Genomic DNA, 249,327 nt, shown 5'->3' on the forward strand with positions numbered 1-249,327 from the left:
GGTAGAAAGTAGTGTTGAGAGTGAGGGGAACAGAAAACACAACCGATTCTATAGAACTACAAAGTGTTTTAGCTGTCAATGGGGCTGTGAATGATTTAGAGAGTGGGCTTTGGAGGTGTGTGGGTGTGTGTGGGCGATAGTGGTGGAATAGAGGCTCATAGTAATGAATTACAATAACAAATGTGATCTCACTGATGAATGAATGGTTGAATATTTGAATAGCTCTCATTTAAGAGTGCCAGTTTCATTTCTCGTTTTAGGAGTGGAGATCCAGAAATACAGTGTGACACAGAGACAGAGTTTTTAGACCAAACAACCTCTGTCCTGCTCTAGGGCCATTGGGCAAAATTCAGGATCTGTACATATTTTTATATCTGTATGTATTTTTATTCTGGGACTATACTATAATATCTTTGCATGATTTACAGTTTAAAAATCTCCCTCATGCATCCGTACATGTTCAAGCCTGAATCCGATCCAAAATATGTGAATGGAGAATGCCAACAACCCATGGAACTACTCTAACAGCAACCTTAGCTGCAAAGGCCACAGAACAAACGGTCATTTGTGGGCATGCATGAACAATATGATGTCATCACAAGGAGGAAGTAGCAGTTACATTGCAAGTGAAGTGTACAGAGCAGGCATTTGAAATGAGGGTGGTATTCACCTCAGCTTTTGGAACTTTGACTATGTTTAACAAAGACATCCTACATTATAAGTATATAAATGACAGGAAATCACAAGAAAGTGTGTTATGTCCCCTTTAAAGTAATAGTTTGACATGTTGGGAATATTACCAAAATGTCAAACTATTGCTTTAAACAAGCTCAACAAAAACTAACTGGAAACATAGGGAAACAGCTGTTTGTTTGTTAAAAGAAAATAAATAAGATATAGTAAAAACACCATATAGTAAAAACAACATATAACTTAGTTAAGCTTTCAAGGTGCTGGTAGGTCTTGTTACCTTTGGACAGAGTATATAAAAAGACTGTTACCTTGTATTTATTTAATTCTCTGCAAGAAGGCAAATACACATAATTCTCAAAATATCAAACTGCTACATTAAGCCTGTTCTCTGACTATGAAGTGTCACATTAATATTATCTGCCATAATATTGCAGGGAATGGTTTCAGGTTACATGTTGGGACATTACACTTTACAGCTAAACCGTATAAATCATTCCAGCTATATGTCAACCTACCTACCTGTCTGGCTTCCAAGCCGACACTTTCTAGGAACAATATTCTCAAAATTGTTATTACTTTCAGCAGGTATTTGAGATATGATATATCTAATTTCATTACAAACTCATTCTAAACCTAAAAAGATGAAGAGACCAGGCTTGTGAAGTGCCCGCGTGTCCTTGTGCAGCTATTATTAACACAAGAAGAATGAATATAGAACTTGAGATGAATTGGATTACTGTCTTAATGCTGCTCTTTTCAAACATTAGCTAGATCCAACAGTCCCTGCCCTCTCCAGGTTATTAAATTGCCCGTTGAGGGCATCAATCTCTTTTGATAATTACGAGCTGCCCGGGAAGAGCTTCCTTTTATTTAACAATTGCATGTCTCTCAGCCAGTCTAAGTGTAAAGATGTATTTTCTCCTGCCTATGCCTACTTCTATCTGTCCCAGTTTCTGCTGCCTGCTCTTCTCAGATCTAAAAAGCTCTAACGACAGAGGGGGGCTGTGAAGTCTTTAAAGCAACTCTGAATCTCAGAATGTCTAAAGAAGCAGGGAGCACCGGGAGGAAGAGTGAAATGAAAGAGGGATGAAATAAGGAGAAGTGTACAAGAGGGGGAAAAAAAGGATTTAGAGATGAGTACAGAGATGCAGAGATGTAGAGACACAAATACAAAGTGTGTCCGTGAGAGATGGAGAGAGGGAGGGTGGACCGTTTTACACAGTCAGAGCAGGGTGCAGTGACTGTGAAACTGCTTAAATAAACACTGCAAGAGAGCAGGAGGGAAGGAGAGAGGGGGGGAAAGTGAGCGATAGGGAGAAAAAAAAGCATAAGAAGAAAGGGCAGTGAATAGATGCAGGCTATTTTTTACATAGGAAAGACAAAGAAAAAGAAGAAGAGAGACATTAAGGAGAGTCACTGGCGGTAAAAAAGTGAGGTAGATCGTGTGTGTCACCCAAAAAACAGATAAAGAGCCAGATTATAAACCAGACCGTAGAATTAGACTCAGAAGTGGAACGTTTTAAAAGATAGGGGCAATGAAGGTGAAATGCGGCTGGTATAAAAGGTGGCAAAATAGTGGGAAATATAGCCTAGTGAATGACTGAGGAGAGTGAATCGATGGAAACAGAAGTGATGACTGCCAGAGGGGAGAAAATGCCTCAGGGAGCGCTTCAGCCTTAACTCACATAACGCTGCTGTGACAGAAAAACCTTTTACCTCCTATCCTGGCAATTTCCATATTCACTTCAGCCAATGTTGGCACGGTCTGTTATGTGAGGTAAGCTAGTGTCACGACTCTACAGGGATTACACAACCTTTTAAAACCACTTGATATTAACAAAAACAAATGATAGTTTAAATAAGTACTGTACAGTACTGTAGTTCAGATGTGAGCCTCTCATTCAACAGTTCCTACACCTCTTCTTTCCTACACGTCCTTTTTTATAGCTTCATCGAAAACTTTCAGTAAAAGATGGTTTTTGAACGTCACAGAAAACAGAGTATGTATTTTCACATCACAGACTCCTTATGAATATACATTGTTCATTCAGAACAGTAGTAAATTATTCTAGTTGATGCAAATTTTGGATGATTTCATGTATTTAATTTGCTGTCTAGGTTTGAGTATTTTATCGAAATCCCAAAGAGAACTTTATGACTCTCCAGCAACTTGTAACAACTTTAAAATATGCCCTTTGTCTGAACTACAGTACACTATTTATAAAGATTGAACCACATTTCATCTTAAAATCATGTTTTTCTTAAAACAAAAACATCTAAAGGAATAGCTCAACATTTTGGCAGTCGCACGTCAAGTAAGGAGTTACAGCGAAGAAGCAGTTTGCTGAACTATGCTTAGTTTAGCATAAAAGCTGGAAGCATGGAAAACTGGCTAAGCTAGCTCAGTCCAAAGTAAAAAAAAATCTTATTTGGTCAACCCATATACAAACAAAAATGTAAAAATGACCATTAGCTGTTTTAAGGGTAATTTATGCTCACTGTACACCCATTCCAAAACAATATATGAGTCACTGCCCTCAAACTTCCATATGTCCTTTACGTTGGCATGGACGTTTAGCAATACATTCACTAGAGGGAAGTTGAGAGTCAAATGTTTCTGAAAATAGCAAACATGATGACTGTGGAGAGGGTCATTGTTAAGAAAGAGGAAAAAGTGGAAGCAGCGCTGAAGACGGCGGTGGTCTGTGAGGCCATTGAATACACTGTAACATGTCGATGGAGAATTATGTTCCCTAATATTACTGATGAGGGAAATTGACAATCAGTGTCTTCATTGCGTCTCATTTGAACTATTGCTTACGCTGCCCCCACAATTTCTAGTGGTACTGCTCCATTTAGTCTGTAAACTCTCAGAAAAAGTGTACAAATATGAACGGGATATACACAGAGTACCAACAGAGGGCTCCATCCCTATACATATTTAACATTGAGCATAAATGAGACTTTACAGGGCGTTACCAGCTGTAACTGTTCACTGAAAAACTACAGCTGGGAGCAGTGACTTCCTAAAGTCTTATTATTACTGGTTACAGAGGCAATTCGTGCAGAGGATCTACCGTTTTGCGTGAATGAAATAAACAAATTGTTTCCTAATATCAATTTGTATATTAATATTATTATAATTCTATTTGTGTTTGGATTAAATAAACAGTGTACTAATTAGTGATCTTTAGAGATGTTGGTATGTGGATATTTGAAGTTTGAACGGTGCCATGCTAGCTGTTCCCGTTTCCATCCTTTGTCCTAAATTAAGCTTATCTCTTCCTCATCTAACCTCAACAAGAAAGAAAACAAGTTAATTTTACAAAATATTTAACCATTACTTTAAAATAAAAGACAATTGACTTTCCTCACTTGTTGGTAGAGAAATAACTATTGATACCACAGTGAAAAGGAACAATCTCATTGTGATGAGAAAAATCAAATTTTTTTCATATATAATGTATTATTACCAACATATGTCATCTTAACACCAGACCTTTCCTGTTATAGCACAATAGCAACTTCACTGCATAGTAAAGCTCATTAGGTGAAAAAGTACTTTAAAAATAATAGTAAACTACAGTAAAACTTTGTTTTGACAGTGGCAGTAATGAGCCTCCACACAAAACTTGGCTCGTTAAGGTGGATGTGTTGCACAGTATGTCATTCTCACACCTTTTAATAGTGTACTAATTTCCTCACTGTGAGGAACCTCAGTTATATGTGTGTAATATATTTTATGTGTTCTTTTCTGCTCACTAAAGGCTGTGTTGGGTTGAGAGATAAGAAAAACTGACAGTCACCATGCAGTTGTTGTTTTTACTGGGTTTTTTTTACTGGTGCACTAGAAGCACAGAAGGAAGAGACCTCAACATCTTTTTATTTGAAATGTTACTATTTTCACATATGACGTAAAACACATCTATAATCAAAACATATGGGATCACTACAGTTTAATCAACTGCATGAAATAATGGTACACACATTTGTACGCAATACACACCTACAACTGAAGTTGTGTGTAGGGAGTGTGTGTCTTTGGTTGTGTATCTGTGTGTATGGAGAACCCATGTGTGCATGTGTGCTGCTGCTCAGGCTGCCGGTTTCTGTCTGTCGTCTCCGGACCAAAGGTCAGCAGCTCAACTGTCACATTTAGTCCGTCACAGGATCTGCTCTGTCTTACAACAGTGGTGTGAGGTTCAAGCTCCGCTGACGACACATGACCCTCCAGTGTGGGTTGCATGTGAGCCAGGAGGAGAGTGACAGGGTCAGGCTGAGAAATGGCAGCCGACATCGGGGTCACGGAGCCAAAAGGCCATGAAGGGAGTCACAAGGTTGAAGAAAACATAGGCTGGGTGATGGAGGATAACCAGAGTGGAGGACAACTTCTCTGGGTAGCATTTGTGTCTCTCTCATGCTCTCTTGCTCTATCTGTCTATTCCTCTCTTCCACACCTGGCTCTGCCTTCTTCTGCCACCACCGCCTTTGTTTTCTCTTTCTCACTTTCTCTCTCTCTCCTTTGCTCGCTCTACTGCTCCGTTGGCTTCAGGCAATGCTGTCCGTTCCCCTCTCTCACTCTGTGATGGAGGGATGGCCTGTGGAGTGAAGGGGCGATGAAGCGATGGAGGCCTTCAGCACAGGGAAACACACACCTCTTTCCCTCTTTTGGCATCTTGCTCCCCCTAAACATCTATCCAATTAATATCTATTGTCTGTGTCTGTCAGCCTTCAGAACAGCTGATTGTTGTCAGTTCACCCAAATCATAAAAACATACCACTGAACCACTTGCCAGGGGTATGTACTGTAGCCATGCAGATAGATTTGGTTTAATTTGCCCAAGATATGACAGGATTTAAAACTCTCCAAAGTTTTAAATGCGTAAGAGTTTTAAATTAAAGGACTGTTTCATTAGCAGAAATAATTACAGAGTGGAGGCAGAAATCTCAGCATTAAGTGTGTTTCTGTAATTTGGGGGAAACAACACTTCAACAAAGATCCCATTAAACCTACAGCATATATTTGCCACATGGGGGGCAGCAGTTAAAGCTGTAAACACAACATTGACAAAATGTCGCTTATAAAGTTGTTATGGTGAACAATTCAGCAAACAGTTGGCCAGCTAGAGGAGATATGGGGTGACTATAGCATTATTTTTAGAGTAGTGTTTCTGGCCACCCAACACATATATTCTCCTTTAGCGTGTGTTTTGCTCTACACCAACTTTTGATTAAAATAACAGGCTCTATAGCTGCTAAATGTTCCACTATATTCCCCAGCTAGTTGCTAACTTCTTACTTCTGTTTAGTGCTGGGCCAGGAGTTTAGTGGGTTTATCAAGACTTTTTCACACAAAAAAAGCTGCCTGCTGTGTCTGGGAATTGCACTGATAAGAGCGGTGGGATTGAACCAAAACAGTGAAGTTGCAGGATATTAAAACAAAACAATGAGCTAAAAGATGCTAAGAATCTCTGCAGAACTGAGATGAACTGGACTTAGGTTTGCCACTATGCAAGACCCCTTCTACAGTACAGATTATCTTTTCATCCATTGTTAACATAAAGATATTAATTTGAGCAGCTTAAAGGCAAGCTGTGCCAAGCTGTAAAATGTGAGTTAACCAGGGAGCTTTTCATTTTCCAGTAAACCCTCTATTGTGAGTGTGTGCATTGAGATGCATTGAACACGTCTATATGAATATGTGTGTACATATTGCATGTATATGTTCGTGCATGTATACATTCCCTCGCTGTGTACTTTGCATGACGTATGCATGTGTTTATTCACACATTCCTCCTGCCCTCTGTAGCATGCTTCATTATCTCTTCGCACACCTTAATGAGCCAGTTCTTCCGGATTGGACCAATTAGTCTCAGTAATCTGGTCAATTTAGCCATTCTGCTTTCTCCTTGGGGAATTCAACTCCTGGACTCTCCGATTCAATGCCTCAGCATTAAATAGGTTGGAAGGAGGAGGAGCACAGGGGTTTGTGTGGAGGTTAGTGGGGGGTAGGAGTAACAGTTTAGGGGGAAGCTATCAACCGTTCGATATCATAATGGTGCATTACAACTCCGAAAGCCCCCAATGCGCCGTGGCTAGCTACACCCGAGGTCAGACAGTGTATCATTTAGTTATGATAAAAGCATCTGTGCTTTGAACGGCAGGCCTCTCTCGCGCACTCTCTCCCACAGGCATTATCATTTAATTGCAGGTGTAGCAGGTACACAGGGTTAGCAAGGGTTATCCATAATGTGAAGCAGTGTGGTTATAACCATGTATCACCGTCACTCTTTTCTCCATTAGACTGAACCCAATACTAAGGAATCGATCTTTAAGCCTCATTTACATCCAATGGGCTGCACAATTATCAGAGCTTTAATGAAGATTTTAAATCTGCGTTTGGATCTGATGTGACCTCTGCATCAAAAGGTGTGGTCTATTGCTTTATGCACCTCTTCCTGACCCTCACTCCACTCTATCTCATTATATAGTGACATCAGTGCAGCAAGCATAACTTCAATCTAGCATAATTAGCTCCTACCTATAATTAAGGCACCTCTTGTGGCTCTTCACTATCTGATTGTTTTGCTGTGGTGTGCTGTGTTATTAACTTTGCAGGGGGAAAAAAAACCTCCCTGGATCCTTCTTTCCCCATTGATTGTCTCTTCAATAAGGTGCTTACTTAAACTTAAATACTTCTGGTGTATATGTGTCTTTGTTCTTGTTTGTGGTTATTTTGTCTTTTTCTTCTATACACCTGTCAGGAGAAACAAGAACAAAACAAGAGATAGCTAAATTACCATTCTTCTTGTGGTTTGAAGGAATATATAAAATGCAATTTGGTTAACAAAATACAATTTTACTATTTGTTTCTTGAATCTTTTTGGCTAGTGGGTGCTTTAAGACATTCAGGTGTGCATAAATGACTCTTTTTATCAAAGTATACAGTGGCGAAATGAGCAGTTAATTGAGATACAGAGTGTTTGTCTTGGACTGAATACACTAACATCATATTGATCGCAAGGCCTTGTTTATGTCACATTTGACTGAGCATGATCAATTCTGTCCTGACACTTTGATTGATCACCAATATGCTGTCACAAGTATCGATTGGGGCTATGGTTAGAATAATGCCACCATCCTAAATGGGTTGGATGAAGAAGAACGTGCTGAGCTGGCCTGATTTGTTTCTGGACGCTCCCTTCTCCCTGTAGAGTCTCAGTTTGTTTCTTTTTGTCTCTCTATCTCAGTTATTGTCACTGCTTTTGAATCAACCCAATTTTTGCATTTCTCTGTGCTCATCTCTTACTCTCTTCTCCCAATTCTCTCAAATAAACTTCCCTTTTCTTTCCACGTCTCCCTCTTGGCCTTGGTCTCTTTCTTTCACACACAAACATGCACTCCTTCCTCTCTGTCTTTGCTCATTATCCCTCTTTCCCCGACTTCTTGACTTGTCATTTTTCCAAAGCCTCTCCAAGATCTCCTCTGTGCATCTGTGAATTGTCTCTCTCCGTAGCTCTGCCCCTGTACAGCTAGACTCTTCACTCCATCCATCTCTGTCTCTCTCCTGCCTCTCCCCTCTCCCCTCATCCATCTCTCCTGCTCCCTTATTCATATCCTCTGAGCTTTCTCTCCTCTCCTCTTTGTTGCGTGTCATGGCAACCAAGTTTCTCCTTGACCCTCTGCAGCTAAAACGCACACACACACATTACTGTGAAACACGTCACTATGTGGGTATATAATTGGTAGAAAAATATGCATTTTATTGTGACATTATGCCACCTACATTTATCTATCTTTCTATCTACATTATATGGCCAAACAATCAGACATTGCACCCATATGTTATTGTTGAACATCTAACATAACAGCATCCTCTTTTCTGAATGAAGGCTTTCCATAGGATTTTGAGACCTGCTTACAAAGATTTGCTCCTATTTAGTCACAAAAGCATCAATGAGGTCAGCCACTGATGTTGGGCAACAAGGCCTGACGCACTGTCAACCTTTTTTAATTCATCCCAAAGGCGTTGGATGGGGTTGAGGTCAGGCCTCTGTCCAGATCAGTCAAGTTTTTTCACACCAACAGGGAAAACCATTTCTTTATGGGTCTCAGTTTATGCACAGACGGATTGTCATGTTGAAACAGGAAAATACCTTTCCACAAAACTGAAAAGACATTGCCAAATTTCCCACTGAAAGAGCACTTTTAGGTTGGCAACCTCACTGTACTAGTGTGTTGGGAAATTCTCCTTTGACAGAATTTTTTTAAGTCTATATACACTGCAGTGACTTTGGGACTCTGGCTGTTTTCATATCCATCTCAAAACAAGATGTTGAGTGTGGCATCACATAGTGGAGAGTGGTCCAGTTATGTCGAGTTCAACAGTGAAAAAATATGGATCTCAGTACTTGAAATGAAGGGATCAAACTGATAAAAGCAGACTTGATCAAAAGTACCCAAAAGTATGTGGAAAATAGTGTTCATATACTTTTGGCCATACAGTATAGTGTATCTGTTTATCTCTAACCCTGAATTCTTCATTGATAGTGTGAACATCAACACCAACACAGCAAGTAGGCCTATACGTCAAACTCTTAGCTAGCACTACACACAACTGTCCCACATAAAACAATTGCAAAGAGACATGAATGAGCAACTTCATAATTGAACATTTTAGGGGACTCCTTTTTTGCTTTCTTGCCTAGAGTTACATGACAATATTGATACCACTCCTGTGTTTTTCTGTTAAATGTGAAGCTGGAGCTAGGAGACAGTAAGTGTAGATTCACCTAAAGATTGAAACAAAGGGAAAACTTAATTTTACTCTCTTAAGGTAAAAACCAAGCAGCACCTATAAAACTCACTAATTAACATTTCAGCTCTTGTTTGTCTTTTTATGTGCCAATACAAAGTATAAAAATGACAATTTGTGGTTTTATGGGGTAATTATGTGCTATTTTGGGTCTAAACTAAGCTAACCTAACTTTCTTCTGGCTCTAGGTAAATATTCAACAGAGAAATACAGAGCTGGTGTTGATCCTCTCATCTAACTCTTAGTAAGAAGCAGAATAAGTCTATTTACTGAGATGTCAAACTACTATAATTAGTGTTACACAAATAATAATAATAATGGATACAGTGTTATGGAATAACTATTAAATAAAAAAAATGTAACCTTTCTCTCACTCTCTCTCCCTTACTAAAAGTATAAATTAAACTTCGATAATTAAAGTAGACCAAGGCGTAATGGGTACAACAACACATCTATCTATCAAAACATACACAACAGCTTGCCCAAATACACATGCAGCCGAGCAGACAAAAGTCCAGTCATTCCTCCTTTTCTCCTCTTCCCTCTTGTGTCTGTCTTCTCTCTCTCTAGCCTTTCCTCCCTCCATCCCTCTCTCTCTACAGAACAGGGCCAATTAGAGAACATCCCATGTTCCTCCTTGGCTCAACCAAGACACTCTCCAGGGCCGCTAATTAAACACAAACCTTCCCCCTTTCTGTCTCTTTCTTTCTCTCTCCCTGCACTGTCACCTCTCTCCATCTGCCTCCTATCCTTTTGCTCTCTCACTCACCCTCCCTTTCCTCCTCGCAACCTCTTTCCATCAATTCACTTGTGCTTTCCCTCTTTTCACAACTCTTGCCTGGCCCTTCATTCCTTGCCCTCTTTGCCTATTTGTCACGGTAGAGGTTTGATATTCACATTGGGACAGTCTTCAGAGTCAATCTGTACAAAGCACCGTACTTGTTATTCTCTTCTGCTAGTGTTAACCATGCGCCCTGTGACCTCAGCCATGTACACTTTAGGAGAATGGTCCAGATCTGACAGTGCTGCTCCTTTTTAACAACGTTCCTCCGCAACTGTTGCCCACTGTCCGCAGCTGAGCCCGCTGACACTGACAACCAGCCTTGTTAATGGGGGCCAGTCATAGTTACCCACTGTACTCCTACTTCTACTTCCTCTCTCAGTCTCCTTTTTCCCTTTCTCCTCCATCACCTCCTGTCAGGGCTCAGCATGAGGAAAATATATGCAGATTTATAGAAACATTCACCTGGCCTGGCAACATGTCAGTCAACTTTCACAACATGTAAATATTGGCACAGAAAAACAGGAGACATCTGTTATTGCCACATTTTTATATCATGGGTTTCATCCAAGAAACTTGATTAGTCAAAGACGTTTTCCAGCCGGGCTGTTTATTCCCATTACAGCTATTTGTTCTTTTTTTTGGCTGCAGTGTAGACCCATGTAATAACCAGGGAGCTAGTTAGCAGCCTTTTTTGTTATCTTCCCTTTCTTCCTATCTATACAACTTCGAGGAAAACTTCAGACAGCACAAATGGTTTGTTATTGCATAATTTTTATACCCTCTATCACATGAAAAAACGCCCTGTCGAGCACTATTTCTATGTTAAAGGCTCCCCTGATGGCCCAAATAAAAGAAGAAAAGTCTCACAAGCAAATCTTTCATTTCCAAGGCAAAATAGGAGTAACAAGAGACTCCTGCCAACCAAAAAGGGAACAGCTGTAGATGCTCATTCTGATTCATGTGCTGCAAACTAGTTTCTTGTTTTGGACTGATGGAGGTAATTAGAAGTGATTTGGACTACCTCCAGAAAACAACAGAAATTTGAATACACTTATGAGGTGAAGTGATCCATATTCTGGTCAGTCACACTTAGTTTACCCATCATTTTATACACAGGAATGAAATTAATGTACAACTGTTGTATACCCAGGTAGAACAGATGACATAACATAGATCTGTTGCATTAAATGTGTCATTTCTTTTCAAATATTGATCTTATCTTTACTGTTATCATGTGAATTACTACATGATTTTACTACTTCAGACCTATACATTTTATTTAAAATAGAGGGTAAAAGTCAATCTTTGTTTCTAGTTCCCATAGCTCATATAAATATGCAAGCTTTACGTAATGCTTGAAAAAGGTTGCACATAAGCTAAAAAGTCTTTTTTATTTATTTTTACTGGTTTTCTAAGGGATGGTTGCTGACCAGAGTTCCTGGTAACACTTTATTTACCACCACATCATTAGTTTTAAAAGTGTGCTGCCAGTGACGTCCGGTAGATATACACATCTCAGAGGGCTTGGTGTGCAGAAAGAGAGATTGTTCTAGGTCTCACTTTGTCAACAATTGATTGATAAGAGGTTTTGTTTTCATGACGCCATCCAGATCACCCAACTCCCTTTCCCTCATTCAATCCCCAGTCCCTGAAGCAAAACTAATCCTAACTAAACTCCCAGGATTCCTCCCATCTCCCATCCCACTCCTCTTTCTCTCACTCCCCCATGTTCTGTCATTCCTGAAGTGGCACTAATCCTCCCCCCTTCTCTCTTTTTCATCTCCTCTTTCCTCCCCTTCGTGTTTTTATGATCTGTCGTTACCGGAGCAAAACTAATCTTCACCCCCCTCCTTTCCTTTCCCGTCGTGGCTCCAGTTTGACTTGCCCCCTCTTATCCTCTCTCCCTACTTCCCCGCTCTGGCTCCCACTTCTTCTTTTGACACCCTACTGTTATTCACCTCAGACCATAACTGTATTTACCTCTCCCCTCTGCTTCCTCTCACCACAGCACATCTCTTCTAACTCTCTATGGACAGAGTTATATTGACAGCCAACCCTTTGGAAAAAAGGCTTAGGTGAAAGCCGCCTCCATGTATGTGATGTTTCACCTCCAAAACATCTTACACAAATAGACTTCGTCTGACACTTTGTATCTAGGAGCTGTACTAGAAGGAAGATGTACCATGTAATAGTGTTCTTCCACCTTTCAAGCAGGAGGTAGTGGCAGTGCAGCAGGAAGAAAAGAAGAAGCAAAGATTTCTCCCTGACATACCTGCAGCCAAGCTGGATTCAGACATACTCCAAAACCTCATTCATATACTGACATACACTCATGAATCCTGACATACACACACACACACAAATACTCAAGTATTTGTATTGAAAGAGGGCCGGAAATTTTAGCGGTATCTCAAAGTCTGTGGACGCCGGGAGAGCATGTGGCTGTCAGCTCATTCTTTACAGCTCTGCCACAAATGCGTACATATCTGCTGTAGCCACATAATTACAGAGTTATCAGAGCCTTTCTCAGCTCCTCAGCTAGCGACAGCATATGAAAAGACCCCAATTAAGCAATTATCTTTAAAGGTAGAGCCTAATTCAGTCATTTGAGCTCCAAAGAAGCATTTAGAAGGAGACCACAGTAGCTGACAGCTAATTCAGAAAGTGGGGCTAAAAGCATTAAGGCTCAGATAAAAATGGAGAGAGGTTGTCATCATGTAACGCTCTGAAAAACTGCAATAGCGGTGCTGAAATGTCAGACTCTTGTCAGGAAAGATTACAGTTTTTATATGCATGCTGTGGACATTCATGCCACTTTATCATACAGGTCCATTCTTCCCCAAGGTTTTTATAACACTGCAGCTCTTACTTTTGGAGTTGAATTTCTTTTAATTCCTAGATATGCCACTACAGTACAACATCAGCCAGTTGTGCAAGGGCATTTTCATAATGGCTTACAATTCAATAAAGTACTCTCTCTAAGGCACACCACCTTGTAGTAACAGTGGCCAAATGCTGCTGTAATTTTTTACAATTAGTTACTCACACTTCCTGCTCTTTCATTCGCTGTCCCTGTCACTCTTGTTGATATGAGAAGTCCTCCTCTTTATACTGTACTCTGGATTTAATGATCCTCACAAATCACACACACCGCTTTCATAATTCCACATCGCATGAATCGAAAGGAGAAATTGTTGCAAATGGGCATATTTTAAACACTCATCTGCCATTTTTGCTTTGTTTAATTACAGGGATGATCATTTGTACTTACAAGTCAGCGTTCCACTCATTTTTCAGTCTACATATCGACATTTCCTTTCTTCGTTTGATCACTTGAGCCAACTTGTCCTTGACTGTTGTCTGTGAGCTTTTGTAAAAAAAAATCAGTGTCGCTGCTGTGGTCTGCTCTGTTATGTCCAGAGCTTTCTGTGTGTCTCTATGGTTGTATCAATCTCAATTGTCTGTATTATACTGTTTGTCAATGTGTCTACACTACTGGGGCAAAGTGAAGTGATATATGACTTGACTGCCTTCTTCTCTCTTGAGTTCACAATATATGAGGGAAAAACTGACAATTGCAGTTCTTACTTTTTAAAACTTTCCAGCATTGTGCTTCACTATATTCCAACTATGTGTTAGAGAAAAAAAGGACAATGTATATTTTGCTGTTAGATGGAGGGCTATAGAGCTGCGCTGAATGTCTTTTCATTGCAACAACAGTGCTCTGCCTCGCTCTGACAATAATCAACACAATGATAGCCAGACATATTGTGATGCATTATTCATTTTTGTCTCCGTCTGATTACCCGCTACCATTTGACAACCATCACACTCAAATGTGTTTGGATTATAAGCAGTGAGGAGTGAAAGGGGGGAAATGGCTCATATATTGCCTATCTATCATGCAAAGAGTGGGTCTTTAGCAGCTGCAAGTGAGGCGAAGTAAACATTCACTGACTCACTGGGGGTATAGTTCATAAACACTAAGCTCCAGTTTGACACAATGTCTGTCCTGAGGGAGGATAAGTAGCCTCACAAGTGGTCAATAAGTCAGACAGTGCTCCATAATCCACAAAGATAAATCCACAGTGCCAAGGCAATTCATAACGTTTGAGTTGTGTGGGGTCATTTAACCATTTCCATTGATTACTGTCATTTTGGAAGTGTGTTGCCATCAAGGGGCCTGAATGGAGAGGCTACTTAGGACTCGACATGCTGATCAATAGCGCAGTCTCCAGGTCCAGACGGCATCTCACACATCAAGGCCATGTGGAAGTCCTCCCGAGCTCTCCTCCAGCTGGATCAATACGCCATGCATACACACAATCACACTCACTCCATTTGCTCCCAATGTCCCATCAACAGGTGGGGTTTAATATGCCTCATTTATACCAGTGAGTCATTGAATCAGCCCAGATTGAATCGCCTTGTTCTACATAAAGAGAGCAGCCAGACGCTTCGACCGCTACTCGCCGGTGCAAGAAATATACTAATGTTTAAAAGACCCCTAAAGGATCTGCCAAGGTTGAAAACCAAGATAAAGCGCTCTTTCTGTCCTAAAATTGATTTATAAACTACCTCTGACAAAGAGCTCTTGAAAATACATGAGCCTATGCCACAGCGTTTAAGGTAGATTTCATTTTGAGCTGTATTCCCTTTGAATAGAGTCTCAGGACATAATCCAAAAATATTGTTGGATAATATTTCTGTCAGCCTTAAAGCTACCTCCGGGGGGAATGATGGAAAAGAAACTAAGAGATCCCAAAATGCTGTGTCCTGTGTTTACAGTACAGCATTATAAGGACAGGCAGCTTGACCCCTGCTGCTCATATCGACAGACACTACTGATTTTCCTGTTGTAGGACTCAGTGTGCCGCTAGCAATCCCAACAGCCCAGCTCATGAAAGAACTCTCACTGCCAATCTCAATATCCTTTTCAATAGGCCAATACATGGAACAACTCCTGCACAAACATGCCACATAGTCCAACTAGCAGTGTCTGTAGGTTAGATCAATATAGCTAACCGGTGACGTGCCAGGGTCCAAACATCTTAAAATCGGTATCACAAGAGGTGCCAGAGTAGCTCATGAGACCAGATCAATGCCTGACCAGCTGACTCCATTAGAAGACCTTTTTATCAACAGAAGTGATTGTTGGAGTGGATGAGTTAGCGCTGGCTCAGGCTTTAACCTCTTGCAGCAGGTTTCAGTTGCACTTAAGTGGATGAACTCACTTCAGAGCATGGTGAAACTCCTGCTTGTTGACTGACCAAGCTTTGACCAGTGTTCAGCGAAATCAAGGACAAGACGAGGGCATGTTGAGAATGCAGTATTTTCAAAATGCTAGATTACACTCTAGAAAGCATCAAACTGCCCTCATCAATACTTTAAATTAGAAGCAGGCATCTGTTTTAATGTCTAATAAACCCACTGTACACTACCTGTCCATCACTAAACAGCAGACAGACACAGTTTTGACTAGCTGGAAGAGCGTTTAGCAGCTAAAAAGTCAAAACATTTCCTCAGAAATTGATGGAGACTAATTCAGAGCTCACAGGAGAATAAATATTAGACTTACATTCATCAGTGGCAACAAACACAACTGGTGTTACTCTGTGTCTGCTGGAGGTGTAAATAAGCAACTGTTTGCTAATGTCATCTATTTACATATATACGCTGCTTTCTGGCTACATGGCTGCTTTACAGGAGAGAATACCAGAGTTTTGTGCTGCATACAGATGTCAAAAAATGCCTAAGTCAAGGCACAAGGAATAATTTCATGGCTGAGTAAATTCACAACACACTACTGTCACATGCATGTCGAACTGAATATAACATAATCACTATAAGCGATGTTAAGTGGCTATTACACTTCCTTGTTTAAATTTATGAGTGAAGTGAATTTGTAGCTTCCATTTATTATTATTTAACCTGATGATCCCCTTCAAAGAATAAATGCTGCTTTTATGCTGATCAAACTTATATCTAGTATACCTTGATCATGTCTCTCATACACAAACATGCCGCCCACAACTCATTTTCATTTGTGTAATGGTGAGATTACTTGAATGATATGATGATATACATTACTGTATGGACGATGTATGTAAATAGCATGGGAAATGTCAGTAAGGTGTATGTGAAAATATGAATATCATTAAAGCATAATTATGAAACATGTTGACATGCGTTAACATCTGATATGCATAACAGTACTTTTTTTTTTTAAAGTCTCTATGCTGTATTTATTAAAATCCATCAGAGTTGCTATATTAAAACTCAGAATGAAAACAGAATATACTTCTAAGATAAGAAAATGTCGACATATCTTTAATTTATTGTAGTAATATTAATCTACTCTTACTTTACATTAAACAAAAGTAGTTTGGTATGAAAATCTTCATTTCCAATCAACAAAAAATGTTGTAAAATGTGAATGTGTGGCAACACACACAATGCTTGAAAATTGATTGACAACTCAGAGTTATGATAGCTGTAAGAGCAGATATATCTCTTCTTTTAATATATTTGTATGCATTATGAGGGGGGACATGACTAGACCAATATGGCAGCTGTGTGGACTCCTCAATACAATGAATAGCAGTGCCCAGTGTGGTGTCTACATGTCAATATCTATGATAAGGTGAAAGATAAGGTTTAAACCCTGTAGATTGATTTAGTGATACATTGAGCTGAAACTAGTGTTTTGTCATCATTTAGTGGGAAACTCATATTTTTGCAAAAGACAATAACATTACAAAGCAGGTATTGTTATCAGTGTTCATAAACCGGGACAGGTGTCAACTAAGTTTCCATGATTTCTTGTATTGTTAGTTGTACAGTTAACTGAAGGTGAGCCCATTCAATTTACTGTCAATGTTTTTGCTAAGTGGTGAAGTTTGGCCTTAAAATGCAGAAATAAATGCTTTCATTCTACATTTAATATTGTTTCAGATTGAATTTAAAAAGAATAGCCTGAAGAATCAAGGAAGATGTCTGAGACTGTTTGAATGTACAAAATGTCACTGACTTTCCTTGAAGGTGTCTGTTTTTATGACTTTCACTTAATTTTACAATACTGCCACGGTTCAACGGCATTAATGTGATGTCTAGTCCTTGGAAACTTAATTTATGTGCTCATTTAGTCTTTCAGTACTAATTCTCTCTACGATTGAAAGTGATTAACACTGGACTGAATCTATGATTATCTTAAATGTTACCTGCAAAAACTGGCACGGCAAAAATGTCTCTTAAATGCCATTTGAGCTGAAGAATAGGGTTGGGATTTTGGCAATAATTTATTAAATCAGGTGCTGTTGATTATAAGTTGATGTATTATCTTCATGTGCCAAAAGTGCCTGAAATGGTTTTATATATCATTAGATAAAGCACTTTGTCATTACATTTACGTTTCTTTAAACCTGTTTTATGTTAATTTGGACATGATTTTTGTAAGTTTGTTACAAAATGCGAGGAGATTATAATTTATTCATGACACATCATTTTAATAAATTCAAAAGCCCTATAAGAAAGTTTAAGTACCGTGTAACTTAACAGGGGAGCCAAAAAGTCATCAGAGTGAGCGATGTTCCTTTTTCAATGTGTTAGAAACTCACACTATAGATTTCTCAGATACAAGTAAGTTATTTTCCACCTCTTTTTCCTTTCTAAAATGTGCTCAGCAGTCTGTCTTTGCCTCTGGACAGATCCCACCAGGAGCTTTAATTTAATATATGACACTCATTTTGCCAAAATTGCCCTTCTGGCCTCAAGGTCTCATGTCATGTGTCATTGCAGGGTTGGGGATCATTTCATATTTTCATTTTCATTGTCTGAGGCAAATCTGTAAATCGTATTAACTAAATTATACATTTTGTGAAATGTATTATTCAAAGATTAATTTATCACAGACAGTTTGTTGTTTCACAGAATATTAACCTTAGAATGAGTTGCCATTTTTTTGTATGCTTTGATAGATTAGTCTTATGAATTATTTTGTGCTGTTCTGAAATTCATTTTTAGAATATGACTCGCTGGACAGTCTAATGGTGCAATTTTAAGCTCTTTGTTCCATCAGCCGTCTTTCAAACAGCAGCTCTCTCTCTCTTCTCTCGCACTCTGTAACAAACTTGGCTTCCTTTTAGAAGGCGTCCCGCTGTGTCGACGACACCCGGACATAAATACCCCTTCTCGCCAGAGCACTCTCCATCTCCCTGTTTGACCTTCTTTCTCTCCTCTCTCTCTCTCTCTCTCCCCACTTGTTTCTCTCTCTCTGACTCTCCCTTTTTGTATTTTTCCTTCCATTCACATCTCTCTCCTTTTTACCTGCTCCTGTAAAGACTTACCTTTTGCTCTGCTTGGCTCTGTTTCTTTGTGCCTCTTGTCCTCTTTTCACTGTTAAATTTCCCCACCTTGCCTCTCTCCTCTGATCCCCAACTGAGCACATCTTCACACAGCGTTATCCTCCATCACACTTTCCTCTCACTGTTTTTCATTTCATTTTAAATTATTCATATACCTGGAGAAACTTAATAACACTTCAGAGCTCTTTTGGACGTTCTCTTTATGGAATAGAGTTACAGTGTCGATTCCCATAATTCACAGAGATGTGTCACAGAACCAAACCAAGAGTCTTTGTCATGATCAATTTAGCCATTATTAATGTTATAATGTATGTTACATTTTCAAATGGAGATCTTACAATATTATTAGTTCTTAATCTTCACGGCTCACATTAATCAAACATGAGCTGTGATACTTATACCAGCAAACGGTGAATGTTATCTGCTATTTTAAGCTGTTGTTCTTGTTTTATTAAAGGATGAACCTTGTATGATTTAAAAGACAATTACAACATGATTACAAAATTGTAAATTGTGTGTGAAAATAGTGTATATTTTTTCATCAGGGGTTCTCAACCTAGGGGAGCATGCATGAGCAGGGGGGAAGATGAGGCTTACATTTAAATTAAAGTAGCTGAATATGATTTGTAAAGGAACAATAAGCAAACAAGAGTATTGTGATGATGGTGCAAGGCTATCAAGATTCAAGTTAGCGAGATTTATTCAAACAACACTACATAAAGAAGAAGAAATATATTTTGACAAGGAAGAAGAAAAGAGATTATCATTGAGCGAAAGAAAAACCTTGAAATATAAACTGTATAGAGTTTTTCTTGATTGCTTACATACTGTACTGTAATTGCTTACACGCTAAACATCCCAAACCATGACACCATCTGCCAAAAGACGGGCCCATTTCCCCAAACTATAAACACCTATCCCTTGTTTTCACCTTTGCATCTTTAGAAAGCGCTGGCATTTAGTATCATTACCTCAAGTCATCACAGCTAGAACCCAATTAAAACACTATTCTCCAGGCGGAAACACTAAGAGTCAAAACTGTTCACACACCAATCAAAACCTCAGGATAGACAGATAAGAGGGCCACGGGTCCGTTTACTTGTTTTGGAATGATGGATCCACAAAGACCCGAAATAAAATAAAGTGTTCTTTTTCCATTGGTTTATATATTAAGTAAATACATAGAATATACATACAAACATACATAGACATATACATACAATACATCCTACTGTATTCTACATTTTTTACCAGTTACTTTTAGTTTTTCATTCAATTTCACTTTATTTTACTACAGTACATTGAGGAATTATATATTTTGAAAATGTAAACATATGTTTGGCCTATCACAGATATAATATATAAAGATATAAAGGTATTGGAGTATATGTGTCAGATATCCACGGATATATTTGCAATATTATATATATATATTTATATAGTTATACTGGCAGAATTGCATGTATATTTGATCCTTTCTTCTTAATTCAAGTTTAATATATAGTATACATGTTTTTGTGCTGTTTTCTTTATTTGTAATTACTTATAATTATTAAATTCCTAGTGCAACAAAGTTCATCGTTAAGCTGTCAAATATCATGCCTCCATTACATTTCCCTGTCACAAGTGTTTAATAACCACATTTGAGGGATCACTGCAAAAAAAGGTGTGTCTTTGCATATATTCTGTGTAAGAAAATTTGATATTATAGATAATGGCTTTTGTGTGATGTCTGAAGGCAAAGTTTGGTTTAGATGTAAGTGGAGAGCTTTGACATGTAAGTTTAAACATTGTGAAGATTTTAAGAAATGTGTTTTCGCAATTGAGAGAAACTGTAATACGTATTGGCTTTTTTTAACACCCAAAACACGAATAAGCCCAGAAAACACAAAGGTTAAAAGAGCTGGACATGTTCCTGAGCCTTTATATCTGACAGGTGCAACAAAGCCCACTGCTGGGTTTGGTTAGAGGTCAAACAAGCTTCAAACATTCAAGCAGAGAGAACATAAAAACACTGCTTTTCAGTTTGGTGTGAAGTTCCTATTTAACTTGCATTCCTTCTCTGTACAACAAGACCTAACGAGTAACATGCATTAAAGAAATGCAGTTTATAATACACAGTTATAAAAGTTTTGCTTTGAACTCTGAAACTCTGGCACTGGCTGATTCTCTCCACAACACACAGGTTGTATGTCAGTGAGCTCAAACAAAGAGATGGAATGAAGAATCTCCCCTCTCCTTATTTAATCTGAACTATTTTTCGATATCTGAAGTAGTAAAAGTCTGCAGTACTTCAAAAGAGAGCACAGAATGGAGAACAAAAATAGAAAAAAAACAACAATAAATCATTTTATTCTTAACATCTTTTCCTATTGATCATCTTGCCATCCCTTACAGGATACCGACCCTTAGGCTGGGGACCACTAGATAATGTTATTGTCAAAAGTTCAACTTGAGGAATGTGTTGATACAAATTAAATAGGTTTATGGGGTAAATACAAAATCAATCCCCCCCCCCCCCCCCATCTTCCAAAGGAGGTCAATACGGAAGAGGTTTGAGAACCACTTCCTTAAAATCCAGCTGCCAGGAGAGGTGATATATAAAATCTTATGACAGAGCCAAAATATTCCCAAACATCTCAACTGGGGCTGAAACAATTAATCAATTGATCAATTATCTTCTTTTCCTTGACTTGTGCGATAATGAATTGAATTTATTTATCTTCTGGACTGTTGGTCAGACAAAACAAGCAATTTGAATACGTTATGTTGGGGATATAGGAAACCATGATTAGCATTTTCACTATCTTCTGACATTTTACAGACCAAATGCTGAATCAGACATTTGAGATAATAATCTTCTGCCTAATCAATAATAGAAAGATTTGTTAGCTGCAGTCCAATTTTCCACCACTCAAATGTTTCCCAGCTTAAATCTTATTCAGGGTCAAACATCCTCTGAACACAGTGAGGCTTTAAAATATTTCCTTTGAAAATGAGGATGGTAATATTAGTAATAATACTGTAAACAATGCTGACTGGTATATTTTCAGTAAAGGTCATGTCATGAGAAATTGGTTCATCATTTTGCTGCCCTGAGCTGTTCTGTAAATACAGTTACAGGTTTAAGTTATCATCATTTGCCTTTAAGATTCCAACAGGAACCAATTTTCAGCATGATTCACAGATGCCCCTGGCAGACGCTCAAGCTTTTTTTCCACCTTTAAGGCATCAAACATTTTATTCTGCCCACCACACATCTCTGGATCTCAGCAGGAGACTCAGATTGCTGACCATAACAGCCTAGTGATTACCTACGCAACATTTTCCAGGAATTGTCAGAAAATCTCCCTGTGATTCACAAAACATTTTCTTTCCTCCATTATCCATGCTGTCCAGAGTCGTGTAGTTACTACCCACAGTGTGTGACTGTCATCAAAGCAAAGTCGTTAGTTTGCCTACATCTGGGCCAGACTTGCTTTTGTTAGTTCAGAACAATACATCATAGAAAGCCATGTAGACCAAGAAGAAGAGGAGGAAGGTTCAGTCAAAGCATAAACAGTCAGTAAGTTATATATAGGTGTAGATTTAGTGTCCAGTGCAGCCTAAATGCACAAAGCCAATTGAATAACTGTGGATGATTTTCTGCTTTTTTGTATCTGTGTTATACTGCCCTCCTCAGGCCATGCTGTGAAACTTATTTTACAGCAGAGGCGTTATTATTATTATTGGCATTATTACAGTATTCTTCTGATGTCCTCTTGGCAGGGAGGACTTTTGTTTCTGCATTGGAGTAGTTTTGTGAATGGATTATGTTTGGTCTCAATTTGTGTTTAGCAGCATTCAGTCTGAGACAAATGGAGACGTTCATCTTTGAATAATATATTTTAACCCTAACCCTAACCCTTTGAAGACATTATTACTGAACTACTGAAAACACTAAATCACTACATCAGACTACCAGATTCAATCACAGCTTTATTCCTATAGCAATACGCACCCTGAACGGACTCAACACAAGTAATGCTCCTTCCGTGCAATACAATAATTGAATTGACTTATTCTCCACGTGCAATATTCTTGTTTTTATTGATTGATTCTATTTCATTTATTTATGTACGTATGATCTGTGATTGAGCATGATTGTGAGCATGAATGTTAATTTCGTTGTATTGTTCACAATATAATGACAATAAAGACACTGAAGACTTTTGACTTAACTCTTTAACAACTACTCTCATTTTGGCAGTATTACCTCCACTGAAACAAATGGACCATGTCTGATTGTTAGACCATTAGGATGAATTTGGACATGATGTTTTCAAGTATTTATGACATTTTTGGACTGCAATGACCATATTTTTAAGGTTTCAGTTCAGTACCACCTCAGTTACAATGGACCAGGGTTATTTTCTGAAAAGGCCTTTTTATCAAATTGATCATTTTCATAGCATCACACAAAAAGCTCTACATATTACAAGCTTCCTACAGGCAGAATATTAACAGTGAAATGCACCTGTTAAGAGCTGCAATGATCAGTGGGCATACATTTTATTGCAAACTATTTTGAAAGTTAATTTATTGCTTTGTGTAATTCTTTTAAGAAAAAAAAGCCATAATTGACGTATTATATCTTCTCAAATATGAATATTTTCTCTTTTCTTTAGTCTTCAATAATAAACTGAATGTCTTTGGCTATAGACTGCTAGTCATGACAAAAGACATTGAGGACATTACCTTGGACTTTAAGAAGCAGCGTTATATTTTCACCATTTCATAGAAACAACAACTATCTGATTCATCAACAGAATAATTGATAATGAAAATAATTGTTAGTTACAGCCTGATACCTGTCCTTCAACATAATCAGACTTCATTGTGAAAAGGTGAAAAGGCAGCTAGTAGACCTGGTCGTTACACCTACCATCCCATTACCAAAAAAAGGACAGAAGCTCCCTCCAGGGGTCCTTGCTGTGAATTCAGAGCTCACTGATAAACTGGGACACTTGGATCTCCACTGTGATAAGTTTAATTTAACACGGTATCACCTTTACTCTCTGAGTGGCCTCCTCTGGCTTTAAGCTGTGAGAGTATGTAGGACACCAACCTCAGCATTGATTGCTTTAAATACCTCCACGTCTGCTAAATACCCAAGATGTAACTTAAAACATTCTTTCTCAAGTCAAATATGTTAACATGTCACAGTGTTGTAACTTATGCTGTTTTTTTCTGCATATCTTTCTGTGCACCTGTGTGTTGAGGATGTGTTGCAGATTAATAAATGGCTTGCAGGGTCAAAATAATTACTTTTTTTTTTTTAAACAAATCTAATAAATAAAGATCCAAATCTTGTTTATATTTGACAGCACTTGATATGCAAACACTACATATCCTCTGATTAATCCAGGTTTTGTCATTGCTTGTTCTCCTCTGTACAGCAATAATCCGCTGCTCCCTCGCACCAGCTATCAAATGTGTAGCAGATGCTGTGCCTGCCTCTACGCCATTATTGCCCATTCAGTAAACCATTTTGTCCATTACACATTACACATGCACATTTACAGACAGATGAGACTCCTATCACAGACAAAGGGGGAACGTGGAATTGTTAGACTACAACATTACAACTAATTAGAAGAACACTTGTTTTATTGAAAGACATGTTATCTGAGGCAGGTATAACAGTGTTAAACCTTTTAAAGCAGTGCTGTAAGAGATGCGATTGACTTTTCTGTGTCCATGTGGGACAGTATTAATTGATTTGTATTTTCCAAAACAGATTACAGTGGACTGTTCATGATGTACAAAGACAGGTCTGCTGATATTCAGTACAAACAGCTACAGTGTGAAGCCTTTAGATCTGCAGTTTATTTCAGGTACATTTCCATTAGCTACGGAAACAGGCAGGTTTACTGATCTCCCTGAAGAGAAAAGATTGCTTGCTGAGAGACTTATTTGAGACTGAAGACAAAGTCCATTTTATCTTTTATTGCTCATTATATGATGATATGCTGGCTATGCCGTTTAGTAAAAACATCTTTAATTTCTGATGAGTTTTTCTGGATGAATGATTATAAGAAGCTAGAGCTGTTTCAGGAAGGTGGCCTGCTGTGTAGCTGATTTTATTTGCAGATGATCATGATACAGGAGATGAAGTGATTTGTTCACAATGTAATGTAAGAAGTTGTGCTTTTTTATGTTTGACAAATGTTTCACCACTAATTGTATTTTCATGTCTTGTACTGTAAGTCCATGTGGGCGGGGCACCTGTATATGAATGACAATAAGTAACTATCCTTTTACTGTGGAAAAAAAATCCTGTTTATTTCAATGACAAAGACATCTGATAACGTATTACATACAGAGGCTGCATGCCGGACCATGAATTTATTATTTTAGATTTCCTTATGGGCAGATCTCCAAGGTTAAGGTGAAGCAACATCACGTCAGAAGTACATTTTATCTCTATTGGCACACCACATGGCAGTATGCTGTCACCTTGACTATATATTTTAAACAGGGACTGCTGTCGCAGCAGATAGCCCAGACACCATGTAATTAAATTTGTGGATGACATCGTGTTGGTCAGCCTGTTTGACTTCAGCAGGATGAAGTCAAACATGGTCCAGTTCTAAATGACTTTGTCAACTGGTGTGAGGCATCACATTTGAATCTGAACACATACAAGACCAAATAAGTGATTTTAGATTTTAGACATGATGCGCCACCACCCACACTATCTAGGATCAGAGAGGAGATTGGTGTGGTGACGGAGTATCTTGGTGTTATAATAGATCACAAAGCCTCCTGGGAACAATGTGCTGATCCTATAAAAGGGACAAAAAACATATTTACTTCCTTAGAAAAGTGAACTTTAACATTGATAACAAAATTTTCACTTGAATTTAAAAATATTTTATTGACGGTTTCCTTTGTTGTAGTATTGTATACTGGTATGTACATTCCAAAAATCACTCATGAACAAATTAGGGAAAATTGTTAAAGATCCGTGGGGAAATCATGGGAGAACAGCAGGCTGACCTGTACCTGACCAGGTACATCCATCCACTTTAAGATCAGTACCAACTGAGAAAAAAACAAACTCATTTGTTTTCATGGGTATAATGCAATAACTTTAAGATGTATTAGCCATAGGGAGACTGGGTAAATACATGGAAAAGGGGATGTGAAGTACATGATATATAGGATATGAGATATACAGTATATCTAATTTTATTACAGTTATTGGTATACAGTTATTGACTTTAAGAGCCTGTCTGGATATTTATGATGGCTGCTATAGATTATCTTGGTTTTTGCTTATCTAATCATATTTTCACTGCGTAAATGTCAATTTGCCTCTCAAGGGACATTAAAGTTTCTTAGTATTCATGTTCATCTGATGACTATTTTGTCCTGTGTTGGTGCGTCATGCTGTGCACTTTGTGAGTTAATGGAATTTTGTTTCCCAGTGTGCGTTATTAGCATTTGAAAACAGGTTGATGAAGGACAAAGGGCAGTGTGGCCTGCCGTGGTGCATTTTTATTTACACTTAAAAAAAAAAAAAAAAAAAGGCATAAAAAGATGTCAAGTTTTGTTCTTTAAGCTCTTTATACATTTGTTTTTTGGACTGACTTAATTTGTGTACATTTGAATGAGAAATTGACTCATATTTTGCTGCATGCTTCAAAGAAAACGGTGTTATTGTCTAGCTCACTTTAATTCTGATGGGTTTTGATTTAAACCAACACAAATTTAATATCAATGGTTTCATTTAAGACTAAATGAATCTTCTGAAAGCTTAACAGCTCTTAAGATGTCAGTTTTTTTTTAAAAAAGAATTGACAAATGCAAACCTTACAGAAAGGCACTAGTTTATACAAGTAGAAGTTTTCAAGGCAAAATTCAGTATCAAAGATGGTACAGCAGCTCAGTACGTGCTAGTGAAGGACAGAAGGTGACTAGAAACGAGTAGAACGAAAACAAGTGCATTAATACAATAAAAAGAAAGACAAAGTTCCCAAGTCAATGCAGTTTGCTTTTCAACCTCAAACTCAATGATCCAGGTTTATTCTAAAAGAGTATTAAAAAGGGTATCTGCCATTATAACTGTCACCCAATTTTCTTTGATGTGTCAAGTGGTCACTGTGTAGTCGCACTGCAAAAACACAAGCCCACACTAATACGATTAAAAGTTTTACATTTATTTCAGAAAGGGCAACACATTCATAAATACTAAGCAGACCCATCAAAGAGACATTTGTCTTAAAAGAAGCCAAAATATGCTCTTATGGAAAAAGGGATCAAAGTTTCTAGCAACTCCATTCATGCGGATTTTCATGCACATGACAAAAATTGTTAAATGCCAATTTACAGTGTCATTTAAACCGAGCAGCGACATGTCACTTAAAACCGCAGGTTGATGTTTCAGAGACAAACTTCATTTGGGATCCAACTTTTCTATCTGCCTTTCCTTCTGACCTGAGCTTTACTCAGAATGCACTTAGTGAGAATTGGTGAAATGTTTGAACAAGTTTCACTCCCCATATTTTATAATTGTTCTAAAAAGCTGGAATATCCAAGCAGGTTCAGCAAGTTGGACAGATAGGTTAAGTCAAAAAGGACAGTGTAAGCTGATTTGAATGTTTCTGGTGGACAGCGTGTCGCTGTTAACACATGCATAAGTCTTTCCCCCCATGAGAAGGGTGATGATTTTTTTTCCCCCCTCTCCATCAACACATACTCCATTCCACAACCACTGTTCATAACTGTGATAGTCCTTCTCCAGGTCCAACGGGATCAGCCCAAATCACAAGTCACCTACCACACAAGAGCCTGATAATCTGACAGCATGATCTCCACTTTAGATTAGTTGATCTGAGGTGGTGTGTAAGTAGGACTGATCTTCCAAGGACCCAGAGAATCGCTGCCTTATGACTTCTGGCTCGGCAGCGGGCGTCGGAACAGCAAGATGTGTGGCTCTGGCAGGGGAGAGATGAAAAAAGGTGCTCAATATATACAAACACACGCAAAGAACAATGCATATGCAACAGGCAGGCTTTGATTCTTAAAGAGAGAAACCGACTCCCATTCCATCACTTGTGAATGGAAGGTGTGGCTTGGTTTGACACCTGCTGTCCGCTGTCCATATGCTTGTGGCCACAAAAGCTATTGAAATGTTTACCACTAATCTGTAAGACTTTCTTCATAAAGATGTAACTCTACTCGTTTTAACATCACCCAATAGCTTTGTTGCACACTGACAATGGACTTGTCAGTTTAGGAGACATCTTGTGTCCAGCAGTTAAACTTTTGAAATAAATATACGTATTCATTAGAGCCTTACAGATATATCAGACAACCGATATTATCGGCCCACCACATATATGTACCGTCTGATATGTGCTGATTTTTCTTTTTTTTCCTCTTAAAGATATATAAGCAGCATTTTATGTATGTTTAAGTTAAATATGTGCGTATCAAATATGTACATATTAAACCCCCAGTGAAGTTTACTGTTTCAGAGCGCTGATTTTTATTTTAAAAATTACATTGAACTGTAAAATATCACAGCCTCCATTAGGCTTTAGTAACCACATTCGAAAAAAAAGTGTATGTATATGTGTACATACACAAATAAGATTATCGGCCAATATATCAATACCAGAATTTTTTAATGTCCTAATGTCGGTATCGGCCCTAAAAAATCCAGTATCGGTCGGGCCCTAGTATTCATAGATTATGGATTTTCAAAGAGGGAGGAGTAGGCACCATTTAAGGACTTTAAGGAGCCAACTTCCTTGTAAGGAAAAAAAAAAAAAAAAAAAAAAAAAAACACACCAGAAATGATTCAGAGTAGAGCAGTTTATATACACATTTTTCAGGACCACATGTCTGGAGGGGATCTTTAAATGTGTAGTAATAAGGCGTTAGTGGGGAAAAAGGTTGCTAAACATCAAAGTAAATATAAAAACCTTAATATATTTTATAAAACATCACACACAGTCTTGTCCCTTCCTGTACGATAATTCAGTATGAGTGTCAGGAGTTTTCATCCATGAAGAGCCTTTCAGTGATAGAAACAGGCATCATTACATTTTAGGTTCTGTCCCATCATCTGGAATTAGTTCTGCTATATTTTTAGATCACCTAGAAATGCCTGACCTAATAACAACATGTGTCATGGCCTATAGCTAGTTTTAAACAAGATACCTGGCTGGTGGATCATGTAATGCACCCATCCTTGGCTCTGCTGGACCCCCAGGTTCCTCCATTCAGACTCTGACATCAAATGGGTCTTGGGGACACGCTTAGCAAGGTCCTTGGGTAACATTACGTGCCTGTAGAAAAAGTGCATCAGATTTAAGCTATTGTGACGCATCGTGTTAAGTAATAGTCTCTGTACGGTGTCAACTTAGTAACATTTTAGTTAAATGTGATTAAAATAACGTTGACATGCTGACAAAGTTAAACTGCATGTCGTGAAGTTATAAACAAGAGTCATACACACCTGTACTCGTATTTATCATCGTCATATTTATCGGAGTAGTAGATCTGTTTGTGAGACATGACGAAAACCTGTGGGAGAGGTTTGTAACGTTAGTCAGCATTAAAAACCAGAAAATCAGTGGTGAATTTAAGCAGCCAACGTGACAGCGAGCTGTAGCTGATATCATCAACCAGGCGAGGTTAAGCTAAGCTAACATCTAAAACAAGCGTTAACTTTAACAGCTTCCGTCATGTAAACGCACAGCTAAATATTTCCGTTGTTGTGCAAGACGGTGAGTGACGCTTAAATGTTACCTTATGTTATTTGCCAAGATATCCCGATGAGAAAAAGTTAATTATTCCAGTTTTCGCGTCCTAATGTACCGAGATGTTGTTCCACCTTTGTTTCCCTCTCGAATGTTTGCGAGCCCGCTTTTCATCGTTCAAAAAGACCTCGCCTCCTCCCATTGGTTAATCGGACCTGTAGGACCGCCTGCCATTGGCCAGATGTTCTGTCGCAGACAAATGTCGTCATGTCATACTGCTTCCTGATTGGTCACCGTCACCGGAACATTCCATGCAGAAAGTATGGCAGAGAACCAAAGTAACATCATGATCAATACACAGCATAAAATCATGATATACTGGAGTCATATGTTTGCTTACATTACTTCTTATCATAATATAACATCCCTGAGCTCCAGAGAGAATTTACTACTGTCTTCGATGCTATTCTACCAGATATTCAAATTCTGTTGTCATCTGCAGCCAGAGATATTCTTCAAACTCCACTAAAGTTATACACATTCAGGAATTCAGATCCTTTTTTGAGTAAAGAATTGTAAATGTATAAAGGAAATGATCCAAAGTGACACAGGTAGCAAACCTGCTTCTGTATTTGTTGTTTGGAATAATCTGCATTGGTGTTGATTGGAAAGGAAATCTGTCACCACTAGGATGAAACAGAGGGGGGGGTATTTTTTCTTTATTCTTTATTCCGTATTGATGTATTGTGATCTGGACTATCTCAAGCATCCTTGTTACTGTTTTTAAACAACAAACCTGTTGTAAGATCCATTGTGTAAATAAAGTTAAACATGATATACCTTTATGTTATTGCATAACCAGTGACCCAGATTTGGTTTTAATGGTATAATCATGAAGAATATTTAGTTTGAAGGAATACTGTTATCTCCTAAAGATAATCAGGTTCTAGGAATATCGCCAACTATGTGTCTGGAATTCCAATCCAATGTTTTATTATAGAATAGCTGAAACTGGTTTATCTGATAACAGCAGAAAGGGGAACAAATGATATTCATTTAAATACAGTTAATATGAAATCCTACAAATTAAGGAATTTTACCACTACTTTAACCTGATCAGTACAGTAAATAAATCATAAACTACTAAAACTGCTATAAATGTATTATAATCTATATATTTTTTAAATCAAAGGAAACGTACAGATCATATACACAGATCAAACTATTGGATAGATGAGGCATCCACATGAGGCCAAAGAGCTTCCTTATTCTCAAAAGTTTTGTCACAGGTGAACTGGCTGTGTATATTTCTGAGGCTACAGCCATCCAGGAAGCAGTGAGGCAGGTAGAGTAAGGTTAGAGTGGGAGGAGATTTCCCACAATGAAAAAGAAGTTTTAAAAAAAACTGACATACTTTAATGTTATTACATAAGCAATGACCCAGATTTGGTTTTCATGGTATTATTACCATGCATATATTTTAAGTTGCATTTTGGATTGTGATTAGGTTTATTTATTTTCAGGCTTGTGCACAAAAATGTGGTGCCTGGTAAGAAATACCAGATTTCTTAATTGATCTCTATCTTAATCTCATGAGAACAAGTCAGAACATATTCAAACAGAATCCTGTGATTCTGTAGTAGCTTACAAAGTGATAATAAATTCATGTCACCAACAAACTGCCTACCACAACTGCCAGTGATAGAAAGTAACTGCACTGTAGTAGTTTTTAGGTTGAGTACCTCCACTTTATGCTACTTTATCTTTCTGTTCCACTCTCCATATTAGATAGAAATATTGTACATTTGCCCCTCTATTTTATGCTTCGAAGATTACATGTCTAGTTTATCTAGTCTACAAAATATGAAGCATTAACTTTCCAATGTAAAGTAGTAAAATTCAATCGACCATGATCAGTGGCAAAATTTAACTGCCTCTTACTAATGCATCAGTAATAAAAAAACAATCATAAGAAAAAAGTGACAAAAAATGCTTTACTAGAAATGGGGTGTATTCTACATTGTGGTGTTTTCTGAGTTCTTAAAATATCTTCTTCCTACTGACTGGGGTACCCGCAGACCCCAGAGGTCCTACTTATGTCATATCTCATAGGTACTTGAGATTTGCTATTATTTCAGTTTTTAATGAACTTGTCAATATAATAATAATAACTTCCTATTATTGTTTTCTGTGTCTGTTTTAATTAGTTAGTTAGTTAGTTAGTTAGTTAGTTAGTTAGTTAGTTAGTTAGTTAGTTAGTTAGTTAGTTAGTTAGTTAGTTAGTTAGTTAGTTAGTTAATTAGTTAGTTAGTTAGTTTGTTTGTTTGTTTGTATTTGATACAAATGTACTGGGAACCTGGTGGACCCCAGTAAAAAAAAAACCTAATTCTGCATTATGTATTTTTAATACATGGAAGTATATATTGAGCTTATGTTTGCCATGGGTCCCAGAAAAGCACACAGGTTTCAGTTGTTAACAGATAAATGAGTTAACCCTAACCCTGACCCTAAAATAGACTAATATTAATATTGTTTTGTTCTGTTTTTAGACAATAGTAATTAAGAAACAAGTTAAGTTTTTCCATCATTGTTGTTTCTTACAGTGTTTTATTCTTGGAATCCCCAGGGACCCCAGTTGGTAGTCCTTGTATGTTATGTTGGTGGGATCAAGGATCAACTTATCTGGAACTATTGTCAACCAGTTACTTTAATAACTGTTTTGATTTCTGATAGCCTTGGTGTAAAAGTAAATGTGCCAGATGATGAAATTAGTGTCCATACTAGAGCAACAGGAGTGGAGGGGTTGTCCACCCCGGTAAGTCCCTGCAGTCAAATATAGCTCTGCAGACGTGTCAGTGTGCGGCTGGTCCCTGAGGCCTCTCCCACTTGTGTATATATATATGTGCACGCATGCATCTTAAGGCTGGGCTCACACATGAAGTTGTATTATTAAAAACCATGGTGTCCATCACCTGTCCTTTTCACCTGCGGGCGTCAATCACTCACGGATGCGCCTCGTTTTCCTGACACGACACTTTTATCTGATTGGCCCGGCGTCGGGTAAGGGGCGGGCGTAGCGTAGCCTTTGCTGAAATCCTATTGGTCGAGGAGCGTCTTGGTCGACGTGACGCAGCTCGGAATTCCCAAAGTTCCCAAGTTCACGGGAAGAGAGGAGCGTTGTGTTCATGCTTAAAAAAAACAACAAACAAACAACAAAACGCTGAAGGAAAAATAAACAGCGGTGGACTGAAGTGTAAGCAAGCGGGGTAAATGTAACGTCTTCTTTGTGTTTTAATGGCTGAAGTCTAGCAGGTGTTTGCACGGTGGCTAACAGCAGGGCCTGAGTGAGAACGCGGAAGAGTGGGAGTGGGAACAAGTCAGCCTACCATCCTTTGTTTACCATCATTACAGAACATTGAATGTGGCTGCTACAACATATATCGCCTCTTAATTTTGCATGCTAAACGTGCACAACAGAAAGATAGCGCACCTAGTGTTTGCGACGAGTGAGTATTTGCATTAGCTCGCTAGTTTGTGGATAAATGAACTGCTTGTGTCTGGGGTTTGACCATTTTTGGTCATTTAACTGCCACACAGATGGAGTGGATGGATGCGTCTGAATGAATGGTTGGCTGGAAATAGCACCGGTGATTAATATAATCAGGAGATTCCTGCTTCTCCTGACTGAACCCTTTGTTTAACTGCGTAGCCGTATATTATGGATGCCACCACACCGTTACATAACTTGTATCAACGACAATCTGGTCTTTATCCTGTGTGTGCGGTGTATTAAGTCTCTAACTACCATTATTGTCCTAATATTGCCTTCCTAGTCTGTTTTTATTATAATGAACATCAAATGCTGCAGAAAATGAGACATAGTTTGTCATTTTGTGTGTGTTTTCACGTTCAGATTATTGCATACTTATAATTTGGATAATACCCTAACAACATCTACACTAATAAGTACAGTCAGATTAGTGATCCATTGCACCTGGGTAACTCCCACAAGGTAGACTACATGTATCAGGCATGTCCAATGAACACACGTTGTTTCTGTCGTCGTCTGCAGAATTTTATAAAGCTGAGTCTGTCCCGTGCTGTGCCACATTGAGCCTGAAGAGGGCGATGTCTGACAACAGCAACAGCTCAGGCAGCAGTGGGTCCTCCACCAACAGCTGGACCCTCCTTTCCCCTGAGGTAAGACCAGAGAACCAAACTCAGGAAACTGTGCTCTGAGCTCTGTGTGCCTGAGGATGGTTATTTTCCTGTCTCATGAATACAGGTCAAGTAAAATATGGCAAGCCCACGCTGTTCACAGAGTGCCAAATTGTTTCAGTCAGACTTTTGTGTTTTTCATAGCCATTATCTGTTATGTTGTTTATTCTGTATGCCAGCGGTTTGCAGGTGTTTGTGTATGACGGTGTATCTATCTGTATCTGTCTGTGAGAACAATACTTACTTTGCAATAACCAGAAAATCCTGTTCAGGTATCCATTATTACAATTTGCAAACTCTTGCTAATGCAACAGCTTTGCAATAAATCGTCCATGCTTGAAGTAATGATATTTAGTTTTGTGTAAATGGTGTTACAGAGGTGTTGATTCAACTTTTTGGTAATTTTGGAAGCTCTAATTTGTGAATCTGTTCAACTGTAAAGCAGAGAGGTGTTTCTAATATTTCATCCATAGTTAATATCAATAAGGGTAGATTAAATATGACAACTGAGTATATATCACCATATCAGTTGAGGAATGGCATGTGCTGCACGTAAAAACCACCACATCTGATTTGAACTAGAGCTGGAATTTCAACCTGGACTTATCAAGTATTTCTGAAAACATTAAGGGATAAATATGACTCAATAATTGCAAAAAAAAAACTTGCTACACACACTGTTAATTAAGACAACAACATGACACATCACAAGTTCAAAGATAAAGATAAAATCTCATTGTTCAGTTACAGTGATAGATGATAAACTAGAAATATCTTAGTCTCTGCTCAAGCTTTGTGCAAGCATGCCTGTATTGGGTGTGCCATAAATGTCAAGGTCAGTGTTATTAATATAAGTGGTAGGTGTTAATGTAAATGCTTGTTGGGAGTCTGATCCCTTTGGATCTTCTTACTCTACAGGAAGCTGCTGTAGAGAATGTTGGGCCAGTGGACGACGGCACAGAGAGCCTGGGTGACGTGCCCAGTCTCTCTGAGGAGGTGGCAGGTATGGGAAGACATGAGTACAGGAGCACATCAAACATCTGTGTTTAGGGTTGTGGCATGTGACGTTTCAGGTTGAAGACTGTACTTTTAAATCTTGTGCAGTTTCATATCGTAACGTTGATGTAATTCTAGGAGCAGCTGCAGAGTTCAAACCCAGTGACATTCCAGTAGAAACTGTCTTGTCTGAGGAAGGACATCAGGTTGGTATATAATGAAACTATGCAGTAATCATATCATGGTTTAAGTCAAGCACACATGCTACTGTTTTTCTGTGTTTTTAAATATGCCAACATAAAACTATTAAACAAGTCTATATCAAAAGAACAAAACCTCCAAACCCATTGATATAACTAACTGTTGGTGACATATTCTTGGGTATTGTTTAAGGACCTTTTTCTTATTGACCACTCATATACAATGTGACAGTATTCATTTCCAGAATAGCTGTAGTCCAGGTTTAACATTTTTTAGCTGTCGGACATCTACCAGACTTAATTGCTTGTCCCAGTCAAGTGACAGTACTCTAAATGTACAGTTTTATTATTAAGTTATTCATACAGGATTAAATCGTTGACTGAGGGAATGTATGCACCAGGAACGCATTCCTATCACTTTATAAAAATATATCAAATCAATGATATATTCATCTATAAAACATCTTCTTTTTTAAAAACTTTTTATATCTTCATTTCTAGGTGTGTCAAGAGACCTCTCCAGAGTCCAGTGAGGGTCCCATCCCTTCTAGTCCATCCCGGATGAGTCCCCTTCCACCCAACCCTCTTGACCCCCCAGACCTCGATATGGAGAGTCAAGCTCCTATCATCCATGATATTGTAACCAGCTCCCCCAGTGACAATGAGCATCTTGGTGCCATACCCTTTGTCACCCACCTTGATTTGGGAGCTCCACTCGATATCCCCGTGTCTGACCTCCCCCCAGCTGAGCTAGAGGAATACAGCTCTGCTTCTCTCATGACTGAGATCCCTGTTACTGCTGAACCAGTGCTGGACACAGTTGCTGATATTGGGGCGAGCCTTCCTGAGGAGAGTCCTGTCTTCACTGCTGAACCTGAGATTAACATCCCCACAGAGACCCTAACGGCCGCCGATCCTCCCTCTCATGTTGAAGCTGATGTCAGCCTTGTTCATCAGAGTACTGAGCCACCAAGCCCAGTCCCTGAGAGTCTGGTGACAGAATGCCCCATCGCTGATAGTCCTGCACCAGAGACTGTTGGTTCAGCTGAGGCAGCGGAAGAGTCGGCTGTGGAGAAGGAGGAGATGGAGCCCTCCGAGACAGGGACCCAGTATGAGCAAGAAGAAGAAGGTATGGGATTATTCTACATGAACAGTGGTTGTTGTATGCAAGATATGTCATGTAGTGGAGCTAAAGTTTGCCTTCGTTTGGAGAACAGACATGATACAATTACATGACTCTTCCCAAATGTTTTTCTTTATTACTTAAACAAGACTGAAAGTCAATATCACCTGTTACTTGCCTTTAGAGACAGCCATGTTTATTATACCTCCATGGGAATTTGACTTGTAGTTGTTGTATGTTCCTCTGGAGCAAAGTGTTGGATAGGCTGACACTGCCATCCCCATGCGTCACCTCTAGCTGGGCAAAAGCAACTCAAGCTTTAAAAAATGTTATGTAACTTCTCAACACCTAAGTATTAATTATTATGATATAATATATAAAATTATATATTTTAATTTAGCTGTTTGAAATGGACAAAATGGATTAAATGAGCTGCCAGGCTCCTATTAACCCCTTTTTCATCCTCTGTGCTTTGTGTCCAATATTCCTAAGGTTTTTTGTATAGTATTATAATTCACACAAACTAATTTAGATATATGCACCTTTGAAACACAATATCAGCTGAAATAAACAAGGTTTATAACTAGATTTTGACACAGGGTCCCTCTTTAACATAGAACATCAAGATCAGATAATAAAGCAGGACCCATCTTAAGGCCCTTGTCATGTCAGCTGTCATGACATGGTGCTTTAATTGTGTATATTTCAGACAAAGTTACAATTGATTATGTTCCCACAAACTTCCACACAGTAATTCATGGCTTTGGTTGGGGGCCTGAGGGGGTGCAAGGCCCAGCAGCAGTCAACAGCTTGGCTCAGTTGGTTATACAGCTGGGAGTAAAGAAAGGGGTTGATGTCCCTTTGTAATTAGCACTATATGCTAGAAGCAGAAAATGAGAGTCCTCTTGCAGAAGAATTGGTTAACATGTTCCTTATCTGTGTCACGCTAGCAGCTGGAAAATGATTTATCAGTTGGACAGGGAGGCGTACACCCCAGGGAGAAAATTAGAAACCCCCAATGCATGAAATTACTGTTGTTATAATTTAAGCAATAAAACACCATCCATTTTCATGAGCAGCATTTACTTTTTGTCAGGCATTTTTAACATGCTGTTTACACAGTGTTGTGTTTCTCAGCTCATGTAGTCACTTAGATTTTGGTATTTTGTGTGTGGCGGTCTGCCAGTAGATAATTAGGATTTTAGCAGTAATTCCAGTTCTGACAATTCTGTAGCCAAAGATGTCAAGATGATTTGTTGAAGTGACTCAGGGCCACATTGCGAAATACATATGGTTTAAGTTTAGCCTATAAAAAATAATAATAAAATATGACAGCTCTCTGCTCTTTTTCTTTTTCATAATCAGGATCTCTTTTTTATCTCACTATATTTCTACCTCCCTCAGAGCCATCAAGTAGTTTTGATACAAGCAGCTATGATGAGGGACTGAGGAGGAGAAATGTGCCCTCCTTTGAGGCCCCAAGACCAAGAACATCAGACGAGGAAGATGAGGAGGAGGACGTGGAATTCAAGCTGGCTGAGAAGAAGGAGGAAAAGCCATGGTTCTCCTTGAACAAATGCATTGTGGGTGCTCTAGTCCTGCTCTTCTTAGGTTCCCTTTTCCTCTCAGGTGAGTTCCTCTCACACTTGCATCGCTTCTGCTTTTCTGCTTTACTTTTATTCAAATATTGCTACATTAACAAGGAAAGTTTAAACTATGTTGCCATTGTTTATTAAATGTATGTCTTTATTCATGTTTTCTGTAACTTACAAAATGTCTTGAATGCTTTACATAGGCTTTACAGCTGTTGCATTAGATATTTTACAGCTTTAACCTATATTTTATTATCAATATTGTATAAAACCTACAATAATACACGTACTCACTACACTCCATCTTTTGATGATGGCACTATTCTCCACTCACATTAGCACATTTACTTGCAGTTCTCAGCAAATGATGGGTGTGTTTTTAGATCTTGTTGACTAAGCTGTACTATGTCAACAGGTTTCCTCTGTGACCTGGATAATGGTAGGTCCAGTACTAAACATAAGACAGCACTGTAAGCTTCTACGCTATCTGGCTGACACTCAATAGCTTGGCCAAGGACTTATCTGGCCTGACTCCTCTTGCAACGACAGCAGGAAAAGGCAATAACATGCATTCTGAACTGTACAATAATGCTCTTCATCACTGTTTGGGTGGACAGTAAAGGATGCTTAGGGCACTTATTTCTACTTATTTCACGGAATGAAAAAAATTCATCCTAAACAAATAGTTTCTGCATAACACGCAAGTAACGTCCAAGCTCATAGAGCACTCAACAAAAATATCTAATAACAGTTTGTCAGCTGTGTGTCAACAACAGTCGACTTTTTTACAACCGGTGTGAAAGATGTGTTGTTTTCTTAAATGACAGGTGACTTTGACGCCTCTGAATTCAGTGATGGAGAACAAAGCCAGGTCTGTTCCTACTGTCCTACCAATAAAACTATCTTAAAACTTTAAAGATAAACGCTAGATAAAAGTGGAATTATCTAAAAGTATGTGTATTATTCATTTGCCAATGATTTTCAATCCAGGACTGGCTTAGCAGTGATCCACAGGATATGAAAGAGCTATTGGATAAACTGACACAGGAAAACCAACAAATCGCTCAGCTAGAGGCTCAACTACAGGTCAGTATACAGTCATATTGATGCTAATGATGTTGTTTTACCCTGTCATGATGTCTCAATGTACTACAAAATATAGGCACTATGTTTGCATTTACATTTACAGTTGTTGAAGTAGTGCAACACCTGGATTAGTCTAAGGTACTTAGCACGTTTCTTTATCTGTTCTATTGTTTGTCAGACTCAGAGAGAAGAACTCGACTTAGCACTGAAGGCGGTGGCAGCAAGCGGTGATGAAAAGCATAAAGCAGATCTAGAAAAAGAAAACACAAAGTTGAAGATTGAGTTGTCATCTTTGCCTAACCTAAAGAAAGAGCTGGAGGGTCTGAGGGCGAGGCTGACTGAACTCAGCCAACTTAAAGGTATGATAACGCAAACATGAATCAGTTCATTTATTATGAATTTCAGTTTTTGCTGATGCATGTTGTTTTCATTTAAGTTACTGAAATGGAAATGCAAGTAGAAAAGTATTGTGCTATAAAAATGTTCCTCAGAATGCAAATATTTTGACCATTCTGATGTAATTATCTATAAAAGCCAATATAACTTTTGTGTGGTGAATCCTTCACAGCTGATCAGGAAATGCCTCCAGCTACGTCAAGCTCAGCCCCTCAGCCTAGTGACAAAGATGGTCAGAGTCATCAGAAATCAGCTGGACCTGAAAGGAGGAAGGACACAAATGAGGGAGGCAAGCTGAAGGAAGAACTCCTGAGGCAGAAGGTTCTTTTGGAGGAAAGCAAGAAGAGGCTGCAAGGGATGAAAAAAGACGGAGGTGACAGGAAGCACGTCAGGGATAACTTGGAGGAGATTCATAGGAAGATTTCTGAACAAGTTGAGAGATGGGGGAAGAAGAAGCCCCAAGAGTCCAAATGGAAAGGGAACAACGGCAAAAGCAACGAGCGGGACCACTGGAAGAAAGAGGAGAAGAAGGAGTGGAGAGGTGAGAAAGACTGGAAGCCTAGCAAAGAGGGAGGATGGAAGGACAAAGACGAGAGGAAAGAAAAGGATTGGAAGCCTCAAAAGCAAAACTCTCACAAAGAGGCATGGAGGAAAAACCAGGATGAGTGGGAGGGGAAGAAGGACGAGCGCAGAATGGACAGGGAGGAGAGGAGGAAGGAGAAACCCTGGCATGGACGCCCCGGTAAGAATTCCCACAGCCACAGCCAGCAGCAGCAGCATCACCATCACCGCCAGCCTCATCAGAACAACAACAAGGACTTCTGGAGAGACCAGGAGCAGAAGCTCAGACGCAACATCCGCCCACAGGTGGGCTGCAGCTCTGTGGATGATTGTGCCAGCAAGGAAGGGCTCTACGCTGTGGAGCTGCCTGAGTTCGAGGAGCTGCTGGAGGGCTACCTGAGCAAGCTTGAAGGATCTTCACCGGAGAGCAAGGACAAGATCCGAAAGCTGACCGCTGACTTCTTTGAGGACGGGGTGTTTATCCACGACAGGGTTCTTTTCAGCGACTTTGCTGAGGACGTGGCGGACATTCTGGAGGACATGGTGGACATTTTAGTGGACGGTGGGCAAAAGGATGACGACTCCCTAGAGGAGGCAATGGAGGAGTTTGAACGAGAGGCCCTGTGGAAGTTTGCCGCCACAGCCTAAAAAAGAAACAGAGAGGGGAAAGGAGTAAAACACAACACAAAGATACAGCACAAGTGGTGGTTTTATAGGACATTTCTTGCCTACCTTCTCCTCTTCAGAGCTGTAATTGTAGTAGAAAAAAAGCTTCTGGTACAGAGTGGTTGTGCCTCTCATAAACCTGTCCCTCTGAGTCATTAATTATAAGCTAGACTTGTACTTGTCATTTTGGACTTAGTTGTTGTTACCTACCTCTGTCAGGCCATGCCTCCTAATGCAAAGTCCTTCAGTAATGTGTTGTGTGGATTTCCCTCTGCTATATAGTGCTTTCTCAATACCTAGTGCATGTTGCAGTTCATAATGTAAGCTGATAATATTCAGATCACATTAAAAAAGACATGATTTTGAGCAGATGGTATTTGCAAACAATTATGATTAACACTGGTGCAATAGAGTTAAACGTATTCATACATTATATAGTATTAGGTATGTTGTCAATGACTCTTTCTGGCATTTGACAGTCTATCCAGTGTGGTCAAACAACCTGCCCCTTCTCCAAGCAGGTTACAACAAACACTGAGACATTTCTTTGCAGATACTATTTGCTTCCAGTGTGGTGTAATTGTACAATCCCAGAGGATCAGATCCCAGGTCTTTCAGTGATAAGAATCAGATCAGGTCAGACCAGTTTTGCTTCAGCAGCTCTTGAGTAGATTTGAGCAAACACACTAGAGTGTTGTTTGAGAGCCCGAAGCGTTTGGTGTGACACACTATTCATCCTTCCACTCCCAACTGTCAGTCGACAGCTGATGTGTTGAACAACCAGGACCCAGTTTGTGAAATGCTGCTCAAAAATAAAGCAATAGGTAAAAATAGTGATAGCCATACATGAATTGATGACTGCTAAACCACTTTAGCACTTTTTTCAAACATTCACACTAAGCTAGCTGATTTCCTCTCTCCCTTTTCACTTCTATCATGAGTTTTTTAAACACTACAGTAGTTCTCTTCAAGAAATTTTATAATGTAGCCATGGGGACCTCCAATACATGAGACCATTCGGAGTAAAACGTTTAGTCACCTATAGTAATCCCCTAAATGTTAATGGGTTTTTTAAAACTTGAGATTGGCAACCAAACCAATGTTTTTTTTCCTCATATTATGTTAGAAGGTTGATATAAACTGACATGCTCACAAGTAATTTAGCCGTTGTTTGTTTTTAGAAGAACATGAAAATGAGAAGGCTGCTGCATTTCATTTAGTTTTTCAAGTTTATAAGTTGAATGAGCCAGGCAAAATCCATCAAGTATTATAGAACTGCTTTCTAGTGGTGGGTACTTCTTTGAGACAAATAATTATTTTCCTTTTTTTCTTTTTGATTCTTGTCATATTTGATTAATTGTGAAGTTTTCCCCATTCAGGTGGATGTTAAGTTAAAAGCGACAGATTGTGATTGTTGGTTCTCATCTTTCAGTGACTGAAAGAAGCTTTGAAGTGTTTCATTATTTTATTTATTCTGTCACACACTGCAACATTATTTTCTGTATTTTTAATGAGAACCGCAGACTTTGTACATGTCCCAGGCCATACACGTTGAATGTGAAAGTGGTGAAGTTATCCATTATTTTGGTTTTCAGAAGTTTAGCTTGCCAGCTACTGCTTACGTGCCTTTATTACTATAAATATGTTTCGATTGGAGAAGTTTTTGATCTAATTTGCTTCTGCAACATAAAGAAGAAAAGTTTACACTCACAATTTTACTGCTGCTTTTATGGCAGAGAATGAATGTCACAGGGTTTACACATAAAGTGTGAAACTGATTTTTGTTGAACATTGTTATCTCTGCTATTGTACAGAGGAACATTTCTCTTTTTTTAAGTTTTTAGACCAAAGTGATCGAAAGAAATCTTAATCTAAACAAATGAATCTTTCCTTGAAACACATTTATGAGAGTTGAACCAACATTTGGGAGGTTGTTGTCTTTGTGGGACTACAGTATGGTTCTGTGCTTACTGATCATTTACAAACTGGCTCCGAAGTGCATGTAATTTATCCCTGGGCAAATGTATTGATGAATTTGCCTCATTTCTAATTTCTCCCATCATCATTTTTGTCCTCTTTTAGGAAGTCAGTGTTAAGTTCAATACATTTTTCACCATTAAATATGTCACTTGTGTCTTTATTGAATTACATCAGTTGAATGTCGGTTTTTCTATTACATTAATAATATTACATGAGTAGACTGACTTGTATTATTAGATTATTATTTTGCTACTGAAAAATTTACAATGATACCCCGCCAGTGTGTGAGTCACTCTGTGGTGGGAAGTGGAAGTGTTGGCATGTCAGGCATCTATTATCACAGCTGTGATGCCAAACTAAAATATTTACACGCAGATTAAATAGTCGGAGCAGCAGGAGCTGACATGCTCACAGGCACGAACTCACGGACAGCCCGCCAGGTACGTGAACCAACCAGTGTGGCAGTCGGTCACTGACCCGATGCGCTGATGAACGAGAATGTAAGCAACATGTCTGAGAACAGTCAGTCATTATGAAGCTAGAGTGAGAGCTGGTCATTCTTTGAATTCTACAAACAAGTCACCGTAGAAGTATTTCCAAGCATAGTTGTAACTTTAGTAATTTCATTCTTATCTTAGCAGGCCTTCTCTATGAATTCTTTTGCAAGGTACAACCTGGTTCAGCTTGTGCAGATGAATCCGAAACTGCAAAATATTTAACAATCTAAAATAAAGTTACCAATGTCTATTTTTAATCTTTCTGCAGGTATTCCACACACATTTAATCTTGTAATTCCAAAGTCTAACACATGAGACAGTGTGCGTTTGTCCTGAATACCACATTATTTGAGTCATGTTTTGTATAAACTAATTACTGCTTACACATGCATGATTCAGTCGCTTGATTAGAATGGCCTGACAATGACGTTATCTGTAAATCCCTGGCTCTGCAAACAAACAGACACAGTTTTGTCCCATCATCAGTACAGATTTGTCCTTTGTAGGACAGGGTAGCAGTTTTCTGTATGTTTGTGTATAGCTGTGTGCAGGTTTGTAATGTGCAATCCCCCAGAGTAGTGGAAATCTGGCAGAAATAAGGGCAGGTTTCCAGATGGGGGAGATGGGAGGCAGGTAGAGTGTTTTCCGCTGATGTCTGCATCTGCAAATGCGACTGAAGCATATATATTGAGAGGGATGACCATCATTTTGGAGGGACAAGGTTCTTGGCTATCTGCTGTAACGTACCACACAGTATCTCAACAGGTGAGACCATATCCGCTCTAATTCTTTACATCCATTTTACTTCACTTCCAAGAATGAAAGATTTTCTCTCTTAATTGACTTTTTCAGGTAACACCTCAACACAAACCATCATGGAAGACGCAATCTGCACCCTTGTCACCCAGTTCAAGACATACGCTGGCAAAGATGGATCCGCCAGCACCCTGAGCAAAGAGGAATTCCAAAACCTGGTGACTTCTCAGCTTCCCAACTATGTCAAGGTACATCATATAAGTTGTTTAAAGCAATGTAGCCTGCTGATTACAGTCTTCTTCTCATAGTAGGCGCATTCAGAAACCCAATTAAGAAAACTGTGGATTGTGTATATGCACTATTAAGGTTTTTGAGGCCTCTCCATATCTTATCATGTTGTTACTAAAGGATAGGTTCACAATTTTCAGCTTCAGCGGTCTGAGTTAGTCAAATCAAGATTATTAGTTTGGAAGATATGCACTTGATTTTAGTCATTTGACACTAATTTAGACTGCTGAGACCTCATACTAGCTTCAGATAAATGTTGGACTACATTTTAACACTCAAAGTCAAAGGGATTTTGTCCCTTCAAACTTACATTGACACTAAATTAGAAAGGGATCTTTAAATGGCCAGTATGAACAGCAAGCAAAACCTGTTTAATCATCTGTTGATCATATGGGCACCTTAACATAGTTTTAAGACAGACTTGAAAATTCTACAAAATCATGTACAATGTATGCTCTTGGTAAGAATGCAATGTATGTGTATTTTGTTTTAAGTGATCATTTTCTAGTTTACTACTACATGTACAAGCTGTTTGTTGGTATTTGACATCAAGTAGCTACATGTCATATGCTATGTAAACCATTTAGTATATAAAATGTCAAAATGATGCCAAATTTCCATCTCAAATTAGCAGTATATGATCTCCACTATAAGACAATGTCTTACAACTCTAGCTGCTTCAGTTGCAGAGTCAAACATATATTCACGTAATAAGTGTGTACTGTATACTTTGTACTTTTAACAATATGTATTTTTCTAATAAATGCTGCACCACCAACTAACACAAAGAAACATACATTAAATATGTTTTTTAAGGGATTTTGTCTTCAGGAACCTTTGTGTGACTATAAACAACTTTATACTTCATCTGTATTTACTTCTACACTCAACCAATAGGTGGCAGGACAGTCTTGCAGAGTTGTAGATGTTGCAGCCCACAGAGAGCTTTTAATGATCAGGGTGTCTTCTTTGTCATCACCCACAGAACGCTAACGACCCTGCGGCGATCGACAAGCTCATGGGTTCCCTGGATGAAAACAACGATGGGGAGTTGACGTTCTCTGAATTCTGGCAGCTGATTGGAAAACTGGCAGGCAAGCAGGGTGGCTTCAGCCAGTAGAGCTCTGCTTCATTGGGCTTTTGAGCAGATTGTGTAATCAACTCAATCAAGCTGTCCAACTGTAAATTCAAAGGCATTTGAATTCTTTTCAGCCCTCCAGCAGTGCCATGTGTGTAACTCTTTAGTTCACTATTGATTGTCACTATTGTTAAATGCTGTTAACTTTGAATTAAAGGCTATTGTCTTGAACCCTCAGCCACCGACTGTCTCCTTTCATTCATTCATCATGTTATATGATGTCCACATTTGAGCAGGAGTGTGCAGCCTTGATTCAGGGGCCTGTAATCCTATATGCGGTACAGCTTCCACAACTACACCATCCAGGTCAGATCTTGTTCCATAGAGCTTCATAGTGGCTGTACAAAGCTGCCTGTCAAGACCTTAAGCAGCTGAGATGCAAAAGCATAGCCTGGTCGTCACTGTCTGTCAATTAGCCTGCTCTCTTTATATTTGGGAGGACTTATTTGGGGGCTTTGTAATTCAATTGTATTGTGTTTGTTCAGCAGATAAATATTATATAGCATTATTGTGGGGACCTTGTCCAGACATTAGAATGAACACAGAGTTATGTGTGTTGGTTGGCTCATTAGCAGTTTCTTTAGATTTTTTAGCAATGAGGAATAAAAGGTGCTGCTCACTGATTTTGACAAAAGGTAAGGAAAATGTGGCCTCTGTATCTGAAATACACAGGTTAGGGTGCCAGTGTGGGAGGAGTAATGACTGGAAAATGAGTCAACTGCAACAAAAAGAGAGAGAAAATGAGCAGCAGCGTACCTATCTATTGAGCCACAGGCCTTTGTGGACAACACTGACTGCACACGGAAGTCTCCTCACCAGGTCAACTTGAACGTGGAGGCTTGCATCTCATTTAGACCATAAAAAGCAGCACCCATAGTGAGATTTAATCTTCAGAATGAATTAAAAAAAAACAAAAGACTTGAAAGCCCTGACAAGAATCTGGCAAGACTGCTTTACTGCTTGCACCACTTTCCGGGAGTCATTTGTTATTCTTGTAAGTGTCAGCTGGGAGAAGATAAAGCTTCCATCATTGCAAAACTGTCTGTCTGTATTTTGGAGTTCAGAAATATGATTCTGTTTATTACCATGACTTTTGTTGATTGAAAACATAAGTTAATTTGGAAGTTTTGTCCCATTAATAAACCGTGTTGTTGGCAATAGCCACAGGGACATACAGATGTGTAAGGCAACTCTTCCCTAAAAAGGATTGTAAAACTATAGATGATAACTTCAGTTTCAAAGTTTTATCTTTAAAGACTGTATGTTGGCGTTTTAATACGTGGAATACTTTTGAAAGCGACAGAGCCTTGTGTTGTGCGGATGAAGTAATCCCACCCGCCCTGTCTCCTCGTCCCTGCAGATGAAGCCGCTCCAAGCCACAAGCCTGGTTAGTTGGCGTGAAACTGTGCAAATCACACATGACGCGAAACAGCTGGCACATGAGCCAAAGATAATTCCAATAAAAACGAAGAAGAAGTGTTTTGATACACTTTCACTCCCTTCTCCTGTGCTCTTCCACATTCCCAATTCTCCTTCTCACTCTTCCAGGTACACGCCCTTTGACTTGTGAGGGGGAAAAAGTTTTAAGGAAAGAAAAAAAAAAAAACCTAAATCACGGAAGAGATTCTGCAGTCCTACTAGTTTGGCAAGTTCTCTGGGCTCAAAGCAGCGTAGAAAGGCGGAGAAGAGGGCAGAAACTCAAATTTGCGCACATTTATACACTTCTCCTGTTCCGCAGACGATATACGGTGAGTTGAATGTGTCTTTCTGGATTCTTACACGTTTCTCCTCCGTATAAGCAATGTATTTGCTCATCGTTTTTGCCACGTTTCGATATAGTCTTGCAAGAGCCATCCCAAGAAACTTGGCTGTGGTCTTATTGCAGGACGGTTTCAATGACTGCACTTCTCAGAAGTTTTTAAGCTCACGTTGCACTTTTATGAAAGAGTAAATGGTAATAGTTATATATGGTATAGCAATAGTATATGTTCTATTTAGGTTTACTTTCACGGTTTTACCGGCCGTGTTTGATTGCCATATGCTCTCCCTCTCTTTCTCTCTCTGCTCGGAAAGATATTTGATATTTTGATGTAGATCAGTTGTCAAGTTGTCGATCAAATGCATCCAGCCTATCAAAAATTGAGGTGACTTGAGGTGACAGAGTGTTGACCTTGCCAAAGTCTATCTAGTGGACATCCGCATCGCGCGTAAAATCGCATTTTTGCGCAAAATCAACATTATGCGCACACTATCCTTTCTATAAAGAGGCCCACAAGAGAGACAAATTGGCTGTCTGTGTGGATTTTTGGAGCTGTGTTGCTTAAGAAGAATTCTGTTTTTCTATATTTGAAATAGGTTATGGTGTTAATTATTAAACTGACCTGGTGCTTGTTAATAATATTGCGCTCACGTCTGAACATTCAGTTGTGTGTATTTTCAAATATATCTGAGGATTTAGATTAAACACACCCACGGTACGTCTGCTCGCTGCAATTTGCAGCCACAGCCTAACTTGTTCCTTTTTTAATATTTTATGCCACACGAGCGGTAGTATTGTCATTACTCTGCGCACATACCGTATCACATTCGCCCATTTGGAAACGCAACACTCAATCTCCTTTGGGCTCTGGGGGGAAACGGGAAACCTCTAGTTGTAGGCCTGTGTATTTAATTATTTGCGCAGTTGTTTTGGGGGCTTTTAGACAAATACCGGGGATTAGTTTGTCCTCTGAGTGGGACAAGATGAAGCTCTGACGTGGGACGTGTGATGCAAGGCACGAATTCGTTTGTCGAAATTAGGGCACGTGTCGGGACTGTGTCCAAGCGGTCAGCCACCTTAACACAGGCCACTTGGTAAATAATGAATGTGAGACAGAATTGTCAAACCAAGAATAGCATAAATGTCTTTGTTGGGTATTTTTGGATGGGACGCACAGGAGAGCAGTTAAGGCGTCTGTGTACTTTGGCTCACGAGGGTGTGTCACCGGTGCAGGAGAAGTCCCCTGAAGTTCCTATAGGGCTATGTACCGACCATAGAACAAAAGAAATGGACAGAACATGTAAAAAATGTAATTACATTTTATTTTTTAAGTGTCCATTTAACATGTGTACAGCAGAGCTGTGCTTATTACATTATTACTGTTGTTCAGTGACAATCAGATGAGATAGGCTCACTTTACATGCAAACTTGTGGTTGTATTGGAGTAGTGCTCATATGGTGGCAGAGTGCGTCAGAGCAGGACAGTTAGAGATCATTAGGTCAATGAGTAAAATCTAAAAGGGGTCTTGTGAAATTTTAGATTTTAATGGGCCTCTGCTACAGTGTCACAGTTCTCTAATTGGTTGGGAGGGTGCTTGAGTGTGACAGGCACTTCACTAATTGAGATATTGCTGATTTGCTGTCTACAAATGACCACTCAGCGGACATGAGCAAGGCAGCATCCTGTTGAAACAATGAGCTATTACAACGTGTTTTGTGTTATTTGCTCTTCTGCATTTGAATACTGAAGCTGACAGACGGATGCTGTTGCTTTGAACATATCCTCTCAGTGCTTTGGGGCAAACTAGCTCAGAGTTGGCCTGTAAATTCCTGTCTAAGTGATCTACACAGACAGCAATGAATGGAATTCCTGTAAGGATGTGTCACCTACTGGCATGTTTTACATTTTGAGCAATGGTGGTAGATTATCTGTAGCTCTGTCTAGACATACATTCATGATTGTATCTACCCTATGTATAAATCACTTACTGATACTCAAATGCATGCTTGTAATAATTGAATTGAATGCTGTTCCGTCTCAAGCCTCATTGACAAATACATTAGGATGCCTGTATCCTAACTGTGTAAAGGCAGTGGCTTGAGAAGAAGAAAGGCCAGAGAGGGCAGATGAAACAGTGGCATGCAAAGGAATGGAGAGTAGCACTGAAAGAGAGAGGCAGCTGGTGAGAGAGAAAGAAAGAAAGAAAAAGAGAAAGAAAGAAAGAAGAGCAGACAGGGACTAGGTAATCCCTTAGGTAATCTGAAGCCCAGTCCCCTCGGTAGCTTCAGTGGATCAGATGACCTATCAAAGATCAGAACTTCCATTGTGCATAGCAGCTTGTCTCTCAATCAGACTCCCTCTCACCCTTTCCACTTTTCTCACGTCACTGTCCCTCCCTTAATGCGGCTGTAGACTCAACATGTGAAAGGAAAGGCCTCACAGGGACACGGAGGAGATCCTCTGTTTCATTTTCCACTGGATGTGCCCTTCAGACTATCTTGAGATTTCCTCACTTACAGCACGCAATAGAAATAGGTTTAATCACTATCTATCTATCTATCTATCTATCTATCTATCTATCTATCTATGTCACACTGCTTTCTTGACCTGTTGACCTCTCTTTTTTTCCCAGAAAAAGGAGTCATGGAGGCTGCCATTCAGACTGTAGTGAAGGTCTTCCTGAAGTCGACCAAGGGAAGGGAGAGTCTAGGACCGAAAGAGTTCCAGGGCCTTGTCAAGAGCCAGCTCAGCAACATCATGTCGGTTAGGAAATCTTCATTGAACCTCTTTGAAATAAATACCAACACTTGCATTATGTAACCGCCTCAGAGAAAGCACACAGAAGTCCTGTATCAGCACTAGCCCACTCTTAGACATGAGCATTGGTGGTGTAATATACAGTATATGAATAGGAAAACTGATCTGATATGATAGAATGGCATTGGCATCAGTATTATAACGTAAATAGAGCCACTGACAGAGGGTCATTTACTAATCGTGACTGGTGATGTCACCAGTGAGAGTCCAGGTAGGATTACAGTGCACTCATCATCATGTTTGATTGTCTCACGGTTTTGTGTGCCCACCCAGGACACAGACAGCAAGGAGGCGGTCAACAACATGGGCCAGGGACTGGATGCCAACCAAGATGGCAAGGTTGGCTTCGAGGAGTACATGAAACTAGTCGGCTACCTGGCGGTCTCACTCAGTGATCAGCGTACGCTTGCCAAAGAGGAGCCTGCCCAAAACTCTGCGTCCGAACAAGTGGCACAAAGCACCAAAGAGGAAGAGAAGCCAGAGGCAAAGGAGGAAGCAAAGCCAGAGGCCAATGAAGAGGCGAAGGCAGAAGCAACTGCAGAAGTAAAGATAGATTCAAATGCAGACGGAAATGTAGAAATTAAGGTAGAAACAAAGGCTGAGGGAGAGACACAGCCAGAGGCAGCAAAGGAGGAGGAGAAACCAGCAGTGGCAGTGGAAGAGGTTGTGAAAGAGGCAGAGAAGGTGGAGGAGACAGAAAAGGTAGAGGAAGCCACGAAGGAGGCGGCTGCAGCTCCAGAGGAAGATGGGGAAAAGAAGACAGAGGAGGCGACCTCATAGGGGACAATCCATTTCTCTATCTGAATCACACTACATGCTTACATTCAACAGTACATAAAATACAGCATTGCTAAAATAAGTCGGCATACAAAATATCAGTAAAACACTCCAAACCCAGCTCTGAAGAAACCCTATTCCTCCTATATGATAAATAATACATGTACATGACATTAGAGTTATTGCTTTGTACTACTACTTACCACTATGTTCATATGTACAGCATGTGCATCCCACTATATAGCACATTTACCTCATTATGATAATACTATGATAGCATGCAGATGTTCACTATCATGTGCATGCCGTATCCCTGTGAAAACCTTACTGCAAAATATGATTCCCCCGCTGCAGCACACTGACACATGACCTCATTGTCACTGTGTGTTAACACACCACTGCAGACAAGGGGTTTTGTTTAAATCCCATCCTCTCCCCACTTTTGCCTCTGTCTGGGTCTTTTCTTCTAAAGTTGTGCCATGCATCTGCATCATACACCTTACTGAGCACTAATGGCTTAAAGGAATAGTTCAGCATTTTGGGAAATGTGTTTAGTAGCCTTTTTGACAAGACTTAAATGACAAGATCACTGCCACTTTCATGTGTCAGTTGAATATGACGCTACACTGGCTAGCCTGTTAGCTTAGCTTAGCTTAGCATTAAGACTGGATACCAGAGAAAACAGCTCATCTGGGTCTAATTAAAACATTATATCTTGTGGTTTACTTTCTTGCATAAATGTTGAATGCTGAACTATTCCTTTAATGGCTGCACGGAAATCCTGTCAATAACACCTTTCAACTCACAATGCTCTGGAGCTGATTTGGCATGACAATAAACAAATTGTTTTGCTGAGGCATTGCATTACTGAAGCTCATCTTTGTGTACTTTCTGCTCCAATACACCCTCTTCTACCCATCTTTGTAGTTTACAGAGTGGGCTTTCTGCTGTCTCTTTCCCAGAAAGTCTGCAGTCAAAACCTGCCCTATATTTTCTTCACTCATAGTTAGCCATGGATTAGGAACTGGAAGATCAGGTGTGGCCTTTGGCTAAATAATTAAGATTCAAGGGTGGAATTCACACCAAAGGACCCTTACGGTCAAAGGGGGAGCCAAAAATAGTCCCATGAAAGTGGCCTGGGGAGAAATGTGCTGAGCCAGTCACAGAAGGTGTTCATGCAACCTAATCCACCTGGATTAGAACAGGTGGGGAAGAACAAGACATCAAGAAAACCAAGAAACGCATAACAAGTGTCGTTTGATGGCTATTTTTATCTCATGTACTTTATAAAACAATTATGCTTTTATTGCGTCTTCCAAAAATGGCATTAAAATGGTCAGGTTCTTCTCATTGAACCATAAAGGTGCTAGATAGTATTTAGAGGGACAGGATGGGGGGAGGGGGGGGAGGGGGGGAGGGGGGGGGGGGTGTGACATGAAAAGGCCCGAGCAGATACTTGACCTTTGTTTTGGAGGATCTCTTTAAAATTTACTAATTGTTACTTCTTGTTTTCCACTGGTTTTAGCACCAGTTATTCAGGCTTGCATGTTTGTTTACTGGTCACACCCAGACCCTGTTTGACCTGCAACTGGATCCCTGAGTCCCTGGCATTGGGAAACTACTGGATTAGGCATCCGAGGGGTAACACACCCTTACACAAACAATTACATGAAAGTAATCCTGGGATACGATGATCCTTCCCATCAGACAAGGTGGTAGTGTCAGAGGGATCGCTTCATTGTCAGAGGTTGAAGAATACTGAGCCATCAATATGAATCTATGTGGTGTGATCTTTTACAATGGGCTGATACATAAAGACATTGCATGCTATCAGAAACGTATTAGCTAGATATCGCCATTGTATCATTGTATAACCATTCTTATTTGTGGCCATTATTTAAGTTCTACATGGCCTTGAATTTTTTCTACCACTTTATATTTAACTCTTCCTTGTTTGGACCACTATGGAGATCACTTGAAAAACATAGTTCTTTGTCACATTGTATGCAATTTGTTAATTACAATTAAATGATCTGTAAATTGTCTCACCATCAATAATGCAGCCATGAGAAAATGGCTCGTGTTGCACGCCTGTTAAGTTATAGGTCTACATGGCCGGCCACATAGTGCTTCAGGCACATTTTTGGCATGCTACCAAATGTGCACCCTATGCTGAAAAGAGCACCTGGCACTTGGAACAGCTCAGCAGCAAAATGGGCAAGATAAATAAACCTGAGTCATGTGGTCACCCTGTCTCACTGCGACACTCCCATTGTAAATATTCATTTACACATTCTGCTTCGCCTTTATACTCATAGTAGTACTACATTTGCTGCATGGGCTTGTGACTAACAACCTTATTGGGCATATGGGGTTTTTTAGACTATTTTATTATTGTTTTTACGATATTCTTTTTTAATATATAAAAATACTTATCAAGGTACTTCCTGTAACCAATGGTAACATTCTCTTGCACCATCTACAGCTAGCTCCCTGTTCAACATGTACATAGGCCTAATACGCTTGCATCATTTGGGGCAAGTATATCTATGGGGCCAGTGTATATATAATATATAATATGTATGTTTATATATATTATATATCCAATTGTTTAAATTAATTTTCTCTGCTTTCTTTGCTCTCAAAATAATAATAAGACAAAACTGGATCACTTCACAGGCATGTTTTATATGTACACGACTTACTTGCCAACCAACTGATTGCTGGAATTGCAGTAAACACACTTGGGTCAAACCTTATCTGGGAATAATATTATCTGTATTCTAATCTGTTTGGATTATCAGGTGGACTCAGTGAGCTATGAGGGCTTTTTTTCACAGATGTTGAAGTGTCTGAACCAGCAGTAATGTTACTCTCCCATAGTGTAAACCCCACCCAACCGTAACTCCTTGTAGATTAAAAACATGCCGGAACGAAACAGAGATTTGCAACAGGGAGTGTTTGCAGTCAGATTATCATTACCACACAATGGGTCCCATTCATTCTGACATACATAGATGAAGAGAATCCTCCCGGTGTACATACAAGTACATGGGGGTGCTTTTAAGGTTCATTGGTTTAAATTTGATTTGTTCATGGAACCATTCCCCAGGGTGCAGGCTTGTGTCATTGTGTGTTGATGTACTCTTGTTTGTTTCCTGCCAAGTACTAGAGGGTGTGTGTGAGTTTAGCAGTTGGACTCATTTCAGTCCACTGTCATGTCCAGCAAACTCTACTATTTCAACTTCATATGTAATAGCTGTATCATTTTTTTTGGCTTAATCTATGCAACATGTGTAATGGCTAATATTGAATAAAACTGTGACAATGTATTTTTGTTTATGGCCGTGTGTGTGTGTTTATCTGCTTGGGTGTGATGGAAAGAGGGAGGGAGAAAAGGCACCTGCAAAAGAGGGAGGATAGAGAAACAGAAGCAGGTATGTAAGTGGGTATGGGAGTTTTTTTGGGGGGGAGGAGGAGGAGGAGGAATTGGGACAGGTGATATTTAAGCCACTGGCACACTCTCTCCCCATCCATCTCTGCCTTGGCTCTGTCCCCTGCACCTCTTCAAAGACAAAGGAGGCCCTCCATCAACTCTCAGGTAAGACAGACAGCTTGGAGGGGTTGCTTTATTGTACTTTCTCTTCTGTATCTGTTGCAGGGTTTCTTGTAAAGTAAGGCAGTATTTTACCAGCTTTTATCAAAAACATTTGGAGCGTTAAAAACTCGGTCGTGCACACTCATCTGATGACGTGAAAACAAAACCGTGGGAGTCATTTGAAGGTTTTTGTTTGATGTGCAAGCTGTGAAAAGAGCATGGCAGGAAAATGATACATAATTGAAATATGGAAATGAGTAGTAATAGTAGTGTTAAGAAATAACTAAACCTGGCATTATGTATGATCAAGTATGAGAAATCTATGACTTGCAACTAAATAAACAGGTATGGATAAACAAATCAGTTAGTGCACATTATTTCCTGCAATGTGAAATTAATTCAGCCTATTTTTGGACCATGTTTCTAACTTCTAACTTTATAGGTCACTCAGCGTGAATATGTCTCCTTCATTAACATTACATAGTGCATGTGCATTACTACCATACTCAATATTATGTTACTGATAGCATTTTCATCTCCATGGTTTCCTATTGTATTGTGTCAGTCACTGAGACAGATTACCCCTATAGATTTTCCAGCTAGCCAGCTTTGGTGTCCACTGACCTCCTCTTTTGTCTCTGCTGCCTACAACTCTGACCTCTCCAGGACAATGCTCTCGCAGCATGATGGAAGGCAATAACTGGTGACATTAGCATCCCTGTCTCCTTTTGTAATAGCTGGTAGTTAATAAATCATGCACAGGAAGATTGATGGGGTGACTGTTACCCTCGATATTGTGTGTGATATGGATTAGCCTAAATATAGATTCATAGCTTTTATTTTTATAATGAAAAAGGCCCTTAACTGTTGTGTGTTGTTGACTGTCTGAATGACTGTCTGAGTGTATGAGTGCCCTCATGAGTATGTATGGTATGTATGCATAGTATATATGCTGGCACCTCAGGTTACTCGGCCCCTTATCTTCTGAATGTGATTACCAGAGGAGTTTTGTGTTTCACTTCTGGTTTCCATTTTAAACGATAAGGCGGTTACACGATCAACAGGCAGCGGACATGGTTTACACTGAAACCCCCTTTCACTGATACTGTGTTGTTAATTATTACACACATTACCAATTCAGCTTACAACAGTGATAACCTGAGTACTATCAAAAGTAACTGCTCTTTTATCTGCAGCACATGAAGTTACATAAAGTGTGCTTTTTTTTTACACACTGAGGTAAAAGTCTTAAAATCTGCATTATTGACCATGATTTATCTGTGTCTGTGTGTACACAGTCTCCCCACGCGCCCAAGCACAGGAAGCTCCAAGATGCCGGACACAATGTGTGTAAGATTGTTCGAAAGCCTTTCCAAAGTATCTTCCATCTTTCCATCCAAACATCTGAAATGTAAAACCTAGTAAGGTCACGCACACACATACAGTGACCAGAATACTTAAATTAGGATCAGTAATAGCCTCTGCCTTAAACGCAGAGTGTTATTCAACCCCTTCCCTAGAAAAGGGGAAAACTTCTCTGCTTTGGTTTCCTTCCATCTATCACTTTGTCTTGGTGGTGGCTTCACCCTTGATTGCTATGTGACCGCACATGCAGCTTGGGATGGAGCGGGCATTTTATGACAGATTCTGACCATTTTGACTTGATACCTTTTTTAGCATGTCCAAGGAGCCCAGTTCCAACCTGGAGAGTGCCATGCAGATGCTCATAAAGACCTTCCACAAGTACTCTGGGAAGGAAGGCGACAAGTACACACTGAGCAGGGGTGAACTGAAGGAACTGCTACTAGAGGAGCTGGGGAGCTACTTAGGGGTAAGAGAAGAAGTGTGTGTGTTTATGAGAAAAGTATGTGTATGTGGTTGTACACTGACACACTTGCAAATATGCATTGATGCTTGACACACAAGTGAAGGTATGCGCTGACATACTCACAAGTACAGACAGGCCTTTGCAGTCATGTATGCCCACACACGTAACCGAGCACACATTCTGAACTCTACTTTTCTCTGTGTTCCCCACTGACAGAACTCCAAAGATAATGAAGCAGTTGAGAAGGTGATGAACGACTTGGACGCAAACAACGATGGGGAGGTGGACTTCACTGAGTTCATCATCCTGATGGGCGCCCTAACAGTCGCCTGTAACGACTTCTTCCTGGAGTTCAAAACAGATGAGAAACCAAAAGACGGCGAGTCGGCAGAGAAGAAAGATTGAGTCAGTGCAAGAGAGAGAGGAAGGGGAGAAAAGTGGGAGGTAGAGGAGAAAAGGGGGAGAAGAGGCTAAAGAAGCGGAAGAGGGGAAAGACCTGTAAATCAAGAGATAGGGGACAGAGTTGCAATGGATTTTTTTTGATCTTATGCAATTTGTAAATACTGCAACTACATGTGATTGGGTGGCTCAGGAAAGTGGTCCAGCAGATAGTTTTGTGGGTTCACAGAACATGGGGAATTCAGCAGGAGTAGTTTTTTCCCTCTGCAACAGTTTTTCATACCACAGCATATCCGGAGCTAGTCGCACTGTTCTCAAAGCAGTGAATGACTTAACGTATAGTACAGGGTTCATCTTGACTTCAATTTTCAACTCAAATTCAGTTGTTTGGACTGTTTCTTTTATGTTCTGAATATGGCACTGGAGATAAAGGAAGTTAGGTTTTTGCAGAATGCATTTCTTGCACATGAATAATTTGTCAACATATATAAGTTGCAGATTATCATATTATTGTACTGTATGTACTCAGTGTTGAACAATAGAATATGATTTATCCCCTTTCTTGCGCCTGTTTTGTAATCTTTTTTGGTAATAACCAATGCATTCCTCAAAATATTAAACATGGCATTTAACCAACTATCAAGTGTTGTCTGTCTGGTTTAGCATGCTTCAAAATCCCTTATACAACACAAGTGGTCATCCACATGTAGAGCATGAATTGCTGCACCTGGAAATCAAGTTAAATGGTGCACAGAGAAACAATGTCAGCAAACTGTGAGTGTGTGTTGGTGTGTAAGCGCCTGTGTCTCTCCATGTGTCTGTTTGTGTGTATGTGTGTGTATTGGGGATTCCCACAGAGTAAACTGCTCCAGCTCACACATCCTGCCAACAATATCCTGCAAGTCTTGTTCCACTAGATATAAGCTGACCCAGATGTTTGACTTGGATCTGCATGGAAAACTTCTTCAAAAGAGAGTCAGAGGCAGGAGAGAAAGAGCAAAAGAAAGAAAGAGAGAGAGAGAGAGAGAGAGAGAGAGAGAGAGAGAGAGAGAGAGAGAGAGAGAGAGAGAGAGAGAGAATGAGGGTGTGAGGGAAGATAAAGAGTGCTTGTGTGAATGTGTGTATCTGTGTGTGTGTGTTTGTGAATAAAAGGAAGGACAGCAAAGGCAGGGAATGAATCCAATTTATGGACTACATCAGTCAAGTATGTAACTTGGAAAGCAGTGGTATAATCACAGAGGAATGCTCAAGTTGCTGTGACTGTGAGCACACTTAATGTCCTTCAGTGTCTCTCTCACACACAGAGATCTGTAAATCAACACCTCATTGGTTTTTGCAACTGCTCGTCAGCTTTAAAATATGACGGAGGAAGAAATGCTGAGCAGCTGAATCACTGATCCTCTTCTTCACTTCTGGGTGTAATTGTGCCTGAATAATCAGCTTAAATGCCTTCTCTTCTTACATTCAGCAATATTAAGAAACTGACTCCAGGTCAGCCATCATTTATGGGCGGGTTTCAGCCTATCTGCTTTAATTCCTCACCCACTGTGTTCCCTGAAGGCGACCTCTGATTGGGTGGTTTGAATATTTGAGCTCTACATACACGGTCTGCAGATAGGTAACAGTTCAAAACAACAGTGTCAGTGTCTGTTAACCCTGTTGTAGTCTGAATAGAATAAAAACAACCTGTTATGTCAATCCACAGCCTTCGTGACCTACTTTCTCATTCCAAAGGACCAATAAATAAACAGTTTTCATGAGGAGGTAGACTAAATCATGGATAAATAATGTATAAAATATGAGTTTTCAAGCAACATAAGACAACAAACAACACTATAGAAGTCAAATAATCTGTCCCGTACAGCTGCAGGTGTTGGTTAAAAATGTGAATTATTTAATATGCCAAGGAGAGGAGACTCAAAAATCACAATACCATATCTGAAATACAAAGAAACTGCACTAGCAGTCACATATGACACATATACAGTAGTGGAGGAAGTATTCAGATACTTTACTTAAGTAAAAGCAACAATACAACAATGTAAAATACTCTATTACAAGTAAAAGTTGCAACTCAAACTCCTATTTAAGTCAAATTCAGAAGTACTACAAGCAGAATGTACTTCTAGTATCAAAAGGGCTTGTTCTTCTTCTTCTTAAAAAAAAAAGACTATGTAGATTATATAGATTCTTAATTGTGATGTACCAATGCATAGGTAGAATTTAATTTGGTAGGTGGTTAAGTCAACTACAGTTAGCTAGTTTAGACCAGTGATAGGGATCAGGTCCGTTCCAAAGGGTAATGAGATGATTAATGTTGTATAAAAGTTGGTACAAATATTTACACTCATTTTGGGACTTTTCTTTCATGCTTACTGTTTATTCATTTAAATGAAACCATCTAATAAGATTAGAGGGGAAATGTCATTTTTTTTATGAAGCTACTAACAACTCATAAATGTCTGAAGAAGTCCCAACGGACACAGATTTTTTTAAGAAGGGGTACGAGCCAAAAGCCACTGCTTTAATCTTTGACAGTGATTTGTATTTTATAAGCCGCTCTCATCTGAAAAGTAACCAGTCACCACAGCTGTCATAATGCATTATGAAATGATCTCTTAATGATCAGTATTACCAGGAAGAATGATTGCATGAATAAGAACCTGTTTCAATAGTAATTCTGGCACCTGATAATTGTTTGAAGACAGACTTGAAAAACTGTGAACATATCCTTTGAGTACCGTACTGCAGTAAACGTGCTTAGTACAAAAAGCCCTAATTGGCTTGTAACTTAGCAGCAGTGTTTGCACCTGTAATCAAAATGATGATCATTATGATTTGATTCATTTGACACACAAATAGCGTTGTTTTGTGCATATTTTTAGCTCAGAGTGTATTTTGAATTCAATCTTAATAGTCATGAAATGCAATGAAACTCAAACATAGTGTTATATGTGATGTTTCTCAAGTGAAACGGAGACGTATTAGTTGTGAAACACAGTGACATCATCCACAAGTTATGCTGATGGGTAGTTACTTAATTCTCACTCACATGGCCTTTTCAAGTATACTAGGACAAACATTGGCTCGAGGACATCCTGTCAACAGTATCTGAAAACATGCCTGACCTTACCAGGTGAGGGGATTCAAAGTAAAAGGCAAGAGTCTCTGCTGATGGATCACACGCATGGCAGGTGCTGCCCGTGTGAGGAAAGGAGATGAGCAACACAAAGCCAGGACAAGTCATTGGCACCAAGCCTGAAGCATCTGATAAGGAAGGCAGGAGCACTTCGGTTACCAAGAGAGCAGGTCAAGCAACACCCAGATGTCAAACTACCACGTCCATCAGGCAGCGGTCACGTCAAGCTGTCACACAAGCCTGAGAGAGGCAGCAGCAGATTGCCTGAGAGTAGGACATATGTGAGAATGAAATAAAATTATTCATTCAAGTATACAGTAGCAGTAGTAGATGGCTCCAGGTCTATATAATCTGATGATTGATTCCTTTCCAGGTGTAGTTCCAGGGAACTTGAGAAGGCCTGCTTTCCTCAGGTTCATGAAATCCATCTTGATAGAAGACCGCAGGGAGACCTTATGGGTGCAACACACTGCCAGAGGGGAGTCAGGAGACATATGAATTACAAGGGCTTGGCACTCCTAATTGATAAAGAGCATGCTTTGATAGAGTCTCATAAGTCACCTGCTACTCATTCCTTCAATAGGTAGCACCAAACTTAACACAACATGCACGAGAGGACTGAAAGCTATCTCTAGGGTTAAGAGTAATGAAACCTAATCTGTGAGTCAATGGCCTTCATAAATTTAAGCACATACTCTTGGGCCAAACAGAAGCCAATGTTGATAGTGTCCTCCCTGAGAGTCAAGGAGAAACAGGTGACAGACAGATATCAGCTTCGGATAACACCGGCAGAGTGAGGAGGGTAAAGGAGAGGTTCTAACGATACGTAAGAAAAGGAGGGAAAGAGAGAGGGATGGTGTCAATTGCTCTTCTTTTTCCTTCACATTAAGTGTCCTTGACATGGGTGTAATGATACTACTCTTACTCTTTGTCTGTTTATAGCACTGCATTTACCTTAGATCTACACAGGGCAGCCGGGGTGCTCATTGCAGGTACGTAACCTGTTTGTCCATAACATGATCCTCAGCTAAACCTAATCTCTCCACGAGACCTTTCCCCCTAACCTCTTCACTCTAACCCAAGAATAAACTATTCCCTTTTAGTAGACACAAATTACCAAACCACTTAAGACAGTATCAGGCTCCCCCTCCCATTTAAAGATTCATTATAACTCAAAAAAATGCCCTCATTCAGTCATTTCCACATCTTTTGAAGATGCTTGTTCTTCAGGGATAACGGAGATGTTTTGATGCTTTGATCATTCCCTTCTGGAGCAGACATCGCTGACACAAACACCCTCACATTTTGTTGCTCATGTTGTTGATTTATTCCGATCAGAGAAAATCTCACAAGGGTTCCCCTGCATTGAAGATTCAGGACCTTTTTATTATAATCTGTTTTACAATGTTTGAACAACCGGGCTCCACAAATCAAAAGATAGCGCTGAAAAATGTATCGCAGGTGTGTATCCTCAAATAACACTCTGCCAAAACTACAAAATGGCAACCCTCCAAAGTATATAAGAGTAGATTTAATCTCTGTTATACAATATTTTACTATGAGACTAATGGCTAACATCAGGCCAATGAGAGTTACCCAAAATGATTTCCAGCATACCACTAAGTTAAGAGCACACACATCATGTCAAACATTAGAGTTACATTTAGACTACACACTGATAAGACACACAATAAAACTTGGCAGTGAACATGTTATAGTTCTTCTCAGTTTGCTGTTCTGTCACATAGCACCAGGGGGCATTCATCTCAGAGGGAGAACAAGAAAGATCAAGAAAGGCTATGACAAGACTGACATTTCTTCCTCTTGTTTTTTACTTGTTTCTTGTCTTTCAGTATTTGTGATTTCTTGCACTTACATCTGTAAATGATCCCCATTTGACATAAGAAACACATTTCACCATGTTTCCTGACCACAAAACACATTCATTTGCAGGTTCACTTCCCAGAATAAACAAGGCCATTTAGGCAGAAATAAGGAACATAGCATCAGCTCTGAAAAACACACTAACAATTGTAAAGCCATTGGTCCTTCAAGCACATTGCATCAGAGTGAATCACTCAGTCTTCACAGTGCAGATAGTACAGTAGAAACAACTCCCTCTTTCACAGTAAAACAGAGGAAATCCTCAAGGGACAATGGTTATGGGAAACTGACAAGGAAAAAGTGATAAATTAGATCTGCTGCAAGCATAAAGAAAAATAGCTGGTCATATCTTAATAAGCGGAATGACATGCTTGTGTGCATGGATTTTACCCACTATAAACTTGGGAAATAAGAACGTTCTTTGTGTTGGCAAAGTTGGTGCAGTGAACCAGCACATCCACCAGAGGGGGAAAGAGAGCCACAAACAGATGAGTTTCACATCACATCAAACGTACTTTCTACTTCATTGTGAATTTCACTTAAAAACAGTAAGAAAAATATCACATGTAGCTTTTTTAAAATAGAGCTACAGTGTATAATAAAATATATCCTGGCCAAATCAAACTCCAAATCACATTTCCTCAAGAAAAGTGCCTCCACATTTGTGCTGCGCTTCCATCATGTTCACATGCAAAACAGCAGCCAGGATGTTTTGCATCAGCTGCACATCAAAGACAGAGGAAGATATCCACAGCTTTCAGATATATTCTACATGATGAAATTAAAATGACAAAATTAACACACATAATGTGGGATATAATAAACAAACAAATAATGAACTGAGACTGGTGAAAAGGACACAGCAGTAGTACACATTGAACTGATTGTCCAGTTGTCCATTTAGGCCCAGACGTGTCTTTGTTTTGTTTACCTAAGTGAGGTGGGGTGGAGTTAATGAATGCGAGCCACTGGGTGCAGCAGGGTCATGTGCTCAGCGCCGTTGAAAGGCAGGCGCTGAGTGCAGTAGTGGTGCACCACCTCTGGGATGCTGGGGAACACGCAGCTGCTCTGGTCCAGGGTGTAGCCGTTTTCTTTGGTCTGGGCGACAATGATATGAACACATCCTTGGCTCGTTCTGACTCACACAGAGGAGAGGGAAAATGAGTTCATCCACTATCCAAACCTCTTAGAACTAACATATCAATCAGTGTTTTATATGGAGCTCATGCTGCATTACATACATGTGTGATCAAATGGATTTCACTCACCATTTTATTGTGTTCATTGTCTTTTAGTTCATTAAAAAGTTAAAGGATATGGCTGGGATTACTCTATATTATTCTTATTGTCAACAAATCAACACATAGCCCATGAAAAGAACAAAACAAACATCTCTCACTACTTTCTGACTTCACTACGGTGTCTTTGACACTCAGCCCAAGTGAATTTACTCCAACTAAAGACATAAATACATAAAGACATATATTTTCATTATTTCATTCAAAATGTTAAGTATTTAACAAAAACAGCTGGGCACTGTAGTTTTCAGCAAACATTATTCAAAGAGGAACAAATGGTGCATTTGTTGGGGGCTACTTTTAGCTGTGGATTAATACACATTTTGTTCACTACTGAGTATTTACGACAGCAGGATGGTGAATGTGAGATGTACTCAAAATGGGAACATGTCACCCAGTGCAAAGAAGTGGCTCAACATGTTTTTAATACTCTCGGACAATAGAGGGCTGTGTCACAGAGGAATAAACGTTGTTAGCAGTATACATTTTTTGTTGTTTTTTTGTCTTTCTCCTCTAAACTTGTTGAAAATACGAATAAAATAGAATATTGACAAATTTGAAAAAGGTTAACCCAACTGTCGAGTTTACAACTGGACCAATTACATTTGAATCCTTTTCTATACTGCAGTACACCATGTAATCAATAGGTAATGCTGGATCAGTAAGTTAATATTACAGCCCTTGAGACAAAACAGATGCACTTTCAGCACACACTCACTTGAGGGCGATGGAGTATTTGCTGTTGTCCGACTCACTGTTCCTGACCAGGAAGCTGGCCTCTTTGCAGGACTGCAGCTGGAACTCCGCCTCCTGCCGAGTCACACAGCCATGGTACCAGCTAAAACAAAGGTGGGAGTGAGGGGGATTAGATTTCATCTGCCATTGATCAAGTGTGCAACCTCATTTTTATACAAACCCCTCTTGGAAATTATCCTTAGTCTTGCGTAATAGTAAAATGTATTAAAATTCTTGAGTGGGGGTATCGCAAGAATGAAAAACACATGCACCCTTATTCTAACTTTACATAAGATCTTTATTATACAGTATTGCATGTGCCTACAGGGAAAATCATGATCTTTTCATCACATCATGTAACTCTTTCTCATACTTTATTTGTCAGAAATGAAGCTCAGGATTTGGATTGAAGTCAAGGGCACCTGAATCTCCTCACCTCTGTTTGTCCAGGGGCAGGGTGGGGTCGACAAAGCAGGTCTCACTTTCAGGGCTGCTTCCAGGGGTGGAGGAGGTTGGGGAGAGGGTGTGAGTGGAGGATTTCAGGATCTTCTGGGTCCAGCTTTTCTGCCTCAGGTGCTGATGCTGTGGCGGCTGTAGCGGCTGTGGCGGCTGTGCTGGCGAATGTGGCGGCTGCCTAGTGAGTGTGAGGTGAGGTGTCTCATCTTTGACTGAGCGCTCAGGGCTGTCAAACTGTGCTGAGGGGAGAAGAGCGACGAGGGGAGATGTGAATCTATGTAAAGAAACAACTAGCTCGATATCTGAGTATGAACTGGGTGCTGAATCCTCCAGTAAATATAGAATAAGAAAACAGCACTTTGATGTTTCATGCAAGATGTTACTCTGTATGCTGTTGGTCTACCCAGCATATAAAATATAAATGTGAGTGCAGGCCTGAGTTTTTTGAACAAATATTTCTCATTCTGATCCAAGGCACATTAGAGGCAGAGTTGGTGCTGTATTACATATATTGACTGGTTACTTATTCAGCAAAACAGTAACTAGTATCATGATATTTTGAGGATTTTTGTACCTTAGATAGCAAAAGAAAATTATAATAACAAATGCATTTTTGAATTTCTTTTGCACAGTTGAGTATAAAAAAAGGTTGGAAACTGTGGAAAATATCATACATTTTGTTCAGAAGTACACTGTAACTTTTAAAAGGTGTAGCTTTTTTTCAGACAATATTGTGACTATGTATTTTCTGAAGTCCTAACTGGGAATGGTGAAATAAATTTATTCTGATTTACCTGACAGAGTTTTGACAATATGTTCCTTCTTCCACTCCCAGGGCAGCTCGTACTCAGTAGAGGGACGAGTGTCCAGCTCTGGCCGTGTGACTGCCGTCTTCTCACTGTCACCACTTCCCTCATACGGGATATCATAGATCTGTAAGGTCGCAGGCTGACCTTCCTCCACCACCACCGTTCCCTCATTCCCCTCCATCTGCAAACACGCCTTCAGCAGGTCTTTGGATCCCCGACGTCTAATCTCTTACAAACAGAAAACAGGAGGATAAAGATTAACATGCTGATAGACAAGAGACTAAATGAACACCTGAAACAGAAAACATCATTTGTCTGTGAACACCAAAACCAGCCACAGCAACACATTGATTTAAGTCATGTGATGACACCTGAGCAATCTCTATTTTAAGTTAAATCTCTTTAGGCTAAGAGGACCTTAAAAGCTTTTTATTATTTTATTAGATCAACTGTTTCCACAGCTCCACAATGACCATGCTTAAAAAGATTAGAAGATTATTAATTCTTGTGTTTGAACTGCTGTTGGTGCTCCCATTAATATGTTTTAATAGGTCAATTCCAAATAAAGGTGGATGATAGCATAAGACAAATCTGTCATTGTGCAAGAGAAGCATATTGTGCTGAATTATAGTAAAGATTTACACACGTTTGCAAAAAAGACATATAACCTAGTTGTTGTTTTGTACATATGTGTTGTTATACCTCTTATACCTCCAACTTTAACTTTAACTTTTCAGGCAATCAGAGGACAACAATAAGAATGTCATAGTACAGTGCAACCTGAACGCACATATGATAATAAAGCTTAAATCCTTAATAAAAATATTATCATATTGTGAGTCAGAAACAGGTCTATTGGCAAGAAGGTTTGCACATACAAACAACAATTTGCCTCAGTGGTATGGTGTTATGGTGCATAACAATGAAAATACAAACAAAAGTCAAGTAATCATAAATGATATAAAACCGAAATTTACAATAAAAATATGTTAACTACAGTAAAAAAAAGAGCAGTTACAAGTTTTAAATGAAGAGAATGGACTGAACAAAATATTAAATATGAATGTTCATAGTATAAACAGTATAGCTTATACAATATGCAAATGTAAGCAATAACAACACGAAATTTGTGTCCATGTAATGTACCATGTTCGATGTGAAAAGTTCACACTGCCAATGATAAGATTTTACATTAGTTTAACATGCAGTGTTCATCTAGTCAATGTCAAGCTATTTGGAATAATTCTGATAAAACAGGGAATACCGTAAATTTAAATGAATGGCCATGATTAGACAATGAACTGTGGTATTCATTGACAGATTATTCCCACGTAGGATTTGAATCTGGAGTCTGACGTCAGCTGCTAAACTGAGTGTAAATAACAACATTGCTGCCCTATTCTTACTGCCCTTCTATGATTCATGGTGACATTAGACAGTTGCTCACTTCCTCAGAATGATTTAAGCTTTGTAAATTGACTCAGTCACATCATCACATCCTCTGCTGACTTTTCTGAGGAGGCCTGGAAGTAGCATGAGCACTGATTGAAGTAAAACCTACTACAGAGCACAGCAATAAAGCATTTTCACATTCACAGCAGGCTATTGTGTAACCCTTTTAGTTAAGACAATGGAGTGATGGAATGAAAAGGTTGAGAGGGCATGTGATTGGACGATGGACCACCAGTCTTCCTGGATGCTGGGAAGTTTTGATAAATGGTCAGACAGGCCCATATAGGGGGTTACACAGAGCTGCGTCCGAGAAGGGGGGGCAATGAGGGCCAACTTCCTTTTTGGAGAATAGTACCAGGAAACAGAGACAGGAAAAAGGAAGCAGCGACAGGAAACTGCACCCATTGTCCGAACGCAACACAGTTGCCGTGGCAACCCCATGGGGTACAGAGAGCACTAGGGGAGTGAGTTCATGTTCTCACTGCTTGGCCTAGCGAGACTGAAAATGTGAATCCTGTCATTCACACAGGATGCTGCGTGGGGAAACGCAGCTGTAAAGATTTAGTGATTAGTGATTGAATGTATTGTCAGCATTACTGTAAAAACTTCCCACTACAAGCAAGAGGGGGGGCGAGCAAGAGTCTAAAAATCTTACCGGTAATCATCTGCTGGGCATCATAAGGCTCCATGTAACCATCATTCTCCCCAACCCTCTCTGCCTCCCTTTGCTCTCTGGTCTTCTGAGCATCGAAGGGATCTGCATAATCCTCAAGGATGATCACCTGGGTCAAGGAATACAGGGAAATATTGAATTATTTAATGCATAATTATAAAGTGTAAAAATAGTGTTGCCAAATAATAACAGAAGATTAAAGTTATACCTTGACAACAAGGCCAGATGCACAATTTAATTTGAATGTAATCTGATTTCTCCTGTATTATATAGTAAATGTTTTTGTCATACAATAAATGTATGCAAATCAGAATTGGTTTCCTTATATTTGGACTTCTATGTAGTTTTACTTGAAATTGAATATGCAGCGTTCTGGATCTGGCTTATATAAATTTGTGGTTTCTCATAAACCCATGCAGACTGAGCACAGTTATATATACACAGAAAGACAAAAGATAAAAACTACATTCATTCATTCATTCATTCATATGCTTTCCAGGCTGATGATTAAGTTAAAAAGTTGGAAGAATACCTGCCACCACATATTCTTTCTTCTAATGAAACACTAAAGCTCATTCTCTTCACATTCATATCAGCAGTATCTCATAACAACCTCTATTCTCCTACACCAGTCATGCCTGACTGTCATGTCTTATCAGTGCCATATCATTTCTTGTTTATTTAAAAGGCCACTGTAGCCAAGAGACAATAGCATGCAGTAAAATGAAGTTGTCTCTGTAATCACTTCCAGTTGTGTTCCTTTGCCAGAGAAATTTTGGCGTTTGTTGGTGTTTGAATGAAGTAGCAGATGCTTGATAGGCTGAAGGCGGTTAGTTTTAGGAGGTTTTAGTGGGACACACTCAACACACATACACGGACACACACTTAGTCAACACTGAACAAGTCAAGACTTATATTACAAATTTCCATCCTTGATTCTATCTTCATATTCTTTGTTAACTGGGAAACTATGATGTCAACATACTTTATAACACGCAGTACAACTCAACAGAGGCTGCCGCAAACATTGAATCTGAGAGCAAGAATAGGGATTTACTCCATTTTTGAAACACAAAACTTCCATTTTATTCTCCCTGTCTTTTATCTGTCTTTTTCTCACCATCTCACTACTATCACCTCCCTGACTTCTCTATCTTTCTCCCTTTTTTTCCAAAGCCAAGCTGGAGGGGGACTTGGGTTAGCGCCTGAGTGTCAAATAACACGATGCTTTTTATAACATGATAGCCATCACCGGGGGGGGGGGGGGGGGGGGGGGGGCTGGCTGAATGAAGAGAAAGAGAGGGATGAGGTGGAGGGGTAAGGGAAGGGGAATACTGAGCCACATAACAGGAGAGGAAGGTAAAGGGCCTCATGTCTGACCACAGCTTTTTATTCAAGGCAAGGAAGGTGGGTGTGAGGGTGAGGGGTGGAGAGGAAGAGAAAGAAAGATAGAAAGACAGACTGGGGGGAGTGGACACAATGGGTAGCAGAGACAAAGGGGGAGGTAGAAACAGAAACAATAATATCAATTTTCAGAGTTTGGACTGGATCCTTGCTATATCTCATTGTCAACAGCATTGATGACACTACCTATTATTTCTGCTAGAATAGAGTGAGCTAGAATTAGAGAAAAGTGCAGCAGATTACATTCATTTAGTTTAATTAGACATCCCACCACCAGATAAAAATGTGGCCTATGGGGCTCCAAATATAGAGTTAGTAATTAGAGAAACAATCTTGTACAGAATATCAAGCAGTCTCTTGTTATTCCACTGATATTTTAAGACTATCTCTAATAAAATCCTAATACATTTTAAAGGAAAACACTCATTTATGGCTGTAAAACTCTAAGGAAAAGTTAAAGTACTCATTGATTTAGATGTTTTCAATGATTTATATGATTACACACCTAAGCAGTGTTTTAATGTTGTAGCCAGTTGGGAAGAAGCTACTTTTAATTACTTTAAATATTGTTGGGTAGTTAAATCTGTAAGAATGCTTCATATTCTTCAATCTGATATACTTATAAAAGTTTTTAAAGTAAAATCTGGTAACTGGAAGTAACTATATCTATCAGATGAATGTAGTCAAGCAAAGAGTACAACATCAATCTACTCCACTGACATGAAGTGGATGTAAACATGTAAATACCATAAAATGGACTCAACTCAAGTACTTTAAAATTGTATTTGAGTGGCATACTCTAGTTACTTTCCACCACAGGCCATAAGGACCTCTGTGGCCTATTTTTCCTAAATCAGCCAATAGCAATAGCACATTTACTGCCAAAATCACTTGTTTATAACAGAATTGTAAAGTTTAATAAACCAAAGGTCATCACTCATTAACTGTTACATTTTAAAAGTTGACAAATCAAATATCACAATAAAATTGATTCTCTGAAGAAATTTGGTGATTATTAGTCAATATTATCAGAATCTAAAGAATATTTGCTTAACATTTGACACCATTTATGAAAAAAACATACTCTTATAGGTGCCAACTACACCCTTGGTCTTTCAGATAGTAAAAACCCACCGTTTCTGTTTTGCACTGAGCTGGTTTCTCTGCTTCTGGTACCACTTGATTGGTGATGGTACCGCTGTTGAAGTTGGGGCTTTTATCCTGTTTGTCCACTCGGATCAGCCGGCTGATGTAAGCGTTGGCGGATGCGGAGTTTTTCAGAGGTCTGTGCTGCTCCTCAAACACACACTGCTCCGCTTTGGAGTTCTTGCGACTTTTCCCAGACAGGAGAAGGCTATCCCAAACTTTTCCATCTTTTGGGGAACTTACACCATTTTTGCCCAAGTCTATGGCTGAGTTCTTGCGGTTTCTTCCCGACAGGAGAGATCCAACTCCTCCACCACCACCTCCTCCGCCTGTGCTGTCACTAGAGGAGTTTTTGCGATGGCCCGTTTTGGAGCCTGGTGATTTGGTACCAATGCTGGCCACCAGTCCGGCTTTACTGGCTCTTGGTTGTGAGCCTGATTCGGAGGCTGAGCGGATCCTGTCGGTACCATTCTTCAGATTGATGGGGAACTCCTTGAACCACTTAGCCATTGTAACTCAGATGGAAACCAATAAACCTCTCTGCCTGCTTCGACACCTTTTAGCGCCATGCACCAGGGCCCCAGAGACGCACCTTTAGAAATCACAGCCTTTCTAACAAAAGACTTCCGCTGCTTTATTCTAGGATCAGCACACCTCACTTTAAAGCATGTCATAAATGCTTTTAGAGAGTCAAACCAGAGTTAATGGCTATGTTGTTAAATACCTAACTCAAATTAAGTTTGTAAGTGAAAAACTTACATACCTGCCTCTTTGGCAAGGTAATAAAAAACGAATAAATATCCCTACTTATCCCATCTGTGAGTTTCTTGCACCTGTTTCTTCTTCTGCTCAGAGGAAAAGTTTATTCCCTTTGAATAAAGAGATGTCTTCGGAGTGGGAAGACCCGAAAGAAGGAAAAGTTTTTCTTGCTTCTGATTTGTGGTCCCATTCCCAGTGTGGCTTATCTGGTCTTTTTTACAACCTTCCTCTGTCGCAATGAGGCTCTTGACTGCGCCTGGAGTATAGAGGGGAGTGGGTATCTGAAGTCAAGAGAGGGGGAGGCAGGAACGGGTGGGCGGCGATAAGCTTTTAATTGTAGATGGTGGAATAAACAATTTGTGAGTTCCGTCTTAGTTAACCCTGATTTATAGTCCAACAAAGCAAATACAATGCCTTCCTGCACTGGCTTTCGGTAGTGGAAGACGTATTGAGATACTTTCTTATTGAATAAAAGTAGCAATAGAAATTATCATCATGATTAATGATTCGTGACAATAAATAGTAATCGAGTCAAAAGTACAATATTTGCTTTAAATGTAATAGATTAGAAGTATAACGCATCATAAAATGTAAATACTCAAATAGCCTACTCAAATAAGTGAAGTAACATGTAGCCTACTCAGTTACTTTCCACTGGCTTTCTAATTAATGCAGCTATTGTGAACAAAAAGCAACATACAAGCCTGAATATAAGTAGGTATTGGTATTTATTTTACTTTTGATTATGTCTATATCCATGAATAATGCCACAGTAATTGTATCTTGTCTGTCGTGTAGACGCATTTTTTATAATATCGTCCTAAATTGAGGTTGACAGTTTTATTAATATTTTCATGTTGGGTATTAATTCAATATCAATATCGTATGTCACTTGATAATGTGCTTAATTGGCTGTCTAATTAATGTCCACTCCTGCCTTGATTGTACAGAGTATAGTTGGAAAGTGTTCCGCTCTGAGCTGCTCCATATGTCCCGGTGGTGGGTACGACACTAACGCAGTTTATTTAAAGAATTACCTTAGACGATGGTGCTGCCGGTAAATTATTGAAATACAATGTTTTATTGGTGTTTATCGTATAGTATAGCGTGTAGTTTCATTATAATATAGAAATAATGCGTTTTATATTCATGAAGGATACCTATCAACACCCCCATTTTGCCTCGAGTTGTAACGTTCCGCGGTGCGCGATGCTCCTGCTTGTCCCTCTTTGTCCGGTGGCGACTGAAGGCCATGATAATTATGGCAAAAATTTGCGTTTTTGAATGAATTATAGTTGACTGGGTGGATCAACAAGCATACACCGAGTGAGGACTGGTTTGCTGGCAATGACACACCAGAGAGTTTCAATTTAAAGGACAGCAGAGCAAGCAACGGAGAAAGGGTACAGTTTGTTTCCAAGACAAAGTCTGCAAGATGGCTAGCTATCTTCAGTGGCATGCTAACGTTAGCTAGCCAAGCTAATGTTAGCATAGTAAACAACAGTTTCTTATAACAAAAAAAACGTGATCGGTTTGCTTTTCCTCATACATGCTGTGACAAGTAAAAAACATTGAGTGCACATTTTTCTAAATTGATTGTGGGATGATAAAGCAGAGTTTGTTGTATATCCAGTGGTGAAATCTCAGCGCTGCTAAGCTAGCCACATTGAGTAACGTGGCTAGCCAGTTAGCAGAGGTAGTAACTAGCTCGCGTTAGCTAGCTGGTCGAGAGTACCCCGCTAACGTTACACATCTGTAAGTGATCATTTTTTTTAAGAAAAGGGAGGGAGGGAGGTGGTCTGTAATTTGCTTCTATTGGCAGTCAAGCCAGGTAGCAAGCGACCAGTTTCAACCCAGTCAGCAGAAACTGGTTTGCAACAGGACGAACTTGTGCTAAGTTAACGTGAACCAGCTCAGTTTTTTACCTGACGTTTTTATTTGGTGACCAAATCCCGGCGTGACAGACACCGTGGCGAGAGATTTTATGCAGCTGGGAAGGAGAGTTTGCAGACCTGGGCCGGTTGATATATACCATAATATAATCTAGTTGCTGCTGTGATGATCATTTAGCGTGTTGACATGACCTGAAGGCAGATTTCCACCTACGCGGCTCAAAGCCTTCAAGACGTCGTCATTTTTAACTTTTTTTTTCTTGCATATGAACGGTGATATGCCACTTCACCGACAGTCATATTAGCTAATGGCTGCCGAATCGGGGAGACTACTGGCGGGACAAGGAAAACGAAGCAAAGGTAGGAATTAATTTCACCCATCTCCCCAAATCAGATCGGAATCATCCATTACTGCGCTGCAATGGGCTGCACTGGTGCTGTTAGCAAACCCCTTCTCGCCTCCCCCATATGTAAACTTCACGACTGTCTCCGGTGGTGGCTGTTTTCCCACAGAGTGGATCTGTGAACGGGGTTCATGTCTATCTTGCTATCAATGTACCTTCAACTCCGTTTCCTCGTTCTCATGTCTTCGTCTTTTCCTGTCTCCCTCATTGACCTTACCTCTTCTGCCTCTGTTTGCGGCCTTTCTCCCTTTTCGCCTGGGTCATTTGGTCTGCCTGGGTCATTTGCGATTCAAGGCTTCATAACTTTGGTGATGATAGCGCCTGGATGTTCAGCATCTTGTCCTCATGCCAGTCTATGTCCCATCATTGAACCCATCTCAACTGTTGGACTTGGATAAAAGAGGCCCTAGGTCTAAAGCTGCTCCACTCTGTCACTAAGGGGTATTGGCCAATCCAAATGTGATGCTGCACTGGAATGGTGGACCAAAAGCATGATATGTAGATGTCTAATTATGTTGTGGCTAATATTACATTTTCCCCTTTCCATCCCTTCTCTCCATATTTTACAATTTCAGCTTCACAGATGAAGAGCCCGGAGAAGAAGAAGGCGAGGAAATCCACGACACAGGTCATTTTTAATAACTTTGCTAAAGGAAACACGTCCTCGGTGTGTGACAAGGTTTAATTATTTATTCTCATGAAAGCAAAAAAGAAACAAACATTCAATATATTCTTCTCCTTCAATTCAGGCGGCAGGGTTCTCCCACCTCACTGAGTTTGCACCCCCTCCGACCCCCATGGTGGACCACCTGGTCGCCTCCAACCCTTTCGACGATGACTTTGGGCCCCCATCTCGACCCAGCGGGGCAGGTGGACCAGGTGGAGCTCCATTTCTTCCAAGTCCAGGTGCAGGTGGAGGAGGTGGGTATGGAGGAGGCGGCAGAATGGGCATGGGCTTCATGGGAGGCCCGGGAGGACCAGGCGGCGGCCAGCCTGTACGGAGGCCACCATTTGGCCCTCCAGGTAATGCCGGACCTCATCATCAGCTCGGCTTTGGAGGAATGCCCGGCTTTGGAGGGGGCGGTGGGAGTGGCAGTGGAGGAGGAGGTGGTGGATTCCCCCCTGGTGGCCCTTCTCAGTTCCAAATGGTACCAAACTTCAGTCCACCCATGCAGCCCGGGCCAGGATTCAACTCCATGTTGTCTCCAGGAAGTATGGTAGGTCCTGGAGGAGGGGGGCCACCCCACCCTAGATTTGGTATGCCTCCGCAGCAGCACGGACAAGGTGGACACCCATTCAACAGCCCCCCATTACCTGGTGGTGGAGGTCCCAGAGGGCCCCCACATGGCCCTATGCCTCCCATGGGTGGCATGGGGCCTGGTCCAGGGATGAACATGATGAGTGGCATGAGTGGTGGCCCTGGAGGCAACATGGTGGGTGGGTTACCAGGTATGCCCCCTCAAGGACAATTCCCACCCTCACAGGATGGCCCCTATCCTGGCCCCAGTCCGCCAGGACCAGGCAACGAGGATGGAAAAAACTTTGGGGGAGGGGGGCCACCCCCTGGGCCTCAGCAGCAGCAGCAGCAGCAACAACAACAACAACAGCAGCAGCAGCAGCAACAGCTTAACCTAAATCCCAATGGCCCCCCTCCTAATAATACCACTCCTGGCCCTCCTCCTAACTCTGGTCCTCCACAGCCTGGCGGAGGCTTCCCTGGCCACCCTGACGTCCAACAGCCCAATGCCAACACACCTGGTCAGCCTCCATCAGCACCGCCACAGCATAACCCCAACTCCTCTCCAACTGGTCCCCTAAATGGATCAGGCCAGCCCCAACACCCACCACCCAATCAGCTGCAGCCCCCCAGCAATACAAACACCCCCAACTCTAACAACTCTACACAGCAGCAGCAACAATCCACTCCACCTAACTCCGCCCCTGGCCCCACCCCTCACAGCCAACAGAACAACACTCCCGGTGCTGGTGGTCCCATGTCAAACGCTGCTTCCAATTCAGGTCAGAACAACATGACCAACAACAACGGAGGCAACACTCCTGGCAGCAACCCCAACCCCCCTTCTAACTCCACCTCGACCCCAAACACCCAGTCTCCACTGCCCCCTGGCCCCGCTGCCCCCTCGACCGGGCCCGGTACTGGCCCTGGAAAACCAGGGGGCCCGGGGATGGTATTTCCTTGCGGTCTCTGCATGGCAGAGGTGCACGACGACCAGGACGCCATCTTGTGCGAGGCGTCTTGCCAGCGCTGGTTCCACCGTGACTGCACTGGCCTGACAGAGCCAGCGTACGGCCTGCTGACTCGAGAGAGCGCTGCTGTTTGGGCCTGTGACTTCTGCATCAAGACCAAGGACATCCAGGCTGTGTTTGTGCGCCAGGGATTAGGCCAGCTGGTGGCAGCTAATGAGAGTTGAGGAGTGGATGACAGAGGAGCAGCGCAGAGGTGCGACGCGTAAGGACAAATAGAGACATTCTTTGCTCTAATCTAACTGAGTGACCTGTGTGTCATGCCAGCTACTTGCCCAACTTTCTCTTGACTAGCCCTTTACTCGTTCACTACACCGAGAAACACACTCATTGACATTCATGCTTATATATAGCACTTTGAGTGACAACCCCCCCTCATATGAATCATAATGAATGTTATAATTGACACAGTCCCTCAGACATCTAGCCTGCCAACCAGCAAAGCACTGACACCAACACTCTACCTCACACACTTTGTGACTGACTGGCACGGATGCTCCCGCACTGACTGACTGAGATTGACTCGCCCCACTCATGCACTACATGAGTGTGATGATATTTCAAACACACATGCACACACACGTTAGGTGGGTAAATTAATCACTGTAAAGTTCAGTTGTTCCCCTAATTGATCAAATGACTGAAAGTATTAATGTTTTTTCTCAAATTGTCACAGCTATAAATTAAAACTGCCATGAAATATCACATTTTGAAAGCTGAAAAAAATAGTTATAAGAGTGCCTGAACATCTAAAGGGCCTTGGATTTTATTCATCAGTTAATTCATGGCTTTATATGTCATCAAATGCTTCATTCTAGCACTGCCCACTCACATTTTCAGCCTTTTTACTGCAAGAAAGTTTAAAAAAAAAAAATCAGTATATTGCAGTGTAAAATCTCAGTAGCAAGTGTATTGTGAGACATGAATATAAATTGAGGGGGGAAAAAAAAACTATTTTTAAGGTCTTTTGACTATTCCTGCACATGCATACATACACACAGCTTGACCCTGTATTTCTTGTATCTGTCATTTTGTACCCAGTGCTGATTAATCCAATGGAGATCCGGGTTGAGTTTTCATTCACACCTCACAGAGGATTTTACCACCGAAATAATTGTAAATATTAGGACAAAAATATTTGTCTGGAACTCCCGTCAGTTGTGAATACGCTGCAGAGTCGACCAATGAACAAAATAATGAGTTGAACGTAATTGTCTTGGTTGTATACAGTATGACGTTTTGGTTTTTCTACAGTTCATTTGAGTCAACTATTTCTTTTTATCTCTGCAGTATACATGGATTGTGAAATCAGTGCTTTTGGATGGTGTTGGCATAGCAAGTAGTGACATCATGTCATATCAGATGTGCATAGTCCTTTTTCTTAAAAAAGAGGGGAGGGGGGTGCATGTGAACCAATGCAGTAACTGTCTGATCTGTTTATGTTTATATTCTGGCCTCTGCGCTGCTGGAGGCCTTGAAGTAGACCAAATAACTAAAGAGCGAAAAATACCCATTTTTTCACATTTCTGTCACAGTATAAGGTGTTTATAACTATTCTTCCTTCTCTTCCTCTCTCTCTCTCTCTCTCTCTCTCTCTCTCTCTCTCTGTCTCTCCTTATTTTTCTTTATTCAATGTCCGAGTTGCCTTTCTTTTAACTTACTCTCAGCTGTTCCTTTATTATTTTGTACTGGTATTTGTGCTGTGCTCTTGCTCTGCTCTGGCGCCTCCTGGTGGAACCTGGAGGAACCAGTGAGTCCCACAGAGGGTGGGGAAAGGAAAGGTACTGAACTCTGAAGTAAAGACAGATTTTTTTTGTACTTGTCCATGTCTGTTTTTATTCATTTTTTTTAAACAATTTGTTTGCTAATCGTTGTATTAAAATGAGGGTTGTAAAACCCAGTAAAACAGAGACAAATGTAATTTGTTTTTTCAAAATGCTCAGATTCATAACCTAAACTGTAATTTTATTTACATTAGAGAAGGATTTTTGTTTGTTTGTTTTGTTTTAGTGCCAGTTTTCTTACAGGGTCACTGTGTGAAACCATCACCAGTTTTTACTTAAAGGTTAACTTTACAGTTTAGCATGAAACCAGTATATTTTTTTTTAGTAATTACTAAACATTTTGCCACAGTTAATTTTATGAAGCTTTTAGTAGAACGGGGTATAATTGGTTGTTGTTGTTAATTCTTAATACTCTGGTTGACAAGCTTTATGAAACAACAGGTAACACTCTTTATTATACAGGTCTGTTCATTCTTAATTTCCCATGATGTTTCTGAGGAAACAATGTAATTTAATACTAATTGTAGGTAAAGTACAGACTGCATTCAATGAGTGAACTTCAAAGAAATGTATCTGCAAATTAACAACTACATTTGAAGTTAACTAATTAAAGTAACAATTTAGTCACTATCCTCCATTTAAGTAGCTGGAAACAGAATGTGGAGCATTTTTTTTCACCATTAGTGCTTAAAAAATGTCTTCAGACAATGTATTAAGATAGCTGACAATTATCAATTAATTTCATTTCTGCATAAAAGATAACTTCATTTATCTTAACAGTGATAGTCATACAATATGAATAACATTTTTGTGTATAGATACTCAATCTAAGTGACTTGGAGAGAGAAAAGAAAAAACCCTGAAAGTTGAGCAAGTTTGCTAAGTAAGTCAATATTTGGAGCATAAAAAAGTCAATTATAGTTAGTTTATATTTACAATTGCAGTTTAGTCTGAAATGCAGCTACAGGAATTACCATGATATCCCCCGTGTCAATAGTTAATTAGTTTGGGTTTAGCAGTGATCAATACCTCTCATAATCTGTGTTTGTGTTAGATATGTTTACAGCCCCATACTGCCGAGCAAACATTTTCACACTAATTGAAATGATTTCCCATAAAAACAGCTGTGAAAATGACAGCAGTGGAAAGTAATCAAGTACATTTAGTCAAGTATTTGCATTTGATTTTTCATTTGACTTTATGTTTTCCACTCTACTACATTTCAGAGGGAAATATTGTACTTTTTGCTCCACTACAGTTTGACAGCTTTAGTTACCTTTCAGATGAAGATTTGACACAATGACTAATATAACCAGATTTTAAAATACAACCCATTGTTGAAAATGAAACCAGTGGTTTGAAACATTTTGTATTTTGTAGTGTGTAGTTGGGCTCACATTTCAGATGTCTATGAGTTAACAGCTTCACCAAATAGTGTTTTTTCCCTCTAAACTTCTCACATGATTTAATTAAAAAAACCTGATGATCCAATATTTCAGCAAAAATAAAAGATTAGAGAAAAAGTCAAAAAACTTAAAACAAAACCCTCTAAAGGTTGGGAAATACTGGACTAAATTAGACTACTGTATATAAAGTACTAGCTCCACTTCAAGCAGCTACAATAGTAACATGCTGCTCTAACACTGATGCTTCACTATTAATAATCTAATTTCATAATAATATATCAGTCAGAGGGACCAAACCACTTTTCTGCAGTACTTTAACTACACTTTGCTGTTACTTAAGTAGGATTTTTTATTTTCAGCATTTCTTTATTACTTTCATTGAAGTAAAGCATCTGAATACTTCCTCCAGCCCTGTGAAACGGGTTATACATACACCGTGTTATTAGATGAAACTGAGGCCGCAGCAGGCGCCGCCTCTCGGGGAGCCTCCTACCAATGAAGCGGGTCCTGAGGCGGGACGATAACTACCCGACGTGCTGGCAACAGGTTGCAGTGGTAGCAGGGGGAGAATTTCCCGATGTCCTCAGTCAGTTCATTGATCTTCACGTCCCATCAGCACCATACAGAGCCGCTGCTGCTGTTGCTGTAAAGGCGGACTCGGGACTCCTGGAAAGAAGAAGAAGAAGGAGGAATATTTCTGGATCTGGTTCATCTTTGCAGGTGCAGTAGAATAAGTAAGTGTAGTCTGAATATTTACACAGCTGCTGCCAAATTTACTGTGTATTCACGCTTGTTGATTTCAACTGGGGGGAAAAGTGTTTGAGCAGTATACTGTAAACCCCGTTTTGCTGAGCGGGCGTTTTCCAACATTTGGATAAGCGGAGATGGACACCTGTGGCTTTGTGATTGGATTTGGCAGCCGTCTTCTCATGCTCAGCTTTCACTGTTCAACCGTAAAGACCGAAAACAAGCACCGGGCGGGTGGGTGTGGGTGGTGGGGGGGAAAGCCTTTTGTTGTTCGCTTTCAGAGGTTTTAGATGCGGCTCTGAGCGCTGGTCTATAATTGGATCTGACTGCGGCGCGTAAAGAGGATATGAGAGGTTATTAAGAGCAGGTAAAGGCTTCAAATTGGATATGTGTGTCGTGGTGAGGCAGGTGTGTTGGTTGTTTATTTTTCCCGTTGCCGAGCTCGTGGTCCCAAAGGCTCATAACAAGCTTGCTGGTTTCGACGCTCACCGATACTGACTGACCGGATAGGTGGGTGTGACGCAATTAATCCGGGAGCCGACAGGTGTAGCACTGCTGTAATGGCTTCCCTCTGTCTGAACCGAAGTATCTTTTTATTTGATATGTTGATATGAATTTGAAAAGTGATTATTATTTTAAGCATGAGTCCAGTTGTGTAAATAATGTAAAGTCTGCCAAGGAAACACCAATGCGCAATGGTTATTATATCAACCGGAGCTGTTTAAGATAAGCCTCATGATACGCGCTCATATCCTGGACAACCTTTAAGTGACAGCTAATAACTCACAGGTCGGAAAGATGCTTTTGTTATGTGATATTTTTTTTGTTACATTTGAAATAAATTGCTCCAGAAATAGCCCTGACCTAAAACTAAAATGTTTGCCTAGGGGCACACTCCAAACTCACTTTGAGGTGTTTTTGGTAAACATGTACCTTTTTTAATGAGGGACTCCATTATCATACTGCTTGTATTTTACACAAGAGAACCACAACATGTCAACAAGTAGTTTATTTAATGTGGCTTTTCTTCTGTATACCAATCAAAAAACAACTACTTAGGTATGGAAGTGGCATGTTTTGGTTGTCAAATAGGGCTTTATGATAATACAGGATTTAATTTATTGGATTTTAGTGAAATCAGATGGTCATATGTCCATATTGTGATGTTCAGTTATATAAATGACTTATTCCTAATAATTCCAATCAAAAACAGTGGACCATTTTACACATGACTGTTATGCATTGTCTGATTGTGCAGATCTTTGACATAAGCAGGATTTACATATCATTTAGAAATACCTAAAGCTGCAGGAAATTATTGTTTTCACTATCAATTAATCCATGATTAGGCTATAAAATTACAGAAAATGGGGGGAAATGCCCATCAGTAAATCCCAGAGCTCTAGGTTATGTCTTCACATTGCTTTTGTTTCTCCTCTCAAGAGTGCAAAACCACAAAAGTATTAAACATTTGTAGCTTTTTTCTGCTTTACACCCTAAATTTAATAATACATTTAAGTTTTTACTTAATAAAGAACCCAAACAATTATATTGATTATCAGAATGTTTTCCTGCAAATTCACTGTTGATTGATTATTCAAGTAATGGTTTGAGTTCCCCATTATTCTGAATATTTCAAGCACCCAGCTCTAACATCAAAGTAACGTGTTCTTGTTCAGTTACCCAAGGGCATGAGAAACAGTGGAAAGTGAAGCACAGAGTGAAGTAAGAAGCAGGGAAGGGTGCAGAAACAAGGCCAAAGGAAAATGAGAAGTGCCTGGTTGAGGAGAAAGGGAAGAGTGATGGCAGATAGGCCCGTCTGGTGACATTCCTGTCTCTGTTGACACAGTCATTCCTTGTGACGAGAGAGAGAGAGAGAAAGAGAGCATGAGAGGAGGTGAACCAGTTGTCACCCAGCACTACTCGGCTACTGGTTGCTGAATATGGCCGTATTTACTCAAGGAACATACTTACACCTGAGGGCTTCCAGTGTGACCAGTGAGGGCTGAGCACCTTGACAGTTGACGCTACAGTAAAAAAATAGACGATCATGTAATCTTTATTTAAAAGATTTTCCAAATTTTCAACCTTCCGCTGTTTTGATGTCCAGAATCAAATCAAAATCAGGTCACTTATTTTTTATGTTAGAACAGTAGAATTAGTCTCCTTTCCTTTTTTTATTGCCTATGTGGACAGTTGTCAGAATGCGTAAGGCAGCTTTTACAGTTGATGCTGCCCTTATTCTTAGTTTCCTCTTAATCTGTCCTTATTATACAAATGCAAACCACGCGCAATGCCGAGTGTAAAGGGTGCGTCTGGAATCCTAAGAATGTTTTTTAGGAGAAGACAAAGGCTGACTTTGATTCACTAATCTAACATCGCTACTGGTGGAGGTGCTGCGTGTTACACTATAACCAGCGGTTGGTTACATTTTAATTCCCGTGAGAGTCACATCTGGGAGTACTATGAGTGACACGGACAAACACAACAGGCTGGGCTACAAGTGTAATGGTGAGCTCTCAGTTCAGCAGAGCTTAATGTATGCATGAGCAATAACATTTACTGCATGTTGAGAAGCCATTATGTGATAGTGTGACAGCAGCAAGAGAAGTGCACATTAATTAGTGCTTTCTTGCCATTTATAGAGCCACTGAAAGGAACAATGCTTGATCAACTACCTGCAGCCGTGTGTGTCTGGTATGACTTGAGTCAATTTCAAGGACACACATCAGACTTCAGACCTGTTGATTGGGGACGGCTTGTGCAACTGGGGACAAAAGCCGTGTCCGCAATTGATAAAATGCTGATTTTTGTATCAGTAGTTGAGGTTAGGGTTAGGCTTAGGCAAGTAGTGGTTATGGTTAGGCTTAGGGTAAGTCTCGAGGAACTGAATGTTAGTCTCTGCAAATACCTACAAAAATGACTTAAGTAAACCTTTGTGTGTGTTTGTGCATGCACATGGTTGAGTTGGTGTGTGTTCCTGCACAGCTCAAAGTAAACAGTCTACGCCTGAGTGACTCTACTCTGAAGTCTGGTGACTGGGGAGACTCTGGCAAAGGCAGACGGAGAGAGAGAGGGGAGGCCCATTCCTGACATAGCCCCTAGTGTTTAATGCTCCACAGAGCCTGGACAATAGGAGGAGTATTCACCTTCTCATAGTGTTCATCACCGAGCTCATTTTCAGAGCACAAAAGGTGGACATGGAGTTTGCTACCTACAATATGACTCTGATTGAGTTGTTCAAATGTAGAACTGAGACAGTTTGATTAAATGTTAAGACTATAATACAAAAGTTAAACAGTGACTACTTTAATCATTTTGATATTTGTGCTTAAACAATGAGACAATTAATCAAATTACAAAAACAGTAATGAATTATTACTGTTGATTCAGTAATTAAGATAGAGCACATCGACTTATCATTTTCAGCTCTACATAAAGAATACGTCAGTTTATCTTAACAGTGATATTACACAAAAGAGCAAACACATACTGAGAGTATACTGCTTACAATATGACAGATAGTGTTGTTTAAATTTCTGAAATCTGAAAATTAAAGGCAACTTCTTTGATAATTGGTTAATTATTTTATTTATTTCATGTTTCCAGCAAAAATGCCAAAATTTGCTAGTTCTAGCTTTTCTTAAATGTGAAATTTGATGCTTTTCTTTGTTGTATAAGATAGCAACATGGCTATTTGGGGGGATTTTAGGTTGAAGGTTGGATAAAACAAGGAACTTCTCAAGATTAATGGGCAAAACCAAGTAACTGAAAAAATAAGTAGCAGATGAGTCAATAAGGTAACAACAAAGATGTGGTGTCATTGAACACAATAATAAAAAGTCCATCAGTAAAACATGACTGTCTGTATCAGGGGTTTGTTTGCTAGTGTGGCCAACAATAGTAACATTTAGATCTCTCTCACCTGCCACCAACCATGAACTCAGCTGCATGTATGTAAACAAGAAGCAGCGTACAAATAACTGATTATTTTGTGTGAGATGTTTGATACACACTCCTCTCATACTCCTACTCCCTGTTTTTCCTGCCCCCAGAACACACCCTAAGGAAAAGAAAGTAGGCCTCAACCTGTACAAAGAGGTTCTCAGTGCCCCAGTGGTGTATTTGGCATGACATGAAAACAATGAAATCTGGTTGAGAAGGAGTTTAGCCTGTAGGGCAACAAGAGAAGATGACAGTTTCATCAAGATATACCGTCAGTGTAATGTTTCAACAGGGTTGGAGTGACTCTCCCTGGGCAGAAATGGAGAATTTGTACACAAAAAACAAGGAAAAAGACATGATGGTGGAGTGATAAAAGTAAAAAAAAAACAATGATTGATGTGTTTTGAAGCTTGGAAGTAGCAAGAGATAAAATACAAAACCAAGAAGGATCAATTTTGGTCAAGATTGATGCAGATTTTTAAAAAAGGTTATAGCACCTGGACTTTCATGTCAGTACACTCCATGTTTTTGTAACTTGTTCCACTGATTCACCTGCTTTGCATTTCTGCTGTCCCCCCCTCCCTTTCTGTCCAGGCTGTCCGTGCAGAAACCAGGAAATCAACATGAGCACTCTCTCCACTGATAGGAAACCGCTTGTGGACTATGGTGTTCAGATTCGCTTCATCAAGGATCTCCACGATACAGGCGGAGGTTATCCTGATAAATCCAAAGCAAACCAGAGTGCAACTCCTCCCTCCAATAAATACGGGGTGGCAGTGCGGGTTCAGGGAATCTCTGGGCAGCCTTATGTGGTCCTGAAAGATGGTGAGAAAGGTGACTCGTATGGCGTTCAGCTAAACACTCCAACCCCAAGCTCAGGCCCCCCCTCACCCTACAACAGTCTCCCCAAAAGCAAAGAACCAGCAGAATTCACAAACCCCTATGGCACTGCTATAAATAAGGCTCGCTCCCCTGTTTCTCCACCCGAGGATGAGGATGGGGAGATTTTTGGGAGCCCTCTTAAAAGACCACCAGGGGACGGGCAAGCAGGAACTCAAGGGGAGGAGGAGGGCGGGACTGGCAGAGGAGGACAGGTGGAAAGGTCAAAATCTGAACCCCAACTCAAAGCAACAGCCAATGAAGAAGAGAAAAATAGAGATCGGACTAGTAATGAGGAGTATAATGAAGCAGGGTTAAAACCTGTCAAAATAAACAGTGTGGGACCCCAAAGGGCCAAACAAAACGGAACAGGTTTCACCGGCTCTCTGGGACGGTACAGTGGAAAAAAATATAATACTGCTTCCCCTTTAGAGTCGTTCCTTGAACCTCCAACTGCAAATGATGAGAATCCTGCCCCAGTAATCGACACCAACTCGCTGGCTCCCATCAACAAGCTCATCAACAAGTTCAACAGTGGAACGCCAGGAAGCGCCCCTCAGACCAGAGGCCGCCCCGGAGCGAGGCAGCGGCTCAGATTTGACGAACGCCGGAGGTCCAGAAGTCTTGATGCCCGAAAAGATGTTCAGCCTGAGGTTTCCCTTCCCTCTCCTCCCTCTCCGACTATAAATCCCTACGCTTGTCCTCTGTCTTCCTCCTCCAATGTGTTGGCGTCATCTACCCCGGCGAGCGGTAGCCTGGGAAGGAGCCCTGCATCTGTTGTCAAGGTGACAGCACAAGAGGCCCCCAAGCCGAGCTTCAAGTCACCAGGGAAGTTTGTTGCCAAGGACACCCCTCCAGCTGTAGCAAAAAAGCCTGTGAGTGTGAGCATTAGGGAGCTGATGTGCTATTTGAAGGGATTAAATTGCTTCTTTGTTTTGTGTTTGTTGTCTTATTTTGCTCACTTTCTATTTGAAGGAGGTACCTCCAAGGAGTCTGACTCGAAACACAGGGGTCGTCAGTGCTGAGGATGCTCAAGTTAAGCAACCTGTTTCCAACTTCTTCAAAAACAGGTAAATAAAACTACAAGCATGATTCATTAAATTACAGTTTAAAGTCATTTTTATAGGAATACATACAGTATAATCAATCCAGTCTAATCCTCTGTCCACTGTTTCCTCATCAGCCCCAGTGACAGTGAGGGATCCCTCAAAAGACAGGCCAACCCTGTCTATGAGAACACTGGCAGTTTAAAGGTATGGTAAGACCTTAAAGCCCCAATCCTTCATTTGTTTTGACCACATAAAGTGCATTTATATACAGATATGAAAAAAAGAATAACACATAATCATGGAAGTGCATTCTTGAACTTAGAAACAATATATGTTGCAAATAATATCAACTCAATGGTCAACTTAACAACTTTTTCTGAACTGAACTGAGATGTTCCTCAGTTTGAGTTGGTCACATGATGACACCTGAGCCACTTCAATTCATGATGAAGATGCAGAGCATGAGATGTGGCTGAAAGCTCAGAAAAGGCTCGGACCTTTTGAGTTGAGATTATTTTGTCATACATCAATTGATACAGTTGTTTGTCTACTGTTAGTCCCAGTGTTAAAATATTTGTCAATTAATTTGGGTATAATATCATGTTCCCATCTTGTGTTTTGGAAACTTGACGAGGAGGCGACCTTTTTGTTTACATTTGGATAAAAGTTTGTGACTTTTTTATAATAAAGGTTTGACATTTTGGGAAATATGCTCATTGCCTCCCCGCTGAGAGTATTATATGGTAAATATGGTAAATAAGGAGCTACAGTCAGGAACTGGTTAGCTTAGCTTAACGCAAACACTGGAAACAGGAGGAACAGCTAACCTGTATTGTATGAAACATGTCACATGATCAAAATCAGCCTACCAGAGCCTCGAAAGTATTGACAATATATGTTATTACTTATTCAGCTGGAAACTTTATCCCCCATTTCTAGTTTTTGTGTTAAGCTAAGCTAACTCACTGCTGGTTGCAACCTGTTGAACTCATTGCAACTGATATACAAGCTGGAGGAGTAGCAGCTGGCCCATAAATGAAAGCAGTGCCTATTTTAGTTTGTATTTAAATTATATGGGTCAAAGTACTTGGTTATTGACATTAGAGCAAACCTTTCATGCAAATCTTAAGACATCACATTGAATGTAACTGCTGATGTGGCTGCAGTTATAGTAATAATAGCAGTGGCTATATAAAAGTACTTAAAATATAGTATATTTTTTGCAGCCATCTAAAGCAAAGTAATGTCTACTGTACAGGATAAAACATGCAATGCTCAAATAATAGCAAATAGTACATGTTCTAATTAGCTTTTGTGGTGTGCAGGTTCATCATGTTCAAACAAAAGGTTGGAGGGTTAAAGTGTCTGCTGTGCCTTCTGAACAGAGCATTTATTGTAATTAAGCTAACAGATGGTTGGCAACCTGTCCTTTTTTCTGTTTCTTAGAATTTGAGGCTTCTATTTCATCCTCTTTGTCTCAGTGGATCCTCTTTTACAGGCCATAAAATGTGAAAATGAAGAGGCACACTGAGTATTCCTCCATCAATTTCAGTACCACCTCTGCTCCTGTGTGCTCTTGTAACACCTTATTAAAATAGATTGTGCTGTTTATGAGCATACTTCCTTTAAATGTGCAGCCTTTTGCATAAATCTACATACAGACGTTATTCCTTTGTGTCGTTACCCTCCCATATTACATGCACTTGATTATGTATGATCCCTTATTATGTACTTCCCAGTGTGTTTGTGACCATGACTGCCTGTGAATTATTTGCCTGTCTTGTCTCTTGGCAACGATGCACCTGCAGAGGAGAAGCTGTTGTGGTCCCAGCGTGTTGAGGGTTGCAGTCATTGAGAGGCATCAATAATTAAGCTGGACTGGAACCCTGCACTGGCTGGGGGTTGGCTTGCCAGCTGAGATGGATCCTTCTCAAAAGGGTCCTGTTGTATGAAGTGTTTGATGTTGGTAACCATGCTCTCCATCCTAGTAAATTTAATGGTTGATTTCTCCACCAGCAGTCATCTTGGGCTCTTCAGAAGTAATACAGCAGCTGAGACATCCACAGACAGCATCAAACTGCAGGATGAAGGAGTTTACACAATTTTTTTTTTTTTTTTTTACCCAAGGCAATTTTCTTCTCCAGCTCTGCCTCTAAAGCAAAACATTGCTTTTCTCTGTATAAAACCAAACTATAAGATCAGTGTAGGATCAGATGAACGTGTCATCCAAAGAAAGACTGTTTAGGGGCATTTGTGTTACAGTCCAAGAACAGATTAACATACAGTTACATGCTTAGCCCTTCATTCCTAAAGGTTATTTGCATTTCCGAGCATATTGGCTCACAAGTGTAATGTGGAGCGGGGTTGACGTTCCTTTAGTACCACTAATGTCTGTGGCTTCTCTCTGAGTGCTCGCGGTGTGTTCTCACCAGTGTTACCAGTTAATGTCTGTCAGAGTGATGAGAGAGCAAAGGAGTTTATGCACTGACATCCTGTTAGTTCCTCTGGTTAAATGGGGATCTGATGCTGGAGTGTTAGGTTACCTGAGTCCAAGGCAACTGGTCTATAGTATACTGTGTACAGTGGTGTGCAGAGTGAACACCATGTAAATGACAACGGGTTGAAGGTTATCAGAGGTTCATCAAGACCAAATCAGGCTTTTATGTTAGACCAGGCTTTTATTGAATCTTGTTGCATTACATAATTACACCATTCTCAAGTATGTCTCTTATATTGTGGAAGATTAATACACACAAGGCTTCAGCTGATGTAATTCACTAAAAATGCTCAGAAGAGCTTTCACATATTCTCAGTTGTGTTATCTTTAGTTAATCACCTCTTTGTGAGGACAGAGAGAAACTGAAATGTCCCAGAACGGGATTATCTGCAAACTGTCCTGCAGGGTAGGGGGGTTCAGAAAGAAAATGAAACAAATCTGTACAAAATATATCTTCATAATCTATCACTGATAAGACAAGTAGTAACAGAAATGTGAGGTCCCCTGAGGAGCAGAACCGTCCGTGATCCTTGCTTTGTCTCTCTCTCTTCTGCGTCTGTGTGTGCGTCCCTGTAATGAGTGTGTAGGAGGATAAGAGAGGTTTCATGGGCAAGCTGCGCTTATACCTCCTTTTCAGTGAGGGGGAGCTTTGACAAACGACGGAGTGGTGTGGGCGACAAACAAGCCTCGGCTCCGGCTCCGCTACCCTGCAGCGTGTCAGAAAAGAGTTGCTTATGTGGGAATTCTCGTCTTTTTTGACGATGTCTGAGTGCACTGGCAGGGCCTGTTTTTCCAAAGATTTTTTGACTATCAGAAACTAGGGCAAAGAATCCAAGGCAGGGCTTCTTTTCTTTATTGTTCGGGATAATACAGAGTGCATAATGCATTTGCAAGGTCGACAGTGACACTGTTGAGATGTTTCCAGTCCTCCTTTCTCTGTGTCTGTGTTCTCTTTGTCCTCTTTCATCTGTCTCACCCATGGTCTCTCTCTAATACGTATGTGTATGTGTGTATGTGTGTGTCTGTGTGTGTGTGTGTGTGTGTCTGTACAGAGGGGAGGATCTGATGGGAACCAGAAAAAGGGAAACCTTGAGGAGCTTCAGGAGCAACTCAGACGATGTATGAAAGATTTGCAACAGGCCCATGATGAGTAAGGACGTGTGTGTGTGTGCACTTAACAGCCAACCCTAAACTCTACTTCTTGTTCCTGTGGCTTTTTTTGTGAAAGGATAATCTCACTATTTCCTGATTGATTGATTTGTTAATGAGTCTGGTGTTGCAGTACTGACTGTGTGTGTGTGCAGGTTAGCTGAAGAGCGTATGGCCAGAGAGGGGGCAGAGACTCGTCTGCGCCTACAAGAAGATCAGTTGGCTGAGCTTCAGGAGGACCTGAGGAGAGTTTCAGAAAACTCACCTCACTCAGATTTGCTGCAGACGGTACTGATACTTTAGACACATACACGCTGTATAAAACATCACTGCACTTCTACTCGTCTGAGTATCTGACTATCTTTGAATCTCTTTCTGCAGGATGTGATGACTCTGCAGGCAGACCTGGCAGAAGCTGCCATGTTACGTCAGCGCCAGGACGACACACTACATCAGCGGGAACGGGAGTTGACGGCCCTGAAGGGGGCGCTCAAGGAGGAGGTGGAGTGTCACGACAGAGAAATGGAGGTGCTGAGGGAGCAGTACAGCAAAGACATGGAGAACCTGAGAAGAACCATGGCTCAGGTCACACAGGTGATTGACACTATCCTCTATCAGTTCACTGTTCCATACTGTTCACATAATCATTCAGTTGATTAGACCATTTATTTCAAAAAGAAATCAAATCAAACTTTATTTTTCTGAACGGATCTCACCAGATTCAAACTGTAGTGCAGAGATTATAATTAAGATTATAATGAAAAATCTGGATTCATCTGTAGTTAAAAGTTCAAGCTTAGCCTGTAAGCAAAAACTGATTTAAAAACAGAGATAAAGGGAGTACAAATTGTGCAGCTGAGGCAAAGAAAACCCAAAGGACAGTGAAACTGTCTCACCCAATAGTAATACATTTTAGTGAAGGCACCTCTCTGGGCACTCAAGGACACCGTACAATTAATAAACGAAACAGTAAGAAACAAAACAGATAAATACAGTGTAGAACAGACAGAACAGAGTAAAGTGAGGTAGTTCAGGTTAAGTGGGGTATGCAAGTTTGAATAGGTGAGTTTTTAGTCTTGATTTGAAGAGAGGGAGAGAGTCCAGGTTCCCATGGTGACGAGGCGGGTGGGGACAGAGGTCTGTCCTGCATCCTCGCCACTCTTTCGTTGCCATGGAGATCACAAACAGCAGGTAGAAAGTCAGCAGTATCCACACAAACAATAAAATAAAATGTCCAAAAAAATATCCAACAAGAGGCTGATGGCACGTGATGACAATAGTATAGTTGATGTTAAACTATTGTAAACTGTAAAACACAGATGGAGACGATGTGGAAAAACAACACCATAAGTATATTGAATAGTAAGATCAATGTGAGTTCAGCATTTGCTTTTACCCACTACATAATTTTAGTCACAATTTGTGCATTGCATTTGATGTAGGATGAGTTTGTCCTGGTGTGTTTTTGACGATATGTGTCCTGGAAAAGAGATTATAATCTCAATGGGAGTAACCAGCTAAATTCACTGAACCAACAGAAGTGATTCATTAAGATGGACAAAGAACAAATAGGAAATTGTGAACTGGACTGAATAATCCCCCTTGTCTTTCTTTCTGCATATAGAGACATACAGAAAGAGTCAAATGTTTGGACACACCTTCCCATTCACTTGAATGAGAAAGTGTGTCCAAACTTTTGACTGGTACGGTACACTAAACACCTTTTGCACTTCAGAAAGTCTTGAAAGAACTAAAAACACATACATATAGGGCTGGGCAATATATCGTTATTATATTGATATCATGTTATGAGACTGGATATTGTCTTAGATATTAGATATTTTAGTATTGTGATATTGCATTATTGTCATCTTTTCCTGCTTTTAAATGCTCCATTACAGTAATGTAAAGTGATGTAATTCTCTGAATACCAGACTGTTGTAGCTGTTCTATTATTTGCCTTTACCCACTTCCGAATTCATCATAAATGTTCACACTAACATAATTTTTTCGTGATTATCATCATGGTATTGTTTCAGTGTCAACCTAAGAGCCTGCAGATATAAAACAATAAAACAGGAAGGATTTATAACCTCTCTGGTAGCTACAGTAAAAGCTTTCCAATGACCATCTCCCTTTCTGATCACTGAAATCAGTTTTTTCTGTTACATCTAGATTCTTAAGACAATCAAAGCACTTTTTCTTTAACTGGATCTCTTTGTTCAGGTACAGATATGCACTGTATTGTGAGAACAGTCATGTTGTCCCTGTCAGAGGGTCTTTGTGTGCTGCATGCGATATTAAGATGATACTAAATTGCGCTTTGAAGTAGCATCTGCCCATTACACATGCTGGATTTGTTTAATGTGTCAGCGTGTAGCCAGTGTTCAAACACTGCAGCAGGGTATCACAAGGTCAGGCTAAGCGCAGTGTGCAAAGTTGGAAAAGAGAATTGCTACTTGTGATTACCATATAAAACTTCTCCAGTTTCTATTGCAGAGTTTCAGTTTGTACCGGGGGATTATTTTTGGAGCACTGTAGGATGTGGGGTTGAGGAAATTTCAGTCATATATGTATATACAGGAATAGATCATTATGCGAAAATGGCAGTGTCGGGGAAAAAAGTAGCATGCAGCCTGAGAGCAGGAAGTAAGCAGACAGGTTGGCAGCTGCTTTTTGATGAGGTGATTTATTTGGGATTAAAGTAACTGGATCACTGTTTGTGCCAGCTGTATCATTCTCTATCTTCTCTGATATTTTATGGTGTTATTTCTTATCTAGAAGTATCTTCTAGAAAGTGAAAAGCTCTGATGAAGACAGAAACTCAAAGTTATCTTTTTTTTTGTTCTAAAAGAAACTGAATTAGAAGAAAACTTGATAGATTTCAGTGTGCCTGCTGTATCACTGCTTTTAATATGTCACAGTAATGACAAGGGGATTGAAAATCAGGTATAAACCTGTGTTATGCACTGGCTCCCATAAGTCTAAATATAATCGTGCGTGTGCATGTCTGTGTGTGACAGTCCCAGGAGCAGATCGAAGAGGAGCGGGAAAGGGTGAACGCCTCCATATTGACCTTGGAGGAAGCACTGGACAGCTGCAGAGATCAGGGAGAACAGTGGAAGATGCAACTGGACGAGACTGAGAAGGAGCTGGGCAGCACCAGAGAAGAGTCAGTGTCTATGAGTCATATGTTTATGTAATTATAGACCATATTCATGAGCCTTTGCGGTCAGTATAAATGACATGATGTCAAAAAACACAACAGTATAGTTTGTGCAGACATGACCTTATTTACCCCTGTTTTACTATCATTATGTGAACATACGCAAGCTTAGAATTAAAAGTTTGCCTTAGTAAGTTTCACACTCCGTATCTTTTTCAGTATCTAACATCAAAGAGTTCTTTTAAAAAAATGCACACAAGCACAATATACGACCATGAATACGTGGTTTAATCAATTATTTTAAAGATGTCAGATAGAACTATATGGTTCTGAGCTCATGAGCTGAACCAAGCAGATTATAATGCTGCAATATTGCTTTGTAACCATAAAAAGGCAAATGTACAGATCAGCAGTAAGGCTACAGTATCTCTTAAATCAGACTTGAACTCATAGCTACTCTTTTATGGCTTTGAACCAACAGTTGTAACATACTCCAGTCTCAGCCAAGCATCAAACACACTCAGTTGTATTCAGGGTTTTTTTTCTTCTCACAATCTTAGAATCATCGGTTCAAAAAATCTAAACTGCACATTGAAAATTGTATGTGGATATCCTGAAAATACTATGAGAACTTTCTGATTCAGTCATGCAATATGACAATTCTCTGGAGTTATTTGTTAATGCATGCACTCTTTCACTTGACTTTCCACTCGGCAGGAACGGGAATCTCTTCAGCGGTCAAATGTGAGAGAGAAATTGAGTCTCGCTGTGTTTGGTTTGAGTAGATTTAGCCTAGTTTCATATCAGTTAACCTGAATTTGAGAAGCTGAAATTCACTTGAAACACTCTTGGATCAGAGTGGATTTTGTATCTGATGATGTTTTGATCATTAGATTAGTGGATCCTCACTAACCATAATCCAGTGATAATAAACCCAATCAACTCAATCTTTCAAACGAATCAACATTGAAAAACTGGCTTGTTTATGGTCAGTCTTTTTTGTGTTTGTTTGTCCTTTCACTAAATAATTTCTTATGAATATCTCTGATTTTGAATAAATGAGTAAGTGGTGCATCTCAATTTAAGGTACATCAAAATCTCAAACTTTAATCAAGACAGATTCTGTATGTGGTGACCTTTTTAATAGTTTTAAGCAGTAGTTTCACTCCTCTGCTTTGTTTGCCATTTGTCGCTGCTATCTTTGGTGTGTTGTGCTCATGGCCTTGCAGTGTGTGTGTGCATATGTGTACTGTAGTATACAGAGTAACCCATTACCACTGTGTGTTCTTTAAGATCTTCTTTCTTCCTGCAGGCTGCTGAAATCTCATCAGGAGAAGGAGGAATTTGAGGGCGAGCTGAAGGATCTAAAGGATTCACTGCTCACCATGAAGAAACAAATGCCTGCGCCTGGTGATAACATTGGTTTGGCAGAGGTAATTCAGATGTCAGTCACGCAGCAGATTATACTTAATGTGTGGGTGAAATGCAGGAGCTCATCTTCTCAGTTTTACAGTATGTCTGTTTTTTTTATAATCTATCAGTGTAGTAATAAAGCTGTGGGTTTTTCTGTAGTTGAAGATCATTTTCATTCATTTTTCTTGCACACACACACACACACACGCACACACACGCACTCACATACCCCATACTCATATTAACACATTGTAATGCGCCCTGGCACATTCCTCTTACTCACACACATTATTCATCTCTGATTACTTATCCCAAGGAGCTCAAGCGTTGCCATGACGATCTGAAGCGGGCCCGCGCCGATCTGGACAAACAAAAGAGCGAGTTAGACACGAAGAGCAAGGCACTTCAAGCCCTGAAGAAAGCGAGTAGAGAGCGGGAGGCCGAGCTTCTGTCGGAGATCGGCAGTATGAAGGAGCAGTCGCAGAAAGACAAGGCCGAGCTGGAAAAGACGCTCGAGAAGGCAAAAGAGGTGAAGCAACATCTGGGTTCTGTGGAAAAGAAATTACGATGATGGCATACAAAATAATAGGAACATCTCTTGCATCTCCAAAATGGATTTAATGATAAATCATAACAAGAGATTATGTTTTTTGTTTGGATAAATATCCAAAAATGAAGGAAAGGTGGTGTTGCTATTCCTCTAAAACTAAAGAAGTTTCTATCTCATCCTCTTCTTTATTGTCAATGCCTCTGTTTCATTCCTCCTCTCTACAGTCATCAGCTGCTTCTTCAGGGAGAACAGTGGTGGACAACAGTACCAACCTGGAGCTCCAGGAGACAAACGCTCGCCTCAGAGAGAGGCTGGCCCGCATGGTACTGCACAAGAACTGTACACACAAATGTACACAAAATTGTGTGAAAATGAATACTGTACAAGAACAAAACAAAAGGCCTCCCACACAGGCTCTATTTTCACATGGAGAGATGTAAAGTGAATTAGATGCAAAGAAAAACTCAAACATGTAAGCTCAGAAAATAATCGCTCAGAAAATAATCGCTCATCACACTTTGAATGCAGTGATCCTGACAATGAGGAGGAAGATGGCATCCTTGGGTGACATTACTGTCTTTAAGAGGCTGCAGCAGGATCAGTTCTAAAGCAAACTCTATATAGAGTGATTCTGGTATCATATGAAACTAGATGACCTAAAGAAATCCATGGTTACCAACTGTGTCATGGTAGTTTGTCTGGAAATTATAGCGAGGGAAAAACTGACATGGCCATTTTCGAAGGGGTCCCTTGACCTCTCACCTTAAGATATATGAATGTAAATGCAGTCTATGGATACCCACAAGTCTCCCATTTACAGACCTGCCCACTTTATGTTAATCCCACACAGTTTTTTGGATGTATAAATGTGTTATTTTTGCCTATTCTAAAAATGGTGCATTTGAGTGTTTCTGCTTACTGGGGTGCCTAAACAATCTTCGATTTGCATAAATTGGATATGAATGGAAGCAGAGACTCTTGTGGATTCAATGATCCCAACTGTATAGGGGGGTGGGAGTGGAAGAGGTTAAGGAAGTGTAGTTCAAAGGCATAGATGTCCTAATATGATGCAACACTTTAAAATACACATTAGAGTAATAAAATCATAGATTAGTCCATCAGTACATCAGTGTATATTTTTTCATTCTCCAGACGAGGCTTCACTCCAGCATGCCCTGGAGCGCAGAGACCGAGGAGGCAGTAGAAGCCCTGGAGGATGAGAACCGCTCCCTGAAATCTCAGCTGGAAGAGGCCAAGAGAGGAGCCACTCGACTGACAAAGGAGAGGGATGACCTGACCCGACGCCTGGAGGAGAGGGACCTTGAGAGAGAGGCGCTACGGAGGGGCAAGAGCGACCTGGAGGAGCAGAAGAGGCTGCTGGACCGAGCTCTGGAGAAGATTAACAAAGAGGTGTGTGAGGATGTGAGGGAGAGATTGACATCTTGGTTCGCTGATGATGTTTGGTCATTCACCTCAATTTCTCTCTTTCTACCTCCTCCACTGTCAGATGGAGATGATGATGGGGGATTCCCGTCAGTCGGTGGCTACCCTGCAAACACAACTTGACGAGTACAGGGAGCGCTCGAGGAAGGACCTGCTGGAGGCTCAGCGAAACAACAAGGACAAGCTGGCCGAGCTGCAAAGAGTTCAGGGCAACCTCAAGGCCCAGCAGGAAGAGGTGAAGACAAATGAAATACAATTATAGAGAATCGGCAAAGAAAAATAAATGTAAAGCTGGTTTTGTGAGTAAACCCAGAACCTCTTAAATATTTAAAAAGGAAAAAGATGTCACAATGTTTTCATTCTAACAGTTGAAACCAAACCTCTAAAGGTGTTTTTGGCAGTGTAAATGTGAGAAATGGAAAACTGGAGGTAAAAAGAGTATCTCACAGTAATAGTTTTTTCACAGTGTAGCAGTGCTGTACTTTAAATCAAGGTTGGGGGGGTTAGGAAGGCAGAACATACATGACGATGAGCGCAAAACTTCCCAAAAACATAATATATAATAACCATGCCCTGTGTTGTACTTCAGATTTCTCGTCTAAAGAAGGAGCTACTGACGTGCAGCGAGGAGAGAGACAGCGCCCAGTTGGAGAGAGACCTTCTTAACAACCGTCTCAAACACTTGGAGAGTGAACTAGAAACAGAGAAGGGCACCCACACTGACCGTACCAGGGAGGTCAGGGGCCTGGAGGTGAGACTACCGCAGGCGGAGAGGGTCAAAGGTCATGAACTGGGGATCTAAACATGGTTGGGAGTAAATCAGGGATACAGTGACGTGGGTAAAGAAAATGGGCCGAGGGTGTCATGCATGTAAGGTTTCTAGTAGCTTTGAGTACAGGAAGAATTATTAGATTAAAAGAAATATGTTACAGTATATATTTATATGTTTATGTGTGTATTGTATTCACAGGATAAAATAAAGGCACTAGAGATCGAGCTGGATGAGGAGAGGAGCAGCGTGGAACTTCTGAATGACCGCATCACGCGCAGCAGAGACCAGGTACTAAAAACATAGCCATATAAAGGTATTTGAATACACATGCAAATACGCTGGAAACATGTCTGTGAAATGGTGTGTCTGATCACAGCTGTTTGGTTACACTGCCTCCTCTTTTTACTTTTTCCTCTCAGGTGGACCAGCTTCGTTCAGAACTGATGCAGGAGCGTTCTGCGAGACACGACCTGGAGATGGACAAGAGTGCACTAGAGAGACAGGTACAAATACATAAATGCACGTGCACCCAAAGAGATCTATAACAGTTTTGTGTGTGGTTTGCCATCATGATCATATCTCTGCCTGTTGTAGTTGAAGGAGCTGAAGTCACGTGTGGCAGACATGGAGGGACAGACTCGTCCCTCAGCTGGGATCACTCTGCTGGAAAACAAAATTCAGGAATTGGAGGAGAGGCTGCGCAGTGAAGAAAGGTATGACTGAAGATTCATGAAGAATCAGAAAAGAAATAATTTCCATCAAAATGTGGAAACATTCTTTTTTTTAAATGTTCAAAGTAACAAAAATCAGCTCCTATACTCACAAGGAAGGGAAGGGGAGAGAGTAGAGAAAAAATATTTCAAGGCCCATTCTGGTGAATGCCCATCTTAAAAGAAAAATAATCTTTAAAGATATTTTGACAAAAGTATTGTACTGTTGTTATATAGTGTGAATTCTGATCTTCTGCACTCAGAGAGAAGACCAGCATCCAGGCCTCCCAGAGACGAACAGAGAGGAAACTGAAGGAGCTAAATGCCACACTGGACCAGGAGAGGAAACAGCATGTTGAGCAGAGGGATCAGGTAAATATTAGGATTTGCATGCAAATAGTCTTTAGTGTTTGTTTTAGTGTTTCGTCATGTTTAAAAACTAAATACCGATACTCAAACAAAAGGAATAGTTTGTTGCTCAGTGTGAGATGAGAAGCTTGATACTACTCTCAGGATAGGGCTCAGGAGATGGAGCAAGTCGTCCACTAAGCGGAAGATTGGTGATTTGATCCCCAGCTCCTTTAGTATGCATGTCAAAGTCTTCTTGGGCAAGATACTGAACCCCAAATTGCTTCCGAAGGCTCACATCAGTGTGTGAGTGTTTGTGAATGCATTAGATTCTTCTCCTGATTAGCAGGATGGTGTCCCCTGCTATCAGTGTATTATATTGGGAATATATTGGCATGCAGTGTAAAGCACTGCATGTGGTTGGTGTTATGTAATTGTGGTCCATCTTTGTAATGTTAATATAAAGCTACCACTAGCAGCCAGCTAGCTGAACTCACTATCATAAAGACTGGAAACAGTCTACTTGCACCTCTAAGGCTCAGTAATGGTCGTGCTGTATCTTGGTTTTGTGTGGATTAAACAAACAAGATGTAACATTTGTTTTGTTACCTTTGGACGAAGCCAGGCTAGCCGTTTCTCCCTGTTTCCAGTCTGCATGCTAAACTAAGCTAACCAGCTGCTGGCTCTAGCTACATATTTGGCATATAGATATAAGAGTGTGTCAATCTTTTCGTCTAACTCTTGGTTAGAAGGTAAATAAATATATTACCCAAAATGTAGAACTATTCCTTTAAGCTTCAGATGGGTGAACTTTAAGTACTTTCCTTTGCCTCAAGGTTCCTGATTCTGTATTTGCACTAATTCACCTGCCTGACATAGTTTTAATTACAAAGTCAGAATTATCTGTAGATATTGTTGGACCTGCACCTGCTCTTTAATCACTAATGAAGTTCAAACAGATATTAATTGCTTCTTTTGCAAAAGGCTAACCTCTTCTGTATCCCTCTTAACCCAAACCCAACCTCACTCGAACACTCCCAAAACACTCCCTGACCTCTCTTCCCATATCTTCTTCCTGCCATCTCAGCCTTTTTTAGATATGCATCCATCGTAGCTGCTTGCCCACAAACCCACATACCCCTCTACCTACTTTCCTATCCACCTTCTGCCCCTCCTCATCCCTCACGGCCCACGTCTTCACCTGTGACCTCCTCTGTTCCCCTCTAACCCCCTGCCTGTCCCTCTCCATTCCCAGCTGTCTCTGCGTGTGAAGGCCTTAAAACGGCAGGTGGACGAGAGTGAGGGGGAGGTGGAGCGTCTGGAGGGGGTGCGTCGGAAGGTCCTGAGGGACTTGGAGGAGCAGCAGGAGCTCCAGGAGACACTGCAGGCCAAAGTCACAGCACTGGAGACTGAGCTAAAGTAGGACTCAACTTCATTCACCAAAAAGTCAACTTGTTTAAGTATATTTGGGAACTTCTTTGTCCCACATACAACTTTTTACAGCTATGCTTAGTTATCAATACCATATTTCTTCTTTCCACTAGGTGGCACTCTATAGTAACTAGCTGGACATGTGTTCATTGACTCAATGTTGTTGGATTTTCTGATGATTTCCTGATTTTTCTCAGACGGAAAGTGCAGCAGACACATCGTTCAGGTCTGAGCTCCTCTGCTTTGAGCTCTGAGGATGAGGACGGTCTCTGTGACAGCAACATCACCTCCATCTTGAACGAGAGCCACCTGCAGACCACCAATTGCTAGAGGAGGATGAGGGCAAGCAGAAAAAAAAGGAGCTGCTTTGGTTTTTCAGTGTAAAAACTTTTGTCAGAGGAAGGTACTCAGGGCATCTCGCTTGTGTGAAGAACTCAGTTGCCATGCACTTCAAATTTGCCTTGCAGTTGTTCTCAGTTTTATTTTTAGTGCAACAGTCCAGCAGAGACAGGTTGTCAGGATAATTAGATTGCATCTTTGAGCCTTCAGCTGTGATTATGATTGCTTTACTACTTTCATGTTTTACCTGTGTTTTGCTTCTCTGCTATGTTGAAGAAAAGAGATACTGTTACACTCAGAAATACAAGGTTTTACTTCCTGTACTTCAACTTAAATCATGTTTTCAAGACATTTTTATTATGTGTTCATTGTATTGACTATATATAATACTATGGTAGCAAAAGATTCTGCTCTGAGCTCATACGGTAGCGAGTTATTTTTCAAGTGTAGCTCATGTGATGCCAGAATTACAAATTGAAACCACTTTTGAACCAAAAAACTAGCTTATATTTTGTATTGTTCTGGTCTTTGTTGGTTTTATCTGTTTGCTTGCGCATGATAAGTGACATCTCTGTGTTGTGAGCAGCTCTAAGTGTTTCTTTGTGTATTGAACGTGGTGATTGCATTTTGTTTGACTATTTTTACCTTTTTGAATGTGACAATTATGGGCCATTTAAAACTGAGCCTACATTTTTAAACGGTATTAACTGTGCATACCAGTTACTGGAGACAATCAATATACGTAGCACTGTTTCCTCACCAATTAATCTTCTCCTTTATACATTTTTTACTTTAACCACCACATTTCTTACTATAATTTAACATATTGCTTTTGTGTTTAGCTCAGTTTGTGTGCATGTTTTCACTCAAAACCTTAAAAATGAGCTGCATCCTAATTTTCGCTTAATGTTGTCATCGCATAAGTTCTGTATTTGTGCCTCGGCGGCTGTAAAATATATGAATGTTACTTCACATGCTTGCCTGCGCTTGCATCTAATATACATTCCTATGGGAAGAATCATTAGCTTAGATTTGGAAGCGTTTCACATTTCTTTTTGTTGCTCCTGGCTATTATGAATGTTGATTATATTCTCTCTATGACATTTTGATGGTGTTATTACATTTGAAATGTGTCACTTTTAAAGTACAAGCAGCAATTTGAGGATGTTTGAGGACAATGAGGAGAATTTTAAGATATGTTTATGAAGCTGCTGGTAAAATTTGTTATGCGGTGTAGAGCTTTGTAAGCTTTCCCCAAACGTTTTTGACAGATATTTTAAGTACATTTTGAATTGAGTGTATAATAAAAAGAGGTATATTGTATTCTTTTCTCATTTTCGTACTACTTTAATAGCAATACACATTTTAGTTTCACTTTGCTTGTTTTAACTTTTACATATTATAATTTGTGCTGTGCTCTGTGAGCCTAAATGAAGTCCATGTCCTGTGTTAAAAAGGGGACTTCTTATTTTGTTCCATTTATTTCAAAGTTGGGCTGCAACGGTTAATCGGTTAGTTTATCAAACAGAAAATTATTTAAATAGTATTTTTTTCAAGCAAAAAGACCAAACAATAAATTTCAGCTTCTCAAATGTGAGGATTAAATATGTTTTTAGGTTTTGCACTATTGATCAGACAAAACAAGTAAACTGAACAGATCACCACTCGCTCTGAGAAATAATGAAGGCTATTTTATAGAATACTTGAGTGATCAATTAAGAAAATAGATGTATCATATTTCACAGCATTTCACAATTTTGTTAGGAACAATACCTTATATTTTATTTAACCCATGATCCATACAAGGGTCAGGGTGAAACAAGTCAGATTCTTGAACCTTTGCTGCCTCAAATATGGAGCTGTACTCATATGCCTTTGACACCACCCAGAAACAGTACATCAGGACTGATCAGTTGTAGAACATCCCCTTTGATTCATTGGGTTTGGTAGCCACGTGAACCATCTCATCCCAGGGGTGTGGCCATTGCATCATGCCTAACTGCTTTGTGTACACGTCAACCACGGCAGGCCTGAACCCAGTTTAAGACAAACTGTTTGCCCTCACCTTTTCACGACTGATTCACCTCTCTTCATTCTGTTAAACGTTCTTTTTACCAATAAGCTTGATTAAATGATAAGTAGAAAACTCTGTGTATCTATGCATTAAAAACTGAAATAGTCAGATAAGAAAATTTGTATGAATTGATTCATGTTTGAGAAATCAATCAGCAACTATCTAGTCCAATAGAGCATTACAGGATGAAATGGAGATGGAGCTTCTTACACTGATGATGTTGGCCTTGTATGCAAATTTTAGGGGCCCTAAAGCTAACTGCGACAATCAGTACATTTAATTGTTACAAGGCTTAAGAAACATGTCTGAAAGAAACTGAATTACACAGGCACTGTTACCCAGAGTTTACATATATGCTGGCACTTTTCATTACTTACAGAAACCAGTTTAACATATCAACAAACCTGAGGCAAGTTTACACCTTTACAGGGATACAAGATCAAGGCCTGATGCCATCCAGCAGGTTTCACAGCCCCTATCTCTGCAAGCCAACTCAGCACACCAGATGTTTACTGTCTGGCAGTTGTGTCAAAAGCAGATGTTCAACCAAGTCCAAAAATATATACTGTAAGACAAAAGAAGATGACAATTTCAAAGTCTCATCAACAGGCTTCATCAGTTCATCTGAAACTTACACTACTTACATTTTGTAGCACATTATATAATAAACACGTCATATTGTATTAAATAAGAGAGCAATTATTCATCCACTGGATTGAGAGAATACTTGACCAGAGAATGAGTGTTTAATTATATCAAAATAAAATGTACTCTCTCATTATCCTAGTCTATGATCTATATTCTCTTTTTCTGCTGCTTGTCTGACAAGCGATAAGCAGTGTGTTTCCTTTAACTCTGGCTGAGTTTCCCCCTTAGAGACTGAGAGTCTGTAATCCTTAGTTGGTTTACTGTAATTACTGAAGACATCAAGCTGTAATCACGACTCCTCCTCCTCCAACCTCTCTGTCTTTCTCCTCAACTTCTCTTCTGTCTTCACAGGACTTTCCTTTGCTCTTTCCTCAAACCTGCTGTTGTCTTATCTTTTTCTAAAATTGGAAATATTCAGTGACCCTCAAATATGGCTGTAATATGATGGCTACACATAACCATAGCTGTCTAATTACATCCAGATTTGTCATTCAATACATGCTCAGATGACATGATAATGGACAGTACAAGTTGTGTGAGAAAATGAGCACTTTTACATCTTGGGAGATCAGCATTGTTCATGTTTCTCAAAGGAAAAAAGAACAATACAGTAATATTATTCTACTGATCCATCCTGTTCTTTCCTAATTTGCAACTTTGAATTTAGACATTGTCAGTAATAACAATAATAACATGTTAAATACAAATAAACAAAGTTTTTTCGTCTTGCTTTTCCAAAAGCTTTTTACATAATTTATGATTATTTCTTCATGACACTCAACCCTTCCAGTGGAAACAAGGTTTAAAATAACTTCCTGGCGTCACATTGGAAAGTATAAAGGTGTCTACTGATCCAATAATGTCTAAGCCATCAATCTATAAAACCAGTGTGTGTTTACCTTGGGCTGGCCTTTTGAATTCATGTCATACTTACTTGTCACGTATTACCCAAAGATGTGACTCACACAAAGCAGACGACTCTTACTTGGTTGTCATGGAACAAATATGCTCTTAGAATAACGTAAAACTTATGTTTGATGTCAAACACAGCGGAAGAACATTGTGGTAAAATAATGTATGGTTTGACTTGATTTGGGGATTATGTTCTCGTTTTATAAGTAATGACCTTTCATTTTATACCACACCTCCCTGATGCAAGCAAGTAATGGCAGGAAAACACAGTATGTCCTCACTTTAGTTAAGTTATACCACACATTGCATCTCCTCAACAGTTTATTATGTTAATGAATGCTTATAACATATTGATTCTGTAACCACTGAGTAAGTTCATAACCAAAACTGAGCCATTATTCAAATATCACAACATTTTCACATTGTCACAGCAACATTATCAAATGCTGAAAATAGGTCACTTTGTCTGTGTTGATGTGTCAGTCATAGGGTCACCTAGAAAATAAGTAAGAGTGAGTGGGAACCGAGCCACCGGACATGTGACAGGACTGTTATCAAACAGGACTATATCCTATTTACAGGTCTGACAGAGAATTAGCAGCAGTGTACAGGAAACAGGTTACAGGTGCTGGACTGTAGGTTCACGCTGCTGCGGTGTTACTAACAGAAATATTATTGGGAAATTAACATTTGTTGAAATCAGATGAAGGAACAAATGCACATGAGGTCATTCTGGAATAGGATCAGGCGGGTTACTGAGGACAAAATGCTTTGGTTGAGCAGCAGTCACACCAAATGTCTGCCGGATGGACGTGTCATCAGCTGCTCTGAGGTCAGATAGTTTATTTCAAAAATTCATTATGATCCTGAGTCATTTATAGATCATCACAAATAAGACTAATGGTTTTGGTTTTATCACCCTGTATCCTGCTTCTAATTGAGATGACTTTATGAGATGTTTTATGAACCATGTTATCAATGTTTTTTATTTTAGGTAGACATAACTACCTTGCATGGAATTTAACCTTCGGGCCTAGATACTAATTAAAATAAAGATAAAAAGTAAGGTCAGATAATATTTGAATTCATACCGTGTTTCAAAGTAATGGCTATTGTAACCACCTTAGATCAGTCTGCATACAGATAGATGCAAGATCACTTGTGGATTATATTCATCTTAAAAGTGTCATTGTATATGATTTATATATAAATCAGACATAAATGAATAGGGTGGTGAAGTTGTATGTCTTAGTAAGATATGAAAATGATAAAAGCAAGAATAAAAGCAAGATACAATAGATTAAACAGAGTATAAGTATAAATAGTATGAGTATAAAATAGTATAAAATATCTGCAACAACTTCCTACATCCTGATTTATACTTCACGACATTCCATTCAAATGAGGTGCAGGCATGTTGAAGACCCGCAGGGTTCAACTTTACTACCTGAGAGACAGAGAGAGAGACAGAGAGAGAGAGAGAGAGAGAGAGAGGGAGACCTTCTCTGGGTTTTTTTGTTTGCCATGTGGAGATTGAAGGTGTTCTGACTAGTAGAGAGGATTTCTCTCTCAGAAAAATTCGACAGCTAATCTCTCGTTTTTATTTTTATGTATTGGTTTCTTCGCTGTCCTCTGAGAAGATGAGTGGTGGAGTGACACGGACGGTGGAAAATGGACAGGAGGAAGACAACAGAAGTAACGTGAGTGATGAATAAAACTAGAAAAACTATTTTCACCTAAAGTGAATTGTGTATGGTACTCAGTACACTTCTGGTAGCCTAATTTAACCCCACTTCGTATTTCCTGCGGTGTTTGACCGCTGGGACAGATACTCTTGATTGGCTAGTTCTGGACTGTCCTGGTTTAAACAACATAAACCCGTAGCCAGGTATACCTTAAATGTTTAATTATTTAACATATGCTCGTTTTTCTATTTAAGTATATGAAAGTGAAACTCCTTATTAAAATGGCATGCCCTGTGGGACGGGATTAAATTACACCTGCAGCAAAAACACTCACAAATCACATGACGTCAACATATTGAGAGAGAAAAAAGCACATTTATAAAAGCAAAATTAGTTCGCTTGTGCTTTACATTCACACGTCGAGTCTCCACGTGATCCAACGTCAATTTGAGCTATATAAGATAACTTTCTGAACTGTCTCTGGTTGTGCTCATCATGAATGCATTAGGGCTGCTCAGCCTTGCAGTCACTGTGTCCCAGTGGTCACTCACGGTACTACATCTTAAAGAGACATCTGTAAAACTGTTGACAGGACACCTGCAACTACAAATAAGGTCAATTATGACTCTCTGATGCACGTTCACTGTTTTCTAATGCGTTATTTATCAAATGATCTAATGATAATATTAAATAATAATTAAAATAAAAGTAAATTGCAGCCCTAAAGCTATAATTATATATTCGTTTTTTTTAAATTTTATGTTGTAATTGCACTTACACTGTCCTTTTTATTTAGTTTATCGTTTTTATTATTGTATGTATGTGTATATGTGTATATATATATGTATATGTGCGTATGTGCGTGTATGTATATGTGTGTGTGTGTGTGTGTGTGTGTGTGTGTGTGTGTGTGTAAATTTATCCTTATCCTTATCCTTAAAATACCCATGTTGTTGTATAAGTCGTATAAGACTGTGAACGTCACTTGCGGTACGTTTATCATTAACTTCTCTATACAATGAATGTCTGAGTCACTGTGTACATGACACTTTCACTGGAACTCTTACATGCTTTTTACCTTCGTAAAAAATAGTGTGAAAACTCATATCACATCATTTTTACTGTGTTTACACAGAAAAGAAAAGCCAGTCTACCACAGCAGTTGCTCTTTCACAGTAATACTTGTTATTAGGAAATGTTGAAACAAGTGGGATAGTCTGCTCTACTTGAAACATCATTATCAAGTATGAAGTAATTATACCCTGAAGCCATAATTTCATTGCTTAAAGATACTTGTGAAGTTCTAAACCTTTCTAGAACTTTAGTGATTTAATTCTGTTGAATGAGAAAACAATTGATCTCCCATTCCAGAATGTATCAAAGCTTTCTATGATAGTAGTTCCGAAGAACTCATTAACAAAGTTGCCAGGACTTGTTTGGCGAGAGCTAGAAGAATGCTAACGATTTTTCTTTAGAAGCACATCATTGTTTTCATGCTTTGGGTCTTTGGTTACCAGAAGGTTTTGTTATTTTACTGTGGAAATATCTTCCTGTCACTTTCAACTTGTTTACAGGTCTTATTACAGTAATATTTATCTGACTCTGTAACATGTGATCCAGTTTGTGCCAAACCTGCTCTTTTGTAGGTGGTTGCAGTGGTCACAGTGAGTGTTTTCATTATACACTGCCTTTTAGGTATCATAGTGTAATAGACAATTGCCAGAGTGACAAAAGAGAGGTTAAATGTTACAGTGCAAACCTTCCTTGCCTAAATCATTGAGCTAAGTGTTATGTCCCACTCCCATAATGGCATCATGCTTGTGTCAGAATGGTAGCAGGAATGAACAGATCATTTATTTATACAGATATCTGGCAGGGAGTGGAGGAATACATAGTCATGCCCAGACAAATGCACTCATGTTGCAAATTGAGTTCTGGCTGTGCTGCCAACTTTGATAGGCTCCAGTGGGGATAACACATGAAAGAATGAATGATTAATGGTGAACTTCACTGGTATTTTAAGACCTTTGCCTCGCTTTGCAATTTAGAAGGGTAGTTTTTGTTATTATGAACATGTGGGTGGGTTTTGGTGTTGTTTCAGACGTCAACACTAAATAACTGCTTGTCTCAATCAAATTGTTTTTTTGTTTGTTTGACTTTAAGATGGCTGAGGGGCATTTTTGGTCACTGGCTTTAGAGGAATATGTTGTTTTCTCTGTGAGTCCTGTGACCTCACTGTCAGCTTTGACCTCTTTTGAATTCTGCTCTCCAAACCTCACAATTTGCTACTTCCACTGGGAAACCCATTTCATTCAACTTAAGCACATTTAGGAGTTAAATCGTTTTTTCCTGATCCTGGTCAAGAGGCATTTAACTTGAGCTGTATGCTGTGATGGCGTGAGAGTATTCTGGGATAAAACAGTTACAGTGCAAAAACAGTTCATGCAAGGATATTATTAACATAGCTTAGCTGGATTGTTGTGGAGGTTTTTTTCCCGCTGACTCTACATGCATGGCTTACATGTGACACTGGCATGTTGTTTTTGTGTGTTTTCACAAAACAAAAGGACAAGAAAGCCTGACGGTTCAGTACATACCTGCTGTGGTGTAAAAGAAAACTGTAAGGTGTACTGTTTGTTAGATACAATGTCATAAGATCACAATGTATTACTGCCTAAACTATTAAAAGATCAACAGAAAAATAAATAAGTAAAGTCAAAAGTCAAAGATTTGGCTTTTACCTGTATTTTATATTATTTTAAATTGAATATCTCTAGGTTTTGGTTGGACCAAAAAAGCAGTTTCAAAGTGATTAAAACAAATTAAAAGTTTCCTTGAAGCTAATATGAAGCTACAGTCATCTAAATCAGTCAAATAAAGTCAATATCATTCCAATTTACTTCTTTTAGTGCCAAAGTCCCTCTTCATTATGATCCTTCCACCACAGCTAAACAGGAAAACAAAGAAGAAGGAAGGAATCTGTTACTGAAAAGACTAACTGTGGAGGACTTAAATTGAATTTGATTTGGCTAATTGAGATGGCTCCAGCTTCATTTCTCTTAAGATAAACTTTTACATACATTTTTGCTCAAAACACAGGATGTGGATTGTGTTCATTTCATTGTTGAATGTTCACTTTATCTATCTGTGTTTACCTATCTGTTGTTTTAAGAGAGGCTCAAAAGATTGTGAACCTGACCTTTAAGCACTGATGCTCAATAATAACTGGAGATCTAATAATTGTATTGGTTGTTTTGTTCTTGGTGTTCAATAAAAAACAGTTAGATATAGACGCTTGAACACACACAGACTTGTACATGTTTGGACTTCGTGCCATCTGACTTTTGTTTGGACAATTCTATTTACACTACACACACTCAGCGTGCCTGTGACTGTTATATAAAGACGCTTCATTAATCTCTGTTACATAACTCACACCAAACATTCCTCACAGTGCTGTTACCAACCGCTGTCACCCAGTGGCAGATTAATGATACCTTCCTCATTCCACTGTTGTATCTAGTGGTGACTTATTGTCCACAGTTTTTTTACCGGACATTTACATACATTTAGGCTACATGTAAGTATGAAGGTGAAGGTTTAACCTCAGGACTGTCAGTGTTTTGGACTCTTTGATAAAGATAATAGCTAGACCTCTGAATCACTGGCCAACTTTTTCAAGATTTTTTTTCAAGAATTCAAATAAAATGTGGAAACAAAATGATAATTCAGTCTGATCATCAGGCTATGAAGATAATACATGGCCCCTAAAACATAATGCTGATTAGATTCACCATCAACAAGCATATTTGTCTAGGATGGTCTGTATACAAGATAATCTAATCAGTGGAAATGTTCCTTCCAGTTCTTTCCATTGTGTATTTGTCATTGCAGTCCTGCAGGAGAGGCTCACAATTATGTGCCTCCTTGGACTGGCATTGTAGCTTTCTGACTGGAGAACAAACTCAAGGAAAAAGGGTTGGGCAGCTACTGCAGCCTCACCCAGCCATGTAAGGCAAGACAGCCGTGGCTTCCCACACACTTAGTCACACATACACAGCAGACAGTCTGGATCACTGCTCCCAAATCGCTATCGGGAAGAGATCCGGACACCTTCATCTGCCCAGGTAGATATCAGAAAGATCTTTTGTGAGATAAAAGTAAAGAGTTTATATTTGGGTTTGTAGAGGGTGACGCACATGACGGTACTTGTGGTTGTAGTTTTGTCTGTTTTTTGAATTGTTAAATGTTTAGCTATATTAATTTGGGTATGTTTTATACCCTGTCATACTAGACTAAGACATAGTTGGAAATACTACATACAAAACAGGACATTGGATTGAATGTACCTGCTTTAGCATGGTTTCTACAACAGACAAGGCACCAAAGAAAAACATTTAGTTGAATATGATTTTGAATGAGTTCACCCTCATCATATTTGATTTGAAACACTTGGATGAAAACATTAACATTGATTTTTTTTCAGACAGGAAGCAACTGTAAAACTTCTTAAAACATCTCCTGTTTGTCAGTGACTGTTTTTGCTCTTGTTGTATTTATGAGACATAACTGTACTGTTGACATTACTCAGAAGGAAGGACAAACTTACCCATATCAACAAGCTAAGTTACCATGTTGTTATAAGTGTTTATGGCATTTCTTATCATTCATTGCATTTGTTGTCATGTTGTTTGGTGGTAAAACTAACTGTGTTTTGACAGCATTCAGAGATTGATGGAAGTCACACTTTCCTTCTTGAACGCTGTTGTTACTTGAAAAAGGAATTTAGATACTGGTGTTAGTGCAAACAGTGATCCAGTCTCTGTGAATCTTCACATAATATTTTGTGGTCGCAGCAACTATGTGTTGAATTACAGCTTAGCCTAGCTGGAGTGCTCACTGAGTGCATCAGTGATATCATCTCTAAACCAGTAAATGGAGTGTGCTGCTCCATAACTAGAATCAATTTGTCTTGTATTGATTGTGTGAAGTCACTGACCGTATGAGGATGCTCTGCTAGCCTAGATGCCGAGGTGAAGCAGTGATGTAACCTCCAAATCTGTGAATATCCGAGTCATGCTGGGCAGATTTGTAACTGGCTGTTTTCATATTGGCTGCAGCCCTCATGTGCTCTGAATACCTGATAGTCAGAGTTAAGAAGATATTATGTCATCTGCTGTATTCTACTCTGCTATAACTACCTCTGAACTAGACAGTTATTTAGTACTTATTCTCTACTCAGTTTTACATCCCTTTACTTTAGAACCATACCAGTTGTTTGATTGCTGCTATCTGTGTCTTATGTAACAATAAACTGAAAACTTCTGGACTGGAACAGAGTTTTTCACCATTTTCTGGCATTTCATAGATTAAATAATCAGCTAATTGAGGAAATAATCTGCAGATAAATCAATAATAAAAAATATTGATAATTGCATCCCTACTGTACTTTATTCTGTACTTTATTATCTATGTTGTGCTCTACTCTGAATTCTTTAATGGTGCTAGGCAGGATCAACAAAGTGGAGATGTGCACAACAGCTTCAGTGATGCCTTTTGTTTCTTCTCCAGTGTGTGATTGGTGATTGATTGGTGAAAGCAAGACACCAGAGACAGTAAACAGCGTCTCCCCCGGGGCTGCTGCTGTTGCTGTTCAGTTTAAGAGCTGATCTGTGAAGAGAAATCTGAATAGGTGTCCCCAGTGGCAAATTTTTACCAGAATGTTTTTTTAACGCCTCGTTTGAGCCTTTGTGTTTTACCACTGTGACAACTGTTTCACACCAGTAATAAGTGTCAAGTCATTTTGAAATCACTTTGTTACAACAGACTTATGGAGACACTTTTATGACGTGAGCACACTATAGTGGCTTGCAGTGATCTTTGAAATAATGCAAAGCAGTCGTGATCATAATACGTTCTGTTTGATGAACGCTTACCATGTAGGTCTCTGGTTGCACAGTAACATTAATAGTAAGATGTGAATCAATGCTGTTTAATGACGGCTCCAATAGTATGGATCATTTGCAGTGTTTGCATTCAACCGAGTAGTATGCAACTGAGCAGGTTTTATTTAACTGTACACAATTACAGTGAGAGTTTTCTTTTTTTTTAACTCATGCTGCTGAGTTTTGTTGTGTTATGCATGACATACCTTTAAGTTTGTCTATTGATCTTATCACATTCATGAGAATCTGTGTTACGTAGATGCATATCTATCATAACAAGAATCAATCAACTGCAAAGGAACATCAGCACAACATAATTGGTGATGTTGATATTAGAGATAATAGCTGTTTTTTATTAAAGTCTTCAAATGTATATTATGAAATGAGTTTAAAGATCCAGAAACTCAGGACGAAACCTTGCAGCCATAGTTTTGAATAGAATTTTTTGATATGATCTCATCCAATCCAGTTGCTTTTCTCACTCCTGAACTGATACGATTCCACATTGACTGACACAGAGCAATCGCCTGTCAACTAATCACTTTAGACATAGTAAGTAAAGCAATTCAAAAACATGTTGTCATCCATAGCAACGAGGCACCTTTCTTTTATCGTAGGAGTCTCTCAGTCACTCAGCAGATTTGCAAAAGGAAACTATTGCTAGAAAAGTTTAGCGCCACTGGTAAGATAAGACACTTTGTGAATTTGTTCCCAGAAACATTTTGGTTAAACGTGGTCAGCATGCAGGAAAGACTAGATAAGAACCAGAACAAAGCAGAAGAGCTTTTTAAGTGGAGTTGCTATGACAGTGTAACCTGTTTACTTGAAAAAACATCCTGCTTTTTTTCCTCACTGAATGCCTCTTCTGACTCAACTGCAAGGTTGTTAAATCTGGACTTAACATCTTTTATAAGGGTTGGACAGGCCAGGACTGAAAAAGTATGCAGTGATTAATTGTTTAATTTTGCTTTGGAACACAATCACATGCGTAGGCTATTTGGACTAACACTTATAACCACCTTTCGTAGGTGTGGTGACTAATGACATCATTCATGCATCATGTACTGACAGTTAATACAGTGGTTTTGACCTCTGCATTAATAGACCACTGCAACCTGAGCATGTCAAGCATTTTTAGGTGATAATGCATTAAGTTTAGTGACACGTTTAGATGATAAAGAGACGTCACTCTGGTGCTCAGCATTCATAATATAATCATATATAGGAGTCAGTGAAGGCTACAGTTTCTCATATTTTTGAAGTTTTTGAAAAATGTAGCTCTTGCTGTTCAGCAGATGATTATCCCACTGGACCAGCACATAAAGAAGCTTTAATTAACTTAGCATACACTATGGTATGTATTCATTTGTAGATTTTGAATATCAGAACTATAATTTAAAATGAATAATTATTTGCAATCTATTCTAGTTGTGCTTATGCCAATGCCTGAAATGTAAACGTGTCTTTGGAGTGGGTTGCCAAAGAGACACAGAATAGCGTGTGGAGAAGCTCAGAACATTGTGTATCTGTGTGTAAGGGTGTGTCTGCCTCACCTCTCTCTGAGAGAAGCCCTCAAGCGGTTACTCTTTTAGATCACAGAGTCAAATGTTGGCCTGCCTCAGCTCTGATGGTTTTTAGACGCACAATTATATACAAAGGCCTGACATTCTAAGCTTAACCATTTAGCTCATGTTTGACAGGCAAATCAGAGAGCTGGTTGCTCTCATCTGTAAACAAATGTTTTACCCACATTTCACCCGCTGGGTTGCTTCTCTTCTTTGTTGTTTTAAGCCATATATCACTGTGTCTACATGACTTACATTAGGCATGTTCACACACAGTCTTTCAAACCATTAAGTGTTTGCCCCATTTTCATTCATTACGTTTCTTTTACATGTCACAGCAGCACAAAAACACACAAAAATACAACTATTTTAAAGCATGCATGATATCTTCTACACCATTTATTTATTTATTTCAGTAATATTCTTCGTATTTGTTAGGAATTATATACAATGCTCTGTACAATGGAGATATATTTCAGCTTAAGTAATTCTATGGATCATACACACACATACATACATAAAGAAACAACTTTTTTAATAGTAAATTAATCATCTTATCCAATGATAAAATTCACTCCAGCAGAATATAACAGTATTTGCTTAGCTTTTGACCTCTCCGCATTACTCAGCTGCACAAGAATTTGTGTAATTATTGTCAATGTTGAACAAAATGATACAAACAATGTTGTTGTTCTGCACATCTTTCATTCTGCCTTAATTTGCATAGATCTTACATGAAGTTTGTTAAAAGTCTTTTGACAGAGTGCAAACAGGTTGTAGTTGTGAGTTCAGAGCTTTTCTCCAGGATGTTTCTGTAGTGCTGAGTTAAGACATAGACCTTTTAATCAGTTTGTTAGTCTATTTAATATTACCACATCTTACCAACTGACTCATGACTGCGGTGTTCCCTGGAAGCCGGATAATTAACAGCTAAGGAGTGGCTGAAAGAACACACATTTGTCTCTGATGTTCCGCCTATCAATGTGGAAAATTACATAATAATAAACTTAAAGGGAACAATTCCAAAATTCTGGTTGGGAGACAGTTTGCTTTCTCATAGTCTTCTTTGTAAGTTTGCATGCCATTTCACCAAATCATTTGCATACCTTTGAAGTTATTATGCAACAGCGTCTTAACACTTAAAGTGGACGACATGTTGTGGTATGTAGAGAATGTGTCACCGCATCATTATGATTCCTGCACTGGACCCACAGGTGTCATTCACCCCACAAGCAATTAAAGGTGTGTAAAGTGGATTTATGAAGTGTGCAGCAGGAACACTGCTGAGCTGTTACTGTGTTAGATGTCAAAATGTTTATGTTGTTTATGTTGTTTGACTTTATTAGTTCTGTAAATAAAGTTGTCCTCCAAAAGTGTGGGGGTGGTAGTGGGGGGAGGGGGGGTGTGGTAGTGGGCCAAGGAAAAAAAAAAAAAAAAAGATGTCAAAATGTTTCCTCAGTTTAGTGGTTGACATTGACCAAACAGGATGATATTACTTAGCAGCCAGTACTTCAAAGATGTGAATATAAAAAGATGACATCAAATGTTTTAAGACTGGGGGGAAAAACATCTGGTTTTCTGGCATGAGGATCACACCTGGCTGTGAAACTTGTAAAAATACTTCTTTGACAGAAAATAAAAAGCCGGGTCTGGGAAAGACATTTTTATGACTAAAGCCATATCCTAAAGAAGAAAAACAAGTAAACATGGAATGTTAAAGTCATGTACAAGCTTCTCTCCTCCTGTTTTAGCAGGTATTTATTATAGACTGTTACAAACTTGTTATAAACTACAAACAAAATAAACATAGATGGTAATATTATTACATCAAAACATTTACAGAACTTTTTGTCCATGTTCTTTTTTTTTTGGCGGTTAAATTATGAACTATTTGTGCAGCTGTGATAATTAACCTTTGTCAACGCCCTAATAAGGGTAATTAAGGCCACTGACAATCTCACTCAAAGCAACACCTCAAAGTAAAAAAGCTTAAAGGTGTAAATGTATTTCTCTCAAATAATGACTGACTGATTCATTCTTTAGCTCATGTATGCTGGGGGCTTCTGTACACTGTTAAGAGCTCTAGTTTATTACATGCACGCACACATACATATAACAGCTCATTGACGCAAAGATTCAACATGACTCAGGTTAGAGATAAGATAAAAATCAGCTGTGTTGGACAATTTAGCAGCACATGGACTTTTGTCTTCTTGTAATAGATATCATTTGTCAGCAGGTCAAATCCTTTGTTTTTATTGTGCGGTCATATAAAGGGTAACATAATTTCTCTGGAACCATAACTTCAGAATGGGTGCAGCCATGGAGGATTATATGTTCAAAGCAAGTATTTGTTAGCTTCTGTGAACATTTTTATTGTTTGAGTGTCTATAAGCTCAATTGTAATCTTCCTTTGTTTTTTAAAATGAGATATTATTATGCCTATTATCTATTGTTTTACAGTTCAAGAAAGTTTATACTAAATAATGTTTAAATGCCAACAATACGTTCTACGTTGTGAAGAAGGTCAGTAACAGTTACACTGTATTAGGATGTGATGTAACATCTGGAACCACCACAGAGTACTATGCACTTCCACTGAAAGCCTGCGGTCATGAGGGTTTTTTTTCCAAAATATCTCAGTTATCAGGAAACAAGTGATTCACGAGAAACTGGCGCCCAATTTAAAACAGCTTATTATGAAGCACACAATAGAGTTATAAAGAAGTCAGGATCCAACAAAGGGCACATTTAAAGGCAGGTGCAGGTGTATAAAAGTCTACTGGAAGAAAAAAGAATAGAGGTGAATACATATACCAACACAACAGAACAGAATAGACCTTCAAGCTCAGAGCCAAAAATAAATCAGACCATCTGGATATGTCTAGAATTGGTCTGTGTTTGTTGCTGCTGACTCAAACTATTTTCTCTGTGAAACATGAAAGAGAACTCCCACATTATTTTGTTTTGGTTTCCTAGGAGATTGATTTAGCAGACGGATATTTTGGGTGTAAAGTATTTTTGGCTACACTGGACAGGACTGGTTTCATTTCTCCATTGACTGGAGTGGAATGTTTGGTCATAATCACCTGACGTGGTCCCGAGGATACAGTGGAAATGTCTCCTCATTGTTGGTTGCCAAGTGTTACAGTCTGAGTGTGTGGCATCCTAACTCAAAGGAAGTTTTATGGCTAAATCCCCACAACCACCCACCCCCTCTCTCACTGCTCCGCCCTCTCTCTGTCACTTGTGACTTTCATTTTGAGACCCTTTCCTTTCTTTTTACTGGTTCAGGCATGTTTTCTCATAATCATCATCACTCCATTTAGTCATTTCCTTTTTTGCTCTCTGTCTCTTTCAGGACAGATGCAGGCAGCTTAGACTCACTCGACAGGAGCAGTCGGGCACATCGGAGCGGCACAACAGCAAGGTACAAAACCAGAAAGGGATATTATATTTCTTCATGAATGAAAAGAAGAAGTACAGGATGAAACGCTTATCAAACTTTTTTTTTTTACTGAATGTAGGAGAGCAGCATTGCCGTAGTGCTGCCACAGAAACCAGAAAAGCAGGAAGAAACACTTGAACTCATCACTCCCACTGAAGAAAAAGTTGAAGTCATCAAGGTAAGTGGGCTTGTTTTGTGTCATTTTGTTTATCTATATAGCCGTATACAGGTCGAGCCCCTACATGCTCACCTGAACTAACACAGTTTGCTTTCTTGGTATCCAGGTTTACCTTGAAAACCGTCCAGAGGAAAGTGTAAAGATGCTTACAGACGAGGTTTCCCAGATCCAGGAGGTGAGTGTGTAACAAGCAGGGATGAGCTATATTTCCCTCTAACTACATATTGACAATGACTCAGCATTCAGCAGCTAGTGGAGAACATTACTCTGTGTGTGTGTGTGTGTGTGTGTGTGTGTGTGTGTGTGTGTGTGTGTGTGTGTGTGCGTGTGTGTGTGGATAATGTCTAGACCCGAGTGGCGAGGTTCAAGAAGGGCTTTGTGGCATTTTCTTTACAACATGTTTTGAATGCGTGTTTTTTTACTTACAGGTGAGGTATTGTCTGAAGACTCTTAGAGAGCAGATGGCTGCCAGACAGAGCAGCAATAACAACAAGGTACCCTACATTAAAGTTAAACATGCCTTAGATAAATAATTCTTTGGGCAAGCAACAGAAAACAGAAGTTAGATAACAGAAGTTTGTGGGTGTAAACCAGTTAGCAAACAATGACCACTTCCACCTTCCAACGATGATGAAATGAAATTAAGTTAAACAAGTTTCTATGGTTCTTTTATTGTAAATAATATAATATAAAATATAATACCCCCAAAACTTGTGTATGTGTAACCCAACTGGTGAATTTGTTTCTTTATTTACATGCAGCATTTTCTTCTAGATTTGATGCATATGTTGTTAAAGTTATAAAAAATCTTGTGTGGGGTGTGGGGTTAATTGTATGTTTTAATGTTTCTCAAATTGCATGTTTTTCTGTTTTATGTAAAGCACATTGAGTTGCTATTGTGTATGAAATGCGCTATATAAATAAAACTTCCTTGCCTTGCCTTGTTTAGTATCCCGCCAATGGCTACAGAGTCAACAGGCCCAACGGCCTAACAGCTGTCACCAATGGCAACACTATTATCATCGAGACCGACACTCATGTAAGCAAATCATAACTCACCCTTCTCTAATATCTTCAGAAATGTGTTTGCTGTGTTTTTTTAAATCATTTTATTATTCATCCATTTAATATGAATGAACCATGAGAAATGTCTGCATTGTGTCTACAGAAGCCGATTTCAGTTTCAGTGAAACCAATTTGAATACATTCAAATTAATATTTAAATGGTAAGCATTAAATTCATACTGGAATCAGTCTGGCCCTCCAGCTGTTTCACAAGCACGCCAGCCAGCTGCATGCTGTTTGTAAGGAAAAGGGTGTCAGGCTCTCAGACTGATATTAAAGCTTACCACATAAATAGGGCAAGGGTTCACTTTCATTCTGACTAATAGTGTTTAAACAGAAACGCACACGCACACACACACACACACACACACACGCGCACACACACACACACACACACACACACACACAGTTAAATATCCCGTTTCCCATGCATTATTTGAGACTCAGCACATCATAATGCCTCCTGTAAAGTAACACCATCGTCTACCAAGGAAGTAGTGTCAGAGCGGGGAGGGGAGATGTGTGTATTGTAGTTATACATACCCAGTGACCTGTGTGTGTGGTATGTAGTTAAGCCGGGGTCACTTTACACTGCCTTCTGTTCTAAGTGATCAGTCAGATTATACGGCACTGTTGCAGAGTGCGCGGTTTGTCTGCCAGTGCCAAAAAAAGTATTTTACCCATTTCAGAGTCAGCCATGAAATAAAAGATTACCTTTGCACAATTAAACAAAAATGTAGCCCCTTGACTGCCAACTTAAATGCTTTTGTTACCTCAAGCCAGTTCTAACAACCGTAGCAAATAGTCTGTGAGTAGCCTGTCTTATCTTATTTATTAGTACCTGCCTTGCCATTAGGTTCAAGTGGTTTGCCAGATTAAGCTTAACTGAGCATGTCACTTTCTGTCTGTCTGCCCTCTCAGGTCGAGGATAATCAGGAGGAGAGTGAGAGGCTCAGGGAGGTGACCAAGCGACTGTACGAGCAGCTGAAGGAGATGGAGAAGAGGCATCAGGAGGAGAGGGAGAGACTGCAGGTCTGTGTGTCAGATGAGTAACATGACACGCTTCCTGTGACTCACTCCTTCTCTACTGCTCTCTGGGTCCTTTAATCGCCCTCATTATCTGTCAGTGTTATCTTAGGATCTCATTGATCATCCTGTAATCCTTCACTGTTTGGATCTTTGCTCCCTGTAGTGACGAGCTACATTTTACAGACACTCCATCACTTGATTAGTGAGGTCTACTTTATCTTTATAGTGTTAATGGCACCAACAGCATTATATAACCCTATTTTGTTTCCCAGGTATTTTGTTAATCATAAATCCTTGTCCTTGGAAAAAAACCCATATTATTCAGATTATTATTCATTTGGGCATCAAGCAGATATTACTATGCAAGCATCTCCAGTATCAAACAGTTAACACTGACAAGAGAAGTTAATAGATCTCTTAAAGGCCTTGTGCACCCACACAGCTAATTTGACCATTAGTCAGGAGGGTGCTGGTGATGTCATAGTGTTTTAGGGGTGTAAAAACTAATCAACGACTGAGGGAGATGTCAAACACCCATTCAGTCTTAAGACAAAGTCTTATTAGGAAATTTAAAAATCACAATACAAACAATTTATGTTCTAATATTTTGAGCACTGAATAGTTGTTTTTTTAGTTTTTTGGATGGTCCCTTACTTTCAAATGATGACATCATGACCAATAGCTCTAATTGGAGTTTGTGGAGCAATACAGTTTTTTTAGTTCAGACAAGACAATGAGAATGGATCTTGTTGACTTGTAATTAAAAAATAAAATGTCATGTTTAATGTTTGAAATGAAGTTACCAGCTTCTGAAGATTTATCTGACGTCAAACTCGTCTTTACAAAGACTTTAACTCAGTGGTGGTCATTTGAAAAAACAGAAAAGAGTGCAAAATAAGTGAAAACGCCAATTTAACTTCATGTAGTCACAGTGCAATGTGGGATTATTGCAGAAATTTGGGGCGTTTTCTGTTTTTCATCAAAATAAGGTGGTTCCTTTGTTCATTGTTGGTGATATGTAACCATATCCAAAATTATGAAAACGAGACCCAAATTGTAATTAACCTTTAGCACTGCATATATCACCACCAAATACAATAGAAAGTCTGAAAGCAGTCCTCACTCTGTGGCTCCCCTTGCAGATGGAGTCCAATGAGTACCGCATCCTTCTTGCTGAGCAGTCGGAGCGGCTGCAGGTAGTGGAAGAGCAGTCGGAGGAGAGAGGTCAGCAGGTGGAGGAGCTGCAGCAGCTGCTGGGAAGCATGGAGGTCGAGAGCGGCATCCTCAAAAAGAAGATGGTGGCAGGGGAGGCAGAGCTGCTGCAGCTTAAAGCAGACAAGGAGGGAGGGCAGGAGGACGGGGAGAGGTAAGATGAGAAAAACTTATGTTATCGTTATGTGAACTAGTGAGTTTGCTTTGTTTTTAGCGAGCCAAATCTTAATGAAAAGTATAAGTATCAAGAGTACAAAGTATATTATTTAAATATGCAGTGTGCACGATTTAGAGACATCTACTGGTGAGGTTCCAGATTGCAACTAATGGGATATTATCTACACACTGCATCTTTAATAAGCAAACCTCACCCACTCTTTGTTTTTAGGAACCCTGCCAATATCCTCAAATTCATCAATTCAGTTCAATTTGTATCATCTAATATGAATAAAATGAGTAGCCTCTAGTAGTAGTAGCACCATTTAATATACACCTCACTTCTATTACATATTCACTGTATCATTCAGCTCTCATATACAGTGTCTGTGTGTGTTTGCAGGTGTGCAGAGCTGGAAAAGGAGCTTGCCATCTTGAAGGAAAAGATTCATCACCTGGACGACATGTTAAAGTGTCAGCAGAGGAAAGTTCGCCACATGATTGAACAGGTATTTACACACACAAGCCTTTTGTCTAGCCGTGCAAAGTGAACAAACACGCTCCCACACAATGCAAATGATCTCAGCGGTGCCCAGAAATGCACAGGAAGCCATTAATGAGGAAATTAGATTTTGAGGAGGCAGACACATTAAGGATAATTGATATGAGCGAATGGAGCCAAGCGGAAAGCTGTGGTGAAACAGAAACTTACTGGTCATGAATAAGTGATGATGCATCTGCTCCTGTTTAGAAAAGTGAGCCGTGTTTCTCTTGAGCGTGTCACATTGTTTGTATGCGTGTGTTTGTTTTCTCTAAAATACAGCTGCAGAACTCCCGAACGGTCATCCAAGAGAGAGATCGAGTCATCAGGGATCTGGAGGAGAAGGTGGCTTTCCTGGAAGCTGAGGTCAGCAGACTCATATCACTGCCACTAAAATATGAATGACTCCACTAAAGGCTTGTTTCTACTTAGATTTATGATTGCTAACATTTATTTATTTATAATATATTATTTGTTTAAAATTATGTAAAATCCAGTTTTTGCTCAAGCTAAAACTCATTTTCCATGAAGACTAAAAGGTGAAAAGCTATACTGCATTAGGAACTGCATCCTGTATGTGACTATATCCTGTTGTTTCTTTCTGTAGAACAGAGAAATGCATCACCACATGGAGTACTTCCTGGCCGGCCAAGACACACCGGAGCTGACATCCAAGGAGAACAAGCCAGAAGTTGTTTATAGGTAAGCACTTACTGCCAAACTTCCACTTAACTAATTTTTCTCATATGATTATAATATGCACATTTTTTACGCTCAGATTATGACACTCATTTTCCAATTTTTACTTTTCTTCTCCACACAGTAAACCACTCACACCTACGTCACACAGCAACAAGGCCCTCCCGTTCATCAAAGTCATCGAAATCAAGTCCTGAATGGAGTCACAACTAAAGGAGTGACAAGAAGTTTAAAAAAAACTTTGTAAATATGTATTTATCCACCTACCAGTGTGTCAAATGTAGATCTGCAGTAGTTTAACAGACTTCATGGTGACAAAGGTCTTTAGTTAGAACCTCATAGTTATTCTTGAGGCTGTTGTGCATACCGGCTCTGGCTTTCGCACAAAACATACTCTAAACAAGGAAGGTAAGAGGAAATTCAAATTGGGATCCAGTGATAGGGTCCTAAAAATGAAAACAGGAAAGAGCCGTGCAATCCAAAGAGCTTTACCCAACTTCTTAGTCGATATACAAAGACACGCACATGTGGAGTGTGTACTTTAACAGCAAGTCTTGAAGATACAGTGGCAGGAGCAAGACTTCTATAAAATTCTCTGTGTTGTCAAGTTTTCCATCTTCACTTCTTCCCCATGCAGAATCTAAAATAAGATGGTTCAACAGGTCAATGGAAAAGGTGGTTCGAGATTAAAAACTGTTCTATTATTGTAAAACAAATCAAAAAAAGTCTGTTACACATACACTTGGATAAATGTACAAATAATCACTTGGTGTTGATCGTCTCAGCACTTCTTCATACTCAGCCTGCTCCACCAGAATCCTAAGTATGAGAGTTCAGCGGTCAAATTCCTGAATGCTTTGCACCACATTGCCAACGACGAGCATGCAGTTAGCTTTGTCAGTATGATTTATGATTTAACTTAATATATTTCTCTGACAGTAGAGTGGGGTGAATAGAATTAAGAGTTAAGGGTTATGATGCTATTTCATACTTTAGACTTTTGACTTCATTTCTTTTAGTTATGTTGGTAAATACTCATTAGAGGCTTTATTTAGAGGTAGAGGCTAGTTGATATCATACTTTAAATTACTATCCTCACTGCTAAGTGCTGCCTCAGCACATTAAATATTCTATTTTGTGTTAAATGGTTTCAAATTTAATAACAATGACCCTCTCACATACTTCTGCATTGTTTGTATAGATGCTGCTGTTTCTCTTTGTCATAATTTACATTTCAGTCCAGATGACCTTTTTTTTGTATAACTTCTTACTGTGAACATTGTAGATAGATACATTGAAGTGCTGTCTGTCCATTTATTTTAAACTCTGTTAAATAAATAAATTGTATTTAATTGTTGTAAAAGACCACAGTATCTGACTCATTTGTTTGACTTCTATCATCTCTGTTGTTGCGCTGCTACAGTACCTTGTTACCTTGTATTGCCACCTAGTGGAAGTGTTAAAGACACTGAAAATGAGGACGTGAGTTGGAAGGTTTTTATCTCAAACCATAAAACCTCACATAAATACAACTCAGAAAATATTACTTAAATAAATTATCACAGTCCATATAAATATCTTACATCCTTACAAACACAATGAATCAAAAAGGTACATTCATATTTACATTTGGACATTGGAGTCAAAATAAATATTAATCCAGGTAACTTGCTGTTACTCTTGCCGTTTACAAAAATGACAATGACAGTGAAAAACTCACCAGGTGGGCTACAATCATATTTGTCTTCCCAACAAACTTAATAGGTCCAAAATAAGAACAAAGGCCTTGTGTCAACCATGAATCCATAACAGCTTCACCATTGTCAGAAGAAATGGTGAGACTGTGAGATGTTGACAGTAGATTAAAAAATGTGACATCAACATAATTGTCCTAAATTACTTGAAAAATGGTGTGTATGACAATGCTAACAATAGACAATGCCCTGTCTGAACATACTGGAAAGAAACACTTTACCAAACTTAATTTGTGAGTCAAGATTTTTCACCACAGATGAACTCGGCTTGAAAACAAAGTCTTTTTGTTTCCTGGTTTTGTTTTCCCGGTGTAATCGCTGTGCACACATGGATACACAGTTGAGTCTTTAACAGCAGTCTCTCACAGTGTGCTCTCTAGTGTGTTGTAGTTATCTTTGAAACTTTTAAGCTCCAGAAAGTGTTTGGGCCTCTTGCTGCGCTGGCCGGTGGAGGGCAGGTATGTGACCTGGATGGTGGAGGGAGTGCTGCGGACAGGAGAGCCTGTCAGGTCCTTGGCTGCAGACTGGTGATGCTGGTCCAGGCTGGTGGTGCTGGAATAGGCCTTCACCCTGAGGAGCAGAGAAAAGGAGAGAAAAGGGGGATTACTATAGAATACAGTACAAATACAGTATAATAACACTAGTACAAGTAATCTTATTCATGGAAATAATTGTAATGTAAATAGCAGTAACAGTATGAACAGCAGTAGTGAGCTTGGAAAAGTGAGATGAATGAAAGTCAGTGCAGGAAAACAACTGAAGATCTTCTTGAAACAGCTTGCTCTGTTAAAGTGAGCAACGCTGACTGGAAACATTTATACCAACAATTTTACAAGACTAACAATTTCAAGTGAAAACCAGTACGACAGCACTTACACATCGGCTAGTTCATCGAGAGCCTGCTGGTATTCAAGAAACTCTGCTTCCCCAAACACCTAAAACAAAAGAGTTAAAAATCATTCACCAGTTACAGCAGCTAAGAACAGAGATGTTGAACTCATCTAATGCTCTCTCTCTCTCTTTTCATCATCCATCAATGTCACTGATAAACACACTTGTACGTACCCCGGTCCCGTGGCGCGCGCTGTCGTAGCCCTCCAGCAAGCGGTCAATGAGTGCGCTGCGGCTGCTCTTGATCAGAGAGTGAGAGTTACGCAGCTCCAGCAGCCAGTTCCTGAAGTTACGTCCAGTAAAAGCACTGGGACTACGGCTTATCTCCAGAAGAGGAATTCCTGCAGTGAAGATGAAGATGAAGATGAATGAAGATTTACACAGTAGCATATGTAACATACGATTAGAAAAACAACATGATGAAGACAGAGTTCACAAATGTGTTACAAAAGAGCACATTTACATTTTAAAGCTGTTTGAATTGCTGCTTTTCACACATTGTATGAATGAAGTGAATCACTGTGAGGATGATGATGCTGTTTGAGAGTATGTGATGTGGTGATGTTAACCAAAAAAAGCTGCAAAATTAAGAAGAATGGAAGTGCATCTCTCACCTGAGTCACGGATGGCATCCAGAGCTTTCATTCTGTACAGGTAATTATAGCAACCTTCAAAATAGAAACAGATTTTTAGTATTGTTACACAATACAAGACAATCAGTGCTTCAAATAGATTCAAGTGGCAACAAGAGGAATTGAGAGAGTGACTGACTGATTTGTGATCCTTGCTTCAGCCTGTCGTCTTCTTCTGACAGGAGACGAGGTTCAAAGCGGATCTCTTGAACCTTGGACAGTCTGAAGTCGATCTTCTCCCTTAAACCCTGTAAATGGATTCATTATGGGGGAAAAAACAACAATTAACTATTGCACCAAGAGAAGCTTCAAATATTATCTTCATCATCTTTTGAAGGGCTCATTGCGTGGGAGGAATACGGGCTCAATCAAAAATGTAAAATGCAAGTCTCCTTCAAAACAATTCAAGTATCGGTTGGGCCCTATTTTACATGGTAATACGTATTTAAAAACGGCCCACATACTGCGGGTACTCATCAGGGATGCAATGTAACGAGCCCCTCACAAGGCCTATCACAAATATATTTTAATTTGTGTATATGTTGTCCAATTTGTCCTTTTTTAAAAGTTATATAGGCAGCATTTTATTTATATTTGATCCTTTTCTTAATTGAAGTTTAACACATATGTACATGTGTTGTTTTTATGTGTTTTCAATTATTAAATTTACTGTTTCAGTGCCCTGCTGTGATTTTATACATTGTTAAAACAGTAAAATATCTTGTCTCCATTACATATCTTTGTCACAAGAGTTTGAAATCCTCATTTCAAGGATTGTTCTAAAAAAAATAACTATTTATTTATATTCTGTACATATACAAGAATTATTGACTGATATATATATCGATATCAACATTTTTGTACTCTCCAATATCGGTATTGTCAGAAAATATAGACCGGAAATTCGGTATCAGTTGGGCTCTATTTTACTTCTGCATATTGCACATTTATACAGTACCAGTCAAATGTTTGGACAGACTTTATCATTGATGTGAATGGGAAAGTGTGTCCAAACTTTTGACTGGTACTGTATATATTGCAGATTTATTTACACAGAGATTGTTTACTGCATATAGTATTTCATTTGATTTGATCACTTTCACCCTTACTTAATTTCTCCCAAGGGGGATCACTAAAGATCCATCTTGTCTTTTCTTATTTAAAATACTGCAGGCCTTTATCAGGGATGCAATGTAATGAGCCCCTCACAAGATAGAAAAAGCACAGTGCACCTGAAGTATCCATAAAGCACCGGACTGTATGTGACAACCACCAAGACCCAGCAGCACTTACTTGTTGTCATATTCTCTGACACCACAAGAGGAGGTCTGGCCCACACAAAAAGAGATATTATTTTACTTTACCTTAGGTGCATTGTGTCCAATAGGTGCATGTGGCCCGCGGCGGGATCTCATAGCAAAGCGCATTATTTGCCTCTTGACGAAGATGAACAGCAGCACAAATACCTGCGTAATAAAACCCAATCGTGAGGCTTTTCCCCCCTCATATCAGCAATATCAAATGAGCTTCATAGAGAGCAGTAAGCAAACACAGCTGTAGCTTTACATACCAAGCTTCCATAGGCCATAACCAGAACAACATTAACCCCTGAAAGCGGCGACGATTCTGCCATGGTTATATCAGCTGTACCGTATTTAAATAAATATCAGCAAATATTTAACACGTTGTAGCTTTAAGAAAATGTTCCCAGAAATGAAAACTAAGCAGTGACTGTAATGTTACTGCTCTTGGTTTTCGACTACATCATGTATGATATACGCACTTTGGCTAGCTACAAGAATTGCGACAGTGACAGTTGGTTTGCGGCGCTTCAATTTACCGTAATAACTGCGTGAGCAGGTCAAACGAACCCCAGGCAGCTCCAGTTTAAAGATCCCCATCCGGACATATTGTTAAAATATATAAAAAATAATCTCCTTGAAATAATATGTGTTTAATACTTTTTCCTAGAAAAAAAGTTTTAAAAAACAAAATATTTCTTTATTAGTCCCACAGTGGGTAAATTTGCATTATTACAGCAGCAAGTGGTCACTAAAAAAACAGAAATAGCATCCATAGAAAGAATGAAGAACAATTAATAATAAGTAAGTACACAAGCGATAAAAAGACAATAGTAGAACAAAATATAGTAACATTATGTACAAGAGTGATATTGGTGGTGAATGATAATATAACCGAGTTATATATTGTTATTGCAGATTATAAAGTGGAAAAGTAAATATGTATATATATACATACATAGCTATATTGCATGGTTGAACTGAGTAATCAATGAGTACTCAAACATATTGCTCCAAAAGCCCAACTACAGATGACTAAAAAACTAGGACATATTCACATTAACAATCTGTAAAGTGAGTGAAAACCAAAACATGCAGGACATGGCTCCAATACTCTGGCTGACTGTAACACTGCCCATTACCTGTTTGACCTTCTGCCCTCAGGAAGGCACTACAAACAAGTCACAGCACACACCAACAGACTCATGAACAGTTTCTATCCAAAAGCCATCACCATACTGAACACTGCACTAAAGGACGCTGCAATTGAGGCATCATAGACAATCGTGTATTATGAAGAGCAATATTCTTATTCATTTATTTCTACTATGTGCAATACACCTACTTTTAAACAAGTGCAATCAAGCAGCAACTGGCTGTGAGTACTAAGTACTGTGTATACATTTGACTTGTGTTTGTATGTGTGCACACATTCTTATGGCAAAAATGTCTAAGTGGTGTAACCATAAACACTTTGTACCAAAAAATTAAATTTGCTTAAAAAAAACTAAATTCAACACCATATCAACTAGTTTAGCATGATCTTACATTCTAACTTTTTTATATAAAATAAAGTTAATGGAATACAATTGACATAAAACCAACAAAAATACAAAATGTACATTTTAACCAACCTGATGCATGCTTTTAATACATGTTTTAAATGACAATAAACGATTATATAAATACATGTATATATTTATAAGATAAATTGCAGCAGCTTATCATAGGGTCCTGTTTGCCAGTTTAGTTTATTGTATGTGTTTTGCATCCCTTGCACTGCCATGTCAGAGCTCTGATGATAATATAGATACTAATATAATATAACATAAAGCTATATGAGCAATCACAGAGCTCTGATGATAATATAAATAATTACATAATATCATGTAAATATTTATGAGTGATCAAAGAGCTCTGTTGATAATATACATAATAGTATATTATAGTATTTTTTTATGAGTGATCACAGAGGTCTGATAATAACATAAATAATAATATAATATAATGTAAAGCTTTGAGTGATCACAGAGCTCTGTTGATAATATAAATAATAGTGTAATATAATGTAAAGCTTTATGAGTGATCAAAGAACTCTGATAATATAAATAATAGTATAATATAATGTAAATCTTTATGAGTGATCACATGTTGTGGGTCCAGTTTCCTCGCAGCGCCCCGTGGACCACGTGACGCAGCTCTCCGTGGTGTCAGAGTGGAAAAGAAACAGGTAAATTCACACAGTCTCTCGCTTATCGTGTGAGCGAGTCGGCTCGTTATATTTTCTCCACTAAGTTGTATCAACTCGGTGTTCAGGAATTAAATCCTGTCTCCTAAATCCGGCTGGAAGGTCGACAACGTGACCACTTGTCGGTCGGTTGTGTAGCGGTGTCTTAATATTGAGCCGGGTTTCTGGTCAGTATCGCCTGTTATTTATTTTCATTTTAGCGGCCTGTAGGCCTCAGTGTATCCTCGGTGTTTCCCTCGCCGAGAGCCCGGCCATCAGATAGCACCGGGGCCCGACAGGTTGTGGATGTTGCCGTTTATGAAGCTAACTAGCTGAGCCAGACGACGGCTGCTCGTTAGGTTAGCTCGGCTAGCAGTGGTTAGCAGACAGCTAGTGACAACATGGGCGTTTTTTCGGTTTTACCGGCCAAACATTAAAGCTCCACTGCTCGGTGTTTCTAGATAAGCTAATTAACTTGTTGGCTATCAAGCTAAGCGAGCTAAAGCTACCAACTCAGCGCCGTCTAGCCTGTTAGTCGACATTTAGTTAGCTGGTTAGCTGTTAAAGTTAGCCTCGTTGTCGCCATGAGGTGAAGCCGAGAGAAGCGGAAGCCCACCGAGCCTCCAGAGCTGGCTACTATCCCTTCAAGTATTAGCTAGTTGGCTAGCATTTATGGCCATGTGGCTGGCTAGTGGAATTGGATATGTTCGACGGGCCCTGGCTTTAGGCTTGTTTGTGGGCTAGTGCAGACGGGTTTCTTTACGTAACCCATCCGAGATTAAGCAGCCGCTGTCGATAGCAAGGTTAACACAGTCTGCTATCAAACAGTGATGTTGCTGGCTATATGTGCTCCCATTTCTGCACAGTACAAGTCATATCTATCACGGACTTTGTAATCGCATACTGTCATTTCACAAAAGAGGCTCATTCAACACTACGAAGGCTAGTATTTAATATGGAAAGTGTTGTTTCATGTTTTGAAGAGGTAAATAAGGAAGCTAATGTTATGCACGGATTAGCCCTGTGTGCAGCAGCCCTCTGTGTACCATGGCACCCTTATTTCCCGGGTCAGACCCGCGGCTTGCTTTGGTTTTAGACATTGACCTAGAAAGTGGCTCAAAAACATAATTTTGAACGTTTTCCAGCCTGTCTTGGGCGTCTCTGTAAAGCAAAACGGATGGTGTCTTCTTGATAGCACTACTGGCTTCTCTCCACCAGGCAATAAGCTATCACAGTTTGAGGAAGTTGTATTCAAGTGTGTCAGACATGTACATGACATAAGTAGGTCATAGCTATTTGTAACGCTTCTCTCATCCTTCTCTCCTCAGGTGTTATTCCTTTGTAAATACTGTTATTTGTATATACTGTAAATGATGACGTCCATGGGCGGGAACCGAGCCCGGGGCAGCTGGGAGCAGACACAGGGCCAGACACAGAGCCAGACACAGCACAAGCAGAGGCCTCAGGTACCCTCACTTTCACCACCTGTCACACATCCTACATGCACACTGATTTTTAGCTGGGATGCATATAGGCAAATCATGTTTGACTCAAAGTTTTTTTTTGGTTGAAATGGTACCACATACCAACAATTGGACACTTTTATATATCATATGTATGTTTTACATTAACTGCATGGTATTACTGTTGTGTAAGATGTTAAGAAAACAGATACCAGAAGCTCTTTTTAGTTAGCCCTTTTAATATAGGTAAACACCGTTAAAATAATAATCTTGAAGATTTTCATATTAAACAAATGCCACTATTTACTGCTGAATGAGATAACACAATGGCGATTGAGCCTATGGTCCACTGATGAAAGCCCTTGCATTTGCAGTATTATGAATACTGTGTGGAGACTGAGTAACCAGTGAAGGCAGTGCTTATTGTGAGATTGGACAAAATAGTCACAAAAGTTTTATAGTTATGATAATTCCACATAGAAGAGCAGGAATAATGAGAGTGGAACTTTTTGTCCTGCTGTGAATGTGAGTTAAAAGCTTAACTTCTGTTTCTTTTATCTGAGGAAACCTAGTGCTCTAACTTGATAACATGAGTCCAGCTTATACTCATGTTCATGTTTTTCTGTGTGGTGTTTTGTTTTGTTTTTTTTAACTTATATCCCTTCAGCTAGTGCAACATGTTTACTATCACATACTAGTTAGTGTGAGATCCTACCATTTCTCATGAGATTTTTTTAGTTGAGGTTTCGCACGTCTTTGAGAGAATGTGATTTTTCTTTGACATTTATCGGTGTACGTATTTGAAGCAGCACTGTTCTAAAATTGGCGAGGATTTCCAGTATCTAGTAGGGTGTTACCAGCTTAAAATCTAATCTAAAATCTAGACAAAGAAGTTGCTGAATTTTGTTACTCAATAATCATTTTTGAATATCTACTGGACCGTGGGATTTATAGATGTCTCAATACAAGTCCGTCCTTTTTGTATTTTCACATGAATACAAATCTTGTGAGTTTTGACACAATTGTTGACGTTTCACTCCTCTTCCAACAGGCTACCGCAGAGCAGATCCGACTCGCGCAGATGATTTCAGACCACAATGATGCAGACTTTGAAGAGAAGGTCAAACAGGTGAGAAGATACACAGCATCCTTTTATAACACTTCCATCCTCACCTGGCTTCCCTGTGCTTCATCCCAACTCCGGCACTGGGCACTTTAACATGGAGTTTTATTATTTATTCTATTGCACTACACACACATTTTACCATAAATACTCACATTTTATCTCTTTTTACCATTTTAATGTTTTGGTTGTTATGTTTATCTTTCCTTGTATTACTGTGTCTCTATCCATGTGTATTTATGAATGTATGTATGTATGGACTATGAGCTGCGAGATGCCTGAATTTCCCCAATGGGATTAATAAAGTATCTATCTATCTATCTATACTTGCTCCTTTTGAAAACAGCAAAGCACTACTACACTGTGTGTATAGCAATGGGACGTACAATATAGTATCACATCTGCCTGTTGTAGTCTGCCTTGAGTGTGTATGTGAGTTTTATATTATGTTTTGCATATTTTGTTTATTAAATGCAAACAAAGGCTAAAAGACAGTGACACAGCATTGTGGAAATTATAATAAGGCTGCAGTGTTGGTGGATTGTCCAAATCATTGGTCTCAAGAATGAATATTAACCATATTGTTCTGGGGATTGCCTTAAGATTTCAATTTATTTCTTATTAGCTATTCAAATGATGGGAAAACCACTTTCTCCCTCAGTTATTAAGAAGGGGCATGGCCCAGGATCTTTTTGGGCCACTATGTCCCTTGTGTTTGGCTTGTGGTGGGTTGAGTTGTGACGTGCTATCTTGAATATTAGTGGCTGCTGTTACCAATTTAATCTCCACCGTTTCAGTCTGTTGAAGACCAGTTTACAGTTGTTTTCTCATCTTCACTCAAGCCAGTGAATTACATTTTTTTTTCTTACCCATGTGGCTTTAATTTTTTCTTTGCTATGAAGAATCCGATAGTGAATCATGTTTGGTTTGTCCACCATTAATGATTCGGTAAAAAAAATACTTAAATGTCATCTTTATTTGGAAAGCACCTCAAGAGCAGACGTTACTCGTGCTTCACAATAAAAACAAACCATGAGCAAATGATTTAACTCTGTAAACAGGTCATCAAGACCCTTTTTGATAAGACGGTTTGGTTTGGTTTGCAGACTAATATGCCATAATTTCAAATAATTTAATAGAGCAGGGTGTCTCAGTCTGTATAAAAAATGTACTCAACACATTTTACATGTGTTCAAGTCCATGAAGGGTCCTTAACAAGATATTGAATCACTGTTGGCAGCACATCTGCTCTTCTTTAGCTCTGACCCGCTACTGAAATGATAATTTACAGAATCCCATCTTCTTCTACATATTTTTACAGTGAAAGAAATTATATTTAGCTTTGCACATTGCAATGTCCTGAAACACAATTTTAACAAGCATTCTCCATGTTTCAGCAAGAGCCTTTTTCTAAATGAGATGCTAAGAGTGTAAGCCAGGGGTCACCTCTGTGTCTCATTACTCCACTCCTCCTTTTCCAGCTGATTGACATCACAGGCAAGGACCAGGACGAGTCCATGATCGCACTGCACGATTGCAACGGGGATGTCAACAGAGCCATTAACGTGTTGCTGGAGGGTAGCCCAGACACTGTGAGTATTGGCTTTGTGTGAGGGCTTAGCGCTGCGAGGGCCAGATTCTGGAGAAATCAGTGCTGCACTGGGTTAGACAACTATTATCTGGTCCTAACGGTGAATGCTGTACAAGTAGTGCTCCTGTGAAAGTAGAGCATGTTGTGAACTTTATTCTAATGCTGCACGTAAAGGTAAAAAAAGGGCATAAAGAAGTTCTCTGTAAACACATTTTATGTACTTCCTGTTGGTCACTGTAAGTTTTGCATAGCCCTTGTATATTTTCACTAAGCTATGAAGTGAAAGTGAATCCTTTGAACCTACTGTAAAAAAGTTGCGCCCTATGAACTAAATAAGTGCCAAATTTATGATCAATTGCTCTGTATGAATTGTCCTTAATACACAGATGCAGCAACTAAATGAGACCTCATTGTTCCATACAAGCTTTGATATAAATGTAACTAGTAAAACAGAAGAGGAAGTTGAAACCAGAAAAGAGTGGAAATGCTTCTCGCCACCACATTAATCAGATTTGAGATTGAGAGTTGTCAGATACAGAAAGACTTTAAAATGAGCTGGTTCAATATGGCTTGTAGGGAAATTACAAACACATGCAACTGAATTTGCTTTTGTTTTCATATTGTAATTTTAAAGTAGCTATGTCTTCTATGTCTAGTCCACGCATTGACTACATTTACACGCACACTAATATTCCGGTATTATTCCGCTTATGACAATACTCCAAATTTGATATGGGTCAAGTAGACAACATTTTCTGTTTGAATATTCTGAATTAGGCTTTATTCCGAATGTAGCATTTTCCAGTAAAGACATGTGGGATACACAGATGATGATCAAGTTTTAGAGAGCCCACTTTGGACAGTACATTCAGATTCTGCGTCTCAGTTTGGGTTTCTACTGCAATTTGCGACACACTACCTCTTGCCTGTGTACGGTCAGCTCTGTGTGTTGTAAACAAACCAGTTTGCAAGGCTGGGATACAGTTGCACGATGGGCTGACAGACAGAAGAGAGCAATGAGAGGAGAGTGGAGAGCTGGTAAAACAGAGAGCCTTCTCCACGACACAGGATGGAGGGGGATTGGTTATCTTGACATGCAGCCTCAGACTGACGGTCACAACTCTGCGTGATGTACCTAAAAACACTCAGCGGTGTAGTAAACATTATGGGACAGCTGAGGTAGTGAATGTGCCTGTAACTATAAATTTATAATATCAATCATTAATTTCAAGCAATAGCTCACTCATGCTTTTCATCTCGCTGGTTTACTTCACTGCCTGCGGAGATCTTGTCACTCCCGTTCCCATTGGAGAGGGGGGGAACCCCAAAAACCCTCTGCATGCAAACAGGAATATTGGAGTAATATTCATCTTCATTATTCATTTAAGTTGTAGGAATATTTTCTTTTCGGAATAAGGGCAAAAATCTGAATATTTGGTGCGTGTAAAGTCTTGTAATGGCACCAGTCTTGAAGTACACTTGAACTGGTCTTCAGCTTTCTTAATTGAATGCTTTCTTTCTTGCTGACTCGGTACAGAGTCAGCGGGTCTAGCACTATTTGAACTTAAAGTAACAAAGGTGCAACATGGTCTGTTTTTATTTCCTTAAGGACTCTTGGGAGATGGTGGGGAAGAAGAAAGGCATGTCAGGCCAGAAGGAGACTAGCCAGGCAGAGACTGGCGAGGAAGGAAAAGAGAACAGGGAGAAAGGAGGAGAGAAAGACGTAGCACGTCGTCGAGGTGGAGCTCCACGCAAGGGCCGTGGAGCCAGCAGGGGACGAGAGTGTGAGTGTTTTTGTTTTGTTTTTTAAACCAAGCTCTGTTTACTTTGTGTTTTTAATTTAAATTATGAAGATTTTTTTAACCAACTAAACTCTGCCTTCTTTTAGGATTATATTATTTTAATTGTTTAGTGTCTGCGGTTTTACTGCGACTGTGTGGGACTTTCTAGCATCACTGTGCACCTGTTTTTCAAATCAAAAGCTTCAGTTTTACATCATGAGATCATTTCCTCTCCTCCTGTTAATTTTGACTCATCAAAGCAAACTTGTGACCCCTGCATGAACCTGTGATGGAAGTGTATCTGCAGTTTGTGAGCCACAGGTTTGCCTTTTTAAAATGAGCTTGTAAACCTGTGGGAACAGTGTGGCTACTACTGGCTGTTACGTGAAGTTAAGAAAACACACATCTTGAACCAATCAGAGCATTATGAAGACATTTCACATTTGCTCCATTATCCTTTGCTATAGAAAAACTGCTATTTAAGCCAACAACAAAATACTCAAAATGACATGTTGGTGAATTGTTATTCTTTTAATTTAGTGTTACTTGAGGCGCACCAGTAGACCCTGCTCAACCCTAATTGGGTTTCTGAAGGAGTGTGTGTGCCACAGCAAAATGATAGCCAGCGAATGATTCATCATCCTTCATTTTGAGTGAAGGACTACTTGAGCTTTCATACATTTAAATGATTATTTTGCATACAGTTACAATGATGTCTGATGTCCATTTTCCTCTCCTTTTATAACTCCAGTTCGTGGTCAGGAGAATGGCTTGGATGGAGGCAAGGCTGGAGTTGCTGGAAGAGGTGCAGAGCGAGGCCGAAGGGGACGGGGCAGAGGAAGAGGGGCTGTTGGTAAGTGGCTGTAATCCTTTTAGTGGAACGCTTGGTGATGGAAATGTGTCTCCTCAAAAACCAGGAAGGATCCTGGTTTTTTATTCCTATTTCAGCTGCGTCTTTCCTTTCTTGTGGCGATAATTGTCAAGCTAAGAATCTCAAGTCGCCTTTCGTTGTTTCCACAGGAGCATCTGGACGGCGAGGAGGCAGATTTTCAGCGCAGGGCATGGGGTAAGAGAACACCTGCGTTGCCTAAAACCAGAGGGCCTTTTGTTCCACTTTTACCTGTTGCCATGGTCACCAGAGAGCAGGACCCCGGCCTATTGTTTAGCCTTAATCCAAAGGAGGGAGTACATACATCAGCCAATGAAATGGAACAGCGTGGGCCGGATACTGCTCTTCAGAGAGTGCACGGCGTCTAAACATTTTATTTAGAGTGAAATTTGGATAGAGCCCCACTCAGCAGAGTGTCGGGAACCCCAGTTGGTTAACTTGAAAAGGCTCTGCTCTCTGGTCCTGGACTCTCATTTATCGGCTTGTGTTTTTGTTTTGTTTTTTGCCTGTTCTGTGTATCAGTGTGTGTGTGTGTGTGTGTGTGTGTGTTTGCAGTTGATAACATGTCAGCTGATGAGTTGGCATCTTTATACTGGCAGCTTTCACCGGTAGATGTCATAACAGAGGAAGTTACCTCTCAACTGTGACGGTGTGCTCTTGACTCACTTTTCGTTGTGATTTATTGGGTGACATGGCAGCGGGACTTGAGTTGTCATAACTAATCTGCCTGCCTGTGATGATGATGATGAGCAGCATCGAGGGTGTGTTATGTTATTCTGCAGTTATGGATCTTTAAATCTTGTGGTGTTTTGGGTTCTGCTGAAGTAGCGCATGTGACACGATGTGGTTTCTCTAGTGAGGTCAGTTGCTGATACTAAGGCTCCCAAGAGGAGCCTTAATATAATTTCCTCTGAAAGGAACTGCATGTTTACTTCAGAATTAGGGTAACAGTGTCATAAATATATGGCTCAGAAGGTAGAGACATGACCAGAATGACACTTAAAGAGGTTTGTTTAAATAGTGGTGCACACAATAAAGATAACCCCATGCATCTTTTAAGGAATCTTTAGCCTGTGCTAATGTCCTGCAGCTGTAAGCATCTTAATGTGCAAACCCAGATATTGACTTGCTCAAGGAATTCTATAACACACTCTGTTTCATACTGGTTGTAAACTTGTTTATAAGCTTACTGAGCGCTTACTGCATATGCACGCAGCACTAGCCAAGATATGTTCATGTTACCTAACCCCCCCTCTCTCCTTTCTACTCCAGTCAACAGTTTCTATGTTTGCTTTTGCTTCTTATTTCTAGCAGGCAGTTTACAGGCAGCGTGGCTTTAGTGTCACTTAAACTGTGCGACTTAAAGGAAACATGGTTTTACAGAAAGCAGATAACATCTTTTGTTCTCAGCTAATTACTGTCATAAAGTCATAACTGTGTGTGTGTGTGTGTGTGTGTGTGTGTGTGTGTGTGTGTGGAGGGGCTCTTTGGTAGCTTGTGCTGGTTGCTGTTTTAATGATGTACTGTCCTACTAACATTCACATATCGTGCTTACAAATGTTAGCATGCACCGAATCAAGCTAAATGAATTTCAGACCCATAATCATCAGCTCATTCACTAATTAGGTGCAAATTTGATCATTTGTCTAATAGGTCATTCTAGCTACATAACTGAGCAGAAAGACAACATAAAATACATGTTAAATTAACTAATATGTTTATAATTAAATAATGACTTCTTAACCAAGTGGTTTCTACTTTCTCACACGATACGCTTTTTCAGTCAGCACAAAATGTGTTCAATATTAACATCTGTTTAAAAGTCATCATCCAGTTGTACAACACTGTTTTAATGAAAATCCTCAGTGTTTAGTATCATATAATATATTGGGTGTTTTTAAAACATCCTGCTGAGTTACTTATTGTGACACTGTTAATGTATTGAATATACATTTCTGACACAGCCTCACTGGATCAAAATGTGTGTTTTTTAAATTGTCTCAAAGAAGAAAACAAAATAATAGCCTTGAATTGAATCCCCAAGTCGAAGGATCCAAATGAATCGCTGTTAAGCCGGTGATTTTTGAGATGCAGACTAACTAGCATCAGATTGTGACACTTGCCATATGATATATCCAGAGTGACGTTAGCCAGTCGCTCCAGCATGGCTGCATAAATCAACCTCCTTCATTGCTGATGGTGTAAAAGAGATGTTCTGCACTGTGACTACTAAGAACAAGAGAACACAGCTCTATTCATTACGTCGCCAGTTGTTTCTGCTCGTACCACGGCGACAGTTTCCTCCTTTTTTTTTCTTCTTTTTTTCATTGCTGTGAAGTCACTTTTACTAGTTGAATGTTTCACTTCAACGCAACCAAATAAGATTTAGAAGATAGGAATAGTAAGATGGTGATTTTTCTCCTCTCAGTGGAAGGGTTATTGAATGCTGACTCGTTTGGTTGAATGGTTGTTCAGTAACAGGTTTTTTAGCTGAAGCAGCAGATTGTTCAGGGGGATACGCTGCATCAATGAAAAGTATTTCTACTCATGCTTAACATCTATTACTATGAATGCTGTTTGTGGCTGCATTGTGTTATACATGTGATCTGTTGGATTTTATCGGCTTGTTTATTGATCCACCATGACTAAAAGCACACTGGCTTGCCATGCATTGTAGAGTGACTGACAGGTGTAGAGTGTTTTTGTTACAGTACCAGCACAGGCAGATCGAAGGCATTTTGCTTACGCTGCTGCAATGGATTGTGGGATTTTAAAAAAACAAACCCGAAAGCTTTCTTTTTTAACTTTCATTTGTTATGCTTCTTGTAATTGTTGCCATTATTTTCCCTCTAAAGCCAGATTGATAAGGGGCCCAGATATGATATTGCAGGAGGTGAGAGGTGAGTGCATCGCCTCTGGTGTGTTTTGTTATTCTTGCTTTCTGTAGGGAGACCCTTGAGTGCCATAAAACAGGATGACTGAGCAGGAGACATTATGAAAACTGAAAGTATTACACCCCACTCTTATTAATAAGATATGGAATTGATATGACCTTCCTGAAATTTGGTGTTAAATCCCTTCACGCAAGCCATGAATACCTCTCAGATTTGCACAGGAAGGATCTCTAGACAAATAACGAAAGCTGCTTGGCTTGGCTTGGTTTGACTCAAACAGAAAAGTGTTGTTCGTCTTCATGTTGCTAGGTTGCACCAGCTGTAATTCTCTCAACGTACACGGATGTGTCAGATTAATGAAAGACATGAAGCACCAGGAAAGAGTTGTTGAGGGACAGTAAAACAGTATTTTGATGCTTACTCCTCCCTCATTTGCATGTCTCTGACTGTACAAACTCTCAAAGACTGTAATGGATTCACTTAAGACTCTTTATCTTTCCCCTCTTCCTGTCTTCCTGCTACAACCTCAGTCGCTTCACTTTGAAGTGTCTCTATTAAGTTAAATGGCCAGTGATAACAGCAGTACTGGGGATTTATTATTTGAACAGCACTTACGGTGCAATATGTGGGCACAAGACCAACTAAATAAAAAATCTTAATCAGGGTTAGTTTGTGCTTTTCTAAACTTTGACCCTCTGTTGATAGATTAATTTTAAAAAACGATTTAAGATTTCTGTGTGAGGGCAGCCTGCTGTGGTTGATGTGTTTTTAGTAATGCTGACAGCCCTACAGCAGCCAGTGTATACACTCAATTCTCAACTCTTTTATCACTGTTTTCTTCCCCAGAACATTCAACCCCGCTGACTACGCTGAGCCAGCCCAGACAGAAGAAAACTATGGAGGGGGTAGCACCTGGAACAACACAGGAAGCATGGAGATGGAGGAAGGAGCTAGTAAGTTAATTTATTAGGAAAGGTTACCCTCTAATAAAGAGGGTAATCTGATCAATGATGCATCTGTTTACCATCCAAACAGTTTGTAAAAAATCATGTTTAGCATCCTAAAGAAGCTTCCACAGTAAAGATGAAAGGAAGGTTCAGTTGTGTTCAAAAAGACACTTGCTTTTTGATGTTGGGCTTCCTTCATCGATCATGCACGCTGTTATAAATACCCAAATCCCAGACATATTGGTATCTTCCCAGATCCTAGTGTCCATGTGTCCAGCAGACTAAGGTTAATCATATCTTTTCATGATATTCAACTTTGATCTCACCTCTCCAGGGTTGGAGTACTCTGCAGGAGAGGGAACAAATTACCCGCCCAAGTTCGACTCTGCTCCTGGTAAACCTGTCTTCAGTTCTCTTGTTTATATGCATTCCTTATTCTGTTTGAAGCTCTTTGCCCATCGCCATAGTATTGAACAGATTTTCTCTTTGACTCTTAGGTGCCTGGAGGTCTGCCACAGAGGAATGGGGCACTGAGGACTGGAATGAGGATGTGAGTATTTCTGGGCTTCACCTCATGCAACTGCTTCATCTCTACACATCAGCTAAACAGATCACTTCTAAAAAATAAAATAAAAAAGTCATAGGTTGTAACAGGTTTGATTGGTTTTCAAATCCAAATTTGGTTACTTTCATATTCTTACAACTTCTTTCATCTTCTTCTGTCTCTTCCTCTGCAGCTTTCAGAGACCAAGATATTCACGGCTTCCAGTGTGGCGTCCATGCCTCTGCCTCAAGAGAATGTCACCATCACCAAAGGACAGAGGTCAGTCACTTATTAGTGCTCATTAGCCTGAATCATGTCTCCCAGCAAAATAGGTGGTAGAGAGGAATATTATATTTGCTTTGTTTCACTGTTAATCCAGTCACTTTAAATGTAGTTCATATCTACATCAGCCTGACTTTTAACTTGAGAGATATAGATAGATAGATAGATAGATAGATAGATAGATAGATAGATAGATAGATAGATAGATAGATAGATAGATAGATAGATAGATAGATGGATAGATATAGGGCTGCAACTAACGATCATTTTCATTATTGATTAATCGATGTGTCGTTTTGGTGTAATAAAATGTCATAAAGCTATGAGCAATGTCGATCAGTTTCCCAAAGCCCAAAATACAAGTTAAATGTTTAGTTTTTTTAGTAGTCACATCACTCTGGTTCCACACAGAGGCTGGAACCAGAGATTTATTTCTTAAAAGACACAAAACAATACATAATTAAAATACTTAGCAATTTAAAAAAAAATACTGTGATCGACTGAATACATTTTTTAAATACGTTCTTGGTTACACAAGAAAAGCAAAAAAACAGAATCCTTCCAAGCAGAGAGTGGTGTGTAGATTCTACTTTTATCTGACATGCCTGCTGTTTGGTTCAGCACCTGTCGAGTTTTTTGATGAGTATACTTTTTTTCCCCTTCACAATGAGACAAAAAAAGCAGGTTTAGGACACCACTTCTGGGAAGTGGTTGGACAGTATTTAGAGACAGACTAACACATTGTTGGTTTTGTCTTTTCATTGAATGTATTGACAATAAATAAAATAAAGACGTTTTCTTGTCATAATGATGATTTTTCCCCCCCTTACTATAGAATTGATCTTGCTGTGCTCCTGGGGAAGACTCCTCCGTCCTCCTCCTCAGAGCCAGAGAATCCCCCCATAGAGGGTGCCCAGCCCCCCTCCTTGTCCCAGTCACTGGTTTTCAGCAACTCCAAGCAAGGAGTACCACTCTCCCAAACATCCTCCAGCACCCCTTACACCCAGCACAGCATGGTGAGACCCTCCAAAAACAAAAACACTAAATTAAGTTTTACATTAAGTTTTCACATGAATGCAGGCTTTTAAATTGTCACATTATTATGCCAGTGTATGACCACTAATTAAGTAACAGTATTATGTTAACAATATGTTATGTACCAACAGGTCAGCATGCTGAGCAAGGGTTTTGGGGATGTGGGGGACCCTAAAGGAGGTAGCACAGGGACCACTGGCTCTCAGTTCCTGGAGCAGTATAAAACAGCCCAGGCACTGGCTCAGCTGGCTGCCCAGCACTCCCAGCCGGGACCTCCCAACACAGCCCCTTCATCTTGGGACACCAGTGGCACCTCCCTGGGACAATATGGTGAGATGACACCTTACTCCAATTACTCTGACAAATACCTGAATGTATTAAGCTAACTAATTCCCCTGTTGAAACACTTCAAATGCTTAATTGCTTTTCCTTTTAACCCGTTCATTGTTCAGATATGAAGACTCAGCCAGAGTCCGCGGTCCACACACCCTTTACGAAGCGTCAGCCCTACCAGACTGCCACCTCAACCTCGTCCATGTTGGATGTTTTCCTGCAGGACAAAGGCCTGCCTCCTTCCTCCTCTTCGGCCTCTTCCTTGCCCCAACAAACAACATCCTCACCCCATGTGGTGCCTCCACCTGCTTCCTCCCTTCCCAAAATGGCGGCTATCCCATCTTTAGGTCAGCAAGTTTCCCCAAGTTCCTCAGATGCCCAGGGCTCCAGTCCACAGCCTTTGCAACAACACAAACTTAAACAGCAGAAGAAGAGAACCTCGATTACAACGAAGGTAAATGACAACATGTGGTGCACGTAAAATCTTTTTGGGAGCTCAAATATATGTGAGATCTGTCCTGCCCACCCACAGACCTGCAAAATGTGCATTTGGTGAAAGTTTTACCTTAACCTGAAACCTTTCCTGAGTCGGCAAATGCTCTTCATTTTTCTCAGATTCCAGCAATGGCGGTGGAGATGCCTGGCTCAACAGACATATCTGGCCTAAATCTTCAGTTTGGAGCGCTGCAGTTTGGGTCAGAACCAGTGCTACCAGAGTACGAGTCCACCCCAGCCACCACAACACCAGTCAACCAGGTCCAGAACAGTCTCTACACGAGCCCCAGCAGGTTGGCACATGCATAAATGTGTAAACTTTGTAAAGGTGTTGTGAATCGAGGTGCAACTAGATGTTGTTCTTTTAAGATATTTTCACAGTATTTAATATCCAAAAATTTTAGAACCATCTATATTCTGTAACTTGGTGGTGTCAAATCTGCAGTGAGTCAACTCCAGCTCTTTCCAACTCCAGCCAGATGGACCTGTATGATCAGAGACCATCTCAGACACGGCGCTACCCTCCTTCAGTCTCCTCCTCCCCACAGAAGGATATACAGTCCAAGGTAAAGGACAAAGCTTTCCACATTTTCATTTTCACTGATGAAAGCATGTAATACAGCGTTGTTATTATAGTGATCTAAGGAGTGGCCAGTAAGAACAACACTCTTGTCTCAGAATTAGCAGTTTATAAACTTTGGTTTAAACCAGAAGACCCTTTAGTGTGAGGAAAGCTATTTATAGAGCTTCACAGAAATCATATTAATCAAAGTTGTGAAATAGTCATGAAATGCCAAATTATGATATGCAGTAAAGAGTGATGCTCCAGTTTGTATTCATGTAGTACTATGTCAAAATATCAGGAGTAACGCTCAAGTATTGAATTCAACACACGATTTATGCCTCTGCACCAACGACGTGCGGTGGCCAGAGGTATTATCAAGTTCAAGTTCAGGTTTATTGTCATTTTCACTGTGCCTTTGCATCCACAAGAGAATGAAATTCTGATTCTCAATCAGTGACCCCAGTGCAAATAAAAACATCAATAGAATAATAAACATCCTAATAGAATAATAATAAATAGGAATAAAACCAATAAAAAGAAAATCAAAGTATACAAAATCTCACTAGTTAAAATAGTTCCGTCCTCACAAAGTACAGATAGTGCGTTCAGTCTCTTGACTTGACAGGTGACTAAGGATGAGAGTGTGTGGTTGTATATGGGGAGGGGGGGGAGGTCCATTAATAAGCCTTACAGCCTGTGAAAAGAAGCTGTTCAGCTTTCTGCTGGGTTTGCAGCTGGTGCGTCTGTATCTTCTCCCTGATGGCAAAAGGGAGAGGGTCCATGATGATGGAGATGGCTCTGCTGATGCAGCGTTGCCGGTACAGCTCCATCAGGCAGGGAAGTGGGGCACCAATGAATTATGTTTTCAGGCTGTCAGTCTGTATGTCAACGTGATATCTCAGAACGCCTTGCAGGAATTTCAACACATTTAGCATAAACGTCTACTTTGACTCAAAGATGAACTGATTAGAATTTAGTGGTCAAAGGTCAAATTTTATACTTTTTTTTTTTTTTTTTTTTTTTTTGGATTCCTTTTGAAGTCTTCACTACAAATATGAGTCTGGACAGACATGGAGTTGTAACTTGACATGTTGGCAGACGCATAAAACTACGAGGTGGTTATTTCTAGTTGTAGCATGTTTTAGGTGTGTCAAATTCTAATGAAACTGCACACTCAGGGCAGATGATATCGTTTCCCCTCATTGTTTCAGCCTGTTTGTTTTATTAGGTTGTGATTATTTTATTATATAATATACTGTTGCTTTCAAACCTGACTCACTGTTAAAAGGCTCTGCGTGTCAAACAACGTTCTTAGTGACTGTTTCCAAGAGCCCAACACCCTTCAACTTCTTATCAATGGACTGTTTCCATAGAAACCTGTGAGCTCACCTTCATTGTTGGTTTTACAGAATGGCTTCAGTTCAATACAAGCAGCGCAGTCTGTGGAAGGTAAGTGTCTATAAAGCTTCTTTTTTTTTCCTTGAGCATTGCTGAAACTGGTCTGAGAATTTTTTTCCAGTCACATTGAATTTTACATTATTCCTTAAATCTTTTCTCTCTCCAGCTGCAGCAGGCTCTGCAGTATCGGTCAAGCCGGCTTCTGATTCGGTCACGCAGGCAACAGTCTCCAGCATGGGCACTTTGACGGACAGCGGCCCCGCCTCCTTGTTGACCGCATCCAATCAGACATCCCACAGCGCTCTGGGGCACAGTGAAGACATGCCACCAAGCAGCATCCCCCCTCCTCAACACAACAAGTGAGATGCTTAAATGATACACACAGAATAAAATAAGAAGTAAACCAAAAACTTATTTTATGACCTCTTGGAAACTCGAGTATTAGTAAATTCAATGTTATAAGAAATGTGTACTGAACTTTTCTATCTTTCTACAGCTCTCTCCCATCACAACAGAACAGTCATGCTCCATCTTCAGTTCGGACATCCAACTCAAGCTTACTGGTGAGCTATTTGTGTACATGTCTGTTTTTAAACCAGGATCTACCCCATGGGTCTAACATTTGTAAGACTATTGAATGAGCAGACAAAACTCTGGGTTGTGTGTACATGCCTGGACAGGAGAGTGTATCTCCCTCCATCAGTGAAGGCAGATGGATACATTAGATGTCCATTCACTCTAATGGAAATGTAATCTCATCAATCCTAACCACATGTCTCTCTCTTCTTCCTTCCCGTCTTTACAGCACCCCAGCGTAGACGGTGACTCAAGCCTGCACTCCTCCTCCTTCCCATCCTCCGTCTCTGCTGTGGCGTCTTCATCAGTCCCTTCCTCCTCTTCCTCGGCTGCTGCTGCACAGGTGTCCTTAGGAGTCCCTCAGGCCTCCTCGGTAGGGTCCGCCACGGTATCGGCTTCCTCTGGCCTCGGCCCCGTCAACAGTCTGGCCATGGGCCTCAACACCGCCTCCATGGGCGCCCCAGCTGCTGCAGCTGCCACTGTTTCAGTCTCCTCCACAGCTTCGACCATTCCCTCTTCAGCTAGTTCCTTATCCACACGCAGCTCTGCAGCATCCTCAGGTGAGATAAAAAAATTTAAAAAAACACACACACACACCTGTTGTTTTTTCACTCCCCTTCAGACAACTTTTCATCTAGATAATGCATTGTAAAATAATAACAAATAAGATATGATTAGGTAAGATAAATACTTGATTCATCCAGAAGGAAATTATGGCCTCCAGTATTCATATTGGATCAGGTCATACAGTCAGTCAGTCCAAAAATAAGATTATTGGTTTCAAAGCTGCTTGAATAACTTGCTGGTAAAGTGGGCTGTCAGTTTTATAGAGCATATAGGACCAATCATTTTAGGACATTAAGCAGAACTTGTCTATGGAGTTATTATTCTCTTATCTACTTGTAACTGTAAGAGCTTGTTGGTTATGGTAATGTGGAGCTGTTTATAGTTGATTGTCTGGTATCTTTTCTGTAGTTGTGGTTGCTTTGTTTTGTGGTGATTTCTCAGGTAGTCTTATGAATTTGTGTCTAACCTTGCAGTGGTGCATCCACAGGAAAGATTCCTCAAAAACTGGTGACAGAATATGACTTTTTATTTGGAATGAGCACATTTTGTCTGAGGATGAATGTATCTGTTTCCATTTCCTCACCATCACTGGCTGAGCTTCCATCACTCTGACTCATCCAGCTCTCAGTTTAGTTTTTCCTCATCCAGCTCTCTCTCTCTCGCTCTGTCTCTGTCTCTCTCTGTCTCTCTCTGTCTCTCTCTGTCTCTGTCTCTGTCTCTCTCTGTCTCTCTGTCTCCGTCTCTCTCTCTCTCAAAAATTATATTTGTTTTCATCTCTGCTGGTGCAGAATATCACGTGGTATATTGAAGTCTCGTCATTAATTGATGCAGTTCAGTAAGAATGTAGTTGCACTTTCCACAGATCTCCCTGCTGGTTGAAATGTGCCAGGACATTGTCGTGTACAAAAATGTGCTTGTAACTTTTATATTTTGCAAAAGGTTATAGATATAATATGATTTAGCTTGTTGAGCATTATTATATTTCGCATGGTTTTGTGTATTCAGGGAAAGCGCCTCCAAACCTGCCACCCGGAGTGCCCCCTCTACTGCCCAACCCATACATCATGGCCCCTGGACTACTGCACGCCTACCCAGTAAGTTCTTGACAAACTCTGTGCAAGCTTTTAATACAATCTGAGCTGTACATGTGCTCACAGATTTGATCTCTTATATCATCTACAAAAACACGATTGTTTAACAAATCTCCTGCTTGGTCTCAGCCTCAGGTGTACGGCTATGATGACCTACAGATGCTGCAGACAAGAATACCGCTGGTGAGTTTTGGTTTGTGAGCACAGTCCAGCTTCAACAATTAAACCATTTTTGCAGAAGTAGTACTTCATTTTTTCAATGTCCATTATTCTTTTACCCATGAAAATGATGTTTTCTCTGCATTTTCACATTGCCAGGATTATTACAGCATCCCCTTTGCGACCCCCACAACAGCACTGACTGGGAGAGAGGGCAGCCTGACAAACAACCCTTATTCTGGTGAGCCATCCTCTAACAATTAAATCTGCTTTTGCATAATAAAAGTTGAGCTTACTGTGTGTGTGTGTGTGTGTGTGTGTGTGTTGGGTTAGTCAGTTTTTGCTTTTTGAAGAAGCTTCGTGCTTTATATTACCTTTTGAAGAAAGAGAGTTTCTTACTTCATGTTCCAAATTTTTTATGATATTCTTCACCTACTGAAAGGTTTTTTGTCAGAAACGAAGCTGGATGACGAGCACCCACCTCAGCCTTTGTGTCCTTTTGTTTATCTGTGCTGTGATTATTTTCTTGTTTTCGCCTGCAATCTTTGTACTATGACACCTGCAGTAATTCCCTCCCTTCTATCCTGTCATCCTCTCTCCTCCCCTATTTCCAGGCGACTTATCAAAGTTTGGTCGAGGTGATGCATCATCCCCGGCTCCAGCCACCACATTAGCTCAGACACAACAAAATCAGACCCAAACGCATCACACCACTCAACAGCCCTTCCTCAACCCCGCATTGCCGCCTGGCTACAGCTACACGAGCCTCCCATACTACACTGGCATGCCAGGCCTGCCTAATACTTTCCAGTACGGTCCTGCTGTGTTTCCGGTGAGGATTGTTTTTTATAGTATCCAAATGTCTGTCAACTTGTTTTACATGTTGTAAAACAAGATTACATGTTTACAAAATTACATGTTTGCAGTGTTTTCCTACAAGGAACACACATTCAACTAGACTTCAATCTATTTTGCTGCATTTTTATATTTAAATATTAATCTTTTCTGGCCTTAAAACATGGATTTTGATGCCCCACATATCTTGTGACATACAATTTGAATGTTTTCCCTTTTCTGACTCAACGTTAAATTTCTTTTCGTCCAGGTGGCTCCTACCTCGTCAAAGCAGCATGGTGTGAATGTCGGTGTCAATGCATCAGCCACACCCTTCCAGCAGGCTAGTGGCTATGGTTCCCATGGATACAGCACTGGTGAGGCACTAAACGATAATAAAACGGCATGTTTTTGACGGGTCATGCAGGTCGTGCTCTATATAAGTGCATACCAATAACTTGTGCTGATTTTCACAATGAGCCCATTGATTTCTCATTGGTGTGGAGTGCATATTTCATTTGAGCTCTGCAGCATCCGCAAGCTGATGCTTATGTCAAGGCAGTTGTTTGTGGTTCATGAAACAGTCTTGCCTACTGATTCTCACTTGAACTGTTGACCTCAAAGAGTAACAATTTTTTTGTAAAAACAGAGCATGAATAACGATCAGGTATGGTTGTGTCAGAAAATGGCAAATGCATTCACACCTTGTACAGAAATGTCATTGCTTGTGCACACATGGAACCTGCCTCAACAATTGAGCAACTTTGTTACTTTTATCCTGTGGCTTCTCATGATGCAATATATAGGACTTGCATTTAAACCGAATGGGGAAGGGAAGGGGTTGGGGGTGTTGAACAGTGGCACCTGGCTACATTAGTTTCTATAACAGGGGTTAGCTTGTTGGTCTCGTGCTGTCTTCCATGGCTTGCTTTGCGCATTTCAGTAAGTGAAGTTTGCCCTCAGGGCTTCACGATCCACCCCATCACCTGCACACACATTCATCATAAACACATCAACCAAACGAGCACCCATCGCCATTTTCCCACATTTCTTCATGACTCCCCTTTGTGCCCATTTTCTTTCAGCAGTTTTTCCTCAGTGGACTTCTGTTATGTACTCGTTTTTCTTGTTTGTTTTTTTTTTTGAGAGATGCTGTATTGTAATTTCATACTTCAATTCTTCACTTTTGGTCACAACACACGGGGCACTTTATTTGTTCTGAGCTGCATCATCTGCTGCTTTCTGCAATCACCCAACTCAAGCTCACTCTCCACCCCCTCTCCCAACCCCACCCCTGTCCCACACACACCCTGCCTGCCCCCCCCCCCCCCCCCCTTCCCCACCTACTTCCTCCCGTCAGACTTGGGTCAGATAGTACTTGCAAATGATGGTTCGTGTTGATTCTGACCTGCTGGTTGTACCAGATGGGCAGGCTTTTCCACATAAGACAATGCAGTTGGTGTCAGTTGCGCTAATTACAGCGAAGCATTCAGAAGTCAGTTGAGTGTATTTTCTGAAGGGCTTGACACCATCTGCATTGTCATAATTCAGTTAAATCTGTCCATGTGGTACACAGTTTAAAACAAACGCTATAAATTATTTGCAAAGGCTATCTGAGGCAGGTCTGCCTCCCCTGCCTGGTGTGTCTAACGCTGTGGGCTGCGGCTGTGTGTCTGACTGTTGCAGGCTATGAGGATGTGGGCCAGGCTTCAGGGAGTGGGGATTTCTGTAAGGGCGGATACGGCACTGCCGTGGCCGCTGCCGCTTCTGCACAAAACAAGCCAGCCAGCTCTGTCACCGGGCCTGGAGTCGGTGAGTGCCGCCACATGCCAAATTAAAACAACAACAAAAAAAACCCTGTCCCTCCCGTCTTCCTCCTTGTGTCACCAACCCCCCCCCTCCCCCCCTGCTCCCGTTCCTTTGCCTCATCGTTGATGAGCTGCGCCTGTGGGAAGACCCGTCACACTACATGCGCTTTCAGACAGTCCAATGCAGCCTGCATCTCTTAAAAGCCTGCCATTCTGTCTGTTACCTGTTCTCCCCCCACAGCAACTCATCATCACCCCAATCTGGTTTTCATATTCTAGAGTTATACTGCAGTTGTACTTTGTAATTATCAGGTTTGGAGTCTAAAATGTGGCGCATCAGAAGCGCTCTGAATGCTATAAACAGATGATGAGTTGCTGTGGTTGATGCTGTCCCATTTTTCCCCTCTGTGTTGCTTGCTCTTCACTCATATTGTCATTGCTGGTAGGTCGGTTTCCAGAGAAAAGAAATCTGTCCTGTGTGTGAAGTAGGTTGCAACTGAGAAGAGAAAGGGCAAAGAAATGTCTACAATACTTGTAGATACTACTGTGCTCTCAGTTTGTGAATATAATATTTTTGAAGAGCTTCTCGTCAGAAGTGACTGCATCAACAACTCACAGCTGGTACCTGAATAACAACAAATTCAACCTTTTTAAAGATGTGCATGAAGGTTTGATCATCACCTTTTCTGCTCTGATATAGATGGTCTTTGGACTCTTGTGGAATTTCCATGACACATCACAGAAGAATTAAGAGGGATCTGTAACTGAGCAAAGTGAATGAAGTGACACCAAGTTCAACAGCACATCTTGAAAGATAGCATCTTATTTATTCATCTTTAGACACAGTGCCTTTACGATGTGATCACTCTGCTATAGTCTGTCATAGTGCACATAGTTGGGTTTTTTTTTAAGTTTTTGGGTTTGTTTTTTTATTGATTGCTTTTAAATCCCAAATCAAAGTGTTGCTGCTGATTACTTTGTGATTGTATGGAGCAGAAATATTCAGACCCACTGTTTCACTCTCATACTGTGCCACTCTTCATCAGCTTGATTTTCATTTTCACTGACATTGCCAATCACAGGTGCATTAGTCAAAGTCTGTTGAAGTAGTTGGATTGTAGAGTTGCAACAATGAGTAGATTGAAGGAAAATTATCACCAACTATTTTGGTAATTTTTAAAAAAAAAAAATTTTGAAAAAAATACTAGAAACAGAAAGACAATCATTTATTTTTATTTTTTTTAGTAAATGACTAATTGGGGGGAGAAAATGGACTGATTAATTTAAATACAGCCCCATTGGAAAGCATAGAGAAAATGAGTGTAGAGCTGAAACAATTTAGTAGATGAGCAGTAAATCCATTGGCAACTATTTTAACAATTATAACAATAAAAGCTATTAAGAAATTATCAGATGTATCAATAATGAAATGGTCATTAGTTTCGGCCCACATTTTATGTGGAGAATAAACTGCTCACTCCTTCGGGTGGTGTGGCTCATTCAAATTTGGATCTCTGCGTTACAAGCTGTAAATGTGCTAACTAAGAATTTCATTTATGATTTCACCAAATGTTTAATCCTCCTGTTCTTAATATTAGACGCATTTCTTTTAGATTTCTCTTTTAGGGACTTAAAGACAATAACATGAAAATGCCACCAGAGTAAAAACTGAAGTTTTAGTGTCTTTTCCGGTGTCTGTCTTGTTTTGCACACGAGTTGACCCTGTTCTGCGTCTCCATGGCGATATGGGGGGTCAGTGTGTGCCAGAACAGCCAGAGCAGTAACCACCAGATACAGTCAGACTATAAACACTGTAGTTGACTGGAACTGATTTACTGCTACATTACTTTTTCTCACCTCTCTTCCTGTTCATCTCATCCTTCTTCATTTCATCACCTCATCTCTCTTTGCTGTCCCCACTAAAGGGAAATTCTACCAAAATCATCTATGAACTTTTTAGACGGTCATAGATGCGCACCTGACATTTTTGACAGTTTTCTCTTTTGTTGTTTTTTTAAGTGATAAGATCTTTTTGTTTCTCAGACTGCAGTGCCTGAAATGGAAGTATTTCTTCCCTAAATATACTAAGAATCCACAGATTTATAGATATTAGTTTTGATGTTTACAATTATGCCCGTCAGAATGAGAATATAACCATGTGGCTGGTCATGGTTTGTTTGGTGGGTTTTCTCCTTTTACATGCTCAGTTTGGCAGGATTTCAGACTAACTTTGCCTCCTGTTTGTTTTTGTTTCTGTAGGAGTCTCTGTGACATCAAGCAACACGGGGGTACCTGATATTTCAGGGTCTGTTTACACAAAGACGCAGGTAAGTACAGGATGTAGACATGTCCTCTGCCCTCGATATTCGGAGACAACATGAATATTTAAAGTCCTTCCTCATAGGAAAGGATCCTTTTTTAGCTATGCTAGCGTTTCGACTTGTGGTCGGTCAGTCAGTGTATCATTTTGATCCAGATTGAAATATCTCAAGAGCAATTGAATGGATGACTGTGTCATAAATGGCTTCCAGAGGATGAATCCTAATGACTTTGGCCACTACGAGGTTGACATTGTTGTGAAATGTCTTAACTGTTGGTTGAATTGTGTCCACTTACGTCTCCCTCAAGATGAATTGTAATCATTTTTAATGATTCTCTGTCAATACTGATGCTCTGCTTTATGACCAAATATCTGCAAAACTAATGACATCCCCATCCGGCCCAGCCTTACTCTGTTTTATGCTAATGTTAGCATGCTAAACTAATATGGTCAACCTGGGAAACACTGTAACTTCCTACATTATCATTGTGAGCATGTTAGCATGCAAATGTTAGCATTTAGCTCAAAGCATTGCTTTGCATATGTACAGCCTCACAGAGCTTCTAGCATGGCAGTAGACAGTCTTGTTTTCTCATGCATATTATGAAAATGTATTAAACTGAAGCTGCATTGATATAAAGTAAAATTAGGATTTGATCCAAGCAGAAAAGTTCACTGTTCTCTTTCTCACTTCCTCCTGCAGTCGTTTGAGAAGCAGGGTTTCCACGCCGGCACGCCAACAGCTTCGTTCAGCCTTCCCTCGGCTCTAGGGAGCGGGGGACCCATCAACCCCCCGGCTGCTGCTGGTTACGCCCCGGCCCCCTTCATGCACATCCTGGCACCACACCAACAACCCCACTCTCAAATTCTGCACCACCACCTGCAGCAGGACGGACAGGTAGAGTTCTCTTGTTTGAATCTGTTTTTGTGTCATCTCCATTGCTCTGTGTAGGTTCCACATCTGTACAGAGAAAGAAAAAAATGACGCATAGTTGTCTTTATAGTTCTGGTTTATTTATTATGAGCCAACTCAGGAATTAATATGTAGTTAATATGAATCCACCTGTACCAGCATCGGATCTGTATCTGGATTTCTATCCTACACTGAGCTGATTTTTGAAAGCATGGCTTACTCATTTTAACTGTAGAAGTAAGAGAAGATGCAGCTTTCTGACTTTTTTAGGCTGGGTGTCTGTTTGTGTCGGAGTAGACTTGACAGCACAGTGAGAGGAGCAAAGACAGTGTCGCAAAAGTGTCTGAATTTAACAAATACTCAACAGTTTTAGCAGTGGAAAATTATTTTTAATCCATCGTTCCCTGTCTGCGGTCTTTTGTGGTGCACCTGTAAATATGCAATTTGTAACGGATAAAATATTGTGTTATGTGTGTGTGTGTGTGTGTGTGTGTGTGTGTGTGTGTGTGTAAGCTCAACATATCACTGAGCAGCACACATTTGAGTAAACACAGTGCATACATCTCTCCTCTCTCAACAGAGCGGCACTGGACAGCGCAGCCAGAACGCCTCCATTCAGCAGAAATCTCAGATCAACAAGTCGGCATACAACAGCTACAACTGGGGGGCGAACTAACATCCACTGTCGGAGCCCCCACACTGTTGACAGAAGCTGGGAGGGGGCTTATCACTCCTTCCGCAAACAGTCTCCAAATATAAACTCCCTCTTCCTCCTGCAGAGATTCCCTCCCCCAGTCTCTTGGCCCAGCACTCCCGCAACTCTGACTGCAGTCAGGAGGTGCTGTGCCGAGAGAACGAGCACTGTAATGATGCATGGATGGATGGATGGGAGGGAGGGGGAAGGAGGGGCTTAGAAGAGAGGGGAGGTCAGAGCTTAAATGGTTATAGAAATACACCGTCAACAGGTGAAATATTGAGTGTTGGGAATATATATTGTGTTAACCCACCCCCACCCCACCCCGCACGCCCCACCCCTTTTTTTCTTTTACTTGTATGTAACATAGAACTGTTTTTCTAAAAGAATGAACGTTTCCTGTATGGTCTTCTTTTTATTTTCTCTCTCTTTGTCCCCTCCCCACTTTTTTTTTCTTTCTTGCTGATGGGGAGGATTGAAGTAATATCTGAAGGTGGGTGGACAGGCTGGTTTTGTATTTCTCACCCTCAACTCCCCACTCTTTGAATTTTGGTGGAAACTCTTCCCTCCCACACAAAATACTCAACCACATTAATTTGCTCAATTGCTGTTTAATGTTTTTTTTTTTTTCTTTTTTCTTTTTTTTTTTTTTTAATTTTTATGTCATTTTAAGTTTGAAGAAACAATTCTCTAAATTGGTAGAGTTGTGAAGTTTATTTTTTACCAAATATAGATATATTATATATAGACATATAAGCGAGCTCACTGGCTTGGACTGTGAGGAAAAGTGTGTTTGTCATGTGATTGCGTGCATGTTTGTACACACGGGGGCCGTGGTTGTGTACTGTGCTTTGTTTTTTGCCTAGCACAGTATTTTTTCATAGTGTAAAAAGTTTAAAAAAAAACAACAAAAACTTACCATTATCCAACCACTTGTACAGTAACTGTTCCCATGAATTATAAATATGTTGCATAAAGGTCCCACATATTCTGCAAGAGATGTTGAGATTGATTTCCAAGGCCAATACACACCCAATCTGCCTTCCAGTGTGTTGTTTTGTTTTCGTTTCTGAGGCCCCCCCACCTCCCCCGCCCCGCTCCACCTGCCACCCCCTGACATTATAAGGAAACCTGCAGCATTGAATACTGATGGACAGAATTGTACTATGGGTTTTTTGTCAGTGATTTTTTTTTTTTCCTTTTTTGTACCGTGCGTTTTAAAAAAAATTTAAATGGATAAGCTTGTCTTGTACATATATAAAAAAAACACAAGTACTGTAGTCCCTGTTTGTTCGATGGCTTTCTCATTTTCCTTCTCAAATCCTTGCAGACTTGTTAGCTTTTTGTTTCATATATTTTTTTTATTTTGTAAAAATATATAAATATTAAGTAAATAAACAAGAAAAAGACATTTTCATCATTTTGGATGTGAATGTCTTTTAAGAAACTATATTTGTTTCTCATGTGGCTTGTAAATACAGCAGCATCTTTTCCTCCAACGCTTTGACGGTGAAGCCCAGTCTCTGTTTTTGTTTGTCGCTCTGCAGGTTGGCTTTGATTCATCTGGCAGTTTGAAATGTTCATTCATCACTGATACCGGATATCAACAGAACAATGAATTGACAAAAAAAAGAAGGGGGGAAAAAAAAAAGTCTTGTGTCATCAAGTGTTTGGCACAAGTGAAACCATCTGACAGTCAGAAGGTTTTAGGCTTTGTTTGTTGCCGGCCTCTGTTATCTAACAGACTCCTGAGGATCAGCAGTACTAAATTAAACTCCAAACACAGCACTTTCCTCACTTTCTTCTTAGTGGGTTTTACATTTTGCTCTCTTATTCACATATGGCTGTTCTGCGGATCCTAACATGAATATGTCTGAGAAGGATTGTCCTGATTTCTTCGTGGGGTGTGAAAGGCACAGTGTTAATTATCAGAAGCGAAGTGGAAAGTAGCTAAGTGCAATACACAAGTACTGTAGTAGCATAAAATAAAAATATGAGTACACCACACCATTCAAAGAATAACATTGTACTTCTTAATTATCCTGATTTATTTTAGCAGTTTGTTATTGTGCAGATTTAAAAATTTGAAATAAAATTGTAACACTACAAGTGAAATTACCCAACTTTATATAAAATGCTTAAAACAGTTGCACTTTGAGTAGTCACAACATTAAAATGCTGCTTGCACGTAATCCAATACAATAACGTAGAAATGTCAACACTAATTGGGTATTTTTCCTGCATAATTGGTCATTTTACTTTGAATATTTAAAGTGTTAGAAGAAAGATTTGAATGCAGGGCATCGACTTATATGGCATTTTTACCCTTTTATTGCTATTTAATGAATAATGATACAGAATCTGATGTGGTTAAACCACTGCTGAGAATCTTTAGAAACACAGGCTTCATTACATTGTGTATCCCAGGGTGACTAATTAGAATTCAGTATGAGCTGTTAGGCAACAAATATGACTTAACATCTAGATAGGTGCTTGAATGAAAAGTTAAACACCCAATTAACCCGTTTTGTCATCGCTGAATCATTATCACATACATACACACACTGTTGTCAGCATTGCACAGTCCCGTTGCTACTGTTTGGACGCCATAATCAAAGTGCATGACCGTTTAAACTGCAGTTTTACGGGTTCGACTGACCGACGTCATAGTACGTGTTGGAATGTTTCGTCTTGAATGAACGTTCCAGACTCTGGGATCGGAACGGCGTTGCTAGGAAACAGCTGTTCGCTTCTACTTAGCAAACACTACAACAGGCAGTGGCTCAAGTAGATCCTTTACTAAAAGTCACACTGTACAAGAAATATTTAATTACAAGAAAAAGTACAGAAATATGGGCAAACGTGTAGCTTATACAAACTCAAAATTGCCGTTGTCATTCACTTTGATTATTCTATTAATTGTTTCAGTCCAATATTGTAGTTTGTTGAGGCGGAACTGATTAGTGAACCAAGTAGCCTACTACTATTGAGCTATTTATGAGTAGATTATATTTTATAAGATGGTGGCTTTTGCAAAATCTTATAGTCCTACATTAACTATATAGCAGTAAGAAAAATGTAATGGCGAAAAAGTAGTGTGGAGTACGGAAGCCCATTTCCGCCAATGTGATGGAGAAAAAAAAAACATCCTGTAGCCAAAGTCAAAATAATGAGATACTAATAACTTTCAGTCATAGTTTCTCATTATTCTGAGATAAAGTCATTATTGAGATAGTTTCTCATTATTTTGAGTTAGGCTACTAAATCACTATTTTGAGGAAGTTTCTCATTATTCTGAGATAAAGTCATTATTGAGATAGTTTCTACGGAGCCCGTAAAGGGACATGGGGAAAATAAAAAAAAATGAAATGCTTCTGGTGCTCATAAGAAAGTATTGCATGCTCGCATGATGTCTGAAAGAGGAGACATTATGCATGGGTTCCCAATCTGACCATTTTTTGTGTATTATTTGATCATTATTAAGTCAAAAGAACTCAATTTATGTCCATTGACATTATAATGAATAGGCTATAGGCTTAATATTAGCTTGCACCCAGCGTGCTGCGTGAACTTCATTACATCTGCTGCACGGCTGCTACCACAATTATGAAATTCATTAAAATAAGTCATTTGGTGACTTCTAAGTCATTAAGCGAAGTCTATTCCTGTGAGCGTGAATGATCACTCGAAGTGATCGAACTTTCTTACTTTTACTGGAGTAAAGAGTTGAATCAGTATGTCTGCTTTTACTGGAGTCTTTTTTACACTGTAGTATCTGTATCAGTAGTACTGCATACTACACAGGCATGACTCAGAAGAACAAGCTTGCACTTTTTAATCATAGTGTGTTGTGTTAATTGCTCGGCTGTGTTGTGTTTTACCGGTGCACAGCACACGAACACACATCTGTGCATGTTTTATGAGAGTAAACTGTCTGCCTATGTTTTAGTGAATATATTTCACCAATGATCTGTGTTTTTTAATTTGTAAATAACAATATTTGGGGGGGGGGGGCATTGGTGCTTCAGCACGGTAGGGAACAACTGGCTATAGTGTGAGTGCGCCCTGAAAGACATTTAAAACAAATTTTGAAGTCTTGTAGTCTGTTTCGGTGCAAGGGATGCACCACCTTGGATCCTGTAGTTAATTTCATTCATGAACAGTTACAAACATCTGGACAGCTCTGTGGATATAGGTGGATGTAGAAAATGCAAGGAGAATTAGGACATTAGGCTATACATGTATTGCTTACTTTATGTGACTAAAGTTAACATTTATCTTCACCTTATCATCTTTTAGTTTGTTGATGACACAATTTTTTGAGGAAGTTTCTCATTATAATGACATACATCATTTTTTTCCCCCATCACATTGGCGGAAATGGGCTTCCATACAAGAGTAGTACTGTAGCACAAAATGGAAGAACTTTAAAGTAATACCTCAAAATGGTACTTTAGCACAGTAGACCACAGTAAATGTGATTACTTTAAACCACTTACACTCCCCAACGTCTCTGTTTTTCAGACATGAACATTTCAGACACAAGTTTTCAAATTTATGATTGGCAGGTGCTCTGTCTCTGTCCCGTGTTGCTATTTCTGTTGCGCGTTTCTTGTGTTCTTTACGGCAACGTAGCATCACGACATTTGCGTCATTGATAAACCGAAACATCTAGAGCGCTTTACGACACTGTTGACAACTGGGACTGTCCTTTTTCTTTCCAGTGTATGTTCTGCAGCTCGTGTATTTTTAGTTATGAATTAGGTTTTTCACTTAAGCAGCCGGTAAATGAGTGTTTTCGATTTATTTCGCGGGTTCTTCGGGGTACCTGGAGGTCATTATCGAGGCCGACGGTAAGTTTATAGGGTCGAAATCAAGATACAGCCGTCGGTGAGCTAACGTGAAGCTAGCAGAAGTCCATTAACTTTTGTTAGATAATGAAACTTCTTAAAGCATTTTCAGCCCTGTCAAGGACAAGATTAGAGTTTCTGTGCCAGGATAACCACAGGGGTCTAAGCGAGTAGTATCTATAGTCTGGTAACTGATGTGATTTAGGCTGGAAGAGGATTAATACACACGAGGAAGTACTTTAAAGTCTATAAACAAAACCAGCTGGCATCAAAGGAAACGATATCTAACGTATCTAATGCACATACATGACATCCTTTTTTATTAAATAAAGTATCCTAATACAGCAATGTAATAATATACCTTAAGTAATAGTACATATGTATGCTTAGTAGAATGTACTTTTAAATATTAGTACTCTTTTGTCGATATATTGTCATATATATATTATTAATACTAAAGCATCAGTGTATAGCATAAGTGCAGCATGTTGCTGTTGGAGCTAGTTTACACTACTTTATAAACAGTTAGTTTAATCCAGTGGTTCCCAACCTACAGTAGGGGTCAGGGGTCTTGAGATGATTAATGGGAGAGTAAAGAAGAAGAAACAAGTTCAGATACACAAATCTGTTTTCAGTTTTTGGACTTTTTCTATACTATTTGATTTTTATTGAAATACTGAAATATTTGAACATTCATTTATTGAAATTAAACCATGCGAGAAGTTTAGAGGGAGAAATCACTATTCGGTGGAGCTGTTAACAACTCATACACATCTGAAATATGATCTTGACTACACACACTCCTTTTTGTAAGATTTCAAAAGACAAAAATGTTGGAAACCACTGTTTATTTATCTTTAACAATGTGTTGTATTTTAAAAACTTGTTACATTATTTCCATTGTGTCAAATCTTCATCTGAAATGTAACTAAAGCTGTCAGATATAAGTAGTGGAGTACAAAGTACATTACATTATATACTCCTTAAATGTAGTGGAGTGAAAGTATAAAGAAGCATTATATGGAAATACTTAAATGCAATACTTGAGTAAAGGTATTTGGTTACTTTCCACCACTGTGCATCAGGGACCCCTTCTTCGATGCCATGACCCATGATGATGACGAGGATGATGAAGATGATGATGGAATCCACTATGATGGCTTTCGGGGGGATCAGCATGACCCCTTTGACAGCACCTGGAGGTTCGGCTTCAGCTTTGGCCCAAATGGGATGCGGCTTCAGGAGCCTCCGGCATTTGGCCACATCCTCAGGGAGATGGAGGAGGTGTTCTCCGAGCTGGGCCGCTGGGACAGGCAGCAAGAGCCTGGACACTTTGGTAAAAATAAAATAAAACTCAGTACAAACATTATAACCCAGTCCTTAACCATTTCAATATGAAGCATCTCTTTACTAGCCTGTACTTACAAATGATTATACATATTGATTATTATTATGTTGATGGTATGAATATGGTCACTCCCTTAATTAACATTTACGTTTTCTGCCAGTTTGAACAGGTTTAGTTTTTTTCACCCAACAGATCCCTGTAGGGCTGCAACTGATCATTTTCATTACTGATTAATTTGTCAAGTAATCGATCATTTGTTTGATCTATAAAATGTCAGAAAATGGTGAAAATGTCAATCACCATTTTCCAAAGCCCAAGGTGCAACCTAAAATGTCTTGTTTTGTCCTGATCAAAAGTCAAGATATTCCCTTTAGTATTATATTAATATAATAAACTACTAAAGAAACCCAAAAATATTCATATTCAAGAAGCTGAATATGAATAACTGTCATCTTTTACTTAAAAAATGACTCCAAAAGATTAATGGATTATCAAACACTGTTGATTTGAAAGTGATTCTCAGCTGTAGATACAGACTGTGTCTCCTTCATGTTCTAGATGTTCCCAGTATCATGCCACCACCACCACCTCAGGACATACCAGAGAGGGGTGGAGGGAACCCCCTGCGAGACTTTATGCTGAAATCCCCTAACAGCGACCAGCTAGGGCCCCAAGCTGGGCCATCCAGAGAACCCAGAAATGATGGCTGCCCTTCTTTTGAGTCACCAGACTTCCCCAGTTCCCCATTTCATGGCTGGACTCCTTTTTCAAAGGTAATGAGAAGTTAGCAGCTACTTGCGTTTCTCTGTTTTATTATTTTATTATTATATATTTAGATTTAATGGTAACGGCAAGTCATACTGTTTTTTGTCTTCTGTTAACTCTTCTTATATTTTATGTTGTCTTAACAGTTTAATGACATTTGGAGACGAGAGTCACAGAAACATCCAGAGGATGAGCGTAAAGAAGACAGAGGTAGGTGATGTTTTTAGTGCTTCAGTTAAAGAAAGGAAGTGTGTGGTTTTGTTCGTGTTTTAACATATTTCTGGTCCACCATCCTCTCTCTAGATCTGGACTCAGCAGTGTCCTCTGGTGGCTTGGATCAGATTCTGTCGCCACCTGCTGGTCAGACACCGAGCCAGCCTAGGACCAGATCCTTCTTCCAGTCAGTCACTGTCACCAAAGTGGTGAAACCTGACGGGGTGAGAGATTAAGTTTATCTTCATTTTATTATCAATCTAATATGAAAACACTTTAAAAAGCAGATTTCCAAGTGTTTCATCCACAATTCCCTTTTTTAGCTTAGAATGTGGGACACGACAGAAATGACTCATCCTATATATTTTAACTTTTCGTAATGTATGTATGTATTTATGTAATGTATAAATTAACCTGACAAAATACCAGATTTCATGTTTTGATTTTTCTATTTTGGTGTCTGACAGTCTATAGAAGAGAGGCGCACAGTCAGAGACGGCCAAGGCAACGAGGAGACCACAGTGACCCGTTCAGGAGGTCCTGCGAGCCTGGATGGAGCAAACCATGAAACAGGGCCCATCCTACCAGGTCAGTTTATACACAGTGGGTGTTTCTAAATGGTCTAACAGGTTTTAAAGTGTTTTTGTTACTTTGACCAACATAATAGCTCAATCTTGTTCTAATGCAGCTATTCTTGTTTTTATTCCAGGTGAACACCCCTTTTTGGACATGCGGGATGATGACTCATTATTCTCTAAGCTCTTTGGAGGGTTTAAATAACAAGTGAATGATATATGCTCTCTGGACTGTTTCCCCAAAAACACATCAGTACACAAGTGTTTCTCTAGTAGTAGACCACAGTAGTCACAACTGACTACTATTTAACATCCTCTGTATGTGTGTGGAGGATGTGAACCCTCTATTTTATACGGCTCCTCTATAGATGGACAGACCTGTTTGCATGAGCGTCATTTGCCAAAGTTTGTATTGAATTGGGGATTCCAACTGGCCACGTAGACTAGAAGCTGCCAATCCTGATGACTAGTGATCTTTACAAACCGAGGGCACACGAGGCACTAAACAATCCACAATTGCATATTTTATTTTTGTATCGTCCTGTAGACATATCTATACGGACGAGTGTGTGTGACGAATAAAATAAAGAATCTTAATATATTTACACAGTTGTTGTTTGCCTGTTATTTTTAGTTTGTTCAATTTAGGTTAACCAGCTCTGACGCCATGTTGTTGACAGCTCATGAGAAAAAACTGTTGTATTTGATATTTATTTTACTGAATGTAAGTTAATGCTGTGGTTTCAGGAAGTAGCACTGCAGACTATAGATGAGTAAAACTGAAACTGGATGTGTGTTCTGTATTCATGCTTTTGTCTCTAAATATGTAGATTTGGGGTATTTGCTAAAATGATCTTTAACAATAAAAATCTTTTTTTTTTTAAATCCTGGAATGTGAACCATGTGTAGTATGAATGAGTACAAGTAAGAGAATGCATATATTGAATTGACTGATAATGTATTCTTTTTTAACATTAGTTTGTGCTAAAAACCAACAGAAAAGAAGCTAGTGTTCCTCTACTTGAGGTTAAGAGCACTGAAACACACATATTTGGACAGAGCATGAGCAAAGGCTGGACAGTGAACATTACTTTTTAGAGGAATTCAAAATACAACCTTCCTAAACCTGTATTTTTATCATATACTGTCTTTGAGTCAGCTGTTAGGAATTATTGTTGTGGCTGGAATATCCTAGATTAGATGCCAGTGAACTGATGTTAAATAAAACAGCACTGAAAAAGTCCAAATGCAGCTTGTTTTCTCATCACATCTTTACATGCCGTCCTGTTCGCACCGAGCCTGTAATCTCTTGGAATCAAACATCAAATCTTCTTTCTCCATCTTTCTGTGAAATAAAAAAAAATTAAAAAGTCCCCATGTAACTAATATGTCAGTGTGACCTCGATCACAGTTTTAGGTTTCATGAGCTTCACCAGAGATGTCTTTCAAACAAAAAGAATGATTATTCAAGTTCAATGAAAATTTAAAAAAAATTCAAGGCACTCTTTGATGTATGAAATATCAGAAGATCTCCTTGCTCAAGCTGCTTCTTGTGTTCTGGAAAAAAAATCTGCCTTCATCGAGGGAGTGGAGATAACGATGGATTTTTCCCTTGAGAACAGGCGCTATACTCCACATCAAAAGGCACCGTCCTTGCAAACTGTTTTCATAAACATACAAGAATTATGTAACCTGCTGCTAACTCTGACATCCTGCCTCAGCTATTTCCACGTGTGTGTGTTCCCGGCTGGGCCATAAAGCACTGAATGCATCATGTGTAATAATGGTTTAAGGTGGTGTAAGTCTTTCTCCTGTTTGATCTGTGGACTGCATACATTTATATACAACTGAGTCCCGTGCTCTTTCCATTTTTCCCCAAATGAAAACAAGACAAAAAAAAGTTTAAGCAGCCTGCTCACTTTTAAGTCTATAATGTGCAAAAATCACCAAAACTGCAAGAATAGATAAATGTGAGTGGCTGCATGATTATGCAGATAAACTCGATTCAATAAACATTTTTGCAAGAAAATTACTTTCATGCCTATTATTTTTCTCCTTACCATTTTTGAAGTCCATTCTTTCCTTCATATTAACACCTGGATTCAGCCTTTACTCAATTTGACGACCCTTTATTGGGACAACTCTCTGCTATTCACATGCATGTTACGTTACAGACATTTCATGCTCTCTGTTCATTTCGGTGCTTGAGCATCTTGAATAAATATATTCATTTTTCAAACCAGGGCCTTCCTCACCCCCATTTACATGCTTCCTACCACAGGAAGTGAAGTAATCTTCATAGGAAGGAAGGAAGGAAGGAAGGAAGGAAGGAAGGAAGGAAATTTGTGGTATTACTGCTTCTTTATTTTAACTCTATCCAATGCTTTAATAGAATATGATTTTGCAGCTTTATAATGCAGATGATCTCTTGACATACACTAATTTATCATGTGACCTGAACTGAATTGAACTGGTAACAACTCTAATGGCAGACAAATGTATGCTTTTGATATCAATCAATCAAAAATAAACTTGAAATCAGTTTTGTCACTTATTCTCCTCTACTATGACTGTCAGAAGAAAAAATTATTTTCGCAGAAAATATGATATATATTGGAGGAAAACTGTGCCAAAAATAATAGCTCTATTATTTGATTATTTATAAAGATGCAATATGGCACAAATGATTATAAATACATTGAAAATACTTAAATAAAATGTTTGTTTAAACTTTTTAGACTCACTTCTTACTTTTCACCCAAGATGTAGATGCTGAAGTGAGGAGGAGTTTTTACATTTAGAGAAGAAAACAAGCATCAAAAAGTGTAGAAATCTGACAGCCAATCAAATGAGAGGAACAATCAGAGGCAATTTCAAGCAGGTGAGCTCACAGCAAACCAGCTCAGTGAGCCAAGACCAGGACCAGGCCTGTTTGCAGGAGTCCAGTATGAAGCATTCTCAATCTTGTATGTTGTGATGTAGATTTAAAAGAACAACAGCAAAAAGGATGTCTTACAAAGTGAACTACTCTCCTCTGCTACATGCACGCACACCCCCAGCTCGACGGTGCCATAAAGTGTGTGACGTAGCTCACAGCTCCAGTATGAAAGGTCAAACTCTGCTCAGTCAGGCAGACAGTGCAGTGCTCTGCGGGTCAGATCCACCTGATGACAGCGTCCAGGCTCTGAAAGCTCACCTGTGGTCAGAGGAAACGTCCGAGATGGAGAGGCTGCTGAGGAAGTGTCGGATCAGAAGCCAGCTGGTCAGGGAGTGCATGGCTGAATGTCTTGGAGTGTACATCCTGATTGTAAGTCTTTTTTTCTTTTTTGTTGATTGTTGCATGAGGCACTTTAGTAGATTTACTTTGTATCCTTTTTCTAATGTGTAAATGCATCAAACAGCAAACGATTCAGTACAGAAGACAAAGAATATTCACCTTCTTCAGTAATTGTTCATATTTAGTGTCCAGTGTGACTATCTAAAATGCCACACTGAGGCAAAGACTGTGCCTTTTCATCTGTTTTAGATGCAGGCTTTTGCATGTGTTTTAATCACCTGATCACTATAATAAAAATCAAGGATTGGACAAAGTGTAAAAAAAACAAAAAAACAATTACATGCTTTCTCTTGTGTTTTGAAGTAGTCAGTGAATCCTTCCAATGGATAACTGAGGACTTTGGCCTGAAAGAAAAACATAATGAAAAAAAGAGTGTGACAGTGAATGAAGGGAGGAAGAAGGGAGAGGATGGGTGAGAGGGCAAAGGAGGAGGATAAGGAGTGAGGGAGGTGCGAGAGTTCTTCATCAGTGATGTTTGTCTCTCATTTGGTAGACCTTGTGTGTTTTGTTTTTATCTTGATAGTTTTTATCTGTCTCAACTGTCGGTGCAATCACATTTTACAACACAAATCATAAAGCGCTTTCCTGAGAAATGAAGTTCATAAAAAAGATGATTACACCAAGGCAGTGTTGTGTTTGCTGACCTATAAATACCATAGAGTTACATAGATTAAGTTTCTTAGATAAGTTTTTTTTCCCCCACTGAGTATACAGTATTACGTTCTGCACATACAGCTCTTCATCTCAATTACAGCTGTTTGGATGTGGCTCTGTCGCCCAGGTGACGACATCTCAAGATAAGAATGGGCAGTACCTGTCAATCAATCTGGGTTTTGCTCTGGGAGTAATGTTTGGGGTCTTTGTGTCACGTGGAGTCTCAGGTAAAAAAAAAAAAAAGGCAACATCTTATATATTAGACTGTATATAAAATTGTCATCTACAGTATATTTAAAAATGCAGGTCAAAGATTTGTGTAGAGATGTGTTTTATATCTCCAATATAGGAGACAAAATATATTTTTCTTCTATAAGGTGCTCATCTGAACCCCGCTGTCTCTCTGAGCTTGTGCTTTTTGGGACGACATCCCTGGATGAAGCTGCCCTTCTACATCTTCTTTCAAGTGTTTGGGGCGTTTCTGGCTGCGTGCACTGTTGGCTTACAGTACTACGGTGAGTAGAAACAAGTCAAAGATATGTTGTTCATTCTTTCTTCCTTTTTTAAATTTATACTGTGTGTCCTAAAACAGCTGGGCACTATAGTTTTAAGCAAACATTACTAAAGCTGGAGTAAAGAGTGCATTTGTTGAGGACTACTTTTAGCTGCGGATGAATACATGTATGGGGGCCGAAAATAAACTTTAGTGTACATTTGTTGAAGGAATATATCACCCATTTTAATGTTTAGTATGATATACTCTAAATAGTCTGGTATTGTCCATGTGTGTTGTGTATGTGTGGTGCATTGTGTTTGCAGATGCTATCCATGCATACAGCGGAGGTAAACTGACAGTGACGGGTCCCACCGCCACAGCTGGAATATTCTCCACCTACCCTGCAGACTACCTCAGTGTGTGGGGAGGCGTCATGGACCAGGTCTGATAGACACAGTTACTCCCCTGTGGTTAATTCAAGGGTTCATTCTTCACTTCAAGGTGAAAGACAAAAACAAATTGTCAGTAAGACTGTCACACTACAACACAGTCACCTGGAGGGACTCATTCCCCCAATGTACATTTATGGAGACGCTCCTCTTTTTTTTTTTTTTTTTTTTTTTTGGAATAATTTATAATTAGCTGTAAATGTTTAACTAATATAACTTTATGGAAACTCCCCTGGTTGTAACATAAAATGTTGTCAGTTTCACACAAACACAAAAGCAACATTTTGACCTTTGACCTCTGGTACAACACAATATGACCTAATGGCGATATTTGTATGTTGTTTTATATTTGTGTTATATAAGTGTTGCATATTTGCTACTAGCCATTCAACTGGACTGAATCCTGCTCCTGCTTGAAAAACAGGACACAATTACCATTCTGCACATATGTAATGGTTGCCATGTTTTGCAGGTGATAGGCACAGCTGCCCTGCTACTGTGTATCCTGGCTCTCGGGGACCAGAGGAACGGCTCCCTCCCTGATGGTCTCCAGCCTGTCCTGGTGGGAGCAGCAGTGCTGGTTATTGGTGTCTCAATGGGCTCAAACAGCGGCTACGCCCTCAATCCAGCCAGGGATTTTGGACCTCGGTTCTTCACGTACATAGCTGGCTGGGGAGGGGATGTTTTCATGTTAGTAGCCTCCCTCAGGACACTGAGACACTTTTTGTCTATGTTTAAACCATCTGCACTTTGTTGTCTGACATCAGTGATTATGATGGAAACTCTTGCTGTATTTAAATCTACAAACTGTACCATTAACTGTCTTTGCAGAGCTGGTGGTGGATGGTGGTGGGTGCCAATAGTGGCCCCCTGTGTTGGAGCACTGCTTGGAACACTGATCTACCAGCTGATGATTGAAGTTCACCATCCTCCCATTCCATCTGAGCTTCAGACCTCATGTCAGGAGGCCACTGAGGGCAAGCCGGGGCTGGAGATGGAGGGAGGGGAGCCAGACTGTGTAAAACCCACTTAGGGATAAAAATGAACCATGTATAAAAAATGTCCTCATTACAGTGAATGCTATTTATGATACTCACTAAAACTGTCTATGTAGATGATAGCTGGTCCTGAATGTAAAAACTGTTAAAGCAAACTGAATTTTTGTTTAATTTGAGTAGTTGGTGAATGCAGTTGGAGCTGAAAACTGAAGGCACGAGAACAGGAAAAAAAAAAGCTTCAAACATTGTTCTTGATGCGACCCTCAACTCTGCAGAGGAACCTGCTGCACGAGTCAATCGTCTCTTTTACACATTTATTTCGAAACAGCACAAAAAGTGTATGGCATTTCAGCAAGCAGACCACAACCATGGAAAAGAAAATGACATGAAATTTCCACTATTGAGCTATATAAATATGATATGACATATAAAAGATACAAACAAAAAAAAAAATCCACTCATAGGCCTCCATCATGTGAATATGAAGGTTGTTTTTGAAACATACAAAAAGAAATGTGAGTACAGCAAGCACTGATTCTGTAGATAAAAAAGAACTGTCTCAAAGAGATAAACATTTGTATTCATACACATTAAGACAACACAACCCCCACACTCTCCCTCTGCTTTGTAATTACAATGTATAGCTACCTCTTGGGGGGGCTTTTTTTTCTTTTTCTTTTAGACTTCAAATTGTTTGGAAAAAAAGGGAACAGTACAAGTACAAATACTATACGTATTCACATTATCATAGCAAGTTACTAAAACCAGAACGCTTTCTTTTAGTGTAATTATATGTATTTACATGGCAAAACTCTTACAGATATACTACTGGCAGGAAGCCTGACCTCTCTTTTTCTTCAGCTACTAGCTTAACAAATACCGACATCACATTATTCACACTACACAGGTTACACACCTCCAGTAACCTCATCTCCTACAGAAATGCCTTCAGAGATTCTCATCTCATGTCTCCGTTGGTAAATCATACTATGTCTAGCACGATTTGACGCAACTGACTCACACAAATACCAACAGCAGTAATGTGTTTAGTATAAATAAATATTACAATATCGTAGCAACATAAAAATCAGTGTCAAATTCTCCTTCCCCTTCATGCTTCAGATGTCGGTGTGAGATCAATTTTGTGAGCTTCCAAGTAAGAGCTCACAAAACTGATCTAAAGCCACCGAGATGAGCATGGACTTGAGGTGAACAAGCATGAATACGATGAGCAACGTGAAGTACAAAAATATCGGGAGTACAGTTGGAGGTGGATGTATTAAAGTATGTTACATGAACAGGCAGGTGGTTACAGTCAGTGCAGAATGAATGATTGATGAGGGACGAGACATTATTAGACACAGTATGGCTGATGTATAAATGCTTTGCTCGGCGCGGGGGGGGGGGGGGGCTGTTCGAGAACTGTTCCACTCGAGAGTTTATTACGGGTGTGTTCAGTTATGTGACCAGTAACATGATCAAACATGCAATTACAATCGCACAGAAGAGGTGCCATAGATAGAGTAAAACTGTTTATGGTGGCTAAAAAAAAACTGCACAGGAGACCCGAAGCAGTTTGCTTTCTTCTCAGGATCAACATTCATATTCTACAGCTTCTCTTCTTGGCCGTGACCCTCGACAACTGTCCGTCCTAGAGGACCTGCCCCCCCCCTCTTCTACTGGGGCTTGTCTGTCTTGTGTGCGGTGAGGAAGGCCATGCCATGGGTCCTGAAGTGGGTGTTGAGGTCCGTGGCCTTGTCGAAACGCCTGCCGCACACCTTGCAGCACAGATTGCCCTCTCCGTCCTCGCCCTGCGCCTGAGGAGAGCCAGCCGGTGAGCCGTCCGGAGAGCCGTGGGTACGCGGGGTGCCGCGGTCCGCGTCGCTCTGGGTGTCCCGCACGCGGTGAGTGATGAAGCGGTGCCGACTGAGAGAGCCGGCTGAGGCGAAGCAGACCCCACACTGCAGGCACTGGAAGGAGGCGGTGTCGGCCCGGTGCTGGGGGATGTGGCGCTGGAACTCTGCACCGTCCTCAGTGGAGAAGCCGCAGGGGACGCAGCGGAAAACGTTTTCTTCCTCGTCTAATTCGCCAGATGGGGACGTCAGTTGCACGGACGCCCTGGTTCTCTTAGCGGGACCACCTCCATCCTCACCGTCCTCTGTGGCGTTTTCTTCCTCGTCTCCTGCCCTGGCTCCAGGAGGTCCACCCTCGCCGTCTTGCTCTGAGGAGCTGCCGGGACCTTCTCCACCTGTGGCTGCACGCTTCCTGGTCATAGGGGGACCCTGAGGACACAAGAAGGGAGAGTGAGACTCGGTGGTTTTATAAGTCATAGACAAAACAGGAAAAAAAAGGAAGGATTCATAAAGCTCGAGGTGTCTCAGTATGTACTTTCAGTCGTAATATACTGATTTTACAGTTTTCTTTTTAAAACAGAGAATGATTCAGACAAGCACCCTTTAGTCATTTTTGAATGTCAATGGAGGTTAAAAGAAACACAGATAGAAGAGAAAAAATGTATTTCCAAACATTTAACATTGATTCTTCATTTCCCCCAAAATCTTTATGTAGCTGTCATCAATTTGTACATATAACTCATTGACTGTGAGCAGCTTCTCCATTATCCTTTGTGCATTTTGAGGCATTAACAAACAGATCAAGCTTTTTAGATTGCTCATTGAGTCACTTTTCCAGTGTGTTCACAAACCTACGAGCTTATTCACGTGCACAAACAGCAAGCATATTATCACACAGTATTATCTCACCTGTCCATCTGGGGTTCGGTGGTGGAGCCGAATATGTTTGTCCAGTAAGAACCGACTGCCGAAGGTGCGTTTGCCTTCTGTGCAATATCTGCAAAGTTATTACGCAGGGTTACCAGCTAGATATTTCAGTTTCTCAACTAGATAAAAAAAACCTAAATTATGAAACATTGGAAACAATTTTAGCTTGGTATGATATTCTAAAAAAACATTAAATTGAAGCCAAAGTTACTTACTGGCAATGGAAGACTCTTTTGTTGCCCTCGTGAATGACGCGCTCATGACGCCTCAGGCTGGAAGATGTGCTGAATGTGCCTCCACAAATACGACACGGGAACTGTAGAGTAGGCAACACACACACACACACACACACACACACACACACACACACACACACACACACACACACACACACACACGTAGGCAGAGACAGATAGATGAAAGTTAAATAAATAGCAAAGAGGGAAAATTAACATCAGCCTGCTAATACATTTACGTTGTCGACTTTTTCTACTCCACACCTCAGAGATCATTTTCCATTCACAAAAAACAAGCAGCTGGTTAACCAGAGATGCTAATAAGATGCTGCATTGAAATAAAAAGTTCAGTTTTCTGTCTTACTAAAATGATCAGATTAAACTGATTTCAGAGGAGATGGTTGCATGAGAGCTTCATGTCCCACCTTGCCGTGCTCCATCTTCACATGACTGAGATAGTCGTCGTTGTCAGTGAAGGTGGTTTGACACTGGGGGCAGGTCCACTCCGTCGGGGCGCTGGGGTGACTGCCGCCCCCTGCCGCGGTCGTGTGAGCCCCCGGAGCCTCGTAGTCCTCGTCCGCGTCATCGTCCTCTTCTTCTTCCTCGTCGTCTTCCTCCTCCTGTTCTCGCCCCCAGTCTTCTCCGTCAGAGTTGTCCGTTTTCCCCGAGGATTTCGACTTGAGGCCGGAGGGACCGGACGTGTTGGCAGGGGCGGAGGCAGCGTTAGAGGCATCAGACTGGGCCTCCTGTTTGGCTGATGGGCCTCTGTGAGCGGTCTGAGAGCGGTGACAAGACAGTATGAGAACACATAAAAGCACACACAGCAGCTGTGAGCATTAATTTACCTTTTTAAAATCCTCCAGCTTAGACAAAAAAGACAATAATGCAGGTTATTTTAAAAATGGGATTATTTTCACTACTCAATCATGTTGTTCTGTACTTGGCATTGAACTTAGGGCAAGGTCAACAGAGAGGAACCTTGCTAAGGCCGATCCAAGAATTACTGTATGCCTTTGTTGACACCTCATTCATTGTAGAAAGCAACGAATGGGCAACACATGAAGGCAAAAGGCTCAGATAGGATTTGTACTGATAACTTGTATCTATTCATCTAAATATTTAAAATCTATCTATGAGGAGTCACAAATACACACCTTAATATGCTCCATCATGGAACCTTTCTGGGCGTACAACTTGGTGCAGTCAGGACACTTGAACACGTGCACTTTTTGCTTGGCTAAATGAGTGTCAAAGTGCATGTACAGCAAGGGCTTTTGGGTGAAAACCGTGTCACACATAACACATTTGTAGATCATTCTGCAAAAGGGAAAGAAACACAGATAGAATACGAATTACTGCAGGGAACTATTTTTAAAAATGTGCTGATTATTTGGTGGATTTGGCGCTGTACGCACTTGGCCTGTCCTCCTGTGAGCGTTGGGTGCTGGGTGCTGATGTGGCTCTGGGCGCTGGGGGAAGACTTGAAGGCCATGGGACAGTTGGGGCACTTGTGGAAGACCTCGCAGTGGGCAGTCTGAATGTGGGACTTGATGGAGTTCAATCCTCCGAACACGACTTGGCAACTCGAGCACCTTGACAGAGCAAAAAAAGAAAAAGAAAAAAGGAAATATTATTACACTATTTTACAGCCTTTTGGTGTGATATCTAAACCAGCGGTTGTGTAAATCTGGGATATAAATATATTTTCTTTCTTTTAATTTGGATTAATAAACACATAAATAGAAACACAAACTTTATAATATACAGACGGGTGACAATTTGAAAGAAAAACCAAAATAAAGTGTCTTAGTAAAGTGCTTCAGAAATCTCCCATAGGTGTTCAACTGTGTTGAGATCTGGTGACTGTGAAGGCCATAGCATATGATTCACATCATTTTCATACTCATCAAACCATATCACTTTTTTCCACATGTCTGTAGACAAGTGCTTATCAAATGTGCTTCATCTGTGTAATGAGGGGTTTATGCACTGCAGCCCTACTATAATATCCCTCTCTATGTAATTGTCGACGAACTGTTCTTGCTGACACAGTCTGATCACGTCCTGCTTTGACATTCTCGATCACCTGAGGAAAAGTAGATCTTCTGTTTTTCCTTACATATCGCAGTAATGCACGGCCATCATGGTCATCAGATGTGCGTTACATACCACAATTACCGACCTTATTTACTGAAGTCTTTCCCATAGATCTAAATACAGATGTCACTTTAGTCACTGTTGCTATTGAAACAGCAGCCAGTTGAGCAGTCGTTGTGACTGAAGCTCCTGCCATCCAACAATCAACCCTCTTTCAAAGTCACTTAGATCTTTTCCTCTAGCCATCTTGATACAAAATCAGAATCAACTGGGCCTGCTGAGCAGTTCTATGCCTACCACAGAGCATGATTGGATGTTAATTGCTTAATTGTACCATGCTGTGCACCTGTGTGAAAGCATCTACATTCATTATGTGTCTCCACATTTATTCAGGTTTTTCCTTTAGTTTGTCACCTGTCTGTAAATGTGACATGGCAACTGGGCACACCCCCTTTCCTAAGAAAAATTATGTGGTATGATCAAAAGCTCCTAAAAAGCTAGTTTTAGTATATTTTAGGAAACAAAGTACTTCGGCTCCCTTGAAGTAAATACTGTCCTGTCTGACATGAAAGTCTGATGCTGTTTCTCTCTCAGGTTTCAAATGAAGGCAAGAAGTTACTGGAAACGGTATTATAAGATCTTGTAGCAACTTGTTTCAATGATGGTTTCCGCACCTGTAGCCAATGCGTCTGGCAAAGTGCAGACATGCCTCCTCCAGGTGGGTCTGGAAGCTGGCCTGCCGGGCGGTGCCCCCACACTCAGGACAGACATGAGGTGCTCTGTGTTTGTGGATCCTCTGGTGGGCGGACACGGCACACGAGTTCGGCAGCATCATGGGAGGCGAACACTGTGTACACGTCTGAAACCGAAGAAAAGCGGCATTTCATAACAGCAGAAACAAGCAGCACGATACATACAGTGCTCTCTCTCTCGCTCTCTCTCTCTCTCTCATCACCAAGACTCACTGAGTTGGGGGCGGCTCTGATCTGCTGGAAGTGTGTGACCAGCTCGGCCTTGCCAGAGAATTGTGTTTGGCACTCGGGACATTTGAAATTGTTGTACTGCAGCCCCTCCGCCTTCTTGCAGGGCAAAGGCATCAGCGCTTGGGGGCCCTGAGGTGCACGGCGGACCTGTCGAGGCTGAGCTGTGGCTGGGGATGAAGCGTCCTTCATGGGGCTGGAGTTGGCGGAGATGGCGGAGCCCCCAGGTGTGGTGGAGGGAGAGGAGACTGGAGGAGATGAGGACGAAGAGGAGAGCAGGCCTGGTCAACCAAGAGGTAGCAGTCAGAAAAGATAAATATGAGGTCAATGCAGATGATCTCAGATGAATGGTGTGTTTTTTGTCATGTTTTTTTTTCCCATCACAAGACTAATATATTGTGGTTCTCTCATGACTCAACACAAATAAAAAATATGATGTAAACAGCATAAATTCATTTAAAAATAAAAAGCATTACACACATTTTATGCAAAACTTTCTTACCACCAGCGTTGCAACGACGCTTCATCTGTTTCCTGCTCTGCAAAATATGAAGACTTTCTACTTTTCTCTTTTAATTTATTGTGAATTTAATATCTTTCAGCTTTGGGCTCTGGGAGATTGTGTTGGGCTTTTTTTTCTTCTCCTTTTTTTATTTATTTTTTTTATCAATTTTTTTACACACCAAATGATTAATCAATTAAGTTTAAAAATATTTGAGGGTTTAACCAGATTAACCTAATTAAAACTAATATTTACTAATGGCTAGCTGCAGCCCTACTTACCACCGATGGGTGTTATGTCCTGCTGTCCGATCATCTGCTCTACAGTGACAGGCCTCATGACCAGGTGTGAGCACTGCATGACCAGCCCACGCTCCTTGTGTTCCCTGGCATGTAGCAGCAGGCTGCACTTATTGAAGAAGGCCAGCCTCTTAGCACAATGGTTGCAGGTCACCTCGATGCGAAGTGATCGCCGGTCGTAGTGCCGGGCCAGGCTGCGCTCCAGAGCAAATGCGTCTCCACACTCCAGGCAGCGGTACCCTGTGGCTGGGAGAGGGAGACCCCACTCAGGTGGCGGGGGTGCTGACAGGTCGGGCTTGTAACTCGGCAACAGATTCTTACTGTTTAAGATTTTATTGAAAGCCTCCACCAGGCTCGACTGACTTCGGGAGATGACGGCGCCCGTACTATTGACTATGGAGGCAGGCTTGTTTGGCTGGAGGGTGCCGCCTATGATGGTGCCGCTACTTCCATTAGCTGTCCCTTTTGTGGCAGTGCGTACACTGATCCCACCAGCGGCAACCGAAAATTTGGGAGAGGAGGCCACAGCAGGAGTTGCAGGCAGGGCAGCAGACTTAGTGATGCTGACGGCGGTGGCGGAGACTTTGGCCTTGTCTGATGCAGCCATTTTGTTTTGGACCTTTGTGGCGGCGGCTAGCATGACACTGCTGGCTGCGAGTGTGGACACCGGCAGAGCATTGAGAGCACTTACTTTCTGTTGCTGGGATGTCATGTGACCCGGGGAGGCATCAATTTTTTGGCCCTTGTTTCCTAATACCTTGCGCTCCCCAGACTGAGCTTTAGGGTCCAAACCTTTCCCTGCAGCACCTCCTTTAGGCGCTACCCTTGTGACAGTTCTGGTTATTCCACCTGTGGAGGTTTTGATTGTTTTTATTCTGACTTTGAGGGGTCGAGACGGAGCGCCAGAAGCAGCAGGTGCAGCGACGACAGCTTCTGCTCCTTCGGTGGAGGGGGGCTTCGGCTTGCCATCATCTACCTCCATCTTCTCCTCGCTCGTTGTTGCGTTTTCTCCCTTGTCAGCTTTGCTATCGACAACCCTATCTACCCCATTCCCCACTTCCATCTCTTCCTCCTCCTCCTTGGGCTCCCGCAGCTCAGAGGGAGGTGGAGTGGAGGCCACTGCAGGGCTGGAGCACCTCTTGGATGCTGCTTGAGCAGTTGATTTTGGCATCTCGGGCTCAGGACTCTCCGGCGAGTCTCTCTCCTCTATGACATGCTCTGGATGCCTGTCCTCCAGCTGGGGATTCTCTGTTGAGCCAGACTGAGGGGTCGATGAAGTCAGAGATGCCCCTGACGGAGTGTCCCCAGGTTTAGGGTGAGATGCAGTGGAGGACGTGGGTTGAGCGGAGACTGAGTCAGACTTGTAGCGACGATTCAGCTGTGCAGAAGTTGGGGAGTCTGGGTTCTCCTGGATCACCAGCGGACTCCCCAAATCCGGGTCAGAATCCTCCTCCTCCATTTGCTGGTGCTGAAATCCAGCAGGGGCGCCTTTAGAGGCTCCGTTAAAAGGCTGAGATGAGTGCAGCGGGTGTGACGAAAGGGCAGAGGGTGGGGTGGGAAGCAGAGGCTTGGAAGGCGGAAAGAAAGGGGAGGCTAGTCCAACGGGCCCACCTGCAGCCAGAGGAGGAGAGCCAGCGGATAAAGAGGAGGATGAAGGTAACGAAGCTTTGACTCCATCTGCCCTCTCCTGGCCCGTATCCTGCTGCTGCTGCTGCTGTTGCTGCTGTAGGAGCTGCATCTTCCTCGCCCGACCCACTGGATCTCCAGACCCCTGCGCCACAAGCGGTTTTAGTCTGTTGAAAATGTTCCCGCCCTGCTTGTGTGATTTAGCTGCACCAGCAACTGATGCCTCTGAAGACACTTTAGGGGTGTTCATGGACCATGGCGCCCCGTTGGATTGCATCTGGCTGAGGGGAAGGGGCGTGGAAACACCAGACGCCCCAAAACCATTGTGGTTGAGCGCTTCAGATTCAGCCATCCCAGGGGCGCACGCGCCCAGTCGAGGACCCACATCTACCCCTGCAATCACATCAATAGGGTCCTGGTCTGTATCTCCATCCCCTCCATCTACCGCCTCGATACGAACTTTATTCTTCACAATAACACTCACGATGGAGGTGTCTGCCTGGGGGTCTGAGGAGGGGCTCGGCGGCCTCAAGGATGACCCGACACCCACCACACTGTCTGCCTTCCCCAGAGGTGCCCCTGCAGCTCCATGGGGTCCCTCCGCCTCATCTGGGGCAGACTGGATGGCCTCTTTGGCATCTATGTCAGGGATGTCAAATGCTGCCAACAGGTCATCAAAATCTGGGGTCTTCATGTCCCCCATACCGGGATTAACTCCTGTGGAAACATGAAATCACAGACACGGCAAGAGCACACGGGTATCAATCTGTTGTTGTCTATCAGCTCTGTGGCTTGCTAGGTTTTTTTGCAAACAGTGACATTACAAAATCACTAACATGCCAAATATTTAAAAAAATCACTTCTACTCATTAAAACATATATATGAGTGAAATATCCCACATGAAATATCAGTCATGCACCTTCAAAACTTGACAATCTGCACCAGGTTAGCCTGTTATCCAGCACTAGCCATTACATTAGCCAGCTAGCACGGCTAAGCGACGGCGTCTCTGCACCTAAAAGCCAGCCTGTGTGTGGCAGCTGCAGCTCTGCACTAATCTGCTATGAATGGGACACACACACTTTGCTTCCTCGCTTGCACGCTAAACGCAACTAAAGTGGTGACTATATGAGTGACAGTATGAACACAAACGCATTTCCTTTCTGGTCTTTTTTTCCCCCCTCCTCCTCCTCCTCCTCTTCTTCTTCCCCTGGTTGACGCTGGCTAGCTTGGAGAGCCAAAATAGAGAGAGGGGTCATTTAGCTAACTTAGCTTAGCGTTCGCCATTAAAAAGCGGCCGGAGATGGTGAGCTTGAGGCGGGGTGAGACAGCGAGGTCAACCCGGTGAGTGGTGGGTCGACGGTGTCAGAGAAAAGGATGGTCGGAGAGGGGATTTTTCGTTTAATATTTCATGCATTTTTTGATTGTTTACCTGGATGAGCGATTCCCGACTATCCTAGCTCGCTTTTTTTTTTTTCAGCTGAAAAATGCTGCGCTTCCCGTCACATGACCCCACACATCCTATCAGGCTGTGATAGCGCTGGAAAATGCATGGAGGATGCTGCAAACGACACGTATATATTTTATTTCTTTCTGGGAATGACATTTAATATTTATGACCCTGTGTTTACAAGACTATTTTTAAAACATAATTGAATGACTCTTTCGCAGCTGGACATGATCACACCTTTGTGTGTGTGTATACACAATACTGAGGCTCTGAGGGGCAACAAAAAACCAAGCAGGAGGCATCATGTTTAGACATAGCTTTTATTGCAAAAAAACACAAAAACATGACAGGAGTGTGGATAACTGTTAAGGGTACCTGTCATCACAAATCCTTCCCCCTTCTGGTAGGTAAATGAGTAATTATACCAAGTAGAGAAAGGTAAGGTAATCTGAGAATAGACCCATATTACATTTCAAAGATAATAAATCAATTTGAGATATTGGGGGGGGCAGTCAGATTTGACACTCAATAGTCATATTCAGGTTTTTTTTATTTTTTTTTTATTTTATATTGGTGCTTTTGAGTGTCTGACAGAAAACATTTGTATATTATTACAAGAGTGCTGTCTCATGCTGGGTCGTCAGACAGATGATGCATCAGCCATCTTTTTCGTATATTAAAGTAATCCTGCATTAGTCTGCAATTGTTTTTTTTTTTCCTCTAGTCAGTGTCTGAAGTCTCTCATTCATCTCATTTCTTCTTCTCTTCATCCTTTTTGCCATCTGGCTTGTTTCCTGTCTGGGAGGCCAGGGAGCCCATGGCGTTGCGGATGGCCTCATTGTTCGGGTCGACACCGGGAAGGTTCTCCAACACGCTCTGGAGGAACTCTGGGTCTTGCATTACATCATAGTCATCTTCCTCCTGGTTATAAGAATAAGAGAAACAACAGATCAGTACATTGATGAGGAAAACACAATGCAAATGAATAGATAGACAAGCACCTAAATACAGATGCTATGCCAGGAAACGCAGCAATACATGTAGTAAACGCAGGATTTTACTACACTGACTGTAGTAACACTGTAACAGTGACTGTAAACATAACTTCTGTTTGTTTACAAGAAACTCCACTGGGCACCTTCAAAAGACTGTCTAGATCCGATACTTTCAAGTTCTCACTGCTTCATGTGAATTTAAATAAAAAACTACCCTGAAGGTACTGCTGAGCAGGAGTATTCAATGCTATGATAATATGAAGAATTTATATTACCAAGAAGATTAAAAAGAGAAAACATTTCAGAGTCGACACACCCTCTCTCCACACAAGCAGATACACTCTCTCATGATTAAAATTGTGGTAAAAATCTATGTTGTTATGTCATACTGGTCAAGACAATTTAACAGGTGAGAAACTTTCAGGGTGTGTGTGTGAGCCCACAGCCCATTCTATGTAAATTCATTTTGTATTTATAGTTTTCTAAATGATACAGCCAAATTGCACAACATAGAAACACTGAAGTTAGCCACAGAGCTCTATGAGTCTAAGCAGCTGTTGACATAAAGAAGCATTTAAAAAGGTCTGAATCAGAGCTGTAGAAATATGTAAACATGCCTTGTTTCTGCAGTTGGGAACAAAAACTGCATCATAGTAGATGAAGTGAAAAAAAGTTCACGGCTATGTCAAAGTAAGTTTTGCTGTTGTTCTTTTAAACAAAAAAATTGCCTGCAAGGTATAGTGAAGGTTTGCACTGAACGACCTCTAACTGGTTGACCTGAGCCATCCACTGAGGAAAGAATTCATGTTGCGACCATCAGGGCGCAGATTCATTCTGCCCCGATGCAGAACAAATAGGTTCAAGAAATCATTAAATGATTCATGAAATCCAATCCTGTATATTTTATTGTTGAATTGATTTATTTTTTTTATTTGTTGTTGTGGTGGTTGTTGTTTATGTTTGACTGCTGGCTGTAAACTGAATTGCCTCTCTGGGATAATAAAGATGTCCTTGAACCTTGAACCTAAACTAATTTCATCTACATAATGTAAGGATTCTTTAAAATTGTAATCTTTGGCTACCACACTCCTCTGTGATTTAAGTCTATATGTATACAGTATTGTCACTGACTTTTTTAAGTCAAAGAAACAAATATCTTTTTAATGCAGCTACTCATTTTATGTACTGATGATTCAACCAGGAGTTTCACGCCTTTGAAGTGCTCCAAGTCACTTAACATTGTCAGATGCAGGAAATGAACAGTACTTTATCTTTATCTAGGACTCTCTGGATACCCAAAATAACTCATCTCCCTTTGTAAGCCTATTTGGATACACGAGAGCATGATGACTTCACACCCTGTGTTTAAAAAAACCCACAAAAAATAACTGCTTTAATTAAAAATACCAAATGACGACTCACCTTGGTTGATTCTGCAGTGTCCATGGGAGCTCCTGTGTCCATTTCACCGTACTCTGTTCACAAAACACAAGAGAAATTAATTATTAGCTTAACCCACATACCAGAAAACGTAAGAGTAACTATGAGTGACAGAAAGAGCAGTAATGTGCGTGATGATGAAGTGTAACTCACCTCCTCCAGCGAGAGACATCTGCATGGCGTAGGCTATCTGCTCCTCCTCTGTCATGCTGCTGAAGTCAGGAAGCACTGCTGCACCAGTCTCAGGCTGAGATACTGACATCTTTAATAAAGCCTCCTCTGATTCTGTGAGAAAAAGCAACAACAAAATTAAAACTAAGTAATGGACGAACACGTGTTTCTTCAATCAAATTCTAATGCTTAATATCATAAGCACTGCTTCAAGAGTGAGATCAACCATTAAAGTATCCTCCTCTTACCATCTGCGCTGGGTGTGGGCACGCCTGCCTCGGCTGCAGAAGCTGCAGCAGCTCTGCGGGCCTCTTCCTCTTGCCTCTGTCGCTGTTCCTCCATTGATACACGTAAAGCCTAGTGGAGACACACACAGCACAGCCAGACAATAAGGCAAATGGCATCAAGGGTCATAACTTTTTTCCATTATTTTGATTCAGATAGAGAAATGGCTCATTGAACCCAAATGTGGGAGTATGGGGAGTACAATATGCAACAATGCAAGAGGTTTTCCTTGAACTCTCCTGTAGCAAAAAGGTTGGTCTAACTTGATTAGGTGATGCCAAAATGTATTGTGCAATCCCACATTACAGGTGGTGGTTGGGGTTGGGGTATGCTGACTTTTTCTCTTTTATGGATGATCATAGCCATTTACAGTCATCTTCTTCATATAATTCCACTGTTGAATGAATAATAATGTGCTATTAAAATGGACAAATAGAGGTCTGGTCTGTTTATTCATCACACCAGAACTCAGAACAACCCAGTATGGGCTTTCTTAAGACATGCACTTTGAGAAAGAGGATGACAGGCTGTGTCTCTGCATGTCTGCAGAGTGCAGGGAGAATGTTGTAGTTACACGGGTGAAGATAAAAGAGGAAAACAGAGTGCAGCTGCATGACAGAATTGAAACTTTCTTTCACATTCATTGCACGCAAGGCAAATCATCAAACTTTGTTTATGTGACAACAAATGGGTGAAAGACCTTTGTTGCAAAGACATATGGGTCACACATATGGGTCTGTGGGTTCTAAGACTGGTACCTGGAAGCTATGGTATAAGTGTTTATTTGAACAGTGATCAGATTACAATACGTACCATGTCTTTTTTGGAGCTATAATAACAAATGAATGTGTTTGCTTGAAAGGCTCACTGAACGTTAATACGTCTTCACTGCTAGGTCCTAGTATTTTGCTTACCAGGGCAAGCTCTGGGTCAGCACTGGGATCTACACCAAACTCAAAGTCGCTGGCACCAAGACCCATGGAGCCTCCCTCACCAGCCAGGATGGGAGAGGAGAGCAGGGCATCAGCCAGACTGGGCCCTGGGGGGACTGTAACCAGGTGGGAGCCTGTCCCCTCCTTTCCATTTAGAGTGTTTATAAAAGCAGTCAGCTTCTCTGTGTTCAACTCCTGAATAAACATTTGGAGAAAGAGGGCAAGAGCAATTAAAAATTATATTGTTTTAATGGATGGACATTTCAACCATGGAGATAACAATAAAATACATATTTTAAGGAAAACAACATATATACTCTGTTGTACTGTAATAAAATGAAGTATCAACCTTGAAAGAATTCCTCACCTCTTCTCCAAAGTTGATAATATCCACATTCACTTTCTCTTTTTTCAAGCGCTTTGCCAATTTAACAAGCTGCAGGAGGAAGAAGAAAGAGACACAGAGATTATAATCTGCTGGGAAAACACATTTCCCTCCTGAGGTAGCGGCACAAAAATGTGGTAGACTTCTAACTCACATCTTTCTCATTATCCTCCACAGGACTCCCAACAAAGGCAATGATCCTCATCTTGTGGTTTTTTCCTTGTCTGTGCTTCAGGGCCAGCTACACAGGGGATACAAATATATGGGCAATAGATCAGTGCTGCTGTAGACACCAGAAACCTACTGTTAACCAGTAACATAATTACCAGGTAAACTATTTTTAAGTTTGGAATGATCAGAAACATCAAAAGTTACACACATGAGCCACTCTGATGCCCGTGCAGAAGCAGATCTTTCCTTTGGGCTGGACAGCGTGGAGTTTGGACAGGATGCGGCCAGTATCTGGTGTCAGTGTGGTCAGGACCTCACAGTTACTAATAAAAACATAAAGACGGTATTCATGAAAGAGCAAATAATACAGTGTCATACATAAACAAATAACAAATAAGTGAAAGACAGTAAGTGTGCTATGAAAGAACAGTGTCAAGATAAGTATTACTGTGATGATCAAGTATTAGTATCACAATTACAGAACAGATTCACAATGTTTCAAAGTGTGTGTCCTTCCTGTAATCATCTCCTCTTCATACTGGCTATTAAAAGCTCCCCTTCAGTGCACTTTCAATGTATGTCATGGGGGACAAATTCCACAGTGTGCCCACACATTCATTTGATGCAAAAATGTATTTTAAAGTGTATATTTTACATTAGTCATATCAAGTGGATATCTGCCACATTTACAGTCTTTTTTAGCATCAAACTCCCTCTTTGTGATTCCCTGTTGAGCTGCAGTGGAAGTATACTAATAAACAGAGGAATGTTGGCACCAAAACTACTAATGCTGAAAGATATCTGCTTTGATTTGATGACTGAAGCTTCATATTAGGTTCAAATAAGCCTTTAAATATATCTTTGCACAAAAGTAGTCTTGTGGATTTACAATAGCCAATATAAACAGTAGCAATGATTATGAGGAGATAAACCTACTTTAATGTTAACTTGGACCCCTGACTGTTGTCTTAAGACAAAGGAAGGACAAATAGGGAAGCCATCCTTTAAGGTAAAGAAAAGCTTACTTTGCCATAGTGATTAGGCCCACATTGTTTTCTGGATTGCTCCGTGTTTTGGAGTGGCAGACGATATTGACAGCATCTTGTTGAGCCTGTAGCCTCGTGGGTAGAAAGTCTCCATTTCTCATGTATTCACTGTTGTCCACACTGTGAGGAAAAAATTATTTTAACGTGTTTTCTGATTCTTCAATTGCTAACCGGCTAACGTTAGCAGCTGACATCCCATTTACAAGACAACCAAGACCACCTTAAAGTATATTTTCACATCAGACAGTTCATATTAACAAGACACTTTAACCTTTAGCTCCCCCATGGAAAAGGAAACATTGATAACGAATTACCTATGTGGCGTTTTATTATGAAACAAGGTTAGCATGGACGGCTAACATTAGCAAATGATGACGAGCCTGCCGCTGCTCCAAACAAAGTGGCCAAGGTTGTCAGTTGTTAATATCGATGTAAAAAACACCTAATTATATATATCAACCTTCACTACAGTGGTCGTACATGCTACAACTACGTATATATTGTATTTAAATATCAAATCTAAGCTAACTTTAGCGACAATGACTCAGCCGGTCGATGCAACATTAGCCGGCTAACCATTGACTGTCATTGGTTTTGCCCCGTTTGCCCCAAATTCAGTTTTTAACCACCAAACTGCGTGATTATCTGCCGTGTCTTCATATGAGCCCGTTTACAAAGCAGCAAATACATTAAAAAGATCATTCGTAGACTTCTTACCAGACCATAGTACTTTCAAGCCCCATTTTGGAAACTTCTTGTTGCTCTCTGTTGTAATCTTACAAACTCGTAGCTGATTGGACGAAGAGCGAACAACACGGATCCTGATTGGTCAGGCGTCCTGACCTACAATTCACTGCCTGTAATTTGTTGATGAATAGAATAAAAACAAAAGAACAAACTCTTCTCTCATAGTATATTTACTCAGGTTACTGTACTTAAACTCAATTTTGAGGTACTTTTACTTTACTTGAGTATTTCCATTTGATGCTACTTTATACTTTCTCCTCCACTACATTTATTTGACAGCTTTAGTTACTTTTCAGATGAACATTGGACACAATGGGCCAGATGCAAGAACCACTCGTACGCACAGATTCTTTCTTAAACCATACGTACGAGTGATTTACGAGGATTTGCCGCATTCACCAATTTTATCGTATTTTGGATTTACTCATAGCATAGGTACGAACAAAATGTAGGAGTGGTGCAGACCTGTCGTACCTGTCACACACAACCAACCTGCAGTCCTCCAAAGCAATAACACATGACTGTTACTGTCTAATTGTCTAATGACAGTGTGCCAACGATATCATGTCTTTTGGGGGAACTCAACATTTTACGGGTTGGTTGGGGGGGGGGGGGGGGGGGGGGGGGTGGCGTCACCTAAAGAACAGTAACACCCCCACAGGGGTATCAAGACCAAACAACACTGTATGATTCAATACAGCCAAGAACGATACGGACTATAGGCCTACTACAGAGTGATAGTAGGCCTATAGAAACTACAAAGCGACTTGTCCACAGCTTCTTTTCCACAATATAAACTGACTATTACTAATATACTAACTTTTATTCATTAAATTGAAATATTGCTTATCGAAGTAATAACTCCCTGGCTGATGACATCCCCTGGCATAATTTATGTTCAGGCATTTTTTTTATTTCTGTGACGGTGCGCGCAACAGCTGAGAGCGTTCACAGTACGAGTCATTTTTCCTCATTCTTTGTCTTTCTCAGGACCTTTAATTCCACCACTTACACACTAAATAATAATCTGTGTTTCTGTTAATCTATTTCTGAGAGCGGGACCTCAGTCTGAGAGCTCATAAAGTTCTTATTCTTAGTCTTTAGTGCCATTTTCATGAATGGAGCTTCCCCACAACCTGCCAGACGTCTGACCTTATATGGTATTTTGGGGGCGTCATTCAAATGTACTATTCTCGGGAACGCGCGTTCATTTAGAACAGGTGGGATTCATCAACGTTATGAAGGTCATTTACGACTGTTTCCTGGTGATACGAGTGTTTGGTGAATTCCATCTCACGAAAAAAGTACGACAGATTTAAGAAGAAAAATATGAACCTTGCATCTGGCCCAATGGATAATGTAACAAGTTTATAAAATACCCCCGCCCCTCAATAAATGACCAAATGATCCAATATTTCAGCAAAAATCAAAGATTAGAGAAAAAGTCCAAAACCTGAAAACAGATTTGTGTATCTGAACTTTGTTTTTTCTTCTTTCCTCTCCCATTAATCATCTCAAGACTCCTCGGATTTGTCTGGTGAACCTTTGTCTGGGAACCACTGGACTAAACTAACTGTATATAAAGAAATTAAAACGAGCTCCACCTCCAGCAGCTACAACAGTAACATGCAGTTTACACACTGATGCTTCAGTATTAATCTATATAATAATATATAATATCAGTCAGAGGGACCAAACCAATTTTACTGTAATACTTTGAGTACATTTTACTACTTTTACTTAAGTAGGATTTTTTGTGTGCAAGAGTTTTACTTAAAATTGAGTATTTATACATTGCTGTATCGCTTGTGTTCTTTCAGTTAAATAAAGGATCTGAGTACTTCTTCTTCCACAACCTCACTTGCTAGCTTTTTTCTGAGCTTTCAAAAGTGCATGTCACTGTCTTATAAAGTGTATGGCGTCTGCTCGTTTGTCATAGCTCAGAAATGTTAACTCAATGTCCATTTGCTAGCTGTTTTTCCTGACGCTTTCATCAACAACTCAGTCTATCAGCAGACAGTGTTTGCTCAGTTGCCATGGAGACAACTAAGCATAAAACATAGTAGAATATTAGATATATAGATATTAAAGGAACAGCTACCTCCGAAGTGTTTGACTTCTGACTAATTGGTATAGTCTCATAATATTAAACCCTATTCCAGACATAAAAGTTCAACATCTGTATTACAAAATATAATCAAACAAAAGCAATTTGTCTTTATTTTTTTTAATAACTTTATCCATCTGTATGAAAACATTACAGCCCCAAAAGAGCAAAAGACAAGAACTGTAAATTCATATCCTGTGAAAAGGCATCACTGTGATTCTTCTATACAGGTGTGCATGTGTGTATAATTTAAAGACAAGAAGACAATAATTAACACAGTAAAAAGGAAAAAAAGAATACAAGATTATTTAACAGTTGTTATGATCATATCCAAAATCAACAAAGTAGCGTGCCTTTACATACAGTTGTCTGTTGAGGGTCTGTTTTCAATGCCGACGTGAAGTTTAACAAACATTTTGGAAACCAGAGCAAGACATACAGTAATAAATACTATAATAAATACACACACAGTAAACTATTAACAATTTGGTTCATAGGCTGCATGTGTAACTGATTCGGAGTTTTTATAATAAGGCACAGTTTCACTTCCAGTATAGAGACAGAGCACTGTCTGACAGTTTGACACACTAACCAACCTCCCACCCTCAACATACCACTAACAGGATGTCTTAAAATGCCTAAATGTGTGTGCTTGTTCATCACATCTTAGTTTGAAAATGATCAATTAATTTAAAGTATTGCACTTTCATTCAGGCCTACAAACACATAGAGTCACAATGCATATGTGACACATCTTTCAAATGACTGATTTCATTTATGCTATCAGACATCATTGCAATACATTTTTTTCTATTTAAAATATCAAATAATTCAGAAACACTGGGCAAGTAAATGTGATTAATCCATGGTATCACATTTAAACACTGTACAAACAATTTAAGAGCTAAAACCAACTCGAGTGGCAGTGAACCATGTGTAAGATTGAGTTTACAAAAAGTGGGTGAATAATATTGTCTTTTTTTTTGTAATGTTACCCACCAGGCAGCCATCACCATGTTTGCTAGTGAAAAAAACACAACTACTCTACCATAATTGGGGCCTGTCCCACAAAGCTCTCTTTGAGTTTCACATGAACATTGTCAATGAATCAACAGCGGCTAATTTAATATGAGATGAAAATGCTCATCACTGTAGGGCATGTTAGCGTTATGATTAATAATAACCAGTAATGAGAATGCATCACAAGGAGATAAAAAGCAGGAACATGAATACATAATTGTCAAATAATAAAAGGCAATATTATAGAGTGAGAATATATAGAGGCTTAAATATCTGATTGACATAAGTAGCCGGAAATAAAAAAGTAATGGATTTCTAAACTTTGCATTATTTATGTTATTTTGGATAAATACATAACTTTTTACCTTTAGCAGCAGAGTACTGAACATTTTAGAAAATGCTTTAAGCAAATGCAATACCATCTCCCACTAATTATTCAGCAGCCAAGTTAAAAATGGGTGAACCTAGATTGCTCATTCACATTCTTTCCACTCTAGTTTTTATTAGTTTACTCTCCTCCCCTCTCTGTAGCAACCAGGAGGGCAGATAACAACAGAAAGTCTCTACTCTATCCTACACTATATGCTTGAGTTGTTAAAACGTAAAATATAAATTGGCAACACAGACACACATTCACATACGAACATTATATTAAAAAAAACTGTTCTAACCCTCATTGACATTAAATGGCATGTGTTAAACTTACAGGAACTGTGGTTACATCTGTGGGTCTAAACTGCTGCTGCTATTACTTTTTCCATTAAGGCAGCATGGATTGGACCAGTACTCTAGATCTGAGACTGTGAATGGAGCAGAGCTGCAACTGTATAACACTGCACATTGAGAGCTGGGTTCAGACACTTTGCATCAATGACACAGCCTACAACGATGACACTCCTCGAATATGACCGTGTCATATCGTTGGGTGAAAAAATAAATCACCTTGTTCTCCACAGCCACAGTGAGACAATGTGCGTACATGAAAAGGCTGCATTGAACCAACAGGATAACTATGCAGCAGTAAATTTATTTTATTCTTATTATTATTCTTATTATTATTCTTATTATGTTTGTTAGAACTCTCTTTAGTACTTTTCATTTGTGCTGTTTTTGTTCATTGGGACCCTGTAGAAATGGTGACCCAGTTTTGATCAGTGATGATGTGGTTATTTTGTACAAAATGTTCCAAATGCTCCTGTGCAGGTTTCATTATTAGAATTGTATGGATTCTATGATGTTTATGTAATTTATGTATACTGTATGTCTGTTATTGGTGATCCAAAGACAATTTTCCACCATTGTGGACAATAAAGTTTTATTCTATTTTATTCTACTGTGACGACACGCCCTACTCTGCCTCTGATTGGCTCTGACGATTATATTTTTACCCTAGCCATCTCACTCCTCATGCTTAAACTTACCAACGAAGGAAACAAATACTAGCCAATCGGAGGCAGGTACAACGGATCTTCGTGGAATATCAGGTGTTGCATCAGTTGCCATGGCAACATAACTCAGTTTGAATTCTATCTCTGTGACACCAAAAACAGAGCTCACTCCAAAGTTAATTGTTTAATCTTGCTTTGTGAGACAGACCCCTGATCAAAAGGAATCAGTTGACAATGTCGGTCGTGGTCCAATCTACCCACTAAACTTGACCATGGTTACAGATTGTAGAGTGTATAAATATTAAAAAAAAATAAAAAATAAAAAACCTCCATTACAAAAAGCTATCTTTTCACCTGGATATGTGACATTTCGGATTCACAGTCTCTGAAATTATACAGATCCATTACAACACCTCTTTTTCCAGCATTATTTGTATTCAGAGTATGCCAAAAAAAAAAAAAAAAAAGCTTTCTATTTAGGATTAAAGTCAATTCTTAAAAAACAAAAAAACAAAACATAATTTTATTTAAAAATGTGTTCCTAATCCAATGCATATGATTTAAAAAAGACACTCTGTTACACTGAATGCTGGCTTGGTTGATCACTGTCAAGAAGAATCTTTGGTTGTGCATAAAATCATACATCTGAGATGAATAATAGTGTTCAATAACCACTGCATCATTGTACCCATCTACTACTAGTGTCAGAGCACAACCACCCATTTACCATGTTGAGATTTGGAAATCAAAGTGCAGAAATAACAATCAAAACAAAAAGAAAAAAACATTTACAATCCGACTTGGTGTAGCTGATACAGTTTCAATTTTTGTACCTCGTATCACACCAAGGGAGAGGTGTAACATTTCATCCGTGAGCCTCACATTATCTTCTTTATTTTGTTCATTTGATTCCAGTTCACTTCCCCACAGCTACACCTGTAAAGCAAAGAAATTACCTGGTTAGCAAATCCCTCTGCGTAAGGAAAAAAAAAGTGTACAGAAAAGTTGAAGAATCCACTTACTGAACATTTACTTGCTTGAGGAACTATGTCACTGAGTGAGATTACATCCTCACCACCGATGCTTTCTTCAAGAGTCCCAAACACAGCTCTGCAGGAAACAAAGCGGCAGTGTCAGGGAATTGAATAAGGAAACATATTTGAGTCTGTGTGAAGAAACATATCAACTGAATATACATTTTTTTAAACTGAGTGAAGAGATACTATCTGTCTTTCAACAAAGCTTTCATGCTTTCTGACATTAAATGGTTCAACACATGCTGACTTTCCAGAGGGTCTTGTCAAGGGACATTTTTGAGTTCAGTCTCAGTTCAACTTAAGTTATGGATTGTTCAGGTGTCCAGCAAATACAAGTATGAGAGGTGAGACATTTGAAACTGAAAAACCTACATTTTGAGAAGTTGAAATTCCTCATTAATTATGCTGAGTCATATTTTCCATTTGATTAAGAAGCTTCTACTTTTTCTACCATATAACTTTGCCTTCGTGTGAATGAGCTCAAAATGCATGGGTTTAAAAACAAACAAATTACATTACAGGGATATAAAAATCTTTTTTTGTTTTATCTATTTAAGTAGTGTTTATAATTTGAAATGCCAGTGTCACAAAATACCCATTACTAACAAAATAATTGTATTACTTAATATATAACTTTATTTCTCATGTCTCCTATTGTTAATATTGCTTGTTAACTTATTATTTATTGCTCTTTTTTTATTTATGCTCTTTCTATTTTTGCTGCTGTAATGCTGTAAATTTTGCAATCATGGGACTAATAAAGGATGATCTTATCTTACCAGTTGCCAGTTTAATAGGTACAATAAACTAAATTGAATGCAGTTCAACACAACATTCCTGCAATAAATCTCACCATCATGAAGTTTATAATGTTCAGTTTTGGTTGAAACTGTTTGAGAGAGGTGTCTACTCAACTCTATGGTGATTTTGGAGGCTATGATATTGTCTGTTTTATACAGAGAGGTTTTTTGTACAACCAATTAGGCATTACTTTTAATTAAGTGTAATCAATAAATGAGCGTGCTTTTATATCCGCACAAAGATCCAAGAACTAAATAAAATATCAGTCAGTGTGTCTGTTTGGCTGCTCCCAGCATATTATTTGATAAGATAATGTAGGAGTGCTGTTGTTAAATTCTTACTGGAACATATTCAAAACACTGTGGTGTATATGCCTGAATATCAGGTATACAACCCATGGTCACATTTAAGAACTCATTAAAATTCTAATCTTCATGTGTAGTTTTCCCTCTTACCTCTTGGTGGCGCTGGGCTCCTGGTCTTTGCTGTGTGTGTTATTCAAATCCAGGGTGTGGGGCAGAGGCTGACTTGTAGGAACATGTTCAGAGTTTCCCGAGGAGGAGAAAACGGCGGGTTCAGCGGTATTGCTCTGTGGTGAGGGCTCTGGGAGGAGGTCAGGACGACCTGACTGCTTAACTGAGTGAAAAAAGGCAAAACTATGAGTGCTTTGTTATGACAGAAATACTTAACATGTTGGCACACGCTGGATGACTTAATCTCTGTGGCTATCAGTAAACATAAACTATTTCCAGTACGTGAAAATTCCCCATTCTCATATTTCCAGTTCTTACAATTGTCTGCCTCATTGTCTTCTCTGGTGTCGGAGCTGACTTGATGTTGTAGTGCAGGATGCTGGTTGGTGCTGCTGGCTGCTGCTAACAGATAAGGTCCAGTACCACCGGACTTTTTCATCGGGCCATGGGAAAGTGTGCGGCGCTTCTTAGATGGAGAAGACCTTACTAGATACAAGAGATAAATGTGTTAATTAAGAGGCCATAAAGTGTGGCAGACATGTATTTGTGACCATACATACACACACACATACACACACACACACACACACACACACACACACACACACACACACACACACACACACACACACACACACACACACACACACACACACACACACACACACACACACACACACACACACACACACAGTTTACCTGTTATCTTTCTGAAGACTGTATTGCACATGAACTTCTGAAATCGTTCTGCGTAGAAGCTCGGCCTGTGTACTGACACACTATCCTGAAAAGAAAGAGAAATAACAAATAAACATGTTGTTTAAAATTTAAAACACAATAACTAAAGCTTGTAGAAGAACCTTACCCCATCATAAACAAGGGCTTTCCATGAGTGTTCAAGCTTCTTCACGAATCTGAAAGTTAAACCACAGAGAACTGATTACTGATAAAAGTTACATGTGGCACATTTACAACAGATTGAGCTTAAAGAGCACTGAAGTCACATTCACCCTACTTTGCTCATACTTTACAATCATATTCATGTGTGGTTATTATAACCAGGCACTTCTCACTATTACTCTACCGATACCTTCATGCCAACATCATTTGAGGACAAAGCTCTGTTCCCCACTTTGACCCATTTTTGGTATTATTGATTTAACAAAGATTTAACGGTCATGTGTGTGTGTGTGTGTGTGTCAAGAGGAGGATTAGTTCTCCCAAAACAGTCCTTGTTGCTGTTCACATTCTTTGAAAGGTCTCTCAAAGAGCAGAGCTTTTCCATCCAAATTCTTTGGCCAATGCCTTGATGAACTTTAAAAAATGTGCACTGTTTACCTATAAGACTGTAGGATGTCAATAATGCCAATGTACACCAGCAGCCTCTCGTCTTTTGAGTTTCGTGCTGGAATTCCTCCCGTTCTGTAAAGAAAAACAACAAGAAATGTAATTTATTGCTTTGCTATTATTCTCATTACAAACTATCAGCTGCTTTTTCATCATGGTGACAGCTACTCACTGGTCTCCTGTTTCCAGTGGTCCCATGCTCCCTGCCTCTGCCTGGATGGCCTCTATAGCAGTGCTGTATAATGACTTCTGACCTTGTGGCCTCCTCTGGTCCATATCCCCTGCCACTGCTTCTTGCTCTTGAAAAGCCTGGTCCAGGTTGTGGATTCCTACAAGGAGGCTGTAGTCCATAATCTTGAAACTCTGCAAGAGCTGAAGGAGGAAATCAGATAAAACAAATGAAGTGAGGAAAGAAACATTTGGCAGAATTTAAACAAATAGACTTTGAGTGTTTATACAGTTCTCACCAGGCAATCTCTATGGATGGTCTTGCAAACACCATTGTACTTGTCCCCCTCCAGTAAGAGCCCTTCAGGCATGTCCTGCATGAAATCTAAGTCCTTGAACGTTGGCACTGCCTTATCTCTCTCTTTAGCTGAGGCCCGACGCTTATAGGTGGAGCCCTTTAGATCAAACTTTAAATGCATCCGTACGGTGCTCGGGAGCAGATTGTTCATGACTACAATACGGATGTTTTTACCCGCTGCCTGGACACAGTAGAGTCCATAAAACTTTGGTAATAAGGTCCGCTTGTTCTGATTCAGGTTCTGGAGGGGAGAAGAAGGAATGGAGGGAAAAAATATGAAACTAAACCAAAAGAAGTACAACTGACCAGGAAGTGAGATGTAATACTAAAATTAACTGAATGATAATCAAATGAAATAAACAAGTAGATATTCTTAGACAAAAGTAAGAATGTTGTCCCACACAAATGATACTATCAGTAACAAATATGTCCCCTTTATTCTAACAGATAATGTAAAGACTACCGCACCAATTATTCTATGCAATTATTAAAAATGCAAATACACTGTGGTACAATAGTGTCTTGTATGATGTACTAAGCATGGACCAAAAGATTATCAAGACTCTATTTTAGGGTGTAATATAAAAAAACAGCAAGAAATGATGTACTTTCAGGGACCAGTGTAATCTAAAGTATTGAATTTTACAGCTATATGGACAAGGGGGAAATGATGAGAGGTTTATCAATAGCTTCTTTGTGTGGGATCTTCATCTTGTACTTATAGCCTCTCATCAAACCTCACCATGAAGTATCCTGGAAGCAGTTTCTGTAGAAATTCTGCCTCTTTGTGCTGCACGGTCTTAATGATGTATTCATCATCGCTGGTGACGTAGAAGAGAGACCCACTGGCTCCAGAGCTTGACAGCTCAATCAGGGATTCATTACACAGAGAATACTGAAACCAGACCAAAGCAAGGTCATTAGACATATGTTCACATCTGCAGCTCCACCTCTAGTGTGTCAACACACCATTATAACACACTTCCTTGGTTTCATTCTTTTCAGTTCCTCAATCACTAATTTATTCTCACAGTTCACTGCTCTTTCCCTTAAGAGATTTGCTTTTTTGTGAGCTTGTTTTTCATATTTTATGTGTATAGCAGATGCAGTGACAACAATAATACCATGTAGTCATCAGGCCGGATGCCAAACATCTCTCTGAAGTAGCGAAAGGCGATTGGGGCGTATGTCTTGAACCTGAAGTCTCCATAATGGTGTGCTGGGGTCAGGTTGCTGCCCTCACTGCCAGTAAGACAAAGAAGAGTCAGAGGATTACACAACATACAGAGGAGATTTAGTGGATGAGTATTAGTGTAGTGCAGACAAAACATCCTAACCTATCATCGGTCAGCTTTAAAGCTAAATCTTATTCATTCATTATTTATTATTTCAAAAGACCCACCTGGGGAAGAAGATGCTTTCCACCACTTCAAAGTCCTGCAGCAGCACATCTCTCTCAGGTTTCTGACTTAAGCTGCCCACCGTGTGAGTGATGCCTAACTGGATAGCACCTTTGAGCGCTGATGAGGTTGTCTGGAAGATGCAGAAAAGTGACGTGAATCAAATGACAAATGCAGGTTGAAAATGTAGATATATGCAAGATATAGAAAAAGAATATAGTATTTCCATTTGTATACTTCACTTTACAATATTCTCATACATGTGTATTAACAGATTAGTCAATTGACAGTAAATTGATTGGCAGCTATTTCAATAAACCAATTACAGTTTAAGTAATTTTTGAAGCAAAAAAAAAACCCCAAATGAACTCTGGCTTCAGTTTATCCAATGTGAGCATTTTCTGCTTTTGTCTCTGGGAAACTGTGATGAGTATTTTATTGACTAAAATATTAACACAATGAAGTATAAAAGTGGAAATCTGTAACTCAGTGACTCACTTGCAGCACTAAGAGAATAAGTGTAAATGTGTGTGTGTCAAATCCCCCACCTTCTTGTACGTGGTCTCTCCAGTGGGGTCAATCCCACGATGGCCAATTGTTTTTTTATTGGTCTGAGAGGTGCTAGTGGTTGGACTCTGTCAAGTAGAAAGATGGGTAGAAGAAAGAATTTCAAGAGAAAAATTACTGCTGCAATAAGTAAAAACACTTGTGTTACAAAGAGGAAGGAATAGAGGATGTGTCAGCAAAATAGTGGTGAATTCCAAACTGTCAAGACAAACTCAGTACGTGTTTCCCAACTGACACTGACACCAGATTACGCACATCCTCAGAGCTGTTATTTCTCACCTCCGGAGAGACATTTTTACGAGTTCCAGTTGAATCTGGAGAGAGAGAAAAAACGGAAATTTACAACAACAAAGTTATACAACGTTACACAAGAAATAGACAATTGGGGGTAAAAAGGAACTGATTTCTCAAACAAAATGCAGTTCTCACACTGGATGCATTCATATCAAAACAACACACTGACACAGTTTTTATCATTCCCTAAAGTTACAGATGGGGAGTGAAGCTGAGCTCTGAAAAAAAGCATGCATATGCAGCTTGTTCATTACCTCTGAGAAAAGACAGTCTCCTCCAGAGCTGACTCTGCAGGTCTTTGTGAGCAATAGGAGGAATTAGATAAGTATGCTATTACTGACAGAATTCAAGTAAGGCCAATGAATGTCCTGAGCACTAGCATAAAAAGTTAACAGAAGTCAAAGTTAACATCAGAACAAATTGAAACTAAATGACTATCAGCCGTTCACTGTATAATGATGCAGAAAGGAGTGGAGTGGAGATTCAAGCACCAAAAATACACAAAAAATAGAGCTGTATTCTGTTTATTATTATTATAAGTGAACTACATTGATTTCACACTAATAAGTCAGCAGACTACTCTGAATTCTATCTGTCTTGTGTCTTGTGGAGAGCCTTTAAACGCGACCAATTTTACACAGGTGACTCCGTGAACTCATCATAGGGAATATGATATTGCCTCTGGAAACAGTTGTTCCTCTGTAGTTGGGGGGGTTTGTTAAATTAGAGAAATAACTCTGAGAAACATGTAAAATTTGAAAGACATAGGGATTTTTTATTATTTCTACTTTTGAAGACCTAAAAGGATATTTTGCCAGTTGAAGATTTGTGGAAGCACAAGTTGCCATTGTATTAGCTATACCCCTTTTAGGCCTGAAATTAACCATTATTTACATTATTGATTAATGTGTTGATTATATTCTCAATTAATCAACTAGTTGTCAGAAAATTGGTGAAAAGTGTAAATCATCCAAAGAATTTAGACATTTTCTTCTTAAAGAATGACTCAAAAAGTGACTCAAGACAATAGTTGGCGAGTAATCAATTGCTTAACTAATCCTTGCATATCTAACTTCATTCAAATCAATAAGTAAAGACTTAATATTAGAGCACCTCTCTGTGTAACTCATTAAAGTTCAACAGCACCATGGACCACAGCCTCCAAAATGACCATAAAGTTGAATCAATGCCTCTTTAAGACAGTCCGAACAATAACTGGATATAACAGTGAGACTTGAATGAATGTGGGATTTATTGCAGAGCTGGTGTGTAGGCCGGGCTAGCTTTAACTAGGTAGGCCTAATTAACTGGTGAGTGAGTATCTAAATACAACCTTACATTAAAGCTTATCTAAGAACATGTACCAGCTTGTCACACAGGTTGTGTATTTAAGTAGGAAGTAGTGGGAGTAGTAATCCACCAGTCCTTCACCTGTGCTTGTGTGATAAAGTAAGGCTGCAACTACCGATTATTTACATTATTCTCACCTACTTATTATTTTCTCAATTAATTTGTACAGCAAAGAAAAGTATTAAATCATCACCTAAAACGAACCTAAAACCAGCTCACTATTGGCATTTTGGTTAAAACAACTACTAAGATGATTATTCCATTATCAGAATAGCAGCCAATTCATTTTCTGTCAATCAAGTAAAGTAAAATTCTCAGTTTATTTAAATGTATTCTTGATAGGCACAGGAAAAAGATAATCGTGATGCATGAAAATATTGTAACCATGTATTTTTTTGTAATGTCATGATATAAATTTATTGTGTAATTTGGACCTGATCATTTTATTTGATCATCCAAAGTTGTTTTATATTTATATAGTGATATTTCCATCAATAAAATACTTACATAACTTATTCTGATAAGCTGCTGACTTATTGAGACATCTGAACTAACTGATAACAACTAGGACTTCAACTAATGATCACTTTCATTATTGGTTAATCTGTGAACTATTTACTCTTTAAATCAATTAGTTTTTTGATCTAAAAGCCCAAGATGATGTACTCAAATGTCATCTTTTGTCCTGAGCAACAGTCCACAACTCAAAGTATTCAGTTTACGGCTCGTGTGGCGAGAGTCTTCTGATACTTTTACTTTTTATTCCCATCGAGTTTGGTTGTGCAGTATGCTGAGATTATGATTTTTATGTCACTGTTTATTTATTTATTGTTGTTGTGTTAGTTGTTTTTTGCACTGTCACTGCAAACCAAATTTTGCAATAAAGCTCTAAACTGAACTGACAGAAACCACAAAATATTCACATTTGAGAAACTAGAATCATTAATCAATCATCAAAATTAAGTAATTAATTCCATAAATGGCAGCTAATTGATTCATCGAGTAATCATTGCAGCTCTTATACCAACTCATGTGTATCCCTTTCAATGGAGGGTGTGTAAATGAATGAGGGTCTTACTTCCAGTGTGGCCCTGCAGCCCTGGTGGCTCCTCTGCAGCTGTGGCCATCCAGACCAAAACCTAAACTCAAACTGGTTCAGAGGTGAATCTCAGATCCTGACACACTCTCTGGTCCGCTTTCTCTGTTATGTGAGCAGCAGTTCAAACTTCTGGAAACGTGTGTCTGTGTGGACAAAACATTTTTTTAAAAAGGACTCAGGATGACTTCATGCCACAAATATTGACTTCAGCCACGTTGACTATGTCTCTGTCGATGAAGACGGAGCTTAACATACAGCTGATGGTAGTTTTTAATGGCGGCTGAACAATGCAATTGGTGGAAAAGTTAATGAATGGTAATTACAGTTCATGTTGTGACAGGTTACCGAGCTAGCTAGCTGTTACCGGGGTGTCTCATTTAGCGACATTTTTTTTGGCGACATTCATCTTTTCCAACTTCAGCTAAGCCACTCTGACACATACACTACATAAAATAGTTAAAACATCTCAAAATATCAGTCAACTTACTCGGAGATGGTGTTGAAAAGTCGCCGGTCTTTTCAGAGGATTAAATATATAAACTCTTTTCACTTTCACAGTCCCCCTGCTATCCATAAAAACTCATAAACAAGGAAGCAGTGCGGAAGTTCTGCCCGTCACCGCAGCAACGATAGAACATCCGGTCTGTGTTCTTCCACAATATAGTGACCACATTGACCTTATTTAATATAAAATGAAATAATATTACAAAAATAATTGTATTTATACTTTGACTCAATGTATTATTATAGTAGTAGTATATACACATTATAGTAGCATTTATATACAATCAATGTATTTACAATATATGTATACAGTCAATGTATTATTTGTAATACTACTACTACTACGACTACTACTACTACGACTACTACTACTATGACTACACCTACTATTACTTACTATTACTACCACTACCACTACCACTACCACTACCACTACTACTACTACTACTAGTAGGCTACTACTACTACAACTACTACTACCACTACCACTACTTCTATGACTACTACTACTATTATTACTACTACTAATACTACTACTAATAATAACAATAATAATTATTATTATTATTATAATAATAATTACAGAGCACTTTTTGAAACTCATGTTACAAAGTGCTTCACACAGAGCCGTAAATTAAAACCATCAGGTCATACAAAGCAATAGAATTAAAACAAGCAAATCATAAAACAGTTACGTTAAGACAGTACAAGTGTAAACAGGCAATGAAACAATGAAAATCTGTAAGACTCAAGCCATCAGATAAGTTGATCAATCAAATTACAGTGTCACCAGCAAAAAGGCAATGAATGAATAAAATCCATAAAAATGTGAGGTCAGGAGTCTTACTTTAAGTATCCACGATAAATATCCAAGACTTTAAATGTTTTATGTGAAGGCAAATTCTGTAAAGAAACTGATTTAAAAAGCTTAGGTGTATACAACTGCAAATTCATGCAATATAATTAAATGTATCAATTTTGGTGCATTAAAAAGTACAATCTTTACCTTTGAAATGTATTAATGTAGAAGTATGAACAGTGGAAATACTAAAGTTAAGTACAACTATTACAGAATTTTACCTAACCCTAACCCTTTTACTTGAAGGTGCAGCATGTAAAATTTAGTTGATGAAATATTCATGAGTATGTTTTAATTAGTGTATAATCACCTAAAATAAGATAATTTCGTTATCTTATAATAAGCCCTTTTTATCTACAAAGGGAGCAGGTCCGCTTCCAAGGAGGCTGCCATGTTTCTACAGTTGCCCAGAATGAACAAACAAGCCCCTAAGAGCAGTTTGGGCCTTGAAGCTAATTTGATGTAGTGGCCAAAATGTGTAATTTCAACATCACATGGTGCTATTCGGCCCAGAAAGACTTTATTCAGTAGACTCACATTGTGAAAGAGACATCTGTTAATCTGTGGATAAACGTTTATGAGAGTCATAACCCCCACGAAATGATTCATTTCACTATCAGAATTTGATCCATAAGTCCAATCACATGTCAAAAGTCTAGAAGAGCCACACGATGGAATCACTTTATCCCCATTCTAGTTAGCCGGAAGGGTTAAACTGAAAGTTAGCTGTCTCAGCCGTTGGAGGTCTCTACCGAACATGTTCTGTGTGTGCATTGGGCCACAGAAGCAACTTTCATAGGAATAAATGGAGACCCCAGTTCTCTTTATACATCAATGCTGACAAACGACTCTAGAAGGGTCTTTCATGTTTGTCACAAGTTTACTGGCCACTGTAGTTTTGAGTACATGCTCAAACATATCATTATCTTAATGAGACACCCACTTCGTTAGGTTTAGTCTTCAGGAGGGGTATGGTCAAGGTTAGGGTTTAGGCTCAGGGTGTCGTGGACGTGGTTGCTTAAAAGGGAGGGTGGGAGGAGGGGTTATCGGTTGCATTCTGCAAACTCATTGCTAGATGCCATAAAATCCTACAAAAGTATTTAGCTACATACAGTGCATATAGTGTATACATGTTATTTTCCACTTCTTTACAAACTTTTAGACTAATTTCCAACTCTCTCTGGTCAGTAAATGTTGTCTAAAATTGAAAATGTGACTGGGAAAAGGAACATTAAACAACACGTGGCTGTTAGTTCAAACATCACATTTTATATTCATTATTTTCATTATGATCACTCATATGACTCAGCGTTCCCACTCCTTAGGCGTGACCGAAACAAACAGTCTCTGTTTCCACAGGCTGGTCTGATTTTATGTTGAAGGTCAAAGACCCAAACAGGAAGTGTGTCAGCTAGTTCTTCTTTGGTTGTTGTTGTGGTCTGATGAACATTGTTATCCTACAGTAACACGAACAATACATCCAAACATAACTCAGTCCAACAGGGCTGAGATTCAGAGTGTTAATTGTGAATTTTACGACATTTAATCACTCAGGCTGAACCCGCTCATAAACTTTTCTTGTTGATCACTGATCTGCTGATGTCCCACACCCAACTGTGGCGACCAACAGTGACACCTGGTGGCACGATTTGTAATTACATGTGTGAATATTTTATTATATGCTGGACATTTAAAAAAAAATAACTCAACACCTTTCACCTATCTCTGATTCTTAAAACTGATTATATATCTCCAAAATTAAGTTTACAACATGGCTTGTTCAGTAAAAAGAAACACAACAGTTTTATTTTATTATTTTTTTTATTTTATCCTTTATTTCTCTAACAAAGGATACTACATGTCAGAAACTGTGCGACATCCACTCAGTGCAGTATTCGTTTGAGTCAACAGTGAACATTTAGACATGCAGTTTAAAATGTGTTTCTTTTGTTTTGACAAAGCTGGGTTGAAGTAGGGAGCTGTCTAGATAAAAGCTGTGGCTCAGCATAAACCAAACCAGCACACCTTGTCCTCATTGGAACACCTGCAAGAACAATTCAAAGTGTTATGAAATCAGCATTATCTCACACCTAATTTATTTGAATACATGATTTAAGCACATGGGCCCTAAGCACATGCACAGTAGATAACCTTTATTTAATTAGGTAATCTCATTATCTTATAACCACAAAGTCTTGATTATATCATTACTTTTATTATTTTTTCTATGTATATTCTTTTATGTTTGGCAGTGAGTTTGTGTTTCACCTTTAACAAGCATCTGCATTGAAGGAGAATCCCAGCTCTAGGGGCAGTTGGGGTGCAGTGTAGCCTGGTGTTGGGTCATAGTTGGGGTTTGGCAGCTCACTGTCAAAACATGACCACCGTTCGTCTCCTTTCTTCCTGCAGCATTCGTATGCGCGAGTCATGGTACTATATTCCGCCACACAGAACTCGGACAGAGCTTGTTTCCACTGTCAGAAAAAAAAAATTGTGAATCCTCTCCCACCATGGGGGCAGAAAAAGGCACATTTCTATTTAACTTTTCTCATTCAGTGAAATCTGTTCCTATACCACATGCTATGTAGACCCTCTCTGTACAGATGAAGAATTCTGTCTTTTATTCTCTCAGTGATGTGATTTGGCTTTCTGAAAACAGATTCTTAAAATACTGCAATAAGAAGTAAAAGGGATTGTCTCTTTTAAAAAAAATTAATCTATAATTATCAGTATTCACATGAAAGTGACTGCAACATTTTTGTGACTACTATTTATCTCATTTACTTTATCTAATTGGCTCATGTTTCCTTTAAAATCCTATGTTTTTCTTGACAATAGTTTGTGTTTCAGAAATAAAAGTAAATTTGTTTGGTTTTATATGTCACAAAACAGCATGCACATGTGGAATATTCTACATTCAGTTTTTAGCTTTTGTATTTATTTTCTAAAATATTATATATTATTGTACATAAAAGGCCAAAAGATGACAAAAGAATCATCTGGAAAATATTAGATATTTGTCTGTTTGTGCTTAGTGCAGCAGACAAAAAAAATTATAAAAATATGTCCTATTGGTTTTTAGTAACATTTAATTAAACTGTGGAACATATAGTAGGCCTATTATAAAAGAGCTCCCTGACCTTAGATATTATCTCTGTAGAGATCCTCAATGATAATGAATGTGTAAAATAATGCACAGTCACAGTTGTGTCTGTCTGTTGTTGTTTTCACATTTCTCTATTCACAAACTTTTCTGCTGCTACTATCTGCACTCTCTTTCATCCTCAAACCTCACACAAACACAGAAAAAGGACTCACAGCTTGTTGGGAACAGCAGAGGATCTGGCTGCTCTGATGCACTACCGCTCCACTGCAGCACAAACTGTACCACGACTCCAGCTTGTTGATGGCATTTCCACGGCGTTTCCAGTGGCTGACTCCGGAGCCTGGGAAGAAGCTGTCCGGGTATCTGGGACGACCGTTACCGTGATGGCAAATGGCAGCGATATTCTCAGCTGTTGGAAAGCCAGGTGGGAAAGGGACGTCTGGCTCATTGAGAGGGTTGGTCTCTGTGGAAACAGAACATCACAGCATTGCAGCACTGCAGCTTAAAGATTGTTTAAAACAAGTACAATTAAATTCAGATGAAATTACCTCCCAAATTTGCACTGTGAAGAGTCATCAGTGCAAATATCCAAAATCCTGTGAGGCCTCCAATCAAAATCATAGCTGTATGGTTGTGTGGTAGGATCTGGAATTTTTTAAAAAGAAGCTAAGTTCTCTTCAGCAAGTTGATGACAGATATAGAAAGTACACCAACAACCAGCTTATATAGTGAGGAGATTGGGTCTGTGGCCTTGAAATGCTTTGATGTTATCTGGGGGTGGAATGATGAGGAATTAGGGATGCACCAATACTGATACCAGCCCAGCCCAACAGCAGTCTGGACAGCAGTCATTATACTTTGGTATCACTCAGTCTTGTTTATCCTGTCTCCAACTTCTTCAAAATGCAGCAGCAAGAGTTCTGACAAGTTAAAAAAAGAGGAACACATTACTCCCAGTCTTGCCTCCCTACACTTGCTGCCTGTTAGGTACAGAATTGATTTTAAAATACTGATGATTGTTTACAAGACCTTGAATAGCTTTGCTCCCCCATACATTACAAAACTCCTGTCGTCATATCACACTGACAGAGAACGGAGGTCATCTGACCAGAGACTTCTGTCCACAGATACAGGACTGAATGTTATGGAGACAGGGCCTTCTCTATTGCTGCCCCAAAAATGTGGAATTCTCTTCCTCCCCCCTTGTTTCAACCAAAGTCTCGATAGGTTTGTGCTGTTCTCACTGTGTACTCTATGACCATGTATTTTTATTATTGATGTTTTTGTAATTTTGAGCATCATGCTGATTTCTTTTTTCATTGCGTTTTTATTTTTTGTGTTCAGCTATAGGTCAACTATGGTGTGTTTAAAGTGCTATCTTAATTAAGTTTTAAGTTTTAAGTTGGATGAGACAGCAGATGAGCAAGCATTAACATCACTGAGCAGTGCATTAGTAGGTGCTGACATTCAGTTTGGAGAGACCACAACTAAGACAAACCACTGCAGTACAGGAGAGTTAACAAAGTGTGGTTTCCCCCTCTGGCCCAGATGTTGCGCAGATACCTCTGAGCACTGTGCAGTAGTGTGGAAAGTGAAAGGCTGTTTAGCTCAGTATTGTATATTGTAGATAAAAACAGAAACAGGCTGATGATGCAAAGAAACAGACAGCACAGACATACAATCACTTCATTAGGTACACGTGTGCAATCTAATTCAATCCAGTACAACAGGTCTTACATAAATTCTACTTTTTTGAAGTTTATACATTACTAAGTGGTGGTTGTGTTAGGATCTGGAATTTTTTAAAAAGAAGATAATTTCTCTTCAGCAAGTTGATGACAGATATAGAAAGTACACCAACAACCAACCTATATAGCGAGGAGATTGGGTCTGTGGCCTTAAAATGCTTTAATGTTATCTGGGGGTGGAAGAAGTGTTGGTGTGTGGCGGGTGATGAGGAATTAGGGATGCACCAATACTGATACCAGCCCAGCCCAACAGCAGTCTGGACAGCAGTCATTATACTTTGGTATCACTCAGTCTTGTTTATCCTGTCTCCAACTTCTTCAAAATGCAGCAGTAAGAGTTCTGATAAGTTAAAAAAAAGAGGAACACATTACTCCCAGTCTTGCCTCCCTACACTTGCTGCCTGTTAGGTGCAGAATTGATTTTAAAATACTGATGATTGTTTACAAGACCTTGAATGGTTTTGCTCCCCCATACATTACAAAACTCCTGTCATATCACACTGACAGAGAACGGAGGTCATCTGACCAGAGACTCCACAGATACAGGACTGAGTGTTATGGGGACAGGGCCTTCTCTACTGCTGCCCCAAAAATGTGGAATTCTCTTCTTCCCCCCTTGTTTCAACTGAAGTCTCAATAGGTTTGTGCTGTTCTCACTGTGTACTCTATGACCATGTATTTTTATTATTAATGTTTTTGTAGTTTCAGCATTGTATATTGCAAATAAAAACAGAAACAGGCTGATGATGCAAAGAAACAGACAACACAGACATACAATCACCGGCCACTTCATTAGGTACACATGTGCAATTTAATTCAATCCAGTACAACAGGTCTTACATGAATTCTACTTTTTTTAAGTTTATACATTACTAAGTGGTGGTTGTGTACTGAGGTGCATTATATTGAATGGCGTTCCTAATATTTTGCCCCTCTCATGTATCATCAGGAACACCATTCAATGTAATGCACTCTACACCAGTAGAATTATCATCTTCCTGACAATGTCAACAAAAACTGAAAATATATAAACTTCATGAATGTACAATGCTGCTTTTAAAGTGTGAATCCTTTAGAATGTGCTCTATTTCTACATAAATATGACCTCAAACATGATCAGATTTCCATTCAAGTCTTAATATAATATATAAAGAGTCAGTTAAACATATTAGTCAAAAACCTTATACTTGTTTGTTTAATTATATATATATTTGCGTGAGGCAACAGTATGTGAACTTCTAGTATTATCATTTAATTTGAATGGTAGATTAGAGTCAGGTGTTTCAATCAATGAGATCACAATCAAGTGTGAGTCTGGGAGGCCCTAATTTATTTGAAAGAGGATTTCACTTTCAAAGTCTGAGCTTCACAACACAGGTTGGTGGATAGGTGCCATGGCTCGAACAAAGGAGATTTCTGACAAGATGCTGATACTCAGCAAGCTGGAAAGGGTTACAAAAAACAATTTTGAAAGAATTTGGAAGACATCCAACACTAGTGTTACCCTCTCCAGGAGTGGTTGAGCAATAAAGATCACATTAAAAGCAGGTTTGTAATATTCCAGGAGGCCACAAGAGACCCAAAGCTAACATCTAGGAAACTAAAGGCCTTTCTTGCAGCGGGCAACATCAATGGTGTGCATGGCAGAGTTCCAAAAGGAAAGCTAATACTCTCCAAAAAGAACATTGCTGCTGTCTACAGTGTGCCCAAGACCACAAAGATAAGGCAGAAGGTGACTGGAATTTTTTTAAGTACAAGGAAAGATTAGGACTAATCCTTCCTTGGCTTGAATGAGAAGCATTTTGTTTGGTTATGGGCAAACACTGCATTCAAACATAAGAACCTAATTTCATCTGTGAACATGGTGGTGGTAGTATTATGGTTTGGGTATGCTTTGCTCTATCTGGACCAGGACAGCCTGCAATCACTGATGGAGCGATGAGTTTTGAATTATACCAGCAAATTCTACAGGAAAATATCAAGATATCTGTCCATAACCTGGAGCACAACAGGAAATAGGTAATCAAAAAAGGCAACAAACACACAAGTTGTTCTACCAACGGATGGTTACAGCAAACAGAAGTTGATGTTTTGGAATAGCTGAGTCAAAGTCCTGACCTTAATCCTATAGAAATACTGTGGAAGGACCTGAAGAAGGCAGTTCATGCCAAGAAGCCTGAGGTGAAACTGTTCTATGAGGAGGAACGGACTATAATTCCTCCAAGCTGATGTGCAGAGCAGATAATCAGTTACCAGAAATGTTTTGTTGAAGTTATTGCTTTGATCGAAAGCAAGGGTTGACATTCTTTTGCCTTATACAAACAGTTTAGGATATGAAGATGTATTGATTTTCCTCAATAAATAAATTAAAACATTAATGTTTTTGTTGCTTTGCTTAATTGGGTGCCCTTTATCTAGTTTTAGGACTTGCAGCACTTGCAGGACTTGCTGTTTTGGATTGCTTTAGATTGCACAGGTTCTAATGACGGTGCCAGTGAGTGTATGCTAACATCCTTTCAGTTCTCATATAGTTTGTGTTGTGTGGTATTCAAATCCACTAAATGGGTTACACACTACATTTTAGTGAAATGTGGTTCTGTTCATGACAAAAAGGTTAATGTTAAAATGTTAGCAACAGTATCATGTATGTTTAATTTTGTTATAGTCAGAAAGTGAGGAACACCAAAGTCTTCGTTAAACTGTAATGTTATCATTGAGTACTCATATCTGTACTCGTTATCAGCAAGTACCCAAATGTAAGTACTTGTACTTGGTCTGAAAAAAAGTGGTATCTGTGTATCCCTAACAGAAACTATCAGGGTAAAAACAAATGAGTTAGAACTTAGTTACGCTGATGTGTGCAATCTGCAAGATTATCAAAAGTATTTCTACATGTTGCTTCTTTTCTCAAGGTCAGTCTCTCAAAGGTCTGAGGATGTGGTGTTATCAAGTGATTCACAAAAGCTTTGCTGACTGGAGAAAGTGACATGAGAAACATGGCACAGACTAGCATGTTTATCAGATTTCTTTCCCAAAACTTAACAGCCCTTACGGTAAACTCCCTTGACCCCCACTGCCAAAAAGTGGCTGAGTGTGCCTTTTCTTATCAAATGATGCTCAACACAGCACCAAAAATGCAACATGTCCTCATACTGAGTTGTTTAACAATCCACAAATGTTGTCTTGACTTACTACACGTGAGTGGACCCCAAGGATTAGTGAATCATTGATAGATTTTCACTCCCTAAACTTCAAACAATTTACACACAATTATTTCCGCTTCCTACATTGTGCTGTTACAAAAGTGATGATTAATTGCAGCCCAGCTAATATTTTTAGTGTATTAAATTAATTTATCTTAAAAATAGAATAAAGGTGTCACCAGTTTGATTGAATTGTATTGTTTTTATTGGGGTGTGACTTCAGATAGGAAAATACACCACCCTCAGTATTTGCAGTGTTATCATATCACATTTGCAATCTGCAACTGTGGCAAACAGTGACTCAGTTGATTTGTATCTTTTCTTAACTGTGGGAGAAGTATTGCTCTCCTTAAGCACATTTTGAATTGTCATTTTTTTGTAATTAGTCATTTGACAGGTGTTTGATCCCTGAACAATAGAGATAGATCTCTGTTATATAATTTGTCCTCAAGATTAGACTGAGACTTCAAATTGCATGGAAAAATCCAGCTCTAATAAAAAAAAACCCTGTTTACTTTGATCATAAACGAGTCTGTACATTTCATTTAATCCAACATTGCAATGCTATGAACAACCTTCTTCCACCTCTTAGTCTATAAATCTACTCAGTAATGTCAAACATGCAGCTGCCATCAAGCTTGAAACATGATTCTGAAAAATTGATTTTAGAGGTTGAAAGATTTCATCTGATAAGTGATGGATATGCACATGCAAAGAGTAAATTTTTCCATGTGATTGGGCGGTTTTTTACTTGGCATCTGTACTGGCAGCGTGACACCTTCGCCCTGATTGGCCTTCTCTGCATCACCAAGACAAATAAAAGGCCGTCAATCGAAGTGCTAATCATCCAGAGCCCTGGTTTTCTGGTTCAGGTAAGATTCATTTTAATGATAATTTTCATGTTGCCTTGAAGATTTTTTATACTTATTTTAAATCTACCTCTCAAAATTGGCTGTACAGTATATGAGAGGCCAACTTATGTTATTTATCACAATCTTAAGATGTGGTTTAGTACCTAGTGGTTTAGGTGTAATATTTGCACATAATTATGCTCTTCTGAAGCAGTCTATTACTTGAAAATAAAATTCATCAAAGTTATTGAGGACATGTCTTTCTTTTTCTTTTTTTTAATTATCACTCGATTTCAGATTTTTTTCTGAATAGTATCACACCATGTAAATAAATACTAAATTCATTTCAACATTTTAATCCTTTTGCTAACACATTTTTCTAAATTGTTTGCTTATTGGTGTGTATTATCTTGTTGTATTTTAAAGGTCAATGAAGGGATAGCAACTACACACTATCTTAGGAATTAAAGGCATTAGGCTATATGTGGCATTAGTTCATGCTATGTACTATACAAATAAATGTAAAATAAATAAATACATTTAATTTATATGTTTACTTTAAAAATGTTTAAAGAGTGGCATAAAGAGAGAGAGAGATACTGTATAATAGTGTAATAGTGTGAGACCTGTGCTTGTGTGTGTCTGATTGTCATCATACTTTTAAGATGGTTAATTTTGGTTGTATTGTCTTTGCATTATTTTAGGTACAACAATGAAAGGGCTGGTCTGCTGTGTTGTGGGTTTACTGCTGGGTGGTGAGTCATCTTTTGTGTTTTCTCATAAAGATTTACAATAACTATTCATGCTTTCATTGTATGCAAATAAGAAAGTACACATTAAGGTATAGGAAATGGTGTTTCCTATATACACCTTGAAACAATACTTCAGTATTTTCTTGCATATAATGACGAGTTAATGTTGTTAGATTTATTCAATTTAATTTTTAATTATTCATTCTTGTGATTTTTGCAGGACTCTGTTCTGCTCTACCAGCAGGAAGAGAGTTTGCCACATCTTTCATGCACAATTTAGGCAATGATGGTAGGGATACTCGTTTCTTGGTTGAAGTTGCAGCTCTGCCAACTTCTCAGGGCAGCACCAAGGTGAAAGTGACTGCTATGGGTCAGGTCTATGAAAAGGAGATCGAGCCCGGTAAAAGTGTGCCCTTCAAGATGCCCAACAGTGTAGAGATGAAAGGCAGTACAAAGTCCCATCAGACAGTTTTAGTTGAGGCTAGCCAAGATGTCACTGTGACATCTCTCAACTTCAAGGAGTTCACAGCAGACACCTCTGTGGTTTACCCAGTAAAGCAATGGGGGACAGAGTACATCATATTCACTCCTATCTCTAGCACTCAGACAAGCGCCTTAAAAGAATTTTCTATCACCAACTACAAGGAGGCCAACACTGTTGAGGTTTTCCTGCAGGGCTCTGTTACATTCCAAGGGAAACACTACAGGAAAGGAAGCAAGATGACCATAAAGCTAGATGCATTTGAGAGTGTTCAGATTCAAAGCCAGGATAAGCTGAGTGGCACTAAAGTACTCTCACGCCTTCCCGTTGCTGTCTCCTCGGGACATAGCTGTGTTCAGGTGGACACCGCCTGCAATCACGTCTATGAACAGCTTCTTCCTGTAAACAGCTGGGGCAAAGAATTCATCATTGCACCCCTGCCTTATCACTACACCTTTACATCTGCCTCTGACAGTGTTTTCGTCCAAGCATCTCAGCCCACCAATATTACCATGAATGTAGGTGGTAAGGTCAAGAATTACAAAATGTTTTCCGGACAAACTCTCAAGCTTGAATCTAAATGGCCGCAAGCTGTGTATTTGACAGCTAACAAGGGCATCCAAGTCCTCTTCCTATTCAATGGGGGCCCTGAGTATGCAAACAAATATTATGATCCCTTCCTTATGACTATACTGCCAACAAGTCAATTCAGCACTTCCTATGCCCTGGAAGGACAGAAAGATTTCTACAACCACATCTTAGTTGTGGCTAAGAGCAAAGACCTGAGTAGCATCAAAATTGACCCCAAGCCCGAGTCTTTTAAGTTTAACTGGCAAAAAGTAGATGGGACTGACTACTCCTGGAGTGAGGTTTACTACAGTACTGGAGCGAGCTTCTATGAGATATCTCACCCCAACTCTCCATTTGGGGTCTACAGTTATGGCGTTACCTTAGCTAACGGTTATGGATCCCCTGCAGCTGCAGACCCAGCAGGTAATTAAATAAGATGGAGTCACAGAAAGTTTGACAAAGTGTACTGCATAACATAGTGTTGCACAGCAAAGCATGGTGCATGAAATAGTATGTAGCATGATCTAGTACACTACGTAACATAGCAAAGTATGTTTATATGTAAGTATAAGACAACATAGCATAGCAACAGTAGCAGTAGAATACAGTACAGTAGCAATAATAGTTCTAATAGCACAGTAAAATATAGCATAATATAATACAGCATAGTAAAGTATAAAACAGCTTAGTATAGTAAATAGTGGCAGGACATAAAATAGTATACTGTGGTATAGCATGGCATAGCACGGCAGTGTACAGTACAGCATAGCATATCATAATATAACAATGTAGGTAATATGGTGTAAAACAGCATAGTATAGCATAGTATACTGTTGTATAGTGTAGTATTATACTGTAAAGCATATAGCACAGCATATTATAGTATGTGTAAAAGTGCAATACAGCAGAGCATAGCATATAGCGCACTGTTGCATAGCGTGACATAGTAAAGTACAGCAGGACCTGGTATTACATAACACTGCATAACATAGAAGTACCTCCTGAAAATGTTAGATTTTGCAGCAGCTTCTTTCAAAAATTGTGATACAGTTTGCAATATTTTATGTGCAAAATCACAATTTCGTGGAGGGACTGACAGTATAGTATAGTATTATGATAGCATAGCATAGCATAGCATAGCATAGCATAGTATAGAAGTAGAGTACAGTACAGTGCAGTGTAGTATAGCATACCATAGCATAGCTTGGCAAAATATAACATAGCATAGCATAACCTAGTATATTATACAGTACATTATATTACAACATAGTATATCATAGCATTACATAGCATAGTGCAGCATAGTATAGCATAATGTGGCTTGGTGGTGTAGTATAATAAATGTTTCTTTTGTCCTCTGTTTCTCTCACACGTGTGCCAGAAAAACATGACTGCAGCACCATGAAATGTTCAGAAAACGAAATTTGCCAGATGAAAGGAAAGTCCCCAATATGTGTCAAAAAACCACCAGTCACAGGTACCTGCTGGGCAATGGGTGATCCTCACTACCGCACATTTGACAATAACTACTACAACTTCATGGGCAGCTGCACCTATACGATGGTAAAGAACTGCCATGTTGATGGACAACATCCAGCTTTTGAGGTTGATGCCAAGAATGACAAACTTTCTGGTTCAAATGTCACATTTGTTGGCAAAGTTATCATTAAAGCCTATGGGTACACCATAACCATCATGCGTTCAGAGTTTGGCCTTGTCAGGGTAAGTAGAATCTTTTTATGTGAACTATTTCAGTTATTCATGGAGACAATGAAGACATGTTATTCATTCAACTAATATGTTTTAGATGGACCACACATTGTGGAATCTCCCTATCAACCTGGACAATGGCAAAGTGAAGCTATCCCCGAGTGGCCTGTCTGTCCTTGTAGAGACAGATTTTGGTCTGACTGTGCAGTATGATTGGAAGCAGTACCTTGTCATCACAGTGCCAAGCAGTTTTTCTGGCAAGGTGTGTGGCCTGTGTGGCAACTTCAACAGCAAAAAGGAGGATGACCTGGTGACTCCTACTGGCTCACAGGCCAAGAATGTGGTAGCCCTGGGTAAGAGCTGGAAGGTTCCTGGTGAGCCAGATGATGCTCAATGCCAAGACCACTTCAACGGGCAGTCAGACAACTGTGATAATGACAGCTTTTTTGACAGCCTGACCGACAAGATGTTCTGTGGTTTACTCACTCGCATTATGGATGGCCCGTTGAGTGATTGCCATGCTGTCATTGACCCCAAAATCTTTCATGAGATGTGTTTGTATGATGTGTGCATGGGTGAGGGGATGAAGAGCTTCCTGTGTAACACCTTGCAAGTGTATGCCGATACTTGTCAGAGGGCAGGCATCAAAATCTATGACTGGAGAACGCTTGCCCGTTGCTGTAAGTTATTATTTTGATGACTCTTTGGAGTCAGTCTTTAAGTTTATCATTCTTTTAAATCACATAATATGCAAGGTAAAGTTTTGTGTTAGACCATCATTCTGTGATGCTAACATTTTGTAATTTTGTCTGTAATAGCTCCACCCTCATGCCCAGAGAACAGCCATTATGAATTCTGCGGGAATCCCTGTCCTGCCACCTGTGACAACCCAGATGCCGCTAAACAGTGCAAAAAAAGCTGTGTGGAGACATGTGTCTGTGATGATGGCTTCCTGCTTAGTGGCACCCAGTGTGTCCCTAAGGCTCAGTGTGGTTGTTTGTACAAAGGCCACTATGTAGATGCTGGAGAGTCTTTCTTTTCTGATGACCATTGTACCAAGAAGTGCACATGCAACCCAACTACCAAGACAGTTGATTGTAAGAACCCCGGTTGTCCCAAGGGGTATGAGTGCAAGTTGGCTGATGGTCTTATCGGCTGTCATCCAATGGCCAGTGCTGAGTGCAGCATGACCGATGGCCCTCACTTTGAGACCTTTGATGGGAAAGATTACAACTTCCAGGGCACCTGTGTGTATCAGCTGGCTGGGATCTGCTCAAAAGATCCTTCCCTACAGCACTTTGAGGTTCTTGTTCAAAATGATGCCAGCAGCAAAACAGCTAGCTCTGGCGCAAAGCTGGTAGAGGTCAAAGTTTATGGAAATTCAATTGTGATCACAAGAAGGCACAAAGGCGTAGTGCTGGTGAGAAACACTGTACCAAATGTGTCAAAGTATGCTTGATTATTTGCACCTTATTAAAATGTATCTCCCATATTGAATTACGCAATCTTGTTTTGCAGATAAATGGAGAAATAACCAACTTGCCTGTCACTCAACTGAAACACATCACAGTCCAACTAGTTGGTGAGTCTGCTGAGATCAAGACTGACTTTGGGCTGCAAGTCTCCTACAACTGGCGTTCAACAGTACATGTCAAAGTCCCTGGTACATATACTGATGCAATGTGTGGCCTGTGTGGCAACTTCAATCACAACCCCAAAGATGACCTAAAGTTGAAGAATGGCAAAGAGGCATCATCTGTAGAGGAACTGGGCAAAGACTGGAGGGTTGCCGAGATCCCAGGCTGTGTTGATGGGTGCAAAAATGAGAACAATTGTCCAAGCTGTGACATCACCCAGAAGCAGAAATATGTGTCAGATCGCTACTGTGGTTTGATAATAAAACCTGATGGTCCCTTCCGTGAATGCCATGCAATTATAAATCCTGACAGCATTTTTAAGAGCTGTGTGTATGATATGTGCCTTTACAATGGCAAGAAAGGCTCCTGGTGTAGCCATCTCAGACAGTACACCATAAAATGCCAACAGAAAAGAATCAATGTGCCCCAGTGGAGGGGAAAAGACTTCTGTCCCATATCTAGAATGATTCATCCTGACAACAGTAAATATGAACATTGTGGTAATGTTTGCCATGCAACCTGTGCCACCGGGTTACCTCCCAGGGACTGCAAGAGGCCTTGCGAGGAAGCATGGGTTTGCAAAGACGGCTTCTTACTGAGTGGAAGCAAATGTGTGCCTTTTGACCAGTGTGGTTGCATGTACAAAGGCAACTATTATCTGAAGGGACAGAGTTTTCTGTCAGAAGACTGTCATCAGAAATGCACCTGTGATGGCACGGTGAGTTTTATACACAATAGCATTTTGTATCAAATTTACCATTTTAATTGCTGTTTAATTGTTCTAAAAACCAATGAAATTTTCATTGTTACTTCAGATGAAATGTGAGCCACACGCTTGTGGGAAGTTTGAGATGTGTGCGAAGAAGAAAAATGTATTATCATGTCAACCAGTGGGAAATGGAACCTGCACAGTCTCAGGTGATCCACATTACAAAACCTTTGACAACAAATACTATGACTTCCAAGGCACTTGCACTTATACCGCAGCTGAATCCTGCCATCTGGAAGGCACACAACTCAATAAGTTCTCTGTGGTGGTGGAGAATGAGAAGTGGACAAGAACAGACACACCAAATTTGTCTGTAGCCAAACTTGTTGCTGTTGAGGTGTATGGCCACACCCTGATCCTCAGAAGGAATCAACTTAACACAGTCATGGTAAGTAAAGTTGTTTAATTTACCTGATGTTCTGTTCATACTGTAAAGGGACACTGCTGATCTTTTTCTCTGTGTTCTCCAGCTGGATGGCTACTTGACAAGCATTCCTCTGAACATCAATGATGGACAAATCGAAGTCTTCCAAGAGGGCTTTCACTATGCCATCACAACCAACTTTGGCCTGAATGTGACTTATGACATGGTCTACCGTGTCACAGTCACTGTTCCTGGAAACTACAAGGACAAAACATGTGGTCTATGCGGCAATTTTAATGACAACAAAGCAGATGAGTTTCAGCTGCCAAATGGAGATGTGACCAAGAACCTCCAGACCTTTGGAGAAGCCTGGAAAGTGGCTGTGCTTGGAGTGGTGTGTGACAATGGCTGCAGTGGCGACCAGTGTCCCATATGTGACAGCGCACAAAAGAAAATCTTTGAGAAAGATTGTGAAATCATCAGAGATCCTCATGGCCCCTTTGCTACTTGCCAGAGCCGACTTAATCCTGAGCCTTACTACAGAGATTGTGTCTATGACGTCTGTATGTCTCATGGAAGCCGCGACATTCTCTGCCACAGCGTCTCAGCCTATATGACTGACTGTCAGACTGTTGGAGTAAGGATTAACAACTGGAGGACAAAAGAATTCTGCCGTACGTACTGTTGTTTTGTTTATTTACAAGAAAACACCAGAGGGCACTTTTATATACAGTCATATATAGTCAATATACAGTATTTTCACCTTGTGTGAAACTATGACAGTTTTTATACAGATACATTTTGTCTCCTTTTTAGTATTCCAGGAATTTCATGATATTCTACTGTTGCATCAATTAATCGTAATATGCTTTCTTTTGTAGCTATTACATGTCCATCAAACAGCCACTACGAGATCTGCGCTGAAACCTGCAACTCTCCATGCCCTGGTCTCACTGATATCATTGACTGCCCCACCACTTGTGCTGAGGGCTGCACCTGTAACAACGGTCATTACTACAATGGCACTGGCTGTGTTGCCCTGGAGGAGTGTAGTTGTTACCACAATGGACGTACCTATAAGGTAATGTGAAATAGCCACCATGTTTCAGTATGAAACACGGATACTACAATACTGTCGACAAATTTAGAAAACATACCATAAGATTTCAAACTGAATACTTGCTTCTTAGATGACCATTAATCTGTATTTATTCCTTGAGATAAGGAAGCAATGTCGAAGTTAGATTATATGTTAATGCATTTGCCAGCAACAGTTGTTTTAATATGATTTTTTTGGCCACTTGGGAGATGAACACAACATCGACATGCTATCGAAGTTTCCATGGAATCTGTTATCAAAAAGGTTCATTTTCACATATTGAAGGCATGTTTCTGGCAACTTACCCAAATCCAACATTCACTTTTCTTTTGGCACCATTTTGGTTTCTGCAAATTCCTGCTAATTAATATTGTTTAATGTGATTGATTTCTGATCTCAAGCAAGTGAGATTGCTTACATGTGCACTCTCAGTGTTTCTGTAGCATTTGGAAACTAATGACTCTACTCACTAACTGAAAATCTGTCTAAAATATATGGTATGCTGGAAATGGACCCAACAAATCCAAAGCATATATATACAACACTGTACATATGTAAGCAATGCCTGATGTTTACACCAACCAAATATCCGAGATTTATATAATGTCAGCATGAGAGATATAACAAAAACAATTTGTCTTCAGTATATCACACATTGTAAGAATAATAAACTTTCTATTGCTTTACTCCCTTCTTTAGATTGGAGAGTCTGTGCTAGCCGACAACTGTCAGCAGAGATGCACCTGTATGAAATCTGGTGTAGTTGAGTGTGACGACTTTTCATGCAATGTTGCAGAGGAATGCCAGACAGAGAAAGGTATCATGGGCTGCCATCCCAAACAGTGCAGTATAGAGGCCGGAGCATCCATGACTCTTTTCACTGGGACGAGCGGCACTATCACCATCATGGGGGCTTATGAGATCATTGCACATTGTGACGATTCAGCTGCTGATTGGTTCAGGGTTGTGGCCAAGTTCCAAGAATGCAGTGTCACAGGTGTGAAAAGCGTTGTGGCTGTTTACATCTACTTCAATGAAATGAGTGTCACTGTAAATGACAAGCAGGACACCTGGGTAAGTTCTTTTTAAAGGAATTGTTAAGACATTTTGAGAAATTCGTTTATTCTTTCTTTACACTTTTATATCTGTCAGTTCAATGTGAAGCTGGAAATACTAGATGATTTGCTTAGTTTAGTATAAAATCTGTATAGCATCTCTAAAGCTCACTAGGAAATAAGTTATATCTGTTTAACATGTATAAAACCCAAAGAAATGACAAGATGCAGTGCAGGACTTTTTCTTGGCCGGGAGCAGTGACTTCCATTCTTGATACTAAGCTTAGTTAACCGGTCCCTGACTTCATATTGAGTAGGCAGATACAAGAGTGGTTTCAGTCTTCTTATCTAATTCAAAGTGGATTAGCCCCATTCCCAGAATCTAGCTATAAACATGCATCCATCATATTAACAATACCAGGAGTTCTTGGTGTCTGAACACACCCATATAAAAAATATAATCTCACTCTGATGCTGTTTACAGGTCAATGGCAAAAAGGTGACTCTCCCCAGTGTGCACAAAAATAGTGTGTCTGTGAGAGTCAGCGAGAAAACTGTTGTGGTTGAAGAGGCATCACGCTTCAAGCTGTTTTACAGTAGCACCCAGGAAATCATTGTGACTGTGAGTGACAGCATGGCGGGCAAAGTGTGTGGAGCATGTAACAAATTGGTCCCTTTGAGAGACACCATGAACTTTGAGCAGGACACCATGCAGGAGTACATGGCTGCATTTGCTGCAGAAGACTTCCCCACCTGGTGAGTATGATACAGACTGGTCCAAACCACATGTGGCTGTAATGTAATTGCTTCTCTTTTTTTTTTTAGCTTTGAGTGTCAGATTAGTTGAGTTGATTAGAAAGAGTTGAAAGTTAGAATTGCCTTTTGATATTGTATATTTTTCATTATCAACATATTCATTTGGGTTCATGATGCAGGAAAAAGACAAATAAACAGTAGGAAAGCATTTTAGATCATAGCCTGAGATCTGGTGGGTTCACAGATTGAAGATATTACTGTGAAAAAGAACTGTAAATATACATGCCAAATTTAAAACAATTAATCTGTTGTCTTTTTCAGTGAGCTGTAAATGAAACATCATCCTCTCAACACCCTGAGAACAAGGCAGCAATGTCATGATCTAAAGGAAATTCAACAATAAATCAATCAATTACTCAAAGTTTCAATAAAATTGGTTTGTCAATTAACTGTACAATAAAATCCACATTCAGCAGTGAATACACATGTGAGTGATTGTCTGTTTCTTTATGGTTCAAACTCTATGTGCTTCAGTAGATGTCTTCTAAATGTAAAAATTACATGCAGATATGCTGTACAAAGATGCCTGAATTAGCAGTCTTAAAATGTATCTAACTTTTTAGAAAACAATATATTTTACTTTACAGAAAAAAAGAAATAAGTTGGTACTTTTGCCACCCAAAATGTCTTCTCACGGTTCAGCTTCCCCAAATATATTAGCCACAGCTGTTGGTTCATATGTGTTATTGTATTCAGTCCTTGCTACCATTACTTTTATAGCATTGAGGATTATTGGTTATTGGTGAAAGAGGAAACTGGGTTATCCTAGTTTTAGAAAGGGTGTAACACATTCTGTGTGTCAGAATCCAAAAAGTAATAAAATTTGTTAAATAAATTACTTCTCAAAAAGAGTCACAAGCAAATGAATAATTATGTTTGAAAGAGCAAAGATGATTGGGTAATACATTACTTTTCTGTTTTTAAAAACTATTGTTTTGTATCTTCAAAATGATTGGATACGGGCCAATTTAATATCTTCTTTTGGTTTGCTATTTTGTCAAACCTTTGATGCATCCTCCCATATGTAATGTCTACTTGTAATATTAACTCTCAAATTGTGAAAGGAAGAAGTAAGAAAGCACATCAATACATGCAAACAAATAGTTAATACACAGTACATGGAAAATCCAAGTGAAAAAAAACAAAAAAATAAATTGAAAAGTACATTTCCTTTAATGGGCAAGAACAGTTATTGAAAGAAAGCCAATACTTAGAATTCATACTGCAGATCGACAATGTTTTCCACCTTATATGTTGTGAATGTGATATATATTATTTAATGTTCCCCTCTACTCAAAAATGTGTTTACGAATTACTTCACTTTGCTCTTTGACCACTGTGAAGAATGATGTATGTGCAGTTTGACATTAGAAGGATGTTTTTACATTCATCTGCTGAAAGGCTCTTTAATGACAAAGCTCCAGACACAGCGGGCTGAGCTCCTGTTATTTGTTGACTCTGTGTTTAAATGTAATTAAAAAATGGAGATATTAGATCAGCTTGTTGTAATGGTTGATAGACAGATTTATATAAGATTATCACACAGATAATTACATGTGGTACACAGACATTGAACAAATAGTTTATTGAGCATACAGTATATTGCATGTCATTATTATGTGCAGTGCTTTATATACTGGTTATTGCACACAATAAAATGTCAATAAGTTTGAAAGTTGCATTGTGTATAATAATGCAAAATATATTTGTACTTATTACAGTACACATATTTTCCAGAATTCTGTCAATTTAAACATGGCAAGAAACAGGATTTACATGGATATAATATATATAATGGATTATAACTGATAAGAATATCACAAATCAAAGGCGCTCTCATTTTGACAGAACTTGATCAATGTAGATGATAAAAAGCCGGCAGGCCAGGAATTTACAAACCACTGGAAAAAAAGACAAATTACATTAGCCATTAGTTGAGATATAAGAGTTCAGGTGGAAGAATAAATAATAAATAAATAAAATGATGATCACAATGACATATTATATATTTGCAGTTAGATGATCAAAACATATTTTACCATTAAAACATACTGTATGTGAAATCATATATGTTGTCAGCAAACATGTACAATAACCAGTTTCTTGTTTGTAAGGCTGCAGTGTGAAGGGTTACTTTGTGATGATTGAAAAATTAGACAATCAAAGTGAAAATTGGTTCAGTCTATGAAAAGTGGTGCCTATTTCTGTTCTTTTTGTGCTACTAACGGCTATTTTAGAAGTAAATAATCTCACTCACCATTGGGGGAAATCAGGAGCCGTCCACTGCCCAATATTCATCGATGCAAAGGCAGTACTCAGCCCATGAAAAGAGACCAGTAGTCTCTCTCTCAAAGCGAGTAGTGTTGTGTCAATAGGCCTGAGTTTCCCGCATGCTCCACATACCATGTCAGCTACATTGTCACTGACACTCATGCTGAGTTCATTGGTTGGACTGAAGGACAGCTGAAGGCTAGAGGTGCTGTAAATGTTCACTGTGTTGTCAGAAACCTCTACTGTTACATTGTTGTGGAAGACAGAGGTCTGAGTCATCACCCTTCCATTAATCTGTAAACACATTATAGTAATAAATATGTTTTTCAGGTAAGAGTGTAATAATATTGTCATGGCCTTGTCCAGACACTCACCCAGACGCCATGTGTGTTGTTTAGTGTGATCATCATTTCACTGAAGAACACAAAAACAGCTACAATTGAATTGACTTCAGGAGCGCACATGTCCAACTTCACCACCACCCTAAACCAGTCTGCTGACAGAGACTGGTCACAGCTCTGGATAATCTCATAGGATCCTGGTACTGTGATTGGGCCACTCATACCGCTGAATGCAGTAAGGGTCCCATTGGCTTGCAAAAAGCACTGCTGACGGTAGCAGCCCATCACGCCATTCTTGACCTGGCAGATCTCATTGGGGTCACATGACATTTTTGTAGACAGGACAACTCCAGACACCTGACAGGTGTGAATCCTGTGACAGTCATCAGTTATGATGGACTGTCCAACCTGAAAATGACAGAAAACACATGGCCAGGTAGCATACAGTGGCTCTTTAGAGTGTGTTTGGTTTTTTTTTAACTGGAACCAGCTACTTGTTGTGATTGAAAATACCACTGAGACTTAACCAAAACAATAATACCAAAAGAATGAGCTGAAACAGACTAAAAATCTGCATATAACTAAGCAGAACTGCACGGTCAGATAATTCTCTGCCATTTAGCTGCTATACACAACCCTATTCACATACACAAGTTGTAATTTGATCAACTATTGATATAAAATAATTGATTTTAGTGGCTAGCTATTATCAAAATTAAAAGGTGAAAACTTGAGGAAATGCATCCAGTAAGACAAAAAAACAGCTCCCAAACTTCCCTGAAAGCCTCTTTAGCACAAATAATTTAACAGTGATGATTCCATGCAGCCAGTACAACAAGTGCTCTTCTGGCGCTTTTTAACTAAAATGTTTAAAATATCATTATTGCAGCATTGATATTTACTTGAATTTGTGCAAACAAAAGTTTACAAAGAAACCTGACTAAATATTATATTAATGGATTGGATGAAGTCCAGGTGTGTCATTGATTGTGCTTTACTTTATCAGATTAACTTGTAATACATTAATAATAAATCATCTCTTCACCTTGTAGGTTTGGCCTTTGTAATAGCAGCTGCACTGGTCAAAGGGCACGCAGCCAGTTCCATTGTAGTAGTATTCTTTATCACAGGCGCAGCCCTCAACACAAGTCGTGCTGCATGTGACAGTATCAAGTAGACCAGAACATGGAGAGGTACAAGGCACTACACAGGTCTTGTAATGGCTGTTGGCGGTGCAGTTGAAAGCTGTGAACAAATAACATGAGTCAAGAGTTATTGGTTTTTTCTTATTTTTCTTATTTTTAGTGAATGTAATTGAATGTTGAACAGTGTGGATTTGGGGATGGATATTGTAGATGTAAAATGTGTGGACTTACGGCAGAAAGATGCACTTCTCCAGCTCTGAATCTTTGCGCCAAAGTCCTGGCAGTCCAACATATATGCAGCAATACTGTGACACAGTGTGCTTTGTTCACCTTTAGCGTAGCAGACATCATAGACACAATCTCTGAAGTAGGAGGCGGGATCAATTACATCATGACAGCCAGCAAAGGGGCCGTTAGGGTCAGTGATGATTGCGCATTTGGCTTCAAACGCAGCTTTTTCAGAATCATCACATTTAGGGCAGAAGTCGCCACTGCAGCCATCATCACAGACAACATCACGCAAAGGCACTTTCCAAGCCGCTCCAAATGCCCGAATGTCCTTGGTCATGTTTCCATTCGGCAGTTGGAAGTCATCGTTTTTGTTGCTATTAAAATTGCCACACAGACCGCAGGTTTTGCCTCTGTAGTTTCCAGGGACAGTGACCGTGACGTGATAGATTAGATCATAAGTTACCCTGAGGCCAAAGTCGGTAATAATGACATCATTAGCCCCCTCCTGATAAACCATCACTGCACCATTGAGGAGTTTTTGGGGAAGATGATGTAGGACTCCATTTATCTGCAAAGAAAAAGTTTTTTGAACACCTGTGCTCATTTTGACACTTAATAATATCTCTTATTGTCATTATTTCCATTCACACAGCTATCACCTAAGCTTAGTTTAAGTTCTTAAACAATATCAGTGACATACCCAAACCATTTTAGCTTCATTCCTGCGAAGAATTAGGATGGTCCCATAAACTTCTACGGCCACAAGTTTGGCAACTGCAACCTTGGGATTGTTGGAGAAAGCGTACCACTTCTCATTCTCCACGATCACAGAGAAGCTTGTGAGCCGTGTGCCACTCAGGTGGCAGGCTTCTGCTGCGACGTAGGTGCATGTGCCTTGGAAGTTATATGTGGTGTTGTCAAAGGTGTTGTAGTGTGGATCCCCAGAGATGGAGCAGACGCCTTTTCCCAATGGCTGACATGATCGCACACCATTCTTCATCTCACACTTCTCATATAAACCACAAGCGAACTTCTGACAATGCACCTAAAATGACAGACGCACTGTTTCATACATTTTTTGTGGAACATTTTTGTGACTTATTTTATAGTTATAATAAAGACAATAACAGACGGAAAATAATTTTCTGGTGGAATCAAACCATGCAGGTAGTTTGGTTTTGCTACGGTTTTGAAATCAGCATTACTGGATACCAACAGAGGCCAACTGAATCCTTTCAAAAACAGCTCAAAGCATTGATATGAAGAGATTATGAATTTCCTAAGAGTCTCCTCATCCTTACTGTGCCATTGCAGGTGCATTCTTTCTGGCAAAGGGCATCTGGGTAGAAGACCTGCCCATGCTGGTAGTATTTGCCTTCATACATGCAGCCACACTGGTTGGCATGAACACATGCATCTCCACTTAGAAGGAAACCCTCATTGCAGATGCATCCTTCCATACACTGAGCTCCACATTGAACAGAGTCATTTTGACAAGACCTCAGACAGCTGCTGGTACAAAGCTCATAATGGCTATTTGATGGGCACTGGGCATCTAGGACCAAAGCAGAGTGAAGATTGTTTAACAGTGCGGTGTGTGTATAAAAATATGTTTTGATTGACTTCATAAAAAGTTAATGTCCTTACCACAGAACTGAGCTGACCTCCAGGAGTATACTGTGGCACCTTTCAGCTGACAGGCGGCTGTGTATGCAGTCAATGTCTTGCACTGCATGTTTCTACTACCCCGGTAAAGACAAACATCATACAGGCAGTCATTAAGGAAACCTGCAGGGTCGACTTTGGAGTGGCAGTCTCGGAATGGGCCTGCAGGGTCGCTGATGAGGCCGCAGTAGCTGTTGGTGTTGTACTGAGCTTTCTGAGTGGTGTTGCAGACCGGGCAGGGACTGCTGCAGCTGTTCACACACCCAGGGATCGTGCCAACCTCCCAGCTTTTACCAAACTCCTCAGAAGTGGCAGCTTGTTTCCCATTTCTCATCTGCATGTCATCTTTGGGATTGAGGTCATAATTGCCACAAAGACCTTGCGTTTCACCCATGAATGTACTGGGTACGATGACAAATGCTACACTGCTCCAGTCGTAGTACACCTTCACCCCAAAGTCTGTCTCAATGACAGCAAACCGGCCGCTTGTGTAAAGCTGGAGCTTGTTGCTGTCCAATGTTGAAGGGAGGTTGGTGAGCTCACCATTGACCTTTATGAGAAAGCAATGACACAGAAAAATGTTTATAAAGTAATTTGTACATTTAAAGGAACCAGTGTGTAAGATTTAGTGACATCTAGTGGTGAGGTTGCAGATTGCATCCAAACGAATTCACCTCTCCCTCCCCTTCCAAGTGTGCAGGACAACCTACTGCAAAAAACATAAAAAGGCCTCTGTAGAGCAACTTTTTGTTTTGTCCATTGGGCACTGTAGAAACATGGTTGTGCAACATGGCAGCATACATGGAAGTCGACAGGTGATTATAAACTAAGCATTTATCTCTAGTAGATTGTGATGGATCTATTTAATTGTTTTCTGATCATTCATCAAGATAATAATCTAGCCATTTATAGATTATGAACAACAATTGTAAATTGCAGCCTTGCAAGTATGTTATTTTTGACAATGAGAAAATGATTTACCAAAACAGTTCCAGGGTGTTCTTTACTGATGACTAGGGTGTACGCATACACGTTGACCTCTACCAGCTTAACAACAGACCCAGTCTTCTTATCTCGGCCATCGTTCTGCAACACAACACTAAAGGAATCCAGGCTGGTTTGATTGGAGGAGATGCCAACCATCTGATATGCACAAGTTCCCTGGAAGTTGTAGCGCAGCCCATCAAAGGTCACAAAGTGTGGGTCACCAGATACCATGCACATGCCGTAGCTCACAGGATAGCAACCTCTGATCCCCTCCACCACCTGGCACTGCTGCCCAACAGGACAGCTACTCTGCTTGAGGGACAAACTTCCGCTGGCGGAGCATGTGTAGCGTTTGGTGCAGTTGTCATCACCCCAGAAGGAGGCACCGACTTCCACTAAGTGGCCTTTGTATATGCAGCCACACTGAGACTTCGAAACACACTCGGCGCCACTGAGCAGGAACCCGTCATTACAGACACACGTCTCCACACAGGGGGCATCGCATTTTAGGGGAGTGTTTGGGTTTGCACATGTAGCAGGACAGCCACTGCCGCAGAACTCATAGTGACTGTTTTCTGGGCATGTTGGTAAAGCTGTATGAACAAAGAAGAGATGAAGCCACTGTATGATTCCAGTTATTCACTTGTATTAAAAGATAGGTTCACTAGTTTTCCAGTTTGTCTTAAAACAAGAGTCAAGTGCTCATATGAACATTGAAGCAGGTTTTTCTGTTTCAATGTTTTCCTGTTCATACTGGCCAATAAAATAAAAAGGTTTACTTAATGATAATATTAGGATTCAGTTGCTCAAACTTGTCAAATCAAGTAGCTATTTTCCCAAATTAGACCCTTTTTAGCATAATTTTCCCTTTTTCTGTTACTACCCTTCCAATGCAACAGTGAAACACTGTCCAGGAAAGCACAGAGGGAATTTTGCATGAAAAGTACTGTAACTTCAGAAGATATGCTCTTGATATGATTAAATTAGGACAGCTGAAGTCTAATAAAAGTGCCAGATAAACTTTTGAATAGAGTTTTACAATTTTGTCCTTTGTCCTCATTTACAGTATATTGAAAGTGCATTAGAAATTGATCCTCAAAAGGTCAGTATGAACAGGAAGATTCTGTTTCAATGTTCATATGAACAAGTAAAACACAGCAACATCTCCTTTAACATGTATTTGTGTAACCTTTAGATTACTCACGGCATTTAGTAGAAGTCCTCCAATTAGACACTTTAACCCCAGTCTTCTGGCAGATGTCAGCGTAGCCTTGTATTGTGTTACAAAGGTACGTATTCACTGTTTCACCCCTACAGAGGTTAATCATGCAGTTGTCTTCAAAGACACTTGGGTCAATTTTTGGTTGACAACCAACAAGTTCAATAATGTTTTTTAAAAGGGCTCCACAGAAAATTTGATTTTCTAATTTCTCAACTTGACTGAGAGGACAGACACACTGGCCACTGCACTGGTCTTGGCAATAGGCGTCATCTTTCGCACCCTGAACCCTCCAGCTCTCTGCCAGCGCTGTCACACTGCTGACCACTGAACCACTGGGAGTGGTGAAGTCATCTTCCTTTTTGTTGTTGAAGTTGCCACAAAGGCCGCACACGCTGCCAGCGAAACTGCCCGGCACTGTAATGGTGAGGTACTCGAACCAATCGTACTGCACAGTCAGGCCGAAATCTGTTTCCATAATGACATACAGGCCTTTCTGGAACAGCCTCACCTTGCCTTCTTTCAGGTTGATCGGTAGATTCCACTGCTGATCGTTCAACTAAAAATCAATCAGTTAAATTAATTTCATTTTATACAAACATTTATACATCTCTCCTTAAAGTGTTTCATTATTGCCTGTTTGTAAGTTAGCAGAATATGTAAAACATTATACATATATATTTAAATGAGAGCCAGTTGATGAATTATTTATAACGCATTATAATGTACTTGTAAGCAGAATATATAAAAATATATGAAGCCCAAACATCCCATGATTGTCTTTGTCTAAACAGCCTAGTTTAAAGTCTGCTAGTTTGTAGAGATTACAATATTTAGCATTCACACAATGCAAACAAAAGAAACATTAATGACTCACCCGCACAATACCAAGCTCCAGGCGGACAATATCAATGTTGATCCCGTAAACACTGACAGTGACTGTCCCCACTGTTGGGACCTGCACGTTGCCCACATTTACGTTCTTGGTCTCCACCACAAAGGCCGGGTGGGTCTCATCAACATGGCAGTTCCTGGCCATGGTGTAGGTGCAGTTGCTCAAAAGGCTGTAGTAATGGTTATCAAAGGTTTGGTAGAGATTGCCCATGACCCAGCAGGCGCCAGACTCTGGTGTTAGAGCGGCTGGTCCTCCTGTGCAAAATCCTTCACAAAAAAAGAGAAAAAAAGCAAAAGAAGATGAAGAAAATCTTTTTACATGCATGAAAGACACTGTTTCATGCTGTTGTTTTGAATAGTGAAAAAATAGTATTTACAGTTTCCTAGGGGCCACAATAAAGTTAGATATTCAATGAAGTGTAATTTATGAAAATGATTAACAGCACATTTGAGAAGCTAGAACCATCATATTTGGTATTTTTGCTTGAAACATAATTGAAACGATTGATTATCGAGATATTTGCCAATTTATTTTCTAAAGGTCAATTAATCAACTAATTGTTGACGTTCTCTCATCACTTCCTCTTCTCAGATTTTGTTAAAACAATAATAAACTACATGTTAATGCAGGAACTGACATAAATTGTATTTGAATCATCTTCAAAATCATCTTTTCCGGTCAAATATGTTAACTCATACAATGACTTTGACTCTAGTTTAGTGGCTCTCAATGCACTTACACAGAATAACTACACAATTTTCAGAAATACAAGGAATGACTATGCACACTTCTTTGAACTGTAAACAGGATGCAGATAGTTCAAAGGTGTGAAGACTGCTGAGATGAAATACTGAATTGTTAAAAAAAAGTGTTATATACACCCTGAAGGTGCTTAAGTACAGCCTGTTCAAATAAACAAAAGTGAATGAAATGTATTGCACATTTAGTATTTTAAACTAAAATAAATATGTATAACTTGTACGTACAGTAGGTATTATGGTGTTTGTATTATTTGAATTCAGTAATTCTGAACTTTTGCAGGGACCTTCAAATGAAATCCTAACACTTTTATTTAATTGTGATCCAGATTAAAAATAATGGAAGTAATTCTTGATAACTTACCACTCAGCAGAAGAGCTGAAAGGATTACAACAAACAAACCCATGTTTGTCAGCTAGAAGAGGACCTAAAAGAAGAAGAGAATAATTTTAGAAAGTTGGCTTGAGTTATACTTTTCATTGGACAGAGTTACAAGAAACTACATGTTTCCCATTTCATTTTCAAACCCCAATAATAACACAGTAATTTAGGTGAAATTCATGTGGTTTAACATTAAAAATCAATAACTATCACAAAAAAATAACTAAAAAAAGGTTTAGAAAATTGTTTATTCAGCACTTCTAAATATCTAAACGATGCTCACCTCAGCTGATCAGCAGGCATTCAGGGGTTCAGGTGCAACTATATCAGGTTCTCTCCACTTATGGACCAATCAGCTTTAAAGTAGCTCTGTAGAGCTTTTCCCAGAAGTGAGCAAATACATCAACACGTGACTCTTTCGTCACAACCTTTTTATGACCTTTTGTGTTTTTTGTGATTGGGAAAAAGATGTGAATTGAATCAAATTTATTGGCCTACATATAATTTCTTACCAGGTCATAAGGGATTTCATGTCAGTGAGAAAAATAAATTAAAACGAATGAAGACAAACAAAATACAGTAGAAATAATCGTCATTGCAGGGAGTAAATGAATAATGATCAGTTTCTAATTAATCTTCGACCCTTTGTGGCCTTTGATATGTGCTTGTTCAGCACTGAAACTGTTATGTGATAGGTCAGTGTTACAGTAAAACAAGTGTTGACTCTGTGGCCATTTGGTCACCACCCAGAAGAAAAGAAAGAATAATGGATGGGTGTGAGCTGTTTGAATGCATAGTGCTCAAGAGCTCCCTCAATGCTATCATGATCACCTTTAAAAAGATCAAGCGGAGTCCTTTTCTGCTGTCCTGAGACTCGTAGACACAGTGACGAGGTTGAGCTATTTTTCATATTGTGCCCCTGTTACGTTTCGTGTGAAGAGAGATAAAAAGATTTTATCTGATTTATTTCATTTTATTCTGCAAAGACACAATGCAAAAGGTGATTTAGTATCTTTGTTTGCTCACATATATATCAGTTAATGTTATCGTATAGTAATGCATTTCATAACACATATGCCAATGTTTGTTTTATACATGTTAATTGTTTCTCATTCAATGCTGTCCTATGTTAACCATTTATCTTCAAAATGTCAGCTTTTCTTGATAAAAACAGCCCAGTTTTCAGCTTTGTGGTGATTCTTTATACTCCATTGGGTATTTGAATGGTTTAAAGGGTACATATCATGCTTTTTGTGATTTTCTGTCATTTATATACTGTTATGATGTTGGATGTTAAATCTGTTCAAAAACACAGGCTGCAATCTGCTCTGAATGCTTAATTTGAAAAGTTGCCTCTACTTCCTTCTTGTGATGAGGTGAGATTGTTTATGCATGCCCACCAGCGTTGTCCGTTTGGTAGCCTTTGTTGCTAAGATTGTTACACAGGTTGTTTACGTTGTCTATTTGAATATTTTGGATCAGATTGAGGCTTGAGCATGCACAGATGTATTAGAGAAGTTAATATTTGAGAAAAAAAATAAGAAAAAGAAGTAAAATCTTACTCCTACTGTTATATTTATGAAGCCTCTGGAAGCTAACTAGTCAGAAGAGAGTGGGCTCAGCTAGAGACAGGAGCTAAAGTGGCCTGTTTCAGACAGGCTGAACTAAGGGGAAACATAAAGGGCCAGTATAAGATAAATAATGAGTTATTTGAACTGTAAATCATGCAAAAATATTCTAGCATACTGGCAGAAAAGAAATATAGACCCTGGAATGTGCATGATATGCCATCTTTAATTAATTTAACAAGTGGGAGAGAGACTTAATCCTTCATCGAATTGCAAGCAAAGTAATATTAATAAAAAATAGCCCACGCTTCTGTCATTTGTCAGTCTTGGGTGATTTTGCCAAATGAACCATTTTGCATATTTGTATTCAAGTGTGTGCAAAATGTAATTGTATAATTTTAAAGCTGGAAAAAATAAGCCTTTTTCCCAGCAGACATTTTGACTTACCATAGTAGGAAAAGCACAGTGTGACACTGAGCAAGCATGCACAATACATGGATAGTGAAACTGAAGCAGCTAATTGGAATTCAACCATCTTTAGTTTTATTATTTAAAACTGGGCTTTTCTCAACAAGTCATCCACATTAAATGACCAAATACTCAATTAACATGATGATAGTTAACAATTTTATCATCAGCAGCTATTAAGAATTAAGGGGACACAAAGGTGATTTTATGAAGGTGTGTCTTTAGCATGGATTTAAAATTGGATATTGATGGGGACAATCTGACAGTGAGGGTCAAACTGATCCACAGCCTGGAAGCAGCAATACAAAAAGCTAGGGTCATTTTTGGATGTTGGTAGAAAAGATGTAAGGTAGAAAAAAGGTTGTTAATCTATGCGATCCAGAACATCATATTATAATGTATATACTACATTGTAAACTATACTATACACTATAGATCGCTTCTGTGAAACAGCCCAGGTCATTTGATTCATTTTGTAACAAGTTTGATATTGAACTTGGCAGAAAGTAAAAGAAAGAAAGTCTTTGAATGCATGATTATGGGGAAAACTGAAAAAAGTTCATAGAAAGTGGATATTGTAGGTAATAAAGCCTTGCACTGTGACAAACAGCCAGTACTTCTGTCTGTTTGCCTAAACTTATACTTATACAAATAAAGCCGATGAGACTAGAATTGTGAAGTATGTTGGCAGCGTTGCAAGCCTGCTATTTGCACCTTTTCTCTACAGTCATATTAATGATAGAAGGAATCAACACTCGCTAGAGGATAAACCGCCATCTGACTTCTATTTCAGAGGCTAGCTCAGCCTTGCCTACTTTTCTGAGAAACAGGATTATTGTATGTATGTGAACTCTGCTAAGAAATACCCAGAATCCGTGGAAATCTGATACATGCATTAATCTGTTCCACGTTTTTCTCTGAAAAAATCTAGATGAATCAAAACACCTGCTTTGTGGAAAAGGCTCCAGGTCCTCTCCGAATCACTGACAAAGTCCTATTAGTTACAGGTGTGATCAATTGTTTCAATAAGTCCTCAGCTCCTCTCATGTGGGAAACCACAGTTCCTCTTTCTATCATAGTGGAATCATTTAATTGGCATGTTCAGAGGTCACCTTTGCACTTCATATATCACCTTTAAAAACCAGCATGTTAAAAAAAAAGTTGCTGAATTGCTTTGCTTTGGAAAAACAAGCTCGATAGGAAAGAGGCTTGAGGCAAATGTGAGAGGAGAGTGACTGACACTGGTGGTAAAGCAAGTAACAGCCTGCAACTTGTGTCCTGTCTTTGTTGTTTGAAGTCTTCAGAGAAGTTAAATCTGTGAAAGCGGGATCTCAAGTGGATTACATACAAGGAAGGTAAGAGGACATGTGACTCAAAAAGTTTAAAGTCTAAAAACTTTTGTTAACACAATGTGATAAGAGTTTGATTGTTCACTCACTGTATGAAACCTGCCATCACTCTGCACCTGTGCTTTCTGCTCTCTCTTTGTTTGACTTCCTGCATCACAGCCACCCAGAAAGCATTGATGCGAGTTCTGTTGATTTTATCCAGCTTGGTGTTTTTTGCACTGCTGGTGTTTCTACTGATACAAAATACAGCGCTGGACTCATTAAACGACAAGAATGCAATGCTGAAAATAGAATCAACAGAACTTGATTTTCAATATAAAAATGAAGAATATCGTAAAGTCACAATGGAAAATCTGTTGACTCTGGGGAGTAAATTTGCGAAAAATAAAGAGAGGATGGTGGCCAGACTGCTTCAAAAGCTTGAGAAGAAGAAAACAGAAAATGACACCTGCCAAGCAGACAAGGTGAAACTTTTTGGTTTGTTTTCTTGCAGCATCCACACAGAAAGTGACCAGAAAGTGTGGCTCTTCACTGTGTTTCTTCATATTACATTTTACTGTTACAAATTCTAAAGAGGAGGGACAACATGTAAAACACCTCAGCACATTAATAACGAAAACAAATATTCACCACTGGTTTATATATTTGCTGCACAGAATGATGCAGTTTCCACTTAGCTGTTTTTCACACAGCCTGCATCTACTATGAAACCTTATTTTATCATCCTTTGCATTATGAAAACAAAGTTCATACAGCCTTTGGAAGCAAACTAAATCCAGTTTTAGTTTATGAACAGTTTTTCCCCCCTGATTTTTTTCAATTTTCTTTTTCAATCAGCCTTTAGTTGAGGCTCCTATAATGTTTTGAATTGTTCCATCAATTATTTTCCCTTTTTAAAATACCCCAAAGAAGATTACTGAATGCCCGATCCACTGCACTAAACAACCTAACTGTATAAAGTAGTTAATCCAGTTAGCCTTCATCTTGACCTGTGAAGACCCATTTTTCTGCAGAATGAATCCTTTTTTTAAGTATGTTTTGTTGCTAATACTTGTGTGTTTTTGCTTAACTAATATTTTTAATGCAGGATGCTTGCTTGTAAAGGAGTATTTTCTACATGTATGTATATTGAATCTACTTTACTACTTTTTGTAGTGCTTTTTTCACCCCTGACTGGTCTTACAAGTATGAGGTGCTTGTTTGTAAAGCACAAGGTCCATGACATTTTTACCAACACTTCTTCCACACTATTGCAGGAAAAGAAACATGGTGAGCTGGCCAGAATACAGAATAAACACAAACAGATTAAAGGTACAACACACATCTACTTCATAGATATTTTAAACTCAGCTGTCAGTGCCACCATGTGGTCAAATACAAGAATTACTGGATAGATCTGATCTTCTGTTTTGCTTTTGTCATTAAGTTGCCTTACAGAAGGAGTCTGATGCCTGGAAAGAAGAGATTAATACTCTTACAGCACAACTGTTCAGGCACACAGCAATATGTAATTATGTGAGGAACAACACAATAGCTGTGTAAGTCAGAAAAAAACACAAGATTATCTAACAATAGCAGAAATGGAGCGTATACAGTGATAATAATGATGGTGTGATTGTGTCTTTTTAGGAAACTGTGCACTCGAAAGCTGCTGGACCCCGCCCTTAAAAAAAAGTCACGCAGGAATAAACCATGAGCTACCAAATATAGCAGCTTCCAGATTAGTTGCATTTTTTAAATACTGTATCATGTCATTTCTGTTACTGATATATGAAATGTGAATGTTTCTGAGCCTAAATTGATATCAAAACACTGACATGTTTGTAATTTGATGTAGTTAGAGAGATGGGGGTTGAAGTACCCTGTTCTCACTTAACTGGTTTGGTATTTGTTGTATTTAATGAAGTTAACATGCAGGTACAGTTTTGACAGACAGCGCACAAAGCATGTCTTATCTCTATCAATCAATGTACATACTGTCACTGTTCAGAGAAAACCATGCATCTCCAATACATTATGTCAACTCTTCAACCTCTGAAACTGCTTGTCTCTATCAGCGCTCCTCCTGCTGTACTGTGAGTTTGCCTTTGCGGGTTGAGAGGGTCTGAATCATTTCATCTGATGTTTTGCACCTGCACATATTATTTAAGCTACTGTACCTTCTTCATCATCACCACCTTCCCTTTTGGTCTGTCCTCTTTGATTTGCCTTTACGACATCACACATCTATTAAACACTGACTTGCAGATTACAACTTCATTTACTTTTATAACTGAGTAAAGAATTGTATGAAATACTGTTGTAGTCTCCTTGTTGTTTAGCTCACTGAGCCTGGGCTGTGACATCTTTGATACGGGTTACTGTTATTCAAAGTGTTACAGGTGACTGATGAGTTAATAAGATAGTTGAAATATAAACAGTGCCAGACTAATAACAGTAAAGTAAGAGAGCCTTGCTCAAATAGACAGTTCAGTGTTTTCATAATTTTAGTATCTTCTACAATAAAGTAATAATCTCATTCTGTACTCATATTACAAAGGGCAATAAACTACATCATTTAGCTGACTAAATGAAGTATGAAAAATAACTGACTAGAAACATACTGTATATGTGCTAATGAGACTCATAAAAACCTTAATTGCAGCTGATGATTTGGTTGTACTTGTTGTCTGGAATTACTATAATGTGTTAAAGTTTTTGTTCATTTATATTTTAACCGTTTACCGATGAACTTTGACCATGATATCCGAAACACTGAACTGTAGCAAGGTGAGGCTACCACAATAGGAGTGTCCGTGTAATTGTGACTGCAGCTTCTCAAGTGTGCCTGTATGAGCGTCTGAGTCATTGGTGAAACCATGAACACGACACCAGGCTGCCACTTAAGAGAGTGCATGGCCAACAAAGGTGAAACATGATCTGGTGTAGGAGTCCATATAATGATTTGAGAGACTGACTGGGTCACTGACAAGAAAATACCAGGAGAGAGCAGTGTTGTTGGTGCCTCTCAGAAATTTTACAAGCTTGTAGGGTTGAATATCTGAGGTTCAGTTACACAAAAACGTGCTGGGGTCAAGTAGCCTTTGAGCACGGCACGGCAGTATAAGAGAATTTGAAAAGTAGCACTGGGAAAATTGATTAATTGATTATTTGCTCAATAGGAAATGAAAAGCCATCATGAATCCACTGTTAAGCAAAAATGTCAAATATTTGTCATTTTAATATTACATAGGTATTTCATATATTTGGGGTTTGGATTATTGGTCAGATAACTGAAGCAATTTTAAAATCTTTATTTTTAAATATGTATTTGTATTGATTAAAATGTAAAAGATTATTTAAAAATATAAAGAGTAGTATTAAACATTGAACAAATGAAACAACAACTGAGAGCTGAATTAAAGGGTGTATTGAGCTATATTGGGACTGTTTTTGCAATTCTTCTTTTTGTGATTGTGTCATCAATTTTAACAATAACCCAACATATGATATTTTATGAATTCCTCAGGACGTTTAATGTCTTTATGTGAACAAATGAAGTGTGTGATACTTTTTGTGTTTTGTTACAGCATGGATCACCATTTTATTGTAACTCATTGAAATAAAAATACTTTTCAGTGACATGTTTGATAATTTTCTACTTTTTACTCATTTATTGTTGCTGTATACTTGTTGACAGATTTGTTTGTTACGTATTTGTTGTTCTACTGTTTTTATTGCTGTATCACCTTTGCAAGACAGGTCTGCTTGTTATTTGCTTTAATTGACATTTTATTGTCATTCATATGGTTGTTATCATATCTTGTGTATCATTTTAGCTAATATGAATCTGAACTTATTTTCCCTTATTTGGTAAACAGTTTAATCATTGTGGGCCTCAACTTTCTCCCCTAGTGACGTATTTCAGATAATATTATAAACATTTTTGGCAACCGGAGAATAAAGTTAATCACCTGCTACAGTAAATGCCTGCTATCATGATATTATTGAGTGTAATAAATTACTTCCAGCAGGTATAGCTAGGTGTATTATTGTGGTCGCTACTGACGGGCACTCTCTGCGTCCAGCAAGGCTGCGCAACTTGACCTGCAGCCGCTCTGGGTTTAAAGAGGGAGGGGAGGGCACTTCCATCGCAGGGAGGGCGAGGAGGAGGAGGAGGAGGAGGAGGGGAGAGGTGAGTGGACGCAGTTATGCCAACAAGCCGATTATTGAAGGCTACCGAAGACCTCACTGGCAATTTACGTCCGTCCTGTCACGGTCAAACAGGAGGTGGACGCACACATCTGAAGCTGAGGGAGTAAACTACATCTATGACAGGGAAGTTTTTTTTGTTTTTTTAATGGACGCCGCAACTTTTTATGGATTAATATTGTGAGCGCTCGTAAGGAGAAAAAAAACCCCTTTGCTTCTGCCTTGGGACTTGCAAGTTATTTAGTAGAGAGCTTAAAGTACTTATTTAGTTGCTGTGGTGTCTCCTGAGGATGTTAGCTTTATAGTATTACTTCTAAGCACCTGCATTATAATTTGTTGAAGTTTTTGTATTTCATGTAAAGTAATATTAGAACCAGACATCAAATTAGGAATGGCTTCTGCAGTAAACTTTATTAGTAAGTGAACATTCAAGGCCCCAACAAGCCGGTTCACAGAGACATTACAGAGCCTCCTCTTTGCTCAGTCTAAAATGCAAAGTATAAAACTGACCAGCCCCTCCAGGAATGTGGAGGACCAGAGAGGCAGCGAGAGCCCGGGCCAAAAAATGGAGACACCCAGGTACCGCAGCTGGAGCGGCCTCCGCTTCTCAAGATGGAAAACTGGTTCCCAAAAAACAACCCCTCCTGGATCCCCCTCTCCGAAGACAGAAATGAGGAGCGAGGTGAACAAGACTCTCTTCTCCCTGGTCAAGACTCACAACGACGACTACACAGCTGACCCCGATGGCCTGCTGGACATCCACCGTGATGGCGAAGAAAGTGAAGATGAGATTGTACCGGAACAGTCCAGGTCCATCTTCAATATGCAGTTTGGCTCCTTGCTGCAGCCCGGGGTCAACAAGTTCTCCCTGCGCATGTTTGGCAGTCATAAAGGTGTTGCTGCTGAGCAGGCCAGGGTCAAATCCTTTGGAGTGTGGATCATTCACCCCTACAGTGACTTCAGGTAATGATCAGGTTGGATTATCACCATAATTTCCTCACTTTCTTCTTAATTTCAATGTCTGGAAAGGGTTAATCTCATTTATTTCTAACGCAGAAGATGAAAGGATATTAATCAGTAACAATTTTTCCACAGAATCCCCCACTGTAAGATAAACTTCCCTTGAAAGCAACCAGTTTTCATTCCACAAAAGTGTCCCTGATCCGATTTTTCCAAGGACAGACTGCAGTACAGTAGCTGATGTCATGGCTCCTTGCACATGATAAGGCGATGAAGGGATTTGATTAGTGATACAGTATATAGGACAAGATCATCTGGATTAATGGTACCACTGGTTACTCCCTGTCTCTCTCTCTCGCTCATGAGGAGTGAGAACAACATCGATCCTGATCATTTGACATGAAGCAATTTGAAAAACAATCCAGTAATTTCTTGCTCTACTTTGGCCTCACTTTTTAGAGGATTTGCCAGATGGTTCAGCCTTTTTGGCAGTGATGCCCCAAGCAATCTGCCTGCGTAGTTGCTAATAATATTTGTCATTGAATTTAAACAATTTTTAAACATCCGGCCCATGCCAGACACAAAGGATAAACCCATGCAGAGGGATTATTGCCCATAAGAATCCCTATAATTCTAATCTTGCTCTATTATGCAATAAAACACAGACAGCTGAGGGGGGGGATTACTGCAGGCCTGCTCTTCTTAAACTTTATGCTACAACTTCCTTTTAAAATGGATGAGTTTGAACAGCACATTTCTGCTGCACAGCATCTTTGTTAAAGGGTTACGGTCAGATTGGTAGAATTTGCTAAAACAACCAAATTTGCTAAATTTAATCTAATGAAACTCTCATTGAATCTTTTTTTGTCCAATATGTTGGTTTTAATTTAGAAGTGGAAAGCAGAAAAGTGACAGGAAGTGAGGGTGGAGGAAGGATAATGACATGACACACTGTGTATGTTATCTTAACAACAACAGCACTCTTGTCAAATTGTTATCCTTTCTCTTTTTTTTATAGCAAAGATTAGCTTATAATAATATTTATATGGTTGACAAAACAATCAAATTATTCTGCACATATTCTCTGCCATGTGGTCTTCATCTGCAGATAGAGTAGATATTCAAACTTTCCATTATTCTGATCACTTTTAGGGGGAAAAAAGCTACTATTTTTTTCCAAATACCTCAATATTGATATTGTGAAATTATTGTCACTATTGGTGCTTTCACAAAATATTTAGTCAATGAGACTTTTGTTAAATAATCATCAATAATGTGGATATAATGATTAAGAGGGTAAAGGCAAATAATAGAACAGCTAGAACAGTATAGTTAATTCAGAAAATCACTTTACTGTAATGCAGCCTTTTAAACCATGAAAAGCAGCACTTGTGTGATATCCCAATATGTCAATATCCTATCTATATAATCAATATATTGCCCAGCCCTAACTTGTTATGCTACATTTCACAACTTCCTGACATTGTACGAGTTGTTAACAATGGACAGTTCAGTAAAAGGCTTTGGATACACACAAAATACATTCTTTGAAGTCTCTTACCAACTTGTCCTTTAACAGCAAATATGTTTTATATCTGCAAAAATGTGAATGTAGTTTTCTTTTGTCGCTTTAAAAAGGTTAAAAAAAAGCCAAACTTCAGTGCTGAAATGATTAGTCGATTAATAGCTTAGTTGATTACCAGGAAATCAACTGGCAACAATCACTTATTTTAAAACTAATGTAACTGGTTCAAGTGTATTATATCATAGTAAATTGAACATCTTTGAGTTTGAACTTTTCACTTTTCACCATTTTCTGACTTTTTGTGGACCAAACAATCAATTAATGTAAAAAAGATATAAATAAATAAATTGTTAATAGTTAATAAGCAGATTCAACAATGCATTAAAATTCAACATAAAGTGCTATCAGAGTGCAACCTTAACCCTGTTCCACTCCCATAGTTATTAATAGCTTGTCTAAAAGGTTTTGATAGAGCAGAAATATATCTGCTTCTCTCTCACACACACATGTGCATGCTTCACGTCAACAGCTTTAATGCTGTCCAGAGTCTTTGGCGGCGTTATTAGCAGCAAGCAACCACTAATCTGCTGCAACATGAGAGGAAATGATAAGTAGTCATGTAAACCAGAGTGTAAACATAGAGTACATGGACACAAGAGATTGATGGGGGGATAAATATGAATGAGAATGAGGAACCAATCTATCGGTACTTGTTTCTCTGCTCTGACCAGCTAAAGAAGAAGAAGAAGAAGGAGGAGATCATTTTCTTATATACAGGATTCAAATTGCCATTACTCAACTGTGACTATAATGAAAAATATTCTGTGTCTGTGACTCTGTAATGAAAGAGAGGCAGAGGACAGGAGAGAGACTGGTGTGATTGACACTTGGTGGAAACAGTCTGTGAGGAAACCCAAAACCGTGTGCCTGCAGAGTATAACGAGACACTAGAGACCAACATATAGGAAAATGGGTGTACATATGACATGAAACAGACAGTGATAAGTGCAGTAATGTACAGCACAGACGTCTGCACTTGAACACTCTGTGGCTGCAGACGGCGTATCGCAGGCCGGACATTTCTGGTGATAGTGATGTGTTCTTCTTCTCTCTTTTGTCTTCCTGATAGTGAAGTGGGCCTCATGAGGCACACACCATTCATGTTTAATGAGAGGGGTTCCTCCTGTGTCAGGAGCTGTTATGAGAATAAGGGTCACTCTGAAATGGGTCATTCCCCTTCTTCATGATTGAAAGACGTCACTTGACCTCAGTAGCTGTTTCACTTAAATCTCACACTAAAATTCAAATTATGTTACTTTCAGAAGCAGACTAGATTTTCTTTCTACTTAATAAGATGTAAATACATGAATTTGCTTGACTCCACTTTTTCATTCATTGACTCATCATGAAATCACATTTTGAACATCTGGATGCATTGATGCACATGGATCACTTGAGATGACATTTTCATCTTTGGGTTTGGCGACTTGAATAACTTTTACCCGAATAATCAAGTCAAGATTATCTCAACACACTTTAGAGAGAAGGAGCAAAGGAAGGAACTATGTTGTGAAAATGCTCTGAAACAAGATGATTTTTCATCAATTTTGGGAACAGGCTCATGTTATTTGTATGTATATGTAAGCATATGCATAAACCAAGAACAGGCATGAACTAGTAAGTAGACATGTTCCTGGGTTTACATATACATTAAATACCATCAGTTATCAACTTTCCAGATACACACTCAGCAGCACCTTTATGTACAATAGCAACTAGAGTCAACTCAGCATCTCACTTCTTGTTTTGAGCAGAACTTAATTTCTACACTGATTCCTAACTTATGCACAAAAATGAGAAGCAACAACCTCGACTTCTTAGTTAAGCTGTGAACAGGACACATACTTTATTAATAGGTAGCAAAAACTTCATTTCTACTGTGCACTTCATACTATTCAGTGTTCAGAGTCCTATCCAGTGAGCAACACACCATTCTGGACGCTGGTAGTGGAGATATGCCTTTGCATCTCTGTATGTACAAAAATGTTGTGCAACAACAGTTCAAAATGCTGAAGTTGAAGTCTTTGCTGTGACTTTAATTATAACAATAATAACTTTATTTGTATCGCACGTTTCATACAAAAATGCAGCTCAAATTGCTTTAACAAAAGAAATTACATGCACCAAGTGCTTCACATCAAAACTGACATACAATGAACATAAAAACATGTAAATGTACATAAGATGGAAAATGAAACCTCACTTTTCCCACTACAACTCTACCACTCTTTTTCTGTGCAGATTTTACTGGGACATTGTGATGCTGCTGTTGATGATGAGTAACCTGGTCATTTTGCCCTGGGGAATCACCTTCTTTGAGGACCAGAACACCATGCCGTGGATCACCTTTAACGTCATGTCTGACACACTCTTCCTCATGGACCTGGTTTTCAACTTCCGTACGGGCATCCCAGGAGAGGACAGCCAAATCATCCTTGATCCAAAAGAGATCCGCATGCATTACCTCCGCACCTGGTTTCTGGTAGATTTTATCTCGTCCATACCTGTCGACTACATCTTTCTCATCGTTGACCTGGAGTCCCTACACGATTCAACAGATGTCTACCGCACCGCCCGCGCCCTCCGCATCGTGCGTTTCACCAAGATCCTCAGTTTGCTGCGCCTCCTCCGACTGTCTCGTCTCATCCGCTACATTCACCAATGGGAAGAGGTAAAGAGGAAAAGGATGAGAGCATGTGCTTATAGACAGAATGATAGAAAAACAGAGAGGAAAGTCATAATTAAATACAGTCAGAATAGATCTGAAGTTTTACATTTTCCAGTTTTACATAGTTTTTCTTCACTTTCTTGGTGTCAGATTTTCCATATGACTTATGACCTGGCCAGTGCTGTGGTGCGTATAGTCAACTTGATTGGCATGATGCTGTTGTTGTGCCACTGGGACGGCTGCATGACCTTCATGGTGCCCATGCTGCAGGACTTTCCTCCAGACTGCTGGGTATCCAAAAATAATATGGTGGTGAGTACAGGTTCATTAGTATATGATCAAACCTTATATTCAAACCTGAAAATGTATGTCATTTATTTTATGGGTTTGGAGGTCCTTGAAAGAATGGCTACACTTAGCCCCAAGTTATTATTTATTAATTATGTTCACACAGACCAAAATATTTTCCATGTTATATTAACAATTCATTTTAATAAATTAAAGGAATAGCTTGGCTTTTTTGGGAAATGCATTTATTTGCTTTATTCACTTCCCTGCTGAGAGTTATGAGATGAGAAGATTGTAATGCATGTGCAGAAAATAAGAATCTACTACCAGCTAGCTTAGCTTTGGCTGTGTCCAAAGGTAACAAAATCTGCCTAGAAGCACATCTAAAGCTCACTTATTAACACATTATATCTTATTTGTTTAAATCACACAAAAAAACAAAGTGTAAAAATTACAACTTGTGGTTTTGGAGGGGGTTATGTTCTGGAAAATTTCTTTGCCAGGTGCAATGACGTCCTGGAATCTCTTTTGGAGAAAGACGTGCACCAATACAGGCACTAAATGACATGAAGAACAAAGCTTGATGCTTGATGTTCTTCGTCAGGCACTTCTTTCCAGTCTCTGTCCTAAGCTAGGCTAACCTTAAAGATATAAGTGGTAATGATCTCTCATCTAATTCTTAGTGAAAATGCAAATAAACGGATATTTCATGTTGAATTATTCTTGCCCCAGTTGAACACATTATTATCTCGTTAAGTATTACCAAGTTTACGACATTACTGCATTTACTGCATTAATTTGGCATTTCTTAGCCAATTTATTTTAATTGTAGTCATGTATAATACTGTGTCATCTCTCATCTCCCATTCCTTTTTACTCTATCTTTCCCAGAATGCTACATGGCACTTACAGTACTCCTACGCCCTGTTTATGGCCATGAGTCACATGCTGTGTATTGGATACGGCGCCCACCCTCCAGAGGGAATTAGTGACGTATGGCTCACTATGACTAGTATGGTTATCGGAGCCACCTGCTATGCCATGTTCCTCGGTCACGCAACTACCCTAGTCCAGTCCTTAGATGCTTCACATCGGCAGTACCAGGAGAAGGTAATCATCTGTGCCCTGACTTAAAAAAACATTTAGACCTGCAGCTGTTGTTGTTTGGTGGACAATATGTTTCCAGAGGGTCACGTGGATGCTTATGAGATTCAAGCTTTGAGGTTTAATATCACGTCCATGTTTTATATCACAGGCTTGCTTACTTGCCCGCACTTTATTTATGGAAACCATGCCAAAGGCTTGGAGAACATGTGTATTATCTAATGGATTCTGTGCCCTCTCTGTGACCCTTTTCAGGATTTTCACAAGATAAAGTAGAATGGATAATAGACAAATGGCGGGACGTTTGTTTTGGATCACTGTTTGCTAATGCCCATTACAAATGAGTTTTGTAATCCACTTAAAATGGGGGGGAAAACCTGTCGAACAAATAGAATGAATGAATGTGTAATAATTGTGCCTGGAATGATAATAGTTTCTGCAAACACATGGAAAAAAATGTGACTAAATGTGGCATCACGTCAATCCTGCAGGAATTCTGTTGTATTCTAATGAAGGTCAAATCAACATGTGTTTTGTACAAATCTTTTCAGTATAAGCAAGTGGAGCAGTACATGTCATTCCATAAACTGCCAGCGGATGTAAGGCAGAGGATCCACGATTATTATGAGCAGCGATTCCAAGGAAAGATGTTCGATGAAGACAGCATCCTTGGAGAGCTCAGTGATCCACTCAAGGAGGTGTGATTTTTTTCCATCAAATCTTCAAATTGGCTTCCTGTTTTCTACTAGTTCATTTGTCTCTTTTACTAACACATCCCTGTACAGATGCAAATTTGGGCCTGGGCGATAAGGTTTAAAACAATATAGGGCTGCAACTAACAATTATTTTCATTATTGATTCATCATTGATCAATTGTGTAGTTTATGAAATGCCAGAAAACAGTGAAGAAGATGACTTCAGTATTAAGATGACCAGTATTCTGATATGTTACAAAATGAAAAGTGTGCAAAATCACACAGAACAATCAAATTTATGTTAAATGCAACCAACCACGTTTCACAGTTGTATTGCCTTAGACAAACTGCAACTCACAATTATTTCAGGTAATCGATTACCAGATATTTTCTCCTTTCACTATATGTATATAAAGTAATGTCATTTTTTACCATTTAATATTTATCTTGCACTCTTCACGTCTCTGCACTGAAACAGTTTATTTCTGAAGATTGTTGTGTGAGAGAGAGAGAGAGAGTAAAAGGTTATATCCCAAGTCTCTTATTTGATATTTCCTTTCTCCTCGATTCCTTGAACTGGAAATTGTTCTGGTCTGCCATTTTGACAGCCTTCCCAAATCTCATATTCCTGTTCCAGGGGTGAGAAGGGAATATCTGAGGAGCTATGTGCAGCAGTTAAAGCCGACTGACAGCTGATCCAGCTGTGGTCAGCTGCCGCCATCATCATGAACAGATGTTGTTTCACTTGACGCTTCAGAAGAAAGGAAATCTAATTGCTTTAAAAACAGATTTCCTCATTCCTCTCTCCTTTCTTGGTTTCCTTGCATCTCTCCATGCATCCATGGTGGGAAGGACTAAGACACAAGGAAAAGATACAAGTGAGGGAAAAGCGAATGCAATTTAAGGAACTTGGGATGCATCTAGAGAAGGCAAGATGAGTGAGGAAGCACAGGCGAGGGGAATGAGGTGATTTCAGATATGTCAGGGCCTGGAGAAAAGTCTGAGGGCATCTGGTGGACTGGTGGAGAATGGCAGGTATTGGGAGTGGGAACAACATCTGGAGGATAGAACATATAGCCAGACTGTGACAAGTTGCAGATCTACAAAATCCTTCACAGATGCAAACAAGAACTTAAATAACAAATTTTAAGCTTCGATTCAACCCACTAAATGCACATTCATAAATCTCTGTCCGTCCATATCAATCAGTAGGTTGTACGCATTTCCACAGTAAAGATAGAGGTATTTCTGTATCACTTTGACTGTTCCTGAATGTCATCTTTCTTCTCTTTTTCGACACCAGGAGATCGTCAGCTACAACTGCCGTGGACTAGTAGCCAACATGCCGTTGTTTGCCAACACTGACCCCCATTTTGTGACAGTGATCCTGACCAAGCTGCGTTTCGAAGTCTTCCAACCTGGAGACATGATTATAAGAGAAGGGACGCTGGGTCGGAAAATGTACTTCATCCAGCATGGCTCTGTCATCGTCCAACCACGGGGCAGTAGGGAGATTCAGCTCAGCGATGGAGCATATTTTGGGGGTAAATTGTTTGTCTCTCTCTCTGTCTCTCTTCAGCCTCCAAAACAGTCCCCCATCAAATATGAGGCCCTGTGGTTCTGTTTAGCAGAACTCTTAGTGTCAAAATTTCTGAACATCCAAGTAAATGTTTTACAATCTGCTTGTTTCTTTTAGTTTGACTTGGATTGATGAGTCAACTGTATTGATTACTTTTCAACCTAACTATGGTTATTGTCTTATTTTCTTTCAAACTGGCCCATTTCATTTGTGTTGTTGGGTTACACTGACTCCCTCTATCCTCCATTCAGAGATCTGCTTACTGACCCAAGGACGACGCACAGCCAGTGTTACGGCTGAAACCTACTGTCGTCTTTACTCTTTGAGTGTGGACAGTTTCAACGAGGTCCTGGAGGAGCACCCTCTGATGAGGAGGGCCTTTGAGAGTGTGGCTGTGGACCGTTTGGGCCGGGTTGCACGCAGACCTAGTTATCAGCCTCCTGAATGACTTACTCAGCACCTTCAGAAAGACACTCCTGCTGTAAATGCAGAGGACATTTGTCATGTTTCGACTGAACTCCACAACATAACAAAGAAACCATCAATATAAATGTTACTGATTGCTGCTGATTTGTGCTCAGTGATGAACAACCTAACAAAGACCCTCAAATTTATTTAATAACACATTTTTGCTGCACTTGGTTGACAATATTGTACCTTCACTCAACTTTGTTTTCTTACTTGAATCTTAATAAGCTATATATTTTTCTGGTGGATCTTTGTAAACTTTTCATATTAGATCTGTTGTTTAATTTACAAACTGTATGAACATCAATGAGAAAATAATCATTTTCTTGTTTTTTGAGAAACTGAAATTTTTAAGGTATGCTTTTTTGGCAAGAGAAACAGCATCTTTTCCAAATGCAGGGCTTGTTTTTCAGTGGCTTGTGTCCTTGCTAGCACTACAGTTTAATTATCCACATCATCAGTTGTTCAGAATATTGGAAGCACACAGGAGCACCAGCTGGATGATATATTATGAAGCTTTACGTAGTTCTCATTCGAATGATCCGTCAGATCTGTAGGTTGTATCGAGTCAAGGTTTAATATCAGTATTCACAGAGGATTAGCTGCAGTGATGTAATAATGCCAACTTCACAGAGAAAGGTTTTGAATTCATACATCACTTTTTAAATTGCCATATTTCATGGTATTCACATTTGGAGTTGTATAAATAGAGAAAACTCACTAATCTGAACCTCTTGCATCTTAACAGTTTAATATCAGGTATTATCGGATGTGATTGTTTTTTCAACACATGAACAAAAGTTACTCTCTTTTCTTTATGAATGCACCGTTTAATTTTCCGATTCAAGTGTAGCTACTTTTTGCTTTAGAGAAAATTAAAAACCTTCAATTAGCAGATGCAAGTCTGTTGCTGGTTTATAATATAGAATATGGTTTCTGTAATAAAAATATGTTTATTGTTGGCTAATAAAACAGTAAGTTTGTAGAGCTTTTTCACATGCATTTTATTTGTGTATCAAAATGCATGATAGATTTATACATGTCGAAACACTTAGGAAACATAGGAAAAATAAACATCTAAATTAATTAAAGCGTTATTTGAACACAACAGGGTAAAAATAGAATGATTAAACAAATTAAATAAATAAAACATACAGTAAAATGGATAATAGTGCAATAAAATATAAGAATCAAATAGAATGAATGAAAATAAGGTAGAAAGTTATCTCAAAATCTGCTGTGAAAAAAAGCCTGTTATGAGAAGGGAGGCCTTATTCTCAATAAAAGATTTAATACTAAAAGGTTGATAGTTGAATTAGATGTGCAATAAGGTAGAATATGGATATTAATAATCTGATTCTACATTATCCGATTATAGATTTTATATGTGGGCCCATCTTTCTACAGATACAGAGTTATTTTGTACTTTTTGAAATTTGAATCCATCATGTTAATCATTACACAATGATAATGCAGTCACATCAATGCTTATATCCATTATGCATCAAAACTGATGATGATGATGATGATGATGATGATAATAATGATGTAAATATATTTCTACCCTCTAAAGATTACATGAATATAAAAAATGTATTTTTGCCAATACAGTTGGTTTCAATGATATTTTTTATAACTGTTTATGAGTACACACCCACCCACACACACACACACACACACACACACACACAGGCAATGAAAGAAAGAAATACTAGAAATGTATTTAGGTAAAAGAGATGAACACGTAAAGGAATAACCTATATGTTTTTAATTTGTTTGATAGTTTTACACAGAGCTAATTATTGGAGCATTAACATATGAGCTGAATTTTAATACTGAAACTGGTTGACATGGAGCTAATTGTAATTATTGTACATTGAGTTGAACACAGCACAGAGCAGATGGGGTCTGGGACAATACAATACAAATACCACAAGAATCAAGTACAGTTTATAATGCTCTTAAAAAGGTTCAGACAGAAAAAAGAAAACATGATAAAAGTATATTAGAATATAACTCATTATAACTGTTTATTGGGTCCCTCTGGAGGCTGCAGTCTTTTTAGTTAAAGACATAAAAGTCTTTAAAAGATATGTGTCAGGTTTGAGACCTTTCCAATGCAGACAAAAGTGAAATAAGAATTAGATTTCAGATCCAGAATCCAGTGCTGGAAGAAGTACTTGTATCCATAAAAGTACCAATACAGAAATTTAAAAATAGTCCATTACAATTAAAAGTCCTGCATGAAAAGTCTTAAAAGTAGAAGTACAAGTGAGCAGCTAGTACAAGAGTCCTATTTATTGCAGTTAAAATATTACAGTAAAAGCAGTGGTTTGGTCCCTCTGATGGATATGTTATTATATATGACTTCATTACATTATTTTATGTACAGTAGCCTAGTCTAATTTAGCCCAGTGGTTCTCAACTTAGGGGTCAGGCCCCTGCAAAGGCTCACAAGATAAGCCGGAGGGGTCATGAGATGATTAATGGGAGAGGAAGGACGAAAAAACAATGTTCTAATACACAAATCTGTTTTTAGTTTTTGACTTTTTCTCTTTTTTTGGTGAAATATTGGATAAATTAAACCAAACCAATCAAGGGAATGTATTGTTATGAAACAATTGTATATATGTATATATATATATATATATATATATATATATATATATATATATATATATATATATATATGTAACAGCAGAGTGGGCGGTTCATTGTGAGCATGTTGTACAACCAAAACTTTAAAACTGCCTTCAATAACCCTCCAGCTGTATTGTCGGTGACTGTTTCCGGCCCGTGAGGTCGTCTACTTCCGGCCCATATTTCATAAACTCTGGACGAAGCGTAGGTAAGATTTGCTAACCTGTGCAGTACTAGACTGTAAATTCTTGCTGGAAATGCGTTAAATACGATAGCTTTTATTAGGTGATAGGTTGACACTTTGACACTCGCATGCTGAGCTATGAGTTTGTTTCTTCAGCGTTGACATTACAAGGTTAACCAGCGGCTATGTTAGCTTTGCTAGGCTAGCTGTGGCTAATGTGAGCATGGAGGTCAGTGTGCACTTTTATAATCACACTCAAGCAAGACAGGAAAAATAATCCAGATTTGTTTTTTTTGGTAATGGGTTTCTTTACATGCTTGTTTATCTAAAGTCCAACAGCTGGAGGTACAGGATTATAAAAGGGTGGCTTCCACCTCTGTTAGCTAACGCTGACATAACATCACAAGAAGAAGTTACACAAGATTTCGGTGATCTCTAAAAATGTCAAATGACATTTTGTGCAATTTTTATGGCCGCTAACTAAATAGATAGAAATTGTTAGTAGTCCGTCAGTTATTCATATTTTAATATCGTGTTTAAATAAAATGTATTTGCTGCTTTTTCTTTCTGAAACGGTACCAGTGTGACTGCTTTTGTTTTGATGATTCTTGTTGGGATAAAAACACAGTTTAGTAGTTATTACCATTAAGTTATCGGCTGACTCATTCATTAAAACACTTAAAGGGCACGTTTAGAAGTATTTGATTAAACTGTGTGCCCAAATGTTGCTGTTATCATTCCTCCTGTTCATAGTGGTCATTAAAAGATCCCTTCGTAATGGAGGACACAATCCCCCATCACAGTCCCCCTTCTGGGCAAAAATGTGTTTTTAAATTTTAACTGAAGATATTATGAAGCGTCAGTCAGTCTTTTTAATGTCAAAGTCCCTCTTTTTGTTATTATATTTCCACCACAGCTCAACAGGGAATCACAAAGAGGGAATGTAATGCTGAAAAGACTGCAAATGTGTCGGATATAACTGCTGAAGCCTCATATAAGCTTCAGAAAAAAATTGCACCAAATGAATAAGTGGGCACACTCTGCATTGTGGCCCTCATCACTTACACTGTAAGCAAATCTGTAGGGGAGATCTTTTAATAACCAGTACAAACAGTTTAGTTTTGGTACTCGTATCAAAATTATACTTTTTTCCCTACTTCATTTAAGAATTATAAATGTGTTAGACAATAAAAAATAGTTTTACTTTTTTGTGCCATCGCCCCTGCCAAAACTACATGGGAAATGTCTTTTACAGTTCAATGTTTCAAAATTTAACTATGATTTGTTAAATTGAATTAACAAAATCTAACCTGTGCATGTTCCTCCATGCAGGAAGTATGCTGTCCTTGTCCCGAGCTGTACTGAGCGGGGTGGTGCGTGCCCCAGCTGCAGTCAGCCAAAGTGGAGTGACTGCGATCACCCGATTCAACAGCACTGCACAGGTAGTGTATATTCTGTAAAGACTGAAGTAAATCAAATGAATAGTAAAAGTTGTGCTAACATTTTATCTCTTTTTTTTCCAGAGTCCCAAGAAAACAACATATGGGCCTCTGGCAGATGAAGACAGAATTTTCACAAACCTTTATGGCCGTCATGATTGGAAGTAATGCCACTGATTGATTTTATTTTGCACTATAATATCTAAAACACAATATTATCTATAGTGCTTTAATTGATCACCTTACATAATACAAGATGGTGAGAGGAGCTGTAAAAGTAAAGCAAGCTGAGAATTAAAGGTTGTTGAAAAAAAATCCAAACTCAAAGCACAGTGTTCCTCACTTACTCATGATTGTGTTTCAGGCTGAAGGGGGCGTTGAAGCGTGGTGATTGGTACAAGACTAAGGAGATCCTTCTTAAAGGAGTTGACTGGATCCTCAATGAGATCAAAGTTTCTGGCCTGCGTGGGAGAGGTGGCGCTGGTTTCCCAACTGGCATGAAGTGGAGCTTCATGAACAAGCCCAGTGATGGCAGGTCAGTGAGGAGTCACTTTACTAGAATTCTTGAGTAAAGACATATTAGACAAATTATTAGACTATTGTTGGACTCACCAACACTGTGGCTGTATTGTAAAAAAAGCGTATTTCCTCTACTGTGTTTTAATCGGTTGTATTTCTTTCCTTCAGGCCAAAGTATTTGGTGGTGAATGCAGATGAGGGAGAGCCCGGCACCTGTAAGGACAGGGAGATCATGAGGAATGACCCCCACAAGTTGGTGGAGGGCTGCCTGATCGCTGGGAAGGCCATGGGGGCACGTGCTGCCTATATTTATATCAGAGGAGAGTTCTACAATGAGTCATCCAACCTGCAGGTGAAAACACACTTAACCTTTTATTACAGAGTCAGAAACAGTGTTTCCCAACTGGTCTAGCCTGTGTGTCCTAAGAAAATCAGATCATGGTCCACTAATTGACCAACTTAACACCCACTCAGTATGTTCCCATCCATCCATTTCACCTTTCAACTAACCATGACTGCGACTTCACAAAATGAAAACTAAAATAACTCTTAAAGCTCAAATGTGTCACCTCTTCATTCTCCTCAATAATCTAGATAATTCCTATATAGTATAAGTGTAAGATTGTACAAGACATAAATTATACTTTAAATCTCTGTGTTTAGGTGGCAATCAATGAAGCCTATGCTGCTGGTCTCATTGGAAAGAACGCCTGTGGCTCCGATTATGACTTTGACGTATTTGTGATGCGTGGCGCTGGAGCCTACATCTGTGGAGAGGAGACAGCTCTCATCGAGTCCCTGGAGGGAAAGCAGGGAAAGCCGCGCCTTAAGCCCCCATTTCCTGCTGACGTTGGTGAGTTTCATTGCACAGAATGGTTCACAAGTGTGAGAGTATTTCATGTGGATAAAACACTGAATAATTATTGATCCTGTTTGTCATTAACCTGTATTACTTACTGCACTGGCCACATTTTTGTCAACCTGCTAGTAATTGTAATGTGAACACAGTGCGCTTCTGCTTGTCACTTTCCAAATGTAATCCTGAAATGTTTACATCACTCCTGTTGCTCTCTCAAAGGTGTGTTTGGTTGCCCGACTACTGTTGCCAATGTGGAGACTGTATCCGTGGCGCCCACCATCTGTCGCCGTGGGGGCTCGTGGTTTCTGGGCTTTGGCAGAGAGAGGAACTCCGGCACAAAGCTCTTCAATATCTCTGGCCACGTTAACCACCCCTGCACTGTAGAAGAGGAGATGTCTGTCCCTTTGAAAGACCTCATTGAGAGGCACGCAGGTACATGTGACACAGAAATGTAATTTTGTAATCCGCCTACTTGAGTCAGATTAATTAAATTGTTTAAAATTATGATGAGAACATTTTTGACATTTAGTTTATTTCCAATTTGAATACAGTGCCTTCTATTTGATTTAATAAAACCCAAGGCTTCCCCCTGTAAATAATTCAACCTATTGACTTAAATTCACCATTTGTTCATATTTTCTTGTGCCAAAGAGGTCATGAACTGAACAAATAAGGACATCTTAAGCATAACCTGAGAGAATGTATATATTGTCTCTTTAAGTGAATTAAATGAACATCTGTCTGGTAGGTGGAGTGCGTGGTGGTTGGGATAACCTGCTTGCTGTAATCCCTGGTGGCTCCTCAACACCCCTCATTCCCAAGAGCGTGTGTGAAGATGTGCTTATGGACTTTGACGGCCTCATCCAGGCTCAGACTGGACTGGGCACAGCTGCTCTTATCGTTATGGACAAATCTGTAAGTTTGTCAGCTCACACCGTCTCTCATCATTCATAAAAATATTATCGTCATCTGTTACATTGATGGATGCATTGCTTTTGCAGACTGACATTATCAGAGCAATTGCCCGCCTGATCGAGTTTTACAAACATGAGAGCTGCGGCCAGTGCACACCCTGCAGAGAAGGTAAGTTGCTGCTTCAGTGTTTTACGCTAATTACACGCACCAGTGGCACCACACATTGTTGGCCCCACACATTGGATCTCAGTTGTGATTGCAGTACAGTTCACGGGGCTAAAAACTGAATTCTCCCTTTCCTCTGATTTGTGCAGGAGTGGACTGGATGAACAATATGATGTGGCGTTTTGTGCAAGGTGACGCACGAACAGCCGAGATCGACATGATCTGGGAGATCAGTAAGCAGATTGAGGGACACACTATCTGTGCCCTGGGAGACGGTGCAGCATGGCCTGTACAGGTAAACACATGCATGTCATAATACCTAAGCATACTAACAGAGTCATTCAAATAAATAAAGGGAAATGACGTTCTGAGGTGCATTTTGACAGTTTATTACATAGAAATGTAAATTTGGTGAAATGGTAGTTTTGCAGATTGTAGTTTGTAGTACTCTTAAAGACTGTGTAAAGTGAATTCAGACATTTTCTTCTAAACACATTAAATAGTTCATAATGTATTTCTAAAAAAGGTGTAAAAAGCATTTCAACCATTTAGATTTGAATTGTGGAGCTAGGCTTCACAAACTGTTTCAAGGATTTAGTGGGCAGGTGATTGGCATAAACCCACCCCTGCTGCTATAGAGGTATAAATGCATTCAGCACACACTACTACTGCTACAGTCTACAGTTAGCCACTTAGCTGCGAGCTAGCAGCCAAGTTAGCCGCCAAGATAGCAGCTGAGCTAGCCGCAGAAAGCTCTCAGATGTAGCGTCCATGTTTCGGGTAGAGGTGGTGACTTTGATTGACAGGAGGACTCGGTGGGCACTCCAACAGCGTTTGGGAGCAGAGAAAGATGCAGATTTTTACACAACTTTGAAGCCTAATTTCATATATTCTGCGATTTTTTTTTTTTTTAATCATTCAAATTTGGCATGGTGGTTAACAACTCTTCTTACTTTACACAGACTTTAAATATTTACCCGCACGCTGATTGTACTACAGTCTGAGGTTCTCTTGCTTTAATTTAAACAGGATTAACATACTATTCTCTTCTGTGTTTTTTCTTCTGTTCTCTCAGGGATTGATCAGGCACTTCAGGCCTGTGATGGAAAGCCGAATTGCTGGATTCCAGCAGCAGAAGCAGGCCAGGGCTTAAATGGTTCCTTCTTCTCACGGACTCACTCTTCTGCCTCATTTGTCCTTAACCCTGTGTTTGTGTCTTTCACATATTATTTAAAAGATAATGTGCCGCCTCATCATCAATTTTTGCATTGATGTATTTGCCTTCTGATGAAATCACCAATAAAGTTCTATGAACCGTAAAGTTCCCCTCCACTCAAATGTGTTTTGCTTGTGTTTCACTTTGCAGAATGATGTATGTGCTGAGTTTGACATTAGAAGGCTGTTTTCACATTCATCTGCTTAATGCTCACTGGAAATCTCAGTTCAAGGGGTGAACCTGCAAACAGGATTTGTGATATCATAACTAGTTTGGATCCAAACCTGGTCCAATGTTCAACTTACACAAGTGTGATTTAGAAACATGAAACCTCCAGTGCATATACATTGAGGATTCACTGTTCAATGAAATAGGAGAGTAGTTGAACTTGGTTGAATATTTAATGAGGGAGAAAGAAGATTTTTGTAGGAGTGGATTTTTAAGGGTATAATTGAACTTTTTTGTGTAAAAACTGTTAGACAATTATTATTGAAAGGGTATTTCATTAACATCTCAAAATACATTTGGAGAGGAAATTTAAATGAACTTTTAACTTGTTGTTTATATGATGTATTAGAGAAGAGGATGAGGGGAAAGATGGAAGCTGACCTGGACTCTATGGTGAGCTGAGGTGATGCAGGAGCACATTCAGCCACAGACTCATCCAGCCATGTACCTCAAAGCACTTGGGGGACTGCACATCCCCACAGCTCCCAGTACCATCCACTCCACTGACTAGGACTAGGACTAGGACTAGGATTAAGACTCAAACCACCACTCACTTTGTACAACAGTATGCACAAGTGTATCTACTGTACCTTACTATGTAAATCCCAGGAACATTGCACATTTATACATACACTAAATAAATAAATGTGCAATGTGTCAAATTTCTGAGACATTTTCTACATATTGCACATTTATTTTTATCTGTATGAGAGTATATTCTGTATGTAAATCTCAGGAACTTCTGCATATTGCACATTTACATATTGCTGATTTATTTACACAAAGATCCAGTAAACTGTATATAGCATTTTATTTTACCCTTTTTTGTCTTATTTATTGTTTATTCTACTTTTAGTACACTTTCACCCTATGCTGCTACTTCCCCCCCCACTGCACTACTGTGTCAATTTGAATTTCTCCCAAGGGGGACCAGTAAGGACACACCTCCTTTCCACCCCTCTCAGGACCAAGCACCGGACCTGAGGGGGACTGCCTCCTCTCTGTGGAACGCACTCCTTAAATCCCTCCTGCACTGACATAAGCAAGACTCACCTTTTCAAATCCACTTTTTATGTTTGATTATTTTGATGTTGTCTTTTATTTGTTTTTTATTTTTGTTTGTTCTTCTCTGCATTGCTCTTATCGATTGTGTTTTCATTTATTCTGCATGGGTTTTATTGTTTTAAGTGCCTTTGATTCTGTAAAGCGTGTTTGAGTTTTGTTAAAAGTGCTGTATAAATAAAATGTGTTATTATCTTATTATTATTACATATTAATGTTTTTACAGTGT

General features: G+C 39.6%; 19 protein-coding genes and 1 non-coding gene across 32 annotated transcripts; 12 read left to right on the forward strand and 8 right to left on the reverse strand.

Annotated features, from left to right (window-relative positions):
• Window positions 1-26,307: 26,307 nt before the first annotated feature.
• cks1b (CDC28 protein kinase regulatory subunit 1B) lies at window positions 26,308-29,554 on the reverse strand. Its single transcript, XM_053334400.1, has 4 exons — window positions 29,459-29,554; window positions 29,166-29,233; window positions 28,868-28,995; window positions 26,308-27,636 (listed from the first exon to the last, which is right to left on the reverse strand). The coding sequence occupies exons 2-4, from the start codon at window positions 29,222-29,224 to the stop codon at window positions 27,587-27,589; spliced, it is 237 nt and encodes a 78-aa protein (XP_053190375.1). The 5' UTR covers window positions 29,225-29,233; window positions 29,459-29,554; the 3' UTR covers window positions 26,308-27,586.
• Window positions 29,555-33,491: 3,937 nt separating this feature from the next.
• Window positions 33,492-42,407, forward strand: pbxip1a (pre-B-cell leukemia homeobox interacting protein 1a). The gene is made up of 10 exons (XM_053334609.1): window positions 33,492-33,609; window positions 34,546-34,630; window positions 34,762-34,829; window positions 35,325-35,952; window positions 37,351-37,575; window positions 37,954-37,977; window positions 38,366-38,409; window positions 38,529-38,624; window positions 38,803-38,983; window positions 39,193-42,407. The coding sequence occupies exons 1-10, from the start codon at window positions 33,538-33,540 to the stop codon at window positions 40,227-40,229; spliced, it is 2,460 nt and encodes an 819-aa protein (XP_053190584.1). The 5' UTR covers window positions 33,492-33,537; the 3' UTR covers window positions 40,230-42,407.
• Window positions 42,408-43,599: 1,192 nt separating this feature from the next.
• On the forward strand, window positions 43,600-44,888 carry s100a11 (S100 calcium binding protein A11). Its single transcript, XM_053334613.1, has 2 exons — window positions 43,600-43,728; window positions 44,754-44,888. Exons 1-2 carry the CDS (start codon window positions 43,600-43,602, stop codon window positions 44,886-44,888), a joined length of 264 nt encoding a protein of 87 aa, XP_053190588.1.
• Window positions 44,889-46,355: 1,467 nt separating this feature from the next.
• On the forward strand, window positions 46,356-51,618 carry s100u (S100 calcium binding protein U). Its single transcript, XM_053334986.1, has 3 exons — window positions 46,356-46,654; window positions 49,299-49,429; window positions 49,757-51,618. Exons 2-3 carry the CDS (start codon window positions 49,310-49,312, stop codon window positions 50,261-50,263), a joined length of 627 nt encoding a protein of 208 aa, XP_053190961.1. The 5' UTR covers window positions 46,356-46,654; window positions 49,299-49,309; the 3' UTR covers window positions 50,264-51,618.
• Window positions 48,066-124,240, reverse strand: LOC128374725 (protein C1orf43 homolog). Its single transcript, XM_053334985.1, has 8 exons — window positions 124,034-124,240; window positions 123,828-123,929; window positions 122,603-122,711; window positions 122,446-122,499; window positions 122,006-122,172; window positions 121,817-121,875; window positions 120,696-121,510; window positions 48,066-48,075 (listed from the first exon to the last, which is right to left on the reverse strand). Exons 1-7 carry the CDS (start codon window positions 124,094-124,096, stop codon window positions 121,303-121,305), a joined length of 762 nt encoding a protein of 253 aa, XP_053190960.1. The 5' UTR covers window positions 124,097-124,240; the 3' UTR covers window positions 48,066-48,075; window positions 120,696-121,302.
• Window positions 55,191-56,091, forward strand: s100s (S100 calcium binding protein S). Its single transcript, XM_053334987.1, has 3 exons — window positions 55,191-55,204; window positions 55,536-55,689; window positions 55,903-56,091. The coding sequence occupies exons 1-3, from the start codon at window positions 55,191-55,193 to the stop codon at window positions 56,089-56,091; spliced, it is 357 nt and encodes a 118-aa protein (XP_053190962.1).
• Window positions 61,672-70,052, reverse strand: LOC128374722 (SH2 domain-containing adapter protein E-like). The gene is made up of 6 exons (XM_053334983.1): window positions 69,070-70,052; window positions 66,514-66,640; window positions 64,392-64,634; window positions 63,578-63,836; window positions 63,125-63,244; window positions 61,672-62,243 (listed from the first exon to the last, which is right to left on the reverse strand). Exons 1-6 carry the CDS (start codon window positions 69,589-69,591, stop codon window positions 62,060-62,062), a joined length of 1,455 nt encoding a protein of 484 aa, XP_053190958.1. The 5' UTR covers window positions 69,592-70,052; the 3' UTR covers window positions 61,672-62,059.
• pygo2 (pygopus homolog 2 (Drosophila)) lies at window positions 71,054-76,305 on the forward strand. Of its 4 annotated transcripts, none has more exons than XM_053334980.1 (3): window positions 71,054-72,092; window positions 72,712-72,803; window positions 72,886-76,305. In XM_053334980.1, exons 1-3 carry the CDS (start codon window positions 72,041-72,043, stop codon window positions 74,566-74,568), a joined length of 1,827 nt encoding a protein of 608 aa, XP_053190955.1. In that variant the 5' UTR covers window positions 71,054-72,040; the 3' UTR covers window positions 74,569-76,305. The 4 variants fall into 4 exon arrangements, with proteins under 4 accessions (XP_053190955.1, XP_053190957.1, XP_053190954.1 ...); XM_053334982.1 differs by having other exon boundaries at window positions 72,712-72,764; XM_053334979.1 differs by lacking the exon at window positions 71,054-72,092 and having other exon boundaries at window positions 72,104-72,803.
• Window positions 78,219-99,332, forward strand: cgnb (cingulin b). 2 transcript variants are annotated; one of them, XM_053334977.1, is made up of 20 exons: window positions 78,219-78,325; window positions 82,878-84,037; window positions 84,138-84,232; window positions 84,346-84,415; window positions 87,761-87,858; window positions 88,013-88,145; window positions 88,239-88,451; window positions 90,881-91,029; window positions 92,336-92,456; window positions 92,753-92,965; window positions 93,211-93,309; window positions 94,139-94,396; window positions 94,494-94,664; window positions 95,019-95,180; window positions 95,400-95,489; window positions 95,621-95,704; window positions 95,796-95,914; window positions 96,175-96,283; window positions 97,515-97,678; window positions 97,888-99,332. In XM_053334977.1, the coding sequence occupies exons 2-20, from the start codon at window positions 82,907-82,909 to the stop codon at window positions 98,018-98,020; spliced, it is 3,612 nt and encodes a 1,203-aa protein (XP_053190952.1). In that variant the 5' UTR covers window positions 78,219-78,325; window positions 82,878-82,906; the 3' UTR covers window positions 98,021-99,332. The 2 variants fall into 2 exon arrangements, with proteins under 2 accessions (XP_053190952.1, XP_053190953.1); XM_053334978.1 differs by having other exon boundaries at window positions 78,251-78,311.
• Window positions 103,198-120,546, forward strand: tuft1b (tuftelin 1b). Its single transcript, XM_053334984.1, has 12 exons — window positions 103,198-103,363; window positions 114,220-114,288; window positions 114,386-114,484; window positions 114,591-114,659; window positions 114,913-114,978; window positions 115,434-115,523; window positions 116,471-116,581; window positions 117,721-117,944; window positions 118,350-118,455; window positions 118,770-118,853; window positions 119,095-119,189; window positions 119,311-120,546. Exons 1-12 carry the CDS (start codon window positions 103,304-103,306, stop codon window positions 119,381-119,383), a joined length of 1,146 nt encoding a protein of 381 aa, XP_053190959.1. The 5' UTR covers window positions 103,198-103,303; the 3' UTR covers window positions 119,384-120,546.
• Window positions 124,241-125,950: 1,710 nt separating the features above from the next.
• Window positions 125,951-151,806, forward strand: ubap2l (ubiquitin associated protein 2-like). Of its 6 annotated transcripts, none has more exons than XM_053333998.1 (30): window positions 125,951-125,994; window positions 127,320-127,457; window positions 128,506-128,583; window positions 130,059-130,169; window positions 131,778-131,952; window positions 132,701-132,802; window positions 132,970-133,015; window positions 135,694-135,738; window positions 136,579-136,685; window positions 137,014-137,073; window positions 137,177-137,229; window positions 137,417-137,502; window positions 138,341-138,521; window positions 138,672-138,870; window positions 138,993-139,327; window positions 139,489-139,661; window positions 139,814-139,934; window positions 141,343-141,382; window positions 141,498-141,690; window positions 141,828-141,894; window positions 142,137-142,467; window positions 143,480-143,568; window positions 143,695-143,748; window positions 143,884-143,965; window positions 144,339-144,556; window positions 144,830-144,935; window positions 146,245-146,370; window positions 148,626-148,693; window positions 149,390-149,584; window positions 150,180-151,806. In XM_053333998.1, the coding sequence occupies exons 2-30, from the start codon at window positions 127,362-127,364 to the stop codon at window positions 150,273-150,275; spliced, it is 3,633 nt and encodes a 1,210-aa protein (XP_053189973.1). In that variant the 5' UTR covers window positions 125,951-125,994; window positions 127,320-127,361; the 3' UTR covers window positions 150,276-151,806. The 6 variants fall into 6 exon arrangements, with proteins under 6 accessions (XP_053189973.1, XP_053189972.1, XP_053189974.1 ...); XM_053333997.1 differs by lacking the exon at window positions 125,951-125,994 and adding an exon at window positions 126,020-126,179; XM_053333999.1 differs by lacking the exon at window positions 125,951-125,994 and adding an exon at window positions 126,020-126,179 and having other exon boundaries at window positions 139,844-139,934.
• A 3,157-nt stretch (window positions 151,807-154,963) lies between these two features.
• On the forward strand, window positions 154,964-158,327 carry hax1 (HCLS1 associated protein X-1). The gene is made up of 7 exons (XM_053333986.1): window positions 154,964-155,146; window positions 156,229-156,479; window positions 157,050-157,264; window positions 157,403-157,466; window positions 157,560-157,693; window positions 157,937-158,057; window positions 158,179-158,327. The coding sequence occupies exons 1-7, from the start codon at window positions 155,082-155,084 to the stop codon at window positions 158,247-158,249; spliced, it is 921 nt and encodes a 306-aa protein (XP_053189961.1). The 5' UTR covers window positions 154,964-155,081; the 3' UTR covers window positions 158,250-158,327.
• A 2,724-nt stretch (window positions 158,328-161,051) lies between these two features.
• On the forward strand, window positions 161,052-164,013 carry aqp10b (aquaporin 10b). The gene is made up of 6 exons (XM_053333984.1): window positions 161,052-161,351; window positions 162,136-162,262; window positions 162,413-162,550; window positions 162,855-162,973; window positions 163,453-163,670; window positions 163,812-164,013. The coding sequence occupies exons 1-6, from the start codon at window positions 161,052-161,054 to the stop codon at window positions 164,011-164,013; spliced, it is 1,104 nt and encodes a 367-aa protein (XP_053189959.1).
• A 238-nt stretch (window positions 164,014-164,251) lies between these two features.
• znf687b (zinc finger protein 687b) lies at window positions 164,252-173,982 on the reverse strand. 3 transcript variants are annotated; one of them, XM_053333981.1, is made up of 10 exons: window positions 173,932-173,982; window positions 170,855-173,215; window positions 170,057-170,352; window positions 169,766-169,950; window positions 168,410-168,586; window positions 168,149-168,311; window positions 167,420-167,770; window positions 166,974-167,074; window positions 166,741-166,828; window positions 164,252-166,260 (listed from the first exon to the last, which is right to left on the reverse strand). In XM_053333981.1, exons 2-10 carry the CDS (start codon window positions 173,199-173,201, stop codon window positions 165,655-165,657), a joined length of 4,314 nt encoding a protein of 1,437 aa, XP_053189956.1. In that variant the 5' UTR covers window positions 173,202-173,215; window positions 173,932-173,982; the 3' UTR covers window positions 164,252-165,654. The 3 variants fall into 3 exon arrangements, with proteins under 3 accessions (XP_053189956.1, XP_053189957.1, XP_053189958.1); XM_053333982.1 differs by lacking the exon at window positions 173,932-173,982 and adding an exon at window positions 173,419-173,439; XM_053333983.1 differs by lacking the exon at window positions 173,932-173,982 and having other exon boundaries at window positions 170,057-170,319; window positions 170,855-173,222.
• LOC128374778 (small nucleolar RNA SNORA13) lies at window positions 167,927-168,061 on the reverse strand. The gene has a single exon (XR_008323034.1). It is a non-coding gene; the product is annotated as a small nucleolar RNA SNORA13 (small nucleolar RNA).
• Window positions 173,983-174,259: 277 nt separating the features above from the next.
• LOC128374046 (26S proteasome non-ATPase regulatory subunit 4) lies at window positions 174,260-180,126 on the reverse strand. Its single transcript, XM_053334275.1, has 10 exons — window positions 180,092-180,126; window positions 179,354-179,494; window positions 178,537-178,651; window positions 178,312-178,398; window positions 178,140-178,208; window positions 177,755-177,967; window positions 176,804-176,912; window positions 176,538-176,669; window positions 176,367-176,419; window positions 174,260-174,870 (listed from the first exon to the last, which is right to left on the reverse strand). Exons 1-10 carry the CDS (start codon window positions 180,115-180,117, stop codon window positions 174,700-174,702), a joined length of 1,116 nt encoding a protein of 371 aa, XP_053190250.1. The 5' UTR covers window positions 180,118-180,126; the 3' UTR covers window positions 174,260-174,699.
• A 4,324-nt stretch (window positions 180,127-184,450) lies between these two features.
• On the reverse strand, window positions 184,451-194,094 carry LOC128373972 (phosphatidylinositol 4-phosphate 5-kinase type-1 alpha-like). The gene is made up of 16 exons (XM_053334175.1): window positions 194,018-194,094; window positions 193,510-193,673; window positions 191,067-191,101; window positions 190,769-190,855; window positions 190,223-190,353; window positions 189,945-190,062; window positions 189,563-189,715; window positions 188,762-189,061; window positions 188,467-188,666; window positions 188,286-188,369; window positions 187,813-187,861; window positions 187,647-187,731; window positions 187,266-187,433; window positions 186,930-187,110; window positions 185,659-185,746; window positions 184,451-185,572 (listed from the first exon to the last, which is right to left on the reverse strand). Exons 2-16 carry the CDS (start codon window positions 193,556-193,558, stop codon window positions 185,567-185,569), a joined length of 1,734 nt encoding a protein of 577 aa, XP_053190150.1. The 5' UTR covers window positions 193,559-193,673; window positions 194,018-194,094; the 3' UTR covers window positions 184,451-185,566.
• A 2,677-nt stretch (window positions 194,095-196,771) lies between these two features.
• LOC128373973 (extracellular matrix protein 1-like) lies at window positions 196,772-198,636 on the reverse strand. Its single transcript, XM_053334176.1, has 4 exons — window positions 198,548-198,636; window positions 198,212-198,462; window positions 197,162-197,367; window positions 196,772-196,937 (listed from the first exon to the last, which is right to left on the reverse strand). The coding sequence occupies exons 1-3, from the start codon at window positions 198,618-198,620 to the stop codon at window positions 197,164-197,166; spliced, it is 528 nt and encodes a 175-aa protein (XP_053190151.1). The 5' UTR covers window positions 198,621-198,636; the 3' UTR covers window positions 196,772-196,937; window positions 197,162-197,163.
• A 32,378-nt stretch (window positions 198,637-231,014) lies between these two features.
• LOC128373886 (potassium/sodium hyperpolarization-activated cyclic nucleotide-gated channel 3-like) lies at window positions 231,015-239,851 on the forward strand. The gene is made up of 7 exons (XM_053334081.1): window positions 231,015-231,487; window positions 235,311-235,740; window positions 235,888-236,049; window positions 236,917-237,135; window positions 237,681-237,827; window positions 239,128-239,368; window positions 239,655-239,851. The coding sequence occupies exons 1-7, from the start codon at window positions 231,015-231,017 to the stop codon at window positions 239,849-239,851; spliced, it is 1,869 nt and encodes a 622-aa protein (XP_053190056.1).
• A 2,799-nt stretch (window positions 239,852-242,650) lies between these two features.
• Window positions 242,651-247,924, forward strand: ndufv1 (NADH:ubiquinone oxidoreductase core subunit V1). 2 transcript variants are annotated; one of them, XM_053334271.1, is made up of 11 exons: window positions 242,651-242,719; window positions 244,028-244,140; window positions 244,219-244,298; window positions 244,499-244,669; window positions 244,822-245,005; window positions 245,317-245,506; window positions 245,732-245,944; window positions 246,261-246,427; window positions 246,514-246,595; window positions 246,742-246,887; window positions 247,668-247,924. In XM_053334271.1, the coding sequence occupies exons 2-11, from the start codon at window positions 244,033-244,035 to the stop codon at window positions 247,743-247,745; spliced, it is 1,419 nt and encodes a 472-aa protein (XP_053190246.1). In that variant the 5' UTR covers window positions 242,651-242,719; window positions 244,028-244,032; the 3' UTR covers window positions 247,746-247,924. The 2 variants fall into 2 exon arrangements, with proteins under 2 accessions (XP_053190246.1, XP_053190247.1); XM_053334272.1 differs by having other exon boundaries at window positions 244,028-244,137.
• Window positions 247,925-249,327: the final 1,403 nt, after the last annotated feature.

The sequence above is a fragment of the Scomber japonicus genome, chromosome 15 (genome assembly GCF_027409825.1).
Source record: "Scomber japonicus isolate fScoJap1 chromosome 15, fScoJap1.pri, whole genome shotgun sequence".
Taxonomy (NCBI): domain Eukaryota; kingdom Metazoa; phylum Chordata; class Actinopteri; order Scombriformes; family Scombridae; genus Scomber; species Scomber japonicus.

Coding starts and splice junctions, on each gene's coding strand:
- cks1b (XM_053334400.1), bottom strand. CDS start 29,224: ATGTCTCACAAACAGATCTACTACTCCGATAAATATGACGATGATAAA. Junction 28,996..29,165: donor GATGATAAATACGAGTACAG/GTGTGTATGACT, acceptor CTTTTTCTACAG/GCACGTAATGTTACCCAAGG. Junction 27,637..28,867: donor TTACATGATCCACCAGCCAG/GTATCTTGTTTA, acceptor CTCCCCTGCCAG/AGCCACACATCTTGCTGTTC.
- pbxip1a (XM_053334609.1), top strand. CDS start 33,538: ATGTCTGACAACAGCAACAGCTCAGGCAGCAGTGGGTCCTCCACCAAC. Junction 33,610..34,545: donor GGACCCTCCTTTCCCCTGAG/GTAAGACCAGAG, acceptor CTTACTCTACAG/GAAGCTGCTGTAGAGAATGT. Junction 38,984..39,192: donor TGAACTCAGCCAACTTAAAG/GTATGATAACGC, acceptor AATCCTTCACAG/CTGATCAGGAAATGCCTCCA.
- s100a11 (XM_053334613.1), top strand. CDS start 43,600: ATGGAAGACGCAATCTGCACCCTTGTCACCCAGTTCAAGACATACGCT. Junction 43,729..44,753: donor AGCTTCCCAACTATGTCAAG/GTACATCATATA, acceptor CATCACCCACAG/AACGCTAACGACCCTGCGGC.
- s100u (XM_053334986.1), top strand. CDS start 49,310: ATGGAGGCTGCCATTCAGACTGTAGTGAAGGTCTTCCTGAAGTCGACC. Junction 49,430..49,756: donor AGCTCAGCAACATCATGTCG/GTTAGGAAATCT, acceptor GTGCCCACCCAG/GACACAGACAGCAAGGAGGC.
- s100s (XM_053334987.1), top strand. Junction 55,690..55,902: donor AGCTGGGGAGCTACTTAGGG/GTAAGAGAAGAA, acceptor CCCCACTGACAG/AACTCCAAAGATAATGAAGC.
- LOC128374722 (XM_053334983.1), bottom strand. CDS start 69,591: ATGGCTAAGTGGTTCAAGGAGTTCCCCATCAATCTGAAGAATGGTACC. Junction 64,635..66,513: donor TGCCCAGCAGATGATTACCG/GTAAGATTTTTA, acceptor TCTGTTTGTAAG/AGATTAGACGTCGGGGATCC. Junction 63,245..63,577: donor CTGCCCCTGGACAAACAGAG/GTGAGGAGATTC, acceptor CCTTTGTTTTAG/CTGGTACCATGGCTGTGTGA.
- pygo2 (XM_053334979.1), top strand. CDS start 72,639: ATGTCTAATTATGTTGTGGCTAATATTACATTTTCCCCTTTCCATCCC. Junction 72,804..72,885: donor CTAAAGGAAACACGTCCTCG/GTGTGTGACAAG, acceptor CCTTCAATTCAG/GCGGCAGGGTTCTCCCACCT.
- cgnb (XM_053334977.1), top strand. CDS start 82,907: ATGAGCACTCTCTCCACTGATAGGAAACCGCTTGTGGACTATGGTGTT. Junction 88,146..88,238: donor ACTCAGATTTGCTGCAGACG/GTACTGATACTT, acceptor CTCTTTCTGCAG/GATGTGATGACTCTGCAGGC. Junction 94,397..94,493: donor TGGAGAAGATTAACAAAGAG/GTGTGTGAGGAT, acceptor CTCCACTGTCAG/ATGGAGATGATGATGGGGGA.
- tuft1b (XM_053334984.1), top strand. CDS start 103,304: ATGAGTGGTGGAGTGACACGGACGGTGGAAAATGGACAGGAGGAAGAC. Junction 114,289..114,385: donor CGGAGCGGCACAACAGCAAG/GTACAAAACCAG, acceptor TACTGAATGTAG/GAGAGCAGCATTGCCGTAGT. Junction 115,524..116,470: donor TCATCGAGACCGACACTCAT/GTAAGCAAATCA, acceptor CTGCCCTCTCAG/GTCGAGGATAATCAGGAGGA.
- LOC128374725 (XM_053334985.1), bottom strand. CDS start 124,096: ATGGCAGAATCGTCGCCGCTTTCAGGGGTTAATGTTGTTCTGGTTATG. Junction 122,500..122,602: donor GAAGCAAGGATCACAAATCA/GTCAGTCACTCT, acceptor TCTATTTTGAAG/GTTGCTATAATTACCTGTAC. Junction 121,876..122,005: donor GCGCGCGCCACGGGACCGGG/GTACGTACAAGT, acceptor CTTTTGTTTTAG/GTGTTTGGGGAAGCAGAGTT.
- ubap2l (XM_053333998.1), top strand. CDS start 127,362: ATGATGACGTCCATGGGCGGGAACCGAGCCCGGGGCAGCTGGGAGCAG. Junction 137,230..137,416: donor CTGAGGACTGGAATGAGGAT/GTGAGTATTTCT, acceptor CTTCCTCTGCAG/CTTTCAGAGACCAAGATATT. Junction 137,503..138,340: donor ACCATCACCAAAGGACAGAG/GTCAGTCACTTA, acceptor CCCTTACTATAG/AATTGATCTTGCTGTGCTCC.
- hax1 (XM_053333986.1), top strand. CDS start 155,082: ATGAGTGTTTTCGATTTATTTCGCGGGTTCTTCGGGGTACCTGGAGGT. Junction 156,480..157,049: donor GCAAGAGCCTGGACACTTTG/GTAAAAATAAAA, acceptor TTCATGTTCTAG/ATGTTCCCAGTATCATGCCA. Junction 157,694..157,936: donor AAGTGGTGAAACCTGACGGG/GTGAGAGATTAA, acceptor GGTGTCTGACAG/TCTATAGAAGAGAGGCGCAC.
- aqp10b (XM_053333984.1), top strand. CDS start 161,052: ATGTCTTACAAAGTGAACTACTCTCCTCTGCTACATGCACGCACACCC. Junction 161,352..162,135: donor TTGGAGTGTACATCCTGATT/GTAAGTCTTTTT, acceptor TCTCAATTACAG/CTGTTTGGATGTGGCTCTGT. Junction 162,551..162,854: donor TGTTGGCTTACAGTACTACG/GTGAGTAGAAAC, acceptor TTGTGTTTGCAG/ATGCTATCCATGCATACAGC.
- znf687b (XM_053333981.1), bottom strand. CDS start 173,201: ATGGGGGACATGAAGACCCCAGATTTTGATGACCTGTTGGCAGCATTT. Junction 167,075..167,419: donor TGAAGATGGAGCACGGCAAG/GTGGGACATGAA, acceptor CCTACTCTACAG/TTCCCGTGTCGTATTTGTGG. Junction 166,829..166,973: donor AAAAGAGTCTTCCATTGCCA/GTAAGTAACTTT, acceptor ATAACTTTGCAG/ATATTGCACAGAAGGCAAAC.
- LOC128374046 (XM_053334275.1), bottom strand. CDS start 180,117: ATGGGGCTTGAAAGTACTATGGTCTG. Junction 179,495..180,091: donor CTTGAAAGTACTATGGTCTG/GTAAGAAGTCTA, acceptor TTTTCCTCACAG/TGTGGACAACAGTGAATACA. Junction 176,670..176,803: donor GCCCACACCCAGCGCAGATG/GTAAGAGGAGGA, acceptor TTTTTCTCACAG/AATCAGAGGAGGCTTTATTA.
- LOC128373972 (XM_053334175.1), bottom strand. CDS start 193,558: ATGGCCACAGCTGCAGAGGAGCCACCAGGGCTGCAGGGCCACACTGGA. Junction 188,667..188,761: donor CCATCCATAGAGATTGCCTG/GTGAGAACTGTA, acceptor TTCCTCCTTCAG/CTCTTGCAGAGTTTCAAGAT. Junction 187,732..187,812: donor AAGCCCTTGTTTATGATGGG/GTAAGGTTCTTC, acceptor CTTTCTTTTCAG/GATAGTGTGTCAGTACACAG.
- LOC128373973 (XM_053334176.1), bottom strand. CDS start 198,620: ATGATTTTGATTGGAGGCCTCACAGGATTTTGGATATTTGCACTGATG. Junction 198,463..198,547: donor TCACAGTGCAAATTTGGGAG/GTAATTTCATCT, acceptor CTGTTTCCACAG/AGACCAACCCTCTCAATGAG. Junction 197,368..198,211: donor TCTGCTGTTCCCAACAAGCT/GTGAGTCCTTTT, acceptor TTTTTCTGACAG/TGGAAACAAGCTCTGTCCGA.
- LOC128373886 (XM_053334081.1), top strand. CDS start 231,015: ATGCAAAGTATAAAACTGACCAGCCCCTCCAGGAATGTGGAGGACCAG. Junction 231,488..235,310: donor CACCCCTACAGTGACTTCAG/GTAATGATCAGG, acceptor TTTTCTGTGCAG/ATTTTACTGGGACATTGTGA. Junction 239,369..239,654: donor CGATGGAGCATATTTTGGGG/GTAAATTGTTTG, acceptor TCCTCCATTCAG/AGATCTGCTTACTGACCCAA.
- ndufv1 (XM_053334271.1), top strand. CDS start 244,033: ATGCTGTCCTTGTCCCGAGCTGTACTGAGCGGGGTGGTGCGTGCCCCA. Junction 244,670..244,821: donor AACAAGCCCAGTGATGGCAG/GTCAGTGAGGAG, acceptor TCTTTCCTTCAG/GCCAAAGTATTTGGTGGTGA. Junction 245,507..245,731: donor CCCATTTCCTGCTGACGTTG/GTGAGTTTCATT, acceptor GCTCTCTCAAAG/GTGTGTTTGGTTGCCCGACT.